Source organism: Artibeus jamaicensis, unplaced genomic scaffold, assembly GCF_021234435.1.
Source record: "Artibeus jamaicensis isolate MK-2021 breed Jamaican fruit bat unplaced genomic scaffold, CSHL_Jam_final contig_1128, whole genome shotgun sequence".
NCBI lineage: Eukaryota > Metazoa > Chordata > Mammalia > Chiroptera > Phyllostomidae > Artibeus > Artibeus jamaicensis.
Genome location: NW_026521220.1, coordinates 1,817,922 through 2,051,804, shown reverse-complemented (window position 1 = coordinate 2,051,804; position 233,883 = coordinate 1,817,922). Strand labels below are relative to the sequence as shown.

The 233,883-nt window shown below is 53.9% G+C and overlaps 15 protein-coding genes, 1 long non-coding RNA gene and 1 pseudogene across 31 annotated transcripts; 8 read left to right on the top strand and 9 right to left on the bottom strand.

Annotated features, from left to right (window-relative positions):
* Positions 1 to 449: 449 nt before the first annotated feature.
* Positions 450 to 11,781, bottom strand: SCARF2 (scavenger receptor class F member 2). The gene is made up of 11 exons (XM_037141710.2): positions 11,493 to 11,781; positions 7,267 to 7,325; positions 7,057 to 7,158; positions 6,285 to 6,804; positions 5,958 to 6,176; positions 5,698 to 5,826; positions 5,107 to 5,210; positions 4,899 to 5,016; positions 4,529 to 4,644; positions 3,074 to 3,226; positions 450 to 2,144 (listed from the first exon to the last, which is right to left on the bottom strand). The coding sequence occupies exons 1-11, from the start codon at positions 11,660 to 11,662 to the stop codon at positions 1,246 to 1,248; spliced, it is 2,589 nt and encodes an 862-aa protein (XP_036997605.2). The 5' UTR covers positions 11,663 to 11,781; the 3' UTR covers positions 450 to 1,245.
* Positions 11,782 to 15,383: 3,602 nt separating this feature from the next.
* KLHL22 (kelch like family member 22) lies at positions 15,384 to 43,455 on the bottom strand. Of its 2 annotated transcripts, none has more exons than XM_053664778.1 (7): positions 43,402 to 43,455; positions 38,413 to 38,678; positions 34,078 to 34,243; positions 30,027 to 30,745; positions 24,490 to 24,682; positions 19,054 to 19,287; positions 15,384 to 16,389 (listed from the first exon to the last, which is right to left on the bottom strand). In XM_053664778.1, the coding sequence occupies exons 2-7, from the start codon at positions 38,637 to 38,639 to the stop codon at positions 16,027 to 16,029; spliced, it is 1,902 nt and encodes a 633-aa protein (XP_053520753.1). In that variant the 5' UTR covers positions 38,640 to 38,678; positions 43,402 to 43,455; the 3' UTR covers positions 15,384 to 16,026. The 2 variants fall into 2 exon arrangements, with proteins under 2 accessions (XP_053520753.1, XP_053520754.1); XM_053664779.1 differs by lacking the exon at positions 43,402 to 43,455 and adding an exon at positions 43,334 to 43,371.
* On the bottom strand, positions 36,921 to 37,340 carry LOC119038907 (60S ribosomal protein L34-like). The gene has a single exon (XM_037131475.2). The coding sequence runs from the start codon at positions 37,309 to 37,311 to the stop codon at positions 36,958 to 36,960; it is 354 nt and encodes a 117-aa protein (XP_036987370.1). The 5' UTR covers positions 37,312 to 37,340; the 3' UTR covers positions 36,921 to 36,957.
* An 8,450-nt stretch (positions 43,456 to 51,905) lies between the features above and the next one.
* On the top strand, positions 51,906 to 105,848 carry MED15 (mediator complex subunit 15). 7 transcript variants are annotated; one of them, XM_037131452.2, is made up of 18 exons: positions 51,906 to 52,069; positions 72,947 to 73,034; positions 79,616 to 79,667; positions 81,376 to 81,405; positions 82,891 to 83,103; positions 87,410 to 87,651; positions 88,637 to 88,951; positions 90,129 to 90,236; positions 95,412 to 95,531; positions 100,879 to 101,015; positions 101,112 to 101,239; positions 101,463 to 101,597; positions 101,683 to 101,746; positions 102,620 to 102,686; positions 103,165 to 103,325; positions 103,424 to 103,590; positions 104,018 to 104,137; positions 104,832 to 105,848. In XM_037131452.2, the coding sequence occupies exons 1-18, from the start codon at positions 52,002 to 52,004 to the stop codon at positions 104,966 to 104,968; spliced, it is 2,352 nt and encodes a 783-aa protein (XP_036987347.2). In that variant the 5' UTR covers positions 51,906 to 52,001; the 3' UTR covers positions 104,969 to 105,848. The 7 variants fall into 7 exon arrangements, with proteins under 7 accessions (XP_036987347.2, XP_036987349.2, XP_036987348.2 ...); XM_037131453.2 differs by having other exon boundaries at positions 51,907 to 52,069; positions 104,039 to 104,137; XM_037131454.2 differs by lacking the exon at positions 90,129 to 90,236.
* Positions 61,729 to 61,801, top strand: LOC128627401 (uncharacterized; annotated as a pseudogene).
* A 683-nt stretch (positions 105,849 to 106,531) lies between the features above and the next one.
* CCDC74B (coiled-coil domain containing 74B) lies at positions 106,532 to 116,796 on the bottom strand. Its single transcript, XM_037131459.2, has 8 exons — positions 111,698 to 116,796; positions 110,476 to 110,520; positions 109,367 to 109,426; positions 108,265 to 108,424; positions 107,329 to 107,518; positions 107,175 to 107,254; positions 107,038 to 107,094; positions 106,532 to 106,916 (listed from the first exon to the last, which is right to left on the bottom strand). Exons 1-8 carry the CDS (start codon positions 111,954 to 111,956, stop codon positions 106,778 to 106,780), a joined length of 990 nt encoding a protein of 329 aa, XP_036987354.2. The 5' UTR covers positions 111,957 to 116,796; the 3' UTR covers positions 106,532 to 106,777.
* A 2,677-nt stretch (positions 116,797 to 119,473) lies between these two features.
* SMPD4 (sphingomyelin phosphodiesterase 4) lies at positions 119,474 to 142,591 on the bottom strand. 2 transcript variants are annotated; one of them, XM_037131471.2, is made up of 20 exons: positions 142,405 to 142,591; positions 139,399 to 139,482; positions 137,906 to 137,992; positions 136,868 to 137,010; positions 136,643 to 136,718; positions 136,250 to 136,358; positions 136,088 to 136,140; positions 135,435 to 135,586; positions 132,621 to 132,753; positions 130,436 to 130,507; positions 127,373 to 127,459; positions 124,528 to 124,673; positions 123,851 to 123,941; positions 123,463 to 123,563; positions 122,751 to 122,914; positions 122,053 to 122,258; positions 121,461 to 121,694; positions 121,089 to 121,220; positions 120,770 to 120,898; positions 119,474 to 120,641 (listed from the first exon to the last, which is right to left on the bottom strand). In XM_037131471.2, exons 2-20 carry the CDS (start codon positions 139,435 to 139,437, stop codon positions 120,312 to 120,314), a joined length of 2,484 nt encoding a protein of 827 aa, XP_036987366.2. In that variant the 5' UTR covers positions 139,438 to 139,482; positions 142,405 to 142,591; the 3' UTR covers positions 119,474 to 120,311. The 2 variants fall into 2 exon arrangements, with proteins under 2 accessions (XP_036987366.2, XP_036987367.2); XM_037131472.2 differs by lacking the exon at positions 127,373 to 127,459 and having other exon boundaries at positions 142,405 to 142,590.
* A 412-nt stretch (positions 142,592 to 143,003) lies between these two features.
* LOC119038906 (mitotic-spindle organizing protein 2B) lies at positions 143,004 to 149,009 on the top strand. 2 transcript variants are annotated; one of them, XM_037131474.2, is made up of 4 exons: positions 143,004 to 143,280; positions 143,537 to 143,685; positions 144,564 to 144,743; positions 148,751 to 149,009. In XM_037131474.2, the coding sequence occupies exons 1-4, from the start codon at positions 143,123 to 143,125 to the stop codon at positions 148,903 to 148,905; spliced, it is 642 nt and encodes a 213-aa protein (XP_036987369.1). In that variant the 5' UTR covers positions 143,004 to 143,122; the 3' UTR covers positions 148,906 to 149,009. The 2 variants fall into 2 exon arrangements, with proteins under 2 accessions (XP_036987369.1, XP_036987368.1); XM_037131473.2 differs by lacking the exon at positions 144,564 to 144,743 and having other exon boundaries at positions 143,013 to 143,280.
* A 911-nt stretch (positions 149,010 to 149,920) lies between these two features.
* On the bottom strand, positions 149,921 to 154,538 carry LOC119038913 (tubulin alpha-3 chain). The gene is made up of 4 exons (XM_037131482.2): positions 154,320 to 154,538; positions 153,231 to 153,379; positions 152,281 to 152,961; positions 149,921 to 150,217 (listed from the first exon to the last, which is right to left on the bottom strand). The coding sequence occupies exons 1-4, from the start codon at positions 154,438 to 154,440 to the stop codon at positions 149,921 to 149,923; spliced, it is 1,248 nt and encodes a 415-aa protein (XP_036987377.1). The 5' UTR covers positions 154,441 to 154,538.
* Positions 154,539 to 158,138: 3,600 nt separating this feature from the next.
* On the top strand, positions 158,139 to 159,619 carry SLC7A4 (solute carrier family 7 member 4). The gene is given in 6 exon segments (XM_053664318.1): positions 158,139 to 158,506; positions 158,509 to 158,730; positions 158,733 to 158,767; positions 158,972 to 159,180; positions 159,182 to 159,318; positions 159,321 to 159,619. Coding segments are annotated over 6 exon segments (1,224 nt in total). The 5' UTR covers positions 158,139 to 158,184.
* Positions 159,620 to 160,456: 837 nt separating this feature from the next.
* P2RX6 (purinergic receptor P2X 6) lies at positions 160,457 to 170,529 on the bottom strand. Its single transcript, XM_037131481.2, is given in 13 exon segments — positions 160,457 to 161,986; positions 161,988 to 162,035; positions 162,122 to 162,199; positions 162,371 to 162,436; positions 162,524 to 162,617; positions 163,850 to 163,959; positions 164,048 to 164,189; positions 164,273 to 164,353; positions 164,435 to 164,528; positions 164,708 to 164,783; positions 168,098 to 168,169; positions 169,499 to 169,649; positions 170,345 to 170,529. Coding segments are annotated over 13 exon segments (1,290 nt in total). The 5' UTR covers positions 170,479 to 170,529; the 3' UTR covers positions 160,457 to 161,842.
* Positions 170,530 to 171,448: 919 nt separating this feature from the next.
* LRRC74B (leucine rich repeat containing 74B) lies at positions 171,449 to 182,368 on the top strand. Its single transcript, XM_037131461.2, has 9 exons — positions 171,449 to 171,602; positions 171,867 to 172,009; positions 172,412 to 172,544; positions 173,452 to 173,658; positions 176,635 to 176,744; positions 177,702 to 177,817; positions 178,889 to 178,967; positions 180,656 to 180,751; positions 182,228 to 182,368. Exons 1-9 carry the CDS (start codon positions 171,449 to 171,451, stop codon positions 182,366 to 182,368), a joined length of 1,179 nt encoding a protein of 392 aa, XP_036987356.2.
* A 5,398-nt stretch (positions 182,369 to 187,766) lies between these two features.
* LOC128627378 (tubulin alpha-3 chain) lies at positions 187,767 to 194,109 on the top strand. The gene is made up of 4 exons (XM_053664958.1): positions 187,767 to 187,902; positions 188,962 to 189,110; positions 189,378 to 190,058; positions 193,813 to 194,109. The coding sequence occupies exons 1-4, from the start codon at positions 187,782 to 187,784 to the stop codon at positions 194,107 to 194,109; spliced, it is 1,248 nt and encodes a 415-aa protein (XP_053520933.1). The 5' UTR covers positions 187,767 to 187,781.
* A 1,089-nt stretch (positions 194,110 to 195,198) lies between these two features.
* THAP7 (THAP domain containing 7) lies at positions 195,199 to 197,599 on the top strand. The gene is made up of 5 exons (XM_037131465.2): positions 195,199 to 195,244; positions 195,417 to 195,496; positions 195,906 to 196,061; positions 196,558 to 196,698; positions 196,889 to 197,599. Exons 2-5 carry the CDS (start codon positions 195,417 to 195,419, stop codon positions 197,466 to 197,468), a joined length of 957 nt encoding a protein of 318 aa, XP_036987360.1. The 5' UTR covers positions 195,199 to 195,244; the 3' UTR covers positions 197,469 to 197,599.
* Positions 197,600 to 198,299: 700 nt separating this feature from the next.
* LZTR1 (leucine zipper like transcription regulator 1) lies at positions 198,300 to 214,835 on the bottom strand. 2 transcript variants are annotated; one of them, XM_037131462.2, is made up of 21 exons: positions 214,524 to 214,835; positions 213,821 to 213,883; positions 210,386 to 210,442; positions 208,953 to 209,032; positions 208,473 to 208,581; positions 207,909 to 207,992; positions 207,020 to 207,077; positions 206,290 to 206,429; positions 204,768 to 204,969; positions 204,226 to 204,381; positions 203,693 to 203,803; positions 203,171 to 203,263; positions 202,945 to 203,040; positions 202,683 to 202,848; positions 202,384 to 202,553; positions 202,120 to 202,276; positions 201,207 to 201,333; positions 200,971 to 201,120; positions 200,210 to 200,315; positions 200,042 to 200,122; positions 198,300 to 199,828 (listed from the first exon to the last, which is right to left on the bottom strand). In XM_037131462.2, exons 1-21 carry the CDS (start codon positions 214,721 to 214,723, stop codon positions 199,712 to 199,714), a joined length of 2,523 nt encoding a protein of 840 aa, XP_036987357.2. In that variant the 5' UTR covers positions 214,724 to 214,835; the 3' UTR covers positions 198,300 to 199,711. The 2 variants fall into 2 exon arrangements, with proteins under 2 accessions (XP_036987357.2, XP_036987358.2); XM_037131463.2 differs by having other exon boundaries at positions 202,683 to 202,845.
* Positions 214,836 to 215,522: 687 nt separating this feature from the next.
* On the bottom strand, positions 215,523 to 229,969 carry AIFM3 (apoptosis inducing factor mitochondria associated 3). 6 transcript variants are annotated; one of them, XM_053664733.1, is made up of 22 exons: positions 229,932 to 229,962; positions 227,652 to 227,792; positions 227,197 to 227,367; positions 222,956 to 223,169; positions 222,610 to 222,719; positions 222,253 to 222,362; positions 222,113 to 222,157; positions 221,805 to 221,901; positions 221,616 to 221,728; positions 221,296 to 221,382; positions 220,772 to 220,863; positions 220,532 to 220,662; positions 220,315 to 220,430; positions 220,154 to 220,225; positions 220,009 to 220,072; positions 219,379 to 219,455; positions 219,159 to 219,276; positions 217,842 to 217,940; positions 217,485 to 217,560; positions 216,843 to 216,947; positions 216,219 to 216,239; positions 215,866 to 215,993 (listed from the first exon to the last, which is right to left on the bottom strand). In XM_053664733.1, exons 3-22 carry the CDS (start codon positions 227,225 to 227,227, stop codon positions 215,954 to 215,956), a joined length of 1,818 nt encoding a protein of 605 aa, XP_053520708.1. In that variant the 5' UTR covers positions 227,228 to 227,367; positions 227,652 to 227,792; positions 229,932 to 229,962; the 3' UTR covers positions 215,866 to 215,953. The 6 variants fall into 6 exon arrangements, with proteins under 6 accessions (XP_053520714.1, XP_053520708.1, XP_036987387.2 ...); XM_037131492.2 differs by lacking the exon at positions 216,219 to 216,239; XM_053664728.1 differs by lacking the exon at positions 215,866 to 215,993 and having other exon boundaries at positions 216,064 to 216,239.
* LOC119038919 (uncharacterized) lies at positions 217,337 to 219,287 on the top strand. Its single transcript, XR_005080504.2, has 3 exons — positions 217,337 to 217,383; positions 217,511 to 217,623; positions 219,215 to 219,287. It is a non-coding gene; the product is annotated as an uncharacterized LOC119038919 (long non-coding RNA).
* Positions 229,970 to 233,883: the final 3,914 nt, after the last annotated feature.

The window sequence follows — 233,883 nt, the reverse complement described above, 5'->3', positions numbered from 1 at the left end:
CCATGCAGTGCCAGACCGTCGTGTTTGTGCCAGAGGAGGCCCAGCTGGAGGTTGTGCCCGTGGCCCACTGCCCCCAGCCCCAGCCTCTGACCTGAACCAGCCACACCAAACAGCTCGCAGCCTGAGTGGGACAACAGTGAGCAGTGGGGAAAGCACAGGTCGGGGGCAGCCCCACACACCCACTCCTAGAGTCAAGGGGCTCCACCTGATTTGTCCTGACCCCAGGAAGGGGCGAGCCGAGGTAGGAGGGATATTAATCTGACAAACAAGTAATGAGCAGGTGCACACAACCTTTTTCCAATGTGGCCCCAGGAGACCCACACCTGGACTCCCAGGCTCCACTTAGGTCAAGGGATCCTGGAGGTGTGAGTAGCACCTGGAAGAGGGCACATGCAATTTGAGGGGGGCATTTTTGTCCAAGGCTCCGCAGACAGGAAGTAGTCAGAGCACAGAGGGAAAAAGGCACTTTATTAAGAAAGCTTTGGCCACACCCCTGCCGGGAGGAGCCCATCCTGGGGCACCCAGAGGAGGTGGAAGCAGCCCTGCAGGGGGCCTATAAATATGTCTCCTCAGGATACTGGAGTGCCCCTCGGATTCCCACCAGTGTGTGGCTTGGTGGGAGGCCATCAAAACCAGCTGACAGCTGAGGGGCCAGGGCTGGGAAGGCTGGGGCAGGGGTAGCAGGGAGGGGGAGGGGGGAAGACTGAACCCAGGGTGCTCAGATGCCAGAGGAGCAGAGACCAGCTCTCCTCCCCATGCTTGGGTCAACCAGATGCCCTGAAGCCCTACCAGTGGAAGTAGCCTGGGGTTGAGGTCTAGGAAAGGAGACTCCAGCCATTAGGCACCAGGCCCTGGCAACGAGAGGCAGACACGGGGCAGAAGTGCTTCTGGCCTCAGCCAATGAGAAGGCAGGTCCGGACAAGTGCACGCTTGTGAGAGGTGGTCTCTAGGTAGAACCGCCTAGTCCTGGCCTTTGAGACCCGGGCTGGCCGGAGCCCTACATAACTTGGCCAATGCAAAGGGAGTCGCCAGCTAAGCGCCACTCAGGCCTTGACCAATGGGAGCCGCTGCTGGGGCCTGAGCTAATGAGATGCAGCCTCCTTCCGTACCCGTCTGGCCTCGGCCCCTGCGAGGCCGTCGCGCCCAGGCCACCGCGGGGACGCCGGGCGGCAGGAGCGGAATGAGAGGTGGCAAGCTGCGCTGCGAAGCCGGGTGAGGCTGTGGGAGTGGCCGGGCTGCCGCCTGCTACAGGGTGGGCGCGCCCGCCCTGCCCAGCTCTCCTGCCACTTCCCGGCTCTTCTTGCGCGGTGGCTTCTGGATGGGGGTCTTCTTCCGGGGGGTGTCCGGCACCGGTGCGCCGTCTCCCACCTTTTCGGGCCCTGGCGACTCAGGCGCGGGGGCCGGCGAGGTGGACAGCACAGAGCGTTTGGCCTTCTGCGGCGGCGCCGGCTTCTCCCGGGGACCCTGTGCGCCCAGCGTTCCCTCGGCGCGGCCCAGGCTGCGAGTCTTGTCGCGCAGCTCCGCGGCCAGCATGGAGGCGGCCTCGGGCGCGCTGCGCGGGGGACCGTTAACGTCCATGGGCTCCGAGAGGCCAGTGCCGCGGCCCCGAGCCCGAGCCCGGGGTGGCGAGGGCGCGACGAAGGCTGGCTCCTCTTCGGCCAGCCCTGGGGGCCGTAGAGTCGGGTTGCGGGTCCGAGGGCTGCCGGGCTCGTCTGGCCGTGCAGATGTGTCGCTGGGCGTCCGTTTCCTCTTGCTGGGGCTGGGCGCCACCTCGAGGCCCAGGGGTGGTGGTGAAGGCGCACGGACAGCGCCAGCGGCGTTGTGCTTCCCATGTATCCAAGACACCTTGGGCTTGGTGGCGGGGTCCGGTGGTGGTGGTTTCCTGCGCTCGGGAGATGGCGAGAGCGACAGGCCACCAGCCTCGCCCCGGACCCGGGCCGGCCGGGCCTCGCGCCGGGCCACGCGTGCGTACAGAGCCCCGCCAGGCCCCTCCACACTGGATGCCGACCTTTCGCTGTCGGAGGACGCGGGGAGAGGCGTCGCCTCCTCGGAGGAAGCTGGCACGGTCACCGGCGCAGGGGATGATCCTTGCGCCTCGGCAGGGGGGCTGGGGACTTCCCGATCTCGGCTTTCCGCTGCCGCCTCTGACAAAGGAAGATGGCAGGTGGTCACGGCCACCAGAAAGAGCCCAAGGCCTCCGGGGGCAAATCTTCACCTTCCCCCCTCTTCCCTCTCTACCCTCGCTGGTGCTTAGTCGCCCTGGCATCTAAACATGCGTGGCGCCCTCACGGCACTAACCACAAATCTAGTTCTTAGCCCCAGAGCTGTGGCTGAGTGCTGTGGGGTGAAAAAGCACCTTTCCAACTAAAGCTACTACTTCAGCCTGGCCTCGAACCCCTCCCCCACCACATCCCCAGCCTGGAGGCCACTATCATCAAAGGTAACCCTTCAGCACCTGCAGGGTCAGGTGTTATCCTCCCGGGTCAGTTTGCACTCAGGGCGGGTGCCTGGGTTGTGGGCTGAGTCTCCCTTTAGTGGTGTGTGGGAGGCAACCCACTGAGGTTTCTCTCCCTCTCTTTCCCTTTTTCTCTAAAATAAATAAATAAAATCTTTTTTTTTTTTTTAAAGGCTCCCAAGATCACCCAGGCGGATGATCAGGGGAGGAATGAAGCCAGAATCTAAGCGGGTCAGGCTCCTTCCTGCTGCTGGTGAGCTAAGGCTACAGACCAAGACGTGTGCCCGTATCCTGCAGACCACACCTCCTGCCAGCTCTGCCAACCTCTGCCACGTCCTCCTCAGACTCAGAACCTCCTCTCTGCCTGGTCTCCCTCAGAAATGAACCTGGGCTGTGCTTAGCGACAGGAGAGCCCATCCATCTCCCCAGACCTCACCCCAGTCCAGTGCTGAGCAGCACGGAGCCCAGCTCTGTAGCCTCAGCTGTGAGTCCAACCCCCAGTTAAAAGCATCATCACCACACCCTTCCTCTCTGTGCTGCCTCTGCCCCAGAGCAGAGATCTTTTAAGCTGGAACACGTCACTGGTCTGGAGTGAGGCTCAAGCGGAGTGGTGCTCACCTTCGTGGGGCACACAATACACAGGGCCTTCATCGGTGGTGTCGAAGGAGGAGAAAGAGGCCCGGGAGGACCATGATGGTGACGGCTGCTCCAGCCCTGATGGGGGCTCCAGGAAGCTGCAGTTGAGTGTGTTATCCAGGTCGTGATGGGCCACTGGGGAAGAAGGGAGGCACAGTTGCCAGGGGCCCTGCCCTGCCCCAGCCCGTGCCCTTCGAAGTCCTTCTGCCACCAATGATGGAGCATCAGCCCTACCCTAAGGCTGCGTGAAGGACAGGCAATTCAACAGGCAGAGTGACACCAGGCCCGGATCAGAGAATGGGTAGCGGTGACCCAGAGAAAGTGAACATACTCAAAGTTGCAGAACCCATGTGTGCAGCCAGGGAGCTGAAAAAGGCTGGGCTGAAGTGCTGGGAAGAGAGACGAGGCTGGAGACAAGGGCTGACTGGGATACGCTGCCAGAGGATCCAAGCCATGTTTCACACCCTGCCTCGGTGGGCCCAGGGAGTTTGGGGGCATTTCTGAGCCCGAACACACAAGGCCAGCTTTGGCTCGGCCCATCTCAGTAGGCTGTACCCCCAGGCTTGGCTCCCAGGGTCTGCACAGATGCAGACCCCACAATGGGAGAATCCCACAGGCTGGTTGGCCTTTTTCCTATTTTACAGATGAGACGTGGAATCCAGCCACTCCACCTGTGGCCAAAGATCCCACTCCGCTGGGTGGGCCAACAGGTTTCTCAGCTGTCTCCATCTTTACCTTCCAGAAGACTGAGTCTCCCTCTTCCTCTCATCTTTGAAAACGATGGGATGAACAATTAAAAAAAAGGGGGTGAGGTGGAGGGAAAAGGCAGAAAACTACCTGAACAACAATTTTTTTTAAATGATGGGAAAGAGAGAGTCTACCCTGGTGTGTGTCATGCAGCTGGAGAGAAGCAGCATCTCCAACCACCCCTGGGGTCCTTTGGGAGGGTGAGCGCTCCAGGGGCCCACCCGCCCGCTTTTCAGGAAGGTCCCAGGGCACTGCAGGGGGTCCAGGGTTGGCGGGGCGGATCTTCTGGTGCAACAATTCCCTTGCACATGTGCCCCACAGCTCACCTGCGACTTCAGGGCCCACACGCTAGGCCTTAGCCTATACACCTACAGACTGCCGGGGCCCGCCCGACCCAGATGTCTACACCCCCCCACACTGCACCCCAGATGTAATCACACAGAGTCAGGGCTCAAGTCCTCCCACACACGCCCCCATACCTAGGCCTCCTACATTCTTCCCTGCGTTCTTGAGAGTCAGCATCCCCTTTTCCCTTCCCTCCAGTCACACCTCCCTACGCTCCCTCCACCCTACATCAACATCCATTCAAGGAAGGGTCCCGCGTTTCCTCACACTGGCACCTTCACACCCGCTTCCCAGCAGCCCAGTGCTTGAAGTGTTATCCCAGAAAACCTGTGTCGGCATCTTTACCTACGACCTTGGGTAGCTTCTGCCTGCGGAGCGGAATCCGGGGCAACTTCATGCTGATGCGGCTGAAGCGCCCGCAGAGTCGTTGCGGAGCCTTCTTCCTCCCAAGAGAGAGCTCCCTGTGGGGGCGGAGCCTGAATAAAGGGGCGGGTCTGGGGCGGGGCTTAGAGAAGTAGTTTCGATCTCGTTGGAAGCCGAAACAGAAAAGGAGAGGACCGAGCTAAAAAGAGGGCAGGGTCACGCTCCAGGGGCAGAGAGGGGTGGGGACCAGGGCCCCAGTCAGAGGATGGGGTTGGTGGAGAAAGGTTCCTTAGCACCCGTACAGGGTGCTGTTTTGAGCCTAAGGACAGAGCTGGATCGCGTCGAGTCTCACCTGCGCGCGGGATCCTTGCCTCGGCAGGCGCAGCAACAGCCGAGCAGCGAGAGTAGCAGACCCAGGAGCAGAGCGAGCAGCGCGCCCGCGCCCATCACGCCCTTACGCTGATTGGTCTCTGCAGGGTATTAGGTTCAGCGGGGGCGCCAGCACCCCGGCCGCCCCGCCCCCCGCCACCTCACAACCAGAGCCCCGCTCACCAACTCACCCAGGCGGCAGGCACCGGTGACCGGGTCGCACGAGTCCTCGTGGCAGCTGCAAGCCTGGGCGCAGTCCACGCCATGAAGCCCTGGCGGGCACGTCAGGTTGCAGCTGTGGAGACATAGGTTCAGGGAGGGCCACAGCAACCCTCCGTGACGCCTCCCGCCCTTGCCCCCGTGGCCAGCCAAACTCGGTCCTGGAGCCCATTCTCTAGGAACTGCTAACCACCGCCACCTCCGGGCACACATTCAGCCACTGGTATTTGATGAACGAATGTGTGTGCACAGCAGAGGGAGAGGGCCTGGAGGTGGCCAGTGGTCACCGGGCTGTAGCCCCCATTTCTGGTGCTGACTCCTGTGGGTACGAAGAGGGGTTGCCAGATCAGACCACTGTTTGGAAGTAGAGGTCGCTACACTAGCTCGGGGTCACCGACTGCTCCACACCAGGAGCCTGTGGTCACCCCCTAGCTAAGGTCAGGGAACCAAAACCGATCGGTCAGGTCTCGGGCCAAACAACACAGAAGCGCTTGGGGGCTGGCTGGAGCCCCGTGTCGGGCTCATACCCCTCAACGCCCTTTAGGTCCCCGAGCACTACTCACTGAGGCCCGTGGACGCCAGGGCTGCACAGGCAACGCCCCGACTGGAAGTCGCAGTGCCCGTTGCCGCAGTCCGCGCACACGAAGGCGCAGTCCTCGCCGTAAGTGCCATTGCTGCACTTGGTCTCGCACCTCAAAACGCGGGGAGGAGGCGTCAGTGGAAATGGGGGCAAACAAGCCCAAAGAGCCCTCCAAAGAGGGCATCGGGGGAAGAGGGGCTGGGGGCTGTGGGACTGGGACGGATTCCAGCACAGCCCGCTCACCTGTCGCCGATCCAGCCCGCGTTGCAGCGCGTGCACTTGCCAGTGACGTGGTTGCAGGCGTGCCCGTCGCGACATGGCGGGCAGCGGTGGCTGCAGCCTTCGCCGTAGAAGCCGGTGATGCACAGCTGGTCGCACTTGGTGCCGTTCCAGCCAGGTTCGCAGGTCACGCAGCGGCCATCCGCCACTTTGCATGGCTGCAGGCCCTTGCACTGACCGCACCTACAGAAGGGGCGGGAGGCTAGGCGGGGCCCGGAGCCACCTAACCCCTTCCGCTTTGGCGGCCTGCCCTTCCTCCTCCCACCTCCCGGGCCGGGGGTCCGCGCTTACCGGCGGCGACAGCCCAGGCCGTAGAAGCCGGCAGGGCACGGCTCCCGACAGTACTTGCCGCGGAAGCCCGGCTCGCAAGTGCACGTGCCGTCCACAGGGTGGCAGCGGCCGTGTGAGCACTGACAGTAGCGTTCGCAGCGCGCGCCGAACGTTGGCTCGCGGCACTGGCAGCGGCCGCTCTGTTGCTCGCAGGGCGACCCGTTGCAGGCACACTGATTGTTGCAACTACGGCCCCACCAGCCTGCGTGGCACAGGCACGCGCCCGTCTGTGGGTCGCAACGGGACGTGGCGCTGCAGTAACACGCGCTGGAGCACTGAGCGCCCCACCAGCCAGGCTCGCAGCGACACGCGCCGCTCCGCGGGTGGCATATTCCATGCTGGCACTGGCACGCATGCTCGCAGCGTGCTCCCCAGCGCCGCGCGTGACATGTACACTGGCCGGTCACGTCCTCGCACTGCCCATGTGGGTGGCAGATGCACAGCTCCTTGCAGTCGGGTCCCCAGAACTGGCGCGGGCACTCTACGGGGGCAAGCGGAGAGAGTAGGAGGCCCGGGCACTCGCGAAGGAGCCAAGAACCATCCTGAACCCGTCCGAGTCCCCGCTACACCCGCCCCAACCACCTAGTCTCCCACGCCCCGTACTGCAGCTTCTGGGAACCTCCCTCTTAAGCTGAATCCTGTTCCAGGACCAGACCCCGCCCCACTCACAGGCCCCGCCCACCCCCGTATCCAGCCCCACAGCCCCGCGCCCGCCGCTGAGATCAGCGCTCACTGGTATCGCAGTTGGCACCGAAGTAGCCATGGCGGCAGCGGCACTCGCCAGGCCTCACGCACACCTCGTTCTCCGAGCACGTGGAGTTGCCTTCGCACACCGCTGCAGACAAGAGGGGCCCAAGCTGCCGCGCGTCCAGCCCCCACACACCGCCCGCCTCTCTGTACCCCTACCCACTCACTGCCCAGGTCCCCAGGATGTCCCACTCACCGATCCCACACTCATCCCCCTTCTGCCTCCAGCCCGCGCAGCACGTGGGTTCCTGGGAGCTGCAGGCAGAGAGAGGAGACTAAGCCCCAACCCTTGTTCTTGATAGGGCTTCCCGGCAACCTCCACTCTGCAGTGGGGAGGTGGTTATCGGGGCCCTGCTGTGTATGGGAGCCAGGTACTGTTGTAGGTTTGGGAGAATCCCAGCGAATAAGACACAAATTCCAGCCCTCCACCATCTGATGTTGGAAGGTAACATAGGGCGTACCACCAACAGAAATAAAAAGAACTGCCCAGTCCTCTACAAGGAGCCTCCCCATTCTCCCCATCCCATCCAACTCTGCACCTCCTCCCGCACCCACCAGGCCTGAGAAAAAGGGAACCTTTGTGTCTGAGGAGGGACAGCAGTGAGGCAGGGGCTGGGGAGAGGGCCCTGAGCATCTGGGGCCCGTTCAAGCATGGCTTCCTGGATGAGCAGTTGAGGTTAAGAGCCAAGGCAGATGTGCACCTCTGAGTGAGGAGCGCGTAGATACAGTGAGGGGTCCTCACGGTGGTGGGGACTTCTAGAGGGACAGGGCACATTTGGGAGTCCTCCATAAGAGCAAGGACAGTAAACAGAGGTCTCCAGAGCACCAGGGCAAGACTTGACCTGAAGGAAGGAGATATTGAAGCATCTACTTAATGTTTTTTAAAAATCTTGTTTAATTTTATTTGGCTTTACAAGGTACATATCACCTCAGGAGTGGGAAAATCATTGTAACTGTCACATTTGGGGGTAGCACAGCATCCCAAACCCTGGGCTCATTGGGGTGTGTGGGCACAGAGGTTTGGAGGTCCTGCCGGAGTGAAGCCTGCCCACTGGAGAGGGTGCGCAAGGGCTGAAATGGGGTGTCCCCACATTTGTGGGCAAAGGAGGCTGAGAAGGGATAGATGCTCAAACACAGTTCTTAGGGTCCCATCAAGCCTAGAACTTCAGCCAAACCCTAAAAGCACACAGCAGCCGCTCACGTTTTAGAGGAAAGGAGTGTGCTGAACTTGGATGTGGTGGTGGGAAGACGATGGGAGGGGCTAGGATGGGGCGGGAAAGGCTGCAGCTGTTCCACATCACGCTCCTCAGAAGGTGCCCCCAGCCACTGCCCAGCTTGAGGACTCAGCACACCCTGGGTGGGGCCTCAGGCACCCCACCAAAGAACTTGATTCTCCCTCAGGCCAAAGATGTGGGAACTGGGGAACGGGACCCATTAAAATCTCAAAGTGGAGGAAAGAGGCCCAGTTTATTTTCCAAAAGTAGAACTAGAAACCTGACACAAGGAACACGAAGAGCGCCTGGCTTCTCCTTTCCTTCCTTGCCCCCCCCCCCCCCGCCTGCCCCAGGGATCCCAGTGCCCATCTGAATCCCGGTAGATCCAGGTTTGGAGGCCCATCACCCTCCTCCTTTTCTGCCAGTTCCGAACCCACCCCTCTGGGACGAGAGCCTCTGCAGGCGCCCTCCTGCAGGCAACCTTTCCAGACGGCCTACTGGGATGGTCACTGATGTCCTTCTGCCTGGCCACGTGATTCTGAGGTTAGGAGCCTGGTTTAGGGCCCCAGTAAGGTGGATCTGATGCCTGCATCTTCCACTTGCTGTGACTTTGGGCACAGAACTTAACCTTTCCGAGCTTTAGGCTCCTTATCTGTAGAAGGGAGCCCCTAAGTTTGGCAGGAGTTAAACCAAGCTGTCTCAAGCATTTGGCACAAACTAAGAGCTCAGCCAAGACTGCAGTCAACTCTCCAGCCCATACACAGCAGGCTCCGGGCTCCCACACCAGCCGACTCTGTTTTGCCCCCCTGGACATCTCTTCTCTGGTTTCTGCCCGGCCTGCTCTCTCCCCTCTCTTGGTGGATCAAGATGCTGACAATGCCTCCCAGCCCTCCAGGGTGCCCTCCTCCCAACACTGAACTCAGCCTCCCCGCATCTCAGGGAAGCCCAGTCCTTCCAGGCTGGGAGGCTGAATCCCCAGAGGCGTCCTTGACTCTGCACTCACAGCACCTGACTCTCCCAGATTTCTCCTGACTCCCTAACTGGTCCCACCTTCTGCCCTCCTGCTCCCAGTTCCTGTGCCATGTGGCAGCCAACCCTCGTCAGTTCCCACCCCTCCTCTGCGCAAAGCCCCTTTGAGTTTCCACGGTGTTCAGACAAAAAGCCCAGGTCCTTAGAACATTGGGCAGACTCCTCTGTGGTCAGCCCTTCTCACTTTGGCCTCTCCTCCACCATCCCCCAGGCTCTGCCCAGGCCCCATGGTCCTTAGAGAAAACCCTCTGCGCTCAGGGTCTCCCCTCACCCCCCCCCCCAGGGCTCAGCCTTCTCTCCTGCGGGCCTCTGCCCACTCATCACCTCGGGTGTCTCCCAGATCACTCTAAGGGCAACAGGGCTCCCCAGCTGAACAACTCCTCCCTAGCACTTGCCAGGTGCCAGATGACTTGCTGTAAGCCTCCTCCACCACCGGGCAGAGGCGTTGGTTGTCTCTGTTGTACTCCTGCTCCGGCCAGAGACCGGGCACACACAGAATGCATGGGATTTTACTGGCTGAGTGTTTGCTCGCCTCCCCTGGTCATCCTGCCTCTGGGAAAAGGGAGCTGCTGGTGGGAGTCTTGGGAGGATAATAAGAGACACCCCAGGCCCCGGTGGGCAGCGGCCCAAGTGGCTGTCGTTCCCATTCACCAGCTCTACACAGGAGCACAGTCACCACCCTCCGCTCCATGAGGCGGGGACCATCACCAATCCTGTTGGAAGGAGACGGAGATGGGCCCATAGAGGTTAAGCGATTTGATCGGGGCCACACAGGTAAGGAAGGGCAGCAACCGCTTCTGAAACCCAGACCCAGGCTCTTGGCTACTAGAGAAGGCCGCTTCTTAGGGAGGCTCGGGCAACGGGGAGTGGGAGCGAAAGGCGCAGGCTTCCGACTCCAGCCTGCTACCGGATCCCCCCGCACCGACCCCACGGGGGAGAACCGCTGAGGCAGACGGGCAGGGCCCGCGGCGATTGCGCCCTCCCCCTCTTCAGGCAGGGCCCCGCCCGCCACCGCTGCTGCATTCCTGGGGCCGAGGAGGCCGGGGAGGCTGTGTCGGCGTCGATGCGAAGCAGATGGCGGGCCAGGCCGGCCCCCGCCCCGGAGGCGGGGCTCACAGCGGGGAGGGGTCTGCGCGCCTCGGGATCCAAGCTCGGAAACCCCGCGCGGCCCCCTCGCAGCCCCTTGTCTGGGGCGACGGCCGAGCCCCCGGACGCGGCCTCCCAGGGCCCTGCAGCCCAAGGCGCCCAGACGCGACCCAGCCCCGAGCCCCGCGGCCGCCTCTCCAGCTTCTCGCCCGCGCGGCGCCTCCCAACACGCGTCAAGGCACCCACACACGCCAGCTCCCTGCCCCTGCGCGGAGATGTCCTTGACCTCGCCGTGGCCTCTGACTGGCGGGCCGGGTCCTGCGACCCCAGCGCCGAATCCTAGCATCCTGTCCTTTGATCTTCGCCCTCCGTGCAGGGTCCTGGACCTGCTGCCCTCCGGCGGGCCTGTCCCCTGCCTGTCCCACACTGGCTTCGCCAGCCGGCTCCTTGTGATGTCCTAGAACCCCCACCCGGGGGGTCCACATCCTCCCGACCCCAGTGCACGTCGTTGTCCTTTCAACTCCCGCTTTTAGTTCACTCTGAGCGCAGGCTCCTCGGTGCCCACTTTCATCACCACCCGTCTCGAAACCGCGCCCGCTCTTTCTAAGAAACGAGTCTGTGCTTCCGTGTCTCGGCTGCCCGAAGACCCCTCTCCAGCGCAGCTCTCGCCCTCCCGAGCCCTCACCCTCCGTCTCGGCAAGTCGCACTCTTGCCCCGGGCCTTTGCACACACCGTTTCATCAGCGTGGGATGCCTTTTCCCAACTCCTCCCTACGCCCTTCACAGCGCGTCCTAAGGGTCTCTTTTTCTAGGCCCGAAATCTCGGACGCCGTGTGTCACCCCTCCCGGCGCCCACTACACTCCGTTCTTTCCTCGGCTGAACTTCTTGTCCGGGGTATCCTCGGATGCTCCGTCGTGGCCCGGCGCCCAGTCTCGGCCTGGAACGGAGCCGGCGTCGGCGAGGGTGGCTGAGGGGCCTGCGCTTTTGGCACAGGGAGGTCCCGGGTGTCCACCCCCCCAAGGCGGGGCAACCCTTATCCCCGGGCCCCGAGCGTCCTCTTCGGCCCCCTCCCCCAGCCAGGCCGGGCTCCTACCCAGGCGCACGGCACACGTTGCGGCCGCGCGGGTTCAGCTCCTCAGGCGCCGCTGGGTCGGGCAGCAGCCAGAGCAGCAGCAGCAGCAGCAGCGACAGCAGCGGCGGCGGCGGTCCTCTGGCTCCCCGGCGCCGCGCCGGCCCGGCCCCCCGGGGCCCTGCGCCCTCCATGCGGGCGCGGGCACGGGTGCGGCCGCAGCAAGAGCGGCCGGAAGCGGAGTGCGCGGCCGGGCGGGGGGCGGCAGGAGGGGCGCCGGGCCGGGCAGGAAATTCCACATCGGCTCCCTGATCCGGGGCCAGCCGCGGCCGGCCTGGCGGCAGCGCCCGCCCCGCGCGCCAGACCCCACCCTCCGGCCGCGCCACCGCCCCTCTGCGCGGCCCCCGCCCCCACGTCGCGGCTCTCAAACTTTGGGAGAACTGGGAGAGGGCCCGCAGAGCGTCGGGGAGGGTGGGGCCGCAGGGGCTTGCCGGAGGAATCCCCAGTCCCAGTGTCTTTTCCTTCCATCCCCGGACACCCATCTTCTGGAGAAGCCCCTGTGTGAACTCACTGTGTAGCCAGGCCCCGGGTGGGAAGGCGGCTGGGGGACAAGGGTGCGAAGCACCAAATCCCCCCTTTACCCCCAGGGCCCCAGAAGCGGCCAAGGGAGGGTGTCCGGTAGACTGCCCCGGTCAAGGCCGCCATCCTGCCTCTGCTACGCTCCACCCTCGGCCCCCACTCCCTGAATCCCTGTAGTGCCAAGCTGGGTGGTCAGCTCCTTCTGAGCACTCGGTGCGAAGCTCGCAGTGAACGGGACAGGAACAGGATGGTCGAGGCCTGTGGGTACACTCGGTCCACCCCGGAGGCCCGGGCAGATCATTCTGGTAGGGATGGACTGGAGAGATGCCAGGGAGGTAGAGTGGCCCAGCCACGAGCTCTCCTAGAATGTGGGGGTAAAAGCAAAGGAGGTGGGTGGGAGAGCTCCAGTCCTAAGGCCCTGCAATCCTTGTCAGGGGTTGAAAAGGGTCTGGGGAGCCTGGGAGAGTGATTCTGCTTGAGAAGGCTGCTGGATTACCAAAAGGAAAAGTCCAGAGTGTCCTCAGGGCTGGAGACTTGAGAAGTCCTGCATCAGGAGGGCAGGGGGTGACAGCATAGAGCAGAACAGCAGCAGAAGACCAGGAGGAAGGGGCACAAGACTGAGAAGAACAGGGCCCGGGGGGACCAAAGGGATGAGTGACTCTGGGACTGGAAAGTAGGGAGGTGCCTGGTGACTCGGGGACGGCAGGTTCGACCCTAGGGACCATGGGGCAGGGTAGGTGGGCTAGCCTTCGGATGGAATAAGGGAAGCGGGAGCAGCTAGGTCCCTCTAAAGATGAGCATGTGTTTTGAGGACTTAGGAGCTGGCAAGAGGCCCTGAGCAGGGAGACGTGTACCTGCCTTCTCTTGGGAAGCAGGCTGCATGCAGATACCAGGGAGGGAGGAAGTGGTGTCTTTCTTTAGTTATTTAGTTTAGTTAGTTATCAGTAAGGAAGGTGGGACTGGGGGAAGAGGCTTGGAACAAGGGCCACCAAAAGGCCCAAGGCTAAGGACATCACCAGGCTGACTGAACCAGACACCTGTCCAGGACAGGCTGGGGGAGGGTGGAATGGGAAGGAGCAGGGTAGGGGGCTTCTGAGGTTAGGGCCTCTCACTGAGTCATGCTGGCCCAGGAGAGAGGCCCAAGGCAGGTAGGCAGGTAACAATTGGGTAGACTGGAAGAATTCACACCCATGGGATCCAAATGCAAACACTTCTTGGAGACAAGTAAACAGGCCAGACCACTTCTGGGAAGTTCCTCCTGGGCATGGCCCTGACCTCGGCAGTGCCCTCCCAATGCCAGAGGACAGGGAGGGGGTGGGGCAGGGCCCTGCCACAGAGGCCCCACCATTAGCTACCACCAACAGAGGCCAGCAGTGGCCCATGTGGCTGCAGTGACTGTCCCGTAGCTTGTCGCAGCCCCGCTCCCAGTCTTCAGAGGCACAGATCCCAGGGGTGGAAGCACTCGCCCTAGCCGGACCGAGTTCAGGAACAGGCACCTCAAGCTATATCACCTTTGTTCCCCTCCCTTGGCTCCTGGGCCCCAAATTCCTGTGAACACCAGTGGACGATGCCTCCACTCCTGAACGACTCAGATCTCTACCTACCCACATCTGTGTATCACCCAAAATAGTCTAATTTCATATATGACTGTCCCCGACTGCCTAAAGGACGAGGACCATCCCAGCCTTTTCTCACTCAGAACCAGTCCCCTGTATGTGCACCGAAGGGGCCATCTCATGATCGACAGCTCTGGTGTCAAAGGCAGGGCCCGTGCCTGTCCCAGACACCCCGCCTGCTATCTGGAGACTGGGAAGTGCAGCTGGAGTGGTCGTCCATGTGCCTAGCCTGGTGCCAGGTGAGTACCAGGGAAGCTGTGGGTTCCCTGACACCCACAGGCCACCACACAGGCAAATCGAGGGAGCCTAGAGCCCATGCTGATCAGTTCTGGGCACAATGGCTTCCCAGCGGTCAACTTCAAAGGGTGAGGGTTTTGCAAGCAGAAAGGGATGAGCAATAAGCCAAATGAAAGCATGGATGCAGGACCTTTGAGCCTGGGCCCCAAGGCCACTGTGGCAGAGCCAGGTAGCTACCCAGCTTTTAGGATTTCTTCCATGGCTAACATCTACCCCACCCCGTGCTCTGCAGGCACCAAAGAGCCTTCCCTCCTCCCCTGTGGACCAGAGGTCTCATAAAGCTACAGCTCTGGGTAGGGAGATGGTACCAGCAAACTTGGGACATATTGAAGATGGGGCCCAGGGGAGCATTTCTGGTGCTCTCTCCCCCAGAAACATCCAGTCTGCAGGAACTGCCAGCCTGGCCTGAAAGGTGGTGGCAGAGACAGGAAGCAACGGCCCAGAGTGTTCTCGCACCTGGCCCTCAGGAGCAGGGGAGAAGACAGTGGAGGACTGTAGCCACCCTGTCCCATTGGACGTGACCCACCAGGGTCAACAATGGGCTTTCCGCCTGGCAGCGCAAGTGCATGATGTCACATGGGGGTTAGGGAGTGGGGGCGTTTCCTCAGGAGCACCCGGGCCCCAAGAGACAGCGAGGAAGGTCACACACATGGCCCCGAGGAGCAGGCAGCATCTCCCATTGGTCTCACCCCACACCCCAAAGTCTTAAAGGTGTCAGAAAAAACCCAAAGCAACTGATTTCCTGCCCCTCTCCACCCTTTCCTCCCATCAAGTAGCTCACTGCCTCTGCTCCTCCCACCCATGACAGGGTGCCTGCCAGTCACAGCAGGCTCTGGGCAAAGCCCCGAGGAGCAGAGAAGACCCAGTTGTCTCCATGATCTGCCCAGCTGCCTCGGGGAGGACAGAAGCATAGGAAGTCACAGCTGGGCTGCAGGGCGGTGCTGGCAGGGAGGGAGTGTGTTCAGGTGGAGGCTGTGACGTGTAGAGGCAAAGCTGGTGGGCTGGAGAGGTCCTACCCACTGCGCCAGGAGCCGATGTGCTGAGAACGGACCTCATCTGGCAAATCTGTAGGAAGGGCAGCTTCCTCCTGCCACACGCTTGGACCTGGACGTGGGAAAGAGCCCATCCTGACAGGGCCTCCCTCCCCGGGCACTGGGGCCAACTTCCTGAACCTCAGGATGAGCTTTACGTGGGGCTGAAGTATTGCCAACTGTTGGAAAAGGAGCTCCTCACCAGAGAAGGTACTCGAGCAGGGCGGTGACCACCTGTCACCAGGCTGGGGTGTGTTTCCAGGTGACACCCCTCTCGCCTGGGGAGTGTACTGTGCTCTTGCCCCCGAGACAGACTTTTGGCCTCCCACTTCCACGCGGCGGCTCTGGCCTTGGCTCCCACACCAGAGCTGCACCCCAGCAACTCTCCCAGGAAGGGACCCAGTACTTCACGGTGATTGAGGCCGTGGCCACAGGAACAATTCACACCTTTTGTAAGAGGATTTATTTCATTTACCAACAACATGGTGTCAGAAAAGCCCAGCTGTAAGGAATCTTATCACTAGAACCAATCTCACACAACCTTATGCCTCTGCTCCCTCTCCAGCCCTTGGGAGCCCTCAATTGCTCAAGGCCCTGGCTATGGGGTAGGCAAGGGCCTCACCCTACCCCCTCCCTGCCCACAGAAGCGGGCTCGATATGCTTCAGTCCCCTTGCCCAGGTCCCTTTGGAAAAGGACACCTTCTCAGCCCAGCAAGGACCAGAAGCAGGGAGGCCAAGACAGCTGGTGACGGTGGACCCTGTCTGAGCTGAGAAGTGGGCCTGGTAACCCTTCAGAGGACCAGCGCCTTCCCGAGCACTTCCCCCACATGGTGATCCACAGTCCAGATCTACGGAGCCCCGCAAATACCTGCTGCAACTGGCAGACAGGCTGGTGTGAAAGAAGGGCGGCAGAAGCCAGCCGGCAGGGGGTGCCAGAAGGAAGGGTCTCAAGGCCCTAGGGTAAAGTGCTCTGGCTTGGGCTGCCCTTGGAGCTCCTACCACAGTTCCCTTCCTGCTCACACCAGCCCCAGAGCCCTAGTCTTCACTGGAGTTGTCGAACTCCTCCCAGTCAGACACACTCATCACCTCAGAGGCGAAGTCCGGGTCGGCCTGGCGGTCAGGGGTCCCACGGGGCGGCTCGAGGAGCAGGGAACGGGGCAGGGTGAGCACACAGGCCGCCAGGCCCGAGATGGAATTGTCCAGCTGGGGCCCCTCCTCCCAGCAGTCCTTCTCCACGTCGTAGATGTGCACGTAGCCTGTGCGGCTGCCTCGGTTGTGTGAACGGCCACCCAGCACATAGATCCTGTTGTCCAGCACAGCAATGCCGGGCTCACCATGCCCCGCCGGGAGTGGGCAGACAGATGACCACTGCCCAGATGTGCAGCTGTAGCAGGCCACCTGCAAAGTCAAGGCCGGAGTATAGCCAGGCACCTGCTGGGATGGGACTGCCAGCCTGGCCCAGGCCATCTGGACACAGCTGCAATGTTAGCAAGGCCCTGGATTCACACCCAGGCCAAGGGACACATGGGCTGTGGACACACCAACACATGGGCTGTGGACACACCAGTGTTGGAAACACTCTGTCCCATCTCCATGGCCCACAGTCGGCCTGTGGCCCCAGGAATGTGGGCGTTTTCCAGAAGGCACACTGTCATTTTCCATGGTCTGGTGGTACTGCTTCTCTCCCCTCCATAAGACTTAAGCTGACTGTGAGTATCTTTGCCCACCCTACAATAGCACCCCGTACCAGGGGGAAATGCAAATAAAATGTGGAAATAGCCGCTTGCTGACTAATAACCATCAACGTTCTCTTGTTTTCAAAATTATCTTAAACAGGAAACAAATTCACGGGAAAATGTTTAACTTACTAGTAACTCAAGAAATGCAAAATAAATGGTCAGAGACAAAATTAATTGTCTGACCAGAAACCTTAACCAAAGACCATAAAACCCAAAGCTGGTGAAGGTGTAGTGAAACTCTTCTGCTGTACACTTGTCTGACAAGCCAGGAGAAAAGCAGGTTGGCTTACGTACTGAAAGCCATACAAATCTTACCTTTTGGCTTAATAATCAGCTTTGGTTTTCCAGCTGTGGTAGGCTGAGAACTGGCCTCCCAAAGAAGGCCATGTCCTAATTTCTAGAACTTGTATTACTCAACATGGCAAACGGGACTTTGCAGATGTGACTATGGCTATGGACACTGAGAGGGGGAAGTTATCCTGGATGTTCCAGGTGGAGCCACCTAGTTGCACCAGCCCTTGAAAGCAGAAGGGAAGGTATGACAGGAGAGATGAGAAGTAAGAAGGACAACCTGCTGTCATTGGCCTTGAAGGTGAAATGGCCCTGTGCCAAGGAATGCAGAGATCTCTGGAAGCCGAGAAGGGCCTTCCCCGAGGGATTCTCCCCCGGGGCCTCTACAGAGGAGACACCCTGACAGCACCTGGGTTTGATCCAGGCGTGCCTCGTGTAGGACTTTAGACCCACAGAACTGTCAGAACACACTTACGTTGTTCTGAAGTGCCAGACTTGTGGTGAATTGTCATGGCAACAGTAAGAAACTAATACATTGCAGCCAGTGGGTCTCACCACGGCGGGCGGGGGTACAGTTAAAATAGATAGCTGAAGCCCTGGCTGGTGTAGCTCAGTGGATTGAGCGTGGGCCTGCGAACCAGTTGATCGCAGTTCGATTCCCAGTCAGGGCACATTTGTGGGTTGCAGGCCAGTTCCCAGCAGGGGCCAGTTCCCAGCAGGGGGTGCACCAGAAGCAACCATACATTGATATTTCTCTCCCTCTCTCCTTCCCTTCCCCTCTAAAGATAAATAAAATCTTAAAAAAAAAAAAAAAATAGATAGCTGAGCCCCACCCCCAGAGCTTCCTCACTGCATTTGCAGTGGGGCCTAAGAACCTGCATTTCTAATGCATTCTAATGTGATGTGAATGCTGCTGGTCTGGGGATCATACTTTGGAAACCACTGTTCTAGCCTATGGAAATAATCCAAAATACCTGAAAAGCTCTCTAGAGCAAATATTACTGATGATGTTATTTGGAACAGTTAAAACTTAGACCAAGCCAAATGACACACCAGTCTGACAGAATTTTGCACAGCCACAGAGGTAGGGGGTGAGGGGTGGCTGTGGAGACCAGACATTAACTGGAAAACATCCATGACAAACTTCAGCCAGAAGCAGAATGGGAGGTTCTTTAACTGAAATTGGGTGAAACTGTGAACAGGTAGAAGGACTAAAACACAGTGGCAAAGGACTGGATTATGAGTGTTTTTCTTCACCCGTCTCCTATGTTGAAGGTTTTGAAATGTGGTTATATTAACTTTACAATTAAAAATTTTAACAGTAACAAAAGCAAGCAAAACTACTCTGTATGACACTGTATCACCACATATTTGCCCAAACCCACAGGAGGTGCAGCACCAAGAGCGAGCCCTCACGCAGACCGTGGACTCTGGGTGACGAGTGTCACGGCGGGCTCACTGGCTGCAACACATGTCCCCCTCTGGTGGTGGCACTGACAGTGAGTGTGTATGGGAATGGGGGTATAGAGAGCTCTGCAGTTTCTGTTCAATTTTTTAAATAATTTTTTGGGGAAGTTTTAGATTTGTAACAAAATTGAGAAGGCACAGAGCTTTGCTGTCTACTCCCCGCCCCCACACATGCACAGCCTCCCCCAGCATCAACATCTCCCACATGGGACACACTTGTTACAGCTGACGAACTTACACTGACATACAGTCACCCCAAATCTACACTTTACCTGAGGGCTCATTCTTGGTGGTGTACATTCTATGGGTTTGGACAAATGTATAATGAAATATATCCATCGTACAGAGTATTTTCACTGACCCCCAAATCCTCTGCTCTATCTACTTTCTGTTCAATTTTGCTTTGGAAAAGAAAATTGATTAACATTTTCTTGCTGTGAACCTAAAACTGCTTTAAAAAATGAAAAATTTTTAAAAGGGGCATATGTTGCAAATAACTTTTTATCTATAGTGACCGGAAGGGACAGAACACCACCACGTGTGCAGGCAGCCCAGCCCCGTTTACCTGGTGCACGTCCCTCCTGTAGCCGGCATCGTTGTTGCTGCCCCCGATCACATACAGCTTGTCCAGGAGCGTGGCCATGCCATGCCAGGCACGCCGCACGGGCCCGTCGGCCAGCACGTGCCAGCTGTTGCTGTCCGGGTCATAGCAGTGTGTCTCTCTTAGGTAGTCCTCCCCTCTGCGGCCGCAGGTAATATACATCTTGCCCTCCAGCGTGGCACCAGCATGGGCATACACCTGCATGGGTCACCAAGAGAACAGGGGCAGGCAGGGAGGGGGCAGGAGGGCAGTGAGGGAGGGCAGCCAGCAGCCCTTGCCAGGGCCACTCAATCCCATAATTACCTGACACCTCTTGGTCTCACCAATTTCCTCTTCCTATTCCGGTAAGAATGCTCCCTGCCTTTTTGCTAGATGTACTGCTAGTCACCCACCCCTGACCTCTTCCTGATGGGGAATGACTCTACAGACCCAGAGATGACTCTGAGCTTCCATAGGGGAGAACGGAATCTCTGTCTTTCCCTTGTCCCGAAAGGAGAAATCAGCATGGGGGAATCTCAAAGAAAGCTAAGCATCATTTGCAGAGTCAAAGGAGAAGAAACAGCACTTCTGGGAACCCTTGACCCACCGTGAGTTGCTTCCACTTCTCCCCCACTTCCAACAACTAGCCTATCCTCCAGGCCTGCTGAACCCACTTTCAAAAGACTGGTTTGCAAATGATATCTGATATGGTGAGGAAAAAAGCGAAAGGCAAAAGTCAAAAAAATCAAACACCAAGAGTAATCTTTACTTATGGGTTTGTGTGGGAGAAGGCAATATATCACCCTGCTTTTGATTTTGGTCTTCAACCTTTCACATGCTTTCCGCTGTGCCCGAGTGCCCAGCCAACCTCTGCTACAGGCACCCCTCATGCCGGTCCCTATTGCTCCAAGGACCTCCTATCTCATACCTATCCCACACGAGGCCCTCCTGCTGTACCTGTGGGCACCAAGAAAGGGCACTGTTTTGGCAGGTGGGGTGGGGTGGGGAGAGGAGCCCCATGGGGTATGGAGGCTCCAGGGTTTGGTCCAGGAACAGCCACCAGCACTCAGGCTGTGTGGTGGCACAGCAAGTGGATGGGGAGGTAGACGGAGTGGAGAGCAAGAGTCAGAGCAGTGGGCAGGATACACACCAAAAGCTTAGGTCTTCACCCATCAACGGTGGGGGTCTGGAGAGGTTTCGTTTTTTAAAAATTTAACTCCATTTTGATGTAAGTATAGTTATAAAAAATAATTCAGGCCCCACGCACCTTTCAATCAAGACTCCCTGATAGTAAGAGTTTGTATAACCACAGTGAAATATCACACCATGACCCTGACACTGACAGTTAGGATACAGGACGGTTCCATCTCCACCAGGATCCCTCCTACTGCTTGTTTATGGTCACACCCACTGCCATCCTGCCCTGAAACCACTCCTTAACGCCAGCAACCACTCATCTGTTCTCCGTTTTGCCATTTCAGAAGTGTTACATGAATGGAATCATGTCATATATAACCTTTGGGGATTGGCTTTGTAGGCCAAACCAGGTTCTCTCCTGCTGCTGCTTGTATCCATAGTTTATTCCTTTTTATCGCCAAGTAGCATTCCATGCTGAGCACCAGCCACAGTTTGGCCATTCACCAGTTCAAGGATATCTGATTTGTTTCGTTACTGGCTGTTACCATTAAAGCTGCTGTATGTTAACGTAAAGAAGTTTTTGTTTCTCGGGGGAAAATCCCCAGGATGGCAACTGCTGGGTCTCGTGGCCAGCAGAGGTTAACTTTTACGACAGTCACTCTTTCCCAGCCCGGCTGTGCCGTTACCTTCCCACCCGCAACCTGTGCAGCGAACTGGTTTTTCTGCATCTTCACCAGTATTTGTTGTCCCTATTTTTCATTTTAGTCATTCTGAGATGTGGTTTTAATTTACATTTCCCTAATAATTAATGATGTGTTTTACCATCTCTATGTCGAAATAAAAGCTGAGCACATTTGTACGGGCCTATTTCTGGATCTCCCATTGCGTTCCAGGGACCTGTCTCTCCATCCCCCAGCACCACAGTGGTGATTACTGTAGCTCCGTAGTAAGTCTTGAAATTGGGTAGATTGATTCCTCCCGCTTTATTCTTTTTCAAAATTATTGGAGCTATTCTAGGACCATTTGCCTTTCTATATAAATTTCAGGATAAGCATTATAGCCACAAAAACACCTGCTGGGATGTTGTTAAATTACCGTATGTCAATTTGGAAAGACCTGGCATTTTTTATCATTTGAGTCTTCCGATGCGTGAATGTGGTATGTCTGTCTCCCCACTATTTACATCTTCTTTCACTGGCATCTTACAATTTCCAGCATATAAATCCTATAAATGTTTTGTGAAGATTTCTACCTAAGCGCATTTCATTTTTTGAGCAAGTGTAAATGGCATTATATTTTTAATTTCGGTGTCCATGTGTTTATTGCTAGTATACAGAAATAGTTATTGATTTTTTGTACGTTTACGTTACATCAACCCTGCAATCTTGCTGAACTCATTTGTGGTGGGATTTTTGGGGGAGGGTAGATTGCTTCAGATTTTTGGCAATTTGTTGTTTGTAGAGTCAGTTTTATTTCTTACTTTTCGATTTGCGTGCCTTTTCTTTTTTTGCCTTATTTCACTGGCTAGAACTCCAGGGCTGTGTTGCATTAAGAGTGGTGAGAGCAGGCACTTTTAACCTGTCCCCAACTTAGGGGACAGTACTCAAATCAGTCTCTGGCCATTAAGTCAGTGTTAGTGGTAGGATTTTTGTTGATGCTCTTCATTGAGGAAATTTACCTCCATTCTTATTTTTTGAGTTTGATTATGAAAGGATGGTAACTATTGTCAAATATTTTTTCATTGACGATATTAATTTAATATGGTGAGTTACAATAATCGAATTTCACATTTGAAACCAGCCTCTCATCCCTATATAATGAACCCCATTTGGTAACGATGCAGTGGTTTGTTTCATTTTTTAATTTTATTTGCTAATATTTTGTTAAGGATACTCGTGTATATTTCTAAGAGATCTGTTCCCCCTTTTTAGTATTGTCTTTGTCTGGTTTTGATATCAGGGTAATATTACCTTCATGAGATGAATTGAGAAGCATTCTTTGTCTGTTTTCACGATTTCTGAAAATCATGCAGAACTGGTGCTAACTCTTCTTCGAACGTTCGAGAGAATTCTCTAGTGAAATCATCTGGGCCTGGCCATTCCTCAGTAGGCAGAGAGCTATTCAAATGATCTGATTTGTATTGAGTGAGTTGTGGAGATTGTAGCTTTTTGAGAAATTAATCCATCTCATCTAAGTTGTCAAATTTACATGTGTAGAGTGGTTCACAGTACTGCCTCACTATCCTTGTGATGCCTGCAGGGTTTGCAGCAATGTTCAATTTCATTCTTGATATTTTTAATTGTGTCTTCTCTTTCTTTTGGGCATATTTGTATGGGTGGATTTGAGATACAGTTTGGAGGTAAGTCTTGCTAGAAATTTGTCAATTTTATCTATCTTGTGAAAAAAGTTCTTTGATTTTCCTCTATTGTTTACCTGCTTTTATTAATTTCTGCTCTTCTCTTTATTATTTCATTTATTCTGCCTGGTTAGGGTATGTATATTTTGCCCTTCTTTCTCCAGGTTTTTGAGGTAGCAGGCCTAGATTGTTGATTTGAAATCTCACCCTCCCTGTCCACTAGCTAATGCAAGCTCTTAGTCCCTACAAGATTTCCTGGCAGAACAACATTAGCTGGTGCAACAAATCTTGACATGCTGCCTTTTCATTTATTTTCATATTTTTATTATGGGTCGAAGTTCCCCTTTCTAGGAAACGCAGTCTTCTGCCGTCTCCTCAAATGGACCTTCCCCAAACAGTCTATCTAGATTTGTCCAGCCATAGCCTCCTCCCTGGGCACTGTTTAGGTCAATTCCCTCACTGCACTGACCATGACTGGCAATTATTTTACAAATTTGTTTAGTGGTTAGGACTGGTCCCTCCCAGTGGGATGTAAACACCATGGGGGAGCCTCTGTCATTTCTTGTCACCACTGCGTCCCCAGGCCTTGGTAAAGCGTAAGTTAAATAGTTGCTGAATGAATGAATGTGTGAAGGAAGGAAGGAGCACTGGCAGTCAGGGAGAAACTGACTGAAGGCCAAGGCTGCCCCTCTGTGGCCACAATGGAAAACTGTGGCTTCCCACACAAAGACCCCCTTAGGCCTCTGCTCCATATGCCCAGAACAGACCCTCTCACTCCCATCTCATACCCTTCCAGAGCCGAATTCAGTTGTTCATCCTCATCCACCAGGTCTCAAGAAGCCCTGGTATCTCCTGTGCAAAATCTGCTCCTTTCTCCAAGATGGACACAGGGAGTATCTCTCTAGATGGGTTTCCTTCCCCAAAAAAGCTGAGGAGCAAAGAGCATGCCAGCTTTTCCTGCCTGAAAGGAACCATGGTGAGAGACCCTGACCTTGGAGAGAGGCTAGACCCATCAGAGAGACTCCTCGTCCCAAGGGTCAAAGTCTAAGGCCCTGGGGGACTGGGGAAGGGTGAGAGATAAAGAGGGGAGGTATGGAAAGAGGTTCAGAAAGGCAGGAGCTCCTGCCAAGACCCCAGAGCCAGTTCATTAGAATCCTCAGCAGAGGCCCACGTGTCCTCTGTGCCATCCCCTCCTTCTGAGGTGCTCAGGGATCCCCAAAGGAGTGTAACAAGTGCTCTCAAAACGACAATGCTGGTACCAACAGGGTGCACACCATGCTCTCAGAGGCTGGGACCTGGAACATGAGGGATCAGCAAGTCCTTGCTCTGGGCTCTCATGTCTGATTTTAGGGCTAGGGTCCAAGCACCCCAAAGCCACAGGACAAAAGAAAGAAATCTTCCTAAAGCATTGCCTTTGCACAATGAACCTAAGTTCAGACATCTCCAAATTGGAACAAACGAAAGTACTGTACAGGAGGCAAGTGATTAAAAAATACAAACTTTCTGGGCATTTTAAAGGCCCACCCTCCAGGGGGCCTATGGGAGAAGTGGGAGACTTCTGAGATTTCATCTCTCCTGTTTAACATCTTTGGACACAAGTTGGCTCATCTCAGCTGTGCTAAAGGACAGATGAGGGGAAGGTTTCTGTCTACATTTGACCTTGAGAATTAAAGCACTCCCTGAGGCCAAGATGGGAAGAGCAAGAAACGGTAAGATTCTGGGGAACGAGGTCTGGGAGCTTGAGAAGCTCTCCCAGGCAACTGGCAAAGTCGCACGGGCCCCCCCATCCTGCTCTCAGTGCAGGGTCTTTGGAGAGATGTGAACTCTGCTCACTGGAACTGATTCCCTGGCCTGGCCTTTGGCTCACTCGATACACCCCAGAAAGGAAAGCAGGTGAGAAAAGGCCCCCCTTGGAGGGGTTTATTTACCTCCCTCTTGAGTGGGGCCACGTAGGCCCAGGAGTTGGTGGCAGGGTCGTAGCGCTCCACAGCATTCAGGTCGTTGTGGTAGTCACGGCCCGCCACCGCGTAGATGTACCCGCCCACGACGCACACACACAGGTCGGCGTGCTCCTGCTGCAGAGACTGGATCTGGAACCAGCGGTTGTGCCGTGGGTCGTACCTTGAGAGGACATGAGGACAGCACATCACTGACAGGTGAGATGGCACCTCCTACTCCACCCATGTCCCCTGAACCCTCCCCTGGCTGCCTCCACACACCAGCACACACCCACTCACAGCCATGGCGGCAGGCTGCTACACACCTGGGAGGTATGGCCAGAAGCCTCTTGGGTTCTTGCTTATGAAGCTGGCCCCTTTCCAGGTGTAACCTGCCGTATGGTGTCTAGCCAACCCTACTATCCACCCCAGGTTGCCCAAAGGCTGTTCTTATAGCCCTCTCTACCTCACCTGTTTCACCTCACGGTCCCCCATGGCCCTGCCCCAATTCATTCAGGACAGCCATGAATTATGGACAGGTACAACAGCCTCCCCGCCTCCAGCCAACACCAACACACCCTCATGCATGGTCTGCTCGAGCCTGCCATGTGCACAGTGTCCACACCGGCTCACCTTCATCACAGCCCGCCCCTTTATCCTTTTGTGTACTTCGAGCTTTGCCAACCTCTCTAGCTGGGTTATCCTCTCCACTTCTCAAGGTCTCCCTCTCTGAAGGAGTCGGGGTGCTATCCCTCACATTGGACTGTGGGCACCATGAGGGCAGGCCTGTCTGGGATTCCAGGCTGGAGGAGCACTGCTGGGCCAACCAGGACGGGGGGGCACAAGGAGAGAAAAGCCGACCTCTTCCGAGCTACTGCTGAGCCCCAGTACCATATAGGTTACCACCAACCTATAGGTTACCTGTTACCACCAACCTTTGTGAAAACAAAAAACAAAAAACAAAAACAAAACCCTAGTTTCCAAGCAGCAGCTTCATCCTGCACTCTGCACAGAGCCCATCCCACCCATTCTTCTGCCTTTAAAGGGCTCCAAATTCTCAACCCAGGTGATCTCAGCCACTCCAGAACAACTAACTATAACCCTTGCTTTCTCCTGAACTTTGGACCTACAACTGTCTCTCTCCATCACCACCTGGCTACTCACCTGTCCACTGACCCTACCCTCACCAGCAAAGCTCCTGCTCACACTCCAAAATCCTATCACTGAAGCTCAGGCCCCTCAAAGCCCAAGTCCACATCCACCCTTCCAACACTCATTGCCTGTCCCAGGCTTGTCCCACTTTCCAGGGGGCCTCCTACTGCCTCTACCCTTTCTACAGGCCCCATGTGGGGCACCCAAGCAGGGATGCTGTGAATACAGATAATCACAGAGCCTCAAGTGGCCAGGGCACCGTGAGCCTGAGGCCCAAAACCCACTCTTCTCCTGACCAGCATCCAGCACTTTTCCCTGGGCACATATCCACCCAGGCACCTGCATTTCAGCTCCTGCTCCTGGTGCTTCCTTGCTCAATGGCCAATGCACAGGTATAGCCTCTTTCACATAAGTTTTTATTTCTCCAAAGGAAAACCAACTCCAAAGAGGTTAAGTCAAACTTCAAGTGGTTCAGAAGAGAGTGAATAAAGTTTGCTTTGGCTTGTGCCACATACTGGTCAGTGAAGAGATAAGATGCATCCTTTACCCCAAAGCACAAGTTAGACTCATTCTGCAGCCATGCCTTCCTACCCATATCATTTGGCCAGCCCCTCCCTGCTCGCCAGGAATTCCAGGAACCAAGCTGTCTCAAAAGTCAGGGCCAACAGGAGAGACAGGTGCCTGGATCGCACACAGATGCAGGCTCGAATCCCAGCTCTGCCTGTGTAGCTGGGTGCATCCCAGCTTTTGCTCTTGGCATTCACTTAGTTTCCATACCTGTCCAACGAGTGATGTCATCTGCCTAGAAAAGCTATCATGAAGGATCATAAAGGACAACACGCATAAAAAGGATCCTTGTTAACCTGAGGGGAGTTTATAAAGAACTAAGGTTCATGTCTGTATTCCTAGACCTCAGCGTAGCACCTGATCAGGGCGGCCATACACTGCCTGCTGAATAAATTAAAAGGGTAAGATTACCAGCGGTGAAATCGATTCTTTACAAATATGTACTGCCCACCCACCGTGTATCAGGCACAGTGCTTAGCGTTGGGGATCCAGAGGGGAACTCAAGACGAGGGCCTTGTTTTCCATTTGAATAGGAAACAAGCTGAAGAGAACAGAGTGAATAAGTGCTCAGTGTAATTCAGGTAACACACACGCAAATAATAATAAGGTAAGAAGAGAGAGTGATCCATCTGCAGCAGGGGCTGGGGAGAGAAAATCTCTCTTATGGAGATTAAGAAGGGCCTCCTGAGAGGGTGGCATTCGAGAGACATGAATGACCAGGGACACAGGCAGGTGAAGGTTGGGAACAGGCAGCCAGGCCAGTCCAAGGTGCACCACTCAGAAGCCCTGTCGACTGGCTGGGATGGTGCCTTCTACTGCCTTTCCTACGCGCGACACTCATTCATGTACATGTCTCTTCTTTCCAATTTTTTTTTATTCCTCTTCTTTGACCGAGTGCACAACCTCAAGAGGAGTGCATATGGAGTGGCGAGGGAGGAAGGGGACATCTGTCTAGCCAGCCAGATCAGCCGAATCAACCCTGGTGACCAACGGGGTGACAGATGTTGCAGCTGGATTGCCCTCACATCCTCTACTTCCCTATTTTGGGCCAAGCTCAGGTCAGCATCTTCCGCTAGACTGAGACAAGAGCCTCCAGAGACTCTTACTTCCTTCTGGTCTCCTGCACGCACAGCTTCCCAGGCAGACTTCACTTAGATTTGTGGTTTCAGGTTTAAGGAAACACACACACACATACACATAAAGACAAACGCCATATATCAATAATTCAAAGGTAACCACAGTTTTGCTTATTTCTTATCTTCCCACTGTGTTCTACATCCCACATTTTCTTCTTTATTGGATTAATTTTCCACTTTGTCAGAATAAATCCCCAAGTAATTCTTTTTCTAATAAAAATAAGCTTATTTTGCATATAAGGATATAATCAGTTTTAATCACTTTAACGTAGACTTTGGATCATCCAACTGCAAACTCAGAAGTGAAATCTAGAGTCGGTACAATTATGTTCTGGGGTCCGTGTTAAATTCAGTAGACTTTTTCTTCAGTATTTCCACGACTTAAGCATTCCCATAACTATTAATGAAGTCCATTACAATTAACACATTTTTTGAAATGTACTTTAAAAGATTAATAGTCATGGGAATGCCTAAGGAAAAAAACAAGTTGTTATTCTCAGTAGGGTCAGGGCATGTGGCAACATGAGACCTACACGAGCTACTTACAAGGTAAGGTGCAGTCAGTTTTCTGTGGCCCAGAGTACGGCTATGAAAAGGCGCAAAAACAGGGAGTGGACAACACAGAGGCAATCAAAGAAATAAAAGAGAAACAGTGGTATCTCAGAGGTGAATACAATTTGCTCCAAACGAAGTAAATTTTTATATAGTTTTTGTACCAGTGCTTTAAGATATAACCTACTAAGTCCCTAGTACCTTAAAATGTAAAGCCTAATTTACTGCAAAATCTTGTTTCCTTATATTCTGAAAGCCTAAGGGTTATAAGGCTGGTGAAGTGTGGAAGGGAAGAAGGAAGAGAACCAAACTCTTAGATCACTCAAATTAAGATCCATCTTCCATCTGGCAGCTTTAAGAATCCACTGGGAGATGGAGGAAACATGCACTCTGTAGCGATGACAGACCCCAGGGCCCTCTCTGCCACCTCGCCAGATGCTCCGAACCCGAGTCCCTCAGCGATGCCCATTCCCTTCAGGAAAGTCTCACAACCTTACCAGCTACAGTGATCCAACTTCCTGATTGGAATTTGAGGCTGTGATTACCAATCACAGAGGCTGATACTAGCATTTTCCAGGGTCTGACTTGGGTCTCATAGCACCTACTTAAGAAGGGAAATTTAACCTTGGCCGGGTAGCTCAGGTAATTAGAGCATCATTCTGCTATGCCAAGGTTGTGGGTTCCATGCCCAGTTAGGGCATATACAAGAAGCAACAACCAATGAATGTAAAAACCAACATTTTCTCTCGAAAATCAATAAACTTAAAAACAATTTTTTTTAAATGGAAAGGAAAATCTAGACCAGCCTCGTGTGAAACTGCATGTAATAGGACAGACTACGGGCCAGCAGCATCCTGTCACTCTGAAGCCTCCCTGCAGGCAAACAACCACCCTATCATGTGCTGAGGGCCAGAGACCACAATACTCTGGAGACATCTGCTTTACAGGTTTGTGGGTTGCTCAGCAGGGAGGGAGAGAGATCTGGCCTTGCTTCTCCAACTGGGAAGGTGAGTTCCCTAAAAAAGAAACTTTCGCGGCTTGCCTGGAGGGAGGCTTGATCCGGGTGCTGTCACACCCACTGAGGAGGGCATCTGATACGAGTGAAGGTAACGTTTCCTCCTTTTGGAATCTGCTGTGCTCCTGTTTGACCACATGCTGCCAGGCTTTGGGTCTGATCAGGTTCACAAAGATTATCACTTCCTGGAGCCAGGAAAGAGCTGGCTGAGGAATGGTTAACTCTTCCTCAGTCCTTGTCACTATGCTTCTGAGAGTCATAGCCAGGCCAGACCCCACCCCTACCCCAGAATATAAAAATCATAGACATGAACTTGGTCTGCACCTAGCTCGCAGATGCCAGAAACAATTAGTAATCTCTCTCTCTCTGCCTCTCTCTGCAGTGCCATCTTTCAGCTTGTGCAGGGCAAAAACTTCCCGCAGGCACCAAACCCCAAGAAATCAAACCAAACTACAGTGGAGGGGGCTCTGGAAACATGATGGCGTGGAGGGTCGGAGAGTTGATATAAGGCTCAGCAATGCCTGTCAGCCTTTCCTGTTCCCCTGGGGGAGGACACACTTGGGAGAGCAGCAGCAACAGAAGCCATACTCCACCACTGGCTTGTGGTCAGAAGAGCAAAGCAGATAGGCAAAGGGAAGCTGGGATGAGACGTGTCAAAGTTCCAGAATGGGCAAGAGGGAAGTAGCAGCTGCCTGTCCAGTGCTCCCTGCTCCTAGGTCCCCTCCGTCTGAGGCCCAACTATCCTTTGTGCCACGGGCTCCCCTCCTCTGTGCTCAGCCAAGTGCAGAGTCACAACCCAGCCCCTCACTGACAAGAGAGCAGGCTGTGATCCAGGGTGAGTGTACTTTTGAGACTGGGACAAGAGAGAAAGAAAACATTCCAGGTCCCCTTTTATGCCAATGCCATCTACATTATCCAAAATTCACCTGGAATTAGTTCCACAAACAGGGTTATGCCAACAAGCCAAGATTAACATAAATGGCTGATTGCCTTCGTCCATGGTGATGTGCCCACACAGAACCTACTCCCTAAACAGCCCTAAGCCCACGACTCCTTCACTACAGCATAACCCGCAGACAGAGGTACTGCCAGGGACCCTTTCTTACCTCCAGCATCGGGATTCAGCACGGAATCCCTGGACGTTGTTGTCTCCCCCGATCAGGTACACAAAGTTGTTGAGCACCGCGATGCCCTGGTTGGACATGCGGGGGGCCAGAGAGGCAGTGAAGTGCTTCCACTCTCCCAGCAGGGGGTTTAGGTATTTGGCCTGGTCACTGAGGACAGTGGATGGTGTAGAGTGAATGCCCCCGAAGCCCACAACGCACTGGAAGTCCGACCGAAGCTCCGTGTGTGGGCCCTGCAGGCTGGGCTGCAGGCTCTCGTTCCGGTGGTACATGAGAGCATTAGCTACTATGTCTCTCAGTGGGCTGGGGTCCAGCTTGTCGTGAAGCCGCTGGAGGACCTCGACTTCCATTAGGGGAAACCGCACAGTCTCAAGAAGCTTGGGGGGCTCATGCAGTGAGATCTGGTCTGCCTGCACCTGCTCCGGGGTGTAATGGTAGAGAAGGGCGCCCTCGTACACCTCAGTCTCACAGGAGACCTCCAGGCGGTTGCTACTGAGGAGGGAGTAGACCTTCTCCAGGGGAAGCTGGCGGTACTTATCAGTCCTCGAGAAGGCCACAAAGTTTTTGAGGATGTAGGTGTCCAGCTGCTTGGTCAGGCGGCTCAAGTCAAATAGCTCTGCCAGCCGGTAGACATCAAGGATGTTCTCCTCATCTACCCAGGACATGAGGAAATCACAGCAGAAATGGATGATTTCTGGGATCTGTGAAGAAAACAAGACCCACTCATGCCTGGGAAATGGTGTCTGGGCACAGAAGGCAGCCGTGGCAGTTACATGGCTTACGAGGCTGTCCTCTGAGGCAGAGCCCCCTCAACCATCCCCAAACTTCCTTACAACAGAGGCTGGTGCAGCCTCTTTCCCCAACACCAAAGACAAGTGGGGCTCACTGCAGGAGGACTGGGTTTTAAATCCTCACTCATAAGTGATCTGTGGAATGCTCCTAAGCTGAGACTAAGTTTCCTCATCTATAAAACAAAGATAAAGTGGAGAGGAATAATGACAAATGACGTCATGCACAGGAACTCCCTGGCACAGAGCGAACCCCTAATACAGAACAATTGCCTTTTAGATCAAAAGTACTAGATCTCCAGAGAAGCTGGAAGCTGCACAATGGCCACCATGTCAGCTGTCCCTGGTTTGGAATGCACCCGAGACCCCCACCCTGACTCCCAGCTCTCTAGAGCTTCAGGCTCAGAGAACTCATCCCTTGCCCCAAGAGAAAGACCCAAGCTACCCCTACATTCCTAACAACCACCAGCAGGGCATTCCTAGACACTCACCCAGCACCCAACCTGGGACCCGCCTCAGAGTTCTCAAAAAGCTGAAAGCTATCCAGCTGGGGCAGAGGCCTACTCAACTCAATATCAAGGGGGCTCCGAAGTGGCCCACGCCTTTCCTTCCCCAACTGTGCAGAAGACCCAGGGGGTTGGAGGGAGGGCAAGAGAGAGGACACTTAGGTGGGAGCTGAGAATTGGGCCACAGGGCTAAAGGGAACCCTGTGATTACACCACCAAAGAACAGCAGGATATACAAGACAGAGGGTAGGGCTCTAGGGGAAGCTGCCAAGGTACTGCTAAATTCTTTAGAAAAACAGGATTTGGGGATTTCTCTAAAAACAGGAATACCTCACTAAGTCAGCATAATCGACAAATTGACAAGTGCCCACAGAATAATTCTGCCAGCATGTGAAGCTTAAAAATAAACATTTAAAATAATTGCATTTTGTCTGATCCAAGACATTTAGTACTTGCCAGGTGGGTATGTTAAGGGGCTGAATGGAAACCCATGAAGTGCCAGGCACATATTTCCTCACATGAAGTATCCCCAGAGTGCTTTGCTAGGTCCCGAAAGTCTTCCCTTGACCATCTGTTTTCTCCCTTGGCCTGCACACTTCTGCCTTGCTTCTTCTTCCTAAAATAATGCTTTTTAGATTTTTTTTAAAAAGATTTTATTTATTTATTTTTAGAGGGGAAGGGAGAGAGAAAGAGAGGGAGAGAAACATCAACGTGTAGTTGTCTCTCCGCACCCCCTACTGGGGATCTGGCCCTCAACCCAGTCACATACCCTGACTGGGAATCAAACTGGCGACCCTTTGGTTTGAAGGCCAGCACTCGAGCCACTGAGCCACACCAGCCAGGGCTAAAATACCACTTCTCATTTGTTGTGGGCAGGACACCTAGGACCAGGTTCTGGGTAGAAGGTGAAAGCAAACTGCCCTCAGTGGGCCTGGGGAAGCAGCTCCCGAAGAACCAAAGCCTCTCACACAAGGACCGTGTTGCCTTCTTCCCGTCCTTGTCAGAGCACTGGACCCTCCGCCAGGTGGAATCTCACAAAGGAATCACCTCAAGCCCACCCCACGAGAGGCTCAGCGAACAGAACTGGTCTGCTGGGGATGACTCAGTGGAAGAGGTCTTGCTGAGATTCATCAGGTTCCTGCAGACACCATCAAGAATCTAGCACAGGGCATAGCATATAGGCGTAGGGGAAGCCACCAAGAGCTAGTGGCTACATGAACAAACATGATCTGATGAGCCTATTGACTTGGAACTGTCGTGCCAAGTAAAACCTGCTTTAAAAACCATCACTGCATAAAAGCCTAACATATTAAAAATAAAACAAACAGGACTGGGCTGCTCAATGTGAAGTGGGGGCTCCCTCTGCTATGCTGTTCCCCAGAATGACCTGGAAGGTGCTGAGGAGCACTGGCCAAACCTCTGCCGTATGTGACCTGGGGAGAGAGCAGGTCTCTGAGCTCTCTGAGCTGATGGGTGGAAAAGGGAAAGTGGTCTTTTGAAAGGTGGTTTGGTACTGGTGTACATGTGATGGGTGTGCAGAGAAGAGAAGGCAGGGGCCAGCTGGAAGGTGTAAATGGAGGGCAAAGATGAGGACATGGAAATAGAACAGTAATGTTTATTAGGATGACCCGTGTAAACTTGGACACAGGGAATGGAGATGAAAGGGCTCAAAGAGACATGGAGGCTTGGCAGAATGGTCATGGGACACAGTACAGGGAAGTGGGGAGAGGAGCGTACAGCAGGGAGGAGACAATGCTGGCAGTGAGTCCCTGGGTGGAGAGCTGAATATGGGACTCAGGTGTTGCAAGAACCTGATGAGTTTCCAAAGCAAAAATAACAAGGATGTGGGGACAGAAGAATCTCTGAATAAAAGAAGGCAGGGAAATTCTTCTGTCATAAAGGCTACCCTGGCTCATGTCCACCTACCTATCATGCACAGCCAGACAAGAGTTACTTAAACCAACCACCAAGCAGGAGTTGAGCACCTACCTCGTACCACCCTGGAGGTAATGGCACAGGAAGCACACAGTGGGCGTCCAGATGCCCTGAACAGATTGGTTGATCTGTGACTTGACTTTTCCCTGACTGCCCCAAATGTGCTTTAATGTGAAAAAAAGTCAGGATCATGAATTCAGTGTATCTGTCTGATGGACAGCCCTTAAGAGCAAAGCATGTGCAGGCTCAGCCTGTGTAACTTCGCCAACATTGTCAAGAGTCAATTCAGTCTTTTAAAACTTAAGCTGCTCTTATCAAAGCCTTGGGAAACTTTTTGAGTTCTGTAGGAAAATAACTATTTAAAGTTCAATAACAAAGGGAAAAGCAGTTTCAGAGATCAATGAGACTAAGGGAGAAGACAGGCAGAAAGGGCCTAAGTGGCCACACTGGGGAAAGTTCAACTACACCCAATGCCAGCACCCACAAGATGCCACGGGCTTGACTTCGGCCACTTGTTTACATGCAGGACCGTTTAGTAGCAGGGAGACCCAGAAAGAGGAAAAGGAACCAGCAGAAAAGCAGAGGGCAAAGGTAGAGGAGGAAGCTGAATCTGAAAACCTTCAGAGCAGCTCTGCTTCAGTGTCCAGAGCTGGCCAAGCCAAGCACGCCCTGGGAGTCTCCACCCCACTCCATAGTCTCTCCTATCCTCGCTGACTGACCCACCCTCATGCCACTGCCCAGCAGGCACTGAGGGAAACCACACCTAGGAATGGGTGTGCTTCGATCCAATGAAGTAAGCCTCACCTGAAGCTGGCAGGCGGCAACCAGCGTCTCCTGGACATTGCTCAGGCTGAGCTCCAGCTCGGAAGTGTATATGAAGTGCAGAATTTGGCACATGGCATTATAGGATACGCCGTGGATTAGGACCTCTTCCTGCTCCATTTCCTTCAATCCCCCAGCAAACATACCTCTGCAAAGTGAAGACACAAGACAGTGGAGTTATACTAATTGGGACACCAGCCCAGGCTACAAAGGGCACAAGCATCTGGAGCATGGAGCTGGCTGACTGAGCATTAGTGTGTGACAGGACGCTGGCTCAATCTGAGCACCGAGTCATCCCACAAAAGGCACCCACAAACTCCTGACCAAGTCTGGGTAGCCATCCTAGAAAATGCTTGTCTCCTGTTTCATGTGCCCCAGGGAGTAACACGTGAGCCTCCTGGAGGCAGAGATCACGTCTGGCTTGCTTTCTGCTGCATCCTAGTATGCTTCCTGGATCACAGCAGCAGCCCAAAGCATGTTATGAAAGAATGAATGAATGAATGAATGGATGGATGGGAAACAGTAAGCCATTCCAGCCAGTATACATTTACTGGGCACCTACCAAATGCCGGGTACCATTCAAGAACAGAAGTAGTACCAAGTAATGTGCAAGATTCCTATACACACAGAGTTTAAAGCTAGGGAAGAAGACAAACAATAAAGAAACAAGGTATTTCAAAATGATGCAAAGAGTTTGACAGGGCAATGGATGGAGGAGAGCATGGCTGGGGAAGCACAGTGGGTGGAGAGCAATGGGGGGCAGGGAGGTTCACACTGAGGAACTGAGATGAGACCGAGAGGCACCTCACCAGGCAGGGGAGAATGTTCCATGTAGAGATGAACACCCAGGCGAGAACAAGTTTGGCACACAAGCAGCCAGGGCAAAGAGGAAGTGAGCTGAATGTACGACACAGGGCCAGGTCTTGCTACCCGCAGGGTAGGGTAGAGTCTGGACTGAAATCCAAGCACAATTGAGATGCTATGGGGGAATTTTATACTGGAAGGTGATGTGAGCTGACTGACTCTTCAAATTTGGGTGCTACTGGTCAGAGTGGAAGGGCTAAGAAGAGGCGAGAAGGTTCCTCCAAGCCTGCCAAGAGCCACGTGGCTGGAGAGCTATAGTTGAAACTACTCTGAAAGGGATTGGAGAGAACATGCTGACAGATGGAATCTAGCAGAGCAGAGAAAGAATCAGGCTCTTGACTGGGGCCATGGTGCAGCCAGCTGGGCAGGTAGGGACTTGAGAGAAACAGGGTCAGAGAGGGTAGTGGGAGTCCCACTGTGGCGCCATCAGTGTGCTATACCCCCCAAGGCATCCTAGTAGAGAGCTAGTTGTTCGGAAGGAAGAAGCTGGTGGTCATGGTAGGAATCAGGGCTAAAATACGGCAGTCAGTAACACAGAGATAATAGAGTAGCTATTTTTTACAGCTTGTTTATTTTTCCACTAGGTTAATACACATATGTAGCAGGAGACTTAAAATATACGAAAGGGTAAAAGTCTCTTCCCTCCTCTGAGCCAGGCCCTCAGTTCCCCTCCCCAGGGCGGCACTATCACCAGAGGCAGTCCACATATCTGCACTATTCTGACTTAACACACCTTGGACATGGATCCTTATCGGTATAATAGTGCTGCCCCTGTAAAGGTTATCATAATTGATTAAACCCACTCTTGCTGGGGCGCACTTGGATTACTTCTAGTTCCCCATTTTTTCACCCAGTGGATGGTCCTATCCCCACAACATTTTGCTTATGTGACTGCAAGGATAAATTCTCACAAAAGCAATTGCTGGGACAAAGGCTTTATATACATGTACACTTGGATGGTACTGCCCACACGCTATCAACTTTGTAAAGGAGAAACCTTATAACCAATGGGATAGATAATCTCATCAAATGTTTCAGAGCCATTTCTATATTCTTTTCTGAATAGTCCAGATTCTTTGCCCATTTTCTATTAGACTATGTCTCATTCATTTGTAGCAATCATTTTTGGATGAGTTGAATTTCTTTTTTCTACTTGAAAATTTTTCACTAAAAAAAAAAAAAAAGGTTTTATTTATTTATTTTTCAGAGAGAGGAGAAGGGAGGGAAAAAAGAGGAAGAGAAACATCAATGTGTGGTTGCCTCTCACACATCCCTTACTGGGGACGTGGCCCTCAACCCAGGCACGTGCCCTGAGGGGAATGAAACCTGTGACCCTTTGGTTTGCAGGCTGGTACTCAAACCAATGAGCCACACCAGTCAGGGCAAACTTTTTGATTTTATAATATGTGTTCATATAGGCAGGGCCAGCCCCCTTTCATTACCTTAGTTTTCCACAATTTACTGGTCACTGCTTGTCTTCAACTTGAACTTTAGAATCAGTTTGTGCAATTCCCCCTAGTAAACCCTCTCGGTATTTTTACCGGAAACATGCTAAGTATCTAGGTGGACACAGACAGAGCCAGCATCTCTGTAATGCACAGAGCAGGCCTGTCGCTAACAGCCAGCCAGCCTCTGACTGTCTTCGGAGGTTTTGCACGGCACCACCCCACAGACCTGGCATACACGTCACGTTTATTCCCATTTTACTCCACGTGCGGCCACCCAGGGCGCTTTCCCATACTCCAACGTACTCTCAAGGAGACGATAAACTCCAGAGGGTCAAAGGCTGAAACCCAAGGGATGACAGGTGTGAGCCAGGAGGTACACGGCCAGGCAAGGGCACAGAGGGCGGTGACTCTACACATCACATAGCTGTGTGGACCATACGTATACAATTCAAATCATCTGGCCTCGGCTTCCGCACCCACAGGGACCATATATCTTTTTTTTTTTTTTTAGCCTTTTAATTATTTTTATTACTCAAAAAGCTTCATTTTTTTATTTAGCTTTCTGACTCTGTGCTTGTGCCTTCAATACTTTCACAACAATTTTCTGCTCCTCAATAAGGAAAGCACGCTTGATCCTGTCATGGACACATTTAGCACACATGGATCCACCATAGGCTCTGCTGACATGTTTTTTTGTTTTGGACAACCTCATGAGAACTTTAGGTCTCACAGCACGAACTCCACGAAGTCTGCCTGGGCACACGCCACATGCAGATTTTGGTGCTTTCCCAACCTTTTTGGTATAAAGGTAAACAATTCTATTGCCAGGGGTTCGGGACAGCCTCGTTTTGTTGGAGGCTGTATTGTAGGACAGCCTCCGACGGTATGTCAAACGCTGGACCATTGTGAAAACCTGATGACAACGTTCCCGGAAGAAGGGGGACCATATATCTTGAGCAGTGACCAGGGCTTATGTATGTGAGCTTCCAGCCAGCACTGCAAGAACATAATGAGGAAGGGGGGCGGGGAGAGATGTGGCACTAAAAGACTAAGAAATGAAATGTCAAAATGTCTTTTTTTTAATTTATATTTTATTTATTTTTAGAGAGGGGAAGGGAGGGAGAAAGAGAGAGAGAGAAACATCAATGTGTGGTTGCCTCTCATGGGGCCCCCACTGGGGACCTGGCTTGCAACCCAGGCATGTGCCCTGACTGGGAATCGAACTGGCGACCCTTTGGTTTGCAACCCGCACTCAATCTACTGAGCTATGCCAGCCAGAGCTTCAAAATATCTTTTAAAAAATGTATGCCTGGCTGGTATAGCTCAGTGGATTGAGCATGGGCCTGCGAACCACACGATCGAGGTTCAATTCCCAGTCAGGGCACATGCCTGGGTTGCAGGCTGGTTCCCTGCAGGCCAGTTCCCCGCAGGGGATGCATGAAAGGCAACCATACATTGATGTTTCTCTCCCTCTCTCCTTCCCTTCCCCTCTAAAGATAAATAAATAAAATCTTAAAAAATAAAAATGTATGTGTGTGTAGAGAGAGGGCAAATATGCTAAAATGTTAACAATTGGCATTTAGGTGTTTACAATACTATTCTTTCACCTTTCTCACAAATTTGGTATTTTTCAAAATGAAATGTTGTGAAGCCAGAGTAAAGTTGAAAGAAAATCTGTTTTATACCAAGATATTATACTTATAGCAGAAAATTCATTTTATAAAGTATAATATTACAAGTAAAGCCAAGTATATCATCTTTAAAAGAATAGAGAACATGGCCTGGAGATGAACAGCTAAAAGAAAAACAAACCTGAAGCCCCCTTCTTCTCTCTTGCTACTGACCAAGTCGCCAAACAAGCAGTGGGAGCAGCTTAGGGTGCGGGGGGTACCTGGCAGCTTCTGGCTGGTTCCTCCGGCCCAGTCATGTCAATAGCAACCCATCTGTCCATTGGAGCCAGGATAACCTATTATTTTCCTTATGAGAACAGGTGTCTGAAACTCACCTGAAGTAATCACAGGATGCAGCCAGCAGGATGCGATGGGCTTCAATGTGTCTCCCCTCCACCACCAGGACGACATCGAAGAGGATGCCGCTGTCCCGAAGAGCCAGTAGCCCCCGGAGCAGGGCCTGGGAATGCTGTGTACTTCGGTAGGTGTTGTTGACACAGTGTGGGGGAGAGGGCTGCGCGGGCAATTTGCACAGCTGGGTGAACTCCTGCTCCTCTGCCATTCTGACCGCTGTACCAGACCTCACCACCTTGGCCGTCAGCTGGCAAGACAGAGGGGATAAGGAATGAGCCAGGGAGGAATGAGCCAGCTCTGCTCCCATTGGCACCTGGGGATTGCTCACTGAGCTCCTTTTCCTCCATCCAGCTTATCTGTGCTTTCTGTGTTCTTAATTCTCTCTCTCCTCCCACCACCTGTCCAGACTTTGAGACCTTCTTTCTGATGACCTATGTCCCTTCATTGCCAAGAGTCTTTGTCCCACTTATCTCCTTCAGCACTGCTGTAAAGTGGAAGGGTTCTGGAGACATACCAATCTAAACTGAAGCTCCTGCCACCCCATGGACTCACCAAATGATCAACCTGAGCCTCAGGGTCCTCAAATGAAAAAAGGGAAATAGTAAAAGAGGAACATAAAGCATCTGCACAGACCAGGTTCTCAAGAGCTCTTCCTCTCTCCCACTGAGAAAGAACAAAACTGAGTTTCTCCAGGCAAAACTGAATGTATAACAATTACAACAGGCACTTGGTTCTCTAGTGAGGCACCCTCCCTATATTTGTCCTAGGACCATTAAAGTGGCTCGTATCACCTTGAAGGAGGTGGGATCTTTGCCAAAAATGGCTCATGTGACCGACTGCTCTGTTTTCTCTTGTAATGCCAGGAACATAAAGGTAGTTATTGTAACATCAATCTCTCTCCCAATCTTCTTACTAAGTGTACGGCTTCAAATAAGTGACTTCTCTTTGAGCCTATTTGCTCCTCCACAAGATGGGGATAATCACAGCATCTACCTCACTGAGATGTTATGTGTAGGTGAATTATATCCTGAATACAACACATAGGTACAAGGCCTTAGCAAAGTGCCCTGCATGTAGTAAGTGCTCAATAAAGGTAGTGGTTATTTTTTAAAATTGCAACAGGCTTGAATGGTGGTCAGGAGTCCCAGGGAAGGGTCCGGGACCTGTCTTCTTTACCAAGATTCTGAGATTCAAGATCATCAGCATCATCTTTTAAATTCAAGGTTACCATGTAATGTTTGAATCAACATATTTAAAAAAACGGATTTGACTAGGAGGTTCAGAAACTAATCAGTAAAACAAACCTACTTCAAACACTTTGGCCACACACTCCAAACCAACCAGAAGTGACCATGCACAGCTGGCTGCTCCAGATCAGGGAGCCGCCTGTCTTGCACCACATGGTGTAGCCAAGCTTTGCACTCTCCAGACCACAGCGCAGCCAGCTAGCCAGCAGCAGAGAGGGGTCACCTGTCACAGGGCCTTGAACATCTCTGCCTTCCTCATCTCCAGCTACTCCACTATCCCCTCTGCTAAACGTTTCTTCTCCAATTCCCTACTGCATCTCTACAAGAGAAAATGATACAAAATTTGCCAAAAAGAAGAGGCCCTTGTTAACTGCTGGGGCTCCCCCATTGCTTCCTCCTCTTCTCCCAGAACTTGCTTCCCATACATACAACATGCTCAATTCTCTGTGCTGGCCTCTCAGTAGGCCTCTGACCACCCACTCCACCTTCCTCCCCACCCTTGCTGACCCACCTTTCTTGCCTGGAAATTCTGCCCTAATAGCAACTCCTTTCCTCTTTTCTGACCTCTTCCCTTCAGCCAACACACCCTGCACAAGCCCACCCCTCTCTCCCAAGAGTCTGCCCTGCATTCCCAATCACACCTCCAATTCAGTTTCTAATCCAGCCAGCAGCCCTCCCAACTGGTCTGGTTTTGTTACTGGTACAGCCATCATTTCCATGTCAGAAACCTCATGGGCTCAATGATCTCTTTTCCCGTCTAAGACACAAGGACAGCCCTTGCATCCTGTCAGACCCTTTAATGCCATGCCTCCATCCCAGATGGCCGTCCCTTTGTTCCTCCACAGCCACCACAGCAATGACACCCAACTGGTTTCCTACCAACTGCCATATCCTCCCCAGCTCCTCAAAATGTCCCATAAGCATGCCACCTGATTTCTCAAATGCTGGCTCCCTACCACCTACTTGGGGCTCCACGTGATATGGCTCAAAACACTCCTGCCCCTGTTCCCTGTCACTAGCAGTGATTCCACAGAACACTAGACAACGATGAAAATTAGCAGGAGAACACAAACTACAGTCAACGTGGAGAAATGTCAAAAGCTGCACCAAAAAAAGAACAGTACATTGCAGAATATGTGTAGTACAATTTCCTTTACCAAAAGTTTGAAAACAGCCCTGGTTGGTGTGGCTCAGTGAACTGAGCACTGGCCTGTGAACCAAAGGGTCACGGGTTCAATTCCCAGTCAGGGCACATGCCTGGGTCGTGGGCCAGGTCACCAGTAGGGGGCACATGAGGGGCAATCACACATTGATGGTTCTCTTCCTCTTACTCCCTCCCATCCCCTCTAAAACAAAATAAATAAAATCTTTCAAAAAAAAAAGTTTGAAAACACATACAGCACTACTGTCCAATACTTCTTATAGATAGATGTTATGACATAAAACAGTATAGACACTTAATGAGAATTCAGGGTCATGATTATCTCCAGGAAAGAAAAAGAAAATGTTTTTCTTAAAAAAAAAAAAAAAGAAAACAATAGGATATGATAGGGAGAGGCGGTATGTTATTATCTGCACTTTATCTGTTATTGTGAAATATTTAATCACTGAATTCTGAAACCTGTTTTTGAATATGTAATATTCATGTGATTCAAATTCGAAAGGCACAAAATGGTACAGTATATTTTGAAATTTAAATTTTCTTCCCACGTTAGGCTCTACCAGATCCTCTCCCAGAGGAAACTACAATTCTTTCCCCAATGCCCTTCCAGATGGTACCTATGGAGTCACAGAATCTGTCACTCCACACCCCGCCTTTTAATTAGCTTTTGTATATAACTTCATATACCTCCCACAGTCCATTGTATGGATAACCATATTTTACGGCACATCTGGGTTTTCTGTTTACTATTGTAGACAATTTGCATTGAAAATCACTGAGATGTGCCATATATGCAATAGTTACCTGAGGAAAATTTCCTAGATACAGAACTGCTGAATCATTTTAATTTTAGTATATGTCATTTTAATGAATATTGCCAAAATGCCCTCCACAGAAAAGGAACCAATTTATTTCACACCAGCAAAAGTATGAGAATCTGATTCCAATTTCTCACCAGTGGTGTTTCTTTTCTTTTCTTTTTAATCCTCACTCAGACATTTTTTTCCATTGCTTTTAGAGAGGAACACTGATGAGAGAAGCAGGGGTAGGTTGCCTGTCATACAGGGATCATACTCACCTAGACTGGGGATGAACCCACAGCCTAGGTTACGTGCCCTGACCAGGAACTGAACCTGCAACCTTGGGACTATACTCCAACAACTAAGCCACACCAGCCAGGGCCAATAGTGTTCCTTTTTAATCTTTGCTGACTTCAAAGTTGAAAAACAGCATCCCACAGTGTAACTATATTTTGATAATTTTCACAAAATCATAAAAAACTTAAGTCAAATGCAGTTCATCCTTTGTGATCCCTTCTCCATACCTGTTTTTCTGAAATAAAGTTCTTAAGATCTCACTCAGTGGCACCTCTGCTTCTCTTATTCATTTTACAGGAGTTCCTAGATCAGGAAGCCTTTCTTCCCTAGATTATAGAAGTTCCTCCTGCCCCACAACATTCTAGTCATCAGGAGCAAGGACCTCCACTGTGCTGTTCGGAGCTGCAGAGGGGAGCAGAAAGCTTTATGTCCCAAGTAGGTACAAGCTGAAGGACATAAAACAAGTTTTTATGAACTCATAACTGAGTCAAAAGCATTTTTGAAATTTTTTCAACTCAAACTATCTACTATTGAATAGGCACCTACTCCTCTGTAGGGCCCCCAAACAGCTCCTGCCCTCAAATAACCTCATCCCTTCACAGCATGAAGCCAGGTCTGCAACAAAGGGAAAGAGGCAGCTCAGGAAGAGGAGAGGGGAGAGGGGAGAGCAGGTCCTAATTTCCAGACGAGGAAGCCTTCCTCCGGGTGCTGACTCCACGGCGCTCTGGAATGTGGCTCATCCCAGAAAGCAGAGTTGGAGCATCCAGACGCGCCAAACCTGCGGCCCTGACCCGGCGCGAGAGAGGCCCCGGGGAGGAGCCCAAGAAGGTGGTGGCCCCGAGGCTCCAGTCCGCCCAGGACTGGAAATAGTCAGAACTGGCCGCCGCCGTTTGAGAACCGGAGATCGCCCTGACAGCGCGATCTCCGGCTTCTCGCTAAAAACAGCGCGAGCTGGGGAGGCTGGGCTCCCTGGGCTACAGCCCCCCAGGAATCTCTACGCTCGGCCCGGGCGCGCGGCTGAGGAAACTGAGGCTCGCAGGCCGAGATCCAAGGTCACACCAGGTGGCGGTAGTCCAGACCGACCCCGCCTGCCTGTTGCAGGACGCGCCCGCGCAGCGCCGAGGGTCGCCGCCGTAAAGGCCGCGCCCGGACCCACCGGGGGCCACAGGGCCCACGAGGGGCCAAGAAGGCCCGAGAGCCCTGCTGCAGAGAGGAGGACCCGGACCTCAGCAAGCGCTCGCCCCAGCCCCCGCCGCACCCGGGGGTCCAGCGCGCTGCGCTCCGGCCACGTCAGGCCCGGGGCTTTTCTCAGGCCGCCGCCCCCACGCCTCCCGTCCGCGCCCGCCCCCGCATCGCCCAGACCCCCGCACTGCTCGCAGGGGCCCCGCGTCCTCACCTTGCACCAGCCCCCTCAGCCCGCGCTTTCCCTCTCCCTTCCCGCTCCGCCCGCGCCTCGCAGCTCACCTGGAGCGGCTGTAAGCCGAGGCCGCACTCGCGGGAGGCGGGGGCGAGCGCGCGGCCGCGGGGCGGGGCTTCGACTGCCTCACGTGGTCGCGATGCGCAGGCGCGGGCCTGGGGAGGATCAAGGCTGGGGTCTCCGGGTGGTGGGTCCTGGGTGTGGCCTGAGACCGAGGGGAGGGGCGCGACCTGCAGCCCCCCTTTCTCTAGGGCGGCTCCGGGCGCAGCTCAGCGGAAGAGAGTCCCGCCGCTGGGTGACCGTGCGTCTCCTCACCTGGCACAGCGCAAGGCACACGGCGGGGCTGAAGGAATGAATGAGAGGGAATGCCTTTACGTGAGGGTCGAACCCTGTAAACCTATTTCCTCCGTCCTTCCCCGGTTGCTCCCTCACTCCTTCGTTCCCTGTCTCCCTTTTTTTCTCTCTCTTTTCCCACTTATTACCTCCTTATTCATTCCCTCCCTTATTTATTCTCTTTATTTCTTCCTCATTCCCTTCTCTAGTTTATTCATTCTCTCTTATTCCGTCCTTTATTCCCTTCCTACTCCCCTTCCTCACTTATTCGCTCCCTCCTTCTCTGAGTCGGGTAAATTAACTTTGACTGTTGATCTCCTGCCCCCTGCTGGACGTTGAGAGGCCATAAACAAAGACGGTGTGAACAGGTGTTTTCCTGTTTACTGAGATCTGGTGTAAATCCAATTCGCCGCTCAAAGTCTTTGTCCCGGCAGCCTCTAGGCATTCGTTTTTCTCCGCCTCCTCTCCGAGAGGATCCCTTCCTCCAAGGCTCATCTGTAATGGGCGTGTCCAGAGGTTAGAGCCTGGAGAGACCTGTGATATAGATAAGGCCAGGGTGTGCTATTAAGTCGATGTAGAAGAGAAAGACAGTAAATGAAAGAGAAGCACTCTTTTGGCCGAGTCCCGAGAGCTGCCCTCGAGTCCAGACAAGGGGCAGGATGGAGGGTCAGCCTCTGAGAATAGAGGGTCCCAGTGGGAGTGGGCTTCAGCGAAGGCTCTCTGGAAAAGGTGACACTCCCCCACACACTTCAGCTGTGTAACAGATGAGGACTTTTTTGGGGGGGGAGGAGGGACAATCTTCCTCCATTAGAAACACCGACCAGTAGCCTCTTGTGCTGTGTGAAGGGACATGGGTGGTGGGGAGCCTGGAAAAGACTGCCTCACACACTCCAGACTTGATTTCTGCTTCACTTCGTTGACTGCAGAAGATTTAAGGGTTTATTTTATTTAGTGAAACATTCATTTGTAAGTGAATCTTTAGTGAAGGCGTCCTGAGTGTTTGTGGGGAAAGGAAGGCTAGCAAATGGACTAGATGAGGACTTTTGGGAAGTGGGAAAAGCATTTCAGGAATGGGACTGTCAGCAAGGCGGTGGAGGTGCGATCCAAGGAAGTGAGTGGTCAAGAGGCTGCCAGGAGTTTCTGAGTCTGAAGGGAAAGTTGAGGACCAGACCCTGCCTTCTGGAGGTGCATGTGTTGCTGAGGGCAGGCAGGTGCCAGTGCAGGTTGCAGAGCCTAGAGAGTGGGAGGAAGTGGAGCAGGGGACAGCAGGGAACTTGTTGCCTCTGGTTGGTAGGGAGTGAGGACAGAGGGTTGACTGGAGATCTGGAAAGGAGGCAGGTTCCCCAGTACACGAGTGATGGGTGAGGAGCGGTGAGCCCAGGTGATGGAGGGTGACAGTAGGACTACCCCAGTCAAGGAGGCTGGAGCAGGAAGAGAGTTAGGGGAAGACAAGGCCCACCTTTGCCCTAGGGAGGGTAAGGAGTCTGCAGGTGTCCAACTTAGGGCCTTTCTGGGGATGTCAGGTCAGAGGTGAAGTCATGGTGATATCATGCACTTTAGCTGGAGGTGACACACCAAGTGAGAACAAGTATAGGGGAAAGTAGAGTGGGTTGAGGGCAGAGCAAGAGGCACACTGATTTTCCAGGGGGCACTCAGCAGGAAACCACAGCGGAACAGGAGGCACAATCTCAAAGGTCTAGTGGGGCCAGGTGTGAGGGTAGCCTCAGAGGATAGATGAGGCAAAGTCAGATCTGTAACAGGAGGGCTTTGGATGTGTTCACAGGAGCCCTTTCCTTGAAGTAGGAGAAGCCAGCCTACTGTGACTTGTGTGAAAGGAGGTAAGGACAGGAAGTCTGCAGGGATAGGCCTGGCCTCCGAGTTGAAAATGGGACCGCAGTTGGAGGGAAGAGACAGAGAGAGCACCTTCAGGGTAGGAGGGAGGAGCTAGTGGGTGGAGAGAGCAAGGATAAGTGAGGGGGAGGAGGCCAAAAGAAGGTGGGGTTCTGTCCTGGCCAAGACTGAGGGGAGGGGACATTCTCCAGTCTTCTCTGAACTAGAGGGACTATCTCGAAATACACCCTAGTTCCCCTACTGGAATGTTCCCGAGGAGGGGAGTAGCAGCAAGATAGCCTGAGGCCTCAGAAGCTGCAGTTTGCAAGATAATCTGGCATCCTCCCAGGGATGTGTTCCCATTCCCAAAGGGTACACACTTCATCTGCTGCTTCATGGCTGTCTTCCCAACCTCTAGAACAGGGCTGGCACTCAGTAAGTTACCAAGTAAAAAGAGGTGAAGGGAATTGGAACAGAGAAATAAAAAGCAGAGAGATTGGCTAAAGGACTGGTATAGATGGTAAAGGCTGTTTACTGGAAACTCCAAAGAAGGAAGTCCCAGTAGATGAAAACAAAGGAAGTTTAGTTCAATGTCAGTAACAATCAGGAAATGCATGTGATATCTTAGTAATGTAAAATTACTAAGATAAGACATCAAGGGTAGGGAGATTGTCCCTAAACCAACTTAGCAGAATTCTTTGCTAAGGCTGGCCTAGGCAAGGCAGAGACAGGACAGGGGCCATGGTTGAGGCCTCCTCAAGAGGAGGGCTCAATTCAGTTGGTTAGAGCATTGTCTGAATACACCAAGGTTGCAGGTTCTGTCCCCAGTCAGGGCACATACAAAAATCAACCAATGAATGCATCAATAAGTGGAACAACAAATCAATGTTCTCTCTCTCTCTCTTTCTCTCAAATCAATAAATAAAAGAAACGAGTTCAGAGGATACTGACTGAAGTTTGGGTAAGGAGAGAGTCTTTGTCAACATCAGCATGGCAAAATATAAAATAGAATATTAAATGGTCGGTGAGGGTGGGAATGTGTATACATTGCTGATGGGTATATAAATTAGAACAGCCAGCCCTGTCTGGTGTGGTTCAGTGGATTGAGTGCTGGCCTGCAAAACAAGGGTTTGCTGGCTCGATTCCCATTCAGTGCACATGCCTGGGCTGTGGGCCAGGTCCCCAGTGGGGGTGTGTGGGAGGCAACCACACATTGATGTGTCTCTCCCTATCTTTCTCACTCCCTTCTACTCTCTCTAATAATAAATAAATAAAATATTTTAAAAATAAATTAGAACTAATTCGGAGCATACTTGGAGCTCCAACTTGGAGCATATAATGATTTAAAAATATGTCTGTGTCGTGACTGGCATGGCTCCGCTGGTTCAGTGTGGTCCGGCAAAGCAAAAGGTCACTGGTTCAATTCCTGGTCAGGACACATGGCTTGGTCCCTGGTTGGGGAGTGAGAGGCAAGTGATTCAATCAGTGTTTCTCTCGCTTTCTTTCCTTCTCCCTCCCCCTCTTCTAAAAAATAAATTCTTTAAAAGAAAATACATCTGCACATTCTTTGACTCACTGCCCTTCAAAAAGCCAAACCCTGTCTTCCCTTGAATGTGGGCTGGACTTAGTGACTGGCTTCTAAGGAGTAGAATGAGGCAGAAGTGAAAGCATGTGATCCTCAAGGCCAGGTCATTAAAGTCCTTGGGGCTTCTGTGTTGCTAGGAGTGCAGGAAGTGATCCACCAAGTCAGGAAGACACTGAAGCAGCCCTGAGCAGAGGACTCCATGGAACAGAGGCCTCTCAAAACCAGCACCAACTTGTCAGCAAGGAACGAGATGTCTGGGAAGCCTCCTCCAGCCTCAGTCAGGCCTGCAGAGGAACCTCAAGAGACTCTGAGGCAGAACCTGGCTAGACCTCTCCTAAATTCTTGACTCACAGAAACTATGAAAGATGATATATGTTTATTATTGTTTTCAACTGCTTGGCTGTGGTATTTTGTTTTCTGTGGTTTCAGTTACCTATGGTCAAATGTAGTCCAAACAATACGTGGAAAACTCTAGAAATAATTCATAGGTTTTAAATTGTGCACCATTTTGAGTAGCAGGATGAAATCTTGCACCTTCTGACATCATCCCACTGAGGAGGCGAAGCATCCGTTCGTCCGACATCCCACACTGTGCATGCTACCTGCCCATTAGTCTCTCAGTGAGCCGTCCTGGATATCACACCAACCGGTGGTATCGCGGTGCCTGTGTTCAGACATCCCTTATTCGGTGACGACCTCAAAGCCATTCATAGAACTTCTATTACAATATATTGTTGCAGTTGTTCTCTTTTATTATTATTGTGTTAATCTCTCACTGTGCCTTATTTATAAATTACACTTTATTATAGGTATGTATGTACATATAGGGAAAAAAACATAGTAACCAACTACACTTTAATTAAAACAAACAAAAAAACCCACATAGAGTTACCAGACCCAAATCTATGCACCTGATGCTTCAAAAGGCCGAAACTCAAAACATCAGAATTTGAAGTAAGGAAATATTTAATGATTGAGCGGGTAAACTCAGGAGATGGAAAACCTAGTAGTGACTCCAGTGCGACCTAAGATAGTACAGAGTTCAGGCTTCTATAATGCAGAGGGAAGGGGCAGGAGGTGATTTAGGACCTTGCAGACACCTGGGTGCCCGCAGAGGTCTAATGAAGAGGAAGACTGAGTTTAGTCTGTTGACTTTAGCTGGTGTGAGTCTGCTGAAGAGATTCCTGCAACTCTTTTTTTGTTTGTTTGTTACTTTAAAAAATTTTTAAATTATTGGTCAAGTACAGTTTTATGTTTTCTACTCCCATCCCACCCCCCCACCCCCCAGTGCTTCCCTGCAACTCTTATTTTTTTAATAAAAGTATTGCTTTATACCCCTGGCTGGTGTAGCTCAGTGGATTGAGTGCAGGCTGTGAACCAAAGGGTCACCGGTTTGATTCCCACTCAGGGCACATGCCTGTGTTGTGGGCCAGGTCCCCAGTGGGGGCCACATGAGAGGCAACCACATGGTCGATGTTTCTCTTCCTTTCTCCCTCCCTTCCCCTCTCTCTACAAATAAATAATAACCTTTTTTTAAAAAAGATTGCTTTTTAATAAAAGGATTGTTTGATAAACAATCATTATTTTTGTACATTCTTTCCTTATCTCTGGAGAGGCACCTTCTGATAAGGGGCTGTTTTTGTAAGATTCAAGCCTCAAGCAGAATTCCTCTAATGATTAGCATGTCTGTATGCAAGACAAAGCAGAAGCTATTAGCCTGGAGGCCACAGGAACAAAGCAGGCTTGAACGTGATTGAGAAGCCAAGCATTTTGCCCTGTTACAATAGTATATACAGGTTTCAGAACTGTCCTAGGTTTAGTCTCATGTAGCCACTGATAAGGGGGACTACTGTAATTTCTTATGCAACAGCATTAGACAATTTAATACCTACAACAAATGGCAATAGCTAGTACCACCGAAATAAAATGCCAGGTGGCTCTCTGCAAAACAACAACCTCCAGATGGAATCAAGACAGCACAGCAGCCCTAGCTGGTAGCTCAGCTGGTTAGAGCATCATCTCAATATGCTACAGTTTTGGGTTTGGTTCCTCCTCAGGCACATGCAAGAATCAACTGATGAATGCATGAATGAGTGGAACAGTGAACTGGCGATTCTCTCTCTCTTTCTCTCATCCTCTCTCTTTAAAATCAATTAAAAAAAAAAAGTGAAGACAAAAAAAGAAAGAAAGAAAAGGCCCTGACTCGTGAGCTCAGTGGATTGAGTGCTGCCCTGCGAACAGAAAGGTCACCAGTTTGATTCCCAGTCAGGGCACATGCCTGCATTTTTTAGGCCAGGTTCCCAGTTGGGGGTGTGTGAGAGGCAACTGACTGATGTATCTCTCACACATCAATGTTTCCCTCTCTTTCTCCTTCCCTTCCTCTCTCTAAAATAAATAAACAAACAAACAAACAAATAAATAAAATCTTTAAAAAAAGACAGTACAGCAGAGGATATTAATTGCAGCATATTTTCAACTGTGAAAAAGTGATTGTCCATGAACTATGGTGCATTGGTATGGCGGAATGACCTGTGTTGGGTGATCTAGGGGCTGTGATGTAGCAATAGCTCTTATTAAGTGACAAGGACAAATTGTTAAAAGATACACAGTATAATGTTTATGCAAGAAACAATCAAAGCTTTGAGGACTGAAGCCATCCACAACCTTCAACTCACTGTTTCCACCAAGATGATTTCTTATGAACATTTCTTATGTTCCAACAGGATTGAATTTGGGAGGATAAAGTTGCAAATAATTGTACTGTTTCTTTCAGGAATTCCTGAGAATCTATTTATTTCAAGGCCTGTTCCTTCTTCAGGGCTGCTTCCCACCCCTCAGCTAGAGGTGTCCAGCGCTCCTGAAGTATTCTGTCGGGAGCTGTGCCCAATTATAATCAGGCTCTTGAAACTGAAGGGCCCACTGCCAAAGCCTTAGAAATGCAGGGTGGAGCAAAAGTAGGTTTACAGTTGTTCGCATGGAAAATAATATAATAATTAATTAATAATAATGTAAGAATGAACTCTGTGTTTCATGTACTCAAAACTATAAACCTACTTTTGCCCCACCTTGTATAAACATCCTGCCTCCCACACAATTCCATTTTCACCCACGCAAAATCAATACTCGTTTCTCTTTTTTAAAGATTTTATTTATTTATTTTTAGAGAGAGGGGAAGGGAAGGACAAAGAGAGGGAGAGAAATATTGATGTGAGAAAGAAACATCGACTAGTTTGTTGCCTCTTGCACGTCCCCAACCAGTGACCTGGCCTGCAACCCAGGCACGTCCCTTACTGGGAATCTAACTGGTGATCTTAAGGTTTCCGGGATGGTGCCCAACCCATTGAGCCAGACTAGTTAGGGCAACAATAATTTCTTAATATCATCAAATAGTCAAGTAATGACATTTCACAATTATCCTTTATATGTCTTTCCTTGTTGCTTCTGAAGTTTATTTGAATCAAAATCTAAACAAGGACCTCACATTGCAGACAGTTGAGATGACTCTAAAGTCTCTTTTAATCTTTGGGTTCTTCTAAAAATTGAAATATAATTCACTCTTTAAAAGGGTGAATTATATTTCAATTTTTACAAATGTGCTTGAGGGATACAGATAAGGTGATGAACCATTCAGGTTGGTCTGGGACTGAGGAGGTTGCAGGGATGCAGGACTTTCAGAGCTAAAACTGGGAGAGTCCTGGGCAGACCAGGACAAGCTGATCGCAAAGATGCACAGATTAAAAAAAAAAAATTATCTTCGGGAGAATGAGAGCAAAAAAGTTTGAAGATGTGAATAACTCTCCTAACAGCAACCCAAGACCTGAAACCTTGTAGGCAAGGGGGGCCCCTTTGTGGAAGTTCGTCACTTCCTCCTCTCCCAGCTCTCCCAGGCTGCATTCCCCACCTCAGGCTCCTGCCTGGGGTACAGGGGCAGCATGTGTACACAGCCCATCCTGGACCTGCCACTTACTTGACATCAGTAGGTGTCAGTTCACACTTTTTGAGGCTCATATTGGTGACTGTCCTCTTAGCATTTGTGAACCATCTAGGCTCTGGACTTTTGTTGCCTGTCCTCTTTCCCCAGGGGCACAGACAAGGGCCCCATAGGTTTAATCTGGCAGAACTCTCATCCTTCTAAAAGGCTCCTCCATCCCCCTCCACCCAGCTTCCATCTGGCATGCCTTCTCCCAGCAAGTCTGAATGCATCCAGGCACCAGCCAGGGTCTGGGCTGTGTTCTCCATGGCTGGACATGGCTATTGGGCCAAACAGGTAAGCCCATGTCTAAAAATTAATAAATGTGGATTTGGTTCCTTACATCCCCAACCTCTACAAAATACGGCCATTGGTGGGATATGAGATTTCAAGAGTCTAATGGAGGTAAGAAGCAACGATGAATATCTATTTGGTCACTCTCATGCGGCGCTGGAAGGCAGTCGCAGGAAGGCAGGGCCCAAATCATAGTGGGCATAGTACCTGGCACACAGTAGGTGCTGATAAATAGTTGATAAACCAGCTCTCCACTGCATCAGCTATAGATACTTGGCAGCTTCGAGCGGCACCCTCGACGGGTACGGATCTCCCGCACCTGCTGAGACCAGCAGTAGCATTACGCAGTCCGCTGTCATCAGCTCGCAGTACTTGGTGTCCCCGCCTCGCGTGACAGTCGCGCTGGGAGAAGTGCGCATGGCTCGAGGAACCCTGGGGATGCCGAGGACATCCCCGCGTGACCGAAACTCCATTTCCCACAGGCCCGCACGCGCAACTCCATTTCCCACAATTCCCACTCCTCTTCCGGCGTGGCCAAGGTGCCGTGGACGGCTTCCGGGTTTGGGCCTGGCGCTTCGGTTGTGTCGGTGGTGGCGGCGGAGTGGGACTCGGGAGGTGGGAGCTGGGGGACCGGCATGGACGTTTCGGGGCAGGAGGCAGACTGGCGGAGCGCCGCCTTCCGGCAGAAGTTGGTCAGTCAAATGTGAGTAGGGGCCGGAGCGGAGGGCGGGATCACGGGACCTTTCCCCTCAGCGCCCCCATCCCGGCTGGCGAGGCCCCGGTGGGACCCGCGGGAGACTTAGGGCGCCGGGACCCGCGGGGGCTCAAAGGCGCCCGGAGGCCGAAAGCGTCGGGGACCCGCGTGTGTCCCACGGCGCCGCCCGCCTCCTGCGGTCCTCTCCGTTCTCAGCCGACAGAGACTGCTTGTTAGCGTTCCTGGGGCCGAACTATGAAAACCATCCAGCCTTGGCTTATGAGTCATCGTCTTGAGCTTTCTTACTCGTCTTGTGTGCGCTTTGGGTGCAGACTTTCCCCTGCTTTGAATCACACTGCATAAGAAAAAGGAATAAGGCAGCTCATAGTGGCTTTAGCAGGTCAGGGTGCTTTGTGATTTGTCTTCTAGAAAAGCGTATCAGGGTAAGAGAATGATTGGAGGGGGTGGATGTAAGATGAGGTTGCGAGGCTAGCTACTTGGGCCGTGGGCGGTGGGGACTGAGGATCTACCGGTGTCGCCAGTGGGGTCCCCCACCCCTTGCCGGCTCCGCCCCTCCCCCTTGCCCCCCAGGGTGGATTTTCCCAAAGGGCAACAGGAAGAAGCTGTCAGGAAACCAACGTCGATTGGGAGGAGGGAGTGAAGAGCTAGGGTTAGTGTCTCATCTTCGCAGTCTCAGTTGTTGAACCCCTCAGTGCAGGGGCTGCCGGTGCACCCTAGGCTTCACCCTAACGGAACTGCAGCTTCTCACCCCGCACTGCTTATTTCATTTAGTCTTTTACTGAGCTTACTGGCATGTCGTGCTAGCCACAGATTTGCCTGAGACAGCTCCCGCCTTCAGGGAACGTACGGCCGTAAAGGAACAGTTTACAATACAGTCTTGCTCCCAGAAGAAGAATTGATAGTTTGCTTGAGCAGTCTAGGACCAGTCTTGTGAGGCGGATGAATAAACTAAGTCCTAAAAGGACAAGCAGGAGTATGATGGGCCATCATTCCAAGCTAAGGAGTGGGGAAGGGTGAGCACTCCTTGCATGGAAGATATTGCTGTAGGCTGAGAGTTCTGGGGCCTGAGGATTAGGAGGTTCAGCAGATGATCACGGAATGAAGGTGAGCAGGTGCTGACACGTTAGTGCTGTGCTAAGGAGCTGAGCCTGTGTTGGCATGTGGCCTGCTTTGAAGTAGAGAAATGCCGGAGTTAGAAAGAGCCCTTGAGTCCCAGGAGATGGATGCATCAAGAACAGGAGAGAGACCAGTTAGGCCATTATGAGAGTTTTGAGCTCTTGGGGTTTGGAGACCTGTCGTTTTTCATCCCTATATTTCCACTGTTAGACCACTGCCTGTCACATGGCTCCACAGAATGGTTGTGGAATGACCTAACCAGGCAAGAGATGATAAAGGCCTGCATTATATGGTGTTAGAAACTGAAAGAGGAAGGCGATTCCAGAGAAAGGGGAGAGCGAGCGCTGACAGTCATCCTTGATGACTAACTGGATGGAGGGGGTGGGGCGCAACCCCGTGGAGGGAAGGAAGTGGGGCGGAACACTGGGGAACCTGTACCACAGTGGGAGGAGTGGGGGCTGTAGAAGCAGTGGCTGGGGCGCTGCTCTGGAACAGTCTGGGGACAAGTGTGCAGGTACTGCAGAAGCAGTGAACAGCGTTTTGGGTTTGATTTGGTTTGGCTTGGCTTGGCTTTAATGTACTACAGCTGTTTGTAGAGGGATGGCCCACTTCAGGGCTCTAGCAAGAAAAGCCCCCAGGCAAAAGAGTCCCTTTTTGGGGAAGTCCAGAATTTAAGAACGAGAAGAATGAGTTGCAATCAAAGAAAATGGGGAGGGTGAGAGAGTGTCAGAGGGCTGGGAGGGTGATTGCAGAGTTTCTGGGTGTCAGGGACTGACTGGATACCTCATAATTCAACTTCCTTTTGCTTTCAGGAAAACTAGGTTCTTCCCCCCCACCCTCCCACCCCCCATTGCTCCTTGTGTACTTGTTTTCTATTGCTGCCGTAACAAGTTACCACAAATATAGCATCTGAAAACAACATGCATTTATTATCTTACCGTTTCTGAAGGTTAGATAGAGGTCTAGGTAGGCTCAGCTGAGTCTTCTGCCTAGGGTCTCATGGGGCTGAAATCAAGATGTTGGCAGGGGTGCTTTTCTTCCTGAAAGGCCTGGGGCACAATTTGCTTTCAGGCTCATTCCGATTGCCACTCAGTTCGGTTCCATGCAGCTGTGGGACTGAGGTGTCCTCACCCCTCACAGTTTGTTAGCTAGACTCTGCTCCTGAGGGCTGCCTGTATTCCTCATAGTTTCTGTGTGGCCCCTCAAGCAAGGGCGGGTCCTTCTGCCACAGCTCTCTGACTTCAGCCAGAGAAAATTCTTTACTAAATTAAAGGCTCAGATTAGATTGGGCCCACTGCGATAATCCAGGATGATGTCCCTGTTTTGATATCTGAAACCTTAATTACATCTGGAAAAGTCCCTTCTGCCATGGAATGTAGCATATTCACAGGTTCCTGGGACGAGGACATGGACATTTTGGGGGAGTTCTGCCTTCCACTGGCATGAGCATTTTCAGAGGCTGTCTCCCTAACATGATGTGGGCGTGCTCAGTTCTCGATTTGTGTTTTGTATTGGGTTCCCTTTGAAAGTTGTGAGGACTTAAATGAGAGGACTCAGGCTAGGATACTTGACATAATTGTTCTGATTTTTTTCCCGGTGTTTATGCTGTTGTTTAAGAGTTAGCCATCTTGGAAAATGTTTTGAACCCAAGTGATTTACAGTTGCTGAGGTTAACAAGAAAGCAGAGTGAAGACTGAGAAGTTTCGAGGAGGGAGCATCTGATGGCCGACTTCCTGGCTCAGCCTCCCCCTTGAACAGCTGCCCAGGGGGTAATGCTTCAGTGAGGGCCAAGCAAACTAGCCCCCCAGCTCCCACTGAGAAAAGGCAGTGGGGCTGGTTAGGAGAGTCCTCACAGGTACTGCCTCCTGCAGTCTCTTCTCAGCCCCGCACGGCCTCTACCTCGCCGGGGCCCATCCTGGACTGCTGTCTGCCTCTCCCGCACTCTCCCCTGCCCTGCTGAAACCCGAGCAGTGACTTTCCGTGGTTTTAGGACAACTCTAGGTGACCCGCTCTCCCAGCCCCTCACCATGGCCTGGCCTGGCCACATCTTCTTATACCCCCCACCCTGTTCCAGCCCCTCTGGTCTTTCAGCTTCTTGAACATTCCAGGTTTTTTCTTTGTTCTCTCTTTAAACAATGTATTATCAAATATTTAAGATAATATTTGACAGTAGATAGACTTCCCAACATTGTATTTATGACTAGTTCCTTTTCGTCATTTAGATGTCTGCTTAAATAATAAATTCTCAGTACCCTCTCCTGCCCGCCTTGCCTAAAGTGGGTCTCATACATTGTATCTCAGCACCTTTTAGTTTTGCATAGGACTCCAGTCCTGTGAAGCATGGCACCTGGTGTGTAAACACTTGTTGAAGAGTGTAAGAGTATTCTCCTGGGGCTGCGCACCCCCTCTCACATGCCAGTGGCCTTCTTTGCCTGTGCCATTGCGCATTGTGAAGCTCTGGAACCCCACTTTCTCCACTTGTTAGCTGAGTGACCTTGGGCAACACACTTGACCTTTCTGGATCATCTCCCTCATCTATGAAATGAGAGGAGTCCAATGTGTCACGGCTCCCCCGTGACAGGGAGGTAGGAGGGAAAAATGAAGAGACCTCTGCTGGAGCCCTAGCAGAGGCCTCGGGACTCAATGGCACATTTTGTCTTTTTTTTTTTGAAGATTTTATTTATTTATCTTTAGAGGGGAAGGGAAGGAGAGAGGGAGAGAAATATCAATGTACGGTTCCCTCTCGTGCGTCCCCTGCGGGGAACTGGCCTGCAACCCAGGCGTGTGCCCTGACTGGGAGTTGAACCGCGGTTGTTTGGTTCGTAGGCCTGCACTCAATCCACTGAGCTACACCAGCCAGGGCATCAGTGTCACATTCTTGATGCCTCTTCCCTGGGCTCTTGCAGGAGTAGGAGCCTTGGATGATAAAGGTGAAACCCCTGAACCTGGTTAGGGAAACTGAGGACCCTTGAAGAAACCTGTGGGGAGGGTAGCTGTGAAACTATCGTCGGGTTCGTCTCTGCTCTTTGCTGAACTCCCACTCTCTGCAGGACCTTGGGAAAAGCACCCCCTTACAGCTCCCGAGCTGGTCGCTGGGGTATTGGGTCTTCCCTGTGGGGTTTTCGGGTTCGTGTTGAGCACGTGTCTGGTCTGTAGGCCCCAGAGAACAGGCGTGTGTGAGTAGTGACCAGCATGTGCCTGATAGAGGGTAGGCAAGCCATTACTGCACGAAAGAACTTCATAAATCATTTCTTTCCAACTCTTTAAAATTTTTATCCCATCTTATCCTTGAACCTTTTATGCTTCCCACCCTTCAGCACAGCAGATTCCACATATAGGCCTGGAATAAATAAATGTCCGTTGGGCTGAACAGATTGCAGAGGGGAAGAGACTCTGAGGGGAGGGCAGCCCTGTCTCAGGGTGCTAGTTGAGTGCTAGGAGGGGCTCGGGGAACATGAAGTAGAGTCAGAGCAGATGGGGCAGCCACCCTTCTGGTGAAGAACCCAAAAGAGATGTGAGCTCCAGGTTGGGGATTTAGGAGATGCAGAGATTTTAGCCTAGGCTGTGAGGGTAAAGTCAAGTACTATATAACCAGAAACAAAAACAAAGGAAAAAACGCAACAACAACAAAAATCCAAACTAAACAAAAAACCCCAGAGGATATAAAGAATAAACTGTGATGGTGTTTTTGGCCTGATTAGTTTTTCTCTCTTTCTCCCCCCCCATCTAAAAATATACTCACAGCAACTTGCAAGTGCCCGGAGAGGCCTTCAGAGGGTGGGGAGCGCCCCGAGACCTGCACATCCAGACCTTGCCCATGAGCTGTGGTCCCTGCCAGGGGCAGAAGCTAGTGTCTCAGCCCTGCTTTTTCTGGGGCTTATCTCACTCAGGCCCCCCAGCAGCCTGGTGCCTTCCTGGTGGGATTCTGGCCCTGGTTTTCCCGCTGCGCCCCGCTGCTTTCTTCATAGCCTGGTTGAGGTCTAAATGCCTGGGCTGGTTTCTGTGTATGACCCACTGCCAGGATGTCTGCTCCCTGAGGGCAGGGGCCCTGTGCGATCACCTTCAAGCCCCATTCCCCCTGATGGCGACCAGGAAGTGATTGTTGAGACACTGGCTTCGGCTTTCTGACCCTTGGCTCTCTGCTGCCTCTAGACCAGGAGTGAGTGACCTGAGGGGACGAAGTCCTCAGTCACGTAGCTGCTCTGAAGTCTGGGGCTTTCTCAACAGTAGCAACAACAGCACCAACATGCAATGGGCGTGCTGTGCTGAGCCCTATGCAGGAGTTGACATGTTAGTTCACTGATTCTACATGCATGCTATGCCATAGATGCACTTCCTACTCCCATTTTTAAGATGAAGAAAGGGGCATAGAAAAGAGGCCGCGGCTGCTTATGAAACATATTCTGCACATTGTGAATGAATGCTTGCTGAGCTGTGGCAGGACTGGAGAGGCAAACCACTGTTTTATCTTTGACGGAGAGAGGCCACACCTTTTGTGGGGTAGAGGGGCGATGGCAACCGGAAGTTAACCCAAGTCCGTGGCATTGGAAGAGTGGGTTAGAGGAGTCTGCTGCCGGCAGGCATCCTCTTGGCAATTTTAGCAACTCCCCGTGAGTCCTTGGGCCCCAGATAGGGACTGGCCCTCCAGTGATTGCCGGGAGGGCTGTAGAAAGCAGTGCTGTCTTCTGTTCTCCAGCACAGCACCATTGGCTCGGCTCAGCAAGCCCCTGCAGATCTGTGGCCTCCACACAGGCTGCAGCCAGTCCCCAGACTCCACCACAGCTGCAGCCCTTATATCTATTCCTGACCAGAGTCTTTCAACTGCTTATGTCGTTCTTGACGAGGTGGCTGTGGCTAGTCCAGGACCCATGTTATGTGGTGGGAAGGACCATGGCCACGTGATTATCTGTCACGAAGGACAAGGGGGTACCTGTGCCCTTTAAATCATTCCTTAGAGTAATAATATTGGTTACATACCAGAAGGTACTTTTTTTTTTTAAGAAGGTACATTTTTAAAGGAATTCCAATAAATTTTAAAAAATTCAAACTGGAAAGTTTAAATCATAAACCCAAGTGGTACAATTTGAAGACCCCGTGCCCATGTACCCACCACTCAGCTTCGAATGAGCAACTCTTGCTTCATGGATTCTGCCTCTGCCCCCAATTATTTTGATGCTCAGAGTGTGTGAGTGGCTGCCGAGTGCCTGTGGGTGCAACTCTGAGCCCGGCCCCCTTACCCTGGGTCTGCGCCTGCCCGCCTGTCCACCCCACCACACTGTGTTTCCCAGGGACCCTCACAGGAGCCCAGCTCTTTCTCACCCGAGCTGCTCTGCATCCTGTTTGTTCCCCTGCCTCGAGACTCTTGTTCCCCTAGCAGAGCGCCACAGTCCCATCCCAGTCACTTTCCAAGGACACTGGGACTCCAACTGCCTCCTGCTTTTTAGTCAGAGTGCCTCTGGCCGTGAGGGTTCCTGAATCAGAGTTGACCCCTGTCTCACCAGCAGCGCCATGGCCCGGTCAGGCCCTGTGGCGATAGTGGGTTCAACCGAAGGGCATTCACTGCAGAGTTGAAAGCTGTGGCGCTTCACAACTGAAGACACAGGCATCCTCGCAAGCTGCTGCTGGAGCACATCAATTAGGTCAGTTTTCTGGAAGGCCGTTTGGCAGTGTGTCTACCCCAGTAACCTTAAAATGTTCCTTTCCTTCGGCGTTTCCTCCAAGGCTCTTAGCAGGAGTGTCCAAAGTCTGGTGGTGATGAGGCCCCCGTCTCCACATCACGTCCAGAGCGGGGCAGGGGAGATGCGCCAGCACTGGGAGCCGGGTCAGACTAGTGGTTGCAGCTGTGGATGGCAGGCTGGGTGCTGCTGTTAGAAGGGACGTGAGCGATCCTCCATAACAGGTTGTTATCGAGAAGAGCATGGTAGCAAGCAGGATGCCATGGTGCAGGCTGAGTTTTGTTAAATAGATGTCTTTAGCTGGTTACCTGTTTTTAATTTTCTTTGTAATTTTAGTACATAAATGTATGCGTGTGTTTTTGTTAGCAATAAACATGCATCCTTTTGTAATCAAATCTCGTGAAGATGAGATGCGGCGGCTGTGGTCACAGGCAGCTTCCATAGGTGAGAAGCTATCATGTGCTCTGTCAGCAGGGTGGGTCCGCTCTCACCTGGGTCTTGAGTGCCAGCACAACCTTCTTAAGACAGTCCTATCTTTTCCACCCCTGATAAGAATTATTCTTTTTTCAGTCCAGCTGGCACTCCCTCTGTGCTAGTGTGGGAGCCCTAGAATGTTCCCTGCTCCGTGCCACACTCTCTGCTCACCATCACAGCTGGTTGTCCCTCTGTCATTCTTTCCCTTCCCTGTTGGAGGTTTGGCCATGGCCTCATCCCTTCCTCGTGGGATGATGGCTCAGCCCACTGCGGTTCCTGCTTCCTCACGAGTTTGTAGAGCCCTCATTGGCTGCATCCTGGCATGAAATGAACTCTTTTTTGCTACTTTTACACTCATTATTATTATTAGTTCACTTTGCCAACAACATTATAAATTCCTGGAGTGTAGGAGCTGGTCTTGCACCCCCACATCTCATTTACCTCCTAGCACAGTGCCTTGGCTTAGACAAGAGGTGCACTCAGTAATTGCAGATAGGGTTGTAGGAAGCAGTGCCACCCTCTATTCTTGCAGCCTGCCAGGGCTTTGTCCACTAGTGCTACCTGAACATTGGACTGCTTCTCCTTCTGAGCCTTTTTCTTTTTTAATTGAGACATTCGTTTAAAGACAAAGGGGAATCTGGGCTGTTACTAGATGGTTCTGTTTAGCAGATAAGCAGATGAGCACCCTGTCTCAGAGAACAAAGAGGGATGGACTACGTGGAATCCTCTTGAAACCCTCCATGAGGGGGACGTTTCCCTCCACTTTAATAAAGAATATTCTTTCTAACCTAGGTGGGGGCTTGTTAATAAAGGTCTTGATTGAATGAGTTACATATCTCAGGGTGGATTCAGGGCACTGAGTCTTTGGAAAAGACATTTCACCTCTCTAAGTTCCAATTCTTCTTACTTTGAGCTTTGTATTTCAAGGATGTTTTTAACGTAACAGAGTTGCAAGGATAGTAGAGAAGGCTCAGGCACACCCTTCTCTCCGATTCACCGATTGTCTCACAAATGCCTTCCTGGTGCTCATGTTTGATGAATGGCAGCCAGTGATTGTTCTTCCTCCTTCTGGACCCTTTGTCCCCACAGGGTCTCTGTATGGGAATCTGTTTGGAGGGATGGGGGGCAGGTGGGAACAGGCGAGGTGTGACCTAGTTGCTGGTCAGCCTTTGAGCTGAGCCACTTCTTGCAGTCTGTGAGAGGGACAGCAAGGCCGGTGAGTGGCATCCAGGCCGAAGCTCCCGGACTAGAAAGGCTCCAACCTCTGGGGCTCCTGTTCTTCCCAGCCTGTGTACCCCCATTCCTTCCTGTCCAGGCTCTGGTGGGTACTGGGAGGCAGTGCTTCTTGGTTATGAACTGGCTTATCCCCATCCCCACTGTCCTTCTGTTCTGCTCCTTTCTCTCCAACTTCCTTTCAGTTCTCATCAGAGGTGACATTTGAGGAAGTAATCTGGCCGCCATGTGTGGATGGGGGTTTCATTATAAAGTAGAAAGAATGCCGGACTTACCCCGAGAGGCCCTGATGGATCAGCCTGGGCCCTTCAATCACCATAGGTCTGCTTCGATTCATGCCAGGGAGGACTCACACCTGTGCAAGTACTGCTGCATCCCTGCCGGGTGCTCTGTAGTAGGAACTCAGGCTTGAGGCCGATCAAGTCCAAACCCAAGGATGGAGCACAGGCAGGATTCTGTAGCCAGGGCTCAAGAGCTCTTGCTTGTTTTACAAAATATTTCTTTACATTAAGTATAACAAACCTACTACAGTGAATGACGTAAGGACATGAATCTTGGGCATGGCAGTGCAAGATGAATGTTCACCCATGTAAATGCCCCCATAGCCACCACCAAGACCTACATCTTGAACAGGCCCAGCACCCAGCAGGCTCCTCCCTTTGCTTCAGCGGCGCAGACCCTGCCCCACTCTCTGACTTCCCCAGCCATGGAGACGTTTGTTCTTAAACTTCCTGTCTGTGGAATCACTGTGCAATCTTGCATCTGACTTCTTTCATTCAGCATTATGTCTGTGAAATTATTTATTTATTTTTTAATATTTTATTTATTTATTTTTTAGAGATAGGGGATGGGATGGAGAAAGAGTGGGAGAGAAACATCAATGTGTGCTTGCCTCTCATGTGTCCCCTAGCGGGGACCTGGCCTGCAACCCAGGCACGTGCCCTGACTGGGAATCAAACCGGCGACCCTTTGCTTCACAGGTCTTTGCTCAATCCACTGAGCTACAGTGGCCAGGGACGAAATTTATTTTTGTAGGTAACAATTTTTATTTATACCTCATGTCATTCATTACATTGCGTGACTCTACCCCAGATTACTTTCTGTCTTACCCTTGATGGACTTTGGGGTTAGTTCCAATAGGAGGCTCTGAAGACTATACTTTCAGGGATCATTTCTGTAGTTTGTTACCAGTAATAGGCTCTGCAGATACAGTGCCAGGGGTGTTTTGGTTCCTGTTTTATGATGAGTACATGTGGTTACTCTCTGGGCTGTGGACCCAGGGCTGGGTGCAAGGGCATGGCCTCAGGTGCAGCATGGTCTACCAGTTTTTCCAGGTGGTACCAGTTTATATTCCCACAGGCCATGTGGGGGAGTTCTGCTTCGAACATCCTTGCCAACACCTCTAATTGTCAGGGAACCTGCCTTTATAACAAGCACCCTTGTTGATCTTAATGCACACTAAAATTTGAGACCCACTGGGTGCAGTGTCAACAGGAATGGAAAGAATGATTTGGGAGGGAGAGAAACTGTAAGGAACGAAACGAAAGAATTTGGTGACTGTGCTCGTGTGTGTTGTGTGTACATACACGTAGGAGGAAGGGGGAGGAGAAATACACCAGGAGAAGAGCTCTGATTTGGAGAGGTGGGGTGCAGAGGGTGATGTGCAGAGTGGGGGGGTGCCAAACCTTCTAAGGGAGAAAAGTCCATCAGCCAGTGGGAGATGCACAGAGCAAATCTGGGAGAGCAGTCAGCTGCAGGAGTGACAAGGGTAGGATGTTCTCGTCCTCGGGTTGGGGCGGCAGGGGAGGCCGCACAGATGGCTCTGGAGGAGGGCTGTGGGGGCAGAGCCGATGTGGCAGAAGGCTGGAGTGAGAGGCGATGGGCACAGGGAAGCCAGTCCCCCCAGCTCAGGCCTGGCTCCACCTCCTGTTTTGGTCTGAGTGTTGAGGCCTTGTGGCTGAAGTGCTTCATTCCCTTCCAGATAGCACTGTGGGGGCTTTTAAAACAGGAAGGTGTTTTCCCTAATCTCTCTGCCCAGAGATGCCTGTTACTGACTTTCTGATCTATTTCCTCCAGTCCTGTTTTTGTGCGCATATAACTTTATTTGTATGTATTTTGAATATGTAGCTACATTGTATTTCTAAGTGGAATTCAGCTCTGAGTTTATACTGAGTCACCGGGACTTGCTTACAGCTTCAATTGTGTGCGTCTCCGGGGTGGCGTCTGCCTAGGACCTGTACGCCCGCCTCCCAGGCTCCTGCAGGGCAGGGACCACACTTGCACAGCAAGTTGCCCGAAGGGCTCTTTCACACAGTCAGGCTCTGTCTGCGTAGCTTAGGTCTAGACTGACTTCTAGCTGAGGGAGCAGATTTTAAACAACTTTTTAGAAGAAGTTATTTCTCGCTTTTTAAATAAAAACAACTTTTTTAAAGTTTATTGATTTTAAGGTCAGAGAGTGGAACAAGAGAAAGAGAGAGACACATCATCGATTTGTTTTTCCTCTTTTTGGTTCATTCATTGGTTAATTTTTGTGTGTGCCCTGACCAGGGATTGAACCTGCAACAACCTTGGTGTATTGGGGCTACTTTCTACCCCACTGAGCTACCCTGACAGGTAACTCACTGATTTTAGAGAGAGGCTAAGGGAGGGAGAGAGAGAGGGAGAGAAACACAGATCAGTCGCCTCTCACATGCACCCGGACTGGGCACTGAACCCACAACCCAGGCATGTGCCCTGACTGGGAATCAAACCCACGACCTTTCAGTTTACGTGACGACACTCGAACCAACTAAGCCACACCAGCCAGAGCCCAGAGCTGGTTTTTTAAAAAACATTTACTGCCTTCCAGAGGCCCAGGCTCCTTCAGGCCGAAGGGAGAACTCGCACTTGCCGTGACTCAGTGTCAGGGCCACTCACTCCCTGTGCCACAGCCCGGACGGCCTCTCTGGGGGGCGCTGTGGGGCTAAACCTCTTCTGGTCTCTTCTGCACAGTCGTCTGCATGCTTGACAGGAGCATTTTACTTACTTTGTTAAGATCTTCATTGTAGACTTTTCCAAACATTCACAGAAGTACAGTTAGTAGAAAAATGTCTCCTAGTTACTTCCATAGGTAGCAGCATGTGGCCTCTGTTTCATCTGTCACTCCTCACCTCTTCCTTAAATCACGTCCCAGGCGCCATGTGATTTCAAGTGCCGGTACTTGAGTGCAGGTCTCTAAAAGATAGAACTTACCTCCTGTGCCCAAATACCACAAAATCATGTGAGATAAGCACTTTATTAAATTATTGGGTTGGCAGAGAACGTCCTTCCCACGTGGCTGCATGGTGGTGAGTGGGATGTGACGGGCAGGATCTGGGGGGAGCCAGAGTGGTTCCGGGGCTGGAGCCCAGCGGCCAGTGCCAGCCCTGGCCTGGTAGTTCAGTTGGTTGGGGCGTTGTCCCCCCCGAACACCAAATGTTGTGGGTTCGATCCTAGTGGGAGCGCATACAGGAGGCTTTTCTCTCACATCGATGTTTCTCCTTTTCTTTCCCTCTCCTCCTTCCTCTTTCTCTAAAATAAGTCAACATATCCTTGGGCGAGGGTTAAAAAAACAGAACAGAGGCCTCTCAGCTTTCCTTGGCTCTGTGGAGGCCAGACTTCAGAGAGGCTTGTGTGGTCTTCTGCACTAGCTCGCGTGACAGCGTGCGTGCCCTTTTAAGGACAGCGGCGTCTTCTGTGGGTGTGGTTCTTCCGTGGGTCTCGTTTATTGGGAGCGGAGAAATCTTGACAACAGAAATTGGACCACCAAATCAAATGAAACAAGAGTAATCGTGAGGAGAAAGTGTTTAAGTTTCTCGTGTGTGTATACTTAAAAAGTTTATTTCCGCGAGACTAAAATACCCCTTCCTACATGTAGGTGGATGGTTAACTTCTGAAATATGTATTTCTATCTTGTTAAAAAACACTTTTATGTTTGTTTAGAAGGTCAGGGAACCAGAATGCAGAAGTGAGCTAACAGAGAAGAGGAGGAAGTCGCAGTCTGGGATAAAGTTGGGCCGGCAGGCCGCTTGCTACCTGTGGGGCCGAGGAGGCTCCCTCCGCCTCTAGGCCAGGCGTTTGCTTTGGTTACTTTGGGCGACTGTGCAGTCTGTGTCTCATCTTTTCCTGCCTCCGAGATGAAACCACCTGGGGCACCGGTACAGTAAACCGCTACCTGGTGCGGAGTGGTGGAAGGCAGGAGGGGGCGCGGAGGCTGCTCTGCACCATCCGTGGACCTGGGAAGGTGGCCTGACTAGCGAGCGGCCCTGCAGTGGCGGAGGACAGGGAAGGGGTTTTTCCAGCTGTGGGGACGGTGGGGAGACCGCTTTGCCAGCGCCTCTCTGACTGTGCTCAGGCTGAGCGGCCCCCCGGGAGAACTGGAATGACTGTGTGGTTGGCTGTTCGGGCCGCTCCTGGAGGTCAGAATTCCTGATGGAATGGAAGCTTCCTGTCTCCCTGTTGGCAGAGTAAGGGAGTTCGGATAGATGAGGGACACTCTTCTTGATAGCTGGCATTCATGGAGTATTTCTCTGTGGTAGAGTCTGTGGCACACTTTTCAGGTAAACTGTGTCATTTAACTTTTAATTACCTTTTATTTTAACAAAAGGATGTCACCTGAATTTTTAAAGTCAAGGAACGATGAAAGACTTGACTTACGAGAAACTGTGGTGGTTCCCTCCTCACCATGTCCTCCCCCGTGAATCTCAGCTCTTTCCTCCGGCATGTGCCTATGACTCGAAGTGGTGTGCACGAGTGTTCTCTTGAGTCATCCCATTTGTGAGTTTTATGAGTTACCTGCTGATTTTCTGTGCAGCTCCCATTACAAAGCTGTTATCTCTGCTTCTGCCTCGGCCCACCCGTGTTTTACCTCTTGGGTCAGTGGGTGAGGAACGCTGGTGTTTTATGCCTACACAATGAGTCACAGTGGAGCATAGTGCATTCTGCGATCATTTGTTTTTTTCTCCTAGAAAAAAAATTGCCTCCTTAAAATGTGCCTGGTTTTCTGTGTACCTGTGGCTACCTCTTCCCAAACCTTCTGGTAGCCTCTGGGCACAGTTACCCTCTGCTCAGTGCTGCCAGGCCATTCATTCCAGCCTTTTCCCTGGACTTCCCTTCCTGGGCGGTGGCCAGCGGTGTTGGTGTGGGGAGGACAAGCCTCATGGCTTGTCTCTCAGTTGCACAGCTGGATGGCTCTGGTGTCGGGCCTCCTTTTCTGGATCCAGTTGGGACAATGCTCTAACCAGCTGAGCTACCCAGCCAGGGCTAGAGAATTCCTCAATTTTGTCTCTCACTTTCATTTGTAAGAATACTTTGGTTTTTGCCCTGGCTGGTGTAGCTTAGTGGATTGAGCACGGGTCTGCAAACCAAAGGGTCGCTGGTTCGATTCCCAGTCTAGGGCACATGCCTGGGTTGCAGGCCAGGTCCCCAGTGGGGAGCATGTGAGAAGCAACCACACATTAATGTTTCTCTCCCTCTCTTTCTCCCTCCCTTCCCTCTCTAAAAATAGATAAATAAAATCTTTTTTTTAAGAAAAGGAATACTTTGTTTTTGTAATCTGACTTCTCCTGTTTTATAGCATCCTGTTCTTGTTAAGTAGATGCAATGCCTTTTCTCTATGGATAATAAAGACAATTTCTGGATATTCTCTTCTTCCTGCTGAGTTTCCGACAGCTACAAATAGCATTTCTCATGGGGGGGGCGGTCTTTTTTTTAAAAGATTTTTGTTTATTTATTTATTTATTTAGAGGGAAAAGGAGCAAGAAAAGAGAGGGAGAGGAATATCAGTGTTCAAGAGAAACATCGATCAGTTGCCTCTCGTATGCCCCCAGCTGAGGACCTGGCCCAAAACCCAGGCATGTGCCCTGACCAGGATTCAAACCATGACCTTTTGGCCTGCAGGACAATGCTCAACCCACTGAGCCACACCAGTCAGGATGCAAGGGTCTTTATCTGCCATGTTGGGGTGTCTGGGAGCCCTTGGTTGGCTTCTCACTCCAAGAGTGGGGCACCACGTAGGTGAGTGGACACTGCTCACCTGGACTTGTCCACAGGGAGGTTTACCAGTGGCTCCTGCAGCTACAGTTTCTCTGAATCTTTCTTCTGGAGCGAGGTCTTCCAAGTGCTGGGCTGAGGGGGAAGGCCTGGCGCCCGCCTGCTGGGCACTGGGCTGGAGGGGCTGGAGGCAGGTGGGTGGGTCTCCGCAGTGCATGTGGATCTAGTCACTTGGATGGACTGCAGCCCACCTGTTTCATTAACCTCCCCATGCCTGTTCAGCTGGGTGGGTTGGCCCTCTAGTCCAGTGACTCTCATTCTCTGCTTTTCCCGAGAATACAGTCCTCTCTAGTGGTTTCCTGATGTGGGGATGGTTACACAGCAGTGCAAGTCAGAGAGGGATACGGGGTGGCTTTCACCAGGATTCCTCCCATTCACCCATGGTCCCAAGCATCTGGCAATCCCCGCTGTCCTGAGCCATGCGAATACGCGGGCTGTCTGTCCCCTGGTTGTCTGTCAGCCATGCTTTCTTGGTTGGCTTGCGGTGTCCATCACCACTCACTCGGCCATCGGCCCTCCAGCCTCCAGAAGTGTTGGCGCCACCCCTCCCATTCTTCCCATCTTTGTGAGTTTGTGTTAGAGAAAACCAAAGTCCTTTTCTTTTCTGTGACTTTAGTGTTGCTTTGGGGTAGAAGAAAATCAGATGTGTGGCTTCAGTTCCTCATTCAAACCTGGAGGTTATATTTCATTTAATTTTATTTTTAAAATGAAATCGTTGTGGGGAATGTGTTTATTTGGATTGTGACTTAAGCAAGCTTCATTTGAATCAAGCACTTCACCCCTCATAGGGCTTTGCTCCTCCACAGATAGGGGGCCCTCTTTTCAGAGGGCCAGGACATTGCATTTGGAATCGTGTTTTTCATTCTGACTGATCCCTTATCTTTCTGCACTCCAAATAAATTCCTAATTTAAAAAAATTGGCACCTATAAGAGTATAATATTTGGGGGGAACAAGCCACAATTATAGTGAAAAATAGGTCCTGTCTGAATTGAAAATAGGAAACCCATAGATGTGACAAGAACCAGGCAAGGTTGTGTTTCCCCCTCGGTACCCGTGTGTGATTTGCTTCCTCCAGTCTGGCCTTGCCTCCTGGCCCTTTTCCCGAAGGCAGGCTCGCAGAGTTCCTTGGCGCTAGAGTGGCACAGAAGTTCTGGGGCTGTCCTCATCCTCGTGCCCAGCTGGCATTTAGGGAGGGGCACAGTTCTTTTTCATGCTGGCCTGAACTGTGCCTTACCAAACACAGAGCACCCCGGGGCTGCACCACAGACACTGGGAGCACCTCCCCCCCCCAAGCTTTCTAGTCACTGTGCAGGTCGCGCGTGTGGGCAGGATGGGCACTGCCCTGAGCACCCTGACTGGGCAGTGTGGCTGCCAGAGACTGACCCCTCAAGCAGCAGGGCTGGTCTCAAGTCGCTGTGGGCCTGGATTATTGATCGGGGCAGCTGTTCCTGTTTCTCCGGTAGGTGGCCGGGGAAAGTGCGGTAGACATCTTTTTTAATTGGGCAAAATCTTTTTCCCTTTGTGGGATCTACTTTCTGTGATGTACTTAGGAAAGCCTTCCTCATCCCACGGTTGTGTAACTGTTTTCTTGTTGTCATCTGTTATTTTAGGATTGGGGTTTTTGCACACGCAGGGTCACACACACGAGCTTCCTGCTCCTGTCCCACTAGCAGGTAGGTGGCAGTCCACCAGGAGGCTTCTCTTGGGGGTGCAGGGTGGGGCTGGCGAACATTCTTGCCCCACTGGGGCTTAGTGAGTGGAGGGTATCGTGGCTCTCAAATTAGGAGATGTTCCTCAGGGCGGAGTGAGAGTCTTTCACACGGCTGGGTGGGCAGGTGGGGTCCTGGGCACCCGCGGTCGGAGGGTGAGGAACGGCGAAGCAGAGCAGGCCACGCTGAGGCCGGCCTGTCCTCGCATGCTGGCCCCTTCTGTGCACCTCCCTCCATCCGGGCCACAGCCTGATTTTCAGAGTGCTCCGTAATGAAGAAGATGCACCTGGGGCGCCGAGTACCTCTCCCAAGACTAGAGTGGGTGAGTGGCCAGCCTGGAATTTGAGCCGCAGTCTGCACGGTTCCAGAGCCCAGGCCCGCCCTCCTCCGTCTACTCCCTGCCAGGCAGCTGCGCAGCACTTTCGCCCGTGCCGCCACATGCCTTTCTCCAATCCGGCCTCTGCAGCCTGGACGTGCTTGTTCGAGGCCTGGTTTCCCCTGTGCCTGCCACACTGATCCTCAGGTTCTGCATCTCATGGTTCATTAAAATACACGATGTTAACTACTTCTTGTGTCTAAGATTGCAGGGTGTTTTCTTGATGTGTCACCGCCTTCTGCTCTGGCAGGATCTGGACAGTAAGGGCCTCCTTTGGTCCCTGGAGGGACAGCTCACAGTGTGATGGGTCAGGTCCTCCCTCAGCTCTAGTTTAAGTGAGACACCATGGAGCCCTGCCTGGGCAGCAGGTACAGCTGTGGTGACCAGGAGGAAGCAGGCTGAGGGAGCCGGCCGGGTCCGGGTCCCACCAAGAGCTGTGTGCTCTGAGCCCGTGTCAGTCCATTCATTTTCTCAGGGGCTGGTCCGGCCTGGGGAGACAGAGCCCTTCTGTTACGGTGCTAATGCCTCCCTGGCAGCTTTGGTTTTGGTGGTGGCTGCTTGGTGTTGGGACTGGGGCAGGATGGCCATTTAGGGTCTGTCCCTGTGAGCCGACACCGGTTTTGCTCCCCCCCCCAGGTGACACACAGAGCTGGGGCCTGCTTGTGTGGGGCAGAGTGTACCTGGACACATTGGCGCTTCTCCATTGTTTCTCTGAGGCTGTAACCTCTGCTCTGCTCCGCTCCTCTCCATGTTTGGGCCCTCTCCTTGTTGTATGGTAGGATGCCTTCGTTTAGGGACAGTGGCTGGAAGGGGTTGGTTTTCTGGGGGTGGAGGCTGAGGAGTGGCCATTCAGATGCAGCTGCTCCTGCAGGACTTCTGGGACATCAGCAAAGCCTACCTTGGGGAGAATGGAGGGGCTTTGGCAAGCAGCCGGTTCTGCCCCTGTGCAGGGTACTCCCAGCATGGACCTGGGTCCTGACGATGGCCTCACACAGTGGATGTATTAGGTCCTGAGTGCAGAGGAGGGACAGCACGAGTATGCAACGTGGTATGACATGCAGTCAGGGCCCAGGCATGGACGGGTGCCTCCGACACAATGCTGAGATGGCTGGATAGGGGAGGGCAGGCCCTCTCCTTGGGGGGAAGTGTAAGCTACTAACAGAGAGCATAACTGTCTGGTTCCCTTTTTGCCTTATCTTCTGTGTTCTGGAGCATGATCTGCAGACTAGAAAGAGGAGCAAAAACATTGTTAAAAATATCAATGCAGACCTGAAAACATTGCTCAGAGCAGTGGAGAGCATTGCTCTGTTTATTCTTTAACCAGCCACCGTGCAGCAGTGGAAGGGACAAGTGCATGACACAGGCATGGCGCTGCCTCGCAGGGCCCCGGTGCCTGGCCAGGGGATGGCCTTCCTCCTTGGCTCTGTACTGGCGCAACTCCTCTTGGCTCACAGGAGAACTGGACGTTTATCCCAGTTCTGTTTCCTGTTGTTAAGATGTGTGCTCCAGCTTATCAAGATATGCCTGTTTCTGCCCTTGCCGGTGGCTCAGTGGGTTGGAGTGTTGCCCCTTACACAGAAAGGTTGTGGGTTCAATTCCCAGTCAGGGCACATTCCTAGGTTGCAGGTTCGATTCCTGGTCAGGGCACGTACCTGGGGTGTGTGTTTGATCCTAGGTTGTGGCATGTACAGGAGGCAGTTGGTTGATGTTTCTCTCTCCCTCTCCATCTCCCTCTCTCCCCTCCACCCCCTTTGTTTCTCTGAGCATATCCTCAGGTGAAGATTAAAAGTTAAAAACAAAAGGAGGATATGCCTGTTTCTGGCCTCCAATGTTGTTGATGCTCCTCGGGCTGAGTCACTAACAGCTGGTGCCCGTGCCATCGTGTTGTCCGTGACGTCGCCCTGACCAGGACGGGATAGGGCTCCTCCAGCAGAGAGAGCCCCTGGCATCTGGTACCTTCGGGCCTGTTGTGGTCCCACACACACCTCAAAGCTATTACAATAAACCAGTGTCAGTGTGTGATCTTCGTGGGTGTGCCAGGTGTCATCGCTGTGGTTGAGATGCACAGTGTCTGGCCTGGCTGGCGTGGCTCGATCGGTTGGGTGTCGTCCCTTGAACTGAAGGGTCTCGGGTTCCATTCTTTGTCAGGGCACATGCCTGGGTTGCAGGCCAGGTCCTCAGCTGGAGGCGTGTGAGAGGCAACCAATTGATGTTTCTCTCCTCTATCTCCCTCTCTTTCCCTTTGTGTAAAAATAAGTAAAGTCTTTAAAAAATGTACTGTATCTGTGGGGCCTATGAGTCTACTGACCCTATAAAAGATGGCCAGCCAGTAGCTCAGGGGGAGAGCTTCTAGCCAGCCAGGAGCCCGGTTAAGCCCTTGGGGATAGCTGCTCTTGGGCAAAGAGCCCATCTGTGTAACCAAGTCTCACTTTCGGAGATCTCAGCACCCGTCTCTGCCTCTCTGTGCTTCACACGGTGGCTCCTGGCTCCACCTTCTGCCCACAGCCTCCCCACTCCCCAACCACTCAGCGTCCGGGCTCCCCTGCTGACCAGCAAGTGCTCTCTTGCCATGTCCACTGCTCTGCTCTGGGTCATCCTTTTGGTCCCCGGCTCTGTGGCAGGGTTTGCCTCACTGCTGTCAGGTGGCAAGGGGAACAGGTACTCTCCTGGGGGGTGCAGGTGAGGCACCCTTCTGAAGACAGGTCTGCTCAGTCACTTCTCTTGTCAGAAGTGCTTAGTGACTTAGAGCCTGCAGGTGACGTTTCTCGATGCCACGTGAGGAGTATTTGCCTCACGTGGGTGCCGAGTCCTCCTGGCCTGCCAGCCTCACTTCCCTGTGCATAGGGTCTTGAGTTTTCTCTCTGAGTCATTCCTCTTGCCTCTCTCTTGTGGTCCTGGTCACACACCCCCTTGTGCAGGCATCTGCTCCACCTTGGGGGCTCTGCCAGCAGGAACCTGGTCCTGCCTCCCGTGCAGCCTTGAGGAAGCAGACAGAGGGCAGGGACCCTAAACTCACTTGGGTTGGCTGAGTGATCCCGCAGTGTAGTGGGTCATTGTAATTTTATCTTATTTTTATACATTAATGCAGATTTGTCCATCTCTTGGCATTTGACCTCCTTTCTGCGATTTCTCAAAAAGAATCACAAATCTGACCCCGCGGTCCCACTCGCAAACGCTGTCAGTGTCTGGGGTTTCTTTGTCTGGAGTGGTCGGAAGGCTTCTAGCAGCGGCTGGACTGGGCTTGTTTGATTCACGTGGGGGAGGCAGCAGAGCCCTGACCTGTGTGTTCATGTGTTTACCAGCAGTCTCGGGGCTGGGGAGATGGGCAGGGAGACCTGTTCTGTAGGGAAGAAAACAATCTGTGAGCAGAGGGACCAGGCTTCTGGCCCCAGGCCTGAGATGCCCCTTCCTTTCTAACAAATGCACGTGTGTTCTCATCTGTGTGTGTGCACGCAGATGTGGGTGCTCCCGTTCCAAGGGAGCTCGAACCTGGCTAATGTGCATGGCTCTACCCCAGCGGAGCACTGACATGATGAAAGTGTGTGATAGGGTTTCATCTTTTATTGTACATGTATGGGCAAATGTGCTTTTAAGGTGTTTTCCTTGTGTGTGGTCTGTCTCCTGGCTCCCACCTGGAGAACCTGCACATCCCCCTTTTGCCTTGGGGGGACTGAGAGATGACTTGTCAGAGAAGGAGAGTGGAGCTGGGATCCCATTGTTTTTAATGCCAGAGTCGGGTGGGGACCAAGACCATTCAGAGAGCGGGAAATAGAGGCTGGCCAGCTACTCAGCTTTCCAACGTGTACTTGATTTTGTGCTGGTTGTGAGTTATTCCCTAGACCCTGGCCCCTCTGCCCCCTCTGCCCCCTCTGCCCCCTCTGCCCCCTCTGCCCCCTCTGCCCCCTCTGCCCCCTCTGCCCCCTCTGCCCCCTCTGCTTCCTCATGCTGGTGGTAGCTGTTTTGCTTCATGGTAACCACCTTTCCTGTTCCTTCCTTCTTGTGACCCTGCCCTCTTATTCCCTTGCTCAGCCACCTTTCATTGCTTTGCTGAGCACCCCTCCCTTGTTGCTTTTCCTGGACCTCAATGAGGCTGGTGTGCTGGGGGACAGGCCCCTCCCACCCAGGGGCAGTTGCTGTGCAGGACCTTCTGGCCAGGAACCCTGTGGGAGGAGACTCATAGGTGTGTCAACATCTCTTTTTTTTGTCTTTCAGCGAGGATGCCATGAGAAAAGCTGGTGTGGCCCATAGTAAATCCAGCAAGGAAATGGAGAGCCATGTATTCCTGAAGGCCAAGACCCGGGTAAGACCCTGCTGGGCAGAGCCCATGGCAGACTCAGGAAAGGCAGGGTGTGATGCAGACTCTAGAAGCCGCTCTGCCTGGGGAGTGGGGATAGGGTGGCTGCTCACCGATTGGCCACAGACACTATCAGCTTTGCCTGCAGCACTCCGTGGTCTTCCCTTGTGTCTGTGGTGTAGGTACAGGGAGGTTACTGGGTGAACTCCCAAGATGCAGGCCCAGCGTCTGACCCCAGAACTCACTACAAGTGTCCTCCATTTGTGGTTGGTGCCCATGAATCCTGCAGTGCATTCGGTTAGGTCCCAACTGCTCCTGTAGAAGGGATGAGCACTTTGGCTCTTGCCTGAGTGTCAGCTCTACCAGGGGGTCTTCACCTAAGCCCCACAGGGCCCTGACATGTGGACCCAGAAGAGTCCCTGTCCCCTTTTATAAAGGGATGAAGGTGGTGCTACTGGAGATTGAGGCCTTGATCAAGGAACCAGGCAGAGGAATATCACTGGTGGAGTAGCTGGGGAGGGTTTCCGGTGTGTGAGCACCCCCCTGGGCTGACCACCTCCTCCTGTACGTGCACGTTCCCTGGGCAGAGCTGTGTTGGTAGAAACGAAGCAGAACAGGCACAAAGAAGCCAGGCTGCTTGTCTGAAGTTACCCAGCTCATGCAAGTTGGAACTAACGCCTGGAGCTTTTGTTCTGCACCATCCTGCCCTGTCCTCCTTGTACTGGTTGGCCAAAAGGTTCGTTACATTTTTTCAATAAAATAAGAGACACGTTCTTCATTTTCACCAATAACTTTATTGATTTGGATATTTTGAGTTTGTCAGCTATCTCCCGCCATTGGCCTCTAGTGGGTAGAGACCCGGGTGCTGCTAACCATCTTCCAGTGCATAAGACAGCTCCACAGTAAAGAAGTGTTTGGCTACAATGTCAATAGTACCTAGAGACTTCGCAGACTTTTTACACGTTTGATCAGTCATAGGACCTTCTCCATATACTACACAAATAGTTTTTTGCATTTCAATTCTGTTTTTACCTTTCTTGAAATAATAAAGCATAATATGACCCAAATGTTGCTTATTTTCTTCCATCTTCATTATTAAAATGGCTACACAAAAATTTACCAATTTTGATAATTTTTAAAACAATGCATGGTGAGCCCTGGCTGGTGTGGCTCAGTTGATTGAGCGCGGGCCTGTGAACCATGCGATCGAGGTTCGATTCCCAGTCAGGGCACATGCCTGGGTTGCAGGCCAGTTCCCAGTGGGGAACACATGAGAGGCAACCACACATTGATGTTTCTCTCCCTCTCTTTCTCCTTCCCTTCCCCTCTCTCTCTGAAAATAAATAAAATTAAAAAAAAACAACAATGCATGGTGATATGACAGCTGTCACAATACAGTCTAACAAAATTGTTTCGACTGAAGTTAAAGACAGCTAAGCACTACTAGAGCCATCTTACGGAAAAAACTAGATGAAGTTTTTGGCCACCCAATAACTCCCAGCCTTCAGTGCCCCCCTCTCCCCCCATGCATCGGCTGTGCTCTGAGACCTGGTGCCTCATTGCGGCATGAACACTGAGACACGCTTATGCGTCACAAAGTCAAAGCAGGTGTTCTTTAGGGCCCTTGATTGGATACTGATTGGATAAAATGACTGGCAGGTCACCTAGAGGCCAGCTGGGGAAATCGGAGCACAGGCTGCGTGTGAGATGAGGTGGACGTTTTGTGAAGTGGAGAGGTAGAGGGGGCGGCTGGAAAAGGCAGGTTCCAGAAACCGTCTGTACAGCTTGGTGTTAAAGGTCAAGCACATGAGTGTGTGCGAGCACGTGTACATGCAAGGGAGGGCTCTGTGCCCTGGGTATATATAATAAGCATTTTCTTTTTCTTTTTTCTTTTTCCTATAACAACTTTATTGAGATCTACTTCACATACTATACAATTTACCCATTTAAAGTGTGCAATTCAGTGGTCTTTAGGAGACTCACAGAGTTGTTCTACCACCACCACAATCTAAATTTTAGAACATTTACTAAGAGAAACTCCGTATCCAGCCCTGGCTGGTGTGGCTCAGTGGACTGAGTGCCAGCCTGTGAACCAAAGGGTTGCAGGTTTGCTTCCCAGTCAGGGCATGTGCCTGGGTTGCAGGCCCAGTCCCCAGTAGGGGTCACATGAGAGGCAACCACACATTTGATGTTTCTTTCCTTTTCTTTCTCCTTCCCTTCAGTTCTCTAAATATAAATAAGTAAAATATATTTTTTAAAATAGAAACTCCGTATCCATTCTGTTAGTCTCCATTTTCTCTTGACCCTTAGCCCTAAACAACCACTTGTCTGCTTCTTGTTGCTATGAATTTGACTGTTTTGAACTTTTCATATAAATGCAATCATGTATTATATGCTTTTGTGACTGATTTCTTTCACTTAGCATATTTCCAAGGCTCATTCTTTACTCATGTTGTAGCATGTACTTTATTCCCTGTAGTTGCCGACTAACATTCCATCATATGGATGAGCCATAGTCTGCGTACTCAGTTGACGGACATTGAATTGTTTCCACATTTTTGGCTGTTATGAGTAATGCTGCTACTGTCATTTATGTACAGGTTTGTTATTTTATTTCTCTTGGACGTACAGCTAGGAGTGGAATTGCTGGATCATATGGTGACTGTGCGTAACCTTTTGAGAAACTGTCGGATGGTTTTCCGAAGCAGCAGCATCATTTTACATTCACATCAGCAATGTACGAGGTTGCAGTTTTTCCACGCTTCGTCAGTACTTGTTATTGTGTGTCTTTTTTATAATAGCTATCATAATGAGTGTGAAGGAGTTTCTCATTGTGGTTTGGATTTGCATTTCTCTGGTGACTAATGATACGGAGCATCTTTTCATGTGCTGTAAGCCATTTGCGTATTTTCTTTGGAGACATGTTTATTCCAGTCCTTTGCCCATTTTAAAATTGTGTTCTTGGTCTTTTTATTGTTAGACTGTTAGAGTTCTTTATGTATTTTAGATACGAGTCTCTTATTAGATATATCACTTGTAAGTATTTTGGGAATGGGATGATGTTTTTATTAATTTGTATTATAATTAAAAGAACTTTGATAAGGGCTTATTGAGCTGTGTCAACTAGTGAAATGCCAAACTTGTTGGTTCAGTATTGTTCATTATATATTGTTTCATACGGAACTGCCCCAAACCTTAGTGGTCTAAAGCAGTGTGTCATTTCTTCTGATTCTGTACGTCAGGAATGGGGGCAGTTGGGGTTGCCCGTCTGGCATTCCACTGGTCTCACTTGTGACCTCTTGTGTAGCTGCATCCGGCTGGCAGCTGTGCGGGCCAGATGGTGCATTAGGCTTTACTCCCATGTCTGCACATCAGTTTTCCCTCCATGTAGTGTCTCCAGCAGCATAGCCTGGGCTTCCTACTGCAGGGCAACTGGCTTCCAAGGAGTAGGAAGTGGAGGCTGCCTGCCCTCAGAAGTCCTAGCGCGTTGTATGGATACAGCAGGCCTGAAGGCCAGTGCAGATTCAGGGGAGTGAGAATCGCCTCCACTTTTTGATGTGAGCAGCGGCACGTGGGTACAGAGAAGCCAGTGATTGTCAGCAGCCCTCTCAGAGACTGGCTGCCATGGAGACTCAGGGCAGTGGGGGGAGTAAGCCTAACAGCCCAAAGTGAGCATCCGGCAGGCAGCGCTTCCCTCTTCCCTCGCTGTCTTAGCCTTTGCCTTTCTGCAGCCCACACACTGGGCCTTAGCAATTTCAGCCTCACGTCCTTTGTTTGAGCTGGTTCTGTTGTGAATCCCTAACTCCAAGATGAGGCCCTTTTTGGAAGAGATAGTTGTAAGAGGTGTTGGAACCTGTTTTATGGTGACAGACGCACTGATTAGGCACTGTGGCCTAGACGATGCCGGTCTTTTCACCACTGCTCAAGTGTCTCAGAGAGCCAGCCGCGGTGTGGCCCTTCACGACAGGTGGGAATTGGGAGGACTCTCTGGGTCAGGCAGCGCCTGGCTTGCTTGTTACCTGTGACCCCATTAGAGTGACTATGAAAGAATTCAAAAGGTGGGACCCCAGGGCAGGGAAAAGGATGGGGAAGAGTGATTTTTCTGGACTTTGGGAGGGTCTGGGAGGTAGAGGAGGCCATAGAAAAGGGGCTGCAACGACCTGGGAAGCTGGCAGGCTGACAGGTCCACAGGTGACTGTTCTGAAGACAAGTGAGGTGCTGACGAGCTGCCCAGGGCAAGGGAAACCTTGAGTACATTTGTTTGAAAGAATTCACCAAATTGCCTTGTGTGGGCTTATCCTCCCAGTGTGAGTGTTGCCAGTCCAAGGTAAAGCCCTCCCTGCTTGTCATGGGCTGGCTCCCGGCCTCATGGCTAGACCCCATTTGTTCCCTCTAAAGTGATGTCCCCTTGCAAGGCCCTTTTCTGTGTGTTTCACCTGTGTGAGCTCATTTGCCCTCACATCAGCCCTGCGAAGCTGGTACAGCAAATCTATAGAGAGGTGCAGTTTCGGATCCTGGGGTCTCCTACGGAAGGGAGTGCTTGCAGCAGGCCTGCAGTGCTCAGGCCCCAATGGTTTTGGAGTGACCCAGACTCTGCAAGAATTTTGAAGGTGTGTTTAACCCGTAAGAAAGCCCCTCGGCAGCAGTATGGCTTAAGTGTGTCCTGTGCCCATTTCTCCTGTCAGGTGGTGACAGCCCTCCTTCCCTCCCATCCCCGCAGGTCTCCTCACACTGGTCTGGTCCCCAGAGCCTGCACTGGTGGAGCCAGCCTCAGCCAGGAGCAGATGGTGCTGGCATCCCTGCCCTGGGCCAGGGAGTGGCTCCGGGACTGCTGCATGGTGGCATCAGCCAACCTGGCTCTGAGCCCTCACTCCTGGTTCTATGTGAAGGGCTTTGGGGACATGCTCCTGAGCCCCATATACTGTATCTTGTGTTTTCGTAACAGTATCTGGTTGCTTTTTAAACCTGCTTCCTCTTGTTTTACCTTCTATGGAAGTGGAGAAAACTTCACAAATTCTTGTAACCTATCGCCAATCGAAAAGATGGCCCAAGGCCCTAACAAGACATCAGATACAGATTTTGACCTGGCAACTCCCAGTCCTTATCACCTCATACCTGGCCACCTTGTTTCCTGAGCTTCCTTTAGACAAACACCCCACCCCCACCCCTGCCACCTTCCTTGCTACTTACTCAACAAACTGCAATCAGTCAAGAAGCAGCCTCCGTAGGTGGTCCAGATGCAGGAGCCTCGACACCAGTGGCCTCTTCACTCCTATTACACCACCTTCCCTGCTAGAACTCCGTGGGGGCAGTGGGAATTGGCAGTGTCGACAGCCTCCCCCGTGTCCCTGCGCTCCAGCGGAGCCTCACTCTCCTCCTTTCTGTACCGGCCTCCGTGGGTGTGCTTACCATCCCAGCTCTGCCTTCCCCTGGGCCTTGCCCCCCATGGTCTCCTCTGTTGGTTCCCCTGGTGGAAAAAAGCGATGGGGTGACGTCTGGAGTTAGATGAGGGAGAGTCAAGACTTAGAAAGTGTGCTTACAGTTTTACATTCACGTGAGCCAACTTTCATTTGATTCCCCCTTCCTCAGAGGTGTTCTTACAACAGAGGCTCGCTGTGTCCCTGGGCTCGCAGGCGTGTCCAGGGCAGTTCTACCACAGGTGCTGGGGCCGGGTCCTGGGCATCGTCTCGCCAGTCTGCAGTCCAGCGGGCCCTCACTGTCAGTGATGCAGGGGGAGGGTCAGGTGAGCAGGGCAGAGTGTGAAGGCCTTGCACCTTTGGGGCGGCCTTGGTGGAAGGATGGGCGTTTTGAGGAGGGGAAGGGGTTCAGCTCCTGTGAAATGAGATTGGAACTCAGGCATTCCTTTGCTGACTTCGGGACGAATCTGCAGTACTGGTTTCCCCGGAATGTCCGGGAGTGAGTGTTCTTGGTTGCAAGGAGTACAATTGGTGGAAGGCAGGCCCTGCTGGGCAGTTCCAGAAACACAGCAGCTGGGATAAAGAGGGCCCTTGCAGTGGCCTTCACCTGCCACCCTTGAGTGACCCAGTGTCCTCTCCCTTGCCTGTGCGGTAAATTCAGATGAACACAGATCTCCAAAAGCACAGCCAGGGGCACACATCCAGATTTGCATGTAAGTGTGACATCAGCAGTGAAAAAGCAACAGGCTGGGTAGTAAAAGCGAAAGCACTTTGATGCAAATAGTGCAAAGACAAAGCGGCCCGCCCACAAGAACTCTGATAATGCGGAGTGACCTTAGAACAGCCCCTCGGCCCCACTGGACCTCCGTGTGAAAAGAGAGGCACGTGTGCTGGTGCTCGGCCCTTTCGGTTCAGTGTTCACAGCAGGGAGGAAGGAGCAGCAGTTTGAAGTCTCCTGGTACCCTTCGTGTTTTTCTGTTTCTCTGCGCCTTTTCTTGGCCTCTGGTAGCTGAGCCCTGACAGCTTCTCTCTGAGAGAGATTCCAGAGGAGGCCCAGCCCCAGGCCCTTCGGGAAGAGCCCTCAGCCTGGTGGCAGGGGGGTGGGAAGGGGCGGGGAAGCAGCTTCGTTTCTTCATCTTGGATTAAACTGCTTCCTGTTTTCACTTTTAGGACGAGTACCTGTCTCTTGTGGCCAGGCTCATTATCCATTTTCGAGACATTCGTAAGTAACATTTTACATTTCTGGTTGTGATTGCTGCTAGAGGCGGCCCAGTCTTGCTGTAGAGACTTACTTGGCCATAGTGCCTGATTCAGAATGTCTGTGTAGAAACTCCTGGTTTCTGGAAAGTTCTTACTGCTTTGCATTTGATTCCATATTTCCCATCCACGCCCCCCCCCACACACACACACACACTGTCCCCAGAGCCTCAGCCTCAAAAATGCTGATTTTGGCATAATGCAAATGTTAGTCTCGAAGTGGTTTAAACTGGACTGCTGTTTTTGCTTGTCCATTTAATCTCCTTTTAAAAAAGGACTGTTGCTTTTCTTTCTAGGCAGTCCTTAAGCAGTTTACCCTGGAAAAGAAACTTCTTTCCCTGATTGGTGGTTTTATTGACCCATGGAGGCCTGACCTAAATGTGTGATCCCGTCAGGCTGAAAGCTCCCTCGGTCCTGCCTCTAGCTCCTTGCCGTGGTGAGGGACGCCCAGGTCCTGCCACATTCCTCTTCTGGCTCCCTGGGTCTTGCTGTGGCTCTGTCAGCCAGGCCTAGCAGTAGCCAGGGCTCTTCAGAAGTGAATGTCATGGCATCCCAAGGTCAGGGTCCTGGTTGTCTTCCACGGAGACAGTGAGGGGTCCAGGGTGGCTGCAGTCTCGAGAGGAAGCAGGCTGGTGGGGCACGCTGTGGTTTCAGCCAGCAGCGCCTCCTGCCTGCCTGCAGCTGTGTTACCACGGGAGATGGGCTCCTGACGCAGCCTGTTCTGGGAGCATGCACATGGTGGGTCGGGTGGCTGCTCCCCCAGTTGTAGAGGCAGCTACAGATTTGCTGTCAGTAATCCTGGGCCAAGCGAGAACCCCAGAGCCCCTGTGTGGCCAGCAGGGTTTGCTTCTTTCCACACTGACTTTTTTTACCAGGACTGCCAGCTGGGCAAACCTCACTTGATTTCATTTTCTTGCTGGGTTTGAGAAGGTTCTATGGAGTACAGAACAAGAGGAGACAGAAATAGGAGCCTGGGGAATGAGCATCCTGGATGGACCACCCTGGTTTGTCCTGGCAGAGACTCCGCCTGTTGGGGCTGAGCTGGCCGGTTTAGGAGGTAGCCCTGGCATGTTGGCACACACAGCCCTGTGGACGAGGGTGTCCACAGCCGTCTCACCAGTTCCTCATGAGAGGGTGGGACTCGTGTTGCAGTTTCCCACCTCAGCTAGATTTGCCATCACACCTGCCTTGGCTGGCCGCAGTTTCCTCTGGAAAATGGAGATGCTGCCCCACCAGTGTAGGCTGACGAGAGAGGTGTCATGTTCTCAGCACCATCCTGGGCCCGTCATGGATCCCTGTGGCTTTCCTGTTTGGCTCAGGGCACGAGCTGAGACCAGGGACCTGGGAAGGAAGGAGAGCTATCGTAGGCCCAGGGTTTATGAGCCTCCACCTGGTGGCTGTTCTCTGAGGCCCTGGTTGACATGGGCAGTTCTGCACCTTCTTCCCCGAAGCCTCCTCCTGTGTCAGCACTGCAAGGAGTGGGACGCGCATGCGCACGCACACGCCCAAGCCCTGAGGTCTTTTTTATCTAGCTTCTAGGGAGGGTTAGCTCTGTTTCAGTAAAGGGTTAGCTCTGTTTCAGTAAATGACTTCTGGGCACATGCCTGTAACACTGACTTACTATGGAAGTATGTGGTTATGTAAAACTTCGTTTACTTTTTCTTTTAATATAGATAACAAGAAATCTCAAGCTTCTGTCAGTGGTAAGAATTTTTCCTTTTTGAATTCACATTTCCCCAACCTTGGCCCTGGGGCAGCAGGAATGAGATTGTGGAAGTCACGGATGCTGGTGGTTAAGCTGCTACTAGAGGGCAGAGTTCACAGAGAGCAGACCTCTGGCTGGCGGTGAGGATCGTGGAGCTGCACCCCACGCTCCCTGCCTTCCTCTTCCCGTGCTCATGAGATGATGCTGCCCTGTCGCATTTCACTTAAATATGGGTTTCACCCGCAAAAAGATGATAAAAACTCACATAGTTATTGAGACATTATCTAAAATTTCCAGCTCTCCGGGAGAGAACGGCTATGGTACATTCAGTATAACAGCATATAGTAGTTCTTAAGTAAGAATTATCTTTCTGAAGTTGTAAAGTTTCTTCATCAGTTAAAAGTTGTTCTTTTTTATTTTTTAATTTTAAGACTTTATCACACATAAGGGAAACCCTGTTTGATGATTCAGCCTTGGTTTCACTGACCGAGCTGCCAGTGAAGGGGTTTAGGCCCAAGATGCCCAAATAAGCCCCAGCCTGTCAGGAAGGGAGCCAGCCCACCCACCATATGTATATATGCCAGACACCCATGCTGGCCTCAGCTGAGCCAGCTGCACTTGACCGTGTGTGCCCTATCTCCCCTCAGGGTCTCTCTGCATGTATAGTGCTTCCTAGCCAGCTGGGGCCTGCTGGGATCAGAGTACATGGCCAGGAGAATGTCTGGGCTCTCAGCATTGGAGCTAGGCTCCTTGGGCACCCAGTTCTGTAGCAAGGTGTCTGGGCGAGGCCAGGCCTCCCTGCAGCGAGCCTTTTGCCGTGAGCTGACACTCAGGAGAGCGTCAGATTCCGTGTCCCGGTTCAGCATTCATCACAGCTGAACCTGCAGACCTGGTGGGCTTGGCAAGTGCCATGGTGCTCCTGGGTACTGTGTGGGCCTCTCCGTCACACCCTTGCTCACACTGGGATGGTGGCCCTGGATGGAGAGTGTGACTGAGTATTGTTCCTCGGTGGGGTTCTGCAGATTAGCAGAGGTGGCCTCCTGGTGTGCAAGTAGAGTGTGGCCTCCCTGGAAAACATCTGCCTGCCATCCCCCTCCACCCCGCCCTGTGTTCTTGTTTACTTGGAGAAGGGCCTTCGTGTGCTCGCCCAGCGGGAAGGGTTGTGCAGCCAGAAGGGGTGGGGGCTGCCACCACCCCTGGAGGGCCAGTCTGTCCCTCAATGTTAGGACCCTGGCATGGGCCAGACTAGGACTGTGGGACATGCTTCCTGCCCAGGAGGGCTCTAGGAGCAGTAAAAACACACAAGGCATCCTGCCCCCTGGGGTGTAACAGCAGGTGGGGAGGCTTCCAGGGCTCGGGCCTCTCACCAGGTGGGACTTTGAGGGAGTCGAGCCTGGAGGCCACCAGGAAGTGTTTGCTCCGGGAGGTCTCATGGCCTTCCACTGGGGACTTCCCTGAGATGCCGTGCCCTGTGTTTCCACAGACCCCATGAACGCACTTCAGAGCCTGACTGGCGGACCCGCTGCAGGAGCAGCAGGCATCGGCATGCCTTCCCGGGGCCCAGGACAGCCCCTAGGCGGGATGGGAGGCCTTGGCGCCATGGGTCAGCCGATGCCCCTGTCCGGGCAGCCGCCCCCCGGCACCTCAGGGATGGCCCCCCACGGCATGGCTGTTGTGTCCACGGCAGCTCCACAGAGTGAGTACCTTGCTTCTCAGAGAACCTGCTGCTCTCTTTGGAGGCCACACACATTTCATTCCTTTGCTTTGGATAGTACCCTGAAAGTCATGGAGGAGCTCCAAGAAGCTCTGTCTTTTTCTTTGTTGGTATGGAGAGGAAAGTCTCCAAGCCTTCTGTAAGCTACCAGCAGAGTTAAGTGACACCAAAGCCCTCTTTCTACCCCTGGGCAGGAGTGGAGGACTTGGAAAACATGGGGGTGGCCTGGGGCTCCATCCAGGGGGCTGTACTTTATAGCTGTAATGGAAACAGTTCACCTCACAGTGTTCCTGGCCGTGAACTGCTATTAGCAACCCGCAACCCCAGGACTGCCCTGGTCTCAGGAGCCTCTTTGCACTTCTCTGCAGGACATGGCCTCTTGTCTTCTGCATTCAGCTGCCCCTTCTAGAAGCTGGACTAAGGCGCAGGTCTCCCTCTTCCTTCCAGGGCCTGTCTTGATGGACCTTTGATTCTCATAAACACTTATTCAGGACTTTGAATGTACTTCGGGACTGCAAAGCCTTCAGCACTTTTTCCCCCGGGTAGAACATTTTATTTTTGAAATAGTTTGAGTCACAGGAAATTGCAGAACAGCACAGAGTTCCCATGTGCCCTTTACCCAGCTTCACCAATGATAATAATCTTAGTACACCATCAAAACTGAGAGATGAACATGGGGACACTTTGTCAACTCAGGTGGACTATTCAGATGTCACCAGTTTTTATATACATTCTCTGTGTGTGGTCCCGTGAGACATTATCGTGTGGACTTGAGCCGTCCCCACAGTCTCTTGCAGAGCTGTTACAGCACCACCAACAAGCAGTTGTAAGCCTCCTCGTGACCACACTTGCCCTCCAGCTCTGAGCCTGGGCAGTCACTGGTCTGTTCTCAGTCTCTGTAATTGTGTTACTTTGCCAAGTTACATCGGTGGCATCACACAGTGTCTGACATTTTGACATTGGTGTTTGTCACTCAGCGTAACGCCCCTGAGATCCTCCAAGTTGTATCAGTAATTTGTTCCTGTTGGTTGCTGAGTGCCGTCTGTGGACTGAGTGTACCAAGTTCACTTACGCATCCACCCTTGAAGGATGTTCGGGTTGTTTCCAGTTTGGGGCTGTTAGAGATAGAAAGCTGCTGTGGACACTCGTGTACAGGTGGTGGTGTTCTGATGTATTTTTGCCACGTAGTCCTTAGAGTAACCCTGTGAAGAGGGCAGTGTCACTGCCTCTGCTTTGCCCGTAAGGCCTAGAGCTGGGGTCAGACGCAAGCTGCTTGACCCTGAGTGCCGTGTATTGGCATTGCCTTGCTCTTCTCAGATTCCATGTGTCTCCTTCCTGCCCACTTATACTCTGGAACCTTCCATCCCCAGCCATCCCCTTCTTCTTCGGGTCTTCATTCTCTTCTCCTTACTGATGTCTTGCAGTCAGACTCAGTTCTTCATCTTGGGCTGTTTTGTCCCCTTTTGTCTTATCAGCACACTTGATACACATGCAAGGTAGCTTATGGAAGAACGTGCAGGAGAGGTGTTGGCCCTGGCTCCTTTCTACATTATTCTCTGGCATACTGCTTGAATTTGATCACAAACTGATATTTCATAATAAGAGATAGTTTTAAAATATATGAGTTTAGAATGTTCCCATGATTTGTCTTGTAGTCTCACACCCAAGACTTTATTTGTCAGTTCAGTGGCAAAAGCTTTGGTATCCTGCCTGCACCCTCCCCAATCTGACCTTGACCCACATCCTGTTTTCAGGTTCTGAGGGACCTGGTCTCTTATGTGGCACCAGAGGAAGGTTGAAGTGGGTTCTCCACTTTGTTGCCCTGCTGCTGCCTCTCAGAGACCCTCCTTCCCTGCCTTTGACCTCTGGCCTGCCTGCTCTACCTGAAGTAGGTGTGATGGTCCACTAGGCCTTTGCTATCCCTTTCTAACATTTTTCCAGATCCCACTTCAAGCCTTCACCCAGTGCCCCTAGAGGGCAGGGCCTTCGTCAGAGGTTTAGCCAGGGCTTGCAAAGGGTGGTGCAGGGCGTGCTGTGATGGTCTCCGAGTGGCCCGGTTAGTCACGGGGAACGTTCCGACTGCAGATGAGGCTGTGGTTTGGGTGAAGGGTTGGAGTGAGACTAACGATCACTCTCTACATTTCTGTTCCTCGGTAAATTTTATATCATGTGTGTGTAAAACGGACTTTTAAAAAAGAAGTGCTATTTCTGGCTGGTTGACAGACTGGGTGCTGAGGAACCCTCCTTCTGGATAGCCAGGTCCTGGGTAGGCTGCATTTTGGATTGCTGGGCTCCTAGAAGGCAGGGGGCGCTCTTTGCCTTGCTGCGTCTTGGCCCCCTGCAAGATGGGGGAGAGCAAGCCTGGGGTCCCTCCATCCCCCAGGATTTGTGCTAAGGCCCTTGGCATCCCTAGCTCCCCCAGAAGCAAGGGCAGATTGGAGAATAATTCCAAGATTAGAACTGTGGGAATTGCAGTTAAGGTCAAGCACACAATTGAAGATCAGCAGGCATGAAAGGAAGCAAAGACACCGTGTGGAGGAGCAGAATAAACAGCTGTGGAAATTCCCAGGGAGCACACACACAGCAATTGTTAGATGTGGGCTTGGCGTGCTTAAAGAAATAAAGGACAGACTCTAGTGAATAAGCACTGTGATACACTACCAGAAAAGGAGCCAAATAAAAGTTGTAGAAATTGAGAAAAAAATTATTGAAAGAAGAAAGTATGGGTGAATAAACAGTGCATTAGATATAGCTGAAGAAACGCTGTGGCTGGTGTGGCTCAGTTGGTTGGAGTGTTGTCCCATAAACCAAAAGGTCGCAGGTTCAGTTCCTGGTCAGGGCAGGTGTCTAGGTTGCAGGTTTGGTCCCCAGTCCCTTGTTTGGGTGCATACAGGAGGTGATGGATCGATGTTTCTCTCTCCCTCCACCCCTACCCCGCTGCCTTCTCTCTCTGGAATTTAAAAAAAGATACAGATGAAGAATTTGTGAAGGAGAAGCTACATTTAAAGAAATTATATAGAATGTAGCCCAGAGAAGAGCACATGAAAAGTAGGAGTTTCCTTAGGTGGAAATTGGTCAAAGTGTAGAAAGGATCTCTCTGTACTTTTTTTTTATAACAGCTTTATTGATGTATAATATATATATACCATGTAGTTTACTCATTTAAAGTGAAACTTTCAGTAGTGTTTAGTATATTCACAGAGTTGTGCAACCATCACCACAGTCAACTTTAGAACCTTTTCATCACTCAAAAAGAAACTGCTCCAGCCCAGGCCGGTGTGGCTCAGGGGATTGAGTGCCAGCCTGTGAACCAAGGGGCCCCAGGTTGGATTCCCGGTCAGAGCTCATGCCTGGGTTTGGGGCCAGGTCCCCAGTGAGGGGCATGCGAGAGGCAACCACACATTGATGTTTCTCTTCCTGTCTTTCTCCCTCCCTTTCTCTGAAAATAAACAAACAAAAAATTTTTTAAAAAAGAAACTGCTCCACTGAAAATCTTGTAAATGATTGTTCATATCAGCGTTGTTCATAACAGCCATAAAACGGAAACAAGCCAAATGTCCATACCTGATGAATGGGTGAACTAAATGTGGGAAATCTGTGTAGTGGAACCCTATTTGGCAATAAGAAGAAATGAAACAGAGCCCTGGCTGATGTGGCTCAGTGTGCCAGCCTGTGAACCAAGGGTCGTTGGTTCGATTCCCAGTCAGGGCACGTGCCTGGGTTGCAGGCTGGGTCCCCAGTGGGGGGCACTTGAGAGGCAACCACACATTGATGTTCCTGTCTCTCTTTCTCTCTCCCTTCCCCTCTGTCTAAAAATAAACATAAATAAAATCTTTTTTAAAAAAAGAAAAAATATCAGGAAGGTTTTTAGAAAAAGAAGAAGAAATGAAATACTGATACATCTAGAGCATGGGCAAGCCTTGTAAATATGCTAAGCAAAAGAATACAGTCACAAAGACTGCATATTGTGAGGTCCCATTAACTCGAAATGTTCAGAATAGGCAGATCCATAAAGACAGAAAGTAGATTAGTGGTCACAAGAGGCTGGGCCTTTTGGCCATCCACAAGACTTGGCCCTTTTCTCTTTTCTTCATTATTGTAGAGCCATTCATAATAGTAAGTTCCATAATCAACATGAATACTGCTCCCATCATATCTGTTCAATCCCAGCAGTGGGCGGGGCTGTGGGTGGTCTCACCACGCTACCCGAGTGCACAGCACTGGGAAATGGGCCTTTGCCTGGTGCCCGCCTCGTACTGCGGGCCTGATTCCCGGGTCTGGTGTCCAGCCCAGCTGCAGCTTCAGCAGGTGGCGTTGCAACAGCAGCAGCAGCAGCAGTTCCAGCAGCAGCAGGTGGCGTTACAGCAGCAGCAGCAGCAGCAACAGCAGCAGCAGCAGCAGCAGTTCCAGGCTCAGCAGAATGCTATGCAGCAGCAGTTCCAGGCAGTGGTGCAGCAGCAGCAGCAGCTTCAACAGCAGCAGCAGCAGCAGCAGCACCTGATTAAACTGCAACATCAAAACCAGCAACAGGTACCAGGTGCTCTCCCTCCTGTGACATTTGAGCCCTGGACACACACCAGCCACTATGGTGGGTATGGGGGCCCAGAATGCCTCAGCTTCCTTCTTCATGGGCTCTCCACAGAGCCTGGAACATGGAGGAGAAACAGGCCCTGACTTGGCAGGAGAGTGCTGTGATCGCACAAGGAGAGCCTCCCCGCCAGTCTTGCGTGTCTAGCTGCAGGCCTACTGTGTGCTGGGGGCTGACTCAGTGGAGGCTCTGGGTTCAAGTGATTCATGTAAGAGTTAAGTGAATTAAGAAGTGAGAACACCCCAAAGTGCAGGAATACTTGAGCCATCTCTGGGCTTGTTTGGTGTCCAGATGCAGCACTAATTGGCCTCCATCTGGGGGCCTGCAGGGTCACGGCAATGTCCATGAGAACCCTGCTTCTAAGAAAACACTTTCTTCCTCCCATGGTTTGCAGTCAGCGTGAAGATGTGTTAAGCACCTATTGTTACACCTGCTCTTGGTTGAGGGAGAGTCTCTGAGGGGACCTCTCCACTTTTCCGCCACCTCCAGGCTTTGGCTCGCTGACTCCTTTTCCCATGGCTGCCCTCCTGGATCTGGGAGGCTTCTCTCCCAAAGCCAACAGGGAATCTTCGGTCCTGCTCTTCATCCTCATCCTGAAAAATAGACATTGGCCATCTTCATGAGGCCTATACTGTTGACCACTGTAGGGGACCAAGCTGCATCACTGGGGTGCCCTCAGAGATCCGTGTCACCCTAGCATGTGTCCCAGCTTTCATGGGGTTGCACCCATGTTAAGCCCTCCTGATATTTGCCTTGAATCTTTTTTCATTCTCCCAGGCCTAGGGATGAACCAGTATCTGATGTCCAGGGCATGTGTCCTCAGTGTCCTTCTGTGGGAAGTGCTCCCTCTGCCCCATATGAGGGGCAAGGCTGGCACAGGGTCCAGAGGCTGATGTGGTGATGGGGTGCTGCTTGTTCTGTCCCTAGATACAGCAGCAGCAGCAGCAGCTACAGAGGATGGCACAGTTGCAGCTACAGCAGCAGCAGGCTTTGCAGGCCCAGCCGCCAATACAGCAGCCACCAATGCAGCAGCCGCAGCCTCCCCTCTCCCAGGCCCTGCCTCAGCAGCTGCAGCAGATGCACCACCCACAGCACCACCAGCCACAGCCACAGCCCCAGCAACCACCAGTTGCTCAGAACCAACCATCGCAGCTCCCGCCACAGTCACAGACCCAGCCTTTGGTGTCACAGGCTCCAGCCCTCCCTGGGCAGATGCTGTACACCCAACCACAGCTGAAACTCGTGAGTACCCGTGACTCATGGTGGGTCATAGCTGTTCCCTTGTATCACATGTTGCTGGTGGCTGTGAGTAGTTTCTGGGGCTCCTTAGCTGTAGATAGCACACCCTCTCTTCAAGTACCGGGACTCAGGTGGCCCTTCCCCACGCTGGCCTCCCCTTCTGGCTCAGTGAGGGACTGTGCATTCCAAGAGCTCCTGCGTGCTACATGGAGGGTGCCCTGCCCCTGGGGTAGCAATTTGTCTTCCAAGCAGCATGGCTCCTTTTGGTGGTGGCCATGGCCATTTCAGCATCATGGACGATTGGATGGACAGAGCACGTGCACTCTCACTGTGGGAAGGACATGTCGCCTCCATTGAGTATCCATGATGATTTGCTTAGCTGCTCAGAGTTCCTGATCAAAGATACCTGTCGTTACCATATTTCTTAGTGGGATATTAATATAAAACATTACTTTCTCATTAGGCATCTCTGTTCAAAGATTCAATCAGTGACATTTACACAGATGACAGTGTATTGTCACCAATTTAGGAGTAGCTGCGTCAAGGGGCCATTTTCATGTTTTTTGGGGGGAGGGGGTTTATTTATTATTTTGGCTCACTTCCTTGGTTTTCATGGCCTTTTCTATTTGTGATTCATTGACTGGAGTAGGGACAGGCCAGGCCTGAACTGAGTGGTAGGTGAACAGGAGGCCCTCAGGGACAGGCTGAAAAGCTGCAGTAATTGTGAGGAGCAGGTGTGAGCACACCTGTTACCTGGGAGCCAGCCTGCTGCTGGCTGGCTGGCCAGCCACCTTGGTCTTCTCTGAGGCATCAGGGCTCCAAGTGGTGGGACTCCTGTAGACTGTTAGTGTGCTTGGCCCAGAAGTTGAGCAGACTGGGCTATGCAGTTGGGACTATTGATTTGCTTGTAGTGGTAGCTGATGGTGACATCTCAATGGGAAAGCTGCTCTTCTCACCAGAGTTAGAGGAGGTGTCTCAGCTGTGCCAACTCAGAGCCAGGCTGGCATGGGACATTTCTGATGGGCTAGGGGATAAGGAATAGCCAGTAAGGTGACATATCCAGCAAAGTCATACTGATCCCATCCTCCTCAGGAAAAGCTTCGAGATTCAAAGCTCCCCCAGAGGTAGTGGGTGCTCTGCTCACTGTGGCTCCAAACTGCATTCTCCCTTTTTTCTTCAGGTCCGAGCTCCAATGGTGGTGCAGCAGCCACAGGCACAGGCCCCGGTGCAGCAGCAGACAGCGGTGCCGACAGCTCAGGCCCCCCAGATAGTGGGTTCTGGAGTCCAGGTGAGGGCCAGCAGAGCCGAGAGCTGTAGTTGTTAGCAGGTGCATGTCCACTTGGGAATGGAGCTGGATTTCTGCTCAGTGTGGCCAGGGTCCTGGTTGGATCGGGGGCCAGGTTGGTAAAGCATGGGGCTCCTCTTCCCCTGGCACTTTGTAAGATGATGGCTTTCCTGGAGCCGGTCCCTGTGGTCCTGGGGTAGCCAGCTCTGCTTGGTCATATCTGGGTCCCCCAGTTGCACATGTCATTCCCACCTCTCCTCTGATGTCCTTTATTACCTCTTTCCTTCTTCTGAGACCACTCAGTGGAGAGGGGGACATTGCAGTCCCGTGCTTGCCTCATCTCTGAGTACAGGGCTGGCAGCGGGTGGACAGTAGCTCTGTAGAAACTGGGAAAAGCACAAGAATGGCAGCGTTTTGCTCCAGCTGACAGCGCAGGCTTACACTGTAGGCCCCAGCCTGGCTGACTCTTGGTGCTCACCCCCTCTGCTAGGAAGTGTGGCCGAGACCTGCCATGTCTACCCTCTGTGTATTGGATGTCAGTGGGGTGGAGGAGGCCTTGTGTTGCCTTTCCTAGTAGAGGGAGATTCTCATTGGTTCTGGGGGGAGGGGGTGCTGGAGATTGGCCCTGTGACTTCTCCCTAGAAACACCTCCTCGCCCTTGTGCTGGTGCTGATGTGGGGAGACTTGCAGTCCGGGGCCTGGGTTCTTCCTGTCTCCACCCAGGGGTAGGAGCGTTGATCGTCCAGGCCCTGAAAGGAGTGTTGGCTCTAGATGGAGCAGACCTGCTAGTAGATGTGCTGAGACTACCCAGTGCCACGCTGCCTTCCTGTCCCGCTTGTTACCTGTGAGTGCACCAAGCTCCCTGCTGTTGCACAGGGCCAGGTGTTGAGCAGTCCAGGATTGGTGTGTTCCTTTGGTGTCAGACATTTTTCTGTGGGCGTGGGCTCAGAAGCAGTCTTTCCTGGTCCCAGCTGCCTTGCTGGAGTGGTGGAAAGCTGCCTGAGGTGTGTGGATGCAGCTGAGCCAGCCTTGCAGCCTCCAGGGTCACTGTTACCAAATGACCTGGGCCCAGAGTCCCATAGGTCACCAGCTTGCCCAGACATGGTCTTGTGCAAAACACAGCCTGGATTTCACATCTGGCATGGGGGAGGGGCCGGCTCCCCTTGTGACCAGGTCGGAGTCCTTTTCTGTGTCCACTGAGTGTGTGCTGGGCTTGTCCTCAGGTCTCCTAGGACTCCTGCCTCATGGTGTCTCATGCAGAGAAGGCGGCAGTGCCTGTCTAGAACCACGACCCACCCAGCTCCCGGAAACCACTGCCCTTGCTGCTTTGTGACCCTCCCTCCTCTGCTCCAGGGCCATTCTTAATAGAAACTTGTGGTTCTCGGGTCCGGTCTCACAGGAGAGGCTTGACACTTTTTACTTTGCAGTGGGCTGTTCTGAAGCAGAACTTCCTTCCCTCTTCATTTCATTTCCATGGTGCTTCGGAATGAGCCTCCATGGAACAGCGGATGACTTCCGATGGTCTGGGCCCATCCTGCTGGCTTATTCCTAGGCTTCCAGCTGAAGGAAGTATACTCCCTGTAACTTCCCTGGCGTCTCACCACCTTCCAAAAGCAAACGCAATTATGTGCTCTCGGTACCCTGCAGTGAGCCCATGCTTTCCCAGCAGGCACTCTGCCTTCTGCTTCTGCTGGAGGTTTCAGTCCAGCCAGCTTGGGAGCTTGACTGTGGGCTCAGCCCTAGGCTCAGTCACTTCTAGAGTAACCTTGATTCATAGGAACCTTCTTTCCCTGTGGGTGGAGCATACAGGGCTGCTGGGAGGCAGCGCTCATTGCAGGCGGGACTCCGGTAGCTGGCGGGGGGATGAAGGAGAACACCACTTGAGTACTTATGGGTGGGTTTGGCTTTTTGAAGAATGCGCCTCCAGTGTTTTTTTTTAGGAGCAATGTCCACATCATTCCAACGTGTCACAGACCGTTGTCAGGCAGGGTGTGGCCTGCGGTGGGTTCCCAGGTGCTGGTGGCAGAGGGAGTGCTCTTGAAGCCCAGGTGTGCGAGCGTGTGTCCGTGCTCTGCCTCGTAGCCCAGATGCAGACCTCGGCAGTCCCCTGCCCTTGGTCTGCTGGTCCATCTGTGGGCTCGTGGCAGGCAGGGCCATTTCGTGGGCGCCAGTCGGCCAGCATCCCTGTTTTCTGTTAGCACCGGGGTCCCCAGGGTGGGACAAGCTCTCCAGGGTGGGGGGGTGACGTTACTGGATTCACAGCCTTCCTTTGCAACCAAGGTTGGCACAACGGACAAGACAAAGCAAGAGATACTCTGACCCAAAAACTTGTAAAAATATGTGGTGACTAAAAATGGAAAGTAGTTAAGAGAACTGTAAGTAAGAAAAGGATTTCAGGGCAGAACGGTGCGGCATCCTCAGTTCTCGGGTGTTGGGGCCACAGGGCACACACAGGGTTCTGTGGAGCCTATTTCCTAGTCACGTCACAATAGAAGTAAAACGTTCTGTAATTGAAGTCTCTCAGTCAACATTATTTTACAGGCATGTTTCTACTTGTGAATGCATCCTACTGACCTTAATTACTGTCTTGTTTTTGGATCCTGAGATTATTTTTAGTTTTCTGCCATTACCAGCGATGTATGTTCTGATGCCTGGTTAGGTTCTGGGTTGTTTCCTGATGCTTCCTAGAAGTGAGGCACTGAGTCACTTTGATGTCCTCGAATTATATCAGCCAGTCATATACCAGAAGCTCAGAGACACAAGCTAGGACTCCAGTGTGGTGGCCGCACATCAGGACACAGCAGCCACGCGTAGCAGTTTTGCGTATGTTAAGTGGCTGCACATGGGGGCGAGCGCCGGCTCCTCGAAAGGAGTGCGGAGACCGGGCCTGAGCCGGCAGCCTGCGTGCCTTGTCCCTCGAGTCTGCCCCCCGGAGAAGGAAAGGGGGGCCTTGCTGGATGCTCCGTGGGGCTCACCCAGGGCCTGAGTATGGGGTTTTGGGGTTCCAGGAAAATTGGTATACATAGTGTATATATGCCTGGCTCTCGCATCTGACATCACTCTTGTAAATGAGGCAGCTGACGCCACCTTCGCTGCAGCGGGATTTACTAGAGGGCACGGGGTAGCTGCTCTGATGTCTCTTTCTGTCCCAGATGGCGTCTGTGACTGCAGATGCAACCAGAGCAGAATGCATCTCCATTTCCAAACAGTCCCTGTTTTTATCTTTTAACATTCTGTTCTTTCGTTTTATGGAAACTTAACTGTAATTCTCCAATTACAAAGAGTCACCGTCAGAGGTACTTCCCTGGCGTGGTACCCTGCATGGACCCCCCTCCTTCTTCGGGGCCCTCCTGCCCAGTGACCAAGGGGGAGCCAGGCCCGCAGCCTTCGGGATGGAGGCTGAGCTCCTCTCTGGGTAGATGTGTGTTGGGAGGCAGGGAAAGGTAGTCACTTGGGAGGCTGGGGGAGTGAGCTGCTGGGTGTTCGCTGCCTGGCCTGTCAGAGTCAGTAAACCCTGCTGCTGTGTTTTATTAGAACTTGTGGTGAAAAGAAAATGTGATTTTCCTCCCAGGAGTTCTCAGAAGAAAACCAGTCAGCAGCAAATTAGATTTAAGCTTTCATTCCTTATTTTGTTTTTTTCTGGAAAAAATGTGCAACTCTCTTGTACCACCTGACTTCTAGGCCTTTCCACCTCTGGAAGGAGCCCTGCTGCCTGGCCCCTGGGCTCAGACAGGCTCCTCCAAGTGCAGTGCGCCGGCCCTTGTGAACGGACAGTGTTGGCTATTACTCCATCTGACCATGGGCCGAGAGCTGCACCCAGGAGAAAGGGGCTTTTGACCCCGCCCCTGGGTTTGGGGAGAGCCACGCTTCTCCGCTTCTCCGAGGCTTCCCATCCTCACGCCCTCGCCAGTGCCCCGCTCTGTGTCTGATTGGCTGGTGAGTGTTGGGCTCTTCAGGATCATGCTTGTATTTGGCAGACACCAGAATGGCTTCCTCATCCCCCACCACCAGGTAGTTCTTTTGTTGGGGTGGCTGCAGGAATGTCTGCTTCCAGGCCTGTGTGTGGGCTGCCCCATCCTGCAGCTGTTGGGAGGTTCAAGTTGGAATCTGCTGTTGTGTGTCACCTGCAGCTTGCAGTGCCTGCTGCATGCCACCGTGGGTGTGAGTGTGGGGCACACTTGAGATTCCACAGGTCGGCCCTCAGGCCTTTCCGCTGCTTGAGAGCTCTGTCCTCACACACCTCGCTGCACGAACTGAAGGGCCACCGTGCCGCCTCCGTCTTGCGGGCTGGCTCGCAGCCTCCTGGGACAGACGTTTTGTTTTTCCATGGATCCTCCTACTTCCTTTCTGAGGGGCTGCGTTTTTTCATCTGAACAGTTGTGATTGTGTGCAGGCCTGTTCCCCAGGCCTCAGGGGACCGCAGGCCAAGACTCAGCACAGGACCACCTGGACGCTTGTGGAAGTGGGAGTTGAGGAAGGTGGCCCCAGTGTGTGCCCGGGTTCTGGGGTCTAGAGTTGTCTTGTGCATCTAGGGACACAGCTGGCCCACATTATCGAGGAAGGTGCACCTTCTCAAGAGCTCAAGGCTTCAGGCAGAGTCCCAGGCATCCCTTGCCAACCTCCCCCTGATTTTGGTTACAAACTAGTTTCCCTGAAGAAACTCAGACTCCTGGAGGAGAGCAGGACAGTTTGAGTCCAGGCCCTCGGTGGTGTTTTCATCGGGCAGTGGGTATTGGGAAGGAACAGTGCCGTGGCCAGCTAACTGGCTGGCTAACTGGGGCACTTTCTCCAGTTCAGTGGCGGCTGACTCCCCCTGACCAGCTTTGGTGGAGTGTGCTTTTCCCGAGTCTGTCCCAGGAGCCCGGTCTCCCAGAAATGCCACCCCTAACCCTTGAGGTCTGGCCTTGAAGGCTCTGCGGGCACACCAGCAGATCAGACACCAGCAGATCAGAAGCTTGTTGAGGGAGGGCGGCCCACAGGACAGGAAGGGCCGCGGGCCGCATTCTTGGCAGTGCCTTGAGGGGCTAAATGCTGTGGGCTCGAACACAGAGACCAGGCTACCCCTAGCCCCTGAAGGCCCCTCACCCTTGTCACGGAGGCTGCACACCCCTCTCCACCTGCCCCTGCACTGCGTTTCTTTGTTGCGATCACCTTGTCTGTTGTCCCTCTGTCCTCAAGATGATCACCGCAGCCTTGGCTCAAGGCGGGATGCAAGTAACAGCCCGGTTCCCGCCCACCACCGCCGTGTCTGCCATCCAGTCCAGCTCCATCCCTTTGGGCGGACAGCCCTCAGCACAGGTATTTACGGGGCGGTGCCCAGGGCCCCTGGGAAGCTCGGGGTCCTCTGAGCGCCTTGGCGAGGCCCACCGTAACCTCCATGACCCCTTCGCAGGGCTCTCAGTGCCCAGCCTGGTTACGTGAGGCCAAACCCCGCTCGTTTCTTGAGGGGATGTGAGTAAATATCTGGGCTTATTGTGTTTTAATGTTTTGGATAGTTCTGATGTTTTCATTTTCTGGAGAATGTGAGAGCAAAATATTTTTTTTAATGTTAGCATTTCAGACAGTCGTGCTGTTGTCATTTCCGTGGTCACACAAAGCAGAAGTGGAGCAGATAGTTTTGCTTTGCAGGACTGCACCATCTAATACTGTAGCCACTCGCCATATGTGGCCATTTACATTTAAATTAATCAAATTAAGTAAAACTAAAAACTCAGTTCCTCAAGTTACAGTCAGTTCAGTTACATTTCACGCGCCTGGCAGTCCCGTGGGGAAGTTAGTAGCGGCTGTGGGGGTCATCGCAGACCACCCGCCAGACGAGTCAGTGCGAGGACGCGCAGCCTCCAGGCTGTGCCCTCAGGGCGTTTCCCGTGTCCAGGGGGGAACTCGCTGCACACACCCTCCTTCCAGGTAGATGAAGGCCTCTGTGCACCGTACACGTTTTCCGGGGTGTGAATTTCTGGTTCTTCATTATGAGGAAATTGGAATATTCTTCCATGGTGTTTTTGTGTAACAAAGAGTCATGTGCATTCCACGGGCCAGGCACCATTCTAAGAGTCTGAGAATAAAATGGAGATAAGGTTTCCTTATCTTATGGACTTTCTCTTCATTTGAGTGGGTTTGCTGTGAAGACCTCAGATTTGCCAAAACTTTAGCTTTCATTTTCTGTCGTAAGGGAGATGCATCTACAGTCCTAGGAGACAGTAGCCCTTCCCTGACATTCCAGGGTTTAACCCGCTCTCCCCTCAAACCCCCACTTCCCCCACCCCCCACACACACACAGGGCCAGGGACACCCTGGCATTCAGCTGGCCATAGAGCAGGTTCTAGAATCGTTGTGCAGCCGATTTTGTGCCAGAGTATTTCTAACCCTGTCCCTTCTGAGAAAAGAGAGCTCATTCCAAGAATGTATTATTGAATGTATTATTGAAACGTAGCCAGGAGTCAGCCCTGCTGTCCCAGTAAGGGTCCCACCTAAGCTCTCAGCAGCCGGCACCCCCGACCTTGGCACGTGCATACAGCCTGTCATGTGGCTGCCGTCTGCCCCCGGCCCCCAGCACATAGCCCCCAGCGGGCTGTGCCCAGCACCTGCTGTGCCTACCTGGGACCTTTGGCAACAAATTGGGTTCGAGAAAACAGAACACCAGCTCTTCTTCCATCAGCCCTCTTAGAGACAGGGCTCCTTCGTCCCCTTCTCTCTCCCAACCCTGGCCCCTGGCTACCTTTTCATCTTGTGGTATGGATGCTCACAGATGCTAATGGCTGTAACCAAGCGGAATTCTGTACCAGACACATGCAGGACACAATGCCTCCAGCACAGGAGTCCAGAGGTGACACGGCTTTCTGTCCCAACACTCCGTTGGTGGGTGTAAGCAGGCGGCTCCACAGTGGGACCCATGTTGCTCTTGAAAGTGACTCTGGGGACACTCTGGGTTTGCAGGAGGCCAGGAGCATGGTGCAGTCAGTCCCTGGGATGTCCGACAGGTGCTGACGGTCCCAGGAGGGCTGCAGTGCGAGGTGCCCTCAGCTTCCCCCGATGTTTCCACGCGGCCTCCCTGCCCTCCGGCCTTGGTGCACTCCGGCCCCGCCTCCTGCCTGCCTGTCTGCCTGCCCCTGGCCTGCTCTCTGCATCCACCCTGCCTTCTGTCTGCTTCCCTGAAGGCCCCTTTCCGCTTGTCCTTGCTTCCCCTGGGATGCAGATGGCGCCAAGGTGCCTGGACTCCCCACCCTTCCCGCTAGCCATTTGACCTCGAGTAAGCCAGTTCTCTCTGAGCTTTCAGTTCCTGTGTGTGAGATGTGGGTGATGAGGTGGCACTCAAGCTCCTTCCCCTGGAAGGGGCAGCATTCTGTGGCTTTGCCAGTAGCAGGGATAGACACGCCCACGCCTGTGGCAGAGTGTGCCAGAGAGGTGAAAGATGGGGAGCTGGAGCGTAGTGCTCCCCTGATGGGCTCGCCATAGGGAGCGCGGAGGGCGCACAGCTGTGTTCTCTGTCCCAGAGGCCAGTTGGACCCGACACATGCGAACCTGGAGACCAGGTTACTGTCTTGTTCGCTGCCTCACTAGGCCAGTTTTTTCTTGACATGGGCCTTTGGGTGACTGTGTCCCATCCCAGGTGTGCCGTTGGTGACTCAGGACTTGGGAGTCCCCGCAGCCTGGGGCCTCCCAGCACTGGCGCCTGGAGAGGCATCCTGAAGACCTGTGAGGAGTAATGTTTGCTGCCAAAGAAACTCTGCATTTTTTCCAGAGGACCTGTCAAATGCAAATAGATCTGGATTGGGTGTCGGAGGCCGAGGGGTCTCCCTTAGCAGCCTTGGGAGTGGGGGCCACAGTGGCCAGATGGGTGGAGCCCAGGGCTGGACCCAAGAGGTGGGCTTGGGCAAGAGGCGGCACCGCGGAGCTCGTGCTGCAGCCTGGGCAGGCTGGTCTCACCATGTCTCCAATCTGCGGACTTGTGCCTCGGGAACTGTGCGTGTTGGTGGCTCCTTGGAACCCAAAGCAGAGGCTGTGGGCAAAGTGCACCCTGCTTCCCTACGGTCTGAGTGCTGAGGGAGCATCTGAAAATACAAGATGGGGCAAAAGTAGGTTTGCACGCCCTGGCTGCTATGGCTCCGTGGTTTGAGTGCCAGCCTGTTGACCAAAGGTTGCCGGTTTGATTCTCAGTCAGGGCATGTGCCCCAGTTGTGGGCCGGGTCCCTGGTTGGGGCCATGTGAGATCAGTGTTCCTCTTACACATCGATGTTTCTCTTCCTCTCTTTCTCCCTCCTTTCCCCTCTTGCTAACAAATAAATAAAATCTTTTTTTTAGAAGCAGGTTTACAGTTGTTCGTAGGGAAAATAATAGTCACTAATAAATAATAACACAAAGATGAAGTCTGTTTCCTGTACTCACAACCGTAAACCTACTTTTGTCCACCCTGCACAATTTCAGGTGTTTCAGTGGAAAGTGGGCTGTCCAGTGGCCTTCCCACTGCAGTGGCCTCACACCAGCAGGTGCCTCGTTCCGCTTCAGAGAAGCACCAGCCTTAAGCTACAGACGAGAGCTGGACGCCTTCTAGAAGGGACAGCTGCTTGAGCAGAGGCTGAAGCACTTCTCTTGGGCAGGTGGGGAGCTGGCTTGGCCCAGGTGGCCAGGGCAAGGCCAGATCAAGGGCTTTGACCTGTGGGCAGGAAGAGGGTGAGGCAAGAGGCAGCTTCAGGGACTCTAGGGCGGCAGAGAGTGGCAGCGACTTAGAGTCTGGGAAAGGTCAGGGCTGGGGGCAGGGGAGGAGCAGGCCTTCCAGGGAGTGCGTCCATGCCCGACAGGCCGGGCCTGGGGTGGGGCCCTAGGGCCTTCGCTTCCCCTCCTGGTACCATATGTGGTTGTCCGAGTGGACTTTTCTGAGGGGGCCCGTTCATCGTCCTAGTCCTGGGACTTTGTTGGCGTAGGTGCTGGAGTGTATTTTCTAGTGCGGGGGCCACGACGAGGGTGAGCCCTGCCCAGAGGGAAAGTGCTGCGCTCGGTTGCCAGCCAGGCCGCTCCAGGCCCCGTGTTGCCCCTGCTGGTGTCGTTGTGAACACCTGCAGCCACATTGCTCCCCTCGAGCTCCCTCAGTGCAGCCCCTCCACTCCCAGTCAGGGGTCTGGTCAGAAGGGGTGCGAACAGCCCATTCTGGTTTGGGTTTGTGTCTTTCTGACCCAACCACATTGGAAGTGTCCTGGTGTGGGCTCCGTACTCACTGCAGCTCCGTCCTGCACACTCAGTGGGACGGGATAGGAAGCCAGAGAACAGGAGGGGCAGTCTGTTTCCTTCCTGGAGCTTGGTTCAGGCAGTACGAGAGAAAGGGCAGGGCCCGTCGCACCCAGCCAACGGGGCAGGCGGTGAGGAGGGTGGCATCCTGTTTTCCCCGTGGGATCTGGGCCCCGCGAAACGTTCCCTCCTGCTCCCTGGCAAGAGGACTGGGATGCAGCGATCCCCTCCAAGCGATCCCAACCCAGTGCTCCTAGTGCCGTGCATGATGCAGCGGCTTGTGGGGGAGGGGCGTGAAGCCGAGGCCTCGGGCTGCCTCGCAGTCCAGAGTGCCCTGGCAGAGGGCAGAGTTGGCCTATAGAAGTGGGTGGTTCAGGAGGTGGGCTGTGGGCAGGGCTGTAGAAATTAGCCTCTGAGGAGGTGTTCACAGGAGGCTGACTAGGCTGTGGGTGAAGCCGCTGCCATCCCTTGGGAGCACTGAGGCTGGCAGGGTCTTTGGAGTGATCCCGATGTGTTGAGGGGCCAGGCCTTTATGCCACCATCACTGAGCGCTGGAAGAGGCAGCCTCTGCGGGGCTCGTTCCAAGAGATGCTGGTTATCCTGAGCTGGCCAGCAGGCATCGTCCTCACCCCCTGGAATTGCTATCTCGAGCTACTCCAGAAAGTGGTGGTTTCACACATCCTTGTGCCTGATTCCTGGGTGGAGTGGTTCCACCGTGTGGAGTTCACGGGCTAATAGGGCACAACGACACTGGCACAGTTGACCCTTGTGTCCTCCTCAGTGAGGACTGCAGGTAGTGAAGCGAGCCCTGGCTCTGCAGGTAAGGAAATGGCTTCTGAGAATGACACCGAGCCACTCAGGTCTCTCAGTGGGACCTGCAGGTCCAGCCCGAGGAGCCCCAGGAGAAGTGTGCTGGTGAGGGCCGATGCAGGGGCCACTGTGCTCCCACTAAGTGCAAGACCAGTTTCCCCTGCGACCGGGGTGGAGGCACTTGTGGAAGCCGGGAAGATGGTCTCACCCACATCAGAGCAGGGCCCACAGAGGCAAGTGCACATTGAGGTTGTATGCCTTCCCCGGCCTTGTGCTCCACAGTCCCCCACACCCATGAGGCAGGGACATGGGGGCGTCCTGTCCCAACACAGAAGGCCCAGTACTTCGTGGGTCTAACACCGTGGAGCAAGGGCTACCCAGCCTGGCCCGAGTCGCTGTGTGCATGTGTGCGCGCTCGAGAGGTGGGGTGTGTGCCTGTATTGGTGCTTGAGAAGCAGGGCCTCAAAGAGCGAGAAGGCTGTGCGGTGAGGCTGGGAGAGGGAAGGGGCTGTGTGTGCAGGTGGGACCCTGTAGCCTGGGTGGATGGCAACACAGGGACAGCTGCAGTGAGAGTGTGTGGCAGGTGAGCAGGCTGAGCCCCCTCCACTTCCAGGTCAGCCAGAGCAGCCTCACCATGCTGTCGTCACCGTCGCCTGGCCAGCAGGTGCAGACCCCGCAGTCGATGCCCCCTCCACCCCAGCCATCCCCGCAGCCCGGCCAGCCCAGCTCACAGCCCAACTCCAACGTCAGGTAGGCCCTGCCAGGGTACCCACCCACCTGGCTCACGGGGAGGGGCCCTGCCGGTGCCCACAGCCCACAGACACACTCCCTTTGACTTTGCTGCAGCTCCGGCCCTGCTCCATCCCCAAGCAGCTTCTTGCCCAGCCCCTCACCACAGCCTTCCCAGAGTCCAGTGACAGCCCGCACCCCACAGAACTTCAGCGTGCCCTCCCCGGGACCTTTAAACACTCCTGGTAAGTGGGGCTCAATGTGGGGGTGTATAGCCTGGGGCCCAGTCAGGTCACCCACACACCGCTCTAGGAGCTGAGATGCTGAGGGCCACCCCTCATCTTCATGAGGCCCTTTGTAAGGGAGTGAGCAAACTCATACCCCCGGGAGCCCGAGTGCCCCACCTGGAGGGTTTGCAGAGAGCCGGGCCTCTCTGGGCAGCTGCGCTCACAGGACCGTGTCCTGCAGTGAACCCCAGCTCCGTCATGAGCCCCGCGGGCTCCAGCCAGGCCGAGGAGCAGCAGTACCTGGACAAGCTGAAGCAACTCTCCAAGTACATCGAGCCACTGCGCCGTATGATCAACAAGATCGACAAGAATGAAGGTGAGGGTGGGGCCTGCCGGGGTTTGGGGCAGGACCTGCAGGTCCCCCGGCTGTGTCTTAGTGTCTGGCCCCACTTCTGTTCCAGACAGAAAAAAGGACCTGAGTAAGATGAAGAGCCTTCTGGACATCCTGACAGACCCCTCTAAGCGGTGAGCTTTTTCCTCAGGCCCCCAGAAGAAGGGCGGCGCTGTGCCCATGGCTCAGGGAGGGTCCCTGGCTGCTCAGCCGGCCCAGCCTAGGGCAGTGCAGTTTAGAGAGGGGGCCTGTGGCATCGCAGCTGTGTCTCATAGGGTCATTGGCCAGCTCTGGGCTTGCGGTGGCCCTCACTAATCCAGCTGCATGAGGCAGGCCTCAGTCTGACTTTCAGCCCTGCCCCCGACTTACCAGTAGCCTTGGACAAGCCACAGCGTCTCAGTTTCCCCATTGGCACGAGGGACAGCTGAGGCCCTCATGCGTTAGCTGTGAACGTGAAATAAGACAGTGTCTTCCGAAGCACTTGGGCGACAGTGGAGAGCCAGGTTCTCACACGGCACCGTGCCCCTTCTGTAGCGCCCCTTCAGCGGGGACAGAGCCACGAGACCACGCATGTGGACTGGCCTTCGGGTTACTTCCCTTGGCTCAGGCGGTTTTCTCCTCCTGAGAGGTCATCCCGCTTTGCTTCTGGACAGAATGCTAGACACTGCAGGACGGGCCTGTTAGAGCTTGATGGCTTGCCAGGCCTTCTTGGCTTGACCCCTCCTACTGGGGCTACAGGCCCTGGTCCCACCCCATGGCCCATCACGCCAGTGTCTTGTTCTGCTGACCGGGACTGAGCAGCTCCTGGGGGTGGGATCACCATGCCATAGACTCTGGGTCTGGGCAGGGCCGATCAGCTGGCTGGGGTTCCTGTGGAGGGTTCCAGTGGCCAAGGCCCCTGGGCTGGCCCTGTCCGGGGAGGATGAGTGCCGTCGCAGTTAGCACAGGAGAGCTGCCAGCTCCTCTACCCTCCAGCACAGGAGTCAGCACATGCTCCCTCCCCACAGGTGCCCCCTGAAGACTCTGCAGAAGTGTGAGATCGCCCTGGAGAAACTCAAGAATGACATGGCAGTGGTGAGTGAGGCACTGTGGTCTGGTTGAGTTCAGAGGGCCGCAGGCATCCCTGGGAATATCAGGGCTCAGGCGACAGCAACTCAGAGCCACAGGCTGGGAGGAGCCTTCACAGTCCAGGGCAGGCAAAGGGAGCTCATCACTCAGCCTGGGGACCCTGCCTGGAGCCTTCTTCTAGGCAGGTCTGCTGTGGGTGGTGGGAGAGATTGCCCTCCAGCTGTGGGTGCTGTCTCCACCCCCCAGGCTTGTGGGCTTTCCTGTAAGCTGCCTCTGCCATCCTGCCTCCACTTGCCGAGCACTAGGCCAGGCTCCCGTGGGAGGGGACTTAGGGAGAATGTGTCCAGGATTGGCCATCTTTGTCTGCAGGGGTCGGAGGTTGTGGGGAAGCCTTGGGAAGTCTGGCTGTAAGTAGGGATGAGGGCCTTGGGGTCTGGAGAGCCTTCCCAAGAGTGGGCTGCTCACCCCACCCGTCCTGTTCCAGCCCACGCCCCCACCACCCCCGGTACCGCCAACCAAACAGCAGTACCTGTGCCAGCCGCTCCTGGATGCTGTCCTGGCCAACATCCGCTCACCCGTCTTCAACCATTCTCTGTACCGCACATTCATGCCAGCCATGACGGCCATCCACGGCCCACCCGCCACGTATGTACAGCCCAGGGCTTAGCCTCGAGGTGGGCGTCGCGTGGCAAGCCACAGGCCACAGCCAGTCACAGCATGGTCACCATGGTCCCCTCTCCCAGGGTGCCAGTGGTGTGCGCCCGGAAGCGTAAGTTTGAAGAGGATGAGCGGCAGAGCATCCCCAACGTGCTGCAGGGGGAGGTGGCCCGACTAGACCCCAAGTTCCTGGTGAACTTGGACCCTTCTCACTGCAGCAACAACGGCACCGTCCACCTGATCTGCAACCTGCGTGAGTACCCAGGGAGGGCGGGGCGGGCGAGAGGGGAGCCCAGCAGCGAGGCCCCAGGGTTCCGCCATGTCCCCAGGCCGTAGTGCTCTGGGCACAAAGACTTCCAAGCCCTGCCTCAGAACTGACCCAGCCGGACTGTGCTCCACCCAGTGCTGGGCCACCCACAGACATTTGGGGTCACAGCCCAGCCCCAGGCCCACAGCCCTTCTGTCCCTCTCAGGAGTCTGCCTTCATTGTCCTTGATCCTGACACTCCTGGCCCCAGGACGCCTACCTCGGGGCTGGACCATGAGACCACACACTCTCACCTCCCCCCGCTGCCAGGGCAGCCCCCTCCTGTGCAGGTGTGGAAACCTGAGAATCAGTGACCGCTGGGCTTTGCAGCCTCACCAGAGCAGGGCTGTGATGCATGCTGTGCGGGGTCACAGGCACAGCCTCTTGTGTTGCAGACGACAAGGACCTCCCAAACGTGCCACCGCTGGAGCTCAGCGTGCCCGCTGACTACCCCGCCCAGAGCCCACTGTGGATCGACCGGCAGTGGCAGTACGGTGAGTGTGCCTGGAGGGTGGCTTCTCCTAGGGACCCAAGGCAGGCGGGGGTCAGCTCTGGGCAACCCGGGTTTTCTCCACGTGCACTCCCCCCGAGCATGGCCCTTCCCTCTTCTGTGGCTCCCCCTTCATGGACAAGAGCAGGTTGCTCAGCAGTCCCTGGAGAAAGAAGGGTCTCTGCCCCCATTGGGTCCCTGTGCCTGTCCTGCAGCTCCAAGGTGTCCATGTCTGATAAGGGAGGAGTGAGCAGGCCAGCTGTTCCAGCGTCCCCTGGGGGCCTCTGCCACTGACATGGGGGCGCAGACAGGAGCTTGGGCTCATGGGGACCTATCTGGGTGACACGGCGCTATGGCAGAGGTCCAGAGTTTCAGTGATAGTGACAGTCCCGAGACTCAGACCTGGCACGTAGGGGATCGGGACTAGGACCCTGAGGCTGTGCTTGAGGGAAAGCCCTGGGCTCCAGGTCCATTCATCTTCCAGTTCTCCAGTGACACCTGGGCCAGGGAGAGTCAGCGGTGCATGGGAGATGGCATCCCCAGTGGCTGTGTGGTGTGCCCCAGATGCCAGCCCTGTGCCTGTGAGAGCAGGTTCTCCCCAGCCCCTCATGGGAGCTGCTCATGTGGGCCAGGGTCAGGCCTGGTGCAACGCTGTTCTGGCAAAGGCACGGTGCTCAAGGCCGGCTGCTCTGTTGCAGACGCCAACCCCTTCCTGCAGTCGGTGCACCGATTCATGACCTCGAGGCTGCTGCAGCTCCCCGACAAGCACTCGGTCACAGCCCTGCTCAACACCTGGGCGCAGAGCATCCACCAGGCCTGCCTCTCGGCTGCCTAGCCATCGCCACTGCTGCATCTCGGGCTGCCAGCCCACCGGGACCATGGGGTCAGCCGGCGGCCTTGTCGGGGCCACAGAGGACACACACCTCGCGTCAGACATTTCTAGATGTTGACTCTCTTAGAGAGCCCGGACTTAGGTTAGCTTTCCTGCTTTTATCTTCTGCCTTGGGGACCTACCAGACATTCTCCCACACTTGTACAGGACTGGGACAGGTGGCTGTGGAGCTGGCTGCAGAGCTGGCTGCATCGGTGGTGGCGGTGAGTTTCTCCAGAGAGGCAGACACCCTCCGGGCCTGCATTCCTCGGGCTGCTGCCCCTTTGGCTTCTGCAGGGCCCGTGTCCTTCCTCCGCATCATGGGGGAGAAGGCAGGGCCTTGTCAGAGCCCCGTGTGTGTGCCAGGAAACACTCTGCCCATTTCTGTAGGGGAACACGGCGAACGCAGGAAACCCGTCAGACACACAGACTTCCCCAACCACAGTGCTGGGTTCAGAGTTTGCCACAGTTGGCATTCGGGGCATGCCACGAGGAGGCTCTGCACCCGGGGGCGCCGGCCGCGACTCAGAGGGAAGTCTGGCCTGTGGGTGGTGGCAAGTGCCCACCACCAACTGGACCTCATACCTCACGGCCTTTCCCTTTAAGCCCTGGGGGCCTGCTGAGCACTGGGGTGCTGGGGGCAGAGGCATCTGAGGGAACCCTGTCCCTGGCACCGTGTGCACCAGTGGGCTTACTTGGGTCAGGGGGCCATTCTCTGGGCCTGGCATCTTTAGAGCCACTCCAGAGTGAGGACTCCCTGACGGGACATCAGCCGGCCCTCTTTTTTTATGTGCACTACCATATCATGTGTGGTTCTTATAATAAATGTATTATTCCTGTGTCATGGATTTGTCACTGTGTCCCCCTCCCGTGATTGCCTGAGCCAAGTTCCCCATCTTGGAGATGGATGCCCATGGACGTCCAGACCTCAGTTCACCCTCCTCTGACTGTCGATGCCTCGCCCTGGTTCACCTCCGGGTTCCTGGCAAAGTCCCCACTCCCTGAAGCCAGGGAGGCGGAGATGAGCACTGAGGAGATGGCCAGCAGGGCCAGCACGACGGTCCTGTCCTGGAGGTTCAGCACGAAATTGGCCGCCCCCTGGAGACAGGATGAAGCTGCTGTTCTGGCAATTGAGGGGTTGACGTCTGGCCCTCACGGGGCAGGGATGTCACAGGGTGGGGCCCCAGCCCTGACAGAAGACAGTGGGCTCGGAGGAGCGGCTTCGTAGCTGTTTGTCATTGTGGACACAAGATGTCTCTGCTGGAGGACGGTGTCCAAGGAGCCCACACACTTAAGGAGCATATATATGGGCAGGCAGGAGGCCCTCCGTGCACCCGTTCCCGGAAGGCTGCCCCTCCTCTAGCTACGGGCCGAGAAATAGTCCTGTGCTCCCACCTGGGTGTGTGCTACGCCTGAGCTCATTTCCAGGGCCGCCGCCAGACAGCCCCCCGCTCATTACAGGGCACAGAGCTGGGGCCCTCCCAGGGCAGCAGTGCCAGCAAGGGACCAGACTCGGGACTGGGAGTAACAGGCTTTATTTTGTCTTCTACAGGTGGGGTAATACTTTCAACACGATTTTGTGTAAAGCAGAATAGCAAAATACCAAGCAAGAAAATAAACAGTTTCTCAGTCCTGAGACCAAGGACTCTGTCTGCGGTCAGTTTGGTTTATGTGGCACTAGAATGCTTTGGGAATGCTACCTGGAGAGGGTCGGTGTCTCCAGCTGTGGCCCAGGCCCGGCTGTGGACCGCCGTGAGGACCGCACGAGGGCACTCAGAGCATGGAGCGGTGCAGCCGTCGGTTCTGCACCACCTGCAGCCTCTTCTGCCGTTCGGCGAAGTTATTCTTCAGGGTCTGCTTCAGTGCCGGCAGGATGGCGCGCTCCGTCCCGGGCATCGGGCTCAGGATCAGGCTGGTGGGAGTGGAGGGCAGCAGAGACAGGCCTGCAAGTGACCGCCGTGGCCTGCTCTGCGCTGGGCCTGGCCCTCCTCTCCTTGTAGGTATCCCACCCACCCCGCGCCCTTGGGACTCACCATTTCTTAGAGACACCCTTGGCGGGGACCTTGGGGAGCTGCGAGGATTCCTGGTCCCTGATGAAGGAAGGGCAAGCAGTGAGCCCTGCACAGTCCGGCCCCCATTGTGCTGGGGAAGAGCCACACGGGGCACTTACGTGGATTTCGGGCCAGGATCCTCAGGTGTCACCTGAGATGACCTCTGGGTCCCTTCCAGGAGAGACCTGAGATGCTGCAACTGAAGGGCAGGAGGAGGCATGGTGGCCGAGGCCTCGCGGACTCCAGGGCCGCCCCCCACCGCCCAGGCCTCACCTCTTGGGCCTGCAGGAGGTTGGCGTTCCACAGCTGGCGGATGATGACCTCGCACTGCTGAATCGAGGTGGGTTTGCGCAAATGGGGGGGCAGGCTCATCAGGGGGTGCGCCCCCATCACCTGCTTGCCCTTGTGCTGGCTGCCCGCCGCAACGGTGGCCTCCAGATTGAAGGTCTTCGCTTCTTCATCTCTGAAATGGTCATGCAGCAGCCCAGAGGTGGCCTGCCGGGCTTGGCCTCACTGCCCGCCAACCCGCAGGGCAGCGCCCTCACCCACTGAGGCCGGTGTGGGGAAGAGGGGCATGAACACAGCCTCCTCAGGGGCCTGGATGCCTTCTGCTGGCCAGGGCGCTCCAGCCCTCAGGTGTGGGTCCGAGGCCTGTCTCTTCCTGCCTCTCGAGGTGCACTAAGGGTCGGATGTGTTTCAAGCTGTCCTGACCCCAAACCTGGCAGAGCTGGTCAAGAGGGACTCTAAGGACTGTGCAGAGAAGCTGGAGCCTGTCCTGTTGGCTGTACTACCTGGGGGACAGTGGGGTCTCTGTTTCTGATGCAAAGTCCAGACTCACCGCTGCTTCCCTTTCCAGGGAAGTTTCAAAAACTGCGGTGTCCTGCCTTCCAGTGGCCAAGTGACTTTCCCAGGGTGGAGCCTGGGAACCTGACTCACTACTCCTGGTGCAAAGCACACTCATTTGGAAATTAAATTCTTTGAGACAATGGTTTAGGGGCTGCTGCTGGCCTCTCTTGTGGGCTGAGGTCAGCGCAGGTACCCCTCAGGGCCCCCAGCTTGGTTCATGCTGGAGGCAGGCCCAGTTAGGAGGCAAAGCCACGGGCTGGTTCTTGGTTGTGAACCTACTAAATGCTCCCAGCTTGGTTCATGCCCGGTTAGGAGGCAAAGCCATGGGCTGGTTCTTGGTTGTGAACCTACTAAATGCCTTACTTGGCCAGCCCCTGTGTCCCCGTGGGCTTGTCCGCCTTGCCACTGCGAAGCAGGGCAGCAGCCGAACTCTTCTCCTCCAGGTCTGTCTTCTGGGGAACCTCAGCTTTCCAGTCCTGCTTCTTTGAGCTGGGCTGTGGCCTGGCCTTGCCTTGAGGGTTGGCTACAGATCAGATCCAGACAGGGCCAGTCACTGCAGGCCTGAAGCGCCGGTGCCCAAGTCCTCCAGAATCAGCTGTGTGCGCCCAAGGAGCCCCCGCCCCCGCCTCAGTCTCCTCCTGGGAAAGAGGAGATGATAACAGAGCCTCCTGCTGGGAAACATGAGTGAGGGTCTGAGGAGGGAGCCTGCGGGCAGTGCCTGCCAAACGCTCTGACGTGGCAAATGGCCAGTCTCCTCCCAGTGTTTGGAAAATGCTGGGGGCAGGGTGATCCCCCTCCCCCTGCAAGTTGTCCCGACTCCGAAGCAGCATCCCGCTTGGGGCAAAATGCAACTGAATGAGATCTTGACCCAGTCCGCACAGGTTTATGTTCCAAGGACAAGGTCCATGGGCTGCCTGGGTCCTACTGGGAGCAGGGGCTGCTGCTCCTCAGGATGCCTGGCCTTCGGGGGCAGATAATGGGAAGCAGAGGCTCTGAACCGCCCTCAGGCCGCAGAGGACACCACAGCCCTGGACTCTATGGGCAGGGCCAGTGCACCTGTGTCCTGCCTGCTTCGTGAGCACACTGCAGGCAGGGCTTCTGAAAACAGCCTGCCCACCACCCCTCCCCAGAAGGCCACTCAGAGAGGTTGTCAGTCTGCCTGCCCACCGTCCCAGTGCAGGGCCGGTCTGCCTTGGGACCTTGTACCTCATTGAAATGACGAATTTTTGCAGCCAGACCCACCGAGCCTTTGCAGCCTCCCTCTGGCAGGCCCCCAGTCCTGTCCCACCCCACCTGAGCCCCCTGCTGGTGGTTTCAGCTCACCACACCCTCTTTGGCTCCCTTCGGTTGCCCCTTAACCTCCAAGTTTGCAGGGCCTACCTAGCAAAGGCACCGCTGCCCCAGGGCTGCCCAACAATGGAGCACTTGCGCCCCCCCCGCCCCCCAGCACACTCAGCATGCTCACCTGACACCGCTGAATTTGAGGTGGGCTTGCTGGACTGAAAGCTGGAACTGGAGGTGCTGCCTGTGGGCAAATGTGCAGGGGTCAACCCAAGTGATGCTTGGGTCCTGGCTTCCCCAGCAGCTTCGGCACAGCAAGGGGCCGGGCACATCGTGTCTGCCTGCTGGTCTGGCAGCTCCTGGGCCTGGGCATTCATGCAGAACCCTCCCCAACACTGGTCAGGCAGCCCCAGCCCCAGCCAGTGCCCGAGGGAGCCAAGACCATGGGAAAAGTGGCTTTCTGAAAGGCCATCCACAAAGCAGGAGCTTGGGATCCTAGAAGTTGCAGGTCTCGAAGGAGTACAACCTCTCCTGATGTCCCATCAGAGACCCCTAACTGCTGGATGGGCACCACTGCGTGCCTAGGGCAGCTCACTGGAGCTGCTCTGCCCCACTGGGGAAGGGCTCCCACCACCCCATTCTCTGTGTGTCCCTCAGGAAGAGAGATCCCCAGGTGCCCCTCACACTGGGGCGTTCCAGGCTGGCACCATCACCACTCGGGCTACCCAGGCTCAGGCCTGGCCCCAAAGGTTAATGGGGAGAACAAGCCTAAGAGAGCCTGGGCTAGGCTGGGGGAAGGGCCTCAGACAAGCGGCTGCAGGTCTCTAGGTCTGTGCTTTCTTCTCCTAGCCCCCATTGTTGCTTCTGAGATAGCAGGCAGGATTCCCTGTGCCCCCCCCAATCTGTCCCAGCGAGTGAGGGACCAGAGCCACAGGGCTGTGCTAGGCTCCCAAGCATCTCGGAGGGAACCTGGAGCGGGCCAGAGCAGCAGGCCAAGAGGTAATGAGGTTGGGGAGGGCAGGGGGAGGGCCCAGGCAGCCCCCACCCACAGCCGTTCTGCTCACTGACCCTACTGTTCAGACTTCCGGCCTTGGGGTCCCTGAGAGTGGCACCTTTGTGCTCGCCACCCAGACTGTGGCTGGGGGCAGTGGTGTCTGTCTGTCCAGATGCTCCAGGGCCCTTCACCATGAGGATGGAGCCTGGGCCCGAGCCGCTGGGTGGGCACAGGCAGCCTGGAGGGGCTGTTCTGGACACTGGTGACTTTCCATCAGGCACCGAGGGCTTCGATCTTACCTTTCTTCTGTTGTTTCTGGTTCATTATCAGCTTGTAATGGAGCTCTGAAAGCAAGCACATGTTCTCGTTGTTTTCCCGGTCACAGCCATTCTGAGAGGTGCTTGGCTGGCCCTGCCCACTCCCTCTCGGCTGAGTCTCTAAGAGGCCTCAGGGACCCTGTACCACAGGCCAAGCCTTTGCCTTGGGCACCCTAGGGCCGGAATGCCTCTGGCTATTCCCTGGGCCTGAAATCCCACCATTCATCCATGAAGCCTACAGGGCAACCCTCCGCCAGGTGGGGGCTTGGTCCCAGCTGTACAGGGGTGAGTCATGATGACCCAGCCTTCCAGGAGTCCCTGGCCATGGATGAGCCAGCATAGTCAGTGCACCGGCCAAGTGACGTCCAGCCCACCGGCTGGCCACATCCAGCCTGTGTCAGGAAGGGACTGGGATGAGACTTGAAGAAAAGGGGAGGGGAGGGTCCTGACATGATGGAGACCCTATGTCTGGCATGCCTGGCACTCCAGGTAGAGGCAGCAGGAGAAAGGAGGGGAGAGAGAAACCCAGGCAGGCCTAGATGTGTGGGGAGAGAGCTAGCGCAAGGAAGGCCAGAGAGAGGGGCAAGGTCCCATGGTGGAGGCCTCAAGTTCTGCTTACGGCCTGGCTCACGGGAGCTGGGGAGCCTCCAGGGGTGTGTTTAGGAAAGGAGGTCTGCCCTGAGGAGACACAGGACACAGAGCCAGAGTTGTCTGGGGAGGATCTGCATATAGGGTCTCAGGACCCTTCGGGGCCAGCATGCCTGCCCTTGATCTGGGTGGCTTGGTGTATGAAAATCCACTGAGCTGTATCCTGGTACTTTTGGGGGTATGTTTTACTCCTCTAAAAAGTTCTTAAAACAAGGTGGAGGCCCTGCCTATAGAGAAGGCTGGCTGGGTGACATGGGAAATGATACCGCCAGACCTGCCCCTGCCGGAGGGGCAGATGACCAGGAAGGCACCTCCCACCACGACTGAGGCTGGGTTTTTTGGTCTGGGGCAGGGAGTTGGAACCCCGAGTGGTAAGACTCGGGCATGGGGCTTGGTGCCCTGTGTACTCCCTGAACTCTGCATAGAGTCCATATACTGTTTCGGTGTTGAAAGCAGTGGGAGGTTGTCGGGGAGGCAAGGTCTCTAGGTATCTCAAGGCCCCACCGAGCGGGGGCATACCGCCCCTGCCCCTCCCTGGCCCCCTCGCACCACTCACCCTTGTTATCCCGCTTCAGGTGGTCAATCTCCTCGTGAAGTTTGACCAGAGTCTCTGAGTGCTGCTGCTGCAAGAACTGCAGGCTCTTCTCTAGGTCCAGCACCCGCTTCTGCGCCTCGCTGAGTCCGACCTGCACGTTGTGTTGCCCCGGGTGCTGGAGGGCTGGGGGCTGGCGTTGGCGCGGACGCGACGCCCCCCAGGAGCTCGGGATCCCCGAGCTGGGGGGCCGCTGCCCGGCCACCACCCCTACCAAACTCATATCTCCGTAGCTGCTGCCACTGCGTGTCCACTGGGTGGCCCGGCAGGCCGGCCTAGTGCCGCGTCGCCATGGAAACAGGCGCGACCTAGGGCGTGAATGGGGCGGGGTCTGGATGGCGGGGGGCGTGGTGTGCGGGTGGAGCCCAGACGAGTCTCACGTCACTTAAAAGGAATCCTCTGGCTTAATTGTCAAAAAATCGGCTCCTTTACAGAAAGCCTTAATATTTAATTTGTCCGCTTGTTGTGCTTTAATGGTTTACTTTTTGAACAAATGATTCAATTATAGGTTCAAAAGTCAAAAGATAGTTTCCACTTCCAATAACTGCAGAACCCCCATGCATTATGAAATGTGGACAAAATATATGAGACAGCTAGGTCTGAGGCACTGGTGAAGGACAAAAAGCAGGTGGAAACTGGAGGGGAGGCATCTTAAAATCCCTTGAGGGCCCTGGCTGGTATGGCTCCGTGGATTGAATGCCAGCCTGATAACCTAAAGGTCATGGGTTCAAATCCCAGTCAGGGCAAATGCCTGGGTTGCGGGCTGATTCCCTGGTTGGGGCAGGGAGCATGCAAGAGGCAACTGATCGATGTATTTGTTTCACATCAATGTCTCTCTCCCTCTCTTCCCCATCTCTAAAAATAAATAAATAAAATCTTTAAAATCCTCTGAGGGCTCTCTCCACTCAGCCAGAAGCTGTTATAGTCTTATTGGCTAACAGGAGGCAGAGGATGAGCTTGCCGCCGTTGATCACTGAGGAGCGATGCTGGGTAGTTCGGATTCTCAGCGGCTGAGAAGTGGGAAGCTACAACTCCCTTCCGATGGACGGCTGGCACGAACCGCACACGTGTGGGGAAAACCCGAGGATCCCAGGAAAAGACAAAGCTGAAAGGGCCTAGAACTGAGAAGATTCATTTTCTGGCAACTCCAGGAAAGACTTGGTAAACACCTAGTTTTCCATTTAACCCTAAAAGGGCCTTAGCTTGGGAATAAAGACCATATTTTAGAAATAAGGATTTGCACCAAGACTGTGGGAAAAATCGAAGTATATCCGCCCGGATAAAATTGAAAGCCAAGCCTCCGCAGGGTCATGGTGGTCTCCTAGTAATTCAGCTCCAACGAGAGGAAAACACAACATGGAACGACGATGACACTTTTCAGAGAATTACACCAGAACCCAGGGTTTCTATGGCACATTATCCACGACGTCTGAAATACCAGAAAAACACCAGACATGCAGAGAAACAGACAAATGTAATTGAGTCAAGAGAAAAAAAATCAGATTCAATCAATAGAAAGATCCACAAATAATTCTAGATAATAGTATTAACAGAAAACTGCTTTATAACAAATATATTTAAAAAGCTGCCCTGGCTGGTGTGGCTCAGGGGATTGAATGCAGGTCTGCAAATCAAAGAATGGTTGGTTCGAGTCCCAGTCGGAGCACGTGCCTGGGCTGCAGGCCAGGTCCCCCAGTATGGGATGCCTGAGAGGCCACCACACAGTGATGCTTGTCTCCCTCTCTTCCCCTCTAAAAATAAATTAAGCTACAGAAAAAAAAGGCTACAGTGACAAACCACTGGGAATTTTTCAAAATAATAGGGAGAGTATATATATGCATATATATTTCTAAAGATTTCACTTATTTATTTATTTATTTATTTTATTTAAATGAGGGGAAGGGAGAAAGAGAGGGAGAGAAACATCCATCAGTTGATTCTCAGGGAATGAACCTGCAACCCAGGCATGTGCCCTAACCAGGAATCGAACCAGTGACCTTTTGCCTTGCAGGACAATGACCAACCAACTGAGTCTCAACAGTCAAGAGTTTTTTTTAAAGGATATCCTAGAACTAAAGACATATCTGGACTTTTGGTTTCTTGGTCTGGCATGTAAGGAACTTTGAAGTTGTCACTCCCATCAACACAAAAAGAAAAGAGCTGAACAAACCAAAAATCAGTAACTCTCAGACCCACCAGAGGACTGAGGTCACAGGGCAAACGACGGCCCCACAGCTGGCGAGACGGGCGGCCACCGCCACAGCTCACTGGAGCCAGCGGGAAAGCCTGGGCTGTCCTTGGTGAGGGGCTGGAGTGGCTCACTGCGGGAGTTCCCAAATCCAAGGGGAGGGCCCGCTCTTACGAGGTCCTCACACTTTTGTGAGTTTAGCTTCCAGGAGCCCTACGGTGTTCTCACAGGGAAGAATGGAGACAAACCTCCTTGTGGTCCCAGCACAAGGAGAGGGAAGCAGCCATTCTGAAAGAGGCACACGACATGCTGTTCTTTACTAGGCCTCGCCGTCCTCCCCACCCAGACACCCCTGGAGCTGAACTGACTGGGATTTCGCAGAGCCCAACTCACTTGGAGGAAGGGAAATACCCAAATCCAGCCCAGCCCACCTTCCCTCTCTCTCCACCACGTCAACAGGGGTTCTGTATAAAAAAAGGAAAACACAGTGAAAGAACTTCTCTCAGCCTTAATTTAAAAATAAGCCTATAGTAAAACCTAAGATAACAGGGAAGACAAAAAACAGGTGTAAGAGAACATTGTGCCTCCGACACCCACGACTTTAGCAAACAGTGAACATGAACTGAGCCCCACTCAGACAAACAACTCCACACCAAAAGCCTGTTCACCTCAGGTCCTTCTATCCACTACATCATGCCCCACTTTCTCTTATTTTTAAAAATATTTTATTTTCTATTTATTTAATTTAAAATTTTTTAAGTATGTATTTTGGTTTTTTAGAGAGAAAGGGGGAGGGAAGGAGAAAGAGAGGGAAAGAAACATCAATGTGCTAGAGAAACATCGATCAGTTGCCTCTCGTGCACCCCCAACTGGAGACCTGGCCAGCAACCGAGGCATGTGCCCTGACTGGGAATTGAACTGGAACCTTTCAGTTCACAGGCCAGTGCTCAATCCACTGAGCTACACCGGCCAGGGCATGATGTCCGACTTTCAGCCAAAATTTACAGAACATAGTAAAAGACAAGAAACATACAGTTTGACTAGACAGAGCAGGCATCAGACCAAGACTCAGATGTGGCAGAGATGAAATTTAAAACATTAATATGCTAATGGCTATAACGGAAAAAGTGGACAACATGAATTAACAGATGGGTATGTAAGCAGAGACATGGAAACTCTAAGAATGAAAAGGAAGTATGAGACTGGTTGGCTCTCGTACACCTCCAACTGGGGACCTGGTCCGAAACCCAGGCATGTGCCCTGACTAGGAATCAAACTGGTGACCTTCTGGCTCATAGATGGGCACTCAATCCACTGAGCCATACCAGTCAGGGCATTAAAAAAAAAGAGAATGTTCTTGATGGGTTCACCAGTAGATTGGACATGGACAAGGACAGAATCAATGAGCTTGAGGATACATAAATAGAAACTTCCAAAACGGAAATGCAAAGAGGAAGATGAATGCAAGCGAACAGAATACCCAAGACCTCTGGGACCAACAAAAGACGAACCGTATGCATAATGAAAATATCAGAAGACAGAGAGCAAGGAAGAGAGAAAATATTTCAAGTAATAATAATTGGTAATTTCACAAAATTAATGAAAGACAAACGGACTTCCGCCAAGATGGAGGCATAGGTGGATAAGCCATGCCTTCTCACACAACCAAGTTTAGAGACAACTAAATATTAGCAACAGAAAACACAGCCAGAACACAGAAAATTGAACTTTTCGGAAGTCTGTTAACAACAAATTCTTCAGCCTGACCGGTAGGAGGGGCGAAACCAGCGGCTGGTGGAGTGGGGTTGCACAGGAGGTCTCGGTCAGCCGGACTCAGGTGCGGAATCCAGACGCAGGGTTGGACCTAGTGAGCGACCGAGCAAGCGACCAAGCGAGCAGCAGCGGGGAGGCAGCGGGGGAGCGGGGCTGCGGGTTGACTGTGGTCGCGCATTGGTGCGCGGATAGACAAGCGACAGAGTGGGCAATTGGACCGGGACCCAGCCGGTCCGCAAGCAGCAGGGAGGGTGCCGCCATTTCCCTGCTCTGACCCCACCTCCACAAACAGCGTCATAACCCAGCGACTCTGAGTGGCCCGGCCCAGGTGAACCACCTAAGCCTCTGCTCCTCACCCAGCTGTGAGAAACAGCAGAGGGGGCCGCCATTTCCCCGCTCTGACCACGCCCCCACATACAGCGTCACAACCCAGCAACCTGGGAATCCAAGGCGCCGCTTCTCACACTTAAAGGGCACGAACAGACCAAAAATGGCTCAAGAAGATCTCAAAGCCCCAGAGCCTATAAATCTAAACGATGAAGAAATAGCAAAACTCTCAGACACACAGTTTAAAACACTGGTCATCAGGATCCTCACAGAACTGGTTGATTATAGCCACAAATTAGACAAATATATGAAGGCGAAACTAACTGAAATGAATGGAATTGCACAGGACACCAATAGCGATGAAAAGGAAACTGGGACTCAGATCAAAAGAGTGGACCAGAAGAAAGCAAATAATGGCCAAACAGAAAAGAGTCAAGAAGCAAGAATTCAAAGAAATGAGGAGAGTCTTAGGAATCTCCAGGACATCTTTAAATGCTCCAACATCCGAATTATAGGGGTACCAGAAGGGGGAAAGGCACAGCCACCAGTGGAAAACTTATTGGAACAAATAATAAAGGAGAATTTCCCCAATCTGGCAAAGGAAATAGACTTCCAGGAAATCCAGGAAGCTCAGAGAGTCCCAAAGAATTTGGACCCAAGAAGGAACACACCAAGGCACATCATCATTACATTAGCCAAAATTAAAATGAAGGAGAGAATCCTAGAAGCAGCAAGAGCTAAGGGGACAGTCACCTACAAAGGAGTCCCCATCAGACTGTCAGCAGATTTCTCAAAAGAGACCTTACAGGCAAGAAGGGGCTGGAAAGAGGTATTCCAAGTCATGAAATCCAAAGACCTACAACCAAGATTGCTCTATCCAGCAAAACTTTCATTTAGAATGGAAGGACAGATAAGGTGCTTCTCAGATAAGATCAAATTCAAGGAGTTCATCATCACCAAGCCCTTATTATATGAAATGTTAAAGGGACTTATCTAAGAAAAAGAAGTTAAAGAAACATGAACAGTGAAAGGACAACAAACTCACAGTTATTAACAACCACACCTAAAACGAAAGCAAACTAAAAGGACAGCTAGACCAGGAGTGGAAACATAGAAATGAAGATCCCAAGGAGGGTTAGCAACAGGGGAGTGGGAGGAGGAGAAGGGGAGAGAAGGTACAGAAAATAAGTAGCATAGACAGTAGATAGAAAATAGAAGGGGGGGGGGCAAGAATAGCATGGGAAATATAGAATCTAAAGAACTTGAGACACATGGACATAAACTAAAGGGGGGGTAATGGTGGGGACGGGGGTAGGGTGGAGGGGAATGAAGGGGGAGAATAGAACAACTGTAACAGCATAATCAATAAAAAAATTTAAAAAAAAAAAAAAAAAAAGAAAGACAAACCATATATCCAGGAAGCCCAGGGAACACCAAGCAGGATAAACTCCAAAGAATCCTAGTTCTAGGCATATCATATTCAAACTGCAGAAAATTAAAAAGAAAATGTTGAAAGAAACAAGAGGGAAAAGACCTATAATGGAGCAAAGATAAAATTATACTAGACAGCTCAGAAACCATGCAAGCAATAAGAGTGAAGGTAAATATTTATAGCAATGCAAGGAAAAAACCTACCAATGTACAGTACTGCTTATCCACTAAATTTTCTTTCAAACGTGAAAGACAGTGTGTTCTTAAATAAAAATCGAGGGACTTTGTCACAAGTAGTTGTCCCAAGTTTGTAACATTTCCTGCTTTGCAAGAAATGTTATTCAGAAAGAAAAGTTACATAAGTCAGAACTTGTTTTTACATGAAGAACACTTCTTCATGTAAACAAAAGTAAAATATTTTCTTTCTCGTATTAATTGAACAGATAACAGTTTGTTCAAAATACTAATAGCAACAAAGCATTTAGAGTTAGCCATTACAGCCCATGGATAAGTGAGATGAGCCACAGCGATGTTAAACGGGGTGAGAGGGAAGCACTGGGCATGCTCCGTTACAAGTTCCCGGCACTACCACGAAGTAGCACAGTGCTATTCAAAAGAGGACTTGGGTGCATCGTAACTGCAAACCCAGTAAAGGCAACCAGTACAAATAAGTACATACATAAATGCATAAATAATAAAATCGTAATTTGTTCATATATAACTTACGTAATATAGATTTAATAATAGAAATATAATGCACATTATAGTAATGTATACTTACTTACCCCTTTCTTGTCTGCCATCTGCTTCCTCTGTGCCACCTCCCAGGCCCTGGGCCACCTGAACCCAGTCCCTCCCTTTCTCACCCTCACCATTCTTCCTGGTTCTGCACCGGGAGGTCCCAGAGCTGTGGTGGCCCTGCTGACTCTGTCCCCCCAGCATAGCTGAATGTGCACACAGTAGGTGGCTACTCATAGCTGATGAATGTGTATTTTGAACAGAGTGGGGTGTCGGCAGATGTTTTCAGTAGGAAAGAGAGTGTCCTGGCTGGGTGGTTCAGTTGGTTGGAACGTAATCCCATATATGAGAAGATTGTGGGTTCAATCCCTGGTTGGGGCACATAAGGGAGAAAAACCACTCGATGATTCTCTAAAATCAGGAAAAAAACATTTCCTCGGGTGAGGCTAAAAAACGAAAAAGGGAAGAGAAAAACCTGGGCAGGGATGGAATTCTGTCAGGGGCAGCAGAGAAGGGGGTGTGGGGGCGAAATGGTGCCACTGGTGTCTCACTCTGGCCGCCAGGTGGCAGTGTTCACCTCTCATCTCTCCGCCTGAGTCTGATAACAGCAGCTAGTCCCTCAGTGCCGATCTCGGGACGCTGACCCCAGGGCATGGCCAGGGAGATGCCCGTGTGGGGCTGCCAAGCGTACAGTTCGGTTCCCAGCGGCAGTGTGACCCTCAGCTTCCCAAGGCCACAGAAACTGCAACCCACGTTCCAGGATCACTAGTTTTCCCCACATTAAAGCTGACTCCGACCGAAACAGAAGGCACAGTCCTCACAGCTTAGAGCGACCTCGGGGGTTGAGCTGGCGGAGGCCCACTCGGCCTGCACCCCCAAACCTCTGGGGCCCACCGTCTCCATCACAGCCACTTTGCCTGCACCTGCCTGTCCGCTGCTGCTTCCAGTGAACCCCCCAACCCCGGGGTGAGGCACAGCAGGACACCCAGCAGCCTGAGCCCAGGCATGACTCAGGGTTGAGAACGGGTGTCTTCAGACCCACAGTCAGGTACAAGCCTGATGGGGTTTTCGGTCACAGGCCACCCAATGCCAGTTTACATCGGAACACACAGTCTAACTGCTGGTTTGGAAACGTAAGCACCACCGCCACCACCAGCACACGCACCAGAGACACGGCCGGTGCTGGTGGCCCTCTCCAGCGCGCCATCTGTGGGAGGGAAGGCAGCAGCCCTGGCGGTGTTTGACAGTCGACGTGTCCTTGTTGTGTAATTTGAATACTGAAGTGGTTTCAAAAGGTTCTCTTTGATTTTATTGAAGGTACAAACAGTGCTTTTGATCGTCTTTGGTTGTACACCAGAGGCTGGCAGAACAAACCTGGAGGAACCTGGAGGTCCTGTCGTATCCCTGTGCCCACAGCGGCGAGCCCTGCCGGGCCAGCGGGGCCGTGGCCACCACTGAGCCAAGTGCTTGCTGACTCGGGGCCTGTGGGAACTGGAGCGAAGCGCTGCCCCCCTCCCACACCCAGCACCTGTTCTAATCTCTTCTTGGAAGCTGAACCATGTGGCCCAGGCTTCAAATTGCTAGAACGCAGACTGACCCTTGCTTTGCCAAGTGTGGTGGCAAAACTTAGTTTTAAAATTCGGAATCAGAGAACCATCATTTAATTTCTTCAGCAATCTCTTTTCAGGTCTTTGATTCCTCTTTGGAGCCAGAGGCTGAGCCACTGTCTGGTGTCACCCAGGGAGAGGAGACTCATGTCACACTGTCCACCTCAAGGGCCCTCAGGGGAAGCACCGGCTGGTTGGCTTCACACAGCTAAATCCTGACACGGTTAAAAAAGAGAAAGGCCTCGAAACCCATCTCACTGTGGGGCCTCTGACTGTGGGAAGGAGGAAGGCCCAGCGGCCGGGCCAAGGACTGCTCCTGTCCCGTGCAGCTCAGGGGCCCCTGGACACCGCTCCCTTCTGGGCTGAGTGTGGCCTGCACACCCTTCTCTTTCAGGATCTCTTCCCGAAGCTTCGGAGGCCACAGCAAAGGGCCCCCTAGAAGTGTGAAGATGACCGGGCTCAGGCTCTGAGGTGGCACAGGATGGGCCATGTGGGGACAGTGGCTGGCTCGTTGTCAGAGCTGGTGCGGCTTGCCCTGCTCCATCAGTAGTGTCATGGCTGCGGCGTAGAGGAAGTAGCCCAGCACGAGGAGCAGGGTGCAGGGCAGGGGCCCGATGCAGAACAGAGAGGCCACAAAGAAGGCCAGCAGCAGCGACAGCAGCGTTCGGTAGCTGCCCAGGAAGCGCAGGCTGAGCCTGGGGCCCCGGGCACGATTGGCCGTGCGCCCCTGCCCCACGGGGCTCAGCAGGTGCCTGCTAGCCAGTCCAGGCTCCATGAGGTGATACCTACAGAAGCTGCCCAGGAAGTCCGCCCGGGAGCACAGGGCTGCCATCTGGCCTGCAAACTAGAGCAGACAGAGGCACAGGAAAGTGGGCAGTAGGCAGGCGCCACACTTTCCACCCAGCCCCTCCCCACGGCTCTGAGACAAAAGGGGCCCGGAGGCGAGGATGCTGCCCTCCCACCCATACTCACCCTGTGGTTGATGGCAGAGGACAGCCGGAAGAGGAAGCGGACCAGGCTGGCAATCTCATAGCTCCGGATGGGCTGTAGCTCTGAGTCCCCCTGGTATTCGATGTCAAACTTCCGCAGCCCATTGATGATCTAGAAGCAGCAGGAGAGGTGAGCCCCAGGTGAAACCTGAGCCACAGGAGCAATCCAGGAAACACGCCTTTGCAAACAACTCAGCAGAGTCACCTCTGCTCATGGGAGATGGGGACAGGCTGGTGAGACCACCAGCTATGCTGCCTGGAGTGACCCGGAGAGCCAGGCCCCTCTGGGATGTGGGCCTTACCTGGTACCGACCCAGGGGTGTGAGGATGAGTCCGTCCTCACCCACGATGCAGTCCGGGAGCTGCTTCTTGCCATTCTCATCCTGAGTCGTCCCCAAGGCGAGAGTGAGCTGGGCGAGCTGGGCCTCACTGAGCTGTTGGAGAGAAACCACCGGCTCTCAGTTTCCAGGTGAAGGGAGGAAACTGTCTTCAACCCAGTGGGCCCCGGGCAGTGACAACGATGGGACCCAGACATAACACTGCGTGCACAGGCCAGCATCTCCCACATAGGCCCCTTTATGGCAGAATCCATGCTGAGCTCTGGTCCGTGGCTGAGCAGTGGGACAATGGCCACAGGACCCAATCCAGGGAGGGGACGGCCCCAGGGCTCATACCCGGAACATCTGGCACAGGTACTCCAGGGCCTTTTCCAGGTACTCGTCTGTCTTGCGTACACTGTCCTGCCCCACATCGTCCAGGTCATTGGCAGGGTAGGAGCTGTTTGTGTCCGAGAGGTAGAAGCCCAGCCATGACAGAAAGGGGCGACCAGCTGTGTTCTCCCCACACTGGTCGGAGATGGACTTGGCTGTCTGCTTGGCCTGCGTGATGAGCTGAGCCAGGCGTAACACCTGCGGGGCAGAGGGGAGGTCAGCCAGCTCTGATGGGGCCACTCCATGACACCCAACCACCAACAGACCAGCAGGCCATCCTGGGGGAGCCTGCCAAGGGCCAGGAGGGGTGCCTTCCACACAATGAAGAGTTTGAAAAACTAAGATGCATATTCTAAATGTGGGGAATTTCCGACAAACACTGCCTCTATTATCAGAGATCAACTAGACTTCCCTGAACAAAAAAGGGAAGGGGGAGGAAGTCTGCACTCAACGCCTAACCTTCCTCCTTTCCCCAGCTAACACGCGCACCCTTCCTGGCTCGCTGTCCCGGAGGGTCAGGATGGCCCTGTGGCTGGCGCAGCCCAGACCCACTCACCAGCGTCCGGACCTCTGGCCCGAACATCGGGGTGTACTTGCAGTCCTGGCCTTCCAGACTATAGACGTGGCTCTTCACCTTGAAGGAGGTGTCAGTGACAGCCGGTGGCCAAGACGACAGGAAGCTGCCGGAGAACGTGGGAGTGGTGAAGAGCCGGTGCTGGCGGTGGGGGATGACGGGCTCGGGCTCCAGGAACAGCTGCTCACCTGGAAGGCAGGACACAGGACTGGCTTTGGATTCCGAGGACACAAAATACCCAGTTACCACTGGCCAGCTCCCTAAGTGCTTCCTGAGGTTCCCAAACAGCAGTGACCATGCAGTGAAAGGGCGCAGGTCCTGATGCTCCCAGAGCCCCTGCTGGTCCCAACTGGAAGGCCAACACTTGCCAAGGGAGAGCACAGGGAGTTAATTCCCAGCAAAGCTGGCTTAGATGAAAGCAGGACTGGGACCGAGACTGCCACGCGTCACCCGTGAGACAGCTCAGAGATCTGCTCCCGTCCTGCCGGGCACACCAGACTCTAGCCCAGGGTGCTGAGCTACGGGGACAACAGGGTTCGCCCAGGCTCAGACCTCCACCCTGCCACTGGGCACCAGGACTCCCCATGCCACTCCTCGCCAGGCCCCCCTACAAGCCACGAGGCACATCTAGGGTCTGGGAGTCGCTCTCTAAGTGCAGCTTCCAAAGGCTAAGGGCTTACCTTTCTGGATCATCTCAGCCAGGTTGGGCTGGGCAAAGACCTTGGCCACTCGGAACACCATAAGTGCGTTCTTGGGGCTGACCAGGTCGGTGCGCAGTGCACGGCTCAGGAAGCCCACGAAGAGCTTGGTGTACATCAGCAGGTTTTCCTGCACAAAGGGTGCCCTGGGGACCGGGACACTAGTCAGGGGCCGGATCTCCTATTGGGGGCAAGGACCACGTGGCCTTGCCCCTTTCTCCCCAGTCATGACCTCATGGAAGTATCAAGAATGGCGGCTGGGGGAGTCTGGCGGGGTCTGGGGGTGGCAGAGGAGATGGCAGGACAGAGACCAGCAAGACCTAGGCCCCTGAGGACAAAGGATCCTCCCCAGAACGAGGTGCTTTACGAGAGCACCAAGGCCTCCAGGGCAGCCAAGGGATGCAAAGGAGGTAGCGATCGGAGGTGCCGACGGGATGTTTGGTGGCTGTTGTAAAAAAGCTGCTGAGGGAGGTTTGGGGATGAGCGTGAACATACATCGGAGGGAGACGATAATGGTAAGGCGACAGAGGGGAAGCAGGTGGCCTATTTCCACAGAAACCAACCCCGGGGCCCAGGCAAGACACAGCAGAATCAAGGAGGGGCAGCCGGTGCGCCCACTGTGCAGGACCTCAGAGGAGAGCCCCGGGAGGCCCCCGGAGCAGCTGCCCTGGGGAGGGCAGGGTGCCAGGCTCACCATCTCTCCGACACGCAGCGGGCCTGGCCATCGGTGCTCTGAGACTGCTTGTCAGGCGCGTACCTCCAGGGCTGCAGGTAGCTTAACCACATCTCCAGGACCTGCGAGATGTGTGTGCACACACATGGGCTGTGGGGGACAGGCTTTGGGCCAGATCCTGGGGCCATCTGGCTCAGGAGGCAGCTTGTGGGAACAGAAGCACGTTTCCAGCTGTGGGGTTTCGCTCTGCTGGGGTAGGTGGGGGGCCGCCAGGTTCTGGCTTCTGCCTGCACTCCCCTCAGAGGGCACTGGAGGGACGCAGTGCCCCCCGGGATGTTTAACCCTCCCAACAGCCCTTCAGAAGTGGGGCCACGCACAGTCAGTGAGGCGCGACAGGACCCACACTCACAGCTCTGAACGACGCATCCAGGGGCCAGTGGCCGAAGCAGTGCTGCAGGAAAAGGTAGAGCTTCTGCTGGACAAACCTGGGGATGGCGGCCCTGCAGGAGAGGAAGTGCGAGCCTCAGCGGCGAGACTTCGTATTTTTAGCCCCATTCTTCTGAGGAAGAAACTGCGGTTCAGAGGTTAGGGAACGTCCCAAGGACACACTGCATGCAGGTGGCCGTACAATGTGGCTCCTGTACTTGTCTGCTTGGCTCATGGCCCCAGCCCTTTCCCTGCCTGACGAGGGGGAGGGGCTGCACAGAACTGAGCCACCCGACTGTGAAGGTCTCCCCGGCCCATCGGTTTTGCCTGCCAATTGGAAGGAAGGGACAAGAGGGACAAGACAGGGCCTCTCCCTCACTAGCGTGGCTCTTTCCGTCAGAGGCCTGGTCTGGAAGGAAAGGCCACAAAAGCCAGAGAAGCAGCTGGGTTCCCCCACCCACCTCTGAGGCCAGGGTAGGGATGAGGAGACAGAGCCAGGAGGGACACAGTGACTGCCCACCTGACCCACCCTGCAGAGGCCTCACACGCGTCTGCCCACCTGGCCCACACGCCCCAGGCAGAGGTCACTGTGGGCAACACATGTGGAGGACACGGAGGCAGGCAGAAGCACAGCAGCCCGGCACACAGCCCCACACCTACCGTTTGAACTCCTCCAGGGGGCTAGTAGCATGGGAGTGGGTGGAGGGCGAGACCTGCTCGGGCTTCAGGCTGTTGGAGAAGGCGTGCAGGTGCTTGACCAGCAGGCGCACCACCAGCACGTGCTCCTCGGTGGGCGTGAACGACTCCTATGGTGGAGAGGGGCAGGGCGTCAGAACCCAGATCCTTCTGAGCTAGAACCCCCACGTCTGACCACGTCCCACCAGGGCCCATCTCTCTGCTCTCCCCACGGGATTTGTGGGCCAAGCTGGAAGCAGGACCACCTGGGGCCCCACCCAGCCTGCTGCCCGCTGATGACCCTGGCGCCGCAGGGTTTGAGACTGGCTAAGAGTGGCAAAGCCTGCAGTGTGCCTGGGACAACTGCTGAAGCAGACAAGCTGGCCCAGTGCTTCTCTGAACACTTGAACCCCTTATCTGAACCCCTCGTGGGTGCCTTGTCACGGCTGTCCATCCGGGCTGTCAGGGGTCCTCACCTCCCGGCCAGCCAGAGGATGAGGAGCAGTGGGAGGGCAGGCCAGCATCCCACCTGGGATCTGGACTCGGGGTATTCCCCTGCCTCCCAGGTATGTGCAGACAGCTCACAGGTGAAGCAATCCCCAGTTCCTCCTGCTGCTCTCCCCCCAGGGCACAGCCCTCCCCTTGCTAATGAACTTGGAGTCAGCACAACCCCAAAGGCCAGAGTACCCGCCACCTTGTGAGCCAAACGCTTGATTCAGAGTCCTCATAGTATCTTTGAGAACCAGACCCGAGCGAAAAGCCTGTTTGTCAGCTGTCCAGGGGCGGAGTGCAGGGTGGAGCCCTCCTAGTGACAGAGGACACATGGGAAGGCGGGACCCACTGCTCCCACCACACGCTCCGGCTGTCCAGATGGACACGCTCCTCTCCCCGCACTCACCCCCAGCCCTCGATGGCCTCAACAAACTTGTTGGAAGAGGTCTGGCAGCCTCATCCCGCCGCAGAGCGGTGCGAGGCTGGTGCGGGCCCCACCTCCTGGCACACCCAGTGACACAGGCCCCCACGGGCTCAGGAAGCCAGCCTGCTGGGCTCTGCTCCCAGCACTGTCTACACAGCTCTCCTGTCGTGGAAATGCCACCACAGGCCCAGGTGACACACCCTGCAGGTCCCTACATCTACGGATGATACTATGGAGCAGAAGGTAATTTTCTTCTGCTTACCTGCACTTTTAAGTTTTTATGCAATGAATTTACTACTTAATAATAAAAGACTGGGGCCTGGCCAGGTAGCTCAGTTGGTTGGAGCGTTACCCCATATACCAGAGGCTTGCAGGTTCCATTCCCAGTCACGCATCTAGATTGCACATTCGATCCCCACAGCAGAGTTGCATATGGGAGGTGGCCAGTTTCTCTCTCTCAAATCAATACACATATCCTCAGTGAGGATTAAAAAAGATTAGAAGGGCATCAATTCCAGGCCGAAACTCCCTGCTGAGAGCCCTCCCCTTCCTCATTCCTGGCTGCTGACCCTTCTGTGGACATGCGCAGGGGAACTGGGACCCCTGCTCCATCTCTACCCATCCTTCTTGCCTCTGGAGAGCCAGGCTCCCCCCGCCACAGGCCCCCAGCAACCACACCATAACCCCCTCAGCCACTTTCCCTCCAGGTTTGTCAAGTCAATCTTTTCCTCCAACTCCACACCCTCCTGGGCCAAAGCCCCACGGGCCTCTGCTACATCTGCAGGCGGCCTCCTCCACCTTCTAAGGATACTTTTCCAAAGCCCATTCCAGGGCCCCCGGCCCCCAGCCATGGAGCAAATGCAGCCAGACATTTCTCCAGGGATCCTTCCCTGAGCTGAGTGAGATCCTCCCAACAGAGGCTGGAGCGGTACCCACTCCTGTGTTCAGCTGGCCCATGCTAAACCTTCTGGAACATTCTCTTCCCTTCTCACTGCAGCTGCTGCTGCTTCTGAGCAGAAACCCCCAATATGTGCTGCACGCTGACTATTCCATCCCAGCAAAACAAGATTTTTTACCTGGAGTTCAAATTCAATGCTGTGTGAAATAGCCAGGCTCCTGGCTGGGAGCCTGGCTCCAAATACACCACTGGCTGTTTCTGCCTGGACTTCCAGGCTCATCTCACACATCAGTGAACTATGAGGAAACACCCTGCGGGGCTGACCGCGAATCTGTCACGCTGTTCGCTTCTGCCTGAGCAGACTGCAGTCTCCATGAGGTCACAGCTCACTCTTGTCCATCTGTGGAGGACTCCATGAGTCCACAAGAGACTGAGCTTGTAGAAGGCCAGGACTACTTGTCCAGGGACCGCCCGCATCTCTAACGAGAGGGCCGAGCCCAGAGTTTTCCTGCCCCTCTGCCTCACACAGAGGCTCAGGTCAGCAGGTGCACTGCCCGCAGCCCCTGGGCCCCCCATGTGCTCAGTCACTTCCTCAGTACCAGGCTTGCACTGCAGGGTGAGTGGGGCCACAGCACAGGCAGAGATATTCACTCCCTTGAATCAGGGCCAAGCAAGGAGCCCCCACAATACCAGAGAACTTGTGACACATCAGCTGCCTTGAGGCTTGGCCAGGCAGATCTGATGACCCCACAGCCAGCAGGGATCACATGCCGCACTCCCTGCCACATGGCTGTACATCCCAAACCCTGGCTACTCCGCAAACCTGGAGGCCGTGCCAGGCTGAAGGGCCAGTCTCCCCCCCGAGCCCCAGGACCCTGCTCTGTGTGAACCAGGTCTCTATAGCAGCCCCAGCAGGCTCCCAGCCATGCCCTTGTTTTACCACTGCACTGATATGAGCTCTGTGGCTTACACCACAGGGCAGGGGTGAAACGGAACAGATCAAGAGCAGCCAGTACTTGGTAGGCGTGGAGGGCCTGGAGGCTGGGTTGGGCAGGGCTGTGAAGGGCGCTGGAGACACTGAGTCGGTAGTGCAGAACCTCCAGCTGAGACAACAAAACACAGAAGCCAGACAGGGTGGAGGAAGGGGAGGGAAAGGGGAGAGTGGGGAAAGAAAGAAAAAGTGAGAGCCCAGAAGTAAGGAGAAAAAAACAAAAAACAAAAGCACGTCAGTGACAATCCTACTAATCACGGCCCACCAACCTCAGGCCAGTGAGGCCACCCTCTCAGCAACCCAGACCAAGCCCCTCCCAGCGGTACCTGCCAGGCAGAGGGGTGGACGGACCCTCTAGGTCACTGGGAGGCCTGACGGCCTCCATGTCACTGGGGCTTGGGGGCCCGGGGGCCCTTCCGGCTCCCTGAAGCCGGCCTGACTCAGGTTCCTTCCACAGGCTCCCGCTCTCCCGACCCCGCTGGCACCGTGCATGCATGCTGCAGCCAGCCAGGAGCCCAGGCGCCTCGCTGGGATACACTGCCAACCACCAAGGCCCTGAAGGCTCGAGGCTCAGGAAAGAAACTTTTTTAGGAACCAGTTCTAGATGGAGGCCTTCCTGCCGAGAACACAAAAAGATGTAATTTACTGGACTTCCCCGGGTTGCCCCCGAGGAAAAATCTACCGGCACACTTCCCATGTGTCTAAGATCCAATCAGTATTCTGTCCTGACCGTGGCTGGTTCCAAAAGGCGGCACGGAGGTGAGCAGAGGTTCAGCCCTCCAGACCTTGCCAAACGCCCTCCACACTGGACATTCTGGATACTGTTAAAGGAGGTGCAAACGCTCTCGGCTCTAATTCTGGGAAGACCAGCCTTTACCTCACCAAGGAGCCCCCAGCCTCCAGATACACGGAGACTTTCATCGGTCCCAAGGGCAAGAATCTGGCCATGGTCACACATTCCCAGAGGCAGCTGGAGCCCTGAACCCGAGGCACGGGGATGACAGCTGAGCAAGCATCCTGTCGGGCCCACCCTTGGACCTTCCACCCTGCCTCCCTGAGAAAGCAGCCCTCCGTCAGCCAAGCATAGTCCAGAGGCAGCCCCAGCACACACCCTGCTCTGCAAGGGCCGTGCCTGAGCCGCATGCCTCACACAGGAGAGGGCAGAGAGTGGCTTGGACTCCAAGAAGACAGGCACAGCCAGAGACACGCGGAGCAGGGGTCGGAAGGAGCACAGCAAGGGGGTGTTGGCCATTCACAGCCTTCCTCTGGGCCAGACCCTGGGCTCAGCTGCAGTTCTCAGTGAGGATGCGGGGCACAGTTTTCCTATTGGGGCCCTGTCTTAGCCTGTGGGGACACAGGGCAGCCTCATACCAGCCTGCAGGAATGTAGCCATCCTTAATGACCTTCCAGAAGCGCCACTCAGCAAGCTGGGTGGAGTGGAGGCCAGGCCTCCAGGGAGCGAGCATGCATCTCTGCACCCAGCCCAGCCACGGACGCACTGGGGGATTCCAGGAGCTATGCTTCCTGTTTCCCTAAAACCAGCATTTGCCGTGATTTCCATGTGGTGCGATGCGGTGCAGTATGGGCCTGGATGAATAACAAGAGGCCTCAGATGGAGCAGACCTCTACAGCGGTCTTTCCCAGCTTCTCACGCACCCTGTTTTTCCAGGTTTTGTTTTTCTACCTCAATAGGAGGCAAAGGGCTGAACCTCCCTGGGTGCCTGGTGGGAATGACTGTTGCCCTCCCCGCCACCTGCTCCCAGCCATTCTGAGCAGCTCTCACCCACCCTGTGGTCTGACCAAGAGGAAGCAAATGTGGAGAGAAGGGAAAGGCCCCCGCTGTCCCAGCAGGGACAGGCTACTTCCCCTTCCCCGTGTGGACTCAGAATCCTCACAGGTGACAGCCCAGAAAGGCCTTTCTGCCTCACACATCTGCTAAAAGTTAAAGTGGGCATTGTTTCCACTGGCTCAGAAGACCCAAGAATGAGCAGACCAGGAAAGCAATGCAGTGAAGTGGCCTCTGCCTCTGCAAGACCAAGCCACACGCACAGGGTAAGTGAGCCTCCCAGGATCCCGCGAGAAAGCCAGGAACATGCAGAGTCCGCTCTGGAAGCAGGAAGGGCAGCGCAAGAGTTTTGTGACGTGAGAGGCCCAGCCCGGAACAGAGCCCCCTGTTCCCCTCCTCCTCCCGTGTGACATCAGAGAAGGAGACTCGGGGCACCCTGCACTTTAGAAGAGTAGTAATAGGAGGGCTGCACCCCAGCCCTCCACACGGAGAGCACTGGGGCCATGGAACTGGCTGCTGAGACTCTGCAGCAGGAACAGAACCGCCATTTCTTCCAGAATCAGAGGGAAAGTTACAGACAGCCATTTCCCATTTTTAAACAAAACCTACGTCCTAATTCTTAAGGAAGCTTGTGAGGGTTTTGTCTGGCAGTGACGAAAAAGCAAAGTCTGAGGAGCCTCGCACTGCAGTCTCTCAGAGCACGAACCCAAGTGCCCCTCTTACTAACCGAGTAGAACTGTTCTGTTCCGGGTGGGCCAGTGGGCCATGGGCCCCAGGGACAGCAACCCTGGGAGCCTGCCAGGGTCTTGACCACCTCCACGCCTCTGCACACAAGTGTGCAGCCCGGCCGAAGGGGGAAAGGCGAGGAGGAGAAACAGGCCAGGCCACATGCAGGAGGGCGTCAGGCCCCAACCACCAAAAAAGCCTGCGGATGCCCTGGAGGAGGCGCTGTGATGGTAGAGGGGGACTCAGACACGACTCCCAGGAGCATCGGCGGTCCCCCTGCCCCCACAGCACAAGCACCACCACCTCATCTGCTCTTGCTACCAGGAAGGGGGCTCTGGACGTGGCTCGGAAGGACCCCGGGAGGACAGGCCTCCAGCCCCCGGGTGCAAGCCCGCCACAAAACAAAATGCACTTGCTGTGCAGCACCTCAGTGAGGGCTGGTGGCAGGCTTGTTTCCCACCATCAAGGGTCCCTTAGCACTTGGAAACTAACTGATATCGACGACAAGAAGTAGCAGGCTGACCAGAGACACCAGGACCAGAGCAGGCGATGGAAAGAAAAACTGTGGTGACATACCTTGGCATGAGGGGACTGCATTTTCTGATACATCTCCAAGGAATAATGATGAAGCCACATTTCAACAAAAACCTGCAAAAAGAGCGTCAGCTGGTCAAATGAATTCGTGAGAGTGTCAAGACCAATTGGGGAAAGAACAGTCTTTTCCACAAATGCTGCTGAAAAAAAACAGGGGATCCACATGCAAATGAATGAAGTTGGGCCTTTTCCTAATACCATGACAAAAACTAACTCAAAATGGATCTAAGACCTAAATGTGAGAGCCAAACTTACAAAACTCTTAGAAGAAAGTATGGGAGAAACCTTCATGGCACTGAATTTGGCAATGGCTAAGAAACTTCAAAAGCACAGGCAATAAAGAAAAAACAGGCAAATTGGATTTCATGAAAATGAAAAACTTTTGTGCATCAAAAAATATTATTGAGAGTAAAAAAGTAAGCCACAGAGTGGGGGAAAATATTTGTAATTCACGTATCTGATGAGGGATTAATGTCCCAAATATATAGAGAATGCCTAAAACTCAATGACAAAACAAAACAAAACAAAACACAAAACCCAATTAAAAAATGGGCAAAGTACTTATATAGACATTTCTCCAAAAACAGACAAATAGACAACAGGACATGAGAAAATGCTCAATACCACTAATCATTACAGTAACACAAATCAAAATTGCAATGAAATACCACCTCATACCCACTCGGGTGGTTATAACAAAACAAGAGGGAATGATGAGCGCTGGAGGGGAGTAACTGGCACCCCACGCACCACTGGTGGAACGTAAAATGATGCGGCCACTGTGGAAGAGATTTCAGTCCATCGACGAGATTCAGGGAAATACGACGGGGCAGCTGATGGCGATTCCAACAAAGGATTTCACAGTGTTTTGAACAGTGGAGGAGACACTGGGAGCACTGTGTGAGGTCCCAAGGTGCCTACTTTGAAGGGAACTGAGGTGTCATTGTCCTATGTTTAGTATTTCTTGTATTTTTTTCTCTTCTTCAATAAATGTCTCTATTTTTTTCTTTTTTTTTAAAATATTTTATTTATTTATTGAGAGAGGGGAAGGGAAGGAGAAAGAATGGGAGAGAAACATCAGTGTATGGTTGCCTCTCATGCGTCCCCTGCTGGGAACTGGCCTGCAACCCAGGCATGTGCCCTGACTGGGAATCGAACCTCGATACTCTGGTTCGCAGGCCCGCGCTCAGTCCACTGAGCTATGCCAGCCAGGGCTCTATTTTTCACATTACATGGCTGGACACCTTCTGGACACCACTACACCTGACCCTTAACAACGGTTAAGATGGCAAATTTTATGTTACGTGTATTTTATGTAACTTAGAAAAAAGCTTTTTTAAAAAAAGCACTAGCATTTCAGTCTAGGACAGACCCCTCCAGTGCTGTCCTGTAAGCCCATGCCATGGTCACTTGTCATCACCCCAGGCCAGCGGAGCCCACAGCCCACACTGACCGGGAGCCATCTGAAGCACCAGGCTCCTTGGCAAACAGGGAAGATGGATTCCAGCTGTCCCACCTCCTAGCTGTGACAAGAACACAGAGCCTCTAAAAACACAGCAACCCACATGCCAAGAGTTATACACAAGGTGGCAGGGATAGAATCTCAGAACCAGCTGGACCTCACTCTCCAAGGCGAGAAAACCAGGCCTGGGAGGCGGCCAGCACTGTGCAGCGGGAGTGAGCCAGACCAAGCCTGCAGGAGAAGCTGGAGCCACACAAGGGCAGACGAGGGGCACTGCCACCTCCACAGAGGGGCTGGGGGCTGCCTGCTAACCAAGGTGAAGGCTTCAAAGGAACTCTCTATTCAGCATTACAAAAATGTTGCCAGGGCAACGTTTAACATCCACAGGACAGTGACCACAGAAAACGCCCACTAAGCACATGGGAGTGGGACAGTGTGGTGGGGAGAGCATTCACATGGCCCCACTGGCAACTGTAAGACTGCGCATTGATTACACCACAAGAAAAACCAAACAAATCTGGGCAGACCGAGCCTCCTGGGATGACAAACACTGCCAGTGAGACACGGGTTAGACAGGGGGGCGAGTTTCCTCCCGTCCATGTTCTAAATGTCACAGAAGTCTTCCAGCCTCTGCCCCCCTGGGGTGGAAGGTGGCTGAGCAGTTTATCTGAAAGGAAAGCAGAGAAGAGCCGCCTCGGTTCTCACCTGCAGCAGAGTTTCTGACCTCCAGATCTCATGGGAGGCAGGGTCTGCGTTCACAGACGTCTGGTGCGAGATGTGTCGCTTCAGGAGACTGGTGTGGTGGAGGCCGTAGGAGGCGAAGGGCATGGCTGGTGTCCTGAGGGAGACACAGAAACAGCCCTTGTCCAGGACTCCCACGGGCACAACCGGGGCACCAAAAACAACGACTGCAGCAACGACTGCAACCTGCTGAATCACACGACCACCCCCCGGTCCATGCTGGTATATACAAATAAACAACGGGAACGAGAAAGTCCCTAGTAAACACAGAAGTAATGAAAATGAAAAAAATCACGACTCGGCAAGCATCGTATCAATGACTGATCTGGCCAAGGGTGGCTAACACCAGTGATAACTGCAGCCTTGTATAGCTTCCCATTAAACTCCCCTTTTTAATGAATTTCGGCACAGAGCACTTAACTTCACAGCACAAAAGCATGGCCAACACCCCCTTAGCCCAGTGAGCAAGCTAATGCTACCAATAATGGGGCCCATGGCCGCCAGGGGCCACAGCTGCGGTGCTCCCACCAAACACCCAAACTGAGAAAATAACTGAGAAGCCAGGCCAAGGGCACTCCACACACACCTAGACTTCACACTTCTAAGGTGTCAAGGTCAGGAAAGACCAAGATTCAGTTCCAGACTCAGGAGGATTAGAGAGACAACTGTACGCAGTGAGTGCCCCTGCGCCGCATCCGGCCAGCTAACAGCCCTTAGTGGGCAGCTGATGAAACCCGAGTCGGGCCTGAGGACTAGACAGTGGCCTTGCACTAATACTCACTCCCTGATTCGGAAAGAAGTGCTGTGGTTATGAAGGACAGTGAACTCGCTATTAGGAATTACACTCTGAAATACCAGGAGATAGTCGTCATTGGGTCTGTAACTTAAGGGCCCAGAAAAAAACAGATAAAGGATAAAGACAGTTCAGAGATCTGGTCTATGCATAATATAAAGAACCACTGTAGACCCACGGAGCGTCTAAAAATAGCAACTATTTTTGTAAGTCTTAAATACGTAAAAACAAGGCAACAAAATCAGGGCCAGAAAACCACTTGGCAGCTGCGGTCTGCCTTTTTGAGGTGGCATGAATCTGGCCCACCCCAAACCCCTCCCTTCCCCTTTCCATCCCCCTTTCCTTGGATGCAGCTGTCCGCACACGTGAGCTTGGGGTACGGCGTGCGCCAGATGTGGGGCAGGCCAGCATGTGCGAGGACGAGCCTGCCTGCAGCTTCCCAGGGAAGGAGTGGGCCAGTGAGGCAGGGCAGGCCCGGAGGAGCGCAGGCAGCGGCTGTTAGGGCAGGAAGGTCTCCTGAGGAGGGTCAGCTCAAAGGCCCCAGTTCCCGTCGGGGCTGAGACCGGCTGTACAAGCTCCTTCGGCACAGCCCGGTCTGCTCAGAGCGGCATGAAAAGTTCTTCTCTGGCTCAGGCCAAGACCTGGGTCTGGAGCTCTCAGATTCCCACTACAGTCGTGCCCCACGTCACAGCGTTTTGGCCAACACCACAGTGCGTGCTCACGTCAGCGGCTGTGATGTGAACAACGATTCGGAGAACATTAGCGTGGCCCCTGCGTGAGAGTGACTCACACATTCATGAGGCTTTAAAAAGGGAAACGACCCACAGCGCGCACACAGCAGCAGTCTCCTTAAGGTGACAATGGAGCCGAGGGACTTCTGTTGCCTGGAGGCCTCTTAGTGTGACCCTGTACTATTTTTTGGTCTCCTTTTGTTTCTTTTTTTTTTTTTACAAGGCTGTTTTTAAAACACCAGTCTAGTGTTGCCTAAGCGTACAGTATTCATAAAGCCTGCGATAGTGTAAGGTAGTGTTCTGGGCCTTCACCTTCGCTCAGCACTCACTCACTGACGGTCCTGAAGCCCCAAGCAACGGACGCGTCCTATGCGGGTGTGTCACTTTTTATACTCCATTTTCACTTTTCTATGTTTACTTTTGAAATTCTTTTCTCTATCAATTGATTTTTAGACGGAGGAAGGGAGACAGAACGAGAAAGAGAAACATCGGCTTGTCATTCCACTTACTGATGCTTTCGCTGGTCGCCTCTTGTGCGCCCTGACTGGAGGTGGCGCCCGCCACCGTGGCCCATCCGGACGAGGCTCTAACCTACTGAGCTGCCTGGCCAGGGCCCCTTTTCCATGTTAGAGACATGAACTTATTCCATTACGCCTGCCTATGGTACTCAGGAATGTGCTGTGCAGGTTTGTAGCCACACAGGCTCGGTGTGCAGCAGGTTACACGCCATCTGGGCTTGTGTAAGTGTGCTCTATGTTTGCACACGATGAAGTCACTAATGACACGTTTCTCAGGATGTCTCTCTGTCATCAAGTGACGCATGACAGTGTTACTCGCCCACAGGTCAACCCTTCCGTGGCTGCCTGCAAGGCCTTTCTCTCCAGAACTATCAGCCTAGCACCTTCAACCAGCTTGCAGCTTCGAGTCGCCTACCACCCTCTCACCACCTCGGTGTAGGGCTTGGCTGCTGCGCATGGGGAGGGCTGCTGTGGGCAGAACGTAGCGCGTCCCCACAGCAGAGCCCTGCAGCCACAGGGCCTGACCACTGACCAGGGACGGCCTCTGAAAGCCAGAACACAGACCCCCTCCTCACCCCTGCCCTCTGGTCTGTGCTATGGCAGCTGGGGTTGGGAAATCTCAGGCATGAGAAAAAGCAGGGAGCCCTGAACAAAGAGTGGCACCATCGTCCCATGAGCAATGCCTACTGACCAGGCCACTCCCCTGCAGAAGACCCAGGGTAGCCGGAGAGCCTACCTGGGAGCTGGGGAGGGACTGGGCCCCCCGGGGCTGGAGGAGAGCGGGGGGAGCACGCTGCCTTCTGTGGGCAGGAACCACGACAGGTACCGGTCCACCAGGATGAAGTACGCGCAGTCTGAGGTACGGATGTGGAGGGCCCCAGGGAGTGGCTGGGAAACAAAACTCGAGTCAGCGTGTGCTTCTGGGCAGCCGCCCCGGCTGCGGACCCCAGCAATCACACAAAGGCCCTGGGATGTGGGCTGTGCCCACGGCCAGCCGTGAGCATTGAGGGTGGCGCCAGGAGAAAAGCTCCCACCACACAGCCTAACGAAACCTGCAGAGTCCCACCCTGCCCCAACATCCGGTGGGCACCTCCTGCGGGAACCCCGACCGTCACTCGAGGTGCCTAGGTCGCCACACATCACCTGTCCAGTCTGCCCACCCAACTGTTCCCCTGTGTGAGGACGGCCTGAAGGACAAAGGCTGGGAGGAGAGGGGCAGGAGGCAGGGAGGGAGGAGGAGAAACGGGAGGGAAAGCAAGGCTGGCAGCCGGCTCCCAGGCCAAGTCCCCAGCTCCCCCTGCTGCGTGAAAACAAAAGCCCGGGGCCACAGCCCCCACCCCTCACAGGGCCTCCAGAAAAGCACTCTGCCGAGAGGAGTTCTTTCTATACCTTTTGAGTGATGAGGCTCAAAGCGAAAAAGAACATGTAATACTCGAACGGATCTGAAGGCAGCATCAGGGGGCAAACGGCAGAGTTGCTGGGCCACCTCCCCCACCCCTGCACTGTGCTGGCCACCCCGGCCTCCCCGCCCACGGGGCCAGCAAAGGATACTGAGGGCCAGGTTCAGGCCGAGGCCCCCGGCGGCAGGGAACTGGACCTTATTGTGGTACAGAGGGCTGTCGGGGAGCACGCGCTCCTGGATGGACGCCTTCACGGGGCCCTGTGGGGAGAGGGAGGCAGGCTCGCAGGCAGGCTCCTACGCGGCGCCCCACATACGGCGCGGCCCTTTGGGAAAGCCACCGAGGAGGCGGTCAGCCCACGGACCCTGTGGAAACAGTACTGTGCTCTGCATAGCACCTGAGCAAAAGAGTCTTTACCTAGAATCTTTCACATCATCCCCATAAAGACCGGCAAGCATCAAGGGCCCCTGCCCACCCACCGCCCCTGCAGCAACTGGTTAGGGCTCTGCCCCAAGCACAGCTCTCACCCCCACGGCTTACTTACGGGCAGGTAGGAGACAGGAAAATCAAACTTATAGTCTTCAGCTTGAAGTTTATAAACCAACTTCATCATTGGGCCACTGAACATGAAATTAAACCAACAAGAACAGGGCATATGAACTGCAAACCACTTTGTTTCGACTGGTTTCTTAACTTTAAACAGTACAGTGCTTTAAAAATGAGATCGCCAGAGGACACATACAGTTCCTCAGGCGACAAACCTACCTACCCGGGGTCTAGAAATTCCATCACAAGGCTGTACTCTACAGGGCTCACGCGTCCCTGCAAGCAGCGGAGGTTCCAGCCGAGGAGAACACCATCCAGGCTGCCGAAAATGCTCTCTACCAGCCACGGGAAGATGGCGTGCAGCTCCTGAAACAGTGGGAAGTAGGGCTTCGGGCAGGTTCACCGCGGACAGTGCTGGGTGAGCCCACTGCTGGGCCATGTGCCAGCGCCAGTCCTGCACCGCGACCACGTGCTGCCCTCTTCCCCAGCCGGATCTGACCTCTGGGGATGTCACTCCCTGGTTCAAAGGCCCACGGACCAGCCCGGCGCCCTCAGGAACCTGGCACAGCTGCGCTGACAGGAGCAGCAGCCGTGGATTCCTTCACTGCAGCCCCGTGCGATACCAAGCAGTGCTTTCTATCTGGGCCGGTTATACAAGTCAGCATCTTTAAAGTTCCTCAAAAATGTCAAACACTTCTGATCTGAGGAGAGCTTTACTATAAAAGGTGGCAACATTCTTTCTCAAAGTGAGCCCCTGAAACCGAGACCTGCCATCATTTATTTGGCAGTAACCCCTTCCCAGGCTGGCCTCTTGAACTCACCCCATTTACTACCGGACATTTCTGGATATGATGCAAATGCACACTTTCAGTGTTCACATCAGGGTTTATCAACTTTGGCACCGTTGACATTTTCGGCCGAACACTTCTTTGCTGTGGGGGCTGTCCTGTGCACGACGGGATGCTTCACCAGCACGCCTGGCCTCTACCACTCAATGCCAGGAGCACCAACCCCATGTGACAACTAGAAATGTCCCTGGACATTGCCAAGCACCCCACGTGGGGCAGAAGCATCTATAACCGAAAACCATTGGTCTACACGGTCACGTGTTTAAATGTATCCACCAATGTCACAGCCACAGGGCCGGGTCAGGCCTCTGCGTGGCACAGTGCCCGGGGGCAGGAACCAGGGTCTGCAACAACATTTTCAAGGAGAGACATGCCGTGAGACGTGCCCCAGAGAGATGCTAGCAGAGCTGTACCTTTGCTGGAAAATCCTCGATGACTTTAACCAAGTCCTGGCATCGCTGTGCAAAAGGTTTATTTATAGAGTCAGCTTTGAGAGTAGCCTAGGAGAAGAAACAACAAAAAAATCATTAGCATGTTCGTTCGGCAGCTCTTGATGATATTCTGGCTGGAGCCGAAACAGAAGCCCAATGGCAGGCTGGAGTGAGATACGCAGCACTGGCCTGATTCCCTAAAAGCTCAAACGTCAGGTCATGCACGTGTCAGTGACCTAAAGGATGCTACTAGAAGAGAGGTCCCATGCTCTCCAGACCAGCAACTGTCAGGCCTACTTCTCAACACCTGTTAGGCATTGCCAGTTACCTCAAAGAGCTTCACTTTGTCAAAATAAAACCGACTGCTGGCTGACCCGTAAGCAGGGGGTCAGCCCCGAACCCAGGAGAGGCCCCTGGGAGCAGGGTTCCCCTCACAGACCACAGCATCCACCAGGTGTGTGTGCACGAACTGGAAATTCCCTGCGTGACTGCCCACCCACGGTTCACACCACTGTGATCGTAAGAACGTCCAGTGAAATGAGGGTGTCCTTTGTTGCCATTTAAGCCCTTAACCAAACTATCCTTATGAACCTACTGAACCTTCACAACCTGAAGAAACAGGCAGGTTCAAAACCGCAGACGGCTCCGGCCAGGTGCTGGCACTAACCACGAAGGCGGCAGAAAGAGCAGACGGCATTTAGGGACAAGACGAAGGAATCTACTCGTGGTCATGGGGTGTGCGTATCCCGACTACGCCAAGAAAAGAAGCCGCTGCACGAATGAAGATCAAGAGGAAGTGGCCCAGTTTCAAGGAAGAGAGCTTTGCCCAGGGTTGTCTAAGGCCTTGTCCACCTCCAGACGAGGGCGGAGTCCTTGGGGGCCTCAGTCAGAGCTGAAGACCTGGGCTGTAGAGGCCATGGTTGGCTCTGTCAACCCTGGTGAGTTCGCCGAGGAAGAATGTCCTTCCAAAGAAACGTTTCTGTGAAGTATCTCCTGGGAACTGAAATCTCAAACTTTCACCACTGACATGTGCCTCACGCTCCACTCCTCTGCGTCATGTTTAGTATTTACAGTGCAGGACTAGTCGCCCTCAACACAGCAGTGTCCCACGACCTTTCACTGATGACAGTTATAATTATTACTCTTTTGTGTAAGAATTTACAATATTTAAAAATTCAAATGTACATCCTTTTGAGTCGCTGCTCCTCCTCATACCCCAAGAAGCAGGGGGAAATGACGTTTGTATCAACCTGCCTTGTAGATGAGAAAACCACGGCTCAGCGGGTGAGTAAACCCAAGGTCCGGCAGAGGCAGCCTAAGGATTTCAACCCCGAGGGCAGTGCTATTTCCATCACACGTTCCCCAAACAACCACTGTGGAGTTAAGGCAGTGGAAAGAACTCTCAAGTCCCCCAGCTTGGAACTACCATTACACAGGCACTCGCGAGGGCACTCACGTGGGCATTTGATACTTACCAGCAGGAAGCTGGGCTGTTGTAGGTAAGGGAACGCCATAGCAGCCTCCCGTGGAGAGTTGAAAGTGGCCGTCTTAGGAAACCACTGTGGAAAAGCAAGGATGGAATCTCAACACCTGCCAAACCACAGAATACTGCTTCGCTTCACAATGCCCAGGAAAACATGTGTATAACTCAGCACATGCTGCACTGCCATGCCCCACGCATCACAGACACGCTGTTCTCACGAGGTCCACAGCAGCCAGCTTCAGAGCCATCTCCGTGGTAGTGAACCCTTGGGAACTCGGGGTCACGCCGGTATAGCGCTTGCTTCTTGTCAGGCCTGGTTCTAAGGGTTCTTCATATATTTCTCACTTAATTCTCAGTGTTCGGCAGAATTCTAAGGTAGCCCTTTGAGTGCCCGTCCCTGGTTATTCAATCAAACGTTCATCTAGGTATTGCTGTGAAGGACTTTGCAGACACAATTAAAGGGCCAGGTTAGTGGACCACAAAATAAAACACAGAGCAGTTCTGGCTGACAGCCAGCACGGAGACAGGGCCCTTAGTTCTGTGCCTCTGAAAAATTCGACTCTGACAGCAACCTGAACATGTCCGGAAGGAGCTACTTCTCCATGGCATCCAGGTAAGAGCGAAGCTAGCCAGTACCGTGATTTCGGCCTTGTGAGACCCTAAGCCAAAAATTCCAAGCCTGCTTATAAAATTGTGAGATAATAAAGGGGTGAGGTTTTAAGCTGCTAAATTCATTAAGCAAAAAAAGAGAAAGTACATCCACACAAAAACCCTACAAGGTCAACGAGCAACTCAAGTAGCCACGTAAGAAGTAGATTATGAGCTAGTTATCTTTTAAAAGGCTGAGCTACACAACTCTGAAAATGCTTATAAAGATACCTGGTAGCTATAGCTGGCCATTTAGAGGAATTCTAAGACCGTGAGAGCTATGTTACCATCACCATATATTCCAGGTCAGTGCTATTATCAAAACACTGACTAGTAACATTTAACAAGTATTGCAGTAAACACTTCTTAGAGGTACCACTTATTTCAAAACAACGTTTTGAGTTTGCTCCAAAATTGAATTAATTAACTAACTAATTATTATTCTACTCGTCTAAAAATCACATATCCTTTCCTTTCATTCTGTTACGACCTTTCGCCTCTGATTCTCAGCTTGATCTGTGAATACCCTAGAACGACATAAAGCAGATAGGAATGTACGTGTATATATTTATTGCACACTTGCACATCAGATCAATGCATACATAGCATAATATGTGGTCCTTTTGTGAAACCTAGAACTCAAAGGATTCCTCTTATTTTTTTCTTTAGGCCTATTCTGAATAACTGCAGTGCTTTCTTAGGGAAATGACAGGGCAAAGCTATTTTTCTTTTGACTTTGGGCTGTATTTGTGCACTGAATCTTTATTCTAAAAAAATAAATGGAAAATTTTCTTAAAAAAAAAAACACCCTACAAGGTCAGTACAGATGAGGAAACGGAGGTAGAGTGAAGGCAAGTCCCTTGCCCTCACCAAGCTGGTAAACGGCGGAACCAACATTCAAATACAGAGACCTCCCCACTCATCTCTCACAGAGACAGGTGGGTGAACATCCTCTGTATTGCCCGTGCTCTGTGAGAACAAAGGGAGGGGTGAACAAGGCCTGCCAAGGGAGCCTTTGGTCTGTCCATCAGAGTCAGGAGTAACTCTCCAGGTTCCTACTTCTCTGCCCACTCAGGTGAGGAAATGAAATAATCCAGACGTGATCTGTAGAGAGAGGAAGCCTGCCTCATTGAAATGATGGGCTAATTGATGGCTTTCCTGGCACAGCTCTGCCCACAGCCTGAGTAAGGGCACTGAGGGGGCACATCACAGCTTAATGTGGACAGAGAGAGAGTGGCTGGGTGCAAGGGGGCTGTGTAGGCAGTTGAGGGCTCGACAGATGTGCCTGCCACTTGGCAATACAAAGACTTCCAAGGTTTTTCTCAACTCTTTTTTGTTTGTTTGTTTGTTTATCTACCTTTAGAGAGATGGGAAGGGAGGGAGAAAAAAAGGGAGAAAAACACTGACCTGTGAAAGATACATCAGCTGGTTGGCTCTCCAACGCCCCCCCCCCCCCCCCCGCCCCGTGTGTCCTGACTGGGAATCGATCCTACAACCCCTGGGTTCTCAGGCCAGCACGCAATCCACTGAGCCACACCAGCCAGGGCTCAACTCTTAAACTAGCTCTCAGTTTCCGTTGTAAGGAAGGCTTAAAACAAATAAAACACCTCAGTCCTAAATCCAATGACCAAATGACCAAAATGACTAAAGTGGCATAAAATCCTGAACTGTTTGCAGAAGGCAGAGTTTTAGAGATGAGGTGAAAGCACCTCCTTGCTCAGAGGAAGCTTGCAGGGGCAAGGCCTGAAGGAATGAGGCCAGAGGCGCCAAACTAGGGGTCTTTCCAAGAATGGCAGTGTCTATTCTCTGGCCCTGCCACGGGCAGGCGCCCCCCATGACCTCCTTCTGCACTGTGCACCCAGCGTTTGCTTCATCCCACCACTTCAACGACCACTTTCTGCAAGAGCTGCTTCGGTCTGGGGTTTCTTCCGGGGGCGGAAGCCCTCGTTGCCGATCATGCCAAGCACATCACGCTACTGCCAAGGACTCCCCTTAGTTGCTGTAAGCTACCACAGGTGAGGAAACTGAGGCGTGAAAAAAATCGAGCCTCCCAGGGAGGAAGGCTCGGGCTGGGTCTCACACCTAACTCTTTGGGTTTGTTGAGTCCAAGGCTCAACTTTAACTCGAAGTTCTCCTTCCTCCCAACTCGTTCAACGAACGTTAACCGAGCACCCACCGGGACGGCATGGTGAGCCGCGCGGGAAGGTGGCAGGAGGGCGTAGCCCGGACCCCCGGCTCCCCCGCCGGCCCGAACCCGGGGCTCGCGGAGAAACCGAGACACCCTGGGCGGAAGTTCGGGGAGGCTGCCGGGACGCGGAACCATCCTGCGCGCGGCTTCGGCCACACTCACCTGTGGAGTCCATAGTTTCGTTCATCTCACGGACTGCGGCTACTATTCTGCTATCCGGCGCCGGAGTGTCGTCATCAAGCTGCGCGAGGCGTCACGCCCCCCGGCCCGGCGGGAAACGCGCCGCTACCTCTTCGTGCGGCTATCTCAAAAGGCGCGTGCGGAAAGCGAAGGCGGCCCAGGTTGATGGGTTCACTTCTGTATGAGTGCGCGGTGGGTGGGATGCCCCGGCGCCCCACTCCTGAGCTTGTGCACCGAACCCGCGGCAAACAGCGCGCGTGCGCATCAGGAGAGGTTGTTAATTACGCGCCGCCAAGGGGGTATCCTGGCGCAGAACAATTACACTTTGTGCATTGACTGCCCTTCGTCCCACAAGCATTTATTGAGCGCCCACTGTATTACAGGCACTGCACTGGACATTTCTACTTAAGCGACAACGACCAGTGCAGCCTAGCAGGGAAGTCCTCATCACCAAAGACCAGATCTCTATGGCCCGCCACCGTATCCCCCCACACCTAACACACTGCCCAACATGTAAATGTGGATCGAATGACGGAGGGGAGACTGACCAATCTCCGCCCTCCGGGGTTGGGTTGTCCCGGAGGCCAGGCGGTGGCGCTGCTGGGAGAGGAACTGCCAGCGAGGCCAGCCCAGGGCTCTGTAGGAGCGCCTAGCGAGGCGGGGTGAGGTCGGGACGCTGATCTTCCCGCAGGCGGAGCAGATGGCGGCTCCGGGCTCCGGGCCCGGGCCACCCCCGGGGCTGGAGGCGGCCCTGCAGAAGCTCGCGCTGCGGCGGAAGAAGGTGCTGAGCGCAGAGGAGATGGAGCTGTACGAGCTGGCGCAGGCGGCTGGTGGTGCCATGGACCCCGACGTGTTCAAGTGAGCGGGTGGGGGCTGCGCGCTTCTCGGACCCCCAGACATTCCTGCTCTCAGCTCCCCGCCGGGCCACTGATCTATATATGAGTCCCCTGTCCTTGTCGGAACCCCCTGGGGACCCAGAGTACAGCTGGGCCTTGAGAGAGGTGGCCCTCCTGGGCCTAACCCCAGTCTGGTAGCTATGTCTGGCCCGTTCTCGCCAGAGCTCATGGACCGATGAGCAGGAGGGTTCATTCCGTACCGCGTCTTTTCTCACCAGGATCCTGGTGGACCTGCTGAAGCTGAACGTCGCGCCCCTCGCAGTCTTCCAGATGCTCAAGTCTATGTGTGCTGGGCAGAGGCTGGCGAGCGAGCCCCAGGACTCTGCGGCTATGTCCCTGCCCACATCGAGCATGCCGGAGACCCGAGGTCAGAGTTGGGGTGCTCTCTTGTCCCTGTGGCCCAGGAGGTGGGGTTTTCGGGGCCAGGAGGTGGGCAGTGCCCAGCACAGCAGGGCACTGGGGGCTAGAGCCTCAGCGGCCAGGCCTTTCTGTAGGACTTCTCCCAGGGCTCTCCCCTTTGGCTCAGTCCCCAGCTTTGGTTTCAGTGCTAGCCTTGAGAGAGTACGTCTAGATCAGGGAGGTGGAATGGGTACCCCAGCGTGGCCCAAGCAGGCTAGGGCTCATCTGGGACTTTTGCTGTCCCAGACTCTTCTCACCTCATCACTCATGCCTTCAAACCACAAATACAGGGACGAGACTGCCTTGGTTCCTGTTCTCTTGGTGTGTGCAGTGTCCACAGGAGTGCTCCGAGAGTGGGCAGGCAGAGGCCTTCCTACAGCCCCCTACCCTATACCTACCTCACCCAGCTTCAGATCCTGTCCAGGAGTTGCCTTGGATTTTGAGCCAGGTGTCAGTGTGGCAGTCCTTGCTGCCCTAGACTGTCAGGGGACAGAAGCCTGAGTGGCAAAGCACTGGGCTCAGGCTTGAGGGGCCGTCTCACCCTCGAGGGTCATGACTAGGGGATGAACAGGTGCTGGTGATGAGTATGTTATGACGGAGCACCATGTCACTTATACTCCTGAGGGCTGTCAGAAAGCCTCTGAGATGCAGCAGAACCTTCTTGGCCAGAACACTCGGGCACTTACATTCTGAGAAGCAGCTGACATTGGAGGAGAGGGCAGGTTGGCCCCTTTGGGTGGGAGTGCCAGGGTCCTAGGCACTCGCTCCCTCTCTCCTGAGAGGCCCTGAGCCTCCTCACTGACCCATGCTCCATCTCCTCTCTTTGTGTCTCTCTCTGACCTGCAGAGGCCTCCTTTCTCTCTGCCAAGAACTGTAGCCCCTCTGCAAGGCCCTCCTTTTCCTCGGCCCCACGGCCTGCGGCCTCTCCGGTTCTGCATCACAGCCCAGCTGCCACGCACTCGCCTCTCTCTCCAGGGCCCCCCGGTTCCCTCCGGTTCTCTTGCTGCCTGTTCTCTCCTTTTGCAGGTTGCATTTATTGGTTTATCTCTGGGGGATGGTGTGCTCTCTTGTTTCCATGGAAACTGCTATACCCCAACAAAGCCAGGGTAGCTTTTAGTTGCAAAGGCAGGGTCCTGCTGGCCATCTCTGCCATGCAGCTTAGAGAGTGAGAACATGATTTCATAGTTTATTGAGAGACAACCCCAGTACTTCTAGAATGGGACCAACACCCTATACCCCACAGAGACTAACTTTGCTGGGTGAGACTTGCGCTCTATAGAGGTGCCCCTGCCCCAGAGGAAGACAAGAGGCAGAGGGGAGGGAAGAGGCATGCGGCATGCTGTGGACAGCAAAGCCTTAGGTGTGAGAAACACCTCAGTTTCTTAGATGCTGTTACATACCTAGATGGGCAGCCTGGAGGGTAAAGCCATGATTCCCCTTTCCTGCCTGGTTCCAGAGCTGTGGGTACATTGTAGGCAATGCCAGGTGTGATGAGGTTGGGCGCCTGAGATCCCACAGGTGCTCTGGCTTTGCCCTCCTACACACCCCGCCTCACATTCCCCGCCTCACCATTCCAGGTGTCATCTGGAACTCGGGCCAGGGAGGTGTAGGGTAGGGCTGAGGCAGTTCAGAGTAGGGGTGGGCGGACTACAGGCTGAGCTGAGGAACTGATGGGTGAGTTCCCAGAGGGAGGAACTGAGAACAGAGAGGGTAGCACCGCTTGCTTAGTGACTCTGGGTGCCAGGCCACCTTTCAGTGCTGAGGGTACAGTGGGGCTACAAGATAGACACGCTGTCAGTCCGGTGAGGAAGATGGCTAGGTGAGTGACAGACAGGAACTGAAGCTGCAGGGGTTAAGCAGGCTGTGGGGCATGGGGGGGGGGGGTAGGGGAGAGGGTCTTCTGCCAGCTGCACAGCCCTGGGAGGTGGGGAGGGGCTGAGAGAGGAAAGGTGGGCCGAGATGCATGGTATGGTTCAGGCCATGGTGGGAGCTGGGCCTGTGCTGGAGGGTGGGGGCGAGAGGAGGATGGAGAATCAGGAGGTGCGCCGTGGGCATGTTGCTGGGAGCACTGGCCTAGAGGGGTTGGGAAGATCAGAGGCAGGTGGGGACAGGAGTGTAAAACAGAGGTCGTTTTCTCCCAGATGCTCAGGCATTGGATTCTACTAGGCTGGTGGCCAGGAGCCAGGCTAGGAGGACACGGGGGGCCCCGGGGAGGTGCATGGTGTGCATAGAAGGCAGCCGGGGAGGTCAATGATGGGGAGAAGTTGGAGGGGAGCAGGGCAGTTAAGGGGCCATGCCAGGAGTGTGCTACAGCCGAGAGGCAGAGGCCACTGGACAAGACACCTCTGAGGCCACGAATCACAGTGTCTGTTCACACAGACCTTCCAGCCACCCCGTTAACAGCAGAGTTGGGGTGGGGAAGATGGGTAGTCAGAGCGATCCAGCCGTGGGGACCGTGGTGGCCTAGGATGATGCTGGGGCTTTGGGGCTGTTGCGGTTGATTGGCTTTAGGCTTCTCACAGACTTGGGGTGTAGAGTTGCTCCAGGCCATGGTCTTGACTGCCTGGCTTTCTACCCCCTGGCCATCGAGGTGGCCTGCAGGGACTTCACTGGCAGGCTGGCTCCTTTCTGTCTGTTCCTGCAGAAAAGGGGCAAACAAGACCCCAAAGCACGGAAGAGTAATTCTTGTCATGGAGAGGATGTGGAGTCACTGAGGAAAAACTTAATTCAGTTGAGTGCTGTCTCTTGAAGTTTAGGGAAACTGTAAGTTTTAAAAAGATGTCCCTCCAGAACGTGTTAGGTAAAGTCTCACGTGCAGAGGCCGGAGCTGCGCTGTCCGACATGAGAGCCAAGGTCCCGGGGTGTGCCGGAGAGGCGCCGTGAGTGGGAGTCTGCACCACTGGCCCAGATGTCAAAGAAAGGGTCCGGAAAGGGGACGTGACTCTTCGCAAGTTAATTTTTTAGTACATCTTGAAAACGGCTTTTTAATTAAAATATATTACGTAAATTAATTTCCTGGAGGCTTTTCTTTTTCTACTTTTTAATGTTGCTGCTAGGAAGTTTAAAATGCCGTATGTGGCTTGCACCGTCTCTCTGTCGGACAGCAAGTGCTGCTGAACGTGGCAGTAACGCTGTTCCCGGAACACCGTCAGCACCATGCGCATGCGTGGAGAGCACCTCCCACAAAGCATGGGCTAAGTTAAGGGTTAAAACTACATGTGCACATCTGTGTGGCGTGCCAGTCCTTGTTATTGTCTGTATGTGTTCTGGAAACACTGAATAAGCCCCTGCTGTGTGCCCAGCCCTAAAAAGAAGGCAGCAGAACTTTCAGTGGCTCTCCGGGAAAGGCCGGTGGCCTTGAAGATGCTGGATGACCTGCGCTGCCTATCTGGGCTGCAGCCTGTAGCTCTCTTTCCGTCTCCTCATTTCTCACTCACCCGTCCTGCCCACCCACTCCGTTCTTTTCCTTCCTCATATAAAATGCATTCAGCTGCAGGCTCAGGCCAGTCACTAGTATTTTGTCTTGGTGGTGTCACTGGCCCATATTGCCACGAGGGGGCGCTTGCACCACAAAGGAGAAAGGCCTCTTGGGGACCAGCCGCTCCTGCTGGGATTTCTTATAAATCTTTCTCAAAACAGCTCTGCCTGTAGAGCTTGCAGGGAACAGTGAGTAGGACTCATGTGGACCACATCAAAGGTGAATGGCAGACAGGGTTTCTCTGTGTCTGGCCATCTCCCCAGCTTCAGGGGCTCCCCAAGTCACCGGGGGATGACAGGCTGGTATGCTTTGGGAGTTTTACTTCATTAGGGGGTCACAAAACCCTGAGTGCACACAGGCTGCAGGGGAACACAGGGGTAGAGGAACACTGACTTCTGAAGACAGTGTGTCAGACCACCGCTTTTACTGTCCAGTGATGTCAGTCGCTGTGCCCTCAGGAACCGGGCGCATCCGGGTCCCTCCCCAGCCCGTGGTCATCCTGGGCTCAGCTTCACCCTCCATTCCACTTGACCTGCTCCAAAAAGTCCTGTGCTGGGTCCGCCAGGGAGGGTGTGGCTGAGCCCGAGCCCAGCTGAACACGGTGGGTCTTTCCCTTGCAGACCCCACAGACCATTCTCCACCCTCCGTCACCCTGAAGAGGCCTGAACGTATCTCCCCAGTAACCCCAAGAGCATGGATTTCCTGAGGGTTTCATGAATCGCAGAGCCCACTAAATGGTCTACTTGCATTGTTAAGATGGCTTTCTTAATGTCCTCTATGGCTCAAAGCCACTTTGGTGTCTTATTTCCAGACGTCAGGGCCTTGTCACATTTATGGAGAAACATTATTTGCCCTTTTCTACTTTTCCCTCATCCTTGAGATTCCAGAAGGACCCTCGTCATTACACCGAGGGGGTGGGGAAACTCATGTGGCAGGCTGAAGAAAGCTGGCTTCAGAGTCAGGCCCACCTCTGAGACCCACCCTGCCACGTGCCAGGGGTGAGCTGTGCCTGAGCTGTACTTCTGAGTCCTTCAGCAAGCACCCCCTGTTGAGAGTTGGTGGGATGCCCAGGGACCCAGGATTGGGGCCCCTGACCCAGATGCTACAGAAGATCCAGTTGACTCAGGTGCTTCTTTGTTACCAGCCTGATCTGCCTAGACATGGACCATTCAGGGAGGAGGAGAGTACCCGGGAGGCAGTGAGCTGGCGGCCCTGCTGATGGCGAGCCCTCCCGTGCTACTCGCAGTTGTAGCTGTAACCACGCACGCCTCCCTGGGCAGGAGTCAGAGTCAGCATGCTGAGCTTCCCTGAAATTGACCGTCAACGCCTTCCCCCTCCTTTCGTGCATGACCTCTGTCCTAGGACACCCTCGAGGCTACCTGCGCTCTGCCAAGGACTACTCAGAACCCTGGGCTGATAGAGGGTCCCTGGCTGAGAGGACTGTGACCCCAGAAACACACTCAATGTCAGTGTTGCTCAAGGAACACAAGTACAGACAGGTACTGTGACTGTGGGGTTTGCCCCGGTTCCTAACGATCGTTCTGTGTCTGCTCAGGGAGAAACAAAGGCAGCACTGCTCTTGGTGGAGGCCCAGCCCTGGCAGAACGAAGCAGCCGGGAAGGATCCAGCCAGAGGATGCCCCGACAGCCCAGTGCTACCAGGCTGCCCAAGGGGGGCGGGCCAGGGAAGAGCCCCACCCGCAGCACCTGAGCCAAGCAGACACTGGTCATGCCCACCTGCTGTGGGCTCCACCAACCTGGCCAAGGTTATGTATTATTTTCTCCACTTGGTAATAAACCTTTTTGAAAAACTGAGGGTCTACTCAAGATGTTTTCTACCATCTTTTGAATATTTTAAGGCACAGATATTTAGAATTAGTTCTGTGTGCTGATCCTGATTATATTGCAGCTGAACTGACCCAGTGACTTAAACCAGTGACGTCACCCTCCTGGAGCTCATTTTTGGGTTTGGGAGAATGTATCCGTATTACTAGGTCTTTTATTAAAAGATTTCAACATGTTTTGCTTGACGTGAAAGAGTGACTTGTTGAGACCATTCCCAGGTGCTCAGGGGCCGTGGGGGCAGGGGTTTCAGCACGGAGCGGGGACACTGTCAAGTCAGCACAGGACACAGATGAACTGTGCAGGGTGTCTAACCTGTGGGCCAGGCGCGCCACTGGGGACTCCGATAAACCCCTCTCCTGCCAATGTCCTGACACATGTGACCCAGGCTTTTAGGGGTTCTGTAGATCCCCCCCCCCCCCGTCTATGGATCTCAGATTTTAAAACTCCACTCCTAAGCTTTTACACTTTAGTCCACATGTCCCACCAGTGGAAAAGCCTTAAAAATGGCAGATTCAGTTGAAAAAACTAACTCAATTTTCCTAGAATTTAGTAAATCTTTATGCTTTAAAAACTTGGATCAGAAATACTGTTTCCCCTGGGTCTGTCCTGTAAGCAGTAGCTCCTTACAGGTGTGGTCAGTGCTGCACCCATCCAAAGCACAACACCACGTAGCCCAGACCAGCCTTCCATGCAGGCCCGGCCAGCTTTGGGGTCCTACCACCCCCGTGGGCAGACGAGTGTGTCCCAGCCAGGTATGGCAGTAGACAGGTGTGATACAGAAACTTTAATGGCAAACAACTTGAAACCAGGTGAGCTGAGGGGAGGCAGGAAAGGGTGGAAGAGGGCCTGAACGTATCTCCCCACCAACCCTCCTCTCCCACTCAGTATTCTTCCCCTTCTTCAGCCTCTGCTTCCACGGAATCCACGCCCACCTCTTCATAATCTTTCTCCAGAGCTGCCAGGTCCTCCCGGGCCTCGGAGAACTCCCCTTCCTCCATGCCCTCCCCCACGTACCAGTGCACAAAGGCTCGCTTGGCATACATGAGGTCGAACTTATGGTCCAGGCGGGCCCAGGCCTCGGCGATGGCGGTGGTGTTGCTCAGCATGCACACAGCTCTCTGCACTTTGGCCAGGTCTCCCCCGGGAACAACGGTGGGGGGCTGGTAGTTGATGCCCACCTGCCAGAGAAGGGGAATAAAGCACTGTGAAGCCTCTGTCAAACCCAGAAATGGTAGCTGCTTTCCCAGAAATGTACAACATGGGTGCCCTGCCCTCTGGTGACCTGGCAGAGGCTTGATTCACCCGCAGTCTCTGAGCCCTTCTCTGCACCAGGCAAGGTGCTGGGAAGACAGGGTGCTGGTTTCCAGACAAGGAAGTGGCTAGAGCCGGCCACTCTGGCTCAGTCCCAAGCTACCTGAACAGCTGTGTCCCAGCAACTGTGGCATATGATAGGCACCTGGTGATAGAACTGTCTTACTTCTGAGGGAGGGCACTGCCCTGGATTCTTCATAGGCTACTCTCTCCATAGGCTTCAACAAGAAGGGAGTCGGTCTCCATAGCAGAAGCCCTTTCACCCAGCACACAACTGTGATGGTGCTTCACGGGAGAACCTACCCCAGCCTTCCCACCAAACCATCAGTGTGTGCACAGCAGACTGAAAGGCACATGGCCAGAAGACCTAGGGCCACTGCTACAATGGCAAAGCAGGTGGTCTGTGTGTGTGCTAAGTGGGAGGGAGGGACTGACATTCTAGGCTTCAGAACCAGAGGAGACAGGACCAGAGCTTTGGGCAGCAGAATGAGACAGGGTTAGCTAGGGTCAGGGTCAGCGAACTTGTCCATAAAGGGTGAGACAGCACACAAGCTCTGCTGGATGGGCCAGTCTGTTACAGCCACTCAGTTATGTGTTTGGAGCACAAAAGCAGCCACAACAATAGGCCACTATATGGTGGAGGCTATGTTCACGTTAAGCTTTACATAATCAGGCGCTGGTCCACCACGCTGACCCCTGAACTAGAGGATGAGAAGCCAGCACAGCAGGCCCACCAGAAGCAGTGAGGGTCTGAGCCAGAGAAGATGGCATCAAAAGCAAGGATCAGGGAAGCAAAGGTGCCCAGAGGGAAAGAAGAGGCAGGGTTCAGGAGTCAAGGACAGCGCGAAGCTGCAAGGCGAGGGCAAGGCTGCTTCTCTGTTCCCAATGGAAGGCTGGCGCGAGATGGAGGCCAGAGGCAAACTCAGGCCAGAATTTTGCAGCTTACAGGGAGAGAGGGGGAGGTCATCATTTTTTTTCCATAAAAAGGTTCATGATATTTATTTAAATCAAACACTTCATAGGACACTTAAATTGGGTTTAATTTCTATATGCGTATGGAATTAAGTGGGATTTAGTGGCACCAATACTAATGTCCCAATTTCGATTATCCACACAAACTACCAAAAATGCCCAGAAAATTTCTATTACTTTAAAAAAAAAGTCTTATAACAGCTACATAGCCCTGGCTACTATAGCTCAGTGGATTGAGTGTGGGCCTGTGAACCAGAGGATAGTGGCTCAATTCCCAGTCAGGGCAAATGCCTGGGTTGCAGGCCGGTTCCCTGCAGGCCAGTTCCCAGCAGGGGACCCACGAGAGGCAACCACACATTGATATTTCTCTCCCTCTCTCCTTCCCTTCCCCCCTAAAGATAAATAAAATAAAGTAAAATACTTTTTAAAAAAGGACTTTGATTTAAAAAAAAAGAAAGAAAAATATGTCTTATTTTTTAAGGCTAAACAAGATTTCCCACACTAACTCCACCCCCAAACGGGAACAGAGAGATTGCAGAAATTTCCCTTTTCTGTTAAAAAAAATTTCTCTCACCACAGATACAAAATGTGATGATTCAGGAAGTTCAAAGGACACCAGTGACGCCCTGGCCAGGTGGCTCAGTTGGCTGAAGTTTGCAGGTTCAGTTCCGGGTCAGGGCACATTGCTAGTCTGCAGATTCGATCCTCAGTGAGGGTGTGTAAGGGAGGTGAACTGCTGATGTTCCTCTCACCTTCTCAAATCAATTTCAAAACACCACATCCATGGGTGAGGATTAAGAAAAGAAAGACACCATGGGATACGTGATCACTCTGGTTCACTGACTGATGACCAGGGCCTAACTGCCAGGGAACGGGATTCCCCACAAGGGCAGCATTCGACCCCTGGCTGTGCTGTGCTGAAAGGCAAAAGCACTCGTTATTTACCACTCGGTCCTACCTTGAACCCTGTTGGGCACCAATCCACAAACTGGATGGTGCGCTTGGTCTTGATGGTGGCGATGGCCGCGTTGACATCCTTCGGGACCACGTCCCCACGGTACAACATGCAGCAGGCCATGTACTTGCCGTGGCGAGGGTCGCACTTGACCATCTGGTTGGCTGGCTCGAAGCAGGCGTTGGTGATCTCGGCCACAGACAGCTGCTCGTGGTAGGCCTTCTCGGCCGAGATGACCGGGGCGTAGGTGGCCAGGGGGAAGTGGATGCGGGGGTACGGCACCAGGTTGGTCTGGAATTCCGTCAAGTCCACGTTCAGGGCCCCGTCGAAGCGCAGGGAGGCCGTGATGGAGGACACGATCTGCCCAATCAGACGATTGAGGTTGGTGTACGTGGGCCGCTCGATGTCCAGGTTGCGCCGACATATGTCATAGATGGCTTCGTTGTCCACCATGAAGGCACAGTCGGAATGTTCCAGGGTCGTGTGGGTGGTCAGGATGGAGTTGTAGGGCTCCACCACGGCCGTGGACACCTGGGGGGCCGGGTAAATGGCGAATTCCAGCTTGGACTTCTTGCCGTAGTCCACCGAGAGCCGTTCCATCAGCAGAGATGCAAAGCCAGAGCCGGTGCCGCCCCCGAAGCTGTGGAAGATGAGGAAGCCCTGCAGCCCCGTGCACAGATCCGCCTGGGAGAAAGCAGAGACCGTGAGCGGCACCTGTCCGAGCCACACCGCCAACCTCCGACAAGCCTAGGTCGCTTCCCTTGGCCTCCACCAGAGCAAACGGATCCCAGTGGTCCCCAGGAAACACGCATCACACTTAGGGCCGAGGCAGAGCAGACACAAAGATGTATGATGCACTGCAGCCACACCAGACAGGAAGACCACGGGGTTCCCCTACTCTGGCCTGGGTTCTGCCAAAGGGACCCTGGAGGGCCTCCCAGTGCTCTTCTTACCAGTTTCCGGATCCGGTCCAGGACCAGGTCCACAATCTCCTTGCCGATGGTGTAATGGCCTCGGGCGTAATTGTTGGCTGCATCTTCCTTCCCGGTGATCAGCTGCTCTGGGTGGAAGAGCTGCCTGTAGGTCCCCGTGCGCACTTCATCTACAGAGGACACGTGTGCAGTGGCTCCTTAAGGACAGTTGTTAACCCGCCAGCATAAACAGACTTGGGGACCATTCAATTCTACCAAGCACATGCTGTTCCTCACATCTCCACAGCATCAGTGTATCAGAGGGACTCCCTCTGTAATACACAGAGCGCATCTGCACTCTGTGGCTCTAGGGAGGTAAACTCCACTCATGGCACAGATACCAGCTTGAGTGGTTCCCAAAGAAGGAAGAGAGCTCACAGCCCTGCACACAGGCAATTCTACATGTGCATATTGCTTTCACACCAAAAGACATAAGAAACAAATCCATGTTTCTCTGCCTCTCTTCCCTCCTCTTTCTCTCTAAAACTCAATAAATAAAAAATTTTAAAAACTTTCACACTGGAGATCACCAGGTCAGTGTGGTTTTGGCCAGGCAGTCATATCATGGCCCCTGTGAGGCACACAGGGTCACATTCTGTCCTCTCCTAGATGGCCCCTGACAGGTGCTCTCTTTGCAGCTCTCCTTGGAAACTGTACTTCAGGCATCTAACCTGGAGGAAGCCAACAAACGTTCTCGCTTTTCTATGTCTGAGATGCATCGAAACTCATGTGCACCAGCCTGAGACAGTGCACAGCATTCATGAGATACAGAGAGACCCCAGGCAGGGCCTACAGCTGCCTCGGACTTGGCAGTCACAGATGAATTGGTCACAGTCCCAGTTTCCTCCTGGGAAACTCCAGCTTTTTTTCCTGTATGTTAGGTTTTCCTAAATCAGAAGCCTAAGCCCCCATTCCAAGTATTCACTTTCAGTTTCTCGCCCACCACGGTCACGGATATACCCGTGTGTCTGCCCATCCTTTCTGCAGAGGGATTCCGAGGAGCACCCGCAGGGATTTGGCGAAGCTCTCCCAGCCTCCCTGGAAAGCCACCCTCCTTGCGCGAGCACCTACCCACCACGGTGGGCTCCAGGTCCACAAACACTGCCCTGGGCACATGCTTGCCAGCCCCAGTCTCGCTGAAGAACGTGTTGAATGAGTCGTCCCCACCACCAATGGTTTTGTCACTTGGCATTTGCCCGTCAGGCTGAATTCCATGTTCAAGGCAGTACAGTTCCCAGCAGGCATTGCCGATCTGGACACCGGCCTGTCCCACGTGGATAGAAATGCACTCGCGCTGGGAAACAGAACATAACATGAGACCCCAGCCCCCTCATCTTCAAGGCAAACAACACTACATGGCACAAAAATAAAACCTGATACCATAAATTCAGACAGTGATGCAACACTTAATGACAGGAATACATTCTGAGAAATGCATCATTAGGCAATTTCTTGTCCTTGTGTAAACATCAGAGTGCACTTACTCAAACCTAGATGTTATAACCTATTACACACCGAGACTATTGCTATAGCTTGTTGCTCCTAGGTACAAGACTGTATAGCATGTTTCTATACTAAACAGTGTAGGTAATTATAACACAGTGGTAAGTAATGGTGTATTTAAATACAGACAAGGTACAGTACAGTAAAAATACAGCATACAAGATTTTTCAAAAGGTACACGTGTATTGGGCACTTACCTGGGAACTTGCAGGGCTGGCTTAAGTACTATAAACTTGTATTTATTTGTTTGTTTATTTTTTTAAGATTTTATATATTTTTAGAGAGGGGAAGAGAGGGAGAAAGAGAGAGAAACATCAATGTGTGGTTGTCTCTCACATGGCCTCCACTGGGGACTTGGACTGCAACCTAGGCATGTGACTGGGAATCAAACCTGCGACCCTTTGGTTTGCAGCCCACGCTCAATCCACTGAGCTGCACCAGCCACGGCAGTACTATGAACTTTTAAATCATGTTTTGGCATTTCAACTTGAGAAGACACTATCATACCAACAAGCGATGGCTGAATAGTTCTTCTGAAAGTATTAATCATGGTATTTCTTCTTGTTCAGACAAAGTCTTTGCTAAAAATAACAACTCCTAAAAATGATGAAAAGCACACATTTTTTTCTAATCCTGGAGCTTCTTTTACCTGTCATGTAATAAAAGTTACCTTTCCTTTACACTTGAAATAATTGAACCTTAAAAAAAATTTTTTGAGTTTGATTTTATGCCATACAATGACCAATGACAAGTTTCAACACTAACTTTTACAAAGGGAGAAAGCTGAGGTTAGTGTGAGTTATTAAGTAGGTGCACTTTTGACTAAGTTTGGAAGCTGCCGCAGAAATTAGGGCAGGAAACTGAGGCTGAAATAAGTAGCCCTCAGCCTCCATTAACTGAGAACAAGTGACACTTGAGCCAGGTCACATAAAGTCCTGTGAGAGGGTCATTCTGGCCTGTCTTCACATACGGCTGTCTCTTGGGTGCCACTTGTTTTGGAAGTGCAAAGTGACAGAGGCATTGGTTGGTTTCCATCGATCTTTAAACTATCCATGTCTTAATTCAACAATACCTAGGACATACCTATGCACTGAGGACATAAAAATGAGCAAAATAAATGCTGTGGAAAAACAGTAATTCTCATATATTACTGGGCCGATGATAAGGAATCTGATAATATCTACAAAATCACACCCATCCATTTCTGGCATCACATACACACCTACACTGGTAGGAAATGGCTGGTACACAGACGTTACTGTACTTTTCATGTGTAAAACACCAGAAAACATCCAAGTATCCAGCGATACAAAACAGGCCGAATAACCTACAGCTACTCGCTGGAATACTATGCAGCAGTGAACAGCAATGCAGTTCTTTGTTTGTTGGTAAGGAGGTAGCTGGATTTTTTTGCACAACAAAAAAACAAGGAGCAAGAGCATATACTATGTGCTGCCTTTGGTGCAATTAAGGGAAAAGTATAAGCATACCTATTCCTGTTTGTTTGGTTTTGTTTTTAAGAAATTATGAGTATAAACAACCAAAAATTAAAAATCCTACCTAATGAAACAAGCCAGATTTTCAGGATATACCATTTTCTATCATTCTTAGTTCAAGACCTTGTAAATACTGCCTCTTTGCGTAAATGCCCTCAGAATCTCACACACAGCATCACAAAGGCAAATAGGAGCAAGTTCAAAGTCACCACGACGTTGCTTTGGAAAGTAAGTATGAAAGCAGAGGATGACTGCACTTGTGGAGTGTGTCCGGTGGTCACTTTTGACCCACTGCTCTGGACACAACCCCGGAATATGCCCGGGTCCCAGCGATACCGGGTCAGGGATGACACCCTCCTGCCCTGCTGCCCCCTGGGCCTAATCCCCCACTATGTAGCCCGCCGTACCATGTTGGTCACCTCCTAGACTCACTGCGCTGCCACCTCCACTCCGTCCAACTCCACGCGCCCAATGCCCCGCCCTCCAGGCTGAGCACAGAGTCCTGATTGACATGCGCCTGTAAAACTTCAATTGGCTCTGACTGCTCCAGGCGGCGGGCCTTAGGCTGGAACCCCAATTGCGATTGGTCATTTTTTAGCTAAAGCTACAAAATCTCTTTTGATTGGTCCTTACTTTGGGCGGGAAGTGGCGACTCCACCGCAGCTAAGTGCGCAGACACCGGCTGAGCAGCTGTGATTGGTGGCGGCAGGGCTAAGAAGGAGCCCTTGCTTATGAGTGGAGGCCACTCTACAGCAGCTGACACCTCCTGAGTTTCACGTGTTTGTGGACAAAATATAGTCTTACTACAGAGCTGTTCAGGGATGTTAGGAGTTAGGAGGGCTGGTAACTGTGATAGGCCTTTGCAGACCTAAGCTAGAGGAAAACACCTGTAAGGTCTATTCAGTTAGCATCCTTTTACTGGTGCTGATGTTAGTATCCTAGGTTGGTAGGAATTTTAAAGTCGAGAATGTGCCAGGGGACCAACCTATGCAATGGAGCTCTTGCAAGAGTATGAGATGTGGACCACGGTATAAGTTCCCAGTAGGAAGTGGTTAAGAAGCTCTAGGAGGGAGGGAGATGTTAATTCTACCTTCATGAAGACTTAGAACATCTCAGCATAGAGGGACGGATGGTGTATGTGGAGCAGTCGGGGAAACAAGGAGGTCAGAGAGCTGGAAGTTTTGCCTGGGTACTGGCCTGGCTTGGCTGGGCGGAAGCCAGTCAGCAGCACATGCAAGTTGAACTGGCCATTTAGCGGGAAGCACATGGCAGGAGGGGGAGATAGGGCAGGGGACCCCACAAACAGTCATTGCAGGAGACCAAAGGATTACCCACACATGCACACACCTTGGTGAAAGCACATGCAGGATTCCCAAGGTTCCTGGAAGGGTGACTGAGCCCTCAGTTCACCTCTGGCTCCAATTCCCTCCATGCCTGTTGCTGGTCCATAGGTGTGTCTGTGTTTACCCCACAGAGGAACTAGCCCCTTTTCTCTTCTAAGCATAACCTGAATGAGCTAGAATTTTCATAGAGAAATGAAAAGGAGTTAGATATAGATAACATAAGCAATAGCTGAAGTAAATTCTAACAAATGCAAAACGCAGATTTCTTACCTTGCCTACCATTGCTAGGTCAAGGGTGGCATGGAGTCACGTTCACAGCGGCCGCCCAAATGGTCTTGGTTTAAGCAACATCCTCCCCCCCTCCACCAACCATCACCACTCTGTGGATTCAGTCGGCCAGCTCTTCTGCTGCCCGCTCATTCTTTGCTCTGGCAGCTTTCGGAGAGTGTGGTCTGGGGCTTAGAGGGTTAGGCAGCTAGCCGGGGCTTCCAGGGATTGGTGTTGGGAAAATCAGATACGGGACTCTTACCAGGGAGCCTTACAGTGAGTGCAAGGAACCAGGGTCAGCCTTGGGCAGAGAGAGGCTGACAGGAAATGGCCACTGATGGGCTCTTCTTCCATGTGTTTGCCAACATGTGCTCCCAGAATTAGGTGCCTATGGTAAGCATATTGGTGTTTGGGGTCCTCATGGCTTTCACAGTGCTGCTGCTAGACCTTGAAACACTGGTCCAGTTCCTGTTCACTGGCACACTGCTGGCCTATAGTTTTGTGGCCACCACTGTGATCGTGCTATGCTTCCAGAAGTTCCCTCCTTTTAGTTCCCCAGGCTCAGACAGCTCTGGCCTCGTGGCCAAGGAATATGAATCCTTCCAAAACTGCCACTGGCTGGTGGGCACTGAGCAGGCCTCAGCTCCTGAGTTAGGCAGCTATGGCCAACACTAATGCCCTACCTGAGCTTCTCAGGTGGGTGCAGCCTTGTAGCCCCTATGGCTTGGGCACTAGGTGTCATGGTGGCCTCGGCCATCAACCTGGGCTATGTGCTGGTCTTTGGGGACTCAGCTGTGCACCTCCCACGTGGGGGCTACATCCTGTTGCTCCTACTCAGCACTACATTGCTTGTGCTTGGTCTCCTCACCCTGGGGGCCACCAGCAACTGTACCATCAGGACACCTTTCAGGTACGTCCTCTGGCCAACCCCCACTCACTGTCAGCTGAGCCAGCTCTCTCTGTCTCTTCCTCTTCTGCCGTGGCAGGATGAACCAGGGTGTCATAAGGCTGGGGAGGCCAGCATACCCCTATCTGTGTGGGGAGTGGGCAGCTGTCTCCATAATCTGGAGAAAGGCTCTGTGGATTCCTGGGAAATCAGGTCCTAGGCCTGCAGACCTTCCTGGTGCCCTTGACTGCAGCCCTGAGCATCCTCCTCAACACCTGCCTCGTGCTAGAGCTGAGCTACCCAACCTGGCTGCCCTTGTCCATCTGGCTGCTGATGGGTGAGTATGGGCCAGGCTGGGGCCCTGGGTGGGCTGCAGGAGAGCAGGGAGGGCAAGGAGGGTAAAGGGCTGGGACCTGCCCCTCAGGCTTGTGCAATCCTGCAGGACCCCTGGTGTTTTCAGCTCTGGTATCTGGCACAGCATGAAGAACCAGCAATGGCTATAGCAGCCAGCTGCCCCACACTGCACAGTGTCCCCCCACGGCACCCTGGAGGAGACAGTGAAGGTCATGCAGTCCCAAAGGCACTGGCCCTGGAGCCCTGCTTCATGGAGCAGCCCACCAGTCCATGAGGACAGCTGGAGTTCTGCCCACCCTCTCCCACCTCCTCAGGAGGCCCCTCTGTCTGGGGCAGCTTATGTTTGCAGGCCTGCTCCCTTGGAGCAGTCCTCAGGACCTTAGAGCTCAGCCCAGGTTTCACACTTTCAGCCTTTGGAAGTGGGCCATGGCCATGGCTGCTGTGATGGACATTTTGCTTAGCGTTTTCCATTTTATGACCAACTCCAGCCACCTGGGCAGCAGGGGTGGGGTGTGTGGGTAAGAGGACCATAACCCCAAGGATCTACAATAACAACTATTCGAGCAACCATCTGCCATCTTGTCCACTGTGACATTCTTTGTGGCACTGAGTCCTCCTCGCCTGCCTCTAGGAACCAGGTGATTGTCTTCAATCCCCAGCAAAGGCACCTAGGTTCCACAACGGGGAGGCACCTGGGACAGCCCTGAGTCAGGAACACAGCCAGGCCTAGGTCCCGGGGTCCTGCCCTCAGGCCAGTGCCTTCTGCTGACCTCAGGGGAGCCACACGCCCTAAAAAGCACTAGATGAGGAGGGGTCAGTGACAGGTGGGATCAGGGCTTCCCCACAGACTCTCCGCACATCCTTCAGGGGTGCATCCAGAGAGCTGCCTGGAAAGGACAGTGGAGTTCCAGGTTGCCTTCATTCCCCCAGGCTCCCAGACAACGTGGTGTGTGCCTGCAGCCTGCATCGGCACAGGCTGCTCTCAGGCACGAGGCCACATGGTCCACACCGGTGCCCTGGGGAGCACAGATGCGTGCAGATGGAGGCAACACCTGTTTCTAATTTCAGACCCAGCTGGCCCAGCTGGCACTCATATTCTCACTCTCTCTCCCTCTGCCCCTTCAAGGGCTTTGTGGTAAGGGCTCAGGATGGCATGTGTATGGTGTACATGCTTATGTATGGGTGCTCAAGCACCTGGGCCTGCTCCAGGTACCTTCCAGCCCACTCAGTGTCTATGAGACTCCAGTCCTTGGGGGGTTCCCAGGCCCACTCTGCCCCTCCCACACTGGGCTACGTCAAATGTAGACATGTCCAGCTCCCCGTTCCTGCCTGTAAGGACCACACAGGAGGCTGCTGGCTTTGGCAAGCTTTACTCCTTGACTTCCTGCAGTCATGTTTTCAGCTTTGTCTGGGCCCTGAGGAGAACCAGGTGCATGAGACCCTGCTCCAACAACCAGGCCTCATGGCCGTGTTCTTCCCTGGCCCCTCCGAACCTGCCTCCTCATACACACTTCTCTGGGGACTGAGAGGCAGCAGGGGCCCACAGTTCTGCTCAGGCCCCAGATGATTCCAGATACTCACCCAGCCCGAGCCCCACCCCAGCCTTACCCAAATGACCCACATCGCTCCATTGGCAAGTTGCCAGCTTGCCCCCGATCACCAGGACCCATGAGGAAGCAGCTCTCGCCTCTCTGGAATGAGTGCTCCCACATCCCTGCCCCGGGACTAAGAGAGGGTTTGACTCCTTTAGTCCCCACCCCTCCCCTCCTGACCACGGATCTCTCAGACCTGGGGAAATTCTCCAGCAGGCAGGACACAGAGCCCCAAAGGATTCCAGAGCCAAAACCAGGCCAGCCTGCTGAGGGCGCCGTGTCCTTAGTAGGGACACTCCTTCAGCCAATGGGCTTCATCTATGGTCATAGATAAGGCCTCCTGCCTGCAGCTGTCCAGACAGGTTTCTAGGTGTGGCAGTGGACAGGACTGGGTCTCAGATATACATTCTGCCCACCCCCATGGCTCCCAGGATGTCCAGAAAGCAGGTTCCAGGGGGCTGGTCTTGGGACAGTCACCAAGGAGGCATATAGAAGGTCACAAAGACCCCGATGACCATAAGCTGAGCAGGTGTGGGCCCAAGAGGTGCCTGTGCCCTTGCCCGGGGTGCCTGGTGGGATCGTCTGCCCACCCCGCTCCCTTCCTATGGGAGCGGCCCAAGTCCAGGGGGACTTGCCCCCTGCAACCCAGCACCAGAGCAGCTGAGGCAGCGCCTCTTGTCAGGCTTCCTTGTACCGTGCTGTGGACTCCGGCCATGTGGCCCCCAGTGCAGCACAGCTGAGGGGGTGGGGGCTCTTTCTACAAGGTGGGGGCTGGCCTGGGGAGGAGGGCTGGAAGCCAGGCAGGGATGGGGTTGGCTACGGTCAGTGAGAGGGACAGTGCTGACAGCTGGTGAGCAGGCCACTGCTAGGAGCATGGGGGGTGGAGTTAGGGAGAGAACTCTCCAAACATAGGCCCAGGGTTCTCTCCTCCTTCGTGGCTTCTGTTCCGCTGCAGATCTCTGTGGAAAACTGGCTTCTGTCCCTCCCCAGGCAGCGCTCTGCCAAGGCTGGAGCCAAGGCTGAAGGACAGTCGGCCTGGGAGTTGAAGGTATTATTCTCCCCAACCCCTAAGGGTGGTTCTGCTGGGACTTCATCCTTGAGGTCTCCAAGGTGGGGTCTGACCCTTCCCAGCCACGGGGAATGGTTACAGGCCTCAAGAACGGGCAAGCAAGTGGGGGCCAGAGCCTGGGCAGGGCCACCCTGGCCTCAGTGTCTGGCTCCCAGCAGCAGCAGTAGCCATGGGGGCAGGTGCTGGGCGCCCTCTAAGGCACCTGGGCAGCCAGGTTCGGGGGTGCAGAGGCTAGGTCTGTCTGCTCAGGGTTGGCGGTCACCTTCGGGGCCTCTGCCTGCAGATGAGGACATTCGGTCAGGGCTCTGGCCAACACCCTCCGAGTGGAGCAGCACCTGGTGATGGAGCAGACCTGTAGCTCACCTCCTCATACTTGGTCGTCCAGTAGAAACTGGCTTCTCCATCCACGTACAGCAGCAGCAGGTCACAGAAGAAGGTGATCTGGGAGAGGCAGGATAGACAGACCCGTGTCCGGGCCCCAGCCTACCCTCCTGCCTCCTCCCCAACCCTCACCCTGAGACTCAACAGCAGGCAGAGGGGGCTCATGTGCATGCAGGTGGGCGGGGCGCACCCTGTCTACAGCCCGAGGGAGCCCACATAGGCCACGCTCACCACGCCCAGCCAAGCTGCTCCAGTGCCCAAAGTGATGGCCGTGGGGATGAGCCCGAACTTCCCTGCCTGAGAGGTACCTGGGCTGAGCCTCTCAGTCCATGGTTGTCGCCTCCTCCCACCAGCACCCTGCCCACCCCACCGGGCCCCTCCTACCCGCCCAGCAACTAGGATGTCGAAGCGAATCCCGTAGAGCTTAAGCAGACTCCGGGCCTCCACGCCTGAGGCTTCCCACCAGTGAGTGCCTGTCCTGTGGGCAACAGCAAGTCTGGTGGCCTGTTCTGCACACTCCCTGGCCTCCCTCTGCTCATCCATTGACTCCATCAACCCTGAGCCCCAACCCAGATCCTGGGCTCAGCTCCATGTTGTTGCTGAGGGCGCACAGGAAAAGCAAGCCAGGACCTGCCTCTAGGAAGCCTCCTGCTTCCTGAGGGGACAGGGACAGAAGAGTCTCTGAACAGACACCAACAGTGGGGGGTGGGAGGGTCCAGAGTGGGGAGCTCACACTCCTGCAGAAACTGGGGCAGGCTCCCCGCAGGGGAGACTTTCAGGCCAGTGCCACAGGGTTCCGGAAGGATTCGAGGCTGAGAAAGTAGGGCCGGTGAGAGCACAGAGGGGAGGGGAGCAGGGTGTGAGCAAGGGCTGGGGAGGCAGCAAGGCCAGGCCTGGTGGCTGTGTGCACCTGTGCACGTGGGCAACAGTGAGAAGGTGGCCTGAGGTGGCAGAAGGATTCTGGGCAGGGAAGGGGAGGTCTGCCGGACTCAAAGACGTGACAGTAAATGCTGTGCAAGATCCCTGCGTGCATCCTAGATTGGAAAATAAAAATTTAGGAGCATTATCAGCACAGCTGGGGAAATTGGAATATGAGATTTGGTCTGCCGGTGTTATATTTCTTATGTGACAGTAGTGGTCCCATGGGGAAGGTCCTCAGGCTCAGCACGGTGTTGAGGGGGCGAGTATCTGGATGTCTGCCACTTACTTTGAAATGATTGCACTTGAAAGCTATCTAAATACATCTGGCTCACTCTAGAGAAGGGGGGAGAAGCAAGGGTGGCAAGAGGGTAAAAAAAACCCCAAACCCCAGATAAAGAGTATATGGGGTGTTCATGGTACTAATCTTTGAACTTTCCTATAGATTTTTAAGATAAAACCTTAAGGGAACAGTGAAAAAGAAAGCTCCCTCCGCTGTGGAGGGTAGATGCTAGGGTGGAGGAGAGGCTGGAAGTGAGAGGTCCCAGCAATAACACAGGGTGTGGGGACATCTGGGGTGAAGGGGGGAGAGCTCAGAAAGAGGCCGGGCAGAACCTGTGCTGGGGGACTTGGAGCTGAGAATGCCCCCTTCTGCTCCTGGGACCCCCTCTTACACAGAGCAGAGCATCCAGGGGGCTGGGTTGGGGTCTGTCCTGGCCTCCACAGGAGGACAGGTGGAGGTGGACCTGGCCGAGGAGCAGCATGCGAACACTGGGGCTATGGGGGTGGCACCTGAAGTTGTAGCTCCTCTCCTGCAGCTGGAAGGAGTAGTCAGGTCGGCAGTCAGAGCCCCTGATGTCCAGGTCGCAGTCCCAGAGGACACGGATGCCTACAGCACCGCCCTGCACACAGCACACCACCGCTCTGCTGGCACCTGGGCTCAGACCCTCCCCCTCAGTCTTCCCGGAACCCTGTCCTCCACATACCCACCAGCAATGCCAGGTCCTCAAAGTCCCCTCCAGCTGCAGCCACGAGGTCCCCAATGCGGAACACTGGGCAGTAGGGGCTGGAGAGGGGATCGTATCGGCAGCGTTTGAAGTAGGTATTGTCCAAGGTCTCCAAGGCATTGGACCTGAGAGGGGCCGGGGGAGGAAAGGTCAGGACAGGATGGCGATAAGGAGGGCCTGGGGCCTGTGAAGACCCACCCACGCTTACTTGGAGAAGTTGAACTTGCTGAAAGTGACAGTGTTTTTGATGAACAGCGTGAAGTTCTCTGCCTGGACCAGCAGGGGCTGCCTGTGGGCGGGGTGGGGGGGAGGGAGTGAGGGGCAGGCTCTGTCCGTCCAGGCCCTGCCTTGGGAGTTGGGGGAGACTTACGTGGGCACAGTGCCACTCTCCACTGGGCACCAGCCCTGGATCTCACAGGTCCTGTGGGTCTCGTTGAACACCACACACTGGCCTGTTTTAATGCCTTGAAAACACAAGACAATCTCTGGGCCTGAAGTGGGGCTGGGTGAACAAGGGGCTATTGACAAAAAGGAGAGACGCAGAGGCACCACCACGCCCACGTTCAGGAGCCACCCAGGGTCGCGGCCTGCCCCCCGAACCTCACTTCCAGTCGAGGCACTGGAAGGCAGGGCCCACTGTTACCATGGCTGTGTGTCCCCGTCTCCCCTTCAGGACAGTCTTCATGGGCCCAGCAGCTGGCCAGTGGGATGGATGGGTGCTGAGATGGGTGGGAGCACAGTTGTCGATGGCCCAGTGGGTGACCAGCCCTGCCATCCACAGGGACATGTCCCTCCCACCTTAGCTCCCCAGGGTTCCCTGAGTTTGGGGGCACATGGAAAAGCTGGAAGGTGAAAAGAAGCGGAGGCAGTCAGAGCGGGGAGCGTGGGCAACCCCCCACCTGATGGGGCGCAGGGGCCGTGCTCCAGGGCAGGGCAAGACTTTGCCTCCTGGAGGTTCTCTCCCTGGTGGGGCAGAATGATCAACCCAGGCCCAGCTCCTCTGATCCGAATTCATTTTTATTTTTAAGATTTCATTTATTTATTTTTAGAGAGAGGGGAAGGGAAGTAGAGAGAAACATCCATGTGAGCAAGGAACATCCATCAGCTGCCTCTCATGTGCTCCCTAACCCAAACTCGGGGACCGAACCCACAACCCAGGCATGTGCCCGGACCAAGAATCAAACCAGCAACCTTTTGCTTTGCAGAATGATGACCAAGCAACGGAGCCACATACTAATTGGTCAGGGCTTATCCTCATTCGGCCCACACAATAGGGAAGGTGGAGGGACCCTGGGAAGGGTAAGTTCATGCTAGAGGCCCTGGATGTGGTAGACGAGGATGGGACCCCAGTCCAAGGGGCTTGGGTAGGGAAGTAGGACACCAAAGGCTAGGCCCTTCCCTGCTTGTTCTTCAGCAAAACAGGGACATTAATGAGTGCACAGAGTTCTGGGGATTATTAGCCAGGGGGGAAAGTGGTGGTGGTGAGCTTTCTTGGGGTCCCAGACCCCAGAGAGGAAGGTACCCCTGAGCATTAGGCACTTGCACAGACATGGCTCCATCTGGGGTGGAGGACAGACACCACTGTCCAGGGAGCCCAGCTCAGGGCAGCAGGAGCAACAGGGAAGGGCTTGGGGACTCTGAAAAGCCAAATGAGACCATGGGACCTTGTGGATGGTAGGACTGTGATAAGTGGGCTAGAGACAGTGTGGCACCACCAAGAGACACAACCATTCTGTCCAGTTGTCTCTACCTGAGTCCTGAGTCTGCCCCTCTTCTCCACACTGCCTGGACCACCACATCCCCCAACTGGACCCCCCTGTGACCACCACAGGGCCCTGCCTCTGCCCTCATCTGCCTCCAGCAGCAACTGGTTGCCCAGGTACAGGAGATCGAGTACCCTTCCCCTGAGCCCGTCCGTGGCTGCCTGCTGCTCCTGTGACCAAATTTAGCTCCTTAGTGGGATTCACAGGGCCCCTGAGATCTTGGGTCACCACCTTCCCACCCCAGTCCACATCTAGGCTCCAGACCCACTCGGCAGTAACTGACTCTGGAGCTGCCCCACCTCCCATAGCTCAGGCCCCTTGCCCACACAGCTCCCTCTGCCTGTACACATTTAAAATCCTACTTGAGCCTCTAGTCCTGCGGGAAACCTTCTCTGAGGCCCCAGGCTGGCAGAAGCACCTCCCCGGGTCTCCCAGCTGCGGCTTCTGCCCCCATCTCGGGACCATCCCTTTGGCTGGGCTGCCTGGGCAGGGGTTTCTTAAAGTATAGGGACAGGGTTTTGCAAGACCAGCACTGGCCCGGGGGAAGCTCAGCAGATGTTTGCTGCAGGAACAGAGGGCGTGTGCTGGGAGGGACCGGACTACCAGGGTCCCTGAGAGGAGCTGGTAGGAACTCTGGCTGGTCTCAGGCAGCTGAGTTTTCAGATTAAATGAATTATTTCCCAGCCCCAGCAATTTCTTGAGAAGGGCCAAAAGTCAGGACATGGGCAATGAAGAATCACTTGGAATCAGAAAACACAGACCCATGGCCCCAGCAAAAGTCAGAACTGCCGACCAACTGAATGTGAAACAGACGTCTTCTGAGCATTAGAGGGGGAAGGACAAGTGCAAGCTTCGTGCACGTGACTCTCCTCCTTTGAGAACAGAGCCAGTCAGGGACAGGTGGCACCCTCCGCAACTGTGGCGGGACCAACCACCTGGGTCCAGAGGACAAGTGACCACACAGCCCCGCATTTAATCCAGCCCAGCAAGCAACTAAAAGAAAGGTGTCACCAGGGAGGTAGGTTCCAGGGTTATGTCCTGGTCTCCACTGTTCTAAAAATGGTTAAGATGATAAATCTTACATTTCTTGTATTTTATTACAATAAAAAATTGGGGGGAAAAGCCACAGCTGGGGAGGAGAGCGAGTGTGCTCCGTGACACACTCGGATCCCGGGGGCGTGCCTGTAACTGCAGGACGGACTAAAGCTGGCCCTGCTTCTAACAAGACCCAGAGCCAGAACTTAAACCTTGGAACGCCAGGCACGACTAACCCTTGTGAGCCTTCGACTGCCCCCACCACCACCATGGGACCAAAGGACCAGGACAGGACCAGAACCTGAACACACGGGGACTTTCAGGAGCAAAAAGGTCTGCTGTCCAGGGAGAACCGGAGCTGAGACCCCTTATAATCCCCCTCCATGCCAACCCTGGACTAAGGCAAATCTGAGCCTTGCCTATCTCCTTGCTGGCCAAACTCACAAATAAAAACTCTTTATTTTCCCAAGAGCTGGTGCCATAGAACTGGCCCCAGTGTGCACTGTGAGCCCTTGCTCGGTAAGGTGACAGTTTTGGCACCACCGTGTGGACTTCTGCGTATGCACATTGGGCTGCGAGCTCTTGCTCGGTCACGGGTCCAGGCGAGGGGGAAAGGTGAGATTTCAGGGGGAGAATCTGCATTTCTGTTGAGAAATGAACAGAAGGTGGGAACTCTCGCTTGCCCACAGTCACCTGAACTCATACGCAGGGGTGTTCCACGTGTGCCAACCAAAATGAAACCTGCCTGGGGACACATCAGTAGAGGCTGGGCATGGAGAAGGGGAGGTGATCTCCAGCCTGGCTCTTGCTACTAGAGAGCCCTAAGCATTGTGCCCAGGTCTGGGTGCCACACTGTCACACTGACAGTCTGGAGAGTGCCCAGGGGCAGAACCAGGTTGGGAGGGGTCTGGATACCCCACAGGGAATGACAGTGGAAGGCTCTGGAAGTCTCCCTCTCAGATGTCCAGAGTCCTGTCACCCATGGGCTGGGAGGCCTTGGGTAAGTGACTCAACTCACTGAGCCTCAGCCTTCTCATCTTAACTGGGAATTGCAGCAATGCCCACCAGCCAGGGTGCTCGTGAAGACTAAATGAATGATTCACATAAAGGCTCTGTCCCAGTGCCTGGGACACAATAGCACATACAGAGCCTGGGAAGCACATCAGTCACCCTGGGAAGGAGAAGGGAGGACACGGCTGGTGACCCAAGGCTGCAAGGCTCCTGGGCACCCTTACCTCTGGGCACTTGCCCTGAACTTGTTGTGGTGTCACAAGGAAGTTGGTCACCAAGAAGAACACATTTTCTCCCTAGAAGACAAGCGTCGGGGTTTGTATCTGCAAGGCTACCTGCACGGGAGAGGAAGGTGTGGGAGGGAAGGAGCCCAGGACAATGCCTCCATGGGGCAAATCCAAGGAGAGGTGATGGGAGGCTGGCCGTGTTTCTGGCCATTTCTGAGCCCATGTCTGCCTCTCTGAGACAAGTTTATTTCTCATATCCACTTTCGCTCACTCAGAATTTTCTAAGAGCCCCTCGTTTCTAGGCACTAAAGATCCAGCACTGAGTTAGGCCGAGCACCCGCCCAGGCTGGTAGGAAGGTGGACTTCTCCATGTATGCATGGCCGAGAGCCAGGGGAGCAGGTAGTGAGTTCTGCCTGGGCAAAGGGGGGCCAGGAACAGGAAGGGTGGCTGGCACCTGTGTGCTGAGTGTGAGAAATTTGGGGGAATGTACACCCAGGAAGGGGAGGCAAGGGCTGAGTAGAGGGCAGAGGGCAGAGGGGTATGGCAGTGGCCAAGATCTGGAGGGACTTGGCGGCCACCATCATGGACAGGGAGCTTTCCGAGGGTGAAAGCAAGGGCTGGAAGGTCGGATGATGTCACATGTGAAGGCTGCTGCACTTGGGTGCACACATGATGTCACATGTGAAGGCTCAGCATGGGTGCACCTGGGGACTCACTAGAAGACCGCAGCCTCAGCCAGGCAGGGCACGTGCTGTAGTGGAAACTGTTAGGAGAAGGACAGGACGGGGGAGGGACAGGAAGATGTCCACCTGAGTTCAGCTCTGGCGCTGATGGGTGAACTCAGGTCACATTGGAAAAGGGAGGAGATTTCTCTTTGGACATGGTGGGTGCGCTCAGGGCCAGTGCTCACCAGGTTCACAATTTGGGCACCAGCAGGACAGAGGAGAAACAGGCTGTGGACAATCTGGGTAGAAGGAGGAGCGGCCAGAAGTGTAGTGTGGGAGGGCGGAGGAGGAGGGCCTCACGGCAGCTCCCGGGGTCAGGGACGTGAGCATGCAGGAAGTTCCGGGCCCTAGCCACCCCCAATCTCCTCCCACCTGACTCTCAAGCTCAAGCTCAATGTCAAGTTTCTAGACATTCCATTCTTTTTCAGATGCAACCTTTGTAAATGCAGTTCTCCTGGCCTGGCCTCCTGACCCCTCCTCTCACTCACCCGGACGCTTCTTACACATCCCGATATCCCTGTCCAGGTGCCATTCTTCTGGGAGGCTCTCCCCAAGCCCAGCCCTGTGACGGTGCCAGCACCCGCCTCCGGCACCACGTGCCTCTCTTGCACACACTTGCTGCAACGTGGCATCACAGGCGTCAGCGCCTGGCAGCAGCCCCGAGACACCCACCTGTGCTGGCTTCATGAAGTCAGCCGCGTCCCACAGCCGATTCCCCAGTTCCTTGATCTGGGTCACAGAAACCCCTTTGAGTTTGGTGATAACAGAAATCTGGGGGTCCACGTCCTGTACCTGGTAGCCTTTGTTGGTGACGAGGGCCCACCTGGAGAGGAGGCGATGGGCAGTACGGTGTGTCCCTGGCACACTGTGAGCAGTGGCAGAGCTAGGCCCTATTGCTCAGTCTCTCTCCCTCACTCACTATAGGCTACCAGTTCACCACTCAGGTCCCCTGCCTCCTCTCTACCCTCATGTCCCCTAACCCCCTAACCCCAAACACCCTGAACAGGCCACAAGCACAGGCCATCATTGGAGAGCCAGTGCCCACATGGGTGTCTCCTATTAGGCAGCCACGGACTTGGAGATGCCCACTAGCACCTCCTCCACCAGCCAACACCCTCCCTCTGCCCCAGCCAGACCCAGCTTCTTCCTGAATGACTCCCCTGACCCAGCCAGAACTCGTGGTCTCTCTCTGGGGCCCTGGGTTCCAGCTCTCACAGGTGTCAGAGGCTGCATCCGGCACTGCCCAGGGCAGGGGTGGAGCCCTTCCTGCTCTGTGCCCAGAGCACCCAACAAGGGGCTAGGGGCAAGGCCAAGGGGAAGGGGCAGTGGGCACAGAGGAAGACACAGACACACACGTGCTCTTGTGCCCACAGGCCCCTACACAGACAGAGAGCCTTCCTTCCCCCTACCCACTACCCTGTCGCAACCTGTCCTGCCTCCACCACCACCAGCCTGGCCCCTGAAGAGTCAAACCCTCAACCCTCAGCCCAGCAGGGCCACTCACGGCCGTTCTCTTACCCGACCACGTAGACCACGACCCCAAGCTGCAGCAGCCTCTGCAGGACGCCCACCCGCCAGTTCCTGGTCATCACATACTTCTCAGTCTTGTAATCCAGAAGCCCCCAGGCGGCCAAGGCCCCTAGGGAGCCCATGCTCCCAGCTCCTGCTGGCTGCTGGGGCACATGAGTCAGCACAGCAGCTGCAGTCACAGCTGAACAGGATATAAAGCAGGAGCCCGAGGAGGACCAGGCCAGCAGCTATTAAAGGGACAGAATCTACTTGGGCCAGAATCCAGCCTCCACCCCCCCTCCCCCACCCCCAGCCCTGGGCTCAGTCCTATCCCCCAGCTGCCTGGACCTTTCACCCTCTCCAGTCTTTCTCTGGGGGACCCCGGGCCCACAGAGAGCAGCAGCCCCTGTCCGCTGCCCTCTGGCCTCACTTCCTTGGGTGACGAGGGGATGATAAGGGTTATAGGTGCCGTAAGAGGACAGTCTTGGGGCTGCAGGAGTCCACAGGAAGGGCCAAGGAAATCTTCAGAAAGAAGTGAGGTCTGAACTCACACTTGAAGATTCAGAAGTTCAACCAAGTTGGGGAGGAATGCATGTTCCTGGTGGAGGAAGCTGCATACAGACGCTAGAGTATGAGTGAGAACTGAGACCCGCAGAGAGCGTGACTCTGGCCCCAGAGAGGAGGGTGGCTAGGCTCCACGAGGTGCCCCAAGCCCTCCCGTGTGATGGCCTCACACAGCTGGCTGCCAATACCGCCCGAGTGCAGGGAGTAAAAGCCCAGAGATGGGCTTCGTCCCCAGTTCCTGGGAAGGTATGAGATGCAGGGAGAACAAGCGCCCGTAAAGCGCCCGGCATTGCGCCTGCCGGGGCTCTCGTTCTTTTCTGTCTAACTAGGATCCCACTCAAGGTGGGTCAGACCCGCGGAGGTTTCTGCGGCAACCATCAACATCAAGTTGTCGGGGTGACTGCGTCGTCTCTATTTGCAACAGCAGGCGCCTGTTTACTGCACACCACTTGCGATTGGTGGCTGAAGCCGGAGGGTCCGCCCAAATTCCGTAGCTGGGCTCCGGAGGCAGTGGAGCGCAGTCCCAGCCTTGGTGCCCGCAACTGCAGAATGAGCTTAACTATGACCGGTCACTGCGGGAAGTCAGGGGAGAATGAAGAGCAGGGGAAAGAGGAGGTGGAGGCTGCCGCTGGGAGTCTTACAGAGGTCCTGGAAGCCCAGGACGGTTCGAACACAGATTCAGACTCCGACCTGGAGACAGAAGGTGCCCCTGGGCAGGGGTTGCCAGGCCGGCCCTCTGGGAGTGGTGGAGGGAACAGGCTGGGGCTGAGTGGACAGAGGCCTCTGTCCCCTCCATGGGACACCTTCAGCGCATCGGTGCCCTCTCTGCAATGCTCCTGGGAGCATCAGAAGTCCCACCATTAGTGATGTTAAAATACTGGGTAGTGAGAGAAGGTGGGGCAGCCCTTGGAAGGTGGCTGGCTGTGCCTGAATAGAAATCCACATTCTTCTCGCTGTCTTCTATCAGGCATCCATGGTCTTGGAGAACTGGTCACAGACACGCTCTACCTGAGGTCATGCCAGGCCTACAGCGCTGTGCCTGTCTCCTGCTTTCTGCGCCAAGGGAGAGCCCCAGAGCTGAACTTGCGGTACCGTGGTCTGGGGCCCCAGGTACCCTGGGGGCTGGGCTTGAGGGGGGAAAACTTGGGAGGATGCAGCCATGGGTGTGGCCTTCTTCCTGAGTCCACTCCACACACTCCATGACCTTGCTCTGTGCCAGGCTTATCCCACTCCCACATCTGGGTGACAGGTGGGATCTTGGCTATGACAGAGCTCAGTATAGGGCTGGGGAGCCTGCAGGGAGGCACCTAACCTGCTCCAGGAGGTGAGAGCTGGGAGGAGCCTAGAGTGAGAAGCAGGTGACTCCTGGTTCCATGGGGAAAGGTGGGCCTTCCACCTGGAACTCACCACGAGGGCTGAGCTCTGGAAACACGAGCCAGAGTAGTCGCTATCTGTGCCTGGGGCCTTTGGCCCTGGGAAGGACCAGGCCTTTCAGGTCCCTCTCTGTTCCAGGGGGCCCGGGCTCTGGCTTCTGCTCTAACCTCCAATCCCTATGTCAAGCGTCTGGACCTCCGAGACAATGGGCTCTGTGCGGCCGGTGCGGTGGCCCTGGCACGCGCCCTGAGAAAAAGCAGCAGCATCCGCGGTAGGTGCTGAGCCTCGGGCAGATGGGCAGACCTGGGTCCTCCCTTTCTTAAGGGGTGTGCCCCTCATACACAGCCAGACCTTCTCTCACCTGGAGCCGGCTGGGGTTGCTGGGTCGGGGCCTCATCCCAAGGGTGGAGTTAGGCCCTCTGTGGTGCACCCGACGCTGGACGCCACTCCTATCCTGACCAGCCCACCCCACCCACTCACCTCCTCCCCTGGCCAGACCACTCTTCACATGGTGGCCTCCCAACGACTGAATGCAAGTTGGAGGGTCCTTTGACACACAGGTGGGGGCTGGGCAGAGCGAGAGGAGCGGGGGCTGGGTGGGTATTCAGTGGGGCTCTATCCAAATGCCACCTCTACCACCAAAGAGTGGGGTAACCCTGGGCAAGGAGCCAAACTTTTCTAGGCCTCAGCTGCCAGTCTGGGAAATGGCCCAACAATACCACTCAGTCCTTGAGGATATGCTGCATGAGCATTGGTGAAACTGCGTGGGGCCCGCAGAAGTGCCCTGAGCATGGCCACCTAGACTGCTATTGCCAATCCCAGAAGTGTGGCAGTGAGGGCTTCTGTGGGTGGACTGTATTGCTGCCAGTCACCAACGATCTACAGGGCAGCTGCATTTCCACCATGAGCATTCTCCATAGCAACAGGAAGTAGGTGGTTTTAGCCCCTTGGCACAAAAGTTACTGCACATGTGGGGTGGGGATGGGCAACAGGGGAGCTGCCTGGGGCCTGAGGATACCCAGCTGATGGGTGTCAGAATTACCATGTGCCCCAGGATGGTTCGGCTACAAAGCCCCTTCTGCTGCCTCCGGCCTGGAGGTTTCGGAGGTGAAGAAGGGTGGAGGAGGATGGTGCCTGGCTTTGAATTCCACTGACTTAGGTCTGGTGCTGACCCCCAGATGTGGACCTGTCAGAGAACCAGCTGGGAGCGGTGGGAGCCCAGGTCGTCTGTGCCGCCCTCATGGCAAACCCGGCCATACGGAATGTCCAGCTGGCAGGGAACAGCCTGGAGGAGCAGGCAGCCCAGTACCTTGCTGAACTCCTGCTGGCCCACACGGGCCTGAACTCCCTTGACCTGAGCTATAACCAGCTAAATGACCAAGCAGGTAGTATCTGGCCAGGGCCACCATGGGGCGCTTGAGCTCATCTTCCTGGGGAGAGGTGGGTAGGGATTGGCAGGACCAATCTGGCCATCCATGCTCTAGCTGCTGCTCCCCAGGTCCCACTGCGACCTGCCCCTTTCCCACTTCTTCTACAGACAGCCTCTTAATTCACGAATACCTCCGTGCCTGCTGCTACAATGTGCTGGGAGCTGATTTGGCTACTAAGGATCTAGCCATGAACAAAACAAAGCCCGCGGCCTTAAAGAACACATATTAAGAACATAATTTTCCATAATTCTTGATGCTTCAAAAAAGGGGGCATAATTCTAGAGAAGAATTGGAACCACCCACTACAGGGGTGGCCAGGATGGCCTCTGTACAGAGATGACATTTAAACTGAGATGGGCAGGGGGGGCAGGAATCAGCCATGGCAAGATTAGATGGAGTGCATTTCAAGCAGAAGGACAGAGAACATGCAGGCCTATCTCTCAGACTGACAGACAACAGAGTGACTAGGCTAGTGAGTCAGGGGAGAGTGGCGAGGCCTTGGGGTAGAGAGGCAACAGGGGGCTGTAGAGCTACAAATCATGGCAAAAGGCATGCAGATCTTATTCTAAGTGCTGTGGAAGACATTAGCGGGATGCTTTGATCTTACTACTTTCTCTCATGCCCCAGGGCCTTTGCATGGGCTATCTGCTTTGCCTGCCCTCAACCCCCCAATCAATTATAAAAATCACCTGGGATCCTGGGTTAGGAATACAGATTTCTGGGCACCTGCTGAACCAGATTCTTGGGGGTGTGTGTGGGGGGGGGTGTCCATGCATCTGAATTTTACCAGATGCCCAAGGAGATTTGTCTGATCCAGAAAGTTTGGAAATTGCTGCTCTGTCTCAAGCTGCTTAGAGCGAATGTTATGGCACCAGCTCTGGCCTGTGAGAATCAGCCCTAGAATTTAACTGCCAGAGAGCCACTTTGCCTTCTAAGATAATTATTGTGAGAAGCCAGTGAAATTAAAAGAGAAACTCATTTCAGACTTTCAGCAAAGTATAGGTGTCCCTCTAGGCCTGCACCACCAGAGGGCAAGCACCAGACAGGCAGCCAGGATGGAGAGGGCTGGAAGCTAAGGCCCTGCAAAGGCTGCACAAATTATAGAGTTGGGGGTCCTCAGCCTGGAAAAGGACAGATATAGTGGACCATTTTGTTTCCCTAAGTAAGGACCCGTGGGTGGGCCCGACTCCCTGGAGGGGTGAAGGAGCTCGGGTCTCAGTTGCCCACCTAACCCTAGGTAACGGTAGCACCTACTTCATAGATTGGCTGCAGGGGTCACAAAGATGAAACATGAAAACTACCAGAGGGGTAATTCACGCATGCGTTTAGAAGAAACTTCTTACCAGCCCCCCCCCCCCAGCTGTTTAGCAAACTAGGGCCTCCCTACAAAGTGAGGGACCACCGCCAACTCCTCCCGGCCTTGGAAGTGTCTGGGGAAGAGGAAAGCACTGTATCTGAAAGAGAACCTGTGGGCATCAGACCCAGTGCTGGACGCAGAGTCTGGAACCCCGTTCTCAGGGCAGCAGCGCAGGGCTGCCTTGAGGCTTTGCGGGAGCTCTCCAAGGTGCTAAAAGTGTCTGCTGGCTAGTGTTCTGGCTGAGTGCTCTGCTCAGTTCATGTTTTTCCTCTGTGCATTTCTTCAGACCAGCCTTACTAGACCTATGCTAGGTGCTGGGACCAGGTGGAGGGGGGTGACACACCAGGCGGAGAGAAGTCTAATGGCCAGAGCCTGGAAGGATGAAAGCAGTGGACATGAGGTCCAAGGTAGCCCAGCTGAGCTGGGCAGGAAAGGCTTCCTGATGCCAAGAGCCCAGATTAGAAGGATGAAGAGCTGTCAGCCAGGTGAAGAGGGGCATCGGCCAAGAGGTGTGTTGGTGCTGGCACTTTCGTGACCTGGAAGAGGTCAGACTGGTGGAGTGATGACAGTGAAGAGCAGAGTGTGTGGGCGGCTAGGGCTTCTGCTCACTTACATACTAAGTATCCCTAGGGTCTCTCACCCCACATGCCTCCCCCACCATTTCCTTTTCCTACCACAACTGCCTCCTCTTCACAACAGTTGTGTCCGTCTTGTCACCTCCTGCCTAGACTATGTCACAAGCCTTTCAACCAGTTCCCTAGCCTTGTATCTCTGCCCCCACCCACCCCAGTCCATCCCCTATACCCACTGAGGAATCCAGCCTGCCATTTCTTTTCTAAAAAAGATTTTAATTATTTACTTTTAGAGAGGGGAAGGGAAGGACAAAGATAGGGATAGAAACACCACTGTGGGGCAGAAACATTGATCGGTTGCCTCTCCTACATCCCCCCACCAGGGACTGAACCTACACCCAAGCATGTGCCCTGACCAAAAATGGAACTGGAGACCCCTCACTTTGCAGAACAATCCCCAACCGAGCCAGACTTTTCACTTATTAAAGACCTCCCGGCTCCCTCACCAATAATAGAACAGTGCCCAAGACCCTTGCCTGGTACTGAAGCCCTCTCACCATCTCTCAGTGGCCCGCTGCTCCTCATTCCACAGGCTTCCCTGTCTCTGCCCCCAGAGCCAGGCTGGCGTGTACTCCCCCAAGTACCCCGTGCTCCCCATGTCTCTGCACATTTCCTTGTCTGCTCTTTGTGTGCGGACATGCGTGGTGAGTCCCTTAGTCTTTAAGCTTATCTCCTCTGTCCCTACTTTCCTGACCACTCCCCAAATAGGGTTACCTCCCTCCATTCTGTTCCCATGTCTCCAGTCTGTAGTAATATTAGCTCACATCCCATTCATTTCTGCCTTATATCTCCCCCACTAAATATGAAATCCTCAGAAGCAGGGAAAGCCCAACTCTGTGACCCTCATGCCCAGCAGAGACCCTGTCACACCACAGACATCAGCATTATTCTTTGAAAGAATGAACAGAGTGAATAAGAATGTCTGTCTTGGTGTTTTGGAAGGAGAGATGCTTGGACCAGCCTTGGCAGAAAACACAGGACTCACTGAGCTTAACGTAAGCTGGAATCATCTTCGAGGCCCAGGAGCTGTCTCTTTTGCCAGAGGACTGGGGGTATGAGGTTTGCACCCCCACCCCACCCCACCCCACCCCACAGCCAGCCTCTCCAGACTGCCCCTTGAAGCCAAGTCTCCCAAGGGCTAGCTCCCCATCACTGCAGCTCTTCAGAAATGAGCCTTGGATCTTTTAAGCAGAGCTTAAGAAATATTTTGTTAGGTGTCTTTAATTTTCCAGCCCCATTTAACGACTTCAATACACTGTGCCCATCTCAAGTCACTTACTGAGGTGTGCCAGCTGAATGTGGCACACCTTCCCCAGACATCAAGACACTCTGCTGGGAGGGCACAGTGCGCAGACTGGTGACACATGCTCACTATGGGGCAGGCACCAGTGCTTCCTTGAGAGCCACCCTTGCGCCCTTGGATCCCAGCACACACTCTAACGAGCCACCTGCTCCCATAGTTATGGTTTGCGGGCCTTGGGAATGGGTGGCTCCAGCCCCTGAAAAGGTGGCACAAAACACTGGTAGTGTCCCCTGTGTCAGGTACCTTTTTCAGGTTCTCCTCAGGGAATGGCAGCCACTGACTTGCCCTCCAACAGAGGCTGAGCTGGGGCCCTGGCCCACGAGCTGACATCCCTGTCTTCCCAGTGTACCTACAAGCTCCCGCCCTTCTCCCCATCACAGCCCCGTGGGCAGTTTTCATCCATCTTCGGGCCCCTGAGCTACTCTGTGCCTTGGGGTACTTGCCCTTGAGAGGCCCCCAAGCAGCCGTGGGGCCTGCTTACTCTGTCTCTGGGGCCTGCTGCCACAAGCAGACCCACCTCTGTGCTGTGCTTCTGGTTGTTTAGCTCTACTGGTCACCATCATCCAAGCCACGAGACTCTGCCTTGAAACCTCTGTCCTTCTGCTCAGTCCCTGATCTTTGCACCCCAGGTGCCCTGGGCTTAAAGGCTGTGGCCCTTTGTCCACTGTCACTTGTGGTCCCATGGCTTTGCTCTTTTGTATCCCAGGCAAACATCTTCCTGAGAGTCCTGGACATCTCGTACAATGGCTTTGGAGATCCTGGAGCCTCTGCAGTGGGGGAGGCACTTAGGACCAACAATGTGTTGGAGGAACTCAACATGAGGTGAGGTGCACAGGGTGTCCCCCATGTCACAGTGTGTGGGCTCATCGCTGCTTCAGGGACCAGGGGCCCCATGATCTTGTTACTCTTCACCACTTTAATTCCCAAACTGGCCAGTCTGTGATGGGGCTGGGCCACAGCCGGGGAGATGTCCTCTCACTCAAGGTCATCATTTATATGCTGGGCTCATAATTCCTACCACATAGGCAGGAGCTAGCAATTACAAACGTATGTAAAAGCCTCTTCAGCAGAGCCGGGTGTGGGCTGGGTGCTCTGTGAGTTTTCCTCCCTGTCAGAAGAGAAGCCGACTCCAACAAGTGGGCACACACTCGTGCTCTGCTCTGCAGGTGGCTGCTGGGGGGCCTGCAGTGTGTTAGCTGCTCTTCCACGCCCAGGCAGACTCAGCCCTCAGCCCTCAGCAGGTAACCAGGGCAGGGGCCACAGATTCAGAGGGATGGAAAGAGGCAGAGGCCCAACAGGTCCTGTTTGGAATGCCATGGCTGAGCCCCTCCCAGGGGCTGCAGCGTGAGCAGGGCCTGCCTGCTATAGTTCTGCCCTCCTTTCCATCCCATTGCAGGAGCCGAGGCCAGGGAATTCCGCGAGAAATGCTGAAATTTGAGAAGTCAGAGAGAAATAGGACTGGCTTCAGAGACAAAGTGGCCAAGTACTATGCTGAGGCCTGGGTCCAGCAGGAAGAGGAGGAGAAGATGTGGGAAGGGAGCTGGGTGGTTTTCCAAAACAAATGCCATCATGGGGATAGGTGCCAGGGATCAGCTGGGGCAGAGCATCTGCTGAGCTCTGACTGCCAGGGGGCAACAGCTGGGGTGGGGTGGGGGGACATCTCCAGACATGTCAGCTGGGTGATCTCCCCGAACACTGGGAGCCTCCACTGAAGGAGGGTCACTATCCAGCCTATACTCCCTGACCTGCCCAGGATCCCTGGGGCATGGGTGGAGAATGGAACTGAAGCCCCACCTAGGGGATACACCAGCAGTGCCAGCTGGGACCCTGGGACAATCTGGGTCTCCACAGCTCCTCAAAAGGTAGCACAATGCGCATGTCTTTCTGTTGCAGCAACAACCATATCTCTGTGGTGGGAGCCCTGAGCCTGGGCCTGGGCCTCCGGGTCAACCAGACACTGAGGATTCTTGTTGTGAGTGCTAGCCTGATGGGGGAGGCCCCAGCAGATCTGCCTGAGCCTGCCCACACAGATCCCTTGCCAACTGCTTCCACCCCAGTGGCATCAGGGAACGCAGGATTCCTCTGGTACCACTTCTTCCCCTTGCCACTCACTCACACCTTTCCGGTGTGGCCCACACACTGCTTCAGACTCCTCCCTGCCCCATCCTCCCCTCCCAGTGGCATCACCACATCTCCCAGCTGTCCTTTCTCCTTCTGAACCCACTGGAGTGATGCTCTGCTGCTGAGGATTGAGCACCCTTGCTTCCACTTCATCTTCTTCTGTGTTCTTCCTCTGGCCTTGCTAGATAGAACCTGGGATCAGCCTGGGGAATACTGCTGGCCACTTCTCAGACCTGCCTGAGGCCCAGCACACACAGCAGGGGTTTCCCTCCTCCAGGGTTGCCAGTGGGGAGGGAGTAGCTAAGCAGAAGAGAGAGAAGTGAGGGTGCAATGAGGGTAGAGAAGCTCCCTGAGAACCACTGTGCCAACAGCATGTGTTCAGAGGACAGTGCTACAAGTTCCAGGGGGGACATCCAGCCCTATCTGACCCTCAGCTCCCTCAGTCGGCAGAGGAGCCCCATATAGCACTCCTGTCTGGAGCCTGAGGGTCACTGCTCTCCCACCATCCACCCCCACCCCCATCCCACCCGCCCCCTTCCTGCACTGGACCTCTTTCCTCAGCTCTGGCTCCAAATTTCCACCTGCTGGATGGTCCCTCAGCTGTCCCATAGGTGCATGGGATTCTGAGAGTCCAACCTGAATGAATCATCTCCCTCTAGAGGCCGCCTCTTGGTGTGTGTGTGGGGGTGGGGGTGGGGGCGCGTTAGAGGCAGGGCTCCTTCTCACCAGTCAGAAGCTGGGGCCCAGTGCTTATCCCTCCCTCTCTTTCCTACATCTTCCCTCCTTCACGGCACCTCCTGCAGAGCACTGGGGCTGCTTGCTCCTCCTCCTCACTTTCCTTCCTCACGATTTGTTGACCAGCTAGTTTCTCATCTCTGGCTCTTCCCCCATTTGCTATCAGTTGATCTTTCTAAACCTGAAATATGCCTCTGCTCCTCCCTGCTTTAAACCCATCCGAGGCTCCCCACCAGATAAATTCCAGCTTAGCATTGTTGCTCACCTGCCTTTCCCTCCTGCCTTGAAATTCACCTCTCACCCAGGCTCCATGGAATTCTCCAGACACTGTTTCCCATCTCTCTTTGCTCCTGCTGATTTTCTTGCTGAAATATCCTGCTCTATCCACTCACTTGTAAAGCTCAGCTCAGATGTTTGATCACCCATCCAACCTGACCTCCCACGTAGAATTGGTTCACACTCACACTCTCGTTGCACTGATCACACTGCACTTTGTGATGTTTCTTTACTCTCTTCTCCATTTGGTGAGCTCTTTAAGGGTAGGAGTGTATCCGAGTGTCTGTATCTTTGGCGTGCAGCAGAGCCAGGCACTGGGTGGGCGCTCAGTGCCTACTTCCTCTCTTCCCGGGCCCTGCAGCCTCACTCAGGGCATTCTGCCTGGGGAGACATTTGTGAGCTGAGACAGTGGGGCTGTGCGGAGGCGCATCATCAGAGATGAGCAATCCCTAACTTCCCTTTCCTGTTGCTCTCCTGGCCTCCCTGGGACCAGCTTTCCTCGGCTTTGTGTGCATGTGTGTTTCTTAGGTATCCAGGAACCCCATGCGAAGTGAAGGCTGCTTGGGTGTCCTCAAGTCTGTCCAGGCTAATCCAGTGTCTCCCCTGGAACTGCTGGATTTCTCTGTAAGAACTTTTTATAAACCTCACCCCTGAGCCTCCCCACAGCCCTAGGGTGTATTTAGAGGGAGAAAGTGGGCCTTAGAGAAATAGAGAGCCCTGCGCCCGTACATGGCACGGCCCAGTCTGAGTTCCACCCCAGGCCACTCTGGCTCCACTCCCACTCCTGACTGGGGGTACCACTGTGGTCTCCCCTTGGAGCCGGGCCTGGGCTCTTCATTGGTTGAAGAGAGAATAAGTGACCTGGGGACAATGCTCACTGTTCACTGATACCTGGATTGGCAGATTCAGCAGCCGAAAGGTGCCCCCTTGCCCACCCAGCCTGTACTGCCTGCAAGTGAGTCACAGTGCTGGAAAAGTCACTAGTGTGCCTGTGAGGGAAATCAGGACTTCTCTTCATTCAATTTGCCTTTTAAATATAAAAACAAATGTCACCCTTTTCTAAGGTGGTTAACATTAAGGAGAAAATGCCCAAATATGAATTATTAACAGAAAGCCTAGTTGCACGTCACTGCTTGTTCCACCCCGATTTATCTCAACCCAGACTTGAGCTGAAGTCTTGCCAGAGACATGTGTTTACAGTCTTCTGGCTGGACAACTGGTTTCGAACATCCTTATCCTTTCCTTCCACCTGCCTGACCTCTACGGCTCCAAAGCCATAGCGATGACCATGTTCCCTCTGCTCTGAGAGTTCCGCTTATGACTGAATTCTATCACTCTAAAAAAATGGAATGATATATGAAATTGTCCTGACAAAATGCATATACGCTTATTTGATACAATGTATGGTTATCATCAGAAGCTTTTAGTACAGTGGAAATACCACAGGATTTGGAATCAGATCGGCCTGGAACCAAGTGCTGAGCCTGTCCTATGGGATCTTGGATTTTGCATTAGAGACCAACACTAATTTAGACGTTGTCTTCTATTTTCCTTTCCCTTTACTGTTACCATTAGTCTGATCTGGCTTGGATGTTACCCTCAGCTGTAAAGGAAATATTTCTGAATCCTTACAGTGCTCATAAAACTCTTTCCAGAACTCGGTCTTATCTTTACGTACAAGGGGGCTAACACCTACCACCCAGGGCCACTGTGAAGGCAGGATGAGATGGCAGACCCCAGGGACAGGGCCTGCGCAGAGAAGACTCGGCTGGTGCCCACTCTCCTCTCCCCCCAGCCCCTTTGTTCTTCTTTCTTTTTTTTTAAATTGAGAAACATTTATGCTGAAAAGTGCACACACATTAGGGGCAGAGCTTGGTGAATTTTCAGGACACACATACAGGAGCAGCCCCCAGCCCAGGAAACAGAGCAGGCCGCTAGAAGCCTCCCTGGAGCAGCTTCTTTTTTTTGGTTTTAATAGTTTGGGGAGGGATGACATTGTCACCCACAGGAGAGAGGCTGTCCTAAGGAGCTTCTTCAAGAACTTGGGTGTGTAAGTAAAAAGGTCAAGTTCTCAGAAAACGATCATTGGTTTCTCCTCAGGATGTCCAGGTGAACAGAGAGTTTGATGACCTCGCTAGCTCAGTGAAGGTAATGCTTCCAGGGCTCTGCATAAAGACGGATGCTGGCAGAGTGGAGTACAGAAAAGAGTTTGGCAGTCTTCAGACCAGCGTCTGCCCCTAAATGACGGTGCAGTGTGACCTCATGATGCCTTCTTACCACTTAAGTTTACACTGAGTCCCCATGGAAACCAGGTGGTGATTCCTATGGAACTGACCTTCACAGTGACTCAGACCCCTGTACCCTCCGCTCCATCCCTGACCACCGAACGGATCCGGGCCTTCCTTTGCACTCACTCCTTCATGGAACACGAAGTTGTACCATGTGCTGCACAGTGAGCTGGGCACGGGGCCAAAGATGCCCAAACAGTTTCCTGCTCTGGTGACTAGTTCAGGAAACAATTAAGATATAAGGTGGTGTGCAACTGGATTCCCACACGCAACTGGCCGTGACGCAAACTGTCCCAACTTGTTTGGAAGGCACCTTATCATTAGGCACCGAGAGCCTCAAAACTGCCTGTGTCCTTTGATCCTACAATCCAACTCATCTGTTCTGCAGAAACAATGCTGCTTATAATAATGGAAATTGGAAATAATTTAAGTGCCAAATACGAGGGGATTGGTTACTAAGATTTGGAATTCTGCAAACATTGAGAACCAAGTGTTCAGAGTACAGTGAGCAATTTGTGAAATGACACACAATTAATGTTAGGTGAGAAAATCAGAATAAAAAAACCACATGGTTTGGCAATTCTGCCAAAGGTTAAACATGGAGTTACCATATGACCCAGCAAATCCACACCTAGAGAAATAAAAACACAGGTCCACACAAAAACTTGTATACAAATGTTCACAGCAGCATTATTAATAATATCCACAAAGTACAAATCCTCACCAACTGATGAATGGATAAATAAAATGTGGTATACCCATATAATGGTATATTATTTGTCAATAAAAAGGAGTGAAATTTAGAGTAATAAAAATGTCCTAAAATTGCCCTGGCTGGTGTAGCTCAGTGGATTGAGCTCAGGCCTGTGAACCACAAGATCACGGTTCAATTCCCAGTCAGGGCACAGGCCTGGGTTGCAGGCCAGTTCCCAGCAGGGGACTCACAAGAGGCAACCATACACTGATATTTCTCTCCTTCTCGCTTTCCCTTCCCCTCCTCTGAAGATAAATTTTTAAAAATCTTTAAAAAAATTGATTATGGTAATAGCTGCATAATTATATGAATATACTAAGAGTAATTGAATTGTATACCTTAAATATGTGAATTGTATGGTATGTGAATTATATCTCAATAAAGGAGTTAAAAGAAAAAAGGAATGAAGTGTCAGTACTTGTTGTAACATGGACAATTTGTGAAAGCACCAGGTATGCAAAGTAAAAGAAGTCAGTGACAAAAGACCATGTATTGAATGAGTCGGGTTATGTGAAATGTTTAGAAGAGGCAGACCTACAGAGATAGAAAGTAGAAGTTGCCTAGGGCTGGGGAAACAGGATGGATTGGGAGTTGACAGGTAGAGGGAATGGATTTCACTTTGGGGATGATCAAAATGTTCTAAAAGTGACTGTGGTGACGGCTGCATAACTCTGTGAATATATAAAAACCATTTAATTGCATACCACTTTAAATGGGCAAACTGTATGATTGCATGTGAACTATATCTCAAGAAAGTTGTTACCCCCGCAAAAAAGTCATAGTTTGGTCCAAATTGTGTTTAGAAAAAGACAAAGACCCCCCTCCCAAAACGACCCTGTTTGTGAGTTTATGGATTTTAATTTTACTCACATTTTCCTGCATTTCCACATTTTCTACTCTAAGTATGTGTTACTTTCCTAATCAGAAATATAAATAGTACTCAAAAACACAACATGGTAGAATTCAGTTGTGTGCATGGTGCGGTTGGAGCCCTAAGTAAAGAGTGTGCCACAGACTTAATTATAGCCCCCAATTCATATCTCAAAGCCTTAACTCCTAATGTGACCATATTTGGAAACAGGAAGTAATTAAGGTTAAATGAAGTCAGAGGGGTGAGGCTGTGATCCAATAGGATTAGCGTCCTTATAAGAAGAGGCACCAGAAAGCTTCCCTCCCCAGGGAAGCTTCTTAGTGAAGTCAGAGCAAGACACTGCAATTCACAAAGCAAGCCCTCACCAGAAATCAACCCTCCCCACCCTCCCAGACCTTGATCTGGGAATTCTAGCCTCCAGAACTGTGAGAAAATAATTTCTGTTTCTTAAGCCACTCTTTTTGTGGTATTTTGTTATGGCAGCACAAGCTGAATAAGACAGAAAGATTCATTTTGGGGGGAGAATAGGCAGGGAGGCTTTCTCCTGGCTTCCCTGGAGAAGGCCAGGAAGTCTGATGACCCCACCGCCTTCATCGCCCTCCTCCCTATTACAAATGCCATCTTTCCAAGGGCAGACCTGATGGCACCGTTCAGAGGCTCCCCCAGTCCTTCAGGTAAGTTCCAACCCCTCTCTCTGGCATGTCCCATGTCAGGGGGCGGGTTCCCCACTCTCCTCTACGGAGAAAGTAAGGGTGTGGCTGGAACGCCAGAACAGAGTGCTGCGTTATGGTGATGAGCTGGGGGTGGGCCCGGATCCTCCACCCTCACTCTTCCCAGAAGTGAACACAAATTGGATCCTAAAGAAAATTCAGTCGATCTTTACGGAATGGAAGAAACAAAGCGATTGTTCCAAAGTCCTCCAAAATGGACACTGTGCCCCAGCCCAGTTCTTGTGTACCCCATCTCCCTCGTCCCAGGACACCAATTCCTCATTAAAGAAGTAATCAAATTCAGCCCGTTTCCTGAGTGCTGGCTGGGAAAGGCCTTTCTGCACTGGAAAGGGGTGGAAAAGGGCAAGGGGACAGACTTTGGGTAGATGTTGGTCACACCTCTGGGAAGTGCCCGTGTTTGCAAAGACCTGAATAAGAAGCAGAGATGCGAGGGCCTGGCGGGGCCTGGCAAGAGCATGCCTGGCGAGGGGATGCCAAAACAAGGTGGACATCAAGCCATTCGCACGCCGCTGGGGACTTACATGGTAACGTTCCCCGACCCACCCAGGGGGGCGCCAAAGCTGCTTCAATCTCAAGTTGGAGAACGACCCGGAAGACTTGGATCTGGGGTCGGTCCACCTCGACCCCACAGCCTTCCCGCCAAACCCACGTCCAATCAGAAAGTGCCACACTCCATGGGTCGAGCAACAGCCAATCAGAAGCTGGATTCTAGTTCGGCCTGCCCCATGGCGCTCCGGACCAATGGCCACCTGGGCATCGGTGGCCCTTAAGGGGCAGCGTGCGCATTGCGGAGGGTCTCAGCAGTTGGGCGCGCGGCGGCGGCAGGTCGGTTGAGGTGTGTTAGCAGAGCCCGGCGGCGGCGGAGTTCACCATGGTAAGGCCCTGGGTCAGGGAGGTGGCGCGGTAGGCCCAGCGGATATTGGAAGGACCTCAGAAACCCACAAGCTGCCATCGCCCAGGCGGGAGAGGAGTTGAAGCCCGCCACGTGATGCCGCAGATGAAAAGGTCTGGGGTGCGGCAGAAGCGAGCATTGGTGACTAGTGGGGGGCAGGGGAGAGCAAGCGCAGCGCCCTCCCGGCTGCACCACGAAGTCTGGAGGCCCTCTGGACTGGCACACGAGGACGCTGGCTTGCTCTGAGTTTGTGCACCCAAAGGCCATCGGTGACCTCCTCCCTGCCCCACCCCAGAGCGGGAGTGGCAAGGGCAGGCAGCTCCCCAGAAATTGGGCCATAATGAGCCAAGGCAACAGCTTGGTTGTTGGGTAGCCTTGACTCCGTCTCTTGAGAGGACAGACTGTACGTAGTGTTGGATTCCTGAAGACTGTAAGTCGGTACTCAAACTTCTGGTCTCCGGACCTCGCTACGCTCGTCCCATTAGAAATTAAAACTGAGAACTGTGAAAATATTTATTCACTTTAAAGCAACACGTTAACATAAATAACAAATGTTCGAGTCTGAACAGCCAGTTTGTCATTTCTTTCGAGTACAAATAGTATTCCATGAAAAAAACTCAGCTAGTTCACAGTTGGTAACTCAAATATATATATGGGCTTTTTCTCAAGAGAGCTGTATTTCAGCCTGTGCACAAGTACTTTATGTGTACTTTACCATTTTGTCACGGTACGCAGGGTAGAGGTTTAATAAGATTAATAAATTTTGCTTCATCGAGGATGGTCTTACATGAAAATGGCCTTTCCCCTCTTTTTACTCTGAGTGCATAAGGCTGAGGAATCACTGGTACAGTTTGGTGCCAGTACCCTGATTTATGTTCAGGGGCCAAAAATTTTACCCATTTTCATGTTCTTGTTTATGAGATAAGTTCCCTACTTATCCAGAAGCTTCAGCGTCCTGCCATCAAATACGCAAACACATCTTTCTGGTCTCCTCCTTCCTTCACGTTAAAATAAACTCTGCTTCCTCTTTGTCAATGATCCTTTGCTGCATTACAGAATCTTTGACGCCCTGCTGACTGAGATTTGATACTTGTATAACAGAAAAAAGGCCTCCAAGGTCTTAGTATTGGACATTAGAATTTAGGGTGGGTGAGACATCTCAGATTTCATTTGATCTATGTATTTGTAAGGATGATGTGTCTAAAATTCATTAAGTGATTAGTGACTGTACAGTTAGGTTCCCAGCAGGAAAGAGATGGTACATTCAGAATAGGTACTTTAAGGAGAATCTTTAAAAAGTAGGGCATTTGCCCTGGCTGGTGTGGCTCAGTGGACTGAGTGCTGGCCTGAGAACCAAAAGGTTGCCGTTCGATTCCTGGTCTGGGGCACATGTCTGGGTTGCAGGTCCCCAGTAGGGGGTTGTACAAGAGGCATGTGTCCACAATTCAGGCATGTGCCCTGACTGGGAGTCAAACCAGTGACCCTTTTGTTCACAGGCCAGCACTCAATCCACTGAGCTATACTAGCCAGGGCAATAACCTAGTTTTTGTATAATAGAAAACACTTAGGTTCTGGCACTTAGCCAGGGTGATATAGAGTACCTCAGTATTCAACGGGGATAATTAGGTCACATAAGCCTCATTGAAAATAAGGTTTGAGCCCTAGCTGGTGTGACTCAGCGGATGTAGTGCCAACCTGCAAACCAAAGGTCACCCATTTGATGCTCAGTCAGGGTGCGTATCTGGGTTGTGGGTCCCCAGTTAGAGGTCACTTGGGGACATGCTATAGGCAGTCTATCAACTCCCTTTCCCCTCTCTATAAAAAAAATAAGTAAATAAAATCTTTACTTAAAAAAAAGGAAATAAGATTTGAGAAAGCCTTAGACACTGAAGTACGTGTCTAAGTATATGTTAATGTATATTAACATACATTAACATGTATATGTTAATTTCTCATGCCATACAGTGATAATTTTCTTGAAAATAAATGGGTCTCATGTTATGTTCTGTTTCCCAGCGCGAGTGCATTTCTATCCACGTGGGACAGGCCGGTGTCCAGATCGGCAATGCCTGCTGGGAACTGTACTGCCTTGAACATGGAATTCAGCCTGACGGGCAAATGCCAAGTGACAAAACCATTGGTGGTGGGGACGACTCATTCAACACGTTCTTCAGTGAGACTGGGGCTGGCAAGCATGTGCCCAGGGCAGTGTTTGTGGACCTGGAGCCCACCGTGGTGGGTAGGTGCTCGGGCAAGGAGGGTGGCTTTCCAGGGAGGCTGGGAGAGCTTCGCCAAATCCCTGCGGGTGCTCCTCGGAATCCCTCTGCAGAAAGGATGGGCAGACACACGGGTATATCCGTGACCGTGGTGGGCGAGAAACTGAAAGTGAATACTTGGAATGGGGGCTTAGGCTTCTGATTTAGGAAAACCTAACATACAGGAAAAAAAGCTGGAGTTTCCCAGGAGGAAACTGAGACTGTGACCAATTCATCTGTGACTGCCAAGCTCGAGGCAGCTGTAGGCCCTGCCTGGGGTCTCTCTGTATCTCATGAATGCTGTGCACTGTCTCAGGCTGGTGCACATGAGTTTCGATGCATCTCAGACATAGAAAAGCGAGAACGTTTGTTGGCTTCCTCCAGGTTAGATGCCTGAAGTACAGTTTCCAAGGAGAGCTGCAAAGAGCACCTGTCAGGGGCCATCTAGGAGAGGACAGAATGTGACCCTGTGTGCCTCACAGGGGCCATGATATGACTGCCTGGCCAAAACCACACTGACCTGGTGATGTCCAGTGTGAAAGTTTTAGAATTTTTTATGTATTGAGTTTTAGAGAGAAAGAGGAATCAAGAGAGGCAGAGAAATATGGGTTTGTTTTCTGACTTATTTATGTATTTGTTGGTTGTTTCTTGTACATGGTCTGACCAGGTGGAACCCCCACCCTTGGTGTATCAGGACAGTGCTCTAACCAACTGAGCTAACTGGCCAAGGCTTGAAGGGTTTGTTTAATTATGTCTTTTGGTATGAAAGAAATATGCACGTGTAGAATTGCCTGTGTGCAGGGCTGTGAGCTCTGTTCCTTCTTTGGGAACCACTCAAGCTGGTATCTATGCCATGAGTGGAGTTTACCTCCCTAGAGCCACAGAGTGCAGATGCGCTCTGTGTACTACAGAGGGAGTCCCTCTGATACACTGATGCTGTGGAGATGCGAGGAACATGGTAGAATTGAGTGGTCCCCAAGTCTGTTTATGCTGGCGGGTTAACAACTGTCCTTAAGGAGCCACTGCACACGTGTCCTCTGTAGATGAAGTGCGCACGGGGACCTACAGGCAGCTCTTCCACCCAGAGCAGCTGATCACCGGGAAGGAAGATGCAGCCAACAATTACGCCCGAGGCCATTACACCATCGGCAAGGAGATTGTGGACCTGGTCCTGGACCGGATCCGGAAACTGGTAAGAAGAGCACTGGGAGGCCCTCCAGGGTCCCTTTGGCAGAACCCAGGCCAGAGTAGGGAACCCGTGGTCTTCCTGTCTGGTGTGGCTGCAGTGCATCATACATCTTTGTGTCTGCTCTGCCTCGGCCCTAAGTGTGATGCGTGTTTCCTGGGGACCACTGGGATCCGTTTGCTCTGGTGGAGGCCAAGGGAAGCGACCTAGGCTTGTCGGAGGTTGGCGGTGTGGCTCGGACAGGTGCCGCTCACGGTCTCTGCTTTCTCCCAGGCGGATCTGTGCACGGGGCTGCAGGGCTTCCTCATCTTCCACAGCTTCGGGGGCGGCACCGGCTCTGGCTTTGCATCTCTGCTGATGGAACGGCTCTCGGTGGACTACGGCAAGAAGTCCAAGCTGGAATTCGCCATTTACCCGGCCCCCCAGGTGTCCACGGCCGTGGTGGAGCCCTACAACTCCATCCTGACCACCCACACGACCCTGGAACATTCCGACTGTGCCTTCATGGTGGACAACGAAGCCATCTATGACATATGTCGGCGCAACCTGGACATCGAGCGGCCCACGTACACCAACCTCAATCGTCTGATTGGGCAGATCGTGTCCTCCATCACGGCCTCCCTGCGCTTCGACGGGGCCCTGAACGTGGACTTGACGGAATTCCAGACCAACCTGGTGCCGTACCCCCGCATCCACTTCCCCCTGGCCACCTACGCCCCGGTCATCTCGGCCGAGAAGGCCTACCACGAGCAGCTGTCTGTGGCCGAGATCACCAACGCCTGCTTCGAGCCAGCCAACCAGATGGTCAAGTGCGACCCTCGCCACGGCAAGTACATGGCCTGCTGCATGCTGTACCGTGGGGACGTGGTCCCGAAGGATGTCAATGCGGCCATTGCCACCATCAAGACCAAGCGCACCATCCAGTTTGTGGATTGGTGCCCAACAGGGTTCAAGGTAGGACCGGGTGGTAAATAACGAGTGCTTTTGCCTTTCAGCACAGCACACCCAGGGGTCGAATGCTGCCCTTGTGGGGAATCCCATTCCCTGGCAGTTAGGCCCTGGTCATCAGTCAGTGAACCAGAGTGATCACGTATCCTGTGGTGTCTTTTGAACTTCTTACCTGAGTCGTGACAGTCTTTATCTGTGGTCAGAAAAAAAAATTTTTTTAACAAAAGGAAATTTTCTGAAGGATATCTGTGCCCATGTGGGTGGTAGAATTAGTGTGGGAAAATATAGGCTGGAATTAGAAATTACTTTTTCTATTAGAAACTTCTTGGGCATTTTGCTAATTCATGTTGATATTTGAAATTGAGCCTTTATGATAAACTGATTCTATAATGTCCTTGGAAGCTAAGTCACAGAATGTCAGGTTTTGCACCTGTTGTGGTTACCAAGCTAATGCTTCTTCATGCTTGGGCTCATTAACTTTGTGCTGCCTGAAGTCCTTGTTCACAGTTGGTTTTCTGCATTAGATAAAACTGTGGACCCCACCTCTGTAAGCCCTCATGAGCCCTCAGGTGTTGGGGAGTTGCAGATTCCAGGGTCACGCCAGACTGACTACACACAAGTTGTTGAAACTCTCTGGCCCTCTGTCAGCCCCACCCACTTTAAGACACTGTGATGCTGTCATCTATGAGGAAATAAAATTGATGAGTTAAAGTGATTCATAAAAAGGATAGAATTTACAACAAGTTTCACTGATGTGGATATAATCTTTAAATCTTACATAGGTGTGCAGACCTTAGAGGTTTTAGGTAGGAGTGGAAACCTTCCATTTCAAGTTCTTGAGTGAAGAAAAGCTTCTTTCAGTCACTGACCTTTGAAAAGTAAGGACATCCCCTGGCTGCTGTAGCTCAGTGGATTGAGCACGGGCTGCGAACCGAAGGGTCGCTGGTTTGATTCCCAGTCAGGACACATCCCTAGGTTGTGGGCCAGGTCCCCCCCCGCTGGGGGCCATGTGAGAGACAACCACACATTGGTGTAACTCGCCCTCTCTTTCTCTCTCTCTCCTCCTCTTTCTAAAAATAAATAAATAAAAAATTTTTTAAAAAGAAAGAAAAGCAAAGTAAGGATATCCAAGACAGCCTCAGCTGGGAGGCACTGTGGAAGGTGCTTGCCCTGTGCTCAGGTAACTCTCCTAGCTGAGCCTCTGCCCTCTGTGAGCCAGGAGGGAGGCTGGTTGTTTGGGAGGTGTGGGAAGTTAAAGCTTCTACTGTCCCCAAAGAACACAGTCCAGCCTCAGAGGGACCGTGTTGAATTCTCATGGCTCTAAGTTTTTTTTTTGTCAAAGAGTGTGATTTCACCATATGTTCTTTAACAACCACAGCTCAGGGTCATGATATTTTCAAGGAAACTTCCATATTTAAATACAGTTAGGTTTTTATTATAAAAATGCACATTATGTGGCAAAATATTAAAACAGTGCCCTGGCTGGTGTGGCTCGGTGAATTGAGTGCCCAGCCTGTGAACCAAGGGATCGTTGATTTGACTCCCAGTTAGGGCACATGCCTGGGTTGCAGGCCAGGTCCCCAGTTGGGGTAGTGTGAGAGGCAACCACACATTGATATTTATCTCCCTCTCTTCCCCTCTCTCTAAAAATAAATTTGAAAAATCTTAAATAAAAACAAAGAAGAAAAACAAGTTTTTTTCTCCTTTCCCAGAGCTTTGTTTGTCCTTAAAGTGATTTTCTGTACATGTTCAAGGTGTATTATGCCCCTTGATATATGGGTGATAATGAAGGAGGTTGGCAACATGGGCAAAGTGTGCACAGTCTTTTCACGTAGGTGACAGACTGGAATCACTGCACACAGGTGGCCAGAGAACAGGAAGTTGGCAACACTCCCACTTAGTAGGGCCAGCTGGCCTGGCCTTAGAGCCATGAGAGCCCTTGATCAGGGTCAGAACTTTCTGTGCCCTTCTCCCTGCTCCTCCAAACTCTTCTGGGGACTGGCATTGCCTGGCTGCTGCTAACAGCTATCCTGGCTCACCAGAGCATAGATCAGTGACCACCTCAGCACACTGCCAGGCATTTGTTTTCCACCAGCATGATCTCTAAGCTGTCCAAGGCTCTGGTCTATTTGTTCCTCTATAGGTATGTCTAAGCATAAATACATAGAATCAACTTGCTTTTCTTCTTACCAAGTACATAATATACCTTGGACATATTTATTGGGTTGGCCAAAAAGATGGCTCTCATAGTGTTGTCTTTAACTTCATTTGAAACAGTTCTGGTAGATTGTATTGTGACATCTGTCATATCAGCGTGTACAAAACTTGTCAAAATTGGTGAAGTTTTGTGTAGTTATTTTAATAATGAAGATAGAAAAATATAAGCAACATTTTCAGCATATTATGCTTTATTATTTCAAGAATGGTAAAAACGCAACTAAAACACACAAAAAAAGATTTGTGTATTGTACGGAGACTGATTGCTGTGACTGATTGAAAGTGTGAAAAATGGTTTGTGAAATTTTGTGCTGGAGGGTTCTCCTTGGAAAATGCTCCACACACAGGAAGACCAGTTGAAGTTGATAGTGATCAAATTAAGACATTAATTGAGAGCAATCAACATTATACTATGAGGGAGATATCAGACATGCTCAAAATATCCATATCAATAGTTACTGTTGAAAATGAAAAATGTGTCTTTTATTTCATGCAAAATGCTAAACAAACTTTTTGGCCAACCCAGTATACAAGGTCTGTCCAGAAAAAGTCCAGCCATTGTTAATATGAGAATGGTTTGCGTGACTTCAGTGTAACCTGGCAGCCAAGGAGAGTGGACTGGAATGTGCATGGGTGAACAATGACGTTTCATTATACTAGTTAGCAGGTACAGTAGTTGTCATTGAGTGAGCAAGTGTACTGTGTGGTTGTCACATTGAAATGACTGAGCAAGTAGAGCAAGGAATCTACATCAAATTTTGCGTTAAGCTTGAACATCCCTTCATGGAAACTACTTGGGTGAATCTGGCCACAGCTTATGGGCAACTGGGGATTGGCAGCATCATCATGACACCATCACCCATTCACACATAATGTCTTGTACAACTTGTTAGCGAAACATAGTTCACACAGGTGATTTAGCCCCCTCTACAGCCCAGATTTGGCACTCCTGTGACTTTCAGCTTTTCCCAAAACTAATATCACTTCTGAAAGGGAAGAGATTTCAAACCATAAATGAGATTCAGGAAAATATGTTGGAGCAGATGATGGCAATTGGGAGAACTATGTGAGGTCCCAAGGTGCCTACTTCGAAGGGGACTGAGGTGTCAGTCCTGTGTACAGTGTTTCTTGTATATTCTTCAATAAATATCTCTATTTTTCATATTACATGGGTGGATACCTTCTGAAAAGACCTAAAACCAGGACAGATTTCTCCTTCTTTTTCATAGTCGCATATGTCTGGGTGTATAATTTAAGTAGTTTCCTAGGATGGGCATTTATTTCCAGCTTTGCTATTATGGTACTTTAAATTCAAAGAAATCTTTGTACATGTAGCTCTGTGTTCTTGTATGGGTGTAATAACCAAAAAGTGAACATACATGGTCAAAGGATAGTAAATGTTGATAGATACTGCCAAAAACTAATAAACCAGTTTCTATAGGGCATCATTTATACTGGGCCCACAGCTCCAGTTCTGAAAAACAAGCTGAGAGCACATTTCTGAGACCACAATATAAACTTTTAATTTCCCCTTCTCTGGCAGGTGGGCATCAACTACCAGCCCCCCACCGTTGTTCCCGGGGGAGACCTGGCCAAAGTGCAGAGGGCTGTGTGCATGCTGAGCAACACCACTGCCATCGCCGAGGCCTGGGCTCGCCTGGACCATAAGTTCGACCTCATGTATGCCAAGCGAGCCTTTGTGCACTGGTACGTGGGGGAGGGCATGGAGGAAGGGGAGTTCTCCGAGGCCCGGGAGGACCTGGCAGCTCTGGAGAAAGATTATGAAGAGGTGGGCGTGGATTCCGTGGAAGCGGAGGCTGAAGAAGGGGAAGAATACTGAGTGGGAGAGTTGTGCTGGCGCCCATCCCTTTGTGTTACCCCCCACTATAACTGTTACAAGATATGTTTACCTATTAAAGTTTCTGTATTGAGGCATCATTTGTGTCTTGTTCTGCACTTTGACAAATTCTACATCCAGATACTTACAAGTGTTTCTAGGGGAAAAACGTTTACATTTTGTTTTTTGAAGATTTTCTTTTAGAGGGGGAAGGGAGGAGGAGGGGAGAAACATTAGTGTGAGAGGGAAACGTGAACTGGTTGTTTCCTGCAAGCCCTCATTTGGAGACCTGGCCTGCAGCCCTGACAGGGAATCAAACCAGCAACCTTTTGTTTCAAGGCGGATACTCAATCCACAGAGCTACACCAGCCAGGGCAAAATAATTTCCTTTCAAACTAAAAAAATTAAGCAAGTCTGTGTTTAGTTACCGCATTACTCCCAGAAAGAAGGCTTCAAAAGGCATGGCTGAGGAAAGGACGACGAAATGCTTTAGTTATTTTTAAATTCAAACATTAAGTGTCCCGTACTGTGATGTTCTTTGAAAAATGGAAGAGTAACACAGTTTTTCCTTAACTGAAGTGTGTCTTCTCACTCTGTTTTGTGGGCGTTGCCCAGCACTAACCCAGTTTTCGACCTCCGTTTTCAGAAAGGCCCTTAGCTTTTTCCCTTTCAGATTCTTGCCGGAAGTCGCTAGCACAAAATCTTTTGCCTGTCACATTTTCTAAAAACGTAATCAGTAGCCATTGTCCAACCAATTAGAAGCACCTTCACAGAACTGAGCACTGTTTTTAGCCACGTTTGAACTCATGGCCCTGCCCCTTTAATCTTGGCGCTGGAGTTTATTTTTGTTGCAACCTTGGCCTCTTGAGACTGCCTGCATGGGTCCAGCCCCAGGGCACCACCCGTTGACCGCCAATAATCAGACCCGAAAGGACAAAGAAGGCCGGCTAATTTTGCGACGGCGCTTGCGTCCTGTCGCTGGGCGACGCGAGCCCAAGCTAACCCCACGCGCTCTCAGCTTCCGGAGCCTGTCCCGCCCCCTCTGGGCGAGCGCCCCTTGCTTCCTAGTCTCTGTGGTACCAACTTCCGCCCCTCTCCACACCTCGCGAGACTCCGGCGGCTTAGCAATGGCGAGATCGTGAGTGCCGCTGATAGGAGTCAGGAGAAGGGGGCTGGGACGGGGCTCAAGCGAGATCTGGCAGTGGGAGACTAGGCGAGACAGGGCCACCTGAACCGGAGCGGCGGCTGGGGGCTCGGGCCCCTATGGGGTCGGATAGCCGCCCGCGACCAAGCTTCCGCCTCTTCCCCAGATGCCGCGTCACTGCTCCGCCGCCGGCTGCTGCACACGGGATACGCGTGAGACGCGCAATCGCGGCATCTCCTTCCACAGGTCAGCGCGCGTGCGTGCTGGCTCACAAAGGTTGATGTGCGCCGGTGCCCGTTTTACTAGCTTGAAGCTAGGATTGCGCGTGCGCCGTTCTGTGGTTGGGCGGAGGCTTGAACTTGCGGGTGGCAGAGGTTGAAGCGGGCGGTCCAAGTGGGACTGAGAGGAAGGATACACGTCCATCACTCTTGGATCCTCTGCTCTGCGACTCTTACCTGCTAGGTGACGCTGAGCAAATTGCGCCTCCTGTGAGGCCTCAATTTCTTCGTCTGTGCCTGGGTGGGTGGTGCTTAGCTGGAATGATTGAAGGGAGGTCTGGCAGCATGTGCAGGGCCAACTGTTCATCTGAGGAGGTTAGGCATCATGGCCTCAGGGCTTCAGGCAGCCTGGGATTCACAGGTTTGTGGCTTTACAGACTTCCCAAAAAGGACAACCCAAGGCGAGGCTTGTGGCTGGCCAACTGCCAGAGGCTGGACCCCAGCGGCCAGGGCCTGTGGGACCCAGCATCTGAGTACATCTACTTCTGCTCCAAACACTTCGAGGAAAACTGCTTTGAGCTGGTGGGAATCAGGTGAGCCTCCTTGCCAGCCAGCATTGGGCATCTGTAGGGCCTGATGAGGAGGTCCCTGGCACACCTCACACAAGGACAGGCAGACCAGAGTTCAGGGATGGCTGCCTCTTCCCAGCGCTACCTCAGTTTCCTCTTCTGACATGAGGACAGTAAGACCCACTCCTTCGGAATGACTATGCCAGTGACACAGGAGAAAAACATGAGCTTTTCTAGAGGGGGTTTCTCAGCACCCCAGTCTTCCCACCAAGTCCACAATAATTCTTTTTGGCTGGGCAGCCCAGTTCTAGTGGAACTTTCCCCATGCACCTTAATTTTGAGGAGCCTTGAGGGAAGAGTTTGGTGTAACTCTGGCTAACCTGGCATTCCCCAAACTAACCATCTACTAGCACTGGGGAATGTGCTCCAGGGTGCTGGAGGGCATTCTGACGAAGTCCCTGCAGGTCAGCCGGGGGTGGCAGTGTTGTCCTTCTGTCATCCAGGCTGCTTTTCCCCACAGTGGCTATCACAGGCTGAAGGAGGGTGCAGTTCCCACAATATTTGAGTCTTTCTCCAAGTTGCGCCGGACAACCAAGACCAAGGGGCACAGTTACCCACCTGGTCCCCCCAACGTCAGCCGGCTTCGGCGATGCAGGAAGCGGTATGTGCTATGGGTGGAGGTGTGCCCCACTCAACCCAGTTTTGAGGTACTGGGCTATAGAGTGTCTCCCAGCAGCAATGGTGGACAGGGTCCTGAGCCTGTGGAGCAGGCTGGTGCCCCTGGCCGGGAGGGCTGGTGAAGTGGGATCTGGCAAGCCCTTCACCTGACCTGTCAGTCTCTCACCCCACAGCTGCTCTGAGGGCCGAGGGCCCACAACTCCTTTTTCTCCACCTCCACCTGCTGAGGTCACCTGCTTTCCTGTGGAAGAGGTCTCGGCACCTGCTGCTTTGCCTGCTTCCCCCACTGGGAGGCTGGAGCCTGGCCTCAGCAGCCCCTTCTCAGACCTCCTGGGGCCCCTGGGTGCCCAAGCAGATGAAGCAGGCTGCAGCACCCAGCCCTCACCGGAGCGGGAGCCAGAACGCCAGCCGTCCCCTCTTGAGCCAAGGCCTGTCTCACCCTCAGCCTACATGCTGCGCCTCCCGCCCCCCGCCGGAGCCTACATCCAGAATGAGCACAGCTACCAGGTGGGCAGTGCCCTGCTCTGGAAGCGGCGGGCTGAGGCTGCACTTGATGCCCTGGACAAGGCTCAGCGCCAGCTGCAGGCCTGCAAACGGCGGGAGCAGAGGCTACGGCTGCGGCTAACCAAGCTGCAGCAGGAACGAGCGCGGGAGGAGCGGGCACGGGAGAAGCGGGCTCAGGCAGATGCCCGCCAGACTCTGAAGGAGCATGTGCAGGACTTTGCCATGCAGCTGAGCAGCAGCATGACCTGAGCGAGGGGCCACTGAACTCAGAACTGATTGAGGGGCTGCAAGCCTCTTCCTTAGAATCCACCTGAAAAGGGACCTCATGTGAGCTGCATCCACCAGACCTACCAGGTGCCCTAATAAAGTGGTTTCTAGCAGGTTCTATATCTGGTTCAGCTGGGGCTGGGGCCCCTTCCTCCATACCAGGCTTGTTCTACCAGACAATGGCTAAGCCCTGAGTGAGCTCAGACCCTGGAGTCCAAGCTCTGGGCTGTGGAGAGCGGAATCCTGCTCTTGCCCACTCCTCCCTGTGCAGCTCCATGCCCCACAGGGTTCTGGGGGACAGGGTGGTGTTTGCAGAGGCCAGGGGCAGCACTCAGCACCAGTGCCTTGGTACCTGAAATTGTGTTGACTTGAGCAAGCTGGTTTCTTTGAAGACATTCCCAAAACCAATCCAGACTGTTCCTTTGCGGGGACACAACAGACTCAGTCTGCACAACCTGAGTTCTGGCCTGAAGGCCAGCCTCCCATTCATAACTGGGCCTATCTCATCTGAAAACAGACAAGAATGATTTCTGACCTGGGGTGGCTATGCTTGGCAAGTAGGGAGCCTTGAGAAATGGCATTTCTGGTCCTTGGAGGTTTAGAGAAGTGGGGGATGCATAAGTCTTGGCTTCAACCTGTTTCCCCATTCTTAATTTGACTGGAATGTAGGCCTCCCTTCATCTGTAATCATAACAAACAGCTTAGCACATGGGGCAGTTTTAACTCCACAGGTGACCTCACCCTGCTGGGCCACAAACACCCCAGAACAGCTGAATTATTTCTAGTTCTGTGAACTACTACAGTATTCTGAAATTTGCTTTTTAGAGCCCTAGGTGTGTGGCTTTGTTTATTCATAGCATGTCTAGGAAAGATCATCCAGTTACAAGTGGCCAGTTACAAGGGTCCCAAATGGTCCACTGCACAGCAGGGCTTACAGATCATTCCCCAGGGTTTCCAGGCTGGTTTTCTTCCCCAGGCTGTTTTCTGGCTTGCCTAAGGGCCGCTACTGGGGCTCCTCATCCATGCTCTTCTGACAAGGGCTATGGAGTGGCAGGTGGCACTCCATCATGGGACACAGAGGAAGTGAGCTCTAAGGCAGGGAAGCGATCACTCCCCACTACTAAGTGGATTACTGGCAGTTGGAGAAGGGATTCTTATTCTCAGAATGGTGCCTTCCACTTTGGAGTGAAATCGCACAAGGCCCCATCAGGGGACAGGGAAGGGTGCGTTCCATCCTGAGCAGGAGCCTATGTGTAGGGGTGAGGGAGGTCATCCCAGCTTACTCCCACGAAGGGAGAAGCCAGCCTGGATTCCTCCACAGCCCCTTCCCCCATGTGTCTAGGCAGCCCCAGGTAGGAGCTAGAAGTTGGCTGACATGCACAGAGAACCAGACAACACACCAATCCCACAACTGGGCCAAATGGCCAGTCCACAGCTTTGGGAGAGCCAACCATGCCAGCAAGGTGTGAGTACTAGGGACCACTGCTGTGGCTTTAATGGAGGCGTGTCTATGACAGAATACTAAGGGACAGGGACCTGGGGGGCATCTTTGCTGACTTCTCGGTGCAGTCCAGGGCCCTGATGCGCACATGGGTGTGTGGGATCTGGAAGCCCCTCTGGAGTAGAGACCCAGTCCAGAGTGGTTGACCCTGTGGGCTGGGAGCTGACCTTAGGGCCCTTCACACCCCAAAATTCATCTTAAAAGGCATGAAAATTCATCTTGAATCAGACCACATGCCTGTCACTATTGCCCGCATCACACTCTGGGTGACAGGAACAGCCCTTTCACCAACCTTGGTGAGGGTGAGGGTGCTATATGGACCCTGCGTTGGAGAGACCTCAGCATGGCTGTGGCCAGATCCATAAGCCATGCTGGGTCCCTCCTCAGTCAGGGCCCCAAAGCCAGCTCCCTGGTAAGCTCTCCCCACTGCTGGGCCCTTGCCAGGACCCCTGTCTTCTGCTGTGTCATCACTGAACCCTAGCTTCCCACCCCAGGAGAGGGTGCCAGCCAGAGGTTCTGCTTCACCATCTGCTTCCTGTGGGGCCTGTGTCGTCAGTAGTGAAATGAAGCACTTGGAGCCCCTCATGTCCTCTCAGCTCTCTTCTGAGGCTCTGGGTACCTGTGCCTTGGCTAGTAGGTCTGACCACTCCATCGCAGGCAGTTTTTGTGGAGGACAGGGCAGGCCCGGTCATTCTCCATTCGTGGGCTGGCACCACCTGGGCTCTCATATGTCAGCACCCAGCTCTGCGCACTGCTTGTCGGAGATGTGGGAGGCCAGGGAGTCTATGATGTCAAGCAGCAGCTGCTGACTCAGGGAGCGCAGCGTGGGCAACTTGGAGACCTGCGGGAGGTGACCAAAAGGCCAGAACAGGATGGAACTGAATTCATGAGAGGATTGGGAGGGCTCCACAGACGAACTGCTTGGTTATCCCCAGGGCCCACTGCTACAGAAGACAGCCCTATTCTAGGCACCTTCCCCCCACCTGCTGCCGTGGGAGAGTGGGCCCGGAGGATGAGGGGTGAGCAGGGCGTGCTGAGCCAGGAGGGCCCTGACCTTCGTGAACTGGTGCACGATGATGTGCAGGCAGTGCCGCTTCATGTCCAGCGCCTGCGTCTTGTCAGCCGCCTCCAGGATCTGGAACAGCAGATTCCTTGAGGTGCTGCCCCACTTCTCACCCACCTGCCCAGGTGTCGGGAGATCAGTAGGCACCAGGGGTACTACCTGCAGCACATTCTGCACCGTCACGTTCATCTCCAGGTTCTGCTTGCAGTATGCCTGCAGCCGATTGTTGTAAAAGCCATAGTAGTAGGGGGCCGCGAACAGGTAGCTGGGGAGCTGGTTAAGGAGCTGCCGCCAAAGGAACTGTCCTCCCTTGCACCACCCTCCTCCCCAGGGAGAGTGCATCTGGAGCCCTGGCCTGCCAAGGGCAGAGGAGAGCTGAGACTGCACCTGCTCAGAACCAGGGGACCTGCCCCACCAGGAGGGTCTGGCAAGGGCTCCAATCTGGGCAGAGCACTGACTTGATCTCTACACAGACTTTGAATCCCTGAGAGGTCAAAGTCCCCATCAACACCAAAAAATACCACAGCACTTTCTCTCCAGGAAAACACCTATGTGCATCTTTGCAGAACTGTCTGCAGTCTCCCGGAGCCCGAAAGTGCGCCCTCACACCCCATGCTCAGACCCTCACTGAAGTGACACAATCCGGGATCACGCTACATCCACTTGCTAACCTGTCCCATAGAGCAATGACTGATCCCTTACTCTGAGCATTCATGACAGTCAAGAATCCATCTATCCCTCCTGATTACAAACCCCGTAGTGCTGGCCGAGCAACTGTTTCAGGGAAGTCTGGGAGAGCACAAGGCTCCAGGAAAGGAAATCCTCTGGAAATCACTCAGCCAGGATCAGTCAGCTGGGTCGCCCAACGTGGGTGCTGGGAGCCCATGATGACCTGGGAGCACCCTTGGGGATGAGGATGCAGCGAGTCCTCCGGAGGCATGTTGACCTCGCCGTAGTAGATGTAGCGTAGCATGGACTCGAAGGCCTGCCTGCTGGGCACCATCTCCCCAATGGAAATGTTTACCTGCCCGTCCTCAGGCATGAAGGACCGGAACATGGCCTCAAAGTAGCTGCAGACGGGGTGGCAAAGGCCTGGCTCTCAGCAGATGCAGCCAGTGCCTGGCCTACACTGCCCAACAGCTGCACCCACACCCACCTGGAACGAGCGGCCAGAATGGCCTTGTGGGCCGGCCGAGGGTGCCCATCCAGCAGCAGCGTGATGTCACAGAACTCGGCACCTGCCCCCTCCAGGTATGCCTTCATGTCCTGGATCAGAGATGTGCCTGGTGGGGCATGAAGGGACCCTGAGCACAGCCTCCTGAACATCTGTCCCTTCTGTGGCCCTAAATGGACCTCCCCCAGACCAGAGGTCTCATTCTGGTCCTTGAGGTACTGCCAGGCCCTGTCCTCAGCTCCCAACACAGGCCTATCCACCCCCCGAGTCTTATCCCTCAGACTCAGCCAACTGAGCCCTTCTCTGGGCCTGGCATGACCTGTGTGCTTGCTGCGTGTCACCTGGAGCCAGCTCCCAGGGGCAGCACAGGACCCAGGGAGAGTCGGGGATGAAGGAGCCTGTGCCCTCCCTTCCCAGGCTAGGGGGAAACAGGGAGGCACTGGTGGCAGCTGAAGTCTGCAGGCTGCACTTACCCCTCAGTGGGCCCCAGACTTGGATACCCCAAGAGGTTTGATGACTAAGCACTGTGACCCTGAGCACATGGCTCACTTCAGAAGCTGTCAGATCTGATGTCATTCAGGGCAGGCACCCTTGCCAGAGAGGTGCCCCGTGTCCCCTCCAGAAAGGGACTCAGGAGGTCCCCTGCCCTCGGGCACACAGACTGCTGTACAAAACCCTGTGGGATGGGCGTTCTTCCTTCACTTGAGCCTGAACTGCCTCCCTCTTTGCCCCTGTCCCTGTACCCAGAGAGCACTCTGGGGTCCTCCCCACACCCACCCCTCCACCCCTCCACCCCTGCCTGAGCGTCTGGCGGGTGATTCCATGCCTCCCAAGTCTCGACCAAGATGAATGCCACCTAGCCAGCCACTGGCAGGGAAGGGACCAGGCTCCCTACCGATGTCCACGGGCTGGTCTGAGGGGGTACGGGGGGGCGGCTGCTGCTTCCGCCGAACAATCTCCACAATCAGTGGGGATGAGAGGTGCTCGAACTCCTTCATCATGATCACCTGGTTGAAGTGGGACTCCTTCACCACGAAGTTCAGGCAGTGTTCCTGGGATAGATAGGCCAGGCAGGCGGGCATGGTCACGCCTTGGCCCCAACAAGGCACCAGACTGGGCAAGGGGCTTGCAGCAGTGGGCATGGCGGGCTGCGATGCACCTTCAGCTGGCCCAGCTGCAGCCTGGCGGCACTCTCGCACACGACCAGCACGTTCTGCAGGTCCACGGAGGCCTCGATGTACTGCCGACACAGCTGCTCCAGGCGGCACAGCTGGAAGCTCAGCGCCAACTTGTACACGTCCATGATGAGCAGCACGTCCTCCACGTGGCCTGCACCCAAGAGCTCCCTAAGCATTGCTCAGGCAATGGGGAGGGGAAGACGGAACCCAGGCTGCCCACCTGCAAGCAGGGATGCTCACACCACCACCCTGTTCCTGCCCTGCCGCAGCCCAGGCAGACCTTTCCTCGGGTATTTGATCTTATCAGTGTAGAGGAACTGCATGAGCACCTCGAAGGGCCGGGCCTCGGCCTCTCGGATGGCCACACGCAGCAGGGGCTGCCGGGCCCCACCCCCAGCACCACCAGGAGCCTCCCTGGGAACCAGAGCTGCCTCTTCCTCTAGCTTCTGTGGGAAGAGAAAGGGAAGCTCGAGAACACCCCATGGATGCTCTTGAGAGGATGCATGCTAATGGAGGTGGGGCCAGGTGGGGCAGCTCCTCACCTGGGCCAGTCGCTCCCTTGCCTGTACTATTTTCCTTCGGAGCCAGCGGCTGCGTGCTGTGACAATGGCCACGTGGCCCTGCACACACTCCTCCTTCTGCAGCAAGAACAGCACCTTGATGAAAGCCAGCCAGAGCAGGGGCCTGGGGACTCCAGGCACCAGTGGGCAGCCAGCGTGTCTCTGGGAGCAAAGCCCCGCCTCCTCTTGGGACAGAAAGGGCACCCACCTCACCCAGAACAAACTCCACATCGCAGAACTGGCGGCTCTCCCAGAGCCGCCCATAGTCTTCATGGAGCGTGCACTTGGGGTAACAGGAGAACTGCAGGAGGAGACCAGGTGTCACCAAGTGAAGACGCTGTCACCCCTGACTTTGCCCCCTCCAGGAAATGAGTGTCTTTGACACCCAAATGCCAAGCTCAGCTCAGCCCAGCTCCCTCCACAGACTCAGGTGGCTTTCCAGACCCCCACTGGCTCTGCTGTGAGCCCCCACTCTGCCCCACCAGCTGCACCCTGTACTGAGGTTCCTGACTGCCTCAGCCCAGAGCCCCTGGTCGCACCCCAGCATCCAGGCTCTTCAGAAAGGCTGCCATCCCACCATATGCAGCCCTGACTGTGGACAACCTGGGACAAGCTCCACCACTACCCTCTGGGTCTCAGTTTCCATCACCAGGGCCCATTCGCCCTGGCTGGCCCCGTGCAGAGTCAGCTCATGAGGAAGCCACCTGCTCTGCAGGCCTGTGAGCCTCACCTGGAACCTGTACATCTCCCCACTGCGGATGTTGTTGTCCACGGTGCCCCCAAAGATGTACATGGCGTCCGAGATCACAGCAGCCGCATGAAAGAGCCTTCCGCTGGGCAGCTGCATGAACAGAGGACAAGTCGGCGGGGTGGGAGAGGGCAGGGCTAGTTCTCCAGCAGGGAGCTGGCTGAGGCCGGGAGTGGGCCATGTTGTAGGCAAGCACATGGCACCACTGGCCTTGAGGGAGGGGTTGAAGCAGGCCCTGAGACACAGCTATGGGCACAGGGCAGGAGGCAGGGCCTGGGTAGGTAAGCAGGCAGGATGGGGCCCTTGTGACCCACACGGCAGACACAGCAGGTACTCAGTCTCACGTGCTGCACCAACATGGCCGGGGCAGCAGGGCATGGGCTCCTGACTCTCAGCTCACCATGTGACCCCAATAAGTACCTCTCTGAGCCTTAGTCTCCACACCTTTGAGATGGGCTGATCACAGGCCTGGCTTCAGGGGTTGAGAGAGCAATAATGAGGGCATGGGCCCTCACCTCTGAGGCTGGCGGGGAAGGTTGCTTGGTGTTGGTGGTGCCAAAGTCCAGGCCAAATACATCTCGGGACTTCTTGAAGCCACCTCGATCCTCAGAAAGCAGGGCAGGCACCTCCTCAGAAGCAGCCGCTCGCTCTGGCACCTCGGCCCCGCCGACCTGGTAGGAGACATGTGGGCGCACAACCAGTCAGCAAGGGGCAGGCAGGCACTACAGACGGCTCACCAAGGGGCCAGGTGGAGGCACGGAGGAGAGCCACGGGACATGGGCTGAGTCGGGGAGAACACTCTCAGCACAATGCAAACATGGCGGGAAGTGGAATCTTACAAGCTCACAGGCTGCAAGATGGAGAATGGGCAAAGAGGCCCAGGGTCAGGCCAGACCGGGTGTCTAGGGCTGAGGGCACCCTGGCCTTGCTCCTGCTGGTTGTCTGGAGTCTGGGGAGCGCCCTGGGGCTGTGAGGAAGGAGCTTGGAGCCAGTGGGTCAGGAACACACCCCAGGCCACAAGCCCTGGGTCCCCTTGGCAACGCTTGGGAGTGCTCACCTCACTGTCCGAACTGGGCTGGACGACCTCCCAGGTCTGAAAGTCCACGTCATAGCAGTGTAGCTCATTGGGCAGAGTGTTGTCAGCTGCGCCCCCAAAAACGTAGAGGTGGCGGTCGAAGGCCACCATGGTGTGCCCGTAGCGCCGCTGAGGGGGTGGCGGAGAGCCCCGAAGCAGATGCTCAGTGGGGATGCGTGTCCACCTGGGGGCACACAGCACAGGACGAGTGCCTAGCAGGGGCTCCTGCTCCTCTGTGGCCTCCACCTGGCTCCCAAGTCCCCCCCCATCACCACAGGCCCAGCCTGTGAAGTGCCCTGCAATCCCTGGGAGACCTTCCCAGGCTGAGGGGGACCTGCAGTGTGTGCCCAGTGTCCCTCGTCCCTTTTCACTCTGGCACCAGCTCTGCCCACCTCTTCTGTAGGGGGAACAAAGGGTACAAGCATGAGGCTGGGAAGGAGGCTGCTTGGAGGCTGGAGGGGGGCTGGCCTGTGAGGAAGGTGGCACCATACTGGCTCCACCCAACGGGGCCACCAGACTCACCCAGTACCAATCCGGCTGCTGCTGGTGGCCAAGTGTCCTCTGCTTTTCTTCCTATCCCATCCCCTTTACCCCAAACTACAACTTGCCCCTGCTCCGGTCTAGGCCCCTCACCTTGCCGCCCTCTGTATTCTAGATACACCTTCCTCAGCCTGCTCCATAAGCACCTCCAGACCCCCATGCAGCCCGTAGGCCCTGTTCTTCCCCTAGTACTGGCTCTTCCCTGAGGACCCCCTTGCAGATCAGCCACCTGTTCACCTAGCCAGAGCCTATATGTCTGCCCCAAACCCTCCCCATGCTGGGTTATGCCCGGCCTCTACCCATGCCCCTCACTTCTCCAGGTCTTCCCCTGCCTGCTCCGAGCTCTCTGTGGCACCCACTGTCCTGAGGGCCAAGGTCAGGGTGGACCAGCAGACCTGTGTGCAGTGTGACTCTTCTCCCAGCCTAACCACGGGGGACAAAAGAGTTGGCTGGGCATCAACAGGGTCTTCCCTACCCAGGATGCCTCCTCCCTGCTGAAACCCTGGTACCCAAGGCAGCTCCAAGTCCCCCCCACTGAGCCTCCCTGACCTGCAGCTGAAACTCCATTAAGTCCCAGAGCCGATGCCTGGTCCTGACCTTAGTCTCTATCACAGGGGTCAAGGGCTGGCCAGCAGTCAAGGCCAGCAAAGGCTGAGAGCTCTCAGGGCCCTTGCACCCCTCCAGTCTTCTGCCACCATGTGAGCTCTACGCCAGCCACATTTGTTACTGGTGGCACTGACCGTGCCATTCACTCAGAGAGGCAGGCAGCCCAGGCCCTATCTTGCTGAGCTGCAGCCACGCCCAAGGGGCCAGCAGGGGGCATCTGGCCCAGTCTGTCCCAAGGTACTGCACATCCCGCTCCGGGCGGGAGGGCAGCTGGCCTTGCTTTACGTGGGAACCCACGGGGATGGCTCCAGAGGCGGGTGTGGGGAGCTGGCTGAGGGCCCACCCCTGGGGCACTCACATCTTGTCCTTAAATTCAAACTGGAAGAGGTTGTTGGTTATCTTGGCTCCACTCTGCCCTGAGAACACAAACATCTTGTCGCGGCACACGGCCACCGGGAAGTTGCAGCAGGACGGCGGGATCTCGCCGCTCTGGGCCACCTGTGGGGGCGAGAGGCAGCTCAGCCCCAGGCGCACCTGTTGGTGCGCACGCTGCTGAGCTGGGACGGCTTTTATTCCTGAAGCTTCTTCTGTGAATGAGGGTTCATGTATCGCTTTTGCAGAACCTAAAGTCCCAGCTCACCCTCCTACATGGGGGCTGAAAACATCGTTAAAGGGGAAAGAACCCCCCCAGGAAAAGAACAGTCAGCAGGAGAGCAGGTGGTGTCCTCGCCGTGTGCAGATAAGGGTAGTTACACCTGAACTGCGTCAGTCACCATGACAGGCTGCCTGTCCAAAACGCAGGGCCTTTAGTCACCAGGTAACTGCCACTGGGATTCGAGTGCGGGCAGGCAGGTGAGCAGGAAGGGTGAGGGAAGACAGGGCCAGGCTTTGGCAGAGGGCAACATGGCAGCCTCCACCCCCACCCAGCCTGACCCACCCGTCCTCAAACCTCTCACCTCCCTGCCTCACCTCCCAACCCAGCCCCCTATCCCCTGTACTCACCTCCCTTCCTCTCTTTACCCTGGACCCTCCATACCCCTCACCTCCCTGTCTCCCCACGACCTCACCCCAGGCCCCCAGCCTCTTACCTCCTCCCAGCACGTGAGCTCTCTGTCCTGCAGGCCAATGGTCCACATATCATTCAGCCTGCATGAGGACAAAAGGGTCAGGGTGCCTGTCCTGGGGCTGGATGTCAAGGGGGGGCCTGGGCCTGGTCAGGAGGGAAGGCTCTGGGGAAGAACAATCCATCACTTGGGGACTGGTCCAGGGACTCTGTGACAGCCATGAAGCTTCAGTTGGGGTGTTGTGGGGGCTGTACTGAGTCCCTGTCGTGCCGGGCCCCTGCCCAGCCCAGGCAGGAAGAAGGGCCTCACCTGAAGAAAGGCCTCATTCTTGACATTTAGGGCAGGGGACAGGGTCAACCACTCAGCTGATCCCTAGGGCTAAGAGCGGATCTCAGAAAGGCTGTGCTCACAGAAGTCACACTGTTTAGAGTTTCTGTAATGCTGAAGTCCGGGGGAATGGGCACACACTGCTTTTGTAATCAGAAAAATTAAGCAAAGCCAATTTGCTAAAATAGGAAGGAAAATGCCTATAACATAGGCGAGAAGTCTGTTCTCTGTAGGGGAAGGGCCGAGTCTGAGCCCTGCCGCCACCGCCCACCTGCTCATTGCTCCTTAAGGTCATTCCTTGCCATGGACCTGAGTATTCTCACCCCAGTAATTCCTCCCTCTACCCCCCAGCTCTCTGCTCTGGAGACTTGCACAACAGCTGCATAAACTTGCAGGGGTGGCGGGGGCTCCGTTCAGTGGCCATCACCCTTATCCTGCCCATCTTCCGCTTTGCCCACCCCCTGTCCACACATCCAGCCTCCTGAGGAACCCCCAGTCTGAGCCCTTCAAGGCTAAGAAGGCCCCCTCCGTGTACCAGTACCCTGGGCCACTCAGAAGTGGAATGCACGGCCAGGCCACCACCTACCTGGCATTGCCATCGTAACCAGCAAAGATCCATAACTTGTCACTGTACACCGTGGCACCATGGGCTGACCTAGCGACGGGCAACCTGGAGCAACAGGCAGGGAAGGGATGAGGCTACCAGTGCAGACGCGAGCCTCACAGCCCCAGGATGGTCCTACAGCCACAGCCCTGCAAGTCCTGCCAGGCCCTAGGACTGCCGTGTCCATGTCTGCTGACACTGGGATCCCAGGGACTCCAGTCAGAGTATAACCAACACCACCAGGGGCTGGGTTCATGTGGCACCAGGACACTGATGAGGCATTCAGACATTCACAGGGCACAGAGTTCTCTGCCAGCTGCTACCAAATATCGAAGGGCGTGCTCGCAAGGCAGGACCATGGAAGCACCCGTCACAGGACATTCCATCCCTTCTACTTTTGACAGGAGGCGATCTAAGAGCTGGGAGAGGCTGCAAACAGGTTAACACCAGCTCCCAGGCCTCTCGGAGCTTCGGGCTCTTCACCTGTGATGCTCCAGGGCCAGAGAGCCCGTAGCACAAGCCCCAAAGTTTTCAGCAGTTTCTCACCGTCCTTCAATTTTCCACTCCGTCCACTGCCCAGTTGCAAACTTGTATTCAAAGAGGTCATTTTTATTCTTCAAGTTAGAATTGGAATAAATGTCCCCAGTGTAACCCCCTGGGTAAAGAGAGAGAAATGGTGTCACCCAAAGGCAGCACTGCAGAGTCCTCAAACCCCGGGAGGCGAGGACACAATCTGGCCCCGTGGGAAATGCATTCCAGAACTCCCGCTGCACACCCCAGGAGCACCTGCTGGGTCCCTGCCTCTGTGCTGGGCTCTGGAAACACAGAGACCAGCAGGACCCCACTCCCTGTAGCTCACGGGGAGGAAAAGCCACCTTCTGGCCCATTCACAGAAGCCGACCGTTCCCACACAGGCCAGGAAATCAGGCCGAGGGGCAGGCAGGCAGAGAGAGGCCAGCAGAGCACAGCGCTGGGCCTGACGGGAGGGCACGGGATCCTCAGCCTGGGAGGTAAGCGGCGGCTCACCAAAGACGAACATGCTGCTCCCGTAGACCACGGCTGAGTGGTGGTAGCGGGGGGCTGGCGGGGTCCCAGTGGTGAAGGCCCTGGCAGGGGAACAAGAGGCAATAAGTATCAGCAGTATTTTGAAGGTTAATAACTGTATCATTACGGAAACTTTTAAGAAAGTTACCAATAAGGGAAAAAAACTAGCACTAAAATTTATGTCTTATCCCTTTGCCAGAAGCCACTGTCCATAGCCAGGGGTCTGCCCCACACCTTCCTGGGCATATAGTGCCTCAGTGATTTTTAAACATGGAATCTCGCGGTAGACATTTTGTAATACGTTTCTCAACCAAGCAGACTGTGAATACGTCTTCAGGCCACTATAGAATTGTCACTACTCCCTTCTCACAGCCGTACTAAAATCTGCAGTGTGGGTGGTCCAGAAATTTTACCCACCAAGTTAAAAACCCATTTATACTGCTTCCTAGGGGCTGCTCCTTCTCAGTCTTATACAGAGGCAATTTTTAACAAAGAACTGAAAAGCCTTCAGAGTGGCTTTAAAAATGAATCTGTGCTAGTGGCTGTACTTTAAAATGAAGTGCGGGGGAAACGACACAGACATTTCTGTGGCGGTCCCAGTGCTGCCCAGGCCTCGGGGGCAGGAGGCAGGCGCGTGGAGTGATGCCGCCCCAGGTGCCAGGTTCAGCTGTGGGTCTCAAGTCCCGACATCCTCCTCTGCCAAGGAGGCAGTCAGACCCCAGCCCAGAGGGCTGCGGGGCTGAGAGGGCGGCGCGCAGAGCTCCTGTGCAGAGCCTGGCACACGAGAGGCCCGGCGAACCCGTGCTGCTGCACGAACAGATGGCAGAGCTCAAGAGGAAACCCAGCTACATCCTAATCCCAGAGCCTGTTTCTCCCACTCGGCTGTGAGCTGCTCCCAGTCAGGGGCTGGACTGGAGGGCACAGATACGCAGTGCTCAGAGGGGGCAGGTGTCTTGTCCAAGGCTACAGGACCATCTGCAGGCGGAAGGCCAGGGTCCACGTGATGCCCACTGCCTGGGTAGGGTCTCCGGGCAGAGGCTGTGCTCCATGTGGTAGGGAGGGGAGAGGAGCCCCTATAGCAGCAGAGGCAATCCTAAAAGGACCCATCAACTGATAGCCCTCCATGTTGGCTCCAGGCCCTGGCTTGGGAGACAGGCTTGGTGACCGAAGGGCTCTCATGGGGTAGAATTTGAGGACCCACAACTGGATCAAACAGATTTCCTAAGGAATAGGATTCAGAATAACAAGTCTCAGTCATGGACTGGAAAAGAAACCAAGTGACAGAGGGACCACTGAGAGAGGCGCTGGGCTTCTCTCTACCTTTCCAAGAACGTGACTCGGCTGGCAATCAGCCCAAACGAGTGCCATTGAGTTCTAGGAGAAGAGCAGGGACTGGGACTCAGGAGGCCACCCACCTGCACCAGGAACAGTCCTTCACGTCAAACCTCAGGAGGTCGTTGAGCATCGTCTTCCTGAAAGACAGCCAGGGACAGATGGGCTCAGTCCTGGCCTGCTCTGCAGGGTGTTGCCCAGCCAAAACCCAGAAGATGGACAGGGCAGGCCAGGGGCTGGGTGAGTTGTTTTGGGTGGAATTAGCCAGAGCCAGAGAACCAGGTGAGGCCCGAGAGACCAGACAGGTGACCACAAAGGAAGCTCCTGAGCTGGTGCAGGCATAGGGTCTGTCTGCCAGGCATCAGAACCGAAGCCTGACCTGGACCACCCCACCGTAGACTCAAGAACTTGCACTTCACGCCAGGCTCCAGAATCCCCACTCGAATGTCTGAGTGCCCCCTTCTTGGAAGCTGTGCCACCACGGTGCAGATGCTCGTCCACGTCTCAGGAAAGGCCCCTGCCCTGCGCTCAGATCTTCCTGCCACCTCTTTGTCACAAAGCCAATGTAACAACTACATCGAAGATATAATAAATCAGGGTGGCTGACGCACAATACAATACACAGATGATGTATTTGTAGAATTGTATACCTGAAACCTATATAATTTTATTAACCAATGTCACCCCCAATAAATTCAATAAAAATAAATAAATAAATAAACAAACGACAACAATGACGAAAGATACAATAAACAGAAAACAAGTCCACTAGGCATGGCACCACCTAACACAACCTGCACGGTATCACCCAGCCCCTGTCACTAAGGGGGAAGAAGGGTGTCAGCCCAGCAGGAGCCCAGCATCCCCTGCACGGTCCAGCTCAGTCTGCACCGGATGGCAGAGCTCTCCACCTGCATTTACAGAAGAGGAAGCAGCCTGGGAGATAAAGGGCCTGTCTGAGGCCATGCAACCAGGAAGCCAGGAGCCGGGAAGCAGAGGTATGACAGTTAAGTCCTCCCCTCTCCCGTATGCCCCCGCTCCACTACCCAACCCCCAGGGTTGTAGGCCATCTTTTTTTTTTTTCAATTGATTTTGAGAGAGAAAGAAGGAGAGGGAGAGGGAGAGAGAGTCGTTCCACTTATTTATGCACTCATTGGTTGATTCTGGTATGTGCCCTGATGATAGAACCTGAAACCTGGGCATATCGGGAGGACTCCCCAACCAGCTGACCTACCCACCCAGTGCCAGGCCACCACTCAGTCATTCTAAAAAGTTACAACTAGATTGAGACAAATCTGTACTCTGTTTCTTAGTGTCCCGTTGCAGCAAAAATATTTCTGCTTGTCGCTACAGTTCCTGACACAGAATACCTCTGGGGCCCTGGCTGGTATAGCTCAATGGATTGAGCATGGGCTGTAAACTAAAGGGCCGACAGTTTGATTCCCAGTCAGAGCATATGCCTGGGTTGTGGGCCAGGTCCCCGGTAGGGGGTGTGCAGGAGGCAACCACACATTGGTGTTTCTCTCCCTCTCTTTCTTCTTCTCTTCTCCTCTCTCTAAAAATAAATAAATAAAATATTTGAAAAAATTAAAAAAGAATACCTCTGGGGATATTCCCAGCCACTGCCCTGTGCTGGCCACCACACCTTTTCTGGTCTGGGGGATTCCCACTGAGGGTCCAGTAAATGTCTTTATATTACTCGTTCATGTGACAAACATTTGTTGAGTTGCCTGGGTGCTGGGATACAGGCCCTGCCCAGGAGGAGACAAGTAACCAACATCTGTATGCTCTGGGATGAATGGGCCAGAAAGAGGAGCAGAAGGGGAGGGGAGGGCCACTGATTGATCCAGTTGGCCTGGGTGGTTGGGAAAGGCCTCACTCACAGGTGATTCAGAGGGAGGGCAGAAGGGTGAGTGGGAGGGAACAGCCAGTGCCAGGACCTGGCAGGATGCTTGGCACAATCTGAACACAGCAAGGCAGTGGTGCGGCCCTGGGCAGTGCCGGGTGAAGGCAGAGAAGTGGGGGTACACTGACTGCCAAGCGAGCTGGGGCTTTTAGTCGGAGAGGTAGAGAGACGTCTGTGCATTATCCGCCAAGGAGGAACACACTCTGACTTGCATTTTCAAACGGATCCCTCTGCTTATTCACGGGGAAGAGACGGTGGGGGACATGGCTGAAAGCCAGGGGACTATGCCTGAAGAAGCTCTTCTGCCCATTCTACAGACATTCATGGGATCCTGCCTCCCCCATCAGCCCCAAGTCAGCTCCCCCAGGGAGTCCTGTGGGACTCCAATTGGAGGCCAGCCCTTCCCGGCTGTTAGGCCAGGTCCTCTGGTTGAAAGGTGGTGACAGGACTTATGAGCAGGATGGGCTGTGTGCAAACAATGCACCCTCAACACAGGGAAACTTCTGTGCTGAGCCTCTCACAGCCTTGTGGTCACCCAACCTCATGAAGCACACAGAGTGGCCCCATATACAGAGAAGGAGACCAGAGTGCAGTTGGTGCTGTTAAGCTGCCTGCCCGAGCCCAAAGACACAAAGCTCTAACTTGAACTGAGCCTTGCTTGTCCAAGAGACCAAGCTTCTGCCCCACATCCAACAGGCTCCTAGCCCTCCCAGATGCCTGGTGGGCATCTCTGGCCTTTTCTGAGCACATCAACCAACAAATGAAGGCAGAAAACTCAGACCCAGAGCCAGTGCTGTTCTGCACCCTGTCACTTCCAGGCCACTGCCCACACTGACCCTTCTACTTGGCACCTTCTTCCTCTTTTGCATGGTTCACTCTCACTCATCTCTCAGGTCATCAGCCCTTCCACAAAGGCTTCCCTGACAGGACCAGACGCCCCCATCCTGGTCCTGTGTTCGCTGCACCTGTGCCTGTGCCCAGTACCTGACACGGCCCAGCCCACACCAAGACAGCTCTTCCCTTCAAGGGATGTTCCACTCCTGGGGAGTGGGCCAGAGGGAAACACGCCAGGTGGAGGAGGCAGCTGCACAATCCGAGGGTTCACCCTGACCGTGGTCTTCCAGCAAAGGAGACCAGCCACAGCTGAACTGGGCACATTTCAGGTGACAGAGGTGTGCTCACCACCAGGACATCAGGTCATTGCCAGGAGTTTATAGCAATGTGGAAAAACCCTTCCAAAAACTGAAAAGTGTGAGAAATAAATAAAACCGCCCTCCATGCCTTCTCAGCTGCTGTGTGAGCATGTGGATAAGGCCTAGAGAGAAGTGTAGGGAAGGAAAAGTGTCTGGCAGGGTGGCAGCCAGGACAGATGTGTTTCTTTCGAGTCTGTGTCTCGTCAATCAAAGCAAGAGGGAAATTTCTGTGTCCTGAGCAAGCACTCCCCACTAGATGCCGTGCTGAGGGCTTTGAGTGCAGGGAACCCCACAGACCGGGAAAATGGAGCTGAGTGCTTAGCTGGCATTTGCAAAGAGAACAGCAAAGCTGCAGAAGCCCAGTCCAAACCACCATGTTTCTCCCTCCCCGGTCTAAACACCCTGATGCTCAGACTCACCCATTGTCTCCACCAAATACATAGATGGCATCTTTATAGGCCACCACTGTGTGCTTGCTGCGCCTAGAAAGGAAGGAGAGGTGGGGAGCGGTGAGGCCAGGACCCTCCTGGGGGCACCTGGGGAATGAGACCAAGCATCCAGGATGCCACAGAAGTTGGATAACACCTCTCAACTACTAAGATGAACAGAAACCTGTAAATTCCACCAGTACATCAAAACACCCTGCATCTGGGGAACTCTCTAGAATCCTCATTCCACTGCAGAGCACCTGGGACCCTGGCTGGAAACTCATAAACAAAACAGAACTCTAGTGCCCTGCCCCTGGCTACCCTGGCCCTGACCACATGCCCCCCCCCCCCCCCGCCACACCGCCCCTCTCAAAACCCCTGCCACAGAGCAGGGGAGGTAAAAGAGGGTAAAAGGGGGACAAATGGTGATGGAAGGAGACTTGTAGTGAACACACAATACATTATATAGATGATGTATTACAGAATCGTACACCTGTAACCTACATAACTTTATTAAACAATATTACCCCCCAGTAAATTAAAAAAGAAAAACCCACGAAACTGCCCTGGCCATCGTCCTGGACACCACCACTCCTCTCTCGACGACCATATACCGTCCTGGCCTTGCCCCCGGAACCCGCCATGAAACCCTCTCAGACACCCGCATCCCCAAACTCCCTGAACCACGCCATACCGAGCCCCCACGAACTCGTCGCAGGGCGGGAGGCGCCGCCAGCGGTGCACCGTCTCGAAGGGCCCAAAGTTGAGCGTCAGGTACTCGACACTGTCCGAGCAGCTGTGGTCGAAGTCCACGCTCGGGGCTACCTTGGACCGCGCGCCGCTCGCCAGCGCCCCAGCCACGATCGGGCCCCCAGAGCCGCCCGTCCCAGCCATCCTGGGTCCAGGTCTGAGCGGTCACTGTGCTTGCAAGACGTGCGGCCACCGCCCCGGGTCGCCCAGTGGGACTGCATTTCCCGGCGAGCTCCGGGCCCAGGGCGCGGACTTCCGGCTCGCTCGGAGGTCCCGACAGGCCTAGCGCTCCCCTCGGCTCTGCGGCCGGCGCGGCACCTGTGACGGAGACTGCGGCCAGTGTCTAACCTCCTGGGAACCATTTCCTGCGCAGTGCCAGCGCCGGCTCCCAGCCCCGTCCCACTGCACTTCCCCGGTGCCTGCCCGGAGATCGGCTACCGTTCCCGGCATGCCGTGTCTAAGCGGGGCTTGGTCGTGATCGTCCTCCGCTCCCGGGATCCCGGGTGGAGGGTTCCGAGCTCGCAGCGGCCTCCGCAGGCAGCCCATCCCCTTCCGGCTCAGGCTCCCAGCCCGAAGCCCCGAAGTCTGCCCTCGGTATTCTTATTTATTGAGAGGCAACGTGGCTCAGAGGTTCTGTATTCTCATTCCTACTTAATAGCAGAGACTCAGTTTCTTCACCTGCAATATGTGGATTCGGGAAGCTCTGGCTGCCTTGAGAAGCATGCAGGCTGTTCAGGACCCAGCTCCTACAGCTGTAAGCGGGCAAATGCCTCCAAACTGCCAGACTTGTGCAGCCTCTGAGCTCTGAAGAAGCGTGTCCTGTCTCGAACCCTTTGCACCTGCATTCTCCTCTACCTAGAATGCCCTTCCTTCAAAATCCAGATTCCAGACTGGTTGAAGCCCTTCTTAAACCTCCGGGGGTAGAATCAGTTGCTCCCTCCTCTGGGCACTCGGTGTAGCACTGAGCAGTCTGTGGCTGTGCCTGTCTCCCTGTCACCTACAGTCGCCCTCATGAGTGCCCAGTTATAATGGAAGTCACACAGATCTGCAAATGTGCATGTTTTAATTTTGAGATAATATCTAGTATGTTGCAAGGTCCTACAGGGGACCAGTCCCAATAGAGGGAGAAGAGGCTGGGCCTGTCCTGCCTCTACTGCCAGCCGTCGACAGCAGTCCAGGCCTTGGGTGGCAAGCATCACTTGGAAGCAGTGGAGGTGTCTCTGGAGGTGAGACAGGCAGCTGATGGCAAGCACTGGGAGGGCTCAGGTTCTGCCCTGGGGGATCCTGGGAAATTGGAGGTTGGCACCTGCCCCCAGGGCTTGGTCTTTGTCCCTGGTGCCCCAGCATGCCTGCCCAAGTCTGCTGCATGCAAGCTCAGGATCCTTTCCCTGTGAGCCAGGACATGTCGCCAGTCCTGCAGGAATGAAGGGAGGAAGAATCAGAGTGGAAGAGACCAGGCTCCCCACTCAGCACCATGAGCAGCTGGCCCTTGAGGATAGCAGGGCCTGCTCTGTGCCAGGCCCTGGTGCCCAGCAGGGATGTGTACTTGGGCAGAGGGGCAAAAAACCATCAGGTGCAGACTCTGGGTTGAGGCGGGAAAGGCTCAGAATAGTCAACAGGAAGGACAGGACACACGTACTTGCTGTGCAGCAGAAACAGCCTTTGCGAGGGCAAGAGGGAGAGACAGAGAAGGCCAGGGAAGAGCATGTCATTTATGTCCCCTTTTGGTTCTCCACTGTTTCTAGCCTGAAGCCTACCCCCATCCCGTGGCCTCTAGGCTTTTCTCAGTCCCTGGGGGATTTTGTAAGCCCACAGGGGCACTCCCATTGACACCGTGGTGGTATGAGGGTTATGACTGGTGTCCAGTGTCTCCCAGACCCCAGCCACCCCACATCTCTCTGCAGCCCTGCACTTCCCCAACTGGTTTCTGCCAAGCTCAACACTACCATGTCCAGTCAGATGTCTCAGGGCCAGTGATTGCCCAAGCAGTGCGCCTTGACCCCTCCCCACAGTACTGGCCCTGCCTGGGGACATGGCCCCTTTTCCTTCAGTCTCTCAAGAGTATATATAACCAGCCCACTCCTAAATCACAACCTGTGTCCCGCATGGCCCCATAGCCCTGGGAGCCTCAGACTGAGGGGGACCAAAAGTCGGGGGACTGGCCCTGGAGGGCTGTGAGGCAGCTGACTGCCTTGGAAACATGGAGCCAGTCCTTGGGTAGGTTTCTAGCCCCCTGCCCCAGGCCTCCGATGCCCACACTCACTCCACTTCCCGCTTCCGGATGGCACGGCCAGAGGCCAGCACCTCGGCCACCTTGGACACGATAGGATCATAGTTCATGCTAGCCACAGCGATCACTTCGTCGCCTCTGCAGGGAGAGGGTGGCTGAGCTCAGTGACTGCCCAGCAGTGGCCCCTCTTCTTGGACACCCTGACATGCTCCTGTCCACCTGGGACCCAGGAGGTGAATCTTACCCAGAACAACAGCAATGTCCTGAGCACCCAACCCTCCCTGACTTGCACTTTAGCCCAGAATGGGCTTTGGGCTCCTGTGGGACCCCCATGGAGGTTCCAGCCATACTCTTCAGTGGGGTTCAGGCTTCTGTCCTGGGATTACCAGTCTTTTATCTGTGTGACTGTCCTCAGTGTAAATGTGGGTGTCAACACCCCCCTTGAAGAGCTGTGCTGACGATAAAATGCCCTGCCTCGATGTGTGGCAGCTGGAGGAGTTACTGCCCTATCTCCTCGCCTTTCCTCAGCAGTTCCTGCCTAGCTCTTCCCAGTGCCACTCAATCCACCTTTCAGGTAAGAACCACTGGTCTGGAGGAAGGCTTCTCTGGGATGAGCTCCCCCTCCGGACTGAGCTCCTGCTGTTTCGTGCCCCTGCTCCGCCCCGTTGCTCTCACTTGGTGTAAAAAGCCACGAACTTCAGCTCCTCCAGATCCCCTTGGATGATGACATCGTCGAAGCCTTCTCCGTACCCTGTGGGCCAGGCAGGTGGGCAGCGCCCACGTGAGCTCAGTAAAACAGATGGGACTCCACCAGGTCAGTGTCCTGTGCCCTCCTGTCCCCTGTATCCCTCTCCAGGCCTAGCTATTTGTCCTTTTAGGTAGTTGCTGGCCCTGCCCCCAGGTGAGTGCTTTACAGTGTTCTGTAGCTGTCGCGGCCCCGCCTTAGGATGCTCATAGCCCCGCCCCAACTCCAAGCCCCACCCCTGCACTCTGGTAACACCTTAGCCCTGCCCCATTCCAAGGTTCAGTTACCCGCATAGCGCAGGCTTTTGCCGAACATGGCTGTCCATAGGTAGGGCACGGTGCTGATCTCTGCCTCCTGCGCCAGCATGTTCTGGGCCGCCACACGCCCTGCGGGACCCAGAAGAATGAAAGCTCCGATCCAGGCCCCCACCATCCCTATACTGCCTGCCTCTGGCTCTCTGGGACCCCTCACAAGTGGGGTTACTTCTTGCCTCCCCAGAGGTTGAGGTATATCACTGTACAGCCCACCACCCAAGCTTGGTTGCAGCTGGTCGGTACAGAGGGGGACATCTAGCTCAAAGCTGGCCACTTAGATTGCTTCTCTGAAGAATTTGAATGAAGTGCCCTGGATCTGGAAGGTGGGCTCCCTGGGGATGTGGGGCTGCCAGGCCGTCTCATGTGAGCACACGGACCACTATTCAGACTCATCGGGTCCAAAGAGGGAGTAGGAGAGCGGGCATAAAAAGCCTGGAAGCAGAGATGCCAGACACACTCTGGCCCCAGAGAGAATAGCATGGGTAGCTTCCTAGTTCATGAAGCTCCACCCCCATGCTCCCATTAAACCTTAATTGCACTGACGCATAGCCTCTGCTCCTTAAAACCTAGCACCAACCTTGGATCCGAACAGAAATTGGTACAGGAGTGGGGTTTCAGGCAGCAGAGGCTCAGATAACATGCAGGCAGAGGGGAGGGGCAGTGGGTGAAGGGAGTCTGGGGTCCTCCCTCTAAGGCAGCGGACTTGCTGGCACCTGCAGCTCAGGGCCCCAGACGGGGTGTGAATAGTGGGCACATCTTCAGAGGCTTGGTGGGGGGGAGATCTGTTCCTCAGAGAGCACTGCAGTTCCCCACTGAGCCCCAGGTCTCCAGGCCCAGATGGCCTCCTCCCAGGGGTCTGCATGAAGCATCTGGGTTCTGAGTCAATCGAGTGGCCCAAGGGAGACAGAGGCACTGAGTGGGGAGCTGGCCCATGTCCCACTAAATCCCCTTTTCTTTCCTTGGTGAACTTGTGTCTTTGAGTACAAAAGGAAAGGCGGAGCTATTGGAAGGACAAGTAGGGGTGGGGCACTGTAGCTGGCAGAATGGGACGTCCACAGGCCAGAGGAGGGAGGTCTCTGGAGATGGGGCACACATAAGGCTTGCGCTGTGACCTGGCTTGGTGATCACCTGGATGGGGCTGACCCAGACAGGCCACCACAGAGCTTTGAATGGCCCTGCAACCAGCAACCAGGACCCAAGGACAGCAACTGAGGGCCAGGCCACAGGAGGGGGAGGCTGAGACCCCGAGACAGCCTCCCCGCCCTTATCCTGCCACAGAGCTGGCCATACCCTGGGCATGAGCCATCTGCCAGTGCGGGATGTTCACTTTCCGATTGTTCCTCCAGGCCAAGGGGAAGGTGACTGCGCCGCCAGCCGCAAACACACCTGGGACGTTGGTCTGCATCATCTGTAGGGAGAAGGTCCAGAACTCTGTGGGTGGGAAGGGAGCCCTGGCCTGGACCTCCCACCGCCCCCAACGAGGTACCCTTCCCACCCTACCAAGCCCCACCTTGTTGACAGGGATGAAGCCTCGGGAATCCAGGCTGATGCCACTCTGCCTCAGGAAGCCCGTGGAGGGCACCGCACCTGGCAGGATGGTGCCACTGTGTCCACTTCTCTCACCTCATTGCTCTGCGCGTGACCCACACCCTCCACGTGCCACAACCCAGCCCCAGACTGACCACCCAATGGGCCGCATACCCTGCAGCCCGTGTGTGTCCTGCCTGGACCCCCACGTACCCGTGTCTCCCATTAGGCATCATGTATTGTCACCTCTAAGAAGTGGTCCAGGATGCCCCCTGGTGGGGGTGGGCATACCGTGCCACCCCAGCCCCTGTGCTACCATCTCCTAGCTTTGTTCCTCCCCAAACGGACAGCTCTTCTGGATCAGGGACCAGGTAGAAGCATGTTTGTGTCCTGCAGCCCACACAGGGCAGGCCACAGAGTCAAGTGCGAGTGGGCAGTGCTCCCTGGGAGCGTCGTCCGTGCCAGGCCTGGGCCAAGCCCAGTACACGCATAATTCCCCAACAGCCCTTTGAGGTGGGCATGGTCCTGGTCCCCATCAGATAGATGGGAAAACTGAGGCTCAGGGACTGGCCTCAGGCTGCGCTCCATCACACCCGCCTACTTGCCCACTTACCAATGCCCACCACACAGACGTCGGCCCGCACCACCTTGCTGCTCTTCAGCACGACCTCCTTCAGCTGTGGGGAGGATGCAGGGGAGCAGTGGGGCCCAGCTCCCGGGCACAGGGGAGAGGGCAGGGGGTGGGGAGAAGGGCCCACCTTTCCATCCTGTGCCCGCAGCTCTGACACCTCTGTCTGCATGTAGAACTTGACTCGGTTGTTCTCAAACATCTGTCAGGGTAGGTGGGCGGTGGGCAGCGGGTAAGAGCCTGGCCGGGACCGGTCTGGTTCTGAGGGGCTGGGGACTGGTGTGGACTCACCTTCATGAGGGCACGACCCACACGCTCCCCCAGGAACCTCCTGAAGGGCGTCTCCTCCAGTTCCACCACGGACACCGAGTGGGCCTTCTCAGTCAGGTAGGCAGCCACCTCCATCCCTGGGCCAGGGTTGTGGGCAGCAGGCTGGCACCCTGTGCCTCCTAGAGCCAGTACTGCCTTGGGATTGGCCACCTCCGCCCCGCTACCCACAGCTGCTCACCCAGGAAGCCGGCTCCCACAACCACTGTGTTGCGGCCCCGAGCCAGCCTCACCACGCGGTTGGCATCCTCAGGCGTCCGGATGGTGAACACGTTCTCCACCTCTTTGCCTTTGCAGCTCAGGGTCTTAGGGCTGCGACACGGCCAGCATCAGTGAGGGGGTCCTGGCACCCTCAGCCCTCCCATCCTGGCCAGTGGCCTGCCCAGTGCCCAACAGAGGGCAGTGGGAGAGACTCTCCCACCTGCTCCCTGGTGCCAGCAGAAGCTTGCTGTACTCCAGCTTGAAGCCATCCTTGAACACGACCTTCTTGTTTCTCACATCCACTGTGACCACCTGCAACCCCCCCAGGCAGAGCGTGGACCTGGGCCTGGCCGCCCACGTCCAGGTCCCGCAGTATGCCCAGAGCCCTGCCGGCCCATCTAAGCAGCTCCACGGGGCTTCTCCTGACACAGGGCTTGTCCTTCCTCTCTCACCTGGCAATTCCTCTGCCTTCGTTAAGCTTCTCACATCATCTTTTCCTCAAAGCCCTCCTTATACCCCGCTAAGTCCCACCAGGTTCTCCCAGCCCAGCCCGAACAAACCATCTGTGTCCCCACACACTTGGGCTATGCATGTGCCCATGACCCTACCAAGAAGATCCACTGCAGCCTCCCAGGCCAGAAGCATCCCCAGGTGCCTGGGCAGCAAGGCCAGGAGGGCAGAGCACACCCACATCTTCAGGATGTGTCCTCACGCCTTTCATGGTTCCCCAGCCTTGTCCTCTACCTGGGCCTCGGTGAGCACCTCGATGCCATAGGCTCGGAAGAACTCCTTGGGCCTCAGGGCCAGCTGCTCGGGCTGGGCGTCCAGGGACTGTGGGAAGAGCCAGCTTGAGACGGAGCCGTGCAACAGAGGACCTGGAGCCCAGGGAGGGTGGAGCCAGCCCCAGGTCACACAGGGGCTGCAGGATAGAACTCAACAAGCCCAGGTCTTCAAACTCCAGGCCCTGGCATGAGCAGAGCAGGCAGCTGGCCAGACCCCCAATGGGCAGCAGTTTGACTGCTCCCAGAGGGACAGAGCCCTGTCTCCTATCACCCCACCCCCACCTTGCTGAGCTTGGGCCGGTCGTAGGGGAGGTGCCGGTCCAGTGTGCACAGGACGATCCTATCTGAGAAGCCCTCTTGACGCAGAGTCTCTGCACACACCAAGCCAGCTGCACCTGAGGGGAGGGGAGCTGTGGGTCAAGGACCACCTCTCCCCCACCCCATCCTGCCTCTCATTACCCCACCACAAACCTGCGCCCACAATGAGCACGTTGGTGCTGCCGCTGTGACCAGCACTTGGAGAGATGCACTTGGCCATCACCTTGGTCCTTCGCTGCAGCTGCAAGGCCTAGTAGTCGCCAGAGAGTGGGGGACAGCTGGGAGCTGGGGTCATGGCCAACATCCTTATGCCATAAGTCCAGCAGTCCAGCCTCGTCCCCACCATACACCGTTCACTCTGCTCCCCAGCCACCCTCACCAGAACCCCTCCCATCATAGAACTTTGCATTTGCTGTTCCCTTGGCTTTCCCTTTTACCTGAGCCCCAAGCCACCCCCTTACCTGCTTGCTGGCCCGGACATACACCTTCTCCTTCTCAATCTTCACCTGCAAGTGCTATGGTACTCAGAACCAGGCTTTGGGGGCTCCAGTCCCTGACCATGTAGCCCCAGGCTCCCAGTCTACCACACACCTAGCCCCACCTGGAACTTGTGTAGACTGTCCAGACCGGGGAAGTCTTCCAGGTCCCCGGTGCTGATGTTGAAGCAGGCACCATGCCAAGGACAGCGCACCCGGCCACGGGACAGTACACCTAAGGTGGGGCAGTGCTGAGCTGGTGTCACCTGCAAGAGTCCCTCTCCAAGAATTCCTGTGTCCCAGCCCCGCTGACCCTCCCACATAGTCCCGGAGACCCTCCTTGCCAATAGATGAGGAACTGGGGGTCCGGGGAGGAGCCAAGCTAGGCTGGGGCCTGGAAGAGCTGAGGCTTGAAGGTGCAGCGGCCAAGCCCACTTCAGCAGGCCACACCCACACCTCCCCTGTGCACGAGGACAACTCACCTTTCACCAGGGGTGCGCCATAGTGTGGACACTTGTGGCCCAGGGCATGGAACTCCCCATTGTCCTTCACCAGCAACACTTTGCCCCAGCCCAGCTCCACTTCCCGCATCCTGGGGAAGAGCTGCACTCAGAAGTCAGGCCAGATGCGAGGCACCACCTCCTGCCAGCGCCTCCTCCCAGATTCCAGCCTTCTGGGGAGCAGGCCCCGACCAGCAGAAGCCACAAAGGCTGTGGCCAGGATGGCTACCCCTGGGCCCCTGCCAGGCCTCCTGCCCACCTTATCTGTGGTTGATGCTTGCCCTCCCACCTTGGGCTCCCTGACCCCTGTACCAGGCCCAACACCCACTGGCCATTCTCGAGGTCCTTGACATGACAGACGGCAGCCTCCACACAGTCCTGAGGGCCAGAGTAGGGGTGAGGGGCGGGCAGGCGCTCCTCCGAGTGGAAGTGGCGGGCAGTGCCATTGCCCTGGTAGGCTCGGGGGCTGCTCTTCCCGCTGGCCGACAGCTCCTCCTTGCCCCGCTCCTTCTCCGGCAGCACCACCTCGATCTTGAGCTCCACTGTGGGCAGATGGGGGCCACCGTGAGCCCCTCGCCCACCCACCTCCTCACTCACCCCAAAGTTCTGGGCAAGGTCTGCTCTTCTAAGTGCAGCTTCTCCTCTGCACCCGGACCTTTCCAGAAAGCCACCGGCACCAGCAGCAGAGAGCTTTAAAGCAAACAAGAAGCAGGGCAGGGGCAGCAGGGACGGGCACCGGGTGGGCTCGCACTGATTTCTGCATGATTTTATTTCAATAACAAAATTAGTGAGGGGAGCACAAATGAAGATCCTTCAACCCTGAAACGGCCCTTCCTCCAGGAATGTGTGTGGGAAAAGAGCCCTGGTGCCCTGAGTTTTTATCGGACTCCAGGGCATGGTCCCAGTGGAAAACAATGACACCCCTGAGGGCTCAGGGGCATGTTTAGGTTCTGACTCAAGTGAGAACAGGGCATCCCAAACAGGTGTAGCTCAGACCCTGGCCAGTGAATCTGGGTGGTGGGAAATCGCAGGTTCATTGTTTTATGCTTGCAACTGTCCCATAGGTTTAAACTTTTTCTCAAAGTTAAAAAAAAAAAAAGCCCTGGCCAGATAGCTCAGTTGGTTAGAGCACCACCCCAACGCACCAAGGTGGCAGTTTCGATCCCGAGTCATGGCACACACAAGAATCAACCAACGGATGAATAAATAGATGAACAACAAATAAATGTTTCTTTCTCTCCTTCCCTCTCTCTTTTCTAAAATCAACAGAAAAAAATTTTTAAGTATATACAACTTAATTTCAACTTCTTAAAATAGCTATTCTCACCAGTTTGAGAATTTACCAAGCATTTACCAAGCACTGGCTTTTCAGCATCTTCATGTGCACGAGTCTGGGGGCTTGGGGGTGACCCCACCCGGGGGGTAGTGCATGCGGACAAGGCAGGCAGGGCATAGCACCCCCCCCCCCGCCCACAACCAGCCTCCACCTCCACAGAAGACAGGTTCCCTGCCTGCTCCTGGGGCAGTTCTGGGGGGCGGGGGGAGACTTAGCCAGAGAGTGTCATTTTCTTCTTTATACTTTTCCAAATTCCCCACAATGTGCCTGGGGTATTTTTCATATTAGAAGGGAACAATAAACAGAATTTTCAGCAGCGATAATCCGGCCTCCTGGGTGGGGGCTGCAGGGAGGGAGGCGGAGGGATGGAAACTAAGTCCCTGGCACAGCACGGGCCGGATGAGGGAGCAGAAAGCGCCTCTCGCGGCTCCCAAGGCGCCAGAGGTTCCAGGCATTTCCCAGCTCACCTCTCAAGCCCTCCACCTCAAAGCTGGCACTCCAGGAGCAAAAAACCCAGAGTCACACCTCCTGGCCTTTGCCTCTGCCATCCCCTGGGCCCAGGTTACCATCCCTCCTGGGCCTGGCTAACTCCTGCCCATGAACCTAGACACGGCTCAGGGGTTGCCTCCCCGCACTGCCCAGCTCCCGCATGTCCCTTATCTGATGCTGTGCTAATCCCCTACCCTAGCCTGGGAGCCTGGGGGGGCAGCCCTCCCATCTTCAAGCCCCACCTCAGCTCAGGCCTGGCTCAGCAGGCATGAAGGCCCACTCCATGATTCCAGCTGGGCAGGAGGGGCACCTGAGCACACCACATGCCAAAGCTGTTGTGTCAGGTGCGGGGGGTTATGGATGGAGTGGGTTTTTCCCTTCATTTTCCACACTTTATGTAATAGTGTTAGAATGTTTTCAGAAGAATTAAAAAGAAAAATACTTTGGACTCAGCTGACAGCGGCTATGCGAGCTTTAGAGAAGGAGCTCGAAAGAACAGCCTGGCAGGGGCCCAGATAACAGTCAGGCCAGGCTGTTCGCATCGGTCTACCTCCTTCCAAAAGGCTCCGAGGCCCTGCCAGATGCAATCTAACTGGAAACCATTAAGTCAGGAGCAGTGGTAGGAAGGCAAATGGGGAGGAGGGTCTCTGCTCACTCACAGAACCAAAGCAACCCTAACTCCATGATTCCGGGCAGCCCATGGGACCATGGGCCCTGCCTTAGCCCCTCTGGGCAGATGCCCTTGTTATAGAACGGAGAGAAAAACACCTGCCTCTCTGGTGATGGTGAATGAGGAAGGAGATAATAAATGTAACCCAGAGCAGAAGCTCAACAGATGAAATTGGGGAACAGTGTTTGATGGGTTAGTTCAGAGCTTCCTGGCAGCCACGGTAAGGGAGGAAAGCCTTTAGGTAGCACTTGCGGCCTAATAAAAGGCAGGTGACCAGATACGGAGGTGCACTTCCTCCTAGTTCTGAGCTTAGCAAGAGTCTGGCCTGGAGCATTTCCTATAAGGAATGGGTGCCACTAAAGCACAGGGAGTTGGAGGAAGCCCAGGAAGTGTATGCCGATGTGCTCTGAGCCACAGAGCCAAGCAAGGTAGTAAGTGAGGAATTTATACGAAGATCTTCTACTCGTTCTGGTTTCCCTGTGGTCCCTTCTGACCTCAGCTGAACCCTCATGGTCAAATGCTCTCAGTCCCACACCCTGAAATTCCCTGAGTCTCAACCCCTGGCCTGCCCAGGATCTGTGCCTGGGACCTGAGCTCCTGCCCTCCCACCAAAGCCCCACAGGGGGTCCTGGCTGAAGACAGCCCAGCCCCAAAAGAGGACATAGTAACATTTTGCAAGTGCCACCTATGTGTCTGACCCAGTGCTAAGCACAACAGCCTGCACAGGGGGCACAATTGGTCCCATTTTACAAGTGACAACTCAGAGACTCAGAAGGGTGAAGTCATCTGCTCAGTCACACACCCAGGAAGAAAGGATGGATTTGGACTTCAGAGGCTAAGTCCTTAGCATGCCACTGGTGCGGTCTATACCAGGAGTCCCGGGGCCAGCAGTCCCAGGCAGGCCAGCCCTCCGCGTTCCTTTAAAGGAAACTACAGGTGGCATCTTCTGCCCAGGGCCTCCTGCCAGCTGGGGCCAGCCAGTATCCTCCTGCCTGGTGCTGATGGGGGAAGGCTGAGGTCAAGGAAGTGGACATCGTTTGCCAGGGTCATACATGGAGGGGGGGAGGGTGGTGGGAACTGGCCCTGGGCTGAGTGCCCGGAGCACAGTGATGGGAGGGCAGGTGTGGGCGAGTCAGTCCCTCTGCCTGGCAGGGCATCACGCATCTCCTTTTGCCCCCAAGTTTTCCCTCAGACCCAAGAAAAGGAGAAAAGGCTCAGGCGTTCTAAGGTAATGGAGCCGATGGGTATCAGGTAAGGGGAGCTGGGGCGAGCCAAACTGGGCAGGGTGGGCGGGACACTGACTGGGCACTAGGGAGGCCTCTTTCTTGGCCTCCTTAGTTTCTTCCTCTGTGACATGGCTGCATACCTTGCTTTCCTGGGTGTTGTGAGGACGGAAGAGGGACAGTGGGGCTGGAGGGAGAACTCGGAAGAGAAGTGTTCAGCCCAGAACAAACCCAGGCCACCCCGGGGCCCTAGGACAGCCGACCCTGATCGGAACTTCTTAGGCCAAGCAGGGGGGCATTTTCTGTACAAATGGAAAAGCGTGGCCGGAGAGGCTGAGTAGGTGGCCCAAGGTCACACAGGGGTCGGAAGAGGTGAACAGGGCTGGGATCTGTCCAATCCATTCTCACAGAAAGTTAGAAAGATCAGGCTCACTTTGTAGAGAGGGACAGTGAGGCGCAGAGAGGTAACTTATGAATCTTGGGTCACAGAGGGGCTAAGGATGTCTGTCCCCACAGCCTCCCTTCTCCGTGCTGGGTGACACAGCTGCCCTTCCCCACCCTGTGCCAGGAGGAACCCTCCCTTCCCCTTTCCAAGATTCAGCTGCTATTCGCACCACCAGCACCCAAAGCCCCAAATGCAGAGGAAGGGTCACTGGAGGGGGGCCAGGCCCCCAACCCCTTCCTGCCTGCAGCACATTAACATTCGCAGCAGCGGTAGAAGCAGGCAGCGGAGGCTGCCACCCAGCCTGACCTACTTCGGAGGCAGTGGGGGAGGGGGAGGGGGAAGGTGGCAGAAGGAGGGAGGAGGGTGGAGAATGGAGGGAGGGGGGAAGCAAAAAGAGAGGAGCTACCTGGCTTGGGCTTGGAGAAACAGCCTCCCATGGCGAGTGGCCTCAGCTGGGCAGGAGGCGGGCACACAGATGGCTGGACGTGGGAGGCTAGGATGCCCCTGGTGGGGCTGGACCCCCCAAGACCCTTAGAAATGCTGGTATGGCCATCCCAGCAGGAGCTGCCTTCAGAACCTGTGGGGGTGGGGGAACGGGGGCATCAACGGGATCAGCGCTTAGAGATAAAACCGGTGTGGCAGGGGGCTTTCTGGAATAGGCCCCCACTGGAGCTAGGAACCGTTGCATAAAAAGGAGCCAGACCCCAGAGGAACAACAGGACCCTGGGAGCACCTCCCCTCCAGGCTCAGCACCCTCACTCCTCACTCCCACCTTTGCCCAGGCTCTACCCACCACCAGGGGAGTCCCTTCGCCAGACTTTCAGGTCCAGCCCCACAACTGCCTTATCCAGGAAATCTGACCTGATTTCTGCTGCCCCTTCAAAATGCTGTAGCCTGGGAGCCCTGGGACCTTCCTTTCTCCTCGAAGGCCACCACAGCTGGGGTCAAACCCCAGATCCCCTTGGGCAGATCGGAGCCTTCCTGTCCCCCGGTTTCTCCTTCCTATAATGGGACGACATTTAGTTCTCTCTGGCCCCTGCACCCACCCTGGCTGCCAGCCCCTGGATACCCACCTCCTTCAAGGGCAGCCACTGCTTCTTACTCCCAGCCCAACAGGAGACCCAGCCTGCCGGGCCCTGGAAGGCAGGGCAAGGGGGCGGGGGTCCAGGCGGCAGCCCAGCCTCCACCCCTCCTCCCAGTGTGAGCTGCCGCCAGGAGGGCTGGGGGGTGGGGCTGGGCCAGTCCACTTGTCCCCAGGGAAACCCCAGCTCCATGGTGAACAGAAGTGGGCAGCAAGCCCAAGCCTGGGCCTGATCAGGTCGGGGGAAAGGGAGGCTAGGCACACAGTCCTGCCACAGGCCATGCCCAGCAACCATGAGCTCCCCCTGACCTTCACTCTTCACAAATGCCCACCAGGCCCATGGTGCTGAGGTCATGCCCAACAGCAGATAGAAAAACCGAGGAGCCAAGGATTTACCAAGGTCAAGCAGTAGGTAAGGGCATCTTGGTGACCTCCCACCCCCTTCCCACCTTAGTTCCAAGAGGAGCAGGAACGGAAGAAGCCCACATACCTCTCTGCGGGAGGGCCCACCAAGTCAACAAAGAGATCCCTGCGGCCAAGGAGGCCTCAAGGCCACAGGATGGGCTATCTAGAAGGTGCAGCTTACAGAGTGGACTTTGGAAGACCCAGGATGAAAGTTCAGCTGCTGTGTTTACAAGTGACCTCCTCACAGTCTACCCACAGTCACCCCATTTGTTTCCCCCGGAAGTTCTTCCTGAAGTCTAACTTGAGGTGAGGCTGAGGCTCACTAGGTCTAGTCCAGATCCCAGCAAGGACCCTGGATGGGTGCCTGAGGGCAAAGGGGTCAAGAAGATAGGAGAAAAAGGTTGGGGAAGGACCACCTATTTCCTGGCACTTGATCTTCCCTGCCCTATTGGTGCCCATTACAGGCCACAGGCCATGGCACCCAAAGGCCCCCTGGGCACACCCATGTTCTCTTCCCTACTGTCACCAAGGCAAGTTTGCAAAATGTGGCCACCATCTGCACTGCCTGCACCCTCCCTGGGCACAAGGGGGCCCTTCCCCAGATCCTGGCTGCACCACTAGGTTAGCCCTGCCTACCTCCTTCCAGCCTGAACCTCAGATCCCCCAAAAGGTGGGACCTCAACTTGCCACCAAGTGTCTGTTTAGGCTGTTCCCTTCCATTCCAGGTGTCCAGGTGTTTAGACCCTTCAGAGCCGTGGGCCTGGAGACAAATTTGCTGGGGACTGAAGCTTCTCCAGGCCTACTGTGTGCTAAGCCAGCTGGGCGCCCTCCTGTCTCCTGCAGGCCCAGACACCTCCCCTCAAAGGCAGAAGTCTTTGTCAGAGGCACGACAGGAGAGGACCCCAACTTTTTGCAGTGTGCTGTCCTTTGCCTACAAGCTGCCCAATGCCAAAAAACTGTAACTGTGCCTGAGTGCTAACTACCCACTAGGAGCCAGTGTCCCGTCCCAGACCCTCCTCCCAGGGACCCAGCTGGTGCGTGCCGGGAGGAGCCTCTCCTCACTCCCTCTTTCCTCCAGGTCCCACTCTTCACCAAGGGTCACGTGGGTCCTTCCATACCCACCCTGGCAGGCTCCTGCCCACCTCAGGCCCTCGGATGCCTCAGGCTAACTCCGGATGGCATCCAAGCTCCTCAGCCAGGCCTTCGAGTTTGGGGTGCTAGCGGTCCTCACCTCCTCCCTCACGGAGCTCAAGCGCAAACCTTCTGTGCACTCTCCCTGCCTGTGCACGTGCAGTTCCTTTATCTGAGATGTCCTTTCAAGCAGCCCTTACTTCGCCCAGGTCCCCCCACCACACCGGGTGGCCCAGGAAGGGAGAATGCCACACAGTAGGTCTGTGTCTGTGTGGCGAGCGGGGTAGGGCCAGCGGGAGAAAGGAGAAGGAAGACGGGCGCTCTCATCCCAGCTTGTTCCACCTCCCCCCACCACCCCGCACAACCGGCTGCTGGCCCCCATCTCCCAGAGCGCTGGCCCCAGGTCCCAGACCCGAGAGAGCGCACACTAGCCCGGGTACGGAGGCTCCGGGCAGGAACCTGGGGGCAGAGGCGGGGTCGTGCTGTTTAGACCGGGGTCCCGGGAGCAGGAGATGGGCGCTCACCTAGGCTAGGCGCGGGCGTCAGCTCAGGAGCCGCTCGGGACCGCAGCGAGGGGGGCGGGAGGGGAGGAGGAGGAGGAGCGGGCGGGGGCGGGGCAGGCGCTGCGGCTACACTGCGGCCGCGAAGAGGCGCGCTCGGCCCCGCCCCGCCGGGCAGTACAGGTTGAGAGGTCCCGGGTCAGGGGTCGGCCGTAGGCCTTGGAGTTCGGACGCGGGTGTGAGGAGGCAGCCAGGGGCCCTTCTGGCCATAAACTATTTGGCTGCTTCTGGGACCCTTGGAATCCTCGCGACCCCCAAGAGAAGCCAAACTGGGACACGCACCGAGTCTGATTCTTCCCCTGCCCCACTGTGTTCACACTCAGTAGGCAGCTTGGGGGAAGTTGAATCACCCGAAGAGCCCCTCCAAGAAAGAAAACCCGAATCAACTCCCACCTGCTAGCTCCCCAGGCACCTTCCTTTACTGGCTCTGAGTGTTCGGTCTCCCAGATCTAGCCCCTTCCCTCCCCTCTCCACATACACACACGTGCTACGTTCTATTTTAACTTATATTTTATTTTCTCTTTCCCACCTGTTATTATACCAGAACTTCCTGGCTCCCCATAAACCCTGGTGCACCCTGATGTTGTGACCCTTCCTCCAGGAAGCCCTCCTTAACCAACATCCTCAGATTCCATCAGGATCCGATATGACCCCTGGACCTCAGTGTTTTATTGTCCTGACTGTCCAGATCCTTGTGTTATGGTTTTGTCTCAGCAGCAAACTGGAATTCAGTGACTATGTGGAAAATGAATAAATGGCACATTCCAGGGAAGTGATGTCACAGCTATCACTAAACCTATCAGGGCCCACCAACTCTGTTGTCCTATTATTGCTCCTTTGGTGGCTTGAGTTGGGTCCTCATTTTTTTCTGCCTTGTCCCTTTCTTAGCCTTGCTCTCTCCCTGTAAGGATGACAATAAGACAGCAGTAATGGCCCTTTAATTATGCCACACATCACATAGGGGGGCAAGCACAACACCCCCCTCATTTTACTGATGGGGAAGCTCAAAGGCTGAGTCTCCCCTAGGGGCAGGACCAAAGCCTTCGTGGGTCACACTCACACAAATGGGTGTGGGGTCCAGGCCTGGCGAGGGACACGCGGCTCTGTTCAGGTTGTTTGTGGCCATGTGTAGTTTTTACAGTTTGATTGTTGCTACTGCCATCACTGGGCAGATGGCATTGCCTGAGCCTGGTGCCCTTGGCCTCCAAACAGCCTGCCCCCATTCTGTACATGTGCTGACTTAGCCCACACCTCACCCCTCTCCCCACCCGCAACCCAAGAAGGCAGTATGCCTCATGGTCATGGCTGTGGTTCACATGCATTTATTACTGTAATCTTCACAACCTCCCGAAGAGCAAGTTTCTCTTTGTATCATTTCCACTTTACAGGTGGGAAAACCGAGGTTCAGAGAGGTTAGAGGCTCCCCAAGGCCAATAGCTGGTGGGTGGCAGAGCTTACAGACTTACAATATGGGAGGGTGGGAGTCGGACGGGAGAGGCCTTCCAGGCCCAGCCAAGGTCTCGGGGCCTCCAGTGCAGAGTTCAAGTCCTGCTCTGTGAACCTTTCAATTAGTGAACCCCTTAGCCTTAGATTTCCCAGGAAACATGGGAGTTACTGCACTGGCCTGGGCTGGGCTGCCTCCAGAACATCGTGATGGGGGCAGGACCAGACCCTCATGTTGTGGGGTGGAGGCTGCTGAGGCCAGTAACCTGGGGAGATGTGCTGACATGGGATGATTGCGGCCCTGACATGGGGGAGCCCATCATGGTGCCCTTTGCCCTGGGAATTGGGCTGGAGGCTCCCTAACTGCCCCATGGTGGGACAGAAATGGCAAAGTCCCCATGGAGCCAAAGTTAGAACTGGAGGTAGGCTAGGAGTGCTGCTTCCTCAGAGGCCCTGGGCTTTCGGGTGGTGCCCATGGAGGCGGGGATCCAAGGACACTCAGTAGGCTTCTTTCTGAGCCTTGGGTAGGTCCTGGTCTAGCTAGTCCCAAAGATGATTCTGACAAGGTAATAGCATCTGTCCCAGCAGCCTTAACAATACCTAATGGGACAACGGCAAAGAGGGAAATCAAGCTCTGGGTTCAGATGTAGTGAGGTGCCCTGAAGGGACTGAGGTCCACCTAGACCAGCAGACACCCCAAAGGCAGGCTGTGGGTTACTGAAGTCTGAGAAGAAGGTGGGTGATTCCTGCCCACACCCCAGCCCTGGAGCACCTCCACCATGCAGCAAGCCTGTCTCTGCCCTCCTTACATCTTCCCCCTCCTGTCAGTTTCCTTATTGCCCACTCCCCTCAGCCTAGGGTCTCCCAGTCCCGTGTGCAGGTTGGTCCTTTTCGTTGAGAGAATGGGAGGTAGCTGCAATGTCTAACATTGGGATTGACAAGGGCGCCCCCTGGAGGCCAATCTGAGGGTGCTCAGGGCCCTCCCTGAGCTCTGGGCTTCTGAGGGAAGGGGTTGAAAGTGGGGGCCTCTTTCGGGCCAACTTAGGTGGATTTCCAGATAGAGAGATACCTCAGTTTGACTAAGAAGCATATCCCCAGGAAATGTTGGGCTGCTGATAAAGCACAGCCAACTGTGCTGAGCTGAGCTGAGCTGAGCTGAGCGGATCTGAGCTGAGGCCAGCTGTGTTGAGGAGCAAGATGGGTGGAAGTGGTAACCAGAGCTGAACAGTGATTGATTCGTACAGAAGCAGAGGTTGAGAGGATCCTCAGGTTGGGTCAAGCCCCAGGTCAAATCCCATCCCCAGCCTCATCCATGACTCCCTAGCTTGCTCTGGCTACTGCAGTCCAGCTTCTCCCCTGCTCAGGTTGGTTTACACAGTCTGACCACCATGTTCCCAGCACCCTCTGGGTTCTCTGAGTTCTCTCTGACTCTGCCAAGCTGAGCTCCAGCTCCCCCAAACCTCTTTAGCCCAGGATGAGCCCTGCCCAAGTTGCTGGCTTGCTGCCAGCATCATCCTGTTCTTAGACTCTGGGGCTTCTGGTCCTCAAGAGGGGAGGGAAAGGTCGGGAGGTCTTTACTAGGAGGTGGCGGGAGCTGAGGACAGATGGGCCAGTTGGAGTTCATCAAAGGAGAGAAGGGCATCCAAGCAGAAGAAATGTGTGGGCAAAGGCCAGGAAATAAGGTGTTGAGTTCTGGGAAATTCGGAGTGTGACAATCCAGTGGCCCGAGTAGTGGGTTCTGGGTAGGGGTGTGGCATTAAGCATGTCATGGGCCAGGGAGGAGTTGGGTAAGGGGTTTTCATCACATGTGTCTTTAGGAATAAAACATACCAGTGACTAGGACTGACACTGGACTAAAAGGGAGAGGGGAGTCCAGGAGGTGAGGAGACATCTGGGGCAAGGAGTGGACCAGAGTCAGGCCAAGGGCTGGAAGGTAGACCCTGCCCCAGTGGTCTTTACTTAGACCTGAGGATTTTCTGTCGTCAAAAGACTGACAACTTTCCCAAACCCCAGTGGCAGAGGGACTAATATAAGCTGCCTTATCCACAGAGTGGAAGAGTGCAATACTGTTTAGTGTTAAACAGGCATCTACAGAAATTCTGTAGAGACAGTATAGGTATTTTCTGACACAGTGCTGGTTGGAAGTGTAGACAGGCAGTCCCTACAGAGGGCAATTAGGCAGCAGCTCTGAGTTGCAAATGCCTGGAGCCCATGACCCAGCAATCCCACTCTGAGGAACTCTTTTTTGAAAGGATCTGACCACCTGAGGTTGGAAAGCACCTGCATGTCTATCAGTAGAGGATTATAAATGAATGACAATGCATCTGTCTCGTGGACTACTGTATGGTGATGAAAAAGAACAAAGATTCAGCCCTGGCTGGTGTAGCTCAGTGGATTGAGCTCGGGCTGCTAACCAAAGGGTTGCAGGTTCAATTCCCAGTCAGGGCACATGCCTGGGTTGCAGGCCAGGTCA

What these genes read in the sequence shown, in the direction of transcription:
- SCARF2 (XM_037141710.2), bottom strand. Translation starts at nt 11,662, where the DNA reads ATGGAGGGCGCAGGGCCCCGGGGGGCCGGGCCGGCGCGGCGCCGGGGA. An exon ending in AACGTGTGCCGTGCGCCTGG is followed by an intron (nt 7,326 to 11,492) that starts GTAGGAGCCCGG and finishes CTCTGCCTGCAG; the next exon opens with CTCCCAGGAACCCACGTGCT. An exon ending in GGCCTGGGCTGTCGCCGCCG is followed by an intron (nt 6,177 to 6,284) that starts GTAAGCGCGGAC and finishes CCCCTTCTGTAG; the next exon opens with GTGCGGTCAGTGCAAGGGCC.
- LOC119038907 (XM_037131475.2), bottom strand. Translation starts at nt 37,311, where the DNA reads ATGGTCCAGCGTTTGACATACCGTCGGAGGCTGTCCTACAATACAGCC.
- KLHL22 (XM_053664778.1), bottom strand. Translation starts at nt 38,639, where the DNA reads ATGGCAGAGGAGCAGGAGTTCACCCAGCTGTGCAAATTGCCCGCGCAG. An exon ending in TTGCCGCCTGCCAGCTTCAG is followed by an intron (nt 30,746 to 34,077) that starts GTGAGGCTTACT and finishes TTTTCTTCACAG; the next exon opens with ATCCCAGAAATCATCCATTT. An exon ending in GCTGAATCCCGATGCTGGAG is followed by an intron (nt 24,683 to 30,026) that starts GTAAGAAAGGGT and finishes TGTCCTCTCAAG; the next exon opens with GTACGACCCACGGCACAACC.
- MED15 (XM_037131452.2), top strand. Translation starts at nt 52,002, where the DNA reads ATGGACGTTTCGGGGCAGGAGGCAGACTGGCGGAGCGCCGCCTTCCGG. An exon ending in CAAGATCGACAAGAATGAAG is followed by an intron (nt 101,598 to 101,682) that starts GTGAGGGTGGGG and finishes CTTCTGTTCCAG; the next exon opens with ACAGAAAAAAGGACCTGAGT. An exon ending in ATCCACGGCCCACCCGCCAC is followed by an intron (nt 103,326 to 103,423) that starts GTATGTACAGCC and finishes CCCCTCTCCCAG; the next exon opens with GGTGCCAGTGGTGTGCGCCC.
- CCDC74B (XM_037131459.2), bottom strand. Translation starts at nt 111,956, where the DNA reads ATGAGTTTGGTAGGGGTGGTGGCCGGGCAGCGGCCCCCCAGCTCGGGG. An exon ending in CTCAAATTCAGCGGTGTCAG is followed by an intron (nt 108,425 to 109,366) that starts GTGAGCATGCTG and finishes TCTGATCTGTAG; the next exon opens with CCAACCCTCAAGGCAAGGCC. An exon ending in GGGACACAGGGGCTGGCCAA is followed by an intron (nt 107,519 to 108,264) that starts GTAAGGCATTTA and finishes TGACCATTTCAG; the next exon opens with AGATGAAGAAGCGAAGACCT.
- SMPD4 (XM_037131471.2), bottom strand. Translation starts at nt 139,437, where the DNA reads ATGGCGTTCCCTTACCTACAACAGCCCAGCTTCCTGCTG. An exon ending in CGCTGCGTGTCGGAGAGATG is followed by an intron (nt 122,915 to 123,462) that starts GTGAGCCTGGCA and finishes CCCGGTCCCCAG; the next exon opens with GGCACCCTTTGTGCAGGAAA. An exon ending in GGCTGAGATGATCCAGAAAG is followed by an intron (nt 122,259 to 122,750) that starts GTAAGCCCTTAG and finishes CCTGCCTTCCAG; the next exon opens with GTGAGCAGCTGTTCCTGGAG.
- LOC119038906 (XM_037131474.2), top strand. Translation starts at nt 143,123, where the DNA reads ATGGCGGCTCCGGGCTCCGGGCCCGGGCCACCCCCGGGGCTGGAGGCG. An exon ending in ATGGACCCCGACGTGTTCAA is followed by an intron (nt 143,281 to 143,536) that starts GTGAGCGGGTGG and finishes TTTTCTCACCAG; the next exon opens with GATCCTGGTGGACCTGCTGA. An exon ending in GAGCATGCCGGAGACCCGAG is followed by an intron (nt 143,686 to 144,563) that starts GTCAGAGTTGGG and finishes TCTGACCTGCAG; the next exon opens with AGGCCTCCTTTCTCTCTGCC.
- LOC119038913 (XM_037131482.2), bottom strand. Translation starts at nt 154,440, where the DNA reads ATGCCAAGTGACAAAACCATTGGTGGTGGGGACGACTCATTCAACACG. An exon ending in CCTGGAGCCCACCGTGGTGG is followed by an intron (nt 153,380 to 154,319) that starts GTAGGTGCTCGC and finishes TGTCCTCTGTAG; the next exon opens with ATGAAGTGCGCACGGGGACC. An exon ending in GGTGCCCAACAGGGTTCAAG is followed by an intron (nt 150,218 to 152,280) that starts GTAGGACCGAGT and finishes CTTCTCTGGCAG; the next exon opens with GTGGGCATCAACTACCAGCC.
- LRRC74B (XM_037131461.2), top strand. Translation starts at nt 171,449, where the DNA reads ATGAGCTTAACTATGACCGGTCACTGCGGGAAGTCAGGGGAGAATGAA. An exon ending in AAAAAGCAGCAGCATCCGCG is followed by an intron (nt 172,545 to 173,451) that starts GTAGGTGCTGAG and finishes GCTGACCCCCAG; the next exon opens with ATGTGGACCTGTCAGAGAAC. An exon ending in CCAGCTAAATGACCAAGCAG is followed by an intron (nt 173,659 to 176,634) that starts GTAGTATCTGGC and finishes GTGTTTTGGAAG; the next exon opens with GAGAGATGCTTGGACCAGCC.
- LOC128627378 (XM_053664958.1), top strand. Translation starts at nt 187,782, where the DNA reads ATGCCAAGTGACAAAACCATTGGTGGTGGGGACGACTCATTCAACACG. An exon ending in TGGACCGGATCCGGAAACTG is followed by an intron (nt 189,111 to 189,377) that starts GTAAGAAGAGCA and finishes GCTTTCTCCCAG; the next exon opens with GCGGATCTGTGCACGGGGCT. An exon ending in GGTGCCCAACAGGGTTCAAG is followed by an intron (nt 190,059 to 193,812) that starts GTAGGACCGGGT and finishes CTTCTCTGGCAG; the next exon opens with GTGGGCATCAACTACCAGCC.
- THAP7 (XM_037131465.2), top strand. Translation starts at nt 195,417, where the DNA reads ATGCCGCGTCACTGCTCCGCCGCCGGCTGCTGCACACGGGATACGCGT. An exon ending in TTTGAGCTGGTGGGAATCAG is followed by an intron (nt 196,062 to 196,557) that starts GTGAGCCTCCTT and finishes TTTTCCCCACAG; the next exon opens with TGGCTATCACAGGCTGAAGG. An exon ending in CTTCGGCGATGCAGGAAGCG is followed by an intron (nt 196,699 to 196,888) that starts GTATGTGCTATG and finishes CTCACCCCACAG; the next exon opens with CTGCTCTGAGGGCCGAGGGC.
- LZTR1 (XM_037131462.2), bottom strand. Translation starts at nt 214,723, where the DNA reads ATGGCTGGGACGGGCGGCTCTGGGGGCCCGATCGTGGCTGGGGCGCTG. An exon ending in TGGAGTTTGTTCTGGGTGAG is followed by an intron (nt 203,041 to 203,170) that starts GTGGGTGCCCTT and finishes TTCTTGCTGCAG; the next exon opens with AAGGAGGAGTGTGTGCAGGG. An exon ending in ATTCTGGCCGCTCGTTCCAG is followed by an intron (nt 201,121 to 201,206) that starts GTGGGTGTGGGT and finishes CCCCGTCTGCAG; the next exon opens with CTACTTTGAGGCCATGTTCC.
- AIFM3 (XM_053664730.1), bottom strand. Translation starts at nt 227,227, where the DNA reads ATGGGAGGCTGTTTCTCCAAGCCCAAGCCAG. An exon ending in CTGCTGGCACCAGGGAGCAG is followed by an intron (nt 220,663 to 220,771) that starts GTGGGAGAGTCT and finishes GCCGTGTCGCAG; the next exon opens with CCCTAAGACCCTGAGCTGCA. An exon ending in TGTGGGAGCCGGCTTCCTGG is followed by an intron (nt 220,431 to 220,531) that starts GTGAGCAGCTGT and finishes ACCCTGGCCCAG; the next exon opens with GGATGGAGGTGGCTGCCTAC.